This window comes from Cupressus sempervirens, chromosome 2 (assembly GCF_028749045.1).
Source record: "Cupressus sempervirens isolate cs-2001-9-10 chromosome 2, ASM2874904v1, whole genome shotgun sequence".
NCBI lineage: Eukaryota > Viridiplantae > Streptophyta > Pinopsida > Cupressales > Cupressaceae > Cupressus > Cupressus sempervirens.
This window is the reverse complement of record NC_143119.1, coordinates 3282184-3570000: the sequence shown is the minus strand read 5'-3', so window position 1 is coordinate 3570000 and position 287817 is coordinate 3282184. Positions and strand designations below refer to the sequence as shown.

General features: G+C 35.0%; 1 pseudogene; it reads right to left on the bottom strand.

Annotated features, from left to right (window-relative positions):
- Positions 1 to 44236: 44236 nt before the first annotated feature.
- LOC149570796 (2-oxoisovalerate dehydrogenase subunit alpha 2, mitochondrial-like) lies at positions 44237 to 201318 on the bottom strand (annotated as a pseudogene).
- Positions 201319 to 287817: the final 86499 nt, after the last annotated feature.

The window sequence follows — 287817 nt, the reverse complement described above, 5'->3', positions numbered from 1 at the left end:
AGATATGATCTGAACAGATATTTGTATTTGCAAAGTTAGTTATTCTTGACATATCAAAACCTAATGCTACTTTCTAACCATTGTATCATTTTATAAAATCCTTTTGAGAATGTTGACCTAACAATCATTTGTAAATCCTTTAACCAAGTGACATTCTAACGTAATGTTCTAAAGTCCTCTAACAAGACTTACTCCTAACAGAGTGAATGGAATCCTTTAACCGAGTAACATTCTAATGTAATGTTCTAAAGTCCTCTAACAAGGCTGACTCCTAATAGAGTGAATGAAATCCTTTAATCGGGTCACATGTAATGGTGTGTATTGTAACCTTTGATAGGGTTGGCTCTTGACATAGTTGACTTCAAAAGAGTGAAAATTTGGTAGCATGTTACTGGTGGTTTTTCCCAAATTGAACATTTTAACACCTTGGAGATCCACTCGTATGACATGTTTTCACTGTCACAAGGTTGCACATATTGTAGACTTCTATCAAGTAAAGAATACTGGAAAGCAATTGGTAAACCAATAAAGTGATAAGAAAGTAAATATAATATCTATAGTTGAATAAACCATAAATTAGATAACACAAATATAGGCCGATAAGAATGAGAACAAGTAAGAGAGATTTGCATCTCCATTGGGTGAAAAAATGTATTTGTTGAGTAAGTTATTATAATCTTAGGGGAGCTTCATTATAAAATCCATACGTGAAACCCTTAGATATAACTACATGATTAGATGCACGATGATATTTTGTATCGTGATATTAATTTTGTTTCATAATGTTATATTCTTCTCTACCAATAATGAAAATCTTTCTATTATATTGTATTTGGTTATCCCAATCAGTGAAGCATTTATTTATCATACTGACAAATTTTGAAAAGGTGTTTTGACTTCATTTGTCACTTACATGTTCAAAGAACTTACTAATAAGAGGAAAATGTGTTTTAAATAATTGTAGAAGAGATCTAAGCTATCGAATGGAAGATTGTAGTTGTGATCTAGTGTAAGTTGGTGTGTTATGTTCAAATGTTCAAGTATAATTCCTAGTTTCATAGTTTTCAAAAGTATTTAATAACTCACTTGAACTTGATATTATAATCAAGGAAACTATGGAATAGTGATTGACATTACAAAGAGACCATGACTTGAAACACTCCTATATGTCACAATTCATGAGGTTTGATTAGTTTGATTAAAATATTTATAATGGCCTCAATTTAATATCCAATAACTAGAATCACCAACAGGCACAACAATTGGATCCAATTCTCTCCTTACTAGTGCTCGGTCAATACTAGGTAGACCAATAATTAATGATTACAATTGTCCTACTCTCTATTTAAGCATAATGATAAATAAAAGATTAAGCATAATATTAGGTATTTTGTTTTTTATCTTTAGTTGTATTATGCTTAGTCTGATTATAGATTCAATTGAGCCTCCTGATCTCAAGTCTTCTTCTTACTTCAGCTCAAAACACGTTCTACTTGCATTTCCAAATTTTGCAAGGAATATCACATATCCTATTTCTCTGGTCACACCTGATTAAAACTCCTCCACAACCAATCTGTTTGAATTCCCTAACGCTCTTCCAGTGTAACAATTGTTCTTCCCTGATGTCAAATGTGCATTCTCTTGCATCTACTACCACTAAGTTCGACCAAGCTCGGTGACTCACACTGCATGTCATTGTATCCACCTCAGCTTAGAATCCACACATTCTTGCATAGGACAACGAACTTTTGTCTTATTCACTTCCACTAACTCCTTTTAAACAAATCACTAAGTCATCCACGATTGACCTGGTCAACTTGCTAGGATGACACTTGAAGGCCAACGCCCCCTTACATATTGATCTCAACTTGGTGGGGACGTGACAGTTCCCCCATCCCGAATATGCTTGTCACCAAGCACATTCAGTGCAAACCGTTGAATAAACTCCTCTTTCCCATGTTGCATTTTCATTAGACATATTCTTTTATTGAACCAAATACTCCTTTATAATCCTCTTACGCAATACCCTCTCCCTCGTCTCTAGAATGAACTTAGGTATCAATATTCAGGGGAGGGCAACACATTATGACCAATTGCCTTTTTAAGGCGCAACACATGGAACATGTTGTGCACCTTGTTGTCCACAGAAAGCTCCAACTCGTAGGCCACGTCTTTGATGTGTTTGGTCACCCAAAACAGGCCATAGTAGCGAGGCTTCAATTCCTCTTTCTCGTTCCATTTAAGGGAGGACTACCTATAGGGCTGCAGCATGAGGTACACCATATCCCCTACCACGAAAGAATGCTCAACTTGATGGTGGTCTGCATATTACTTTTGCTGATTCTATGCCTTCTGCATATTATCCTTTAGTGATTTCATGATATCCTAAGTCTATTGAAAGTGTTCCTTTGAACTGGGTGTCTGACTCCTACTAAAGAGCAAGTCCAAAAAATTTGGTGCATCGTAACCATAAAGGGCCATGAAAGGAGTCATCTATATGGACATGTAGTGTATTGTGTTATAGCAATATTCACCAATGTGTAACCACTTCATCCATCCGTTTAGATGTCCGACAACATAATTATGTAAATAGCCTTCAAGCCATTTATTCACTATTTCTGTTTGACCGTTAGTTTGGATGATAACTAGTGCTTAGTGTGAGTTTGGTGCCACATAATTTGAAGAGTTCATGCCAAAAAGAACTCATGAATCTACTATCTCTGTCACTAAAAATATTTTGTGGTAGCTCGGGCAGTATAAAAATCCCCCTAAAGAAAATTTCAGCCATCTAAACTGCTGTGTAAGTGGATGAGATGTCCATAAAGTGAGCAAACTTAGTTAACCAATCCACCACTACGTAAATACAATCCCTGCCCTGCACCTTAGGTAAGCTTGTGATGAGTCCATTGATACGCTGTCCCACTTCCGCTTGGTATTGGGTAAGGGTTGTATTAACCCACTAAGATAGGAGTGTTCATGGTTATTCTTTTGGCAAAATGCACACTCTCACATGTTGTAACACATCCATCTTGAGTCCTTTCCAAGCAAACTGCACCCTCACTTATCTGTATGTCTTGAAGTAGCCCTGATGTCCTGTCATAGGTGAGTCATGGGAGGCTCTAAGAATTCTCCGCTTCATTGTAGAGCTGGGTACTAACAATATCTTCTCCTTATACACGATCAATCCATTAACAATTGTATACCTCTCATCTTGGATAGTGCCATCTATGATGCTCGAAACCCAATTCTCTCTAGGATAATCTGCGATAGTCAACTCTCTCCAATTATCCAACCATGCCCCAATAGCACACAAGTGTGGTCTGCGAGATAATGCATCAACAACTATATTTTTCTTTCCTTTTGCAAAAACTATATCGAGATAAAATGCTTGTAATTTGCTGACAGACTTTTGTAGTCTATAGTTCAGCTCCTGCTGCCGAAGGAAATGTTTCAAACTGTTATGGTCTATCTTGATTTTGAACTTGCTACCTAATGTAAGTCAGGAGAGTCGAATACGCTACGGAATCTTGTGTCTTTGTGACAATGTGCCTTCATTCTCAGGACCCAAGCTTTAGGTTTAGCAGAGACATGCTCATTTTTCCATTCTCGGGAATTCTGTCAAACAATTGGTGGTTACTCTCCATATTGCGGCCTCATTTCATTCCTCGCTATCAAATACATGTCTCCATCGTGATCACTAAAAATAATTTAGACTTCTTTGGTGAACACCAGGCATACAGGGTCACCTCAAGCTTGTAGATGGATGTGGATAGCCTCAGGAGCTTTCAGTTCCTAAACAGAGTGATGTGCTTTTAAAGGCCTGACTACCTTATCTTCATCATATCAAAATAGAGACTCAATGCTCAACTGGTCGGGCCTTTGATAATCGGGGAGAATGATCAATTACCTGGATCCTTACATATGTCGAGCCCTTGTTAGTATTTGGGTGGCAACATTTCTCCATTTCATGAAAGACCATCACTGTTTAATGCCTCTTATCCATCTTATTGTACCAAGATACAAAAGCATCTGTACTCAATGGCTTATATCACGTGCGGGAAGCAATCTCCAAAAGGAACAAACATGGCTTTAAAACTAATCTTAACCCACCGAAGTATTCGATATCTTAAGCAACTTACATCCTACCTCTATTGGTGTTTCTAGGATCATAATGTCTTGATATATGATTCGGGTATCAACACATCAAAACTGAATGATTTTGAAATAAGGCTCGCAATCAAGTAATGAATCCTTTCGCAATTGATCCTTTGGTGTTTTTCAAGAATGTATCCAATTCTTTGTAACGAGAGGCATTCCTGGGGGAATGAATCAGATGATTTGCTGATAGTTCTCATCAACCTTTCATCATGTCTCTCGCAGACTCTTATTCCCAACTTTGAGCTTAAAAGTATCGATCTTTCGATTGGAATGGAGATCTCTTGAAGAGAAATGTCAAATCTTTCAACTGTATACCCATACAATGAGCTTTCCTCCATAGAGAATTATAACTTGAAAGAGTTGGTTGACTCATCAATATGACTCTTGACATTTAATTAAGAAGTTTGTGAGTATTTGTGCCTTTGATATGTTCATATTTAAAGCTGAAATACGTGTAAAGTGTCTTCAATGAGTAGTCACACACCTCTTGATTCAAGAACAATGTTTCATGTAAATGTGTCTTCTCTTCTATGCTACTGGTGATGGTAGAAATTGCATACTACCACTCAAACCTAGTTCTTCTATTTCAATGATCTAGATACTTCTCTATTAGCATCATAGTTACCAGAAACGTGACGGGAGACCTCCGTTTCCCGTTGCGACGGCCGAAACGGTTTCCCTTCACAAAACCGTCGTTTCAAGAGATAATTTCAGTTGTTAATAATCTCAATCAAATTTTAAAAATATTAAATCTTCCTCAGTTTTGACTACTGCAGAAACATGAATAATACATCGACTGTAGGAAGTAATAGTTTTAAATTATTATAGTTTATGATCAGTTAAGTATAGTTTCATTTATAATTATTTAGCATTTAGTTTTAATTTGTTACAATTTAGAATCAGTTAACAACAGTTTCATTTATAAAAAAAAATTAGGAATGTTTTAAGTATGAGTTAATTATATTAATTTATAATATTTAAGTATGAGTTAACTATCAATTAATTTAATTTATAGATTTTATTAAAAATAGTTAATTATAGAATTAAGATTAAATAATTTATTTTCAATTTCAATATTTAATAAATTTATTAGACTTCTTACACGCCACATTTTATATAAATACTAATAATTTATAATTAATATAAATATAGATAAAGTACATATATATATATACACATTTCTTACGCACAACTTTTCATATATTGCATTTCTCGTCACGTCGTCGTTGTAGTTGCGTTTCACGTTTTTGGTAACATAGATTAGCATGGAGTGTTTGGGTTTTTGAGTATCAGAGACTCCGTGGGCCATGAGGACTGTGTAGGTGCTACAAACCTCTATATAGACCAATTTGGAACATATTGGGTTCCATTAAGATTTCTCAACGCTAGCAATTCACCCCATGATCTTTCAAATTGTACTAATGAATTCAAACTTTGTACTTCCCAAATGGTGAAGTTGAACCTTTAATTTGAACTTTTCTTCTATATTTCAATCCTTGAACTTTTGAATTTGTACTTACAGACTTGCAAATTTAAACCATACATCTAAACCTTCAAACTTGATTTTGAACTTCCAAACCAATGAACCTGCATTTCAAACTTCAAACTTTGAATTGTGCTGAGGATTTAAATTGAACCTTGACCCTAAAATTTGGTTTTAATGGTTCAAGAGTTCAACTTGATTAGACTAATACTCAGAATGTATAAAGTAAGACCCATGATGACTGAAATCGCTTATAACTTTTCATTGCAGGATACATATGATTTTATATTGTAACCGTCATTAAATGTCCTATATGGCATGTAACATACGACTAGTTAAACAAGTGCCTTAACCATGTACTCTGTAGTTTTGATGGCAGCGTTAGGATAAACTTGGGCTGAAATAAACTTAAAATAATAATTATTAATCTTAATTACTGTATTAACCCTGCATGCAGATTTCAGAAGAGAGAACTCGGGTACTACGCTAATTAGACATCAAATATTGATTAAATTGTTTCGGTAGAGCTTGTAGCGATTTGCTGTTGAATATGTTCTATATCACTGTACCTGTCTTAGACGACCATGTAATTATCATATTTTTTAGCTTGGCCTCCAAAAATCATTGCTTTTTTTTCCCTTCTTATTTTCTTTTGTGTCAGTAATTTTTTTTAAATCTACTCAAAAAGTTAGGAAATTTGAGGCAAACTGCAGTTCTGCTTCTAGCCAAATATATGATTTTTTTAGTTGAGTCATTTACATGGAAAATATGGAAAGCTAATTATGTTTTGTATGATCTGTCACAATTCTGATTGTTCCAATCTTTTAGCCAGGGACTCTTATTCACCTTCTCATGTAAAGTTCGCTATCCAGTGTGCTGGCTGAAAGGTTTTTTAGAGAGTGTGGCTGACATAATTTATGCTTTTGCCTTTGTTTTTCAAAAAGTTTCAATTTAATGATATTTTGTCCACTGGATTGATCTTAGTTGAAGACTCAAGAGAGGAAGCATGTTCTAGACAATTTATGGAGGATTTTGCTAATAAATTAGAATAGTTTAATTGAGTAATTACTAATTTCTCAAACAAAAATTGATGTACTGCACAGATTTTCTTGTTCAGTTTTGGGGTTTTTCTCAGAAAAGTCAAAAAATTTAGGATTACAAAGCGCATGGAGAAGTGCAAAACTGATTCTGTAATATGTGATAGGAATGATTTGTAGATTTAAATTTGTTTCAATTAGTACTATATCTTCACTTGCATATTAGAGACAAATACTTCATTGTCTACATTTCAAGAATGTCTGAAATTATTGTATAACAGTATTTATAATCAGTTCTCACTTGATGCACATGTACTGTTAAATTGATGATTCAATTTAAAGTGGTCCGCAGAGAAGATATTTCTTCAATGCATAATTGCATGTTGACATTTGATATTCATAAATTTCAACTTTGAACTCTTAATTTTTCTGATGTGTGAGATTCTAAAAGTCTTACAATTTAATCCATTTTTGTGAAATTTAAATGCTACGAGTCTATGTCTAATACCACTGATATCATTTTAAGATATTTGTTTCTATTGTTGTTCTATACTTTCTTTTACTAGATCCTGTTTCTCCTTCAAAAAGTAATCTCTGCCTTTTAATTGCTTTAGGTATATGATGTAACTAACTTTATGGAAGAACATCCTGGGGGAGATGAAGCATTATTATCAGCAACTGGTATGATTTCAGAGCTTTTTCTTGTTATGTCATGAATTATTTGTTGTTTCATTTTGGACATTTTATTGCTGCTGTTATGGACATGAATCAAGTTTGTGTTATGTGTGAAACAAAATTAGCCTTTTCTGTAACGTAGGAGTTGCCCAAACAGTAGGTAAAAACATTAATGCAATGTTTGACTTAACCTTGGCGCCCAGATTGGTCATTCAAAGGGATTTGATTTTGGCGCCTTGTTTTAAAACTAAGTAATGTATTATATATATGTATGTATCACTTTTGTGTGGTGAATGAAACATTTTTGAAGGCTGAAATTTAGTCAGGTTGCTGGTGATTTTATTAAATAGAAGTTCACTTATTTTTTGTGTATTCTCCATTGTCACTGTATGCTACAAGTATGCTCTGTTTTTTAAATTACTTTGCTCTTCTATTTCTCAACAACTGGTATCAGAGCAGGTTAGAAGTAAAACACTGCTAAAGAGCAGGTTAGAAGGAAAGTATTGCTAAAGAGAAGTTACCTAGAAACTCTTGAAGAGTTTTTTGAAGGGTTTTGTTTGAATGTAATGGAGTCAAAAACAGTAAGTGACATGGAGAATTTAAATGGGGCTAATTTTGCTCTATGGAAATCCCAAATGGAGGACATATTGATCTTGAAGGACCAATACTTGCCAATTGAAGGAGTGTCAAAGAAACCCACAACAATGTCAAATGAAGAATGGAAGAAGCTGGATAGAAAAGCTATTGCATCCATCCGTCAATACCTGGCCAAGAATGTATATTTTAATGTTGCTGGAGAGACATCAGCAGATGGTTTGTGGAAGAAATTACATGATCTATATGAAAAAACATAGCTTCAAACAAAGTCTTCTTGATGAAGAAATTATACAATCTCAAGATGAAGGAAGGTGCTTCAGTAGTAGAACACTTGAATGAGTTCAACATAATCACCAGCCAACTAGCCTCTGTTAAAATTACTTTGGATGATGAGATTAGAGCTATCCTATTAATGTGTTCTATGCTAGACAGTTGGAAAAATCTGATTGTGGCAATCAGCACATCTGCAACGGCAGGAACTTTGAAGTTTGATGATGTTTTCAGCAGTCTAATGAATGAAGAGTTGAGAAGAAAATCTACCAAAAAAAGTAAGGGAGGAGAAGCCTTAACTATAACCGATCATGGTAGGAAGATGGAAAGAAGCAATCAAGGGCATTCGAGGTCAAGAGGTAGATCAAAATCAAGAAGAGGCAAGCTGACATGCTTTCATTGGGGAAAGCCAGGCCACATGAAAAAGGATTGTACAATTTTGAAGAGAGAACAAAAGGAGCAAAACTCGGGCAATGCAAATAAGAAGTTAGCCAACACAAATGAAGGTGAGACCACAACTGTAGTTTCAGATAACGATGTTTTAATTACTATATCAATGGAAGAGGTATGTTTGTATAACTCCAGCTATAGTGTTGATTGGATTCTTGATTCTAGAGCATCTCCTCATGTAACCCCAAATAAGGATCACTTTATTGTGTATAACCATGGTAATTATGGTAGAGTGCATTTAGGAGATAATCATTATTGTAATATTGTTGGAGTGGGAGATGTCCAAATCATGACCAAGGATGGACAAAACATTTTGCTGAGACAAGTCAGGCATGTCCCTGAGATTTTTATGTGTTTGATCTCTATGGGACGGTTGGATGATGAAGGGTACTCCACAAGCTTTGGAAAGAGTGGCTGGAAAATCAGTAAAGGGGCATTGCTCATGGCTAGAGGTTCCAAGACAGGAACCTTGTATACTCTAAATGCTATAACAGAGAAGTCAAATGTTGTTGCTGCTACTACAAAAGAAGAAATTATAGCAGATTTGTGGCATAAGCGCTTGGGGCATATGAGTGAAAAGGGCCTAAAAATCCTCATGGACAAGAATTTGCTGCTAGGTTTGAAATCTTGTAACCTTGATATTTGTGAGCATTGTATTTATGGTAGGCAGTGAAGAGTTTCATTTCTTAGAGGTGGTCATGAGAGAAAAACACACTTGTTGGAATTGATACATTCGGATGTATTTGGGCCAGTAAACATTAAATCATTAAGAGGGGCTTCATACTTTGTCACTTTCATAGATGACGCATCTAGGAAGGTTTGGGCTTATCCTATGAAAAACAAAGATGAGGTATTTAATATATTTCAAAAGTTTCATGTTGTTGTTGAAAGAGAGACTAATAAATTGTTGAAGTGTCTAAGGACTGATAATGGTGGAGAATATTGTTCCAATGCATTCAAGGAGTATTGCAATATGTTTGGCATAAAGCATGAGAAAATAGTACCTTTTACTCCTAAAAAAAATGGGACTGTTGAAAGAATGAACTGCACTATTTTGGAGAAGGTGAGAAGTATGTTGTCAAACTCAAAATTGGAAAAACACTTTTGGGTAGAAGCATTGAGGACAGCTTGTTATCTCATAAACTGATCTCCTACTATAGCCTTGGATGGTGGCATTCCTGAAGAAGTTTGGACTGGTAAGAAGCTAAATTATTCCCATTTGAAAATATTTGGATGTGAAGCATTTGTGCATATTCCAAAAGAAAATACATCTAAGTTAGATGATAAATCCATGAAATGCATTTTTTTGGGATATGTAGATGGTGAATTTGGCTATAGATTATGGGATCCAGTCAAACAAAAGATTGTTAGGAGCAAGGATGTTATATTTAATGAGTCTAAAATGTTTGAGAGGGCTGTAAGAAACTTAGAGATGAAGAAAGTTGTTGATAGGATTGAAGCACAACAAGAAAATATCCCACCAATGCAAGATGTTGAGCAACAAAATCAGGATTATGATAGACAACAAGAAGAAAATGTTGAACAACAACAAGAAGTCTTGCAAGAGCCCCTACAAGCAAATCAAATGGAACAACAATTGGTTCGTAGATCAACTAGACCTCATAAGCCTTCACAAAAGTATACACCTTCAAATTATATATTGGTAAGTGAGGAAGGTGAGCTTGCAGATTTTCAGCAAGCTTGTGAAGATGAGCACAACAAAGAATGGACGAAAGCAATGGAGGAAGAAATTAATTCATTGTGGAAAAATAGAACCTGGGAGTTGGTTGAACTTCCAAAAGAAAGAAGAGCTCTACAAAACAAATGGGTATACAAGATCAAGCATGAAAGTGAAGGGAAGAAGAAAAGATACAAAGCAAGGCTCGTGGTGAAAGGATATGCTCAAAAAGAAGGTATAGACTACACTGAAATCTTCTCACCCGTTGTTAAAATGCAATCCATTAGGATTATTCTTGGTCTTGTTGCTGCTCTATATTTAGAATGTGAACAATTAGATGTAAAGACAACCTTTCTTCATGGTGAGTTGGAGGAAGAGATTTATATGGAGCAGCCGGAAGGATTCAAAGAAAAAGGTAAAGAGAATTTGGTTTGCAGGTTGAAGAAGAGCCTCTATGGGTTGAAACAAGCGCCTCATCAATGGTATAGGAAGTTTGATTCATTCATGTTGGAGCATGATTTCAAGGGTTAGAATCTGATCATTGTGTTTATATCAAGAAGGATGATCAAGGTAAATACAACATTTTATTGTTATATGTAGATGACATGTTAATTGTTGGACATGACAAAAAGATGATTAGCCAACTCAAGAAAGAGTTGAGTAAACAATTTGAAATGAAAGATTTGGGACCAGCACAACACATATTGGGCATGAAGATTATGCGTGATAGGAAGAAGAAAAAATTATGGCTGTCATAAGAAAACTACATTGAGAAGGTTCTCGAAAGGTTTAACATGAAGGATGCCAAGCCGGTTAGTACACCTCTTGCATCCCACTTCAAATTGAGTAAAGACTCATGTCCCAAAGATGACAAAGAAAAGAAAGAAATGAATAAAATTCCTTATGCTTCAACTGATGGCAGCCTAATGTATGCTATGACATGTACCTGACCAGACATTGCACATTCAGTGGGAGTTGTGAGCAGATTTCTTGCAAATCCAGGAAAACAACATTGGGAAGTAGTAAAGTGGATTTTGAGGTATCTTAAGGGTACCAGTCATTACTATTTATGTTTTGGTAATAATGAAGTTGTTCTTATAGGCTATACAGACTCAGATATGGCTAGAGATGTGGACACTAAAAAGTCCACTAGTGGTTATTTATGTACTTTTGTAGGTGCTGCAGTATCATGGACATCTAATCTGCAGAAAATTGTAACTCTCTCAACAATGGAGGTTGAATATGTAACTGCAACTGAAGCTTGCAAAGATATGTTGTGGACACAACAATTCCTTGGAGAGTTGGGAGTAAAACAAGACAAATTTCCTGTACTGCGACAGCCAGAGTGCCATTCATTTGGCAAAGAATCCAACATTTCATTGACGAACCAAGCACATAGCTTTGAGGTATCATTGGATCAGGGAAGTGCTGGAGGAAGGACAACTACACCTAGAAAAGATTTATATCGATGAGAATCCTGCTGACATGCTCACAAAGATCTTGCCAAAAGCAAAGCATGAGCTATGTAGAGATTTAATAGGCCTAGGGTGATTAGTTCACTTCTGGTTTGTTTAATCCTACTTTATTTGTTTCAAGTGGGAGAATGTTATGTGTGAAACAAAATTAGCCTTTGCTGTAATGTAGGAGTTGCCCAAACAATAGGTAAAAACATTAATGCAATGTTTGACTTAACCTTGGTGCCCAGATTGGTCATTCAAAGGAATTTGATTTTGGCGCCCCGTTTTAAAACTAAGTAATGTATTATATATATGTATGTATCACTTTTGTGTGTGGTGAATGAAACATTTTTGAAGGTTGAAATTTAGTCAGGTTGCTGGTGATTTTATTAAATAGAAGTTCACTTGTTTTCTGTGTATTCTCCATTGTCACTGTATGCTACAGGTATGCTCTGTTTTTTAAATTACTTTGTTCTTCTATTTCTCAACAGTTTGTATATCTAAAATATATGGGCAAACCTATATTTTTATGAAACAAAGCAAGATCATAAAAAAAGCAATACCAAAACAAGCTGCTTGGTGTGCTGTCCGGCACAAGAGAGCTAATTTCAGCATTTGATACTTCTATTGGTTGATTTGGCATATTTTTATCTTGCCCTATATTTGTGTATTAATCATTAAAGTTTCTACAGGAAAGGTTACTCATTCTTATTTTGTTTCTATTGTGCCATCTTTCTATTTTATGTGAAGGCAAATATGTGTCAAAAAAAAATTAATGCAGTTGGTCAGTTGCCCCTGGAGTCAAATGCCCACCTACCCACCTGTCATGCCCAAATTTCTTGAACAAGACACACACATATATACACACATGCAATAATAATATTAAATTTTATTTCTCAGAAATAATTTAAGAAACAATTAAACTAAATATATATTCACAGTATTGAAAATTTCTTTCAAATATTACAATCATAATTGGATCCTTACATCAATTTACAAATTACATGAAGATCTACTTCTGATATTTTACAATAGATAACTTTTATAGATGTGCATAATTAAATCATCTTCAAATCTTCAAGAGAAAAAGAAAATCTTCCAAGCTTTTCTTCAACACATATCTATTTAGAAAACCTATACAAAACAACCCTGTAAACCATGGAGAGCTCACCTCATAGCCTAGGTCTCTAAGAGACCACCCACCGAGCTTGGAGAACCAAGACCAACTGGGTAACAATCAACCACACACATATACATCAACAATACATGATACAACATTTAACACCCTTTTTGAGCTTACACAATAGGTTACCAGAGGAACCAATAGAATGGGTGAAGGTGTGCCTAAAAACCTCGAGGAGAAGCCAAATACAAAAAACCAAATCTGCCTTCACAAGGCATACAAAATAAATTCTAACTCTCACAAATTTCTCCCCTTATCACCCTCAAAGTGCATAACAAAGTACTAGCACATGCAACCCATACTACATGCTTATGCCTCTTCCTTCCAGGGAAGAGACTCTGGACTCAGGGGATAAGCCCCAATAACCCCTTCACTTGAAGGCCACTTCTTCCCTCCCAAGGGTGAGTGATGTCCTTCCACACCCATAACATCACACTCTCAAAATCAAATGAAAACAATTCAATAAAAAATTCATCCACACCCAGCAATACCAAAGGGACATGAACAACACACATATGCATCTATAGCAAAATTTACACCTTTTATTCAAAAAAAAAATACAGAACATAATTTCCAAAGTATGGCAAAAGCTCCAACATTTCTCCAAGCTATGGTAAATGACCCGATTTGAGAAGAGCCCTCTATCCTTCCTTAGTCAAATCTTCAAAACCGAAAATCTCTAAAACTAAAGAGTGGGTGAATGCCCAACCTATTTTCCAATTTCCCTCTAAAAGATGAACATTCCTAATTTTTCTCCATCTTAAAAGAGAACAAACACTTCAACTCCACCTAAGTTTCCCTATTTGGTAGGAATTATCAACTCATTGGAAATAAGGTGGAAATTTGGGTAAGTTTTCTTTCATTTTCGCAATACTTAAGCTATGGGATTTTAAAAGTGTTAGAAAAGAGATTTTAACTCCAGTAAAGCCAAAATAAAAGCCCTAACATATAGCACTAACATGTAGGTAACTTAATTTCACTAAAAGAACATTCTTAAGACTCAAACAAAGCCCTCTAAAGTCACCCTAAACTTGAAATCCGAAATTTAATTTAATTAAAACTTTCATAAGATATTTTATGCAAGGGAATGAAAACTTAAACATTTATAACTGGTTAGGAATAAGGTTGGGTGTCTTTTGCCAATGACTCAACCTGACTTGCCACTAAACACATAATAACACAAGTGTCAAGTGACACTATAAATATACATTTAACATTATGAGTGGCAAATCAATTTTCACAAAAACGAATCTAATCTAAAACATCCATTCACATTATGTTCACAAAGTAAAATACTTAACAACGAGGTTAAGATCTCTTCATTAGATCTAACCTTGGCAATCTCAATTAATACAAAGGTATAGTCTTGGTTCTCCGTTTTACTATGGCTATATCCTGCACACTCAAACCACATATCAGTAGTCCAAGATAAATAAAACATATACACATATAAATCCTCAATTAATACTATATTCATAATTGAATCAAAACATAAGGCATTTCTCAATTGAATAACATTTTTCCAATTCTAACCATTATGCATATATAATATTGCCATTATCAAACTAAACATGATGTGACTCTTTTGCAACATTTCATGATTTTCATATACATATATATAATCCATCTAACATTTTTATTCAAACATACTTTCCTACTCATTAATAAAATAACCAACCAAGTACATGAATGTAACATCATCAAGCATCATAAATAAGTTCTAAGATCATAATGATTACCATAAAGTAAAGTGTCCCATAGTATCAAATAGTTTGAGTAACAGTCCAAAATAGTCCAACATATAATAAGATGATTATGCTTCTGGATTTGATTGCAATCAAATCCAGAAGCATAATCATCATTGTAATGGATTGTGGAAATATGATATTATTAATATAACAAGATCTCAAAATGTAAAGTATCTGCAATGCAAAATATAAAGTATCTTAGAAACTGCAAATAAACTACCATGATATGCTATGATAAAGTATCTAAAATGCAAATAAACTGCTATGATATGCTATGATAGGCCAGGGTTAGGCCTCATACCACCTGACACTCATTATCTCAATAGGCGAGTTTGAATTTTGAAAAAAAGAGGGAAAGATTTTAGGAGCTAGTCAATCATCTCATTCATTCGATCAGACAAATAGACCAAAGAGTTAGAGAAAAAGAAAAATGCAGAGCATAGAGCAGGGATAGAGAGACGATCAACAGATTAGATCAGAGGTCAAAGAATAGAAGGAAGTTTCAGAAAAAAGATAGAGTTTGCAGCAGCACAGATCTTGATCTCCTTCTTCTCTCTGAGTTTGTATTGTTTTGTCTTGTGGAGTAGTTATTGCTCCAGGCACATTGTATGTAGCCTTCAATGCTATAAGTTTAAGTTTAAAGTTTTATCAGTTTGAAGTATTTAGTGTTTTACTGGTTGAAGTCGAATGCTCCTAGATTTTGTAATAGTTTAACCTAGTTGAATAGAAAGCAAGCAAGCAGGCATACAAATCTTTGTTGTCCCCTTTCTATTCGCTATTGCATGCTTAGTATTTGAGAAGTTTTATTGTTGTGCTCTCTGTGTTTTAATGGTGGAAATGTTCAGACAAAAAGTTTGTTAATAGATCACTCGGTTTGTGTAAGACACGTTGTCTTTGTTAAGTCCAACAAATTTCTATCTGCAGTTTTTACCGAGTTCACTCAGTCCCTTTTGTTGACCGAGCTCACTCGGCATATACTATGCCGAGTTGCCCTTTGCTGCCAAGCTCACTTGGCTCCTTCGTGTGCCGAGCTAACTCGGCACCATTTCCCTGTCACTCGGCACCTTTGATTGCTGAACAATTTTTTTGAGTTTGTGATTCATTTTTCACAAGATGCAATGGATGACTTTGAAGATGGAGGACACAATAACACTGCAAGAGATGATGGAACAGTATTATGTTGGAGAAATAGATGCTTCAAAAATTCCATCAAAACCAAAATACACACCAGCTAAGCAACCCCATTATGATCAGGACAAGACCTCCGAGTATATTATTAAAGTTCTACAGTTTCTGGTTCCCTTGGCAATTCTTGGATTAGCTGTCATCGTTCGCTTTTACACCAAGACAAGCTGAATATGTAGGTCCTTTTTGGAATCTGAATTTGAAAGTTTTTCTTTGAATGCCTATCATTTGTTTGGTCTTGTTTAGTGGCTTCCAGGAAAGCTTAGAAACGATATTATGCCATAAAAGTTAGTTGGCAAAAGGTATTGTGAAGCAAAATATGAAAGATGCAGGCATAACAAGTTTTAGAATAATGGTGTGTTGACTTTGAAGAGTTCTGCAAATTTAATCAATTATCGAATTCAGCGTGGCTTCACTGCCGGGAAATCCATTACTACTTATTTATATTCATCTTTTATTTTTTTGGATTTCAGTCTCATTGCTTCCTGGCCCGCGTTTGTTACTTTTGTTTGTGCTTTTTTGTTATTTAGATTATATATAGATATTTTTTTGTCAGTTTTGGCATATTTTATTTTAAAAAGGTATACTCAGCTCACTGCAGAAAGTTCCAGAAATATGCAACACTGAAAAAACAATCACAAAATTCTTATGCGTTTGTGTTGTCACTATCTATTGTTACACCCAGTTCATATGAGACAATAATAAGTGCATTTTGATAAATGGGATGCTTTGTACTTGATTTTGTGTCATGACACCTCTTATTCCCACATAAATGATCTAAATGAAATCTGTTGTTCAAACTTTAACATTGAATTTCTTATTGGAACAAGATTTTCAATTGAAAAAATGAGGTTTTCAATTTAAAAAAATGAAATTTTCAATTGAAAAAATGATAATGTATAATACACCCCACACTTAGCTCCCCCTCCCCCCTTCTATCATAAATTGATAAATGAGATCAGATTGTCAACATATCACATGTGAGTCCGAAGTAGAGTCTTAGCTGTGGGTGTTTATGCTCCACCAAATTAATTATGTTGCTATATGCTTTTATGATGGATTGTGTAATCTTAGTGACTGGATTAAATTTTGTTCTTGCTCTTGTGATGGACAGTTCATGACCTATAATTCTCTTGGGTGCTTTTATTAGTGCTAGTTGGCTCTTTAAGAGTCTTTTTTTTTACAATGCTTACGAATATTGTTTTGTAAAACAATACTTGTTCTAGGAACACAAAATTATAGAATTGGAGTTGATTTTGAAAAGTCAATGACAAGTTCTAATTTTTTCATCCTTGTTCATGTTGTTTATCTGGTTTTTGAACCTTCTCGGTCATTAGGGCTCAACACATGGGACATCAATACTTATCTATGGATGACTTGAAATTGTACGACTGACTGAAATGGCTTATAGCTTTTCACTGCAGGATAGATATGATTTTATATCGTAACCGTCGTTACATGTCCTATATGGCATTTAACATACAGCTAGTAAACAAGTGCATTAACCACGTACTGTACTTAAAATAATAATTATAAATCTTAAACTTGGGCTGATATAAACTTAAAATAATAATTATAAATCTTAATTACTGCGTTAACCTTGTATGCAGATTGCAGAAGAAAGAACTCGGGTACTATACTCATTAGACATCAAATATGGATTTAATTCTTTCGGTAGAGTGATTTGCTGTTGATTATGTTCTATATCATGAAGATATTGAGTAGCTTTCTCACCCTGTGCCTGTCTTAGACAACCATGTCAAAAGGAAGAGCCTATATGAGTTTTACCTAATTTTGTCTTCTTTTCCAGATAGTCTTGGGAGGGAGGAATGGGACGGACCAAGGGACTGGACTTGGGAATGCGGGGCAGCAGATGCATGGGCGTGCTATATATATATATGTCAATGTTTGAAATTTGAAGTACGTACTTAGACATATTGCATTGAACAATGAAAATGTTGAATATCAGTTTATTTTTTATCTACAATGATGATTATATTTAAAATTCAAATACAATTGGCTAATGACCCTATTTGTCATTCATCCCAATGATGATTATATTCCAAATTCAAACACGATTGGCTAATAACCTTATTTATCATTCATTACCAAAGTCTTCATCAAATTCATCACTTAAAATATTCTATATTGGGGATAAAGTTTGGTTAGACTTGGATGAAATTCGTTATGGGCCTTACTATCCAATGAGTTGACATCATAAGTAGACCTAAAAATATGTGTAGCCTTATGATTTGTATTTCATGCGATTTACCTTTTCACCATGTCTTAATTTCTTATATCCAACATTTAGTTGAATAGATCATATCTAGAGTTACACTACTAGATTTATTTAATAAAATAAACTAGTGGAAAACTAGAAAAGCAAAACACAAGCACTCACAATTCAGATGCTCTTCAATAAGTTCATCATTAAAAATTTCTTCAAAACTTACAAGAGCTCCCAATACCTGGGAAAATGGCTTTGAGGCGAACTACAAACAATATAAACTCGGACTGGCTATCTTCTTTGTTTTTAACTATTGTAATCTTTTGCCTTTCTACCCTGTTGAAAATCAGAAAATCTCTTCATTGATTCTCTCTCAATCTCCTTGAGAAGTTACTAGATCTCTCATATCCTTGAGAAAATAAATCAATCTATATTTTAATCCTTAGCTTCCTTTTTGAAAAACAATTGGGTAAAGTATAGTCCTACATAAACTCTATTTCCTCCAAGTAGAGTCCTACTTGAACTCTACTTAGGTGACTACTCTAATTAATTAGGTGGATAGATTAGAGTATACTTCCTCCAAGAGGGTATTGTTGAGTCCCATTTGGACTCTTTAACTCATCCTAGGCTGAGACACTTGTCTCAACCTTGTCTAATCTAGCTAACTTATCTATCTGAGCTACAATCATCAACGCTGCCTCTTCCGGAGGAAGATATTCAACACCACTCCAAGCTTGTCTCAAAAGAAAACACACTTCCCTTTTACCAATGGTTTGGTGAGTATGTTTGGAACTTACTCATCTATTCAAAATGTACTGAAAGCTTGGTTCCTCCCTTCAAGACCTTATCTCAAGAAGTTGTATGCATATTCTTTTATAGCCATGGGCCTTATTTGAGAGTCTTTGAAAGACTTGGGCTAGTATGCATATTCAAAATGAGCAAGATAAAGCCCAAGTCTCCATTCAACCTTTTCAAAGTCTCTAGTCCAAAATATTCAAATAACTAATTAATTATAGATCCAGTTACAGAGCAAGACAATTGTAATCACCAATTATTGGGCTACCTACTATTGATCGAGCACTAGTAAGGAGAGAACTACATCCAATTTTGGTGCCTCTTAGTGATTCTAATTATTGGATAATAAATTGAGACCATTACAAATATTTCAATCAAATTAATCTTACCTCATAAATTGTGACATATAGGAGTGTTTCAAGTCATGGTTTCTTTGTAATGTTAATCACTACTCCATAGTTCCCTTGATTATAATATCAAGTTCAAGTGAGTTATTCATTAAATACCTTTACAAACTATGAAACTAGGGTTTATACTTGGACACTTGAACATAACACATCAATTCACACTAGATCACAACTACAATCTTTTATTCGATAGCTTAGATCTCTTCTACGATTATTTAAAACACTTTTTCCTCTTATCAGTAAGTTCTTTGAACATGTAAGTGATAGATGAAGTCAAAAAACCTTTTCAAAATTTGTCACTCATGACAAATAAATGCTTCATTGATTGGGATAACCAATCACAACATAATAGAAAGATTTTCGTTATTGGTATAGAAGAATATAACATTATGAAACCAAATTAATATCATGATACAAAACATCATCATGCATCTAATCATGTAGCTATAACTTACTACACATGCATCTAAGGGTTATATATATGGATTTTATAATGAAGCTCTCCCTAAGATTATAATAGCTTAGTCAATAGATAGATTTTTGCACCCAATGGAGATGCAAATCCCTTTGACTTTTTCTCATTCTTATTGATCCATACCTTGTGTTATCCAATTTTTGGTTTATCAACTATAGAAATTATATTTACTTTATTATCACTTTCTTGGTTTACTAGTTGATTTCCATTATTCTTTACTCAATAGAACTTTACAACATGTGCAACCTTGTGACAATGAAAACATGTCATACTAGTGAGACTTGCATAATATCAACATTAATAATTACAACATCACACATAATCATTCACACAAGTATAACACTAAGGTTTAACATGGAAACCCAATTTGGGAAAAACCACCAGTAAATACTACCAAATTTTCAGTTCTCTGAAGTGAGCTTTGTTAGGAGCCAACCCTATTAAGGTTACAATACACACTATTAAATGTAACCTGGTTAAAGGATTTCATTCACCCTGTTAGGAGTGAGCCTTGTTAGAAGACTTTAGAAAATTCCATTATAATGTCACCCGATTAAAGGATTTATAAATGATTGTTAGGTCAACCTTTTCAAAAGGATTCTATAAATTGATACAATGGTTAGAAAGTACAAGTTGGTTTTGATATGTCAAGAACAACTCACTTTGCAAATAAAAATCCCTATTCAGCTCATATGATGATCAAATGACTGGCATTCTCCATCTTCTCCATCTCTAATGTGCTTGTTCACCCTTCAAGAATTCACTCCTTACTTCAACTCTTCTCTTTTAGCTTTCTATCTTAGGTTTGCCAATCATAGAATCAACGCCATGTTCCTACCCTTTTTTAGGTTAGCTCTTGTACCTTCTTGAACAAGTAGTTTTGATATTTTTCTGCTTACACATAACCATAGATCTTAGGGTTTAGGTAAGATTCATTGAATCTATCTACCTTTTCATTTTCTCTTATACCTTTTCATTTTCTCTTATCTCCTCTAGAAAATTCTCCTTGAATTCACCATTAACATGATTTATCTTAATTCTAGTGCATCCAAACCATCAAGATTATCTTCAACATGGCTTACATACTTCAAGAAATCAAGTCATGTCGGCCAAAAATCATAATTCCTTCACAAACTCTCAAATGTTGTCCCTCAACAATAACTAAGTTCTGACACTCGGTCATCACTAAGTTACTCGGTCATTACTAAACCTTTTACTCAACACACACTAACTTTTTACTGATACTTAGTCGATACTAAATTTTCTTAGTTTGAACTATTGCTCGATCAATACTATCTTTTCTTGGCTTACTTTACTAGTTCCTTTGTCTTTTGCTATTTTTCTTGGTTCAGCCTATGTATTCAATCTATCTTTGATTACTTCTTCTAGGCTTTAGTTCAACTATCTTTGTTGTCTCCTTAGGATGAATAAACAACTCATTATCTTTTCAAAGTCCTTCTGATCAAATGCTCTTTGTAATTCCACATAACTCAATCTTTTCTCTAGGTTCTCTTGTTATCTCTTCTTCTTCAAATCCTCTTCATCAATCATCTAATGATAGCATTCAAATCAATCAACAACTGTCTTATCACTTAAGGTTTGACATCAATGAAAATATAATAGTTGTTCCAATTGTAGTTTCTAACACAAGGTCCAACATTTCCTCTATTTGTCCCATGTTTATAGTTAATTACCATATGACCATAGTTATGGAAATGTGAAAAAGTAACATTCCACCTATTCTCATTTTGATAAGGAATCTCCTAAACTCACTAACCTTATGACCAAACTTGTTGCAATTGTAGTAATTTCCAATGAAGATATTTGGTATATTTCTACAAACCCTACCATTATGACCTAACTCATGATGATAGATTTATCATGTAGGAGTATGGGGTCTATTCCAACACAAATTTGTAGTATGTCCTACCTTATAAAAATTGAAACAAATAGGTTTGTAGGTTTTCTTCTTAGGACTTTTCATGATCACCTCAAGTGGAAACTTTTCTTGTTGTTTAGGAATCTTGGATCTAGATGATTCTCCAACTTCATAAGCGGTATACCCAAGATCACAATTCTCACCATGCATCCTTTGGTTCATAATTTTCTCTTCCAACTTTGTAGAACTTGCATTGAATTTATTTAGGAACTTTTTTTCAAAATCAAGTATATTTTGCAATCTTTCATTCTTTTCTCGCACACTTTTATTTCTCATCATTGCAATGTTGAGGTCACCTCATAATTCCTCCATTTCCTTATTAGTTTTATGAAGACGTTCATGTAAGGTATCAACCTCTTATTCATATTTGAAGAGTTCATCCACCTTTTCTTGTAAGGATTTCTCTCCTATTTTCTTAGCTTCATTTGTACCTTTTCTTACTTCCATTTTTTGACCCATCTAATTCCCTTTGAATGTTCTTCTTTAATTTTTTTATTTGTTCATTCTCTTGAGACAAGGCTTTTAGGGCTTCATCATCTTTGGATTCACTATTTCTATAGGCTTTTAATTAATCTTATAGTTCTTTCCTTTTTCCTTGGAATATATCAAATGGTCTTTCAACCTCTTGATTGCATGATTTTCCCCTAAACGTGGTTCCTCAAGACTCCTTATATATCTTGTAGATTCCATGTCTCCTTTAAGGATTATCCCTAAATTGTTAGTCTTCCTCAAGGGATCCTTTCTATGATACTAACTATTAATACTAGAAGTCACCAAGAAGGGGGGGTGTTGAACTAGTGTAATAAAAACTTTAGATACTTTCATCAAAACCTTCCATAATAAATAACATGCAAGGAAAATAAAAATGTAGCAGAAAAGTAAATTAATCATTTAAACTTCATACACTTTATACAAGTACTTTTCACATGGAAACCCTTATTTAGAGGAAAAATCATAGTTAATAATAGTACAAATAAACCATTACTACTATAGTAATAAATTGTCCTATTAGGATCATTACACCCATTAGATTAAGAGTGCTAAACCTTGTTAAATTTTTTACATTAAGATCTATTAGGATCTAGGCTATTGATGTATTTAAAATTCCTTCTAGAGTTGCCTAGTTAGAGGATTTGTTTTTCATCCCTATTAATATCCTACACACCTTGTCATGAGTGACCTAGTTAGAGGATTTATCTTGTCAACCTATAAAATCAACAAGTATGCCTAATCTAAAGTTTTCTCTAAATGCATAACAAGTCATTTATGCTCCACTCTAGATTTCTTCTGACACACTTATCTACAGGTATGTGCACCAAGTTGTGGTGCCAAAAACATGACACCTAAAGTTTTTTTTAAAATTTTGCAAAGCACGTGCATGCTATAGCTCATACGCGCTTTGCAAAATTAAAAGTTTTTATAAATGGGTTGCAAACCTGTGACACATTTTATTATTCTATTTGGCAGATTGAAGAAGTTGAAGAATTTTGTCACCCGCCTCCTCAAAATGCCTCCTCATCACCGAAGTTCAAGATCAGGATCACATAGTATGTTTTCTACTCTTGTTTTTGCATTATTTTGTAAGTTTTTCCATTGTTTTGTAGGTTTTTACAATTTTGCTTTAAATTTGTTTATTTATTTAGATTGCAATTGGTTTCTTATCAGGAAATGTGAATAACCAACCAAAAAATCCCCAGCCGGATCAACAAATTCAAAACAAAAACCCTCCACAAGATGAAAATCAAAACCCTCCATAACAAGAGCAAGAAATTTTGCAACTTGCACCAATTGGAAGACCTCCTCCTAGCACCCAAGACAACATAATGAATGAAATAGAAAGAGGCAAAAAATGAATTAGAAGCACTCATTGGTAGGTTGAAAGGTTGTGGACAAACTAAACCGATGAGAGCACAATTGGCATCCTCCCTCGAGTCCATTATGACTCATGTAGCTTCTGTTAGTGGTTAGTTGGATATTTGGCATGTTAAGAGGGATGAACAAAGAAGATATTATGCAAACAAATTATCATATCAAGATGTAAAAAAAAAAGAAATAGCAAAAGGTAGCATTTGTGCATTGTTTAAAAAGCTTGGAGAACAAGATACTATTAAAACTACAACTAAAAGATTCCCCATCCATTGGTGCATACATGATGATATTAGAAATAACTTTTGGGATAGATGGTGGATGGTCTTTGATGCCCCTCTTTGCAATAATCATGAGGTTCTAATGTATTTCTTAAAGAAATTGTATTGTGAATTTGTCCTTGGGGAGATCCCCAATTATTTTGATATATTAGAATCTCAAAGTGGAGGTAGGGGGTCATCATTTGAGAGATCGAGGGCACGTCGTGACCCTAATGTAGTTAGGGTACCTGTTGTCAAGCCACAGGGTGAGCATGTGATTATTCCTTTAGTTGTGAAGGAACATGTAGAGACTAGCACTCTAGGAACTATTAATGCTTTGACACAAACCTTCATTCGTTGCACAAGTCCATTAGTTGAGAAGGAGCCTTCTGTGTGTCACAGTCACATATACACATCATGTGGATCCTTATGCACATTTGGCAGTTATGATAGAGACAGTATGGATGATGGGCTAGTCACTAATGAGTTCACGAGTGAGACATTTGGAATTGACTCACAGGTAAATTACAATTATAATAAACTAATTTGATTTCATTTTGAATGTATACTAAATGACTAATTAATTAACATGTATTGACATTGTTTAAAATTTAGGGTAAGAGTGTTGGTAGCCCTAGTACAGATTCCTCGACCTTATTTTTCTTCCTGTCGACGATTTGAGAGGTATGTATCAATTTAATCATTTAAATTAATACATATATTTATTAAGTAATCATATGAAGGATTGACAAAATTTTTTTTATGCATGTGCATCAGTTCTCTACTGGACCATCAACATTCACAAGGGACTTCGAACCTAGGCATGATACGAGCTTTGTAAAGGTACATTTGTTTCATGTTAATTTAATTCATTTGATAATATTTGTTTCATGTTTCATGTTACATGTTAATTATATTATATGACATGTAGCTGTTGACGTCTGATACTCCTCCTCATCTTCGCCAATCCATCGATCATAAAGTTACTGCAGCGATGGCTAGTTCAGAGCCATATACCAAGGTATGCAATAATTTTTCTTTATTTTAGTTGTTTATAATAGTTAGTATCCAAATTTCTAATGTTATTTATAAGTGATTATATTGATTGAATTGTTGTAGGGCCTTATTACACCGATCGTTTGCAAGCCTTTGAGATGGATGTACAGAATGACTATTTGATGGTGGTAAGAAAATAATTAATTTTGTCTGTACATATATTTTATTTCAATGTATAATAATTATTGATTCATATCTACTTTGTTTGTATCAGCTCGAGTTAGAGAAGAGCCTAAATAAGAGGACGAGCGAGCGTGTGAGGAAGAACCCACCATCTCGATTATCTCCCTCCACATGACGATCGAAGACACTAGGGATTTGTTTCCTTCCCCTCATGGGAAAGAGAAGATATAGTTGATAGACACACATGTATAGGCATTAGTGGACATATATGTTAGATTTTATGTTAGTGGACATATTCAATATACATTTGATGTATATATGACATTTTATATTTGATGTATGACATATATTTGATGCATGATATTATTAGACTTATGACATTATTGGTTAATATATGATATGTTTGTTAATGTATGATATTATTGGTTATCATAATATATTATATGTTCATTCATGTATGAAATTATTGATTATCATAATATATTATATGTTCATTCATGTATGACATTATTGGTTATCATAATATATTATATGTTCGTTCATGTATGACATTATTAGTTATCATAATTAATTATATGTTTGTTCATGTATGCCATTATTGGTTATCATAGTATATATCTTGTTTTTCTTGTTTACATTTTAAGTACATTTCATGTATTTCATTTTAATTTAAATTGCATCCAAAATGATGCAGAGTGCTCACACCAAAAGCTAGTGGATTCCTAGCAAGAACACTTTTAAGGAAAACTACCTTTCCCACCTTCCTAAGTTTCTTCAAAGACTCTTTCCAACTTGGTTGCAAAATTGAACAAAATTCTACCTAACTTCACAAAACTACTTGATCACTTTCCCTATTCAAGACTTGGGAAGCAATAAGGGAAAAATGGGCAAATTTGAGAAATGGATTATTATCAACTTCTTGCTTCAAACTAACATCTTAGACACTTCAAGGAACACCTAATAACTATCTCACAAACTTTAGTCTGTCATCTATTCCATCATTCCAAGAGATTCTTCAACATCCTATGAGTGAAAAAAATATTCCAACATCCTATGACTGTATTTTCTTTGCAACAACATGTAATTTACTAATTTTTGGACAACTCTTCACAAAGGGAAGTGATTATGTTACAAACCCATGAAATGGCTATTAAGACAACGAAGAAGATCCTTAACATCTTCCACTAACTCCATTTAGTGATAACATGTAGCTAAAGTGGCGTTTCATTTTGACAAAGTACAAGTTTGCTGTTCCAAACAACAAGTAATGATATTTGACAATAACTCAATGATCATATATAAAAGTTTAACATTAGTAGTGATTCCTCGCCATATAAAAAAACTTAATAATCATCAACACCTTATGCCTCCTCTAAATTCATAGAGGGTATTTTCATCATTTGACATCCATTCCAACCAATTACGAGTTAGTTTGATTGCTTACAAGGTTATTTTTCCAAGGTTTTTCAAAAAATTGCTAAAATTGTCAAAAAGTTGTCAGCAACTTTTATTGCAAAATACAATTTTTGCACTAACTCTTCCTAGAACTTAACCAAGTGGTTTTTGGTAGCATAGAGGACCTATATAAGGTGTAATGACTCTCAAAACACTTATTAAGTCAACTTATTAACAAAAACAAAAAAAAAAAAATTGTTAGGACTAAGGCAACTTGGGTTTATAGGTGACCTCAAGTTCCTTGACCTTACAAACAAGAATTACCTTATTACCATTAAAAAAATAGGTTTAAAATGAGGTGTATAATCACCCCTTTACCTTCTATCACAAGTCTCCATCATTAAATGAGATGATATATCCAATTGCCATAGTCAAAGATTGCTGCCCTATGACATTTAGTGACTCTTAGGGACGATTCCATTCAACATGCCCAAGAATGTTTGAGTGCTCAACAGGATGGAAGGAGCTTAGGGCTAGTGTCTACCCAGCCATTCAGAGCTAATGAAAAAGACAATTTGATCCCATGACAAAAGGTGAGAGAGATTTGGTAGTTGGCAACTTTGTACTAGCCAACATTGCAAGTTTCAGCATCACCCAAGATGGCATCACAAAATCAAAATGGAATAAGATATCCAAAAAGAGAGAGAGGTCATTGTAGGTCTCTACAACATGGTCCTATAGCACCCAAAATTGCATCCATACCTCATATGAGCTCCGAGATATGCCTCGTCAAAGATCACTGCCTTATGGCATTTAGTGACTCTTAGGGATGTTTTAGTTTGGTGTGCCTGATAATGTTTGAGCGCTCAATGAGATGAGATGAGCTTAAGGCTAGGGTTTACCCAGCCACTTAGAGCTAACAGAACATACAGTTTGATCCCATGACAAATGGTGATGGAGATTTGGTAGTTAGCAACTTTGTACTGGCCAACATTACAAGTTTCAACATCACCCAAGATGGTGTAGAAAAATTAAAATAGAATAAGATCTCAAAAAAGTGAGAGAGGTTATTTTAGGTCTTTGCAACATGGTCCTGTAACACTCAAAATTGTATCCATACCTTGCACAAGCTCTGAGATATGTCTGTTAAAGATTGCTACCCTATGATATTTAGTAACTCTTAGGGACATTTCAGTTCAGCGTGCTCAAGAATGTTTGAGTGCTCAAAGGGATGGGATGAGCTTCGGGCTAGGGTTCACATGGACAACTAGAGCTAACTGAATAGACAGTTCGATCCCATGACAAATAGTGAGGGAGATTCAATAGTTGGCAACTTTGTACTGGCCAACACTACAAGTTTTAGCATCACCTAAGATGGTGTCGCAAAATCAAAATGAAATAATATCTCCAAAAAGTGAGAGAGGTTATTTTAGGTCTCTACAATAGTATCCTATAACACCTAGTATTGTATCCATACCTCACACGAGCTCCAAGATATGCCCTGTCAAAGATCACTACCTTATGACATTTAGTGAATCTTAGGGACATTTCAGTTCAGTGTGCTCGAGAATGTTTGAGCACTCAATGAGATAGTATGAGATTGGGGCTAGGTTTTACTTGGCCACTTAGAGCTAAAAAAATAGATAGTTCAATCCCATGACAAATGGTGAGGGAGATTTGGCAATTGGCAATTTTGTACTGGCCAACACTACAAGTTTTAGCATCACCCGAGATGGCGTCACAAAATCAAAATGGAATAAGATCTCCAAAAAGTGAGAGAGGTTATTGTAGGTCTCCAAAACATGGTCCTATAGTACCTAGAATTGCATCCATACTTCACATGAGCTTTGAGATATGTCCCATCAAAGATCGCTGCCCTATGGCATTTAGTGACTCTTAGGGATGTTTCAGTTCAGCGTGCCTAAGAATGTTTGAGTGCTCAACAAGATGGGATGAGCTTGGGGACAAGGTTTATCCAGCCACCTAGAGTTAATAGAATAGGTAGTTCAATCCCATGATGAACAGTGAGGGAGATTTGACAGTTGACAACTTTGTATTGGCCAACACTACAAGTTTCAGCATCACTTGAGGTGGCATCACAAAATCAAAACATAATAAGATCTCAAAAAAGTGAGAGAGGTTATTGTAGATGTTTACAACATAGTCCTGTAGCACCTAGAATTGCATCCATACCTCACATGAGCTCCGAGATATGCCCCATCAAAGATCACTACCCTATGGCATTTAGTGACTCTTAGGGACATTTTGGTTCGGCATGCCCAAGAATGTTTCAGCCCTCAACGGGATGGGATGAGCTTGGAGTTAGGGTTTACCTAGCACTTGGAGCTAATGAAATAGATAGTTTGATCCAACGGTGAATGGTGAGGGAGATTCAACAGTTGGCAATTTTGTACTGGCCAACACTATAAGTTTCAGCATCACCCAAGATGGCATCGTAAAATCAAAATTAAATAAGATCTTCAAGAAGAGAGAGAGAGGTTGTTATAGGTCTTTGCAACATGGTCCTATAGAACCTAGAATCACATCCATACCTTGCACGAGCTCTGAGATATGTCCCGTCAAAGATCGCTACCCCATAGCATTTAGTGACTCTTAGGGACATTTTGGTTTGCGATGCCTGAGAATGTTTGAGCTCTCAACAGGATGGGAAGAACTTGGGGCTAGGCTTTACCCAACCACATAGAGCTAACACAATAGACAATTTGATCCCACAATAAATAGTGAGGGAGATTTTGCAGTTGGCAACTTTGTACTGGCCAACACTACAAGTTTCAGCATCACTTGAGATGGCATTGTAAAATTAAAATGGAATAATATCTCCAAAAAGTGAGAGAGGTTATTTTAGGTCTCTACAACATGGTCCTATGGCACTTAGAATCAAATCCATACCTCACACAAGCTCTGAGATATGCCCCATCAAAGATCGTTTCCCTATGGAATTTAGTAACTCTTAGGGGGAGAATTTGGTTCGGCATGCCCGAGAACATTCAAGAATTCAAAGAGATGGGATGAGCTTGGGGCTAGGGTTTACCCAACCACCTGGACCTAACGAAATAGATAGTTTGATCTCATGATGAATGGTGAGGGAGATTCGACAGTTGGAAACTTTGTACTGGCCAACACTACAATTTTTAGCATCACCTGAGATGGCATCAAAAAATCAAAATATAATAAGATCTCCAAAAAGTGAGAAAGGTTATTGTAGGTCTCCACAACATGATCCTATAGCATCTAGAATCACATCCATACCTCACACGAGCTTTGAGATATGTCCCATTAAAGATTGCTGCCCTATGAAATTTAGTGACTCTTAGGGATGTTTTGGTTTTGCATGCTCGAGAATGTTCAAGCCCTTAATGGGATGGGATGAGCTTGGGACTAGGGTTTACCTAGCCACCCAGAGCTAACAAAATAGACAGTTTGATCCCATGAAAAACTATGAGGGAGATTTGGCAGTTGGTAACTTTGTACTAGCCAACACTACAAGTTTTAGCATCACCCAAGATGGCATCACAAAATCAAAACAAAATAAGATCTCCAAAAAGAAAGAGAGGTTATTGTAGGTCTTTGCAACATGGTCCTATAGAACCTAGAATTGCATCTAGTGACTCTTAGGGATGTTTTGGTTTGGCATCCCCGAGAACGTTCGAGTGCTCAAAGGGACAGGAAAAGCTTGGGGCTAGGGTTTACTCGGCCACCCAAAGCTAAAAAAATAGATAGTTCAATCCCACAACGAATGGTGAGAGAGATTTGGCAGTTGGCTACTTTGTACTGGCCAACACTACAAGTTTTAGCATCACCCAAGATGGCATCGCAAAATAAAAATGGAGTAAGATATCCAAAAAGTGAGAGAGGTTATTGTAGATCTCCAGAACATGGTTCTATAGCACCCAAAATCACATCCATACCTTGCACGAGCTTTGAGATATGCCTCATTAAAGATTGCTACATATGACATTTAGTGACTCTTAGGGATGTTTTAGTTCGGCATGCCCAAAAATGTTCAAGCACTCAATGGGATGGGACGAGCTTGGGGATGGGCTTTACCCAGCCACCTAGAGATAATAGAATAAATAGTTTGATCATGCGATGAACGGTGAGAGAGATATGAGTAAGAGATATATGCCTAGGCCACTTTGTGTAAGATATGAGCAAAAGTTGCTAATTAGGAAAAATTGGGTCTTTTTGAGTCTTTTTTGTCAAGATAGCCTAAGATTAGGTGTTTTTAGTTATTTTTTAATAGTTTGGAACCTTTTCCAGGTCCTAGAAGTGAAATCTAGTGAACTTTGCAAAAGTTGCACTTTTTGTGCAAAATTGCAAAAGTTGCTTAAAAATGCAAATTTGATAGGAAACCTTCTAACCTTCAAAAAAATGTTTCTCATGCTCATATACTCAAGCATGGATAGTTACAACTTTCCAAACTTCCAAAAATTGCAAAATTTGCTCAAGCAACATTGCAACTTTTGAGCAATTTTTGCTCTTTACATATTTAGGTCAAATGGGTCCATCTAGGAATATTCTAGGACCTATTAGGTAATCAAATACCTTAGTTTCCCATGAATATTGAAAGGCAATGAATAACCAGCTACAGATATTTCAAAGACATTGAAAACAATATATATTGTTCTTTCAAGAAAAATGAAGTACCAATTCTAAAAAATAAGATTGAAATGATTCCCATCAGTGGCATGGCCAAGAACTACCTTTTTAATACAATGACCAATAGTTGGCCTCACTCCCCATGACTTTTCATTCCTATGAAAGAAAGCTTAATATACAGAGGAATTGAAGCTACATCTATTAAATATACAAAGGAAGATATAGAAAACCTGCTTAATAGAGAGATTAATCTGAGAGAAAAGGACATTTCAAAAGAATCTTAGTGCCATCCAAGCTATGCCAATTACTTAGGATGAAGAGACAAAACATACAACTACTGGGAAAGAGTGCAAATGTACATAGACACAAAATTTTTAGATAGAGAAGTAACATGTGCTATAGAATTGTCCACAGAGCAATGTGAAGTGAAGCCTCAAATTGGCTCATTAGTAGGCAAAGAATTTGGTTACGCACTTCATTCCAGCACCATAGATGTTTCAATTAGAAATTCCTATTCATCAATGACTTTGCATTTATAGGTCTTGGGAAGCTAAGATACTTAGGTTGGGCATGATCCCTCAAAGTTCTCATCAAAATAGATTAATGATCTTAACTGAACAACAAAAAGCTCATTGCCACCTTTAAATGGAGACTTGAGTTTAAATGGAGATTGTCAATTCCCAAACATGTCCTAGTCAAGTGGATGACTGGTGTAGGTGCACCCATTCTAGACTCATCAAAGAAGGCACTTAAGGATCATATATAGTTCACTTAGGATAGGTTGTGATGCAACAATGCATGGTGGAAGCTTCTAAAAGGCAAGCCACTAGGAAATTAGACAAGGTTGGAATCCTTCAAATTTCCCAAAAAGAGGGTTTAGTGTTGGGAAACTTATCACAAGTATCAATAATGAACTTATCATAGGTTATCACAATGCAAAAAAGGAAGGGAACCTAATCACTAGGTTTTCCTAAGTTCAAAAGCACCAAAACATAAGGATTCTCCAAAAGCCTAATAAGGGAAATAATGCAGAGAGCACAACTAATAAGCTTCAAATAGGCTTCCCACTCTTGAAATCAACCAAATGGATATCAAATATTTAACCTTATTACAAGGTTTCAGCATGCTCCAATTCTCCAATGGATCAAAGAAACACACTCTTCAACTTCACTAAGAATCCAAGGACAAAGAACCAAACTTGCCCACTTTATGGGTTTTGCACCAATCTCCCACAACTAGGTCAATACTAGGAAAACACCCTAGAAGTTTATCCCAAGGGTTCTAAGAGGTTAAATGATCTTAAAAAACCTATTTCCCATAGACTACACCACTGGTTTGAATCATACACTTGCACAAAGCCTCAAACCCCAATTTGGCCTAGTAGCCTCGTGAGCCCTTTTTAGCCCTCCTAAAATGGTTTTTTTGGATCTAACTTCACAAAATTTCAAAAAAGACCCTAAAAAAATTATATTTTTGAATACCACTTTCAAAGTTACTTCAAACCCCAAAGCATCAAGTTCTAGCCCCACTCCAGCATTCCATTTCCTTCACAAAGCAACACAGACCTAAGTGATCAAGTTAGGCTTGGTTTACAGAGAAACCAATAGGAAACAAGGTTGTGGAAATGAAATCAATGCTTAGGATGGTTCAGAAACACTAAAATAACTTATTTCTAAATGCTCATCCCTTCATCAATTCCCAAACTCCTGCCATTTGGAAATCAATATGCTAGAAGAGGTCAAATCCTTTATGGTACTTGACCTAGGGCTTGATTGGAAAAATCACAAAACACATCCTCTAGTCTTGAATCCCTGTAATCTTCAAAAGGAACCTACTAACTACCATTTCCCAAGTGACCATGAAATTTCAACCTAGGAAATTGTAGTTAGAGGCCCATTTTTGCTGTGTGCACCAAAATGCTGTCCTAAAAACCTAGTTTCACTAAAAATGCAATAACTTGAGTTAGAAAACATGTATAACAATGAGACTAGACAAAAAAGAAAGCTGATTCAAAGATATATCTTAAAAATCCATCAAATTTGGTCTAAAAATTTGTATAGTTCATGCAGCATGCAAACAACAGTAAAAATGAATCCAAAACTAAATTTCTTTCTTTGCAACTTCTTCCAATCCATACATTAATGCCCTCTAGACCTCACAAATGAGGTATATATATCTCCTATGTCTATTTTAATGGTTACAACCAATATTTTAATAGTTACGACCCTTTTCCCACTTAGTTGCAAATTTGAACAACTTTTACAACTTTCAACAATGCAACTTTACACAAAAGTGCAATTTTTACATTTTTCACTTGATTCCACTTCTAGGACTTGGAAAAGGTTCCAAAATACCTAAAATCAACTAAAAAAACTAATCCTAGAATTTCTTGACAAAAAACATTAAAAATCTTGAATTTTCCTAATGAGCAACTTTTGCTTATAAATTGCATGAAGTGCCTTAAGCATACAAAATGGTGTCTTTCTTTGACAACCATGGACTTCTCATTCAAGGTTTATTTATTCTACCCTAAATAGGTAAAAAGAAACATGAAAACTAAAATATAAACCAAGTGCCTTGGTGCTCTGCACCATGAACATACCCCCAAACATGAAAGAAAAGAGAACAATGACCATGGAATGGAATAAAAACACACCTTAGACCTATTAAGGTCTGTATACAGTAGATAAAGTGATTTTTTTGTGTCCATACAACACTGATATATAGTTACAATAGTTTTCCATTGAAAAGGCTAGTAGCCCTTCAAACTGTAAATTAAACACAATATGGAAAAACCCCACATGAAGACATAGTTTAAAGTGAGATTCAAACACCCTTTTAGAACCTATAAAACATATGTAAACCTCACAAAATGGAAGAGACTAGAAGCCACTACTGTAATAACATTTGGAAAGTGTTGATAGGCCTAATTAGGCTGTAGTTACACTATAGGTACCCTTTCACATGTGCCAATCTACAAAAAGATTATTGGAACACCTAGGGGCATGTGAAACAAGTCCAAATCCAAAGTTATTAAACTTGGATCACTTGGGAGAAAAAGTTATAGTGACTGTGGTGAAATGCTAAATGGTGCATGTATGGAGCCATACACCTAGGGTATGATGGAAAAATTCATTCCTTGCTTGCCCATCTGTAAAACCTAAAAAATCATGAAGTACACTAATAGGGCTTGCATTCCACTAAGGGGAATCAAATTCCCATGGTGGAAAGTGCCAAAACAACAAGGCCCTATGTGAAACCTTTGGTTTAATGGTGATTTCTAGGCATTTTTAGCAAAAATTGAATAACTTGCAAACTACAAAGAATCAAAACATGAAGCCAAATGAAAATTAAAGATAGTTTACCCCTCTAACTCTTGGGGTCATTGGAACATGTCCTAATGTTTGCACCAGTTCGTACAATGCTCTAAAACAAAAAAATTTGCAAGAAAATAGGTTATTTTATTGATTTCTTGCCAAAATAAGTACATCATACCTATCACCCACTTGTAAGGGCTAATATAGGTTGTCCTCAATAGTTATAAGATTGGTTTGAACCAACTAGCCCTTTGTGAAAGAGTTTTTGAAAGTTTAACAACTTTTTATTAAGTTGCTCAAAAGTTGTCAAGCAACTACGAAAAGAAAGACAATCAAACCAAACTTCCTAAAAGAAAATTATTCTAAACAACCCAATCTACCATGGAAACTAGTATAGTCTACAAAAACAATGTCAAAAATGCCCTAAAACTCAGAAACATAGTAATTTTGCCTTCAAATATCATGCTATAATATGCTAACCATACACAATGATATTAACTTCTCTCAGTTTAGGGTTTAGAAAGTCTACTTCTAGGTCTTTCCCCTTCATCCTTATGGCTTGCATTGGCCTCCTTCAAGTTTTAAAAGGAAAATCCACAATTTCTTGCAAAATTAGCATTTTGCAAAAATTACAAAATTGCAATATAGCAACTTTTGGATTTTTCTTGCTTGCTCTTCTTAACACTTCTAACTTGCTATTTAGGCTATCCCTTAGAAATTCCATGTTAGGGACCCTTCCCTAAGCTAATGAATCATCCCTTAGGTTATCATTTCCCTATGACAATGTATGCATTGATTTTTAGGCCAAAATAGTGACTCTTCTAAGGACATTAAATGACATCCAATACCCTAACTACAACACCTAGGTCCAATGACCCTTATTCTACTTACAAGGCTCACTTGGAGCATAACTCAACAAAAATGAAAAGGTGAGGGCCCTATGATTCAAGGTGCCCCTCCACCACCACACACACACACACTCTCTCTCTCTCCCTCTCTCCCTCCCTATTCAATCTAATGAACCAATTGGATCTACTCTACATTTTAATGTCTCAAGTATTGCCTCATGGTTTGACTCATGAACTTTTTAAAGAGTCTTATTATGTGGTTTTCCACCATATTTGATTAAGTGGACATTTGATGTGATAACAAGGTTCGAATAATGAAGAATCTTCCTCTCTATTTGCCAATCCTCAAATAACCACAATTTAGGGTTCTTCATAGAATATCATCTAAGCCATGTGCCGGTTACAACCAATGCACTGATATGGTACTCTAAACCTTCACCATCTATAACTGAGTGATCCAACTTTTTTTTGGCTTGAACACAATGGAACAAATAATAATCTATCCCTTCTTCATTGTCTTTAGGTGCAATAACAACAAAAACATGGCCTGCAGTGATAAATGGACAAAATGTGGTCAATAATTCACAAAATACTTAGGTAAAAGTTGTGAAATTACATATTGAAATTAAAAAGATATATATATATATATATATATTACTAGGTTGCACTAGATCAAAGAAGTCGTCAAAGTCAATGGATGAATCCATCTTTACCATTTCAAGTGCTTGTGGGGATAATAGGTGTCAATTGGGTCCAAAACCCATATCTCCTATTTGTCCACCCATTCTGTCGACTCACAGTCATCCCAATTTTCCTCTGCACATAATGGACAATAGCATGCCATTTTTCATGTGTGCATACTCCATGAACCTACATCAAAGCTTCTAAAAGAGTGCAACTCACTTGATCCTGTTAGTGTGTAACAATCCTCATATGGTGCAATGTTAGTATTATCTATCAACCAAAAAAATCTATGAACCATAGACTCACCTTCCTTTCCTGGACTCATTATAACGTTACACCACTAGATGATGGATTTTGCATCTGTCAATATTGCTCCCTCTTTGTACTTTAGTTCTTCATGAGCTAAGGCTCTTTTGATGCATTTTCATACACCATCATGCTCTCCCTTTCCATGACTAGCCTCTATGAAATTTCACATATATTGAATTCTGGATAACCTATGCATCTTGCTCAACCAATAGAACATCTGTGCATTCTTTAATTGAGATGCGTAATTGTCTAACCAAATAATGTGTTGACGATATGGTATGCCCTTGTTAGCCAAATCTCTATAAAATAGTTGAAAACAATGATGTACAAACTCTGTAGAATGTGATCGATCATTGTTGATGTAAAAATGGTACTCTCTCAAAATATTCCTATCATCATCTGTACTTGTAGGTGAATGCATGAATGTTATGTGAACAAATATGAAAACCTATTGAGAAGTATAATGCTTTGTTTGCACCTCATTTTGTGGTTGTAGTGTGTAGTTCTCTATGAAGTCTACAACCGAAACAATGGTATCTAGTGGAAATGTATCCTTGCACAACTTGAATTGCAAATCCAGCCATTGAGCTCTATCTGTATTCTTTGCATACTTGTAAATAATCTTTTCACAAAAAAATTCATGAACTCATACACTAGAATCTTTTCAATGACTAAATCACATCTTTTACCCTGTTTCCCATTTTTTAGAGCATATGTCATTGTCTTATATTTTTCATAATCTACTATTTCATTTCCAATTGCATGTGTACTATTCATATGTTGACAAGTTGATAAAAGTTGTAAAGAACCAAAAAATAAATATGTACCATCCAAACATGATGTCTTGTAAAATTTTTGGCCATTCCCTATTTCACATAAAATGTTGGATATGAATTCCCTTGAAGATCTAGGTGGCTCATTCATGTCACAATCTTGCAAAACAAACTTAGAATGCAAAAATAGACATATATGCTTAAAAACATCAAAATAGTTAGAAAATTCAATATGTATCCTACAACAACAAGTTGTGTGTGTGTAATTTATCTTCACATAAAAAGGTTTACCCATCTCAAAAAATCTTTGGCTTATTCAAATTTGAGGATACATACCAATAAATTTTGCAAAAAATTGTGTCTGAGTTGAGTCCAAAAAATGTTTCACATGTGGGTTGCAATTTTAGCTACCAATCCTCCTTCTTACAACATCTCTTTGATTAGGGGAAACACGTGTGTTATTTTTCCAAAAATCTTCAATCAATGATTTCAAATCTTCACTAATTTTTTTATCCTTTCGTGGTAATCTACCGCTAAATGTCCATAACTCATTTTTTGTTGGATCTTCCAATCTCTCATGCCTTAGCATGGCTCTCCTTGGAGTACCTCTATTTATTTTCAATGTTTTGCTTGTCTTTCTCATGAATTGAGTTTTCTTCATATGAGTAATTACTATTTTCGATGTAAGTACTCATCTTGTGATATTACTATCTTTGGTGCATGATTTAGAACCCACTTTGTCATAAGAACTCATTAGATTCTTTACAATGCTTTTTTGAATTGAATCATCCATTGTTCTTAGCCCAAGAATCTTCATGATAGGCCTAAATTTCAAATTCCTCATCATTTCAACAAATTATTGGCATTGACTTGTAATATTTAATTCTTCAAAAAAAATCTCCACATACTATTAAATTTTCTTTGATAAGTATGCTTGCTAATCTTGTTAGGCATTGATTTCAAAATGTTAGTATCAATATCAATCAAATATTTTGGTCTTCTAAAATGAATTCTAGAAGGTGTCATAATCTCTTCCATTCCCTCAACATTTTGAACATTAACATAAGGTTGAGTGCTTTGCATACCTTGAATTGAAGATGATGTACCTTGGCAATAAGATGCAAAAGATAGAATATCACCTACTTGATATGTTGATGTTGTGCCTTCAACATGACATGATGGAGTGTGTACATCATTAGATCTAAAAATTAGCATCTCTTCAACATGAGATGATGATATGACTCCAACATTGGAAGATGGTGTAGCTTCACAATTCAATTGTCTTCTTCAGTGTAATAGTCTCATTTGTTCTCTTTGTCTTTGCAATTCTTCCTCTTTGTTTCTTTGTAGCGGTGGTTCTTGTTCCTCTTCGAAAGTCAATTTTTCATTATTTCTTTACAATTTTCTTTGTTCACATAGTAGTTTCATTTTATCTCTTTTAATTTTCATATCTCTCTCCCTCTCTTATGTTGATTGAATTTTTGGTTTGTTCCTTGGCATGATGATGATTTCTATATGTCAAATTATTCAAACATCTGAATTACTTACAATTTGTAAATTACAAATCATTCAAATACATATACAAATTACAAATATTTCAATGAATACACAATATATATTAAACAACTTTCCAAATTTCTAACTATTTCCAAAAAACAATTCATTCGAACATACAAATTTTAATGAATTCACTATATATTAAAAAACATGTCAAAGTATAACAAAATTTGTCTCTATATAACAACAAAGAATATTTAAAAAGGACTGCACTAACCTTTTCTATATAAAAGAATATTAAAAAAGCCTTCAAATAACATATCCAATAATTGAATTTGGTGTTTGCTAGCTTCAAATAGAATGAAAGAAAGTTTAAAAAGCCTTCAAATAGTGTTTGCTAACTTCCAACAGCTTGAAACCTGTGTTTTCTGTTAGAATAATAGAATACACAACATACAAAAAGTAGAATATGGATCAATAGGGATCCAAACTTGCGTTATAACAATTTTTTGGTGTTTTCATATAGTGCGTATGCACTATAGAGTGTATGCACTATGTAAAAAATAATCTCTCCCTATCCCACCATCCTCCATTCCCTACTCTCTCTCTCTCTCTCCTCTCCCATCCCCTACTCTCTCGCTCTCTCTCCTCTCCCATCCCCTATTTTCTCTCTCTCTCTCCCTCTCCCTCTCCTACTCCCTCTCCCACCGCCTACTTTCTTTCTCACTCTCTCTCCCATCCCCTACTCTCTCACTCTCTCTCCTCTCCCATCCCCTATTCTCTCTTGCTCTCTCTCCTCTCCCATCCCCTACTCTCTTTCTTGCTCTCTCTCCTCTCCCATCCCCTACTCTCTCGCTCTCCCTCTCCTACTCCCTCTCTCACTACCTACTCTTTCTCCCATCCCCTACTCTCTCTTACCTTCTCTCCTCTCCCATCCCTTACTCTCTCTCACACACTCTCTCTCCTCTCCCATCCCCTACTCTCTCTCTCTGGCTGCTCTCTCTATCTCTCTCTCTCCCATCTCCCACTACCTACTCTCTCTCACTCTCTCTTCCATCCCCTACTCTCTCTCTTTCTCTCTCTCTCTCTCTTGTTCCCTACTCTCTCTCTCTCTCTCTTACACACACTCCCATCCCCCTCTCTCTCACTCTCCCTCTCACACTCCCTCTCCCATTGCTAATCTCTCTCTCTCTCTCCCTCTCCCTCTCCCATTCCCTCTCCTATTGCCTACTCTCTCTCCCATCCCATACTCTCTCTCTCCTCTCACATCCCCTACTCTCTATCTCTTAGACACACACTCCCATCCCCCTCTCTCTCTCTTGCTCTCCCTCTCCCACTATCTCTCCCATTGCCTACTCTCTCTCTCTCTCTCTCTCTCTCTCTCTCTCTCTCTCCCACTGCTACTCTCTCTCTATCTATCTCCCTCTCCCACTCCCCCTCCCATTGCCTACTCTCTCTCTCACTCTCCCTCTCCCACTCCCTCTCCTACTACCTACTCTCTCTCACTCTCTCTCCCATCTCCAACTCTCTCTCTAGCTCTCCCTCTCCCACTGCCTACTCTCTCTCTCATCCCCTACTCTCTCTCATTCTCCCACCCCCTACTCTCTCTTGCTCTTGCTCTCCCACTCCCTCTCCTACCGCCTAGTCTCTCTCTCACTCTCTCTCCCCCATCCCCTACTCTCTCTCGCTCTCCCTCTCTCACTCCCTCTCTTACTGCCTACTCTCTCTCACTCTCTCTCCCTTTCCCACTCCCTCTCCCACCACCTACTCTCTCTCTCCCATCCCCTAATCTCTATCTCACTCACTCTCTCTCACTCTCACTCTCTCCCTTTCTACTCTCTCTCTCCCATCCCCTACTCTCACCCTTGCTCTCCCATCTTGTACTCTCTCTTCCACCCCCTACTCTCTCACACTCTCACACTCTCTCTCCCATCCCTTACTCTCTCTCTTACACACACTCCCACCCCCCTGTCCCTGTCCCTCTCCCACTCCCTCTCCCACTACCTATTCTCTCTCTCTCTCTCCCATCCCCTACTCTTTCTAGCTACTCTCTCTCTCCCTTCTCCCATCCCTTACTCTCTCTCTCACTAACACACTCTCATCCTCCTCTCTCTCTCTCTCTCTCTCTTGCTCTCCTTCTCCCACTCCCTCTCTCACCACCTACTCTCTCCCTTATCCCCTAATCTCACTCTCTCCCTCATCCCCTAATCTCACTCTCTCTCCCATCTTGTACTCTCTGCCACCCCCTACTCTTTCTCACACTCTCACACTCTCTCCCATCTCCTACTCTCTCTCTTACACACTCCCATCCCCCCTCTCCCTCTCCCTCTCCCACTCCCTCTCCCACCACCTCTTCTCTCTCACTCTCTCTCTCTCTCCCATCCCCTACTCTCTCTCTCTCTCTCAGGCTACTCTCTCTCCCCTCTCCCATCCCCTACTCTCTCTCTTTCACACACACACACACACACACTCCCATCCCCCTCTCTCTCCTCTCCCATCCCCTACTCTCTAGATCTCTCACACACACTCTCATCCCCCCTCTCTCCCTCTCCCTCTCCCTCTCCCACTGCCTACTATCTCTCTCACTCTCTCTCTCTCTCCCTCCCTCCCTCTCTACTCTCTCTCTTTGATCCCCTACTCTCACTCTCTCTCTTCCATCCCCTACTCTCTCTACCACCCCTACTCTCTTTCACACTCTCACTCTCTCTCCCATCCCCTACTCTCTCTTACACACACTTGCATCCTCCCCTCTCTCTCCCTCCCTCTCCCACTCCCTCTCCCACCCCCTACTCTATCTCTCCCATCCCCTACTCTCTGTCTCTCAGGCTACTCTCTCTCTCCCCCTTCTCATCCCCTACTCTCTCTTTTTCACACACACACACACACACACACACACACACACACACACACACACACACACACACACACACACACACACTCCCATCCCCCCTCTCTTTCTCTCTCTCTTCTCTCCCATCCCCTACTCTCTCTCCCTCTCACTCCCTCTCCCTCTCCCACTCCCTCTCCCACCACCTACTCTCTCTCACTCTCTCTCCCATCCCCTACTCTCTCACTCTCACTCTCACTCTCACTCTCACTCTCTACTCTCTCTATCTCATCCCCTCCTCTCACTCTTTATCCCCCATCTCGTACTCTCTCTACCACCCCCTACTCTCTCTCACACTCTCACACTCTCTCCCATCCCCTACTCTCTCTCTCTCTCTCTTACACACACTCCCATCCCCCCTCTCCCTCCCTCTCCCACTCCCTCACCACTTACTCTCTCTCTCCCATCCCCTACTCTCTCTCTCTCTTGGGCTACTCTCTCTCCCTTCTCCCATCCCCTAATCTCTCTTTCACACACACACACACACTCCCATTCCCCCCTCTCTCTCCTCTCCCATCCCCTACTCTCTCTCTCTCTCTCACTCTCATCCTCCTCCTCTCTCTCTCTCACACTCTCCCTTTACCAATCCCTCTCCCACCACCTAATCTCTCTCTCCCATCCCCTACTCTTACTCTCTCTCTCCCATCCTATACTCTCTCTTTGCCACCCTCTACTCTCTCTCACTCTCACACTCTCTCCCATCTCCTACTCTCACTCTCTCTCTCTCCCATCCTGTACTCTCTCTACCACCCCCTACTCTCTCTCTTACACACACTCCCATCCCCCCCCTTTCTCTCTCCCTTTTCCACCACCTACTCTCTCTTACACTCTCTCTCCCCCATCCCTAATCTCTCTCTTTCACACACACACACACACACACACACACACACACACACACACACACACACACACACACACACACACACACACACACACACACACACACACACACACACACACACACACTCCCATCCCCTTCTCTCTCTCTCCTCTTCCATCCACTACTCTCTAGATCTCTCACACACACTCCCATCTCCCCTCTCTCTCCCTCTCCCACTCCCTCTCCCACCACCTACTCTCTCTCACATACACTCTCTCCCTCTCCCATCCCTACTCTCTCTCTCTCTCTCTCTCTCTCTCTCTCTCTCTCTTTCCCATTCCCTACTCTCTCTCTGCCACCCCTACTCTCTCTCACACTCTCACACTCTCTCCCATGCCCTACTCTCTCTTACACACACTCCCATCCCCCCTCTCTCTCCCTCTCCCACTCCCTCTCCCATCACCTACTCTCTCTCTACCATCCCCTACTCTCTCTCTCATTCCCTACCCACACTCAGGCTACTCTCTCTCTCTTTCACACAAACACACACTCCCGTTCCCCCCCCTCTCTCTCCCCTCTCCCATCCCCTACTTTCTCTCTCACACACACTCCCATCCTCTTCCTCTCTCTCTCTCTCTCTCTCTCTCTCTCTCTCTCTCTCTCTCCCCACTCCATACTCTCTCTGCCACCACCTACTCTCTGCCACCACCTACTCTATCTCTCATAGTTCCTCTCTCTCCCATCCCCTACTCTCTCTCCCCTTTCTCATCCCCTACTTTCTCTCTCTCCCTCTCTCTCTCTCTCTCACACACACACACACACACACAAACTCCCATCCCCCCCTCTCTCTCTACCTCTCTCCTTCCCTCTCTATGCAATCACTAATACATTTGGCATTGATTTACGATGGCTATGTGTCGCAATTATGACAGAAATGTATTTCCACCATGACAGTAATAGATGTCATTGTTTTTTAGTCACAAATTATGACGTCTATCCTATACCATCACAATTACAATGCCTATCCGTTGCTCTACAACCACTTTATTATGACATCAACCCTATCACAATTCTTGTGGCCGACATCGCAATTGCAATAAAAACCAAGCAATTGTGATGACAGTTGGTGTCACAGCTACAACAATCCCATTGCAATTCTTGTGGTGGATGTTGCAATTATGATGGACACCCTAGAAATTGCGATGGAAGATGGCATCACCACTATAGTAACCTCATTGCAATGCTTGTGGTTGACATTGCAATTGCGATGGATACAAAGTATAACAAAAAAAAAATTTCCTCAGTTATATTCAGTTGTCAATACCTGCCCATACTGACCACCCCTATTCTTCCCAGGTAGAAATTTGGTCAACAAATTATAATAAATTAAATCAAATATAAGATTCCTAAATGGGTCAATACCTGCCCATACTGAGCCAACAATAGCAGATCAGAAACGCAGATCCCATGTTAGTTTTCCTTTTTCAATTTCTTCAATTTTTGATGTTTTACATTTCTAGAGAGATTTTAAATGTATGTTAATTAGATATTCAGTCATAACATTTTTGAAAGAGAAATGCCATTCTAAATACTAGATTTTCCATATTTGGGTTTACATGTATCTAACTAGACTCCTACTAAATATCGTTGATAAGGTCAACCTCTTTATGGACTCTTTTGATTTTTCATTTCTTCCTAATCAACTAGCAATTTGTGTACTTATTATCTTCAATCCATCTTCATACTAGATTTATCTTCAACCTCCTTTAAAAATATAGAACTATGCATCATGAGTGATCAAACCTTTAATTAGATTTTGGTACTCCCGTGTAACCTCTCTAATCACTTTCAAATGGGCTATTCTAGATGTTGGTATTAGAAATAACATGGATAGACTAATCCAATGGCCAAATATTACCAACTAATACTATTCAAATAAGAATGAGATTCAATTAAGTCTTGTACATAGATTTGAAATTACTTGTGAAGAAACTCTGAAGCCCCCCTTTTGAACAAATTACTTGCTGCCCATCTTTGACTCGCTGTGGTAAAATGCTCTGTGCAATACATCCTGCAGTGCAATGAAAACCCACGAGTGAAATTAAAAGTCTTAGTTAAGCACAAGAAAATGAGTTACAATGATTACCCAATGTCTACAATCATCAATCCCTTCACCTTAGATAACATGTCTATTTATGCACAGATGGGTATGCCACGACGGTATATGCTTCCTCAAGAGGCAAGAAATATTCCACATGGAAAAAAAACCAACCAAGTTCTATGAAGGGAGCCCTGAAAAACAAATAATCTAAGTGTTTCTTTCAAAAGTTCACCATCCCTTCTGAAAGCCACCCCCTCTAGATTTTGACCTCCTTGTATCTAGCTAGAGAACTGCTCTGCAGGTGGACAACCCTGCTTACATTTATAAAAATTAATTATAAAATTGTTAAGATTGAAACAACATATAATCATTTTTCTGTATGGGCTGAATATGATGATATCAACATATTCTAATACTAAAGTTGTTTGTCAAAAACTATATAGCTAACCTAAAAACCTACGTGAATACTAAATAACCTGAATTCATGCATTGTTGCAACTTACATAATATAAGAAAAAGGATCTATTATATGGTAGAACTCAACCTATGCATCATGGAAAAAATTATGCTACTTCATAAACAAGATGATGTGAAGCATTTGCATGACATAACATGTCCAATAGCTTGTGCTGGTTATTTACCACTAGTTTATGTGTGCAAGGCCTTTCATACCAATGGTACAAAAGGTTTAACTCTATAATTCTAACTTCTCATTTATCAATCACCATTGGACTTGGCATTAATGTAATGCATATGAAAATTTCCATGCTTAAAACTGCATGAAATATATCCAGAATAAAAATAGAAACAATAATAAGCTAAAAAGATAATGAAAAACATTGATATTTATGTATATATCCACATTTGATTTTTTATGTAGATAAATGCCGACATCATGCAAGGTCAGCTTGGATGATGGGCAAGCCTCTCTCTGACATGAACTACACTATAAATGCATGTATATTCATGGACGTGTATTTCCCTCTAGTTAGGGGGTCAGAGACCCTAAAGAGAAGCATCATGCATCCCATAAAATTACAGTATTGTGATGCTGAGAGTAAGCCAATGCTAGTTAGAGAATGATAATAACCATTAGGTATTAACTATAAGAATAGGTAGCTCTTCTAGGAGGTTTGCAATAGTCACATTCTTATCCTCATAATTCTTAAGGAAAAGAATCTTAGTAAATGAATTCAATGTAGAGTTTCTATTGGGCTTGAGTAGTCCCATTACATTCAACATTATATATAAATTATAATCCCATAGTATCTCTTTTTCCCAAGTACCTTAAGTGTAGCAAAAGTGATCCTTTAAGACAACTTTATTTCTAAGCTACACTTATATTTAATCGAGGCAAAGCTTTAACAATTTAATTTTTTATTGGTTTTTCCATATCCTATAATATTGTCAAAACAAAAAAAGACAACATAATCAAAGATGTTAAAAATTATGTAAAAATTATTAGATCATAAATCCACATAGCTTGGAAGTTCTATAGATTTTTAAGTATACAAATGATTTTATTGGTATAGCTTTGAAACATACCCATCCTATGGCCATGACGGGATCAGAATACTTGCACACCCAATGGACCATCACAATTCCTATAGCCATGCTTTGAGCTACGAGAAGCATCCACCACTCTCTACTACCCCAAAGAGATGAGATATTTTTCTCAAAAACTACATTTTGAGATGCCATTGTTTCAGAAATATCAATACCATGAAGTGTGGGAACCTGCCAATGAAATAAGTTAAAAATTGATGGATCTGAATAAGTACAGATAGAAGTTAAATGGTCTACACAGTTTATGCTTTTAGATCTATTTTTATTTTCTTTAAGGTTCATCAATCTGTGTGATGATATTAACTGCCTTGCTAAATAACTAATTGCCATGACTCCTAAAATATTGTGTAAAGCAACAATGTGGAAAACCAGATACAGTGGAGTGATAGCATCATTTTATTTCAGAATCAACTCATTATTGCAAAATGATGTCTTACTAAAGAATGCATAGAATGAACCACCTTTTATGCTTCAAGCATGATAAATAGCTTCACTATTCTGTAGCCTTTTTAACATTTCTAACTCCTTAACAATCCCTATAGAATAGTTGAGAATGTTAATAGCTGCCTTCTTTTATATAGTGCATGAGAAAAATATTAGATGATGACACATGGAATAGTTTTCTTGCTATCCATCTGTATCCTCTACTGCTAAATGAATTCATAGTCTAAAATAGAGTTTAACAACAATGCCACTAACCCAATTGAAGTTGGGTAGCTATCATCAGGTTTCTAAATATGATAGTTCTATTCGCATATCTCAAAATTCCTTTTCAGCCTAATAATATTGGATGGAGAGCTCATAGCTGACATAAGATCCCGTGGCACTAAAATAAGGCTTCTCACATATTGCAAAAACTATTGGAGAATATTAAATTAATGTAGGTTAATTTTTAGTTTACAGTTTAGATTAATAAAAAATTGAAAAAATTGTTAGTTGCTGGGAAGTTAATTTCCTATAAGAGAGTTTTGGTAGTCATATGGAAAATAATTTCTTTATATAGCCAATGCACATCATTGTAAAATCAATCCATTTGAATCAATGGTTTGACCACATTCTATCTATCCTGACTCTACCATTTTTAAGATGGTATCAAAGCTTTTATGGTATAAGATCTGTGAAGAAGAAATGAAGACTCCTCACAAAAAAGTGTGATATGTTATACATTCTTTCTTTTCAAATGGCATTTTGCTATATCAATTATACAGTCATAGTAAAACTACCACCTATTTTTCATTTCTCAACAAAAATTTAAACTTCAAAATGTCTCAGAAAAAGGATGAAGAGTAAATTATAAATGCACAAATGGTTTAGAAAATTAATTAGAAGTTTGTGAGTAGACTGAATAGAAGTTCAAAATGAATTGACGTTTGTTGACTTCAAGAAAGATTTGGAGGACCAGTTTAAAATAAAATAGAACTTTAATTATCCTTTATCTTGCATTTAAAGAGCAATAATTACTCTTATGTGCCAGTGAATGTGAGACCAGGCAGATTCGATTGATACATTTTGGTTTGGTTGGCATCATTATTGATTTTTTCTCTAAAGGAAATAATATGATAGATACATTTATATATGAATGTGGAGGATATTCTTGAAGCACAAACCTACACTGAATAGGCATGAAGATTGTGCTCAGAAAGGAGGAAACAACAATATGAAAATGCGCTAGATTTTTCTTCATCATATTGTGTAACTTTCAACCTTTTATTTGCATAATTTATTGCCATCTGTTTCAAAGAAATAAATATCTTGAAGACAATATGAGATGCAAGTGGTTTGAAATAAAGAATTAGAAAATCAAGTGGTTTTATATTGAAAAGCTAAGAATTTATGGTAGGGTTGCAGTCTTCTTCAGAAATAAAAGTGTGAATGGCTTAAAAAAATTTATGTTAAAGATATACCTAAAGTAACTAGATGAAAATATTGTTATAAAGGTAATGCTATATGATCATTTGTGAAGTCGTGGAAGGGAGTTATCACCAATTTAAATAATACTATACCAGCTAATAGAGGTTTATTCACTTTTGAGGTCTCTTATAAGATCTTTTGTCAAAATTTAGAATTTCATCTAACAAGTTTGTAATGGGTGCATTCTCATTATCACTGCACAAGGAAGGATAACAAATGCTAAAGTTAACTAAAACCATGATATCAAATAATTACATGAAAGGCTGTGATTTTGTTTCGAGTTGCAGCCTCTCATATTCATGTCTCTTCAACACTATTAAAGGTATATCATCCACTCCTTCAAAGGCATCAATCAAGATCATTTTATATACATCATAGACTAAGCACTCCAAGAGCCTTATAGCTGCCAAAAAGGTGGAATTATTCAATAATTGGCAAGAGACAAAGATCACACGTGCATCTAGCATCAATGAGAGATGGCATCATAATAAGTTATCACATGAATAGGAGAGACAAGGATTAGGAACATCAACACATTATATCAATTATAGATCATTACAATAGTGGTTATACTTGAAATTCATCCAATCCATGAAAGACAGACTCACAGACTCATTAAGCAATGATATTACTAAATCAGATTGTAAATTCTAATTTTCTATTTGTTAAGTGTTATAAATTTCAGCCACAATTTTACTATCGTCCCTAAGTAGTTTAAATTCCTTCTCGAATGCCTTATATAAATTTTACTATTTATCTGTATTTTACTATTTATAAAATGTAACATTCAATCAATATCACATGATAACATTCAATCAATATCACATGATAACATTCATTAACACATTAGATTTGTTAACATGCAACATTCATCTATATTCTGCATTAACACATAATTCATGAACATTCATTAGCACATAATTAAATTCATTGAGACATAAAATTCAGTCATTATCAATTAAGGTATGTAGATGACAATCATTTCTTTTTTTTATTTCTATTTCTTTTTTCTATGTAAGCTCTAAGAGGAGCATCAGTGTCATCAGCAATTCCCCCCTCATCAGTTGTTCTGTTCTCTGTTCTTGATGATCTCAAATTCCTATGTTGTTGCAAAGGGGGGTCCTCTGCAATAAAAAATAAAAGAGTTAAATTAAAAATAATTTATTATAATTGTTACAAGTATTTAATTATTTTAAATAACATAACTGTCGTGCTCTTTACTTGATCTGACCACATCATTTTGTCTGGACTCAACGCCAACACACTCATGAACATCGACCCCTTGATCCTCTACAACTGCTATACAAAATGTTACGTTAATCCAAACACCAATTGCAATTACATATAATAAATTTAATAGAAAATGTATACCTCCACCACTGGGATGCACATCATACGAACCTTTAGCATCCACAAATTGTGTAGAAGGATTGTCAGGCTGCATTCCAACATCCTATGCATTGTTATCATTGCTTGCTTAAAATAGATATACTCACTTTATATTGGAACTTAACATCAAATAGACTAATTGGTAAAGTATTCAATTTGAAATAAATTTCATTTAGCTTATTTACCTGTGGCTCAGATGCATCATTATTAGAACCTTCCACACTGATTTCAGCTCGTAGCCATTCAACCATGGCTCTATAGCCTTGTTGGAAGCCAATTCTCTTATCCTCTTATGTGAGGCATCTCTTGAACTCTGAGCCCTACATTTTTGCATGGTATGGTGAATTTTACTTGCATTGTTTCATCAACCAATGGAGGGTAGTTAAAGTATCAAAAGGAAATGGTAAATAGTTAGTAGGGTTTCCAACCCTTGTTACACCTTATTTTGGTCATGTTAGAGTTGTTCTAAACTGTCTTTGGTGTTTGGGAGTCCTAGAGGATCCAATTGCACTCTTGGTTGGGTGTGTAGAATAAAGGTCAAGTGCTGCAATCTATCCTGTGACTGGTAATATCAAGTTTGCCTTAGACCTAATTTGTTTTGGGTTGTGTTGATGTTTGTTTTGGTTTCCATTTATGTTATAGGGTTGGAGTTGTCCAAAACACTTGGTGTCAAGGTTGGGTGTATGAGGCCTTGAATGATACAAGGGAGAAGTAACTAGTATGCAGCCTTATGTGATGGGTTGGGTCCATGAATTAAAGGAGTAGTTGTAACAACATAATAGTTCCTTGTTTGAAGGTGAATCAAGCCTTGAATGTTCTTGTGGAGAACAGAGGATTGGGGTGATAACTTGAATTTCTTAGTTGTTCCAAGGTGCTAGGAGTTTGTTGGTGCTTCCAAAGCGTGTTACTCTGCATCATATATTGGTGTGGAGGAACACTGAGATCCAAGTTGAGGATCAGGAGCATAGATAAGCTAGTCTATCCTAGCATTTCCCATCACATTATATTAAAAATTTGATACAATTTTTCATTTACTAATACTTACAACTCGTGCTTGAAGTTTTGAAAAACCACCAGAGCCAAGCTTGTGTGTCCCGTGCTTTTCTAGTCTTGCCTTTGTTTCCTTTGATGTGTCAGGCAATCTATGAAAAGTTTGAAATATGTTAGGTAGTATAAATATAGAGGTTAATTAGTACATAATTACATTCTCAATAGTATCACATACCTTGCTATACTCTATACTGTTGTAATATTATTTTTCTTGTCAGCTTTATACTTTCCATCCAAAATCAGAGCCTGCCACTCAGCCTCAGGAACATAGGGCGAATGCTCGTACCTGGGGTTATCCCATAATTTTTTTTTGTACTGGTCCCTAATATACTTCAAACATAAACCAACTTTTTCAAGGAGCTTGTTTCTCTTAAATGCATGAGGTCCAAAGAGTTGGGTCATGCTCTTTATAAGATTAGCCTTCAACGCTTTGTCTTGTTTATTCCACCTTTTAAGTAAAAACAAACATGTTAGACTCATAAATGAAGTGAAGCTACCTTTAATATAGTTCAAGAAATGGATGAAAAGGAAAACTATTCTAGCAATGATATGAAATCAAAATAGTGGTTTGGGGTCTTAGTTAGGATATGATGTTCCACCAAGTATGCAGGGTGGGCCCAAATATTTGCAAACACTCATCACCAAGTTTTCTCCAAAAAGCATCATTCCCTACAAAACAATCATGGGATCATTAGTCGATGAAGAGTGATCAAAAACTAAATTACTATTATATCACTATAGAATAATAATAACTTTAAAGTACCTGGAACTTTGGCTACTTTTAATGGAATGCCTTCATCGTCACTGACGATCAATATGACATCCTTCATCATTCCCATACTAGGAACATCCAAGAAATGATGTTGCAGCTCCTATTGCAAAAAGTTTCATAAGTTTCATAAGTCTTTGTCATGAAGTATAAAAGAAAAAATGATAATTGATGTTAAAAAGTTGTAAAAAAAATTGTTTGTTGCTGTCATAAGAGAGAAAAAGAGGGATTTGTGTACCAGCAGATGGTGCAATAGTCGATGCCTGTAAGCTGCGTGTTGTCAACTCAGCAGTCGGAAAGAGATTTGTGGTTGTCCTGGATGGAGGCAGTGTTGTCATAGGATACAATTTATTTGAAGCTGAAGAATAAAATTGTTAGAGCATGCATATATATAGAATGTGTGAACTATCATGGACAAGATTGCTAGAGCATTAAAAAAAAGGATTGTTCAAGCATGTATTGTCAATGATTATGATCATTCCTATATATATTCAATGGAATACACAAGTCAAGAATGGAACATGCGATCTACCTGAACCACCTATAGTACCCTCATCATGGGAACAGGGATCAAAATCATGCAAAAAACTCTGTAAAGACAACACATCCATATTTTAATTAATGCCATAAAAGAGCATAACATAAAAACCATTATTGAACTCTTGTTATAATTAAAAATTTCATTAATAATTACTTTTAAGGTTTCAGAGATGTGCAACAATTTAGATCCCCTATCTTTTATTTCCTAAGTAGTAGGCTTTATGGTTGCCAAACGTATAATTTCTCTGCCAATTTTCTTTAGCACCTTTTTAATCAAACCAATTGGGTCATCGGTCTCTGCTAAATCAATATAGAAAGGGCCCTCCTTAGGGGGGGCTGCTAATCAGGGACTGTAGGTTCCTTTCCCTCCCTCTGACCACTGGCCCTGTGTGACAACAATAGTATTAGTATTATCAAAATTACTCAAAAAAATGAAGAAAACAACATTAAAAAAATAACATTTTGCTTCTATCTAGTTTGCACAATTACAATGAGTTTTACTTGCTCATGTGTAGATGAGCCAGGCACATCGCCAGCATCCCCTCTAGGCGGTTGCTCCATATTGTGACCCTGTGTCAAAGATCAAGTATAAAAATGTTAGCCAAAAATTTATTAACTAAATGGTATGTTGGAGTCATTGATTAGAAGTTGGTTTAATAGTATGTACCACCCCCATGATAGTAGCCTCATTTTGTATCTATGTGGTTCAAATTGTAATCAATAAGAAGCTCTTCCCCTGCACATATTAATTTTATCGCACAGATGAATACACGATTTCCCTTGTGGGCCTCAAATATGCAATTGGGTTGCTTTATAGTTGACCCAAGTCATGTACTATTTATAAAACCCACAATATTCCTTGTTGCTTTTGGCCTTCCATCAATGTATATAGCCGCACTTTTACTTTGATTATTGTCTTGCAGTTGTATATAATTTGCCGAGATGGCATACCTAGGCATACTTTTTTTTATATTGAACAATATGCATCCAACTTTTGTAATCGTAACATGGTCCAACATACTCCATCAATTTAGAATTTTTTTTGTAAGAAACCTTTATGCCATCCATAGAAAATAGGCCCAAACCATGTAATGATGATGGTGCTATGCAATATATCCTCTTGTTAACACAAAAATTAGTGTTTATTGGAGGAAGTTCCTTGGGTACCCAATGTTTTTGTAGATGTTGGTACCTCAAGGGCACCTCGATGTCACCTTCCATCTCATCATCATAAGAAAATGACCCCCCTTGAGCAAGGAAAAATTTCATACGTTTATTGAATTTCCTTCTAGTCCTTTGACCTCTAGTTAATCTCCCTATTCTAGATAAATTGCATGTCTCACTTTCCTCTTCTATTCCTATATTTCCCTCACTCAAGGAAGACACTTCTAACAAATACCTATTCGTTGGTACCTGAAAATGGGAGAGATCTTATAAGACATCAATCTTACTATTGATAAGTGTATTAAATAGACTATTTATAAGGAGTATTGAGTTATACCTGTCGATCCATAAGATTGTGCGGGATGCTCCTAAAAGGGGTTTAGTTTCCTGCAAATGTAATTCAATTATCGTGAGAATAATCACATCATAATCATAATCATAATCAAATCCATCATAAGAATCACATAAAAATTAAAAATATTGAAAGGTACACAATATAACACTTAAATCAGGCTCACATTATAAGCCTACTAGGGAAGTAGGGCTAGTGAAGGGCTAAAACTAGGTTTTTGTATCAGCTGATGAGTTGAGGGCTTAGTTACCTTGGGGAAATGCTATTTGAAGTTGTTTGATGTGTGTGGAGGTGGAGGAAACACCTAGTTAAGGTGAAGTCAAGTTTGGTGCCTATTGAGGCATTGTGAGCATTTGATAGTTTGTTGATTAGATTGCTTGGATGAATCCATTGGATGGATTGAGGGACATTCATGGGATTATTCCAAATATGTAGAACCTAAGGTGGCATAAGGATTTGATGTGCACTTTTATAGGTTATGGATTTGGCTTGGATCAAGGAGAGGGATCTTATGAAGATGCTTGGTTGGTGTTGTGAGAACACTATGGAAGTCCCTCTTGTTATGAATGATTACAAGTCCACCTACAGTCTCTACATCACCTATAGAGATAGAATTATTAACCAAAAAATTGGGTAAGCACTTATATTATATTTTCCCTATGAATTTTATTCTAGGTACAACTCCCTTTTATAGATATTTAATCAGTTCCCTTTTCTAAACTAAACACTTACAAATGCTTTTGACTTGAAAGAAAATAAGGCTCAATACATTCACGCATCAATATGTGTTTTAAATAGTTTTATTTAATTAATTTAGATTAATAGTTAATTTAGATTAGCAGTATTCTATTTGTAGTTGAAACTTGTAGCTTTTAAATAGATAATGAATAAACTATGTAACCATAAAAAAAAAAAAATTTCTATCAAGAAATGAATATTAAATAGATTAAGGATTTATGGCATACCTCTAAATTTCATCATCATCATCATCATCATCATCATCATCATCATCATCATCATCATCATCATCCTCCTCCTCGTCATCATCATCATCATCCTCGCCATCATCATCGTGGTCGTCATCATCGTCATTTTTGTCATCGTCATCATCATCAACATCAACATCATCTTCATCATCATCATCAACAGTAGCATCATTTTCATCATCTTCTTCTTCTTCTTCATGAAAATTTGTGTCAAGAACATCATCCAATAACTGTCGATCGTGATCACCATCTACATCATCTTCTACTTCTTCGGTATCTTCTTCTTCCATTGCATTATACTTTATTAGCCTTCCTCTCAGTTCATGTCTAACAACAAATGACCAACTCAGTTTATGTGGAACCTCTGAGTAAAATACCTACTCACATTGGCTTGGAAGAACATAGGGCTCATCCCCAACTGGCTCAAATGACCTTGTATTAACCATTGTAAATCCATTATCATGTTCAATAATAGTTCTATCAGGATCATTTGGATTAAGTCATAGCCTATACCATTTGACAATGAAGAGTACTAATTTGAAGGAACTAAAGTCACACTCAAGTATATCATCCAAAATTCCATAGTATCAATTTTCAGACTCTTGAGGATGTAAGTCATTTCTAGATGAAATATTAGTCACTTGAAAGACTGCAATTATTCCTAAATCACAAGTTTTCTTTGTGTCATCCAACACTTTGACGTGAAATTTTTGACCATTATAGAACATAGTCTTATGGTGTTTAACCTGCAATAATATGTGAAACATGTCAAAATTGTTGTATTGTGAGTTGATAAACATACGAGTGATTAATAAATTTGTATGTACCTAGAAATCTCTTGAACCATGTGCTAAATCTATTTCCCTTTGCATAACATTGGAATCTCCATTATGATGAGCTTCTTTAACTAATGAAGATACACCTTCCCATGTTAATGTGTGACCAGAATGTTGACATCATTCAATCCATACCGTCATCCAATCAAGATTGTTTGCAATATACAAATATAGTGCATCCCACTCTCGAGCACCTGTACAAAAAAAATAGACAACTTACAACCAATTTATTTTGAAGATTAAGAAATAATTTATTTTATAATTTATTACCTCTCACTTTTCTCAATGTACCTTTCCCCATCAAGTACTCCCCTTCTAATTTTTTAAAAGGCTTGAGATCCCGAATGCAATCTACATGGATATTTAATGCAGAATTAGGAAGCTATTTAGTAATGTACACCATAGTCTGGTAAACCATATATCCCTCTACCATAGAACCCTCAGGATGCGCTCTTTGTCGAACCAAAGCCTTCAAAGATTTCAAGTGCCTCTCAACCATCCACATTGACCTAGTGTGTACAGGTCCACACAATTCAATCTCCTCAACTAGGTGTATGAGGTAGTGTTCCTGTGCATTGAAAAAAGTTGGAGGTAGACACTTTTGCATTTCACAAAATAAATGAGAAATTCTTCTCTTCCAATAGTTTATATCTTCTTTATGGATTTCTTTAGATGACAACCACCTACATTAAGAGATTCAAGTCACAAAAAATATATAGATACGAGACTTTACAAAATAATATACAATAGATTACGTAGCAAGAAAAACAAATCACGAATATAATAAATATATACAACAAATTGAACATATATTACTGCTTATCTCATGTATTTTCCAAGATCATCTATCACTTGTTCGATGTTATTGTTGAAGTGCTCTGGGAGAGATAGAGGAAGCATGTATTGGAGTAATTATAAACCAATCATTTCATTGTTTTCTAACATAACATAATGAACAATACATGTAGTTTATGAATATATTGTAAATATAGAAGAACATAACTTACCTTGATGAAAGTATGCCAATCATGCATTTTGAGCCCTAGCCCAAATTCACTTTTTTTTGATATGAGATTGTTTATGTTCACAAAAAATCCTGTGGGAAATCAAATTTTTTGTATCACTTCTTTTATGGCATCACTTTGCTGCTCCATTAATAACCAAGGAAGGGCACTTATATTAATCTGATCTCTGTTGCTATTTGAGTGAATGAAATTCTTTAATGCATGATTGGATTCATGAATGTCATTACAAATTTTGACAATTTTTTCTTTGTCATGCCTTCCATCCAATATTTTCCACAATGTCTCTATTATATTCTTTCCAATATGCATAGTATCAAACAAATGCACAATTTGTAAGTGCTCATAGTAGGGCAACCTACTAAATTATCTGGGATAGCTTTTTAGTCCCTTTGGAAGGTTGTCAATACTGCCTTGACGACCTTCACGATCATCAATTACACAATTAGTAAACAAAAATCACAATAGAAATATATAAATTACAAACATAAACCATTAGGTGGAACAACATTACCTCGATGATTAATTCTATTATATTCCAACTTCCATAGGTGAGGTGTCATTCTTCATGGCTTTGATGTAGTCTCTTCTTTCCCATTGAAAAGATGTTTTTCCGTACTTCGATACTTATGATTCCTGTGGAGGAAGTGTCTACACTCATCAAACACCTACTTTTCTAAACTTTTTGAATGACAAGATTTCATGTTTGGACCATAAACTAGACATGCAAATTTTCCCTTTGTTTGAAGACCTACAAGATAATGATATAATTGGATTATTAAATATGTTGATTTTTATAATTAGAATTATCGTACGCAACTTGAATTCACTATAACGTACCACAAAAATGTGTTAGCCTTGGGGCATCATGTATTGTCCATGCAAGTATTGCATGGAATTGAAATTGTCTTTGTCCTATTGGTCTAGACACGTCATACATAGTGACATCATTCTATAACTCCACCAACTCATCGATAAGAGGCTCAATATATACATTCATATCTTTTAGTTGATATTTACCTACTTAAATGAATAGTAACATTACATAATTATTGTGACCGTTTTACTGCAAGATTTGTAAGTACATGTAAATTAATAACTATTAAATGATAAGATACCTATAACAATCATTACCAACATAATGTGCTCCCTCTTTATTGACATCCACAAAGGAATGTTATTGTTGATAACAAAAATAGGCCACATCGAGTAAACAAATCTCATCTCTCCAAATGGATTGACACTATCCGCTGCCAATGAAAGCTTGAGATTACAAGGTTCTTCTTTGAAGTGTTGCCACTTTTCCTCTATGTGCATAAATGTCGAACCATCAACATGGATTTGAATAATGTCATCTTGACTTCTATTGTGTGCATGGTAATCCATAAATTGAGCCAAGCTACTACACCTGAATAATTGTCACATCCATGGAATAATGGGGACGTAACAAAGAACCTTTTGAGGCACCTTTTTTGTTAGTTGATATGTTCGATATCTACTCGTATGACATATAGGGCATTTAGTTGCAAATTCATGTTCTTTATAATATATAATATGATCATTGGGACAAGCATGTATTGCTTCATACTCCATTCCAATATCTTTCATAATAGCAGGTAATTCTCGATATGAGCGAGGTAGAATATTTGATGGTGGTAACAGAAACTCGCCTATCAATCTATAACAAAAAATATAAGTTTTTAATATAAACAATATTAGTGGTACATTATTCACCCTTTGTTAACTATAAAGACATATATGACATACCTTAACATACGTGACATTGTTATGTTGGATAAACCATTCATAACCTTCAAGTTCAACAACAACAATACAGTAGAGAGAAGAGTTGTTTGGGAGTCTTTATATAGGGGCTCGTATGCCTTCTCAAGTAGAGGTACATCGAGGCTATAATCATCATCATGATCAGATACGCTTGGACTAAATGTGTCATGGATCAATGTATTTATACAATCATCTTCAATTGTGTTTTCTAGCACATGATCATCGTCTTCCATGGGATCATTATCTTGACCTTGGATATTCGCACCTCCATGTTCCTCCACTTTGAAAACCATATTCTTCAGATTGTTGTGGTTCATATCATGTACTTCCCTAGGGAGATCAACCTATATAAAATTGATTAACATAAATAAACCATAATCATCAACTCATCATCAAGTGATTTCATATGTATATAAATTGTTAAAATGATATAATGAAAAACTTACCAGTGGATGATAGTCATGTCCCCCTTCAATATGACCATTCTCCCTACAATGTCTCTTAACTGTTTTAATCAGCAGTCTTCTACGGTTTAAGCCCTTACAAATTTTGCAAGGACAATAACATTTTCTATCATCTTTTCTTTTCAAGTTAGACCACAATCTAGCAATTGTCTCCCTATTTTGTTCTTCACTTATATTATTTGACATGATCGTTCTTTGCAACAAGCAAAAATTGGGCTATGAAAACTTCGGTCTACAACTTTCACAAACTAAGTAAAACTATTGAAAGTACACAAATCTTCTTAGACCTAGTTAAATACTTTAATATTTTAAAAATACTTTCTTTGACTTTATTCCTAAGACATTTAACCCCATCACCTTTTATAACATTCCCTCAATTCCTCTAGGAAAATTTGTGGATAAGATTATTTGTAAAACTTTGACCAACTGCTTGAAGATCTTATTTCAAGAGACCTTACAACATTAAGCCACTAAAAGAAATTTCAAAACATATAAGCTAAAAGTCTAGTTAAAATATACATTAGATTAAAAAATATACAATTTTCATACCTGGGCGCACGGCTATAACTTGTGCAACGACCTTCTTGCTTAGCTATAGAAGCTCTCCAACAATCAAATTATACAAGCTAAAACGCCTAATAGAAATTTCAAAACATATAAGCTACAAGGCAGGACATATTACATGACATGGCAAAAGGAACAAAATTTACAAGCTTTAGCAAGACATATTAAATGACATCATAGTGCTAGAGAGATCACAATTGTATGAGTCGAACATAGTAATGAAAAAGTACATAAATTAGTTATTATATGCAATTAAAACATATATAGTTAGATAGGGACATCCATAGGGCATATTGAAGAAATGAAATGGTCATATAGATCTCATATAGGATTTTGAAGATGATAGTGTTCCAAGGCAAAGAATCCATTCATATAACCATAATGACATTAAATGTTTAAGCATGGACAATCATCAAATACCAAAATAGAGCAGCAGTAAATCATTAGAAATAGTATTTGCTCGAAAGTTTCTAAAGCCTTTTCAAAAAATCCATTTTGTACATATCATGCAATCATGGCATTCCATGATACCACGTTTCTTAGATGAATTTGTTCACAGAGTTCATGTGCCTTGTCTATATTTCCACATTTTGCATACATGTCGCAATTGGTTTTGGTTCTATGATGACTACTAAGGGGGATGTTGGTCTCAACACAAGAACTAGAGGTACCATAAAGAAAAATGATAAGTGTGATGATAAAAAATGTCAAGACCATTAGGAACTTTAACAAAACTTCTTCCAAGTGGAATTGGAAGCTAGTAGTACCATAATTCTAGATAAACGTGTAAAATAAATTGAGTCAAAAAAAGGAATAAAACAATATACTATATTCTTTTTACAAAAATCAGTAGTTTTTAAGAAATCAATTTGGAGGTTTTCAATTACCATGAATTGGATTGAGAAATCCTAAACACCTATATCTTATGAGACTACATATAAAAGGTGTCAAGAATCTACCTCTAGTCAAACAAATTAGAGGTTCCTATAGGATCTTGGGAAAGTATGGAGAAATTTTTTACAAGTTATTGTAACCACCTTATATAGGTCTTTCTCCTATATTCAATATCTAAGATTTGACCATGTTCAAATATTTTATGGATGAAGGTGTTAAACAAACATATTCAACTCTAAATGACAAAGATTAGGTGTCTGAAATACCATTGACAAAGGAAACATAGATTAAAGCTATTGTGGATACTAGAGAATCCAAAATGACAAGGCACAAGGTGTAATGGGAAAAAATAATTGATAATGGATCAAACTATAAAACTTGGAAGCCACATGGATGCTAGAGGAAGAAATTAGGAAGAAATGTATTGCTTTGGATCAATTTTTCTCTAAGAGGACTTTAGACTTCTTCTCTTCGGGAGTATCATGCAAGAACACCTCAAGCTTAGATTGAAGGCCAAAACTAATTAAGTTCCTAGCAGGGCATAATAAGTATAATAAATTACATCGATAATTTAGACCAATGATGTAATGGAAAACAATATTTTTAAGCCAAAGTTGGCATGAATTTATAATTTAGGACCAACTAGGTAGCATTGTGCATATTTGGTCAAAGAGAGTCGAATGTGATAAAAACCATATCATCATGTTTTTCATGATATTCAAGGTCATCATCACCATTTTATATTTTCTTGGGCCTTAGAGTGCATATGAATCTTCATATTGCAAAACTACAAAAATGTTACAATGTTGTCAATGATAACATTGAAAATATTTGTGTTGGTCTTCTGGATCTTGTTGGCTTTTGGGATTCTGCTGGTGCTAAGCCTTCTACAAAGGCTAGAGGTGATTTTCCCTACAGTGTAGATGTTGGTAGCTTTTTTGGATGTGTGTTTTGAATTAGCATCCTGATATGAATCTTATGTACAGGGATATCTATTATCAATTTGCATCTGAGAACAAAAATAATTTGTGCTTCTTGTTTAGCCTCCAATTAAAATAGGGCACAAAAACATCATTAAACTTTCTTGTTTATGACCTATTTGAGATAGATTGGGCTATAGTTTACGCTGACATCTGTGAAGCATCTTGTATACCAATTGCATAGCTGTGAGAGTGATGCTCCTATTTTGTTTATAGATTCACACATTCAAATTTCAAAAAAAATATCCACACATTCTTAGTTTCTAAATTGAACATCCAATTGCCGTGGAAGCAAAAACAAGTTTACAAGATATAGGACACTATTCATATAGGTGTAGGTGAACTATTATCAATCATAAATTAGGGAAAGGAATCCAGAGTCAATACTGGCAGCAAGTGTTATGTTGGTCTAGGGCATTCCCGTGCAACCCAAATTTACATAAAAATATAGTTCAAACTAATCTAGTAAAACAAAAACAAATACTAACTAATCTTATCTATCTCAAAGGGTAGAGCAAGTCCTTATCCAAGTACATTTCACAATCTACAAGGAAAACATGCATTTGTAATCTGAGGTAGATGAATTCACCATGTTAGTTTAGTGTAGTAAACAAACACCTAATCCTCTATGAAAAATTGTCAAGATGGTCACTGAGACTCCGTGGTGCATGATTTTTCAAATGCTTCATTCTCCTTTGCAACATATGGTTGCTTGATCTACTTAACATGATCCTAACCCATGTTATAATGCAATGAGAAACATTATAATGAAGATGATACAATTGATTCATTTCTTCACTAGTGAAGGTTACTCTTCCTCAAATGAGTAAAAGGAGAAGGACAATCAAGAAAGATTTCATGGTTGTAGTAGTTTCTCAAGTTAACATTAATTACAACCTTAAGAGAAAGGGTGAGTCTAGAAAGCCAAATAGCTTATTTATGAAATAGAAAATCCAGAGAAGATTGTATGTATACAAAAATACCCCAAACCATTGGTAAGCGTGAAAGCATCAAATACATCAAGAATAAGTCATACTACTATTTGCATACAAAATGCTTCAAATTACGAAGATTGATGTTGGATTGTTTCTTAGATCGAAAGCATCAAATACATCAAGAATAAGTCATACTACTATTTGCATACAAAATGCTTGAAATTATGAAGATTGATGTTGGATTGTTTCTTAGACCATTGACAATGGTAAAAGAATCAATATATCAATTATAAGTTTGTGTTCAAAATTATATTCCTTTTGATATGACTCAAGTATAGTAAACTACTTGAAATGATGAAAGTTCATGAACATAGGGATAAGAGGATTTTTTAAATCTTTGTAATAAGAAAAATCAAAACAAGAAGCATGAATATGAAATTGAACTAGACAAAATAAATAAAGCGGATGAAGATTTACATGAAATTATTTAGGTGAATTTAGGGAAAATTTTGAGTGTGTCTATTATGATAAATGGTATACTATCACTTGCACACTTTGAATGATAAATGGTATACTAGCACTTATACTTTGGATGAGATGAGATGCAATGGGTATATAAATGGTATATACTAGTACTTGCAATTTTGATGAGATGCAATGCAATGGTATAGCTAATAGTATTGTATTGTTCAGAACAAAAGACTATATTTATCTCTTTCCCAATCCTTCCTCACTCCCTCTCTCCCTCTCTCTCACACATGCCTTTCTATACATATTACATTATCTCTAGAATGACACATTTGTATTTTTGAATGTGTTATTGAGATGGACCTTGCAGAGAAGAGGATAATGGAGAGCATGCCAAATCTCTATTTAGCTTTAATTTTGGCTTCAACCGAGGTATCTCAAATTTGATATATATTGGAGATTGACCTTTCATGATACTACATTCAATGCTTCACCCATTTGTATTTCGGTCGAATTAGTTCTCAAGGGCAATGCAGTTAAAGCAGAGCATGATCCATGTTTCCAATTCTACAAAACCCCTCTTATAATCTCTCTTCAATGGATTTCAAATTCTGAATTAATTGGTCTTTAGATGATTATAGTAGAAATTTTTGACGTGAGTACATTATTTTTAGTATCAAAACATCAAAAACTATTGGAAGTGGTTATATAATTGTATGGGACACGTTAAATTGCAAGATTCAAAAGTGAAATACTGATTCCTCTAGACATGAGATTGATACAACTTATCTAAACATCGCTACGATTCCTATATCTGTTGTTTAGTTGTTATGTATGATTCATAGGTTTTTAAATACTGCCTAATGAGAAACGCCCTTACCTTGCAACTCCTCTATGCTTGGAAATGCCCCTTGAAAATCCACTGGTCCTCCTGTAAAAGATCCCAATAACCATTAACAAACATCCCATGACCCACATTGTAAGCCATGACTGCTGAATCCACAGAAGAAAAGAGAAAAAGGAAACAAACCTTCTAAAACCCTTGTGCACTCTAGAGATGGATTTTGAAAATGACCAACTTGCCTTTTTTTTTTTTCTTTATATCTCGTTAATGTTGCAATTACTGCGTTGTATCCCATTAGCATCGCAATTGCGACGTTGTCAGGTTATAATTGAAAAAAAGAAGCCAAAAATACATTACATTTGCCAGCCATCGCAAATTGACGTTGCAAATTCACGCCTAATGTATTAGTGAATATTTAGGTCTTAATAATGCATGCACACTAAAGCATGCATGTGCTATTAAGACTCAAATTTTAAAAAAAATTAAATAGTGCATGCGTGCTATAGCACACACATGCTATTTAAAGCTTTACATTCTACCAAGCCTAAGGCTTGGTTTTGCCTTGGGGATCCAACCCAAAGGTGTGAAGTCTGTAAACTGGTTTGAGACGTGTTTTGCTGCAAACATACAAAAAAATGATTGATTTTTCTTGTGTGCTTTCCTTCAAGTTTCCTCGTGGTTGAGCATTGATAAAATCAGGTTATATGACATTGTAGGTCTTTGTGTTAGCTATATAACCATATAATTTATTTTTTATTTAGGTCTTTGTGTTAGCTATATAACCATATAATTAATTTTTTATTTAAACTATTTGAAGCCTTTCAACTATAATTTCTTTTGAATCTATGTCCATTTTTTGTCAAAAACCAACATGTACTAATTGGCTTGTAGATTTTAGCTCATTCATCAAATTTTGCAACAACTTAGTTTTTTAGAAACTAGACTCCATTCTACACACTTTGAAAAAAAGAAGTTTTGATTTTAGATTAGTTTTCAATCATTTGTAGGGGGAGCACATAGAGATTTTACATTTTTTGGGATGTTCTAATTAAAAATTCATAAAAAAAATACAAAATATAAAATTACCTAAAAAATCTAGGATAAACTACACAGTGTTAGCTAACTTTTGACTAGAGCAATTAAAGAATTTGAAAAAAAAGTTAAAATTTTAGAGGGGCGACACTTTGTACTGTGTTATGTTTTTTTAGAATAAACAATACCACTTTCTGTGGCCCCCTTTTTTAAGGACCTAAAACTAAACTATTTTGAAAAAAATTAGTAGTTTAGAAACTATATTCAAAGGACTACTACTTTTGTTTTTGTCATATCTTAAAATTTTGAGTGTAACTATCTTCAAATTCTTGTTGAAGTTCAGAAATTGTTGATTTTAGGAAAAAGGTGTTCACTTATACCCCCCTTTTGGCACCACAACTTGGTGCACTTACCCTTACATTCACAATATAAAATATTGCATCAACTACTCTCATACATTGATCCTCCAATCATATATATATTGTTCTTGAGTCATTAGAGTAACCTAAACATGTTACCCTTAGTCAGCTTAAAAAGAAATTTGCAATTCATGAGTGAGCACTATAACCTTGAATTTTGTGCCTCCATGTAGTCATTAACATATCTAACCACTTTGAAATTTCAATCAACATCATAAACATGATCAGTTTATCAAATCCCTACAAGTAGACATTGCTAGTTAACTATTCTTCACATAGTGGCTTGTAAACCTTGTCAAATCTTGATTTCCTAATTGATAAACATTATTTCAAAAACATCTTCAAACATTTTTCATAGACATATCCTATAATCCATCCATTAAATTTCATCAGACTATTTACCATACATCCAATTTACTAAAATTGTTTTTCTTTACTTGACACACTTCATACTTAACCAAATTAGTTATTTGATCAATCTTGTCATTGTATAATTGATCTTTTTAGAGTATTTAGAATAAATGAGAGAGTGGGGGGCAGGGGTAGGGGGAGTTGGTGAATTAGTTATCCAAGGTCTAGAAGTACCAATTGAACATTTCTACCACTTATACATGTTTATCCAATTACTTGGTCTCTATAGTATTACTTCTTCAATAAACTTGTAGTAACTCGTTTATAATAATAGACTTGCAAAATGTAAAACATTAATTAATTTAACATCAAATATAATATTCACACAAGTGTGACAACGGGGTTTAACGTAGATACCCAATTTGGGAAAAACCACTAGTAACATGCTACTAAATATTCATTCTTTTGAAGTGAGCTTTGTGAGGAGCCTACCATGTTAAAGATTACCAAACACACTATTGAATCTTACCCTGTTAAAGAATTTAAATCACCCTGTTAGGAGTGAGCCTTGTTAGAGGCCTTAGAAAATTCCAATATAATGTCACCTAGTTAAAGGATTTACAAATGATCACTAGGTCAACCTTATCAAAAGGATTTTAGAATTGATACAATTGTTAGAAAGTAATTGTATGCTCTCAAATGATGTACTTGTGTAAATCAAAGCTTAGAAAATGCAAATGTTACTGGATTAACACATATATATCAATGTAAAGCATATTCATGAAACATTAGAATGAAAACTTGAAATGATAGCAAATCCAAAGATAATGAAATTGAAGAAAAAACTATAAAATTAGGTCTTTCAAGAGCGTCTCATGTCTGCCTAACTATGATGGCTAAATTGCTCTCAGATCAAGCATCTTAGTGACATCCTAGAATGGGATATTGTGGGATGAAAATGAACTAGTATGAATATGCAAACTAACATGAACATGCAAATGAAACTATGAACTATAATAACAAAGCATAGATATAAGATTGCTCAACAAATAAAGATCCTAAAAATGGTAATGATAACAATGATAATAAAAATGCATAAGCTTCTCTAAAAAATGAACTATAATAACAATGCCTAAAAACTTGATTTAAATGGCTATAATAACAATGCATAAAAACTTCCTCTTTCAACTCTCAAAATGTCTTGTATTTATAGATTTTTCAAGGGCTTGGGGTAAGGTTTGATTTTTACCAAGGATAAAGGTTAAGTAATAAAATAACAATATCCATGAACCCATTTAAAATAAAATATTCATTATGGAGAATCTACTTCAAATATTAAATTATTATTTTGGGTCCATTTTGAATAAAATAATAATATCCTTGAGATGCACTTTGAATAAAATATTCATAATGGAGAATCTCACTTCAAGTATTAAATTATTATTTTGGGTCCATTTGGATTAAAACATGATTTTTATGTCCCCATTTTGATTAAAATATGATTTTAGAGATTTTTGAATATAAAATTGATTTTCGAGGATAACTGCCCATTTTAATTTCTTTAAAATTGAATTTCATGTATAAATTTCAAATGAGTTCAAATAGTTGATTAATTTGAATTTTCAATTTAATTCAAATTTGATTAATTTATCCTCAATTCTCCAAAATACATGATTTTAACCTTAAAACCTTGCTAATTTGGTGAAAGCCTTGATTAAAAGATGTGCCCAATTTTGGGTGTCTACAAATGCTCCTCTTTGAACTGGTATGCATAGCATATTGGTTCAAAGAATGCTCTTGAATCATTTGGTTTTGATTCAAGTTGAAAAACCCAATTGTTTGATGATTTGAAAAAAAAACTTGGATGCCCCAATTTGATTGGCTATAGTAGAATAGATTGAAGAACTTAGATAGATGATGGTTGATATTGATAAGTTTCCCCCTCAAAAATGAAATTGGAAAAAATCCAATTATATTTCTGAAAAAAATGATGATGAAAAGATTGTAGAATATGATAAGAGTGGTTGTGTTGAAGAAACTAGATCACACAAAAACCTGAAATAAAATAACAGTATAATTGCTAAGTGATATGGAAGATTAATCAAATAGGCAAATAGATGAAACATTCCCATCTCAGGATTCAGAGTTGGGAAAACTAAAATGTCCTGTCTCAAAATATAGAGGAAGACAAATAATTGCTTCATGATAGAACCATTAGTTGGACGACTAGATGTGGTTGACTTAAATTGATGTAGGATAATCACTTTCAATGAAAAAATGATGCAATTTTTTGGAAATTTGTGAAAACAAGACCATAGAGGAAAACTCAGGTGCTTTAGTGCATATATTGCACATAGCAAAGATGAAATATGATTAGGCTTATTTGGATGAATCTAGTTCAGGCAATGGTTCCATCAATGAAATGAGAGAGAAGGCAATTCTTGATCAAATGCAAAGAGATGTGATTTATGCAATGGTTTAGAGAGTGGTGTGGTAGAAATAGGAGAGAATTCCAATGAATTAAGCAGCACCAATCATATGAGGTATGTGATCAAAAGCTGAAGGCATGGATACCTTTAATGAGCAAGAATTTATAGATCAAACAAAGATTATTTTGGTGCCCCTAGTGAGAGGATCCAATGATGATAGTGGATAGATTGTTTTGATGATGAATCAGGGATAGTTGGACACATTGATAGACTTATGATGTTACTGTTGATTGAGGTAGTTTCTTTGATATCAAGTGTCCTTGGGGTCATGAATAGAGTGTAAATCACAAAATTTATACCAACCCTTTGAAAATAACTTTTGGATGAGGAAAAATGAGAATTGAAGGAATGAAATGCTTTGCAAACCTAAGATGAAACTAATTGTCACTTTTGAAAGAGATGCCTTTTAATTTTCATCATTGAGAACTAAAAACGTGATATAGTACAATTACCACTAGTTCAACCATGGCAATATGAATACTTTATCATTTTGAACAAACAAACAAAAAACTATGTACAAGAAATAAAAGATTTATAGGAAAGAAAAGTATGTACAAAAACAAATAAATTTACAATAAGTACAATATTTACAAAAATTACTGTAGTATTTAACAAACATCACAAACATAAAAGAAAGAAATGACCCATGATTTCTTCCTAGCATCTCTAGTCTCGGACATCATCGAGTGAAGCAAGTGTAATATATAACAATTTGTACAATAATGGGAATGTAGTCCCCACTTGGCAGAATTGGTGTGTGCAATAAACAACAAGTGTAGAATGCCCTCAGCTAGAAACCCAAATGTCCCACCTCCACAAGGAGGTCATGCATTATTTTGTTGTAGTTTTCTGAATTTTAAAATATTTTTTATTTTTTGAAATTTTGTGATTTTTTTTGAATTTTTGAATTTTTTTGAATTTTTTAAATTGTATATATTTTTTTTGAATTTTTGAATTTTTGAATTTTTGTGAATTTTTTGAATTTTTGAATTTTTTTTAATGTTTAATTTTTTTTGATTTTTTTGGTTTTTAGGGATTACCAATTCTTAAGCAAGATCACATTATTTTGTCCCCAATGTCTAGTGTGATGTAGGGTAGTATGGATTAACAAGCTGATGGATAAGATGGATAAGTGAATAATACCAAAGTAGGTCAATGTGATCCTCAAGGACTATCTCTTCTAGATTACCCAAACTAAGAAAATGAAGTAATGTCATATGAAGCTTGTTTTGGATAAGCAATTTAAGTTGACAAGCTAGATAACAATACAGATTAATGACCTAATGTCATGAAGGCATGTGGTTCCAAAAGAGAGAATGTGTCAAGAGGTTTGTAAGAAGAACATTATTCTTTACCCTTCTTTTGTTGATCAAGAACAAGGTCTCAATAGGATAGGATAGGAATAGGATAGGATTGAGCTAGGTATGGAGGCTATGAAATGTAGGATAAGAAAGATCATGATAGGGACAAGATAGCTAAGATAGCCAATGCTCACAAATAACTCAACCTTGTCAAGATCAAAGGTGAAAGAGCGGATAGATGCATGATGTTAGAATTAAACATGATGCTTGTTTTCCATGTTTTCATCATGGTACTTCTCCAAAGTGCCACAAGAAGTGGTTTTCACCATAAGACGGATTTATTTTTCTTTACTTTTGCTACCAAGGTGCTTGTTTACCAAGTTTTTACCGAGGCAATTTTTTTTTTCTTTTTTTCAAGTGTTTGGAAGGGCTTCAAACCTTTTTCACTTTGAATAATGCTCTTCTTTAAAGGATATGTTAAGATAGGCTAGAGTCACTAAAAGGTATGCTCAAAGATGTTGGTAAGGTGAGGAAAGGAAGATGATAGAGAAGATAGGGGTAGATGGAGGATAAGGTTGTAGGCTTTGGATGGATAGAAGGAGGATGGATAATAGGGAAGTATAGGCCTCAAAAGATTGTAGAAGGGAAGGTGTAAAAGTGGGCAAGATCAACAAAGACACACACCTTGAAGGGTAGTGAGATGATGGAGTAGATATGGATGAAATAGCTTGAGCTATAGATGTAGGAGATGGTAGAATATTTTGGGAGAAAATGGAGTGGAAAGAATTGCAAGTTTTTTGGAAGAAAATGGTGTGGAAGTCTTTGGAAGCTTGAATGTCAACTCTTCTTTGTTTTCAATATTCAAGTCTTTCAAAAGAGACTTGGGAATCCATATGGACTTTGATTCTTTCTTTCCTTTGGATACTTTAGAATGCATTTCGTCAACAATGAGTTTAGGAACCCATATTTGCTTGATTTTTGTTCTTTGCATTTTTAACAAGGGGTTTAGGAATCCATATTTCTTTGTTTTGGTAGATGTTTTAGGAAACATTGCTTCAACAATGGGTTTAGGAACCCATATTTGCTTCATTTTTTTTCTTTGGCAAGTGGACCTTTGGGGTCTCTTGAATCTTCCTTTTGTATTTGTAATCACATGTCGATTAGAGAAGATATAGTGATCTATATTTTTACATGGATTCTTGTATTTTTTATGTTGAACATCCAAATTATTTCCAAATGACTTGGGATTTGAGGATGTAGAAGGCTAATATGATTGGTTTCTATGGTTGGGTGGATAGAAATTTCTCAAGGATATAAATCTTTATTGATCTTGAGGTAGAGGAGATGGAGGAACATGTCCCAATATAGATGGATGGTTTGAAGGTTTTAGTTTGGAAGGAGGGATATAGGGTCCCAAGATGGATGAATTTTTTGGAGGATTTGATATATAAGGACCAAGGATGGATTTGGAAGATGGATAGGGATACCAACATCTTTAGTGTGATAAACATGACTGAGGTTCTCATTTTTAGGATACATTCCTTTATCAATAAGCTTATGAAAAGATTTGATAGGAGCAATGCCTTTGATAGATTTTACTGAATCTTGAAGACACTTATTCAAAGGATTAGGAACAAAGAAGGAAGTTTGAGGGGAATATGGAGGAGTATCAAAAGGTGATGAGGGGATACTTTGATCTTGAGAAGGGTTTTTGGACAACATAGAAAGTGTACTTGTCACTTGATCTTTAATAGGCTCCTTGGAAATGGTAACTTGATCTTGCTTGGGAAGTGGATGGAAAATGGGAGATGGAGGATGATCTATCTATTCAAATGGATGGAGAACATCTTGGAAGAAATGAAAGGAGATGAAGGGATCTTGATCTTGATCGACACTTGTTTTGTCATTATTTAGGTAGTCCTCTTGACATTAAACCACTTTCAAGGATGCGAGACTATCTAAATCTATAGCCAAATCTCTTTCTTGGGTCTGCATGATAGGTTCTTCAAGTTCAGAGGAAGAACTACTTGGAGTGGAAATGATAGGCATAGCAATGCATGTAACTCTATGATCTTTAGTCATACAAGTAGTAAACAGACTTGCATCCCAATCTTTTCTAGCTTGAGTTTCTTTTAGAGGTAGCCCTTGAGAATACACATAGTCGTTATAAGAAGTGCTAGGTTTTGCAATGGATGGAGTCATGTCTTTTGGATTTAATGTTGTGGGAGACACATGCCTATTGGAAGAGGTGCTAGACATAGTACCACCAATTCGATCTTGCTTAAGAATAGTATTTTCTTTTTTGAATTTTATTTGAGACAAGGTAATGAGAACTTCTACAAGAAGTGTTTTCAAGGTTACTTTACAAGGGTTTCCCAAAGTAGTAAAGATTCTTTTGTAAGAATAATTGGGTTATTTTTGATATTCTTGTGTGTAATGAAGATTTTCATTGCAAGATCAGAGTATAGCCTCTTGTTTGTATATTGGATATGCATATTGTGGATTTTGTCTACTTGAAGAAGATGGTGAATCCTTATTAGATGTAGAAGGAGAAGTGAATTGGAGGGAAGAATTATTTTGCAAGGTTTTATTTGCATCCTCCATGGCTTTAAATTTGGCAAGCATGATCTTCATATCCTTAAGGTCCTCCATCAATTTAGAACTTTGAGGATCCTCCTACATTTAAATCTTTGGTATTTTTGATTATGCAATGGATGGTGTCAAGGTAAAATGTCCCAATGTCACATAAAGTGTTTTATTAATGCAACTATGTTGGTCTCAAAAGGAATCAATAACTATGTTGATAGATTTAACTAGATCTTGAAGACATTTATTCAAAGGATTAGGAACAAATATGGAAGTTTTAGGAGAATCTGGAGGAGTATCAAAAGGTGATGAGAGGATACTTTGATCTTGACAAGGGTCTTTGGATAGCATAGAAAGTGTGCTTGTCACTTGATCATTAATAGGCTCCTTGGAAATGGTATCTTGATCTTTCTTAGGAAGTGGATGGGAAATGGGAGATGGAGAATGATCTAGCATTTCAAATGGATGGAGGACATCTTGGAAGAAATAAAACGGGATTAAGGGATCTTGATCTTGATCAACACTTGTTTCTTCATCATTTAGGTAGTCCTCTTGACATGAAACCACTTCTAAGGATGAGGGAGTATCTGAATCTATATCCAAATCTATTTCTTGGGTCTACATAGTGGGTTCTTGAAGTTTAGAGCAAGAACTACTTGGGGTTGACATGATAGGCATAACAACACATTCAGGTCTATGATCTTTAGTCTTGCAAGTAGTAAATAGACTTGCAGCCCAATCTTTCCAAGCTTGAGTTTCTTTTAGAGGTAGCCCTTGAGGGTACACATAGTCATTATAAGATGTGCTAGGTTTTGTAATGGATGGAGTCATGTCTTCTAGATTTGATGTTTTTGTAATGGATGGAGTCATGTCTTCTAGATTTGATGTTGTGGGAGATGCATGACTATTGGAAGAGGTGCTAGACATAGTGTCATCAGTCTAATCTTGCTTGAGAATAATGTCTTCTTTTTTCAATTTTATTTGAGACAAGGTAATGAGATCTTCTTCAAGAAGTATTTTCAAGTTTACTTTACAAGGTTTTCCCAAAGGAGTAAAGATTCTTTTGTAAGAATAATTGGGCTGTTTTTTATATTCTTGCGTGTGAAGAATATTTTCATTATGAGATTGGAGTGTAGCCTCTTGTTTGCAAATTAGATATGCATACTATGGAGGTCTTCTACTTGAAGAAGATGGTGAATTATTATTAGATGTAGAAGGAGAAATAGATTGGAAGGAAGACTTGTTTTCCAAGGTTTTCTTTGCATCTTCTATGGCTTTAAATTTGGCAAGCATGATCATCATATCCTTAAGGTCCTCCATCAATTAAAAAATTTGAGGATCCTCCATTGTTTAAATGTTTGGTGTTTTTGATTATGCAATGGATGGTGTCAAGTTAAAACATCCCAATTTCAAAGAAAGGTGTTGTGTTAATGCAAGTGTGTTGGTCCAAAAAGAATTGATAACTAATTATGACAAAAAAGTTAGTTTTGTAACAAAATGTGATGAGTTTTAGATCAAAAGGAATGCATACCTTGATGTTGAGGTTGAGAACCAAATGGGTAAATTGATTATGTGATAGGATAAACACAACTTGCAATGTTGGATTTCAATCTTTGACAATGTTTTGAGTTTCCTTAACAATTCACTCAAAATCAATTTTGAAACTAAGATTAAACCATTTGAAACAAAAGGAGTTGATTTTTGTTCAATTTTTGCATAGGATGGTCTTTAATGTTTGTTTCAATTGGAGAATATTAACTGAGGTTTTTGATTTGAGGATTTTCTTTTTGAAGTTTTTTGCCCACTTTTAGCTAAAATTTTGAATTTTTGATTTGATTTGTTTAAACATTTAGCATCATATTCAAACTTGGCAAAAAAATTCCAATCACAAGCCTAGAAAATGCAAAATGGCTTCTTATTAATTGGCTCTAACAAGTTGGTGACTACAAGGTTTTAGTGGTAGATCCCCAATAATGTCTAAATTTGCCTCTCTTAAAAGAGAGCTTCCCACCAATGCCAAGGAGATTTTAAGAAATCTCTTATGAGACTACTTGAGGAAGGCTATCTTTTGAACACTATTGCCTTGCATCCCATTATGAATGCAAGTCAAAGACTTTCCCTCTCACCGACTTCATTAAGGTGAATTCTTGAGAGGTATGCCTTTCTACGACTATGTAATCTAACTATGAAAAGTAGGGAAATAGGTGTCAAAAGTAGGTTGGGGAATTTGATCACCCTAAAAGGGTGAGAGCATATCCCTACTACTTTGATTCCTCAAACACAACAAACAAGATTTGTTCATTTACAAGCCTTTGAACTAAAGATGACATGAGGCTCCTATTTAGTCTATGTGTTTGTTCTTTTCTAAATTGATCTCTATAGACTTTTTTGGAAGTTTTGGCATTTTGCTCAACTCAAAGAGTTGAGAGCATAGGCCTAATTCCAATGAAATTTTAGAGATCAACTTCTTTTACTTATCTAAGTGTAGAACTTTGAATTGCTACAATTTAAAGAAGAATGAAAGGTTTAGGCTTACCTTGTTCAAAGCTAGCAAAAGTTAGGCTCATTTTTAAGGGTCTTCAACTTGTTTTTTTATTTTGGTCTTTGGCTACATGTCCTGCAAGCATGAGTTAGGAAAATTGTTTGAGTTTGTCTTTGACATGTGTTTTGCTCAAATCTTATTTTTTTATTGAAGACTCTTGACAACATCCCAAACTTGCAATTTATTTTTTAAATTAAAATTCCATGATTTAAAATAGCCTGTTGCTCCAAAAAATTATTTAAAATAGCTTGTTCCTCTGAAAATATGAAATTTTCACTATAGTTTTCAACCATTTTCTAGAACCTTCAATAAAAATTTTAGAGTGAAATTTTTTGTTTTGCAACCTCAAATAATTTGTATATGAAAAAAATAAAAATAGAGCTTTTTATTAGAAAAATCTAAAATTTGGCATGTGATATCGTGCTATTGTTCAGAACCTTCAGTAAAAATTTTAGACCAAAATTCATGATTTGATCTACTTTAAAAATTATGATTTTTATGAAAAATCATAAAAAGATTATAAAAATAGAAATTTGATCAAATTTTTAAAGATTTTAGAACATGATAAGGAAGAAGAGGAGAAATAGAAGAAGAATAAAAATAAGAAGAGGAAGAGGTCTTTCAAATGTTTCTTCTAACAGATGATCTTTGGATGTCTTGAAGTGTCTTCAAGCTTGCAAAAATAAGATGATGAGGCTTTCGAGCCCCATAGTGGGCACCATTTTATATGCTCTCGAATGATATACCTGTATGAAACAAGTTTAGACAATGAAAATGTTAGTGGATTTGCACATATATATCAAAGCAAGCATATTCATGAAACATTAGAATGAAAGCTTGAAATGGTAGCAAATCCAAAGATAATGAAATTGGAGAAAAAACTATCAAATTAAGTCTTTCAAGAGTGTCTCATGTCTCCCTAACTATGATGGCTAAATTGCTCTTCGATCAAACATCTCAATGTCATCCTAGAATGGGATATTGTGTGATGAAAATGAACTAAGATGAACATGAAAATGAAACTATAAACTATAATAACAAAGCGTAGATATGAGATTGCTCAACAAATAAAGATCCTAAAAATGGTAATGATAATAACAATGCATAAGCTTCTCTCAAAAATGAAGTATAATAACAATGCCTAAAAACTTGATTTAAATGGCTATAATAACAATGCATAAAAACTTGATTGATAAATGAAACTATAACAATGCATAAAACTTCCTCTTTCAACTCTCAAAATGTCTTGTATATATAGATTTTTCAAGGGCTTGGGGTAAGGTTTGGTTTTTACCAAGGGTAAAGGTTAAATAATAAAATAATAAGATCCATGAACCCATTTTGAATAAAATATTCATTATGGAGAATCCACTTCAAATATTAGATTATTATTTTGGGTCCATTTGGATTAAAATGTAATTTTTATGTCCCCATTTTGATTAAACTATGATTTTGGAGATATTTGAATATAAAATTGATTTTTGGGGATAAATGCCCATTTTTATTTCTTTAAAATTGAATTTCATGCGTAAATTTCAAATGGGTTCAAATAGTTGATTAATTTGAAATTTTGATTTAATTCAAATTTGATTGATTTATTCTCAATTCTCTAAAATACATATGATTTTAACCTTAAAACCTTGCTAATTTGGTGAAAGCCTTGATTAAAAGATGTGCCCAATTTTGGGCGTCTATAGTAATAGTAGGTTTTATCTATCAAGTACAATTCACTTTGCAAATATAGATCTTAATTTGGCTCATATACTGATGTGCTAATTGGAATTCTTCATTTCCTTCACGATTTATTTGTTTGTCCACCCTTCAAGAAATCATTCTTTACTTCAATACTTCTCCTTGAACCTTCTTGCTTAGTTTCACCAATCATAGAATCAACACAACTTCCTCTATATTTTAATTAGGCATTATTCCTCCTTAAATAGGCAATTTTGATATTTTTTCAGTGAACCATAGTCGTAGATCTTAAGGTTACAAACAGATTCAAATGAATCTATCCAACCAATTGTTCATCTCCTTCCTCCTATAGAAAATTCTCTTTGAATTCTTCATTGGCAATGCTTAGAAACATTTTATCTTAATTTTAGTGTTGTCAACTCATCAATCTTATCTTCAACATGATTTACATATTCCAAGCATTCATCTATGTCAGTTAGAAATCATGATTTCTTTACAAACTATCAAATGTTGTACCTTGGCAATTAGTATGCTCTGACGCTCGATCATCACTGGGTTACTTGGTTGGCACTATCTTTTTTAATCAGCACATATTAACTTTTATGATGCTTAGTCAATACTAATTTTTCTTAGTTGATACTAGTGCTCGGTCATCACTACCTTTTTGCTCTTCTTACACTTTAAGTTCCTTAATCTTCTACTATTTTGATCTTTTTTCTCAGTCAAGCCTATGCACTCAGTCTATCTTTGATTACCTCCTCTAGGCTTCAATTTGACTGTATTTTCAGTCTCTATGTAATGAATAAACAACTCATTATCTTGTCAAAGTCCATCTGATCAAATACTCCTTTGTAATTCCACTAGAGCTCTTTCTTCTCTAATTTCTCTATCAAGATCATGTTCCTTGATAGCCACAAATCCTAATTCATCATAACTTTCACTTTGACCTCTTTCATCAGATTCTTCATCCTCGTTAGCATACAAATAATTTCTATCCTCATATTTTTCTAGACTTAACCTTCCCTCTAAACTTTTTCTCTCTTTTAGGACATTTAGATGCATAATGACCATATTCATCACAAGTCCAACACTTAAAGATTTTCTTACCATCTTTCTCTCTTCTTACTAGAAGGGCTAGTCATTCTTCAATCTTCTTATCCTCTTTAGATCTGCTACTATTGGAAAAGTCTCCTCTTATACTTCCACTTCTTGATAGATCAGGTCGAATGTTCAGAGCACTGAAAGTTGTTTCAACTCTGGCTAGTTCTCCAGACTATCTCAAATTTGCTTCTATAGAATCTAACCTTTCAAGCAATGTTTCCTTTGTGAAATCTTTGGCACAATACATTACTAACTAAATCATCTGAGTTGTTTGCTTAAATGGTGGTGTCAAACTTTTCAAGATCTTCCATATAACCTCATTGTCTTTTTTAGTTCCACTAAGAGACCAAATATGTGGAACAATTTTTGATATTCTACCAACATACCTTCTTATAGATTCATCTTTTACCCTCTTAGCATCTTGAAATGTGCAAATCCAATTTTTCAATCTCATTCTTTTTGCATGATCATCACTTTCAAATGTAACTTTTTTAAAGCTTTCCAAATTTCATGAGAAGTTTGAAATGTTTTTACCTGATTGTATTATTTCTCTAGATGAGATGATAGTAGGGATTCTCTATCTCTCATGTTACAGATGAGCACATCTCTTTCTCCCTCATTGCATTCCTCTAGCTTCAATTCTTCAATAATTGCCTTCTTAGCTTTCATCAAAAGACAATATCTTAGACCCATGCATAAAAAATGAGTCTTCATCTTTTCCTTCCAACCATCATAATTGGCCCCATCAAATCTTAGACTATCCTTCCTGAGCATATTCACCATTGATCTCCCAAAGCTATTAAGCCTTATCTTCAAGGACCTAAAGCTCTGATACCAATTGTTGGAATATATAGTCCACTAATATAATTGAGAGGGGGGGGGGGGGAGGGTTGGGGTGAATTAGTTATCCAAATATTAGCATAATCATTAACCTTAAACAAATTTAACCATGCGAATAATATAAACCTAAACCACAACAAGATACTCATGCACAATCAACACCAGATATATTAACTAGAGAAACCCTTGATCAGAGGGAAAACCTCAGTGGGGATGGTAACCACAAGATGATGTACTAATATAAATATTCCTTGTTAAAGGATAAACCCTATTAGGAGTTTGTTACAAAATTTGGTACATATGAGTCCCTGTTAGGAGACTTTGAATACCTATTAGGAGATTCCAACCATGTTAGGAGTTGTGCCAACCCTGTTAGGAGTTGGGAAAGATAGCTAGACCCACTACCCAAACAACTTCATTGTCCAAATGATCTTTATATTACTCCTTATAGAAAAATAGAACTGAAATGTACTTCCTTCCTCTATCTCCGTCCTGTCAACTAGATTTTTGCTCCTTTAGATCTTGTAACTAGATCTCATACTACACATCTAATGATCCCTTGGATTGCTTACATGCATTCAGTAAGAATTCTTCTCCTTCTTGCAATGTGCACTATTACTTCACATCCCCTTGATCCTCTAATCCAAGATACTTTTCAAATAAGAAAAACAACTTTCCTTTATATCGTATCTTCATAATGATTCCTTGAGTCGGCCTTGATGCTTTCCCAAATAATTGAAATAAGATAATTAATTAATTCACAAATACAATAGCAATGTCAGCTCATAGTCTATACAAAACTTCACACGTGCAATACCAAGTCTTTATCCTCTATTATTGTGTGACTGTGCATCTCTTCATTACATCTCACATGAAAGATAACGATTGATCATCAAAACATTGTTTTCCAATACTCTATTTCTATATTGTGTCTAGTAAATCAAGTGTAACTTCTATACACCATTGACTTAGACTTAGTCCTATTAATGATATCATCAGGACAACCTTAAGAACATGTCCTTCATAGAGCATCATTTGAACCTTCCTCAGCTTTTGTGAATCATAAGATTTCTGACTGCTATTCTTCCAGTCTTTACATAATTATTGCTATGTTGAAATCAATGAAAAATATAGTCATGAATGCAACATATCAATGTTCTCCAATGCTTAGGATACTCCCCCAAAGTAGTATCATAAAAATTCATGCTAATAGAAGGAAGAGTACAAGATTATTGAATGAAAAGGGTTAAACCATGCCCTAGATTTTCTCCAAGTTTTTAAGAATGAATGGATACTCATTGTTTTGAGCCATATTCATAATGATTTCATATGGTTGGAAAGTGAAGCCATTAAGATCACCAAAAGGATCATCCACTTTATGTTAGGGTATCCAACCTTAGACAAACCTAAAACTATGCAGAGTGATGCAAAGGAGGTAACTCAAAAGAATAGAGGGGTAGTATGGAACAAAAGAGAGATGTACATAAACAAAATTTTAGATCCTCTAGTAGCTTTTCCAGTGAGAGTGATTTATCACAAGTTCTTTCAATCTAGTAGATTAAATAGTGTTTCTTGCATGGCTGTGGATTTAGGTTACAAGATAGTGAAGAAAGACCACACTTATGACCTAGCCAAGTTGCAACTCCAACAATTATCAGAAAACTTGGAGGCCATAAGGAATATAAAGAGTGCATAGTGCAAGTTTGGTTCACTAATTGTCTACATATTCTTCTACATGTAGAAAACCTTCCCAACCTTTGGTCAAGTAGTATGGAAGACCAATAGGCTAGTTACATTATAGATTGCATATCTAATTGAGTAGCTTGGAGATTATTTTGAAACAATAATGACAAGCTATTTTGAAGATGTTAAGAAGTCTATGAAACAAAGGATAAGGATTCCTGTGTCACTAGCTGAACAATATTACAATGATGCATGCTTTCTAGTTGATGCAAACTACACATATGTGTAGAAACCTATTCCCAAGGTTAGATGGCTGAAGCCTATTCCATATAAAGTAAATGTTGATGAGGTGTCTACAACTATTACATCATTACTGGTAGAAGAAATTGATAAGAGTGCCACCTCATTTTGAAACTATGAGGAAGCCAAGTCTAGGATCACAATTGACTTAAAGATAACTACTGTGATAAGAAAGAAAGAAAATATTGTGAAGAAGCTAAAGGAAATATTGGTGAAGGGGGAGAGGAGGAAGAAGAAGATGAAGAAGATGATGAAGAGGAATAACCAACCCTAGCCCAATTGGTACTCACTCTAGGCCAAGGATAAGACCAAGAAGAACATGTTGAAGGTGCTAAGGAAGAAGCCAAGGAAGCACCTAAACTAGTAGAAAAGAAGAAGAGGAAGGAAAAGGAGCTTGGAGTGAAGAAACCAAAGAAAGTTGTAAAACAAAAACAACCAACAATACCAATTATTAGATCAAGTACAAGGGAAACTACTAAGAAAACCAAAGAAGCTAATAAGCCTAAAGGTAAAAGAGCAATTACTTCTATAGAGGAGAGTGAACTTGAGAAGAAATAGAGGAAAAGATATGTTGCTCTAGCCGAGTCAGATGAGGAGAGGACAAAATCAGATGACATAAGTCAATTTCAGGTTGCAAGCCACAATCCCTCATTAGATATGGACAACTTGTTGAAAAAATAAAAAATAATGTAGATTTGGTTGGATTTGCACATGTTGTATTCGATAAGTTAGGAAAGACTAATCAGAATAAGGTGGAAGAAGCAATTTATGAAATGATGGCTACATTTAATACCACACCAATAGAGATTGCCAACTCATTACGAAATAGTCTTTATGATCAAGTTGAGCATAAGTGGTAGTATAGTTTGACAACTAAAAGATAGATAAGAGAGACTACTCTAGTCAAAGTAATGCTAGCTTTTGAGAAGGTAATGATGACAAAAGCCATAAAAAAATATAGAGCCTTTAACATTTTGCAAAATAAAATTGAAGAGGTTGTCAAACAGAGCACCCAAATATGGAAAGTTATTGATGGGCCGGCAATAGAAAAGCCAAGTGATCAAGTATCTAAGAAATTTGGAGATGAGAAAGATGGTCAAGAGGTAGGAAAGATTGCAAAAGATGTATCTGTCAAGGATGGTCATGAGGAAGGTACTGAGAAGAAAGTAGATGAAGAGGCCACAACTGAAGATGAGCATCAAGATGACTAGAATGTACTAGAGGTACAAGTGTCAAGTGCCAATCCCCCTCATGTGGACCAAATGAGTTAGTAGGACTCAATAATAATCAAGGATGTTCTTGACAACTCTGTTCAGAATATCAATCCTTTGTTGATGATTTAAATTTTTTTATGAAGGATTCCACCATGGCATCTCAATTATGCACCAATCCTGTACTGGTGAGAATAGAAGAAACTAAAAATGCAAAAGTATAATCAACAGGGGAGAAGAAAATTGACAAATCTAGTGTGCCCCCACACCTATAGAGGTAAAAATTACAAAAGAATGTGCAAGCAATGAATAGCAAGGTGTTATTACAAAACTAGTTGTATTACCTCTAGTTGCATTCATTTCACACAAGCAAGCCTTACTTACAGTCGAGAAGGATGGAAATGAAGTAAAATTAGGTCAGGAAACAAGTCCTACACCTACATCACAAGCTCAAGGTGAAGAGAAAAAAGAGGGAAGTCAAGTTGACAAGACTGAAGAGTTGAATGTGGCTACTGCTGTAGAGAAACAAGTTTCCATACAAACTTTGGTTACTCTACCAGTTTTTCCTATTTCTACTATTAGTCTAGCTCTTTAGAAATTGAGCACTCATGCCACACCATTACAAATATCAAGGCCAATTATAGAAACATCTAGAAGATTAGATGATACATCATATGGAGATGTAAGTCTTGATGAGGTGATTAAACTACCTAGGTTTGATATTAATACAATAACCATTTGAGAAAATGAGGATTCTATAGGAATCTCTAGTAAGGAAGAAAAACCAAGAGTTTCTTAGAAGGGAGCACAAGTAGAAGCAAGTGCTACATGACATTAAAGAGATATTTCTTAATGCATTAAGTCTCCTAGACCCTAACAAAGAAAAACTAATTATTGATAAATTGGTGAATATTGTTGATAAAATTAGTGATGAAGACCTAGACACAAACACAAAAATCTTAGAATGGTCTAAGTAGAAGTTTCACACAAAGGTTCTTGAAAAGATTTATAGTGTCATTGCACTATGCCAGTTTGATTTAGCAACCAAAATGGAGGGTGTGAAGAAGGTGTTGTAGAATATATTTTCTCTTTATAAAAAGCTTTGTGATGTGAATTTATTCACACAATGAGTTCAAAAGGCTATTGACTAGCTATAAGGAGACCTAAAAACAATAGGTAATAGTCTCAAGTTGTCTCTTGGTCAAATCCAAACCCATTTTCAAAGGTTACTATCTACTCAAGGTTAGCTAGTTGTGTTACATTCACAAGATACAAACAATAGAGCTACCTCGATCAATATTCAATCCAGGTTGACCACACACATGGAGGTGTTGCATAAGGAACTACCCTATGATGAAACTTTGATGAAGAAATATTATCATCTTTCTACTCATGATGGATTAGTATACCTTGTTACCTAGCTAGATGTCCAATTCCAATCTCTAGAGGTAGCATGCAACAATTGGGATGCAACACTAAACGACATCACAGAGGTCCATAAAACATTTTTGGACAAACACACTATTAGTGTACCACTGATGACATAATTTCAACAAGGGTGAGAGAGAATAAAGCTAAAGACAAAAGGGGAGAGAGGATAAGAAAGGGGGAGTAAATGCAAAAATAGAGGAAGACAACATTAGAACAACAAATGTTTAAAGGGGAGAGAGGATAAGAAAGGGGGAAAAAATGCAGAAACAAAGGAAGACAACATTAGAACAACAAATATTTACTCAATAGGAGTATTAGATTTAGATACAATAAAGAAAAATCAACTCAAGTGGAGTTATGAAGTTTTGGTGAGGTATGATTGATAAGTCATCACAATTTTGAAAATTTTCTATAAGAGACGAGTAATGTATACAAATTATCTAAGTTATGCTCATAGTTAAGGTGTATATGCATGAAAAAGTATTTTTTCCACTCATGTCAAAGGGTGATATTTTTGATCTCATTTTGATCTTGATGAGACAATGGCAAAACACTTAAGTCATTTCTTAACAAAACTTAGTGCATCCCAAGTAAGTAGTGAATGTCAAGCATAAGTTACCAGATAATACATGCCAAACAATATACATAGTTATGTTGAGCACCAATATGTGCCAAGAAGATTGTAAGTGCTAAGCCACTGAAGTGCCAAGCAAGTCAATTCATGTCAAGTGATTCAGGTGCCTAGTAAAATAGTGTATGGCGAGTCATTGAGGAGCTAAGTTACAACATTAAGGATATAGTGGATGCTGAGCATCAAAGATTTTTAGTGCGAGTAAATAGTTTGTGGCATAGTTGTTTGTAATGATGCAAACTCCTATTTAAACCATTTTTGGGATGACTTAAGGATTTATTTACAATTCTAGAAGATACATAGGAAGAAATATTAAGAATCCCTAAACAATACATGCAACCAATTAGAAAAAGGAAAGTATTAAGCAAAAAATTGGATGAATCACAATCGTTGATTCCTATCTAGCCCTAGTTCATTTAAGTCTTCTTAAGGAGGGAAAACCCTAAAGAGCATGTATATAGTGAGAGGTTTGCATGCGTTTATAAGAGGAGGAGGATGAATGCTAAGAAAAGAGAGATAATTCATGGTGGCTATGAAGATTGTGGCAGAGATATGAATTGTAGAATAATTTAGAGAGAAAAAAATAGAGCAATTAAAGGACCAAGAAGACATATCTGATTAGGAGGATCAAAGATATACTTGGAAGAACAAGATCTGATATCTAGCAACAAAGTGCTAATCGAAGGATTAATGCTGAAACATTCTAATAGGTGAATTAGTAAAATTCTCTTAACAAGGTAGTCTTAATAGGATTTTGCAAATCCTTTAATAGGGTACCTACTTTATTGGGAGTTGAAGTCCTCTAACAAGGCACACTTTTAGCAGGATGTTGAAATCCTTTAACAGGATAAGATTTAACAATCTTTGTAAGCCTTTAACAGGGCAGACCTTTCATAGGGTAGATCATAGTTTAAGATCAAATAAATGTAACTTTAATTAGATATACTTTACAATTGAAATAGTGAAGATTTGTGGGTGTCATCCCCACCCCAGTTTTACCTTCTCATTGGAGGGTTTCTAGGTAACCAAATATCTTGTGTCATGTGTTACATTTACTTTATGCTATGGATGCTATAATGTAGTTAACTATTTCATTTTACATGATATATGATGATATGGATGTCTGGTGAATGTTTTATAGTTATAATTTTGAAGTGTTGATTCAATCCCCCCTCCTTTTAGTATTCAATTTCCCATTGTTATTTCCAACAAGGATGAATTAGTGGATTGATTTTTGCTATGCAACTTGGTTTATTGAATAAGATCCTTTGATGTAAATTGATCACCTAACTATGATAGATGAGTGTCTACCTTTCCTAAATAGTACTTGTAGCCTTTTAATTTCTCTTCTCTTTCATATTCACTTCTATGCAATGTTCTTCAATTCGTCATTCTTGTTTGGACAATCAAAATAACTTATATTTAAATCCATCCAAAATTATTTCAGTAATAAGTAGACTACATAATAGTTTAAACAATAATTTACCAAGTCAACTCATTGCTGATACTCATGTCCAATTATCCACTCTGGTGATATGCTGAAATTAGGGCAACACAGTGGAACTGAAAAACTATGGAAATCAGTTAACACCGTGCACTTGGTTCACATTGATCACTCAATAAGTGAAGATGACTCGATTAACACTGGTAGCTTGGTGGACATTGCTTGAAGCCAAACTCTCAGTTGAAAATAAAACTCAGTAGATACTATCAACTCAGTTGACACTTCTCAGTTAACACTATTAACATGGTTTACTTGGTTCTGCTCAGTAACAATATAACCATACAAAGTGACTAAGTTTTTTGGCACTGATTGACAATATGTCTTTCCACAACGTCTAAAATTTCCCCCTTTGGCATTAGTGAAAAAATTACTTATACAAAACTTTGTTCTCCAATGCTGTAGTCAAAATTCCCCCTTTCCATGTGCTTCGATCTGCAACTCAGTTTTGACTATAGCTCTACAACTAGGTTACAATTGAAGAATCTATTTTTTATTTTTCAAAATTTGTTTTTGTTTTTCTTCTTTTTACATATCTTTTGTACAATTCCTTATATATATATATTTCCTCTATTATTCATATCTCCCTTTATATGCATATATACATACTTCCCCCCTTATTTTTGTTACAAATGCCAAACATTTACAAGGTTATGCCAAAATGAGAGACAAAATCATGATGTACCTTCAAAATTAAAGACATGGTATTATCCTAGTTATCTTGCAATGCCTTTAAGATGTGTAGATTAATTTGAATCCCTACTAATAATTCCATCATATGTTCTGCAATAGAAAACTTATTGTCATGAATCAATGTCTTTGCATGAGAAATTTTCTTCTACCTTACATCCATGTGTGGAATGATTGGACGCTGAATTTATGACAAGGATGTCCTTATCCTATCTTCTTATCTTAGCAGCTCTTCATATAAGTCAGTCAAATATATGATTATCACAAAATGTGATGAGCTTGAACTTGGGTCAAGTACCAATTGGTTTGCACTTGCCTTTAAATTAGAATCAATCTTTGTTAGCTTATCCTCAATATCCTTTGTAAAATTGGTAGTATTAATTAATTTTACAAATAGAGATACAAAATTATTTACAACATTTTTTAATGTAGCAACAAGAGTTGATAACTCTACTTGATCAATAGCTATTTTCTATGCTACATTCTTGAGTACTTTTCTCTCAAACTTCCTTTCAACCTTTTCTAGAAGTTTTTTTTGACCATCTACATCATCATTGAGCTTATGTACAATTTCAACTAATTTTTCAATGATGGAAACCTTCTCATTTACCTCTATAGAAAGTGTATCCAAGAATATGTCTTTGATATCCACAAGGAATTTTCTTCTATCCCTTTCTTCCCTTAGCATTTTCTACTTGGCTCTTTTCTTCCATAGTTCTCCCAATATGTCTATTTTCTTAGAAGACATATTAGATTGGTCCCAATTTGGAATCACAATCTCTTCATCTAGGTCTAGGTCATCAAAAATCATCTTTCCCTTACCTTTGACCTTGGTAGATGATGAAGGTATGATTTCTTTCCCTTCACCTTTGTCTTCTTTATCAACTAAATCCTTCCTAGGATGATGCTTGGTAGGATGTAGCTCGGGTGCTATCTTGTTTAACTCAAAGCTTGATGGAATAAGTGCTTGGCTTCGAGAGGTTGGAAGAGATACCATGACCTCTACTATTATTTTCTTAGGATCAAACACTTAAATAGTATCAATGTCTGGTAGGTCTCCCTCATCTTTTAGGTCAAAAATGTTTTTCCACATATTGGATGTGGACTATACAACATCCTCAATTTTATTAGATAAAATATAAAAGGGTTTGAATCTAGGAGTTTATTTGTTTTCATATTTAGACATTTCCTCCTTTAATTAAGTCTTAGAGAAGTTTGGCATTAGCTTCCTTAGAGTCTATACTGTAATGTCCTCCTTTGTCTTGACCACATTTTCCCAATGGTGAGAAATAACTTTTAGCAAGGTTTCAAAAACACACCCTTTGAGTTCAATGGGGTCATTATTCCATCTAGCCAATTTCTCTACTAACGCCTCTTCAATCTATTTATATTCCTCTTTATTTCTAGAATCATATTTGAAGAATTTAATTTCTACTATTGCACTTCCTTCCCTTATTGATTTCAGTTGTTGTTGAAAAGTAGGTGGGGGCTTCTTTAGAGAGATTATTGGAGTATTATCTTCATCATCACGATCATCACTTTCCTCCAGCCTTAATTTTATCTTGGCTTTCTCGGCTTGGTAGCAGTAGTCACGAGAGTAGAAGACCTTGCAAATTTCCTTAATGATGTCTTTAATTTCTTCTTTGGAGATTCCTCTTCCTCTTCTTCTTATTGATAAACTTCCTATTCTTCTTCCTCTTCTACATCATTACCTTTACCCTCATTAAGCATGAAAGGGGAATCAGATTTGGAAAACTTCTTCTAAAGGTTTCATATCCTTTTGTTTCCTCTCTTTGAGATTTAAGGAATCTGGATCTCAAGTGAGATTTTAATTTTTGCTTCCTCATAAGTTCCAAAATAGGTAGCTTTAGGATCCATGGGCTCATTGATGAGAGCCTCAATGATGCCTTTGGTTTCATCAATGTTCACCTCATATGCTAGAGGTTTCACCCATGCAATCCTAGGTCTAACTACCTAAATATGCACTTTATCATAGTCAACTAGGAAATATGTCTTTCTCATAATCATCTACCAATTTTTTAGGGACTTTAAACCTATTTTGCATCCTTTCTTTACAATTTTCAAAAATATGCATCCATGATGCCTTTAAAATTATCACCTATTTTATCTATGAAATCATTGATCTAATATAGTACAGGTGTGTCCTTCTTCTATACCATATTTCCTTTTTATGGAAATAATTTTTTCACATAAAAGAATAAATAGACCAAGAGTGAACCAAAATTACATGAATTGTTCTTGGAGGCTTGGATGCTCTTCATGTTCTTGTTCAATTGAATGCATTGAATCTTGGTGAGGTCAAATGACAAGTTCTTCTTCACAACTTTATATACCAAGTTAACTACTTCACAAGGCACATTATTGGGTCAGCTTGAACTGTAAACCTTGTGAGCTATGATGTGAATGTCGAACTTGATTTCTATGTCAGTTACATTATTCAACTTCATGCCTCTACCACCCCATTTAGCTAGGGTTAGCTTAGATAGTTCTACATGTCCTAGGGTTTTGGTTGTCTTGGACTTCTCCATCATTGGGTAACTAGTGATTCAATGGATCATCTTCTTAGTGATTGGAACTGGTTACTCAAGCCAAAGTATCATGTCATGGACTTAGAACTTGATCCACTTTACTCAAAAGTTCCTTGACATATGAAGGATGTGGGTTAAACCCTTAACTTCCAGATGCTTGTGTTATTCTTTCAACACTCCATTCTCACACAATGCATTGTATGCCTAATCTAGCTCAAAATTACCCAATTCTTAAATTGAACAATGATAAAATGACCTTACATTATGAATGAGGAGTACCTTGGGAGGAATGGTTGAGTGTGTTCCTTGTGGATCCTTCTCTTTAGCAATTACGAGATATAGTTTTAACTTGGGTGGTTCGCAAATTGTATTTTTGACCAATATCTTAGAACCCTTCTTGACCTTTGTGCTTGATGAAGCTACCATATTGCTCGGTTGATGAAGAAATTTAGATGATAAATTTTCTTACAAATTTTTTGATTTAACAAATTCACTCAAGATTGCTTGGGGGCTCAAAGAATGCTATACTTTGAATTTGCAGTGAAGAAATAAACCTTTGATTTCACTTTTACATTTTTTTCTCTATTCTCTTGCACTCCTCATCCTGATGATGGATCACTGTGTGTGATCCGAAACGTTGATGCTTAAAAATTACGACACAATCAAACTCCAGAAATTCTCATGACATTTTATGAAATATTTCAACTTTTAGGGCCTCATTAATTCTCTGTACTATGGTAGGTGAAATAAGATTAGATGACGAATGTTAAACTCAGCAATCATTCATCTATCAATAAACTTGGTTAAAACTTTGAACTAAAACTTGACACAAAATTTTCATCACAAAGCTCAGTTAGGTCATATGATTTAGTTAAGTCCTATAACTTGACCTTACTTAGTTAAACCATCTTGACTCAGTAGAGCTTGGCAACTTGGTTAAAACTTAAACTTAGTAAAAATAGTTATTTCTCTGTGAATATGATATGTTGATTTGGACATATCTTCTTTTGGTTTATGGTTCGAATGATTTTCTTGGATGCTTACTCAGAGGTGGATATGTCACGGAACTCACTGCCTTGGGTGTCAATAACTTCACTATTTTTTCTTGAGCTCTTTGGAGATTTCCACACCCATTGGTGCTTCATTGAGTCCTAAGCTTATTAGCTCTTGATTTATTTTCATTTTCAATTGTAGCTCGGTTCATATAGCTTCTTTTCTAGATGACCAAATTCTTTGCATACATAGCATCTTTTGGTAGGATTCCTTTTTCTGAAGTGAGTCCTCATACAATTAGCTCCAATGTGTCCATATTCTCCACATAGATAATATTTGTACCAAAAGTGTTGTAATTCCAACTGATAAATGCTCCTAGTTTTGGACGAATGTTCCATTATTTAGTTTTGCATTCTGAGGATTTATGACTAGGCTTATTGCAACTGTAGTAATTTCCCTTCAACTTTGACTTACTGTTATTTTATCATTTGTTTGATGAGTTTCCTATCTTTCAAAAATATTTGCATGAAGGTCATTTGTTCTTCTGAGCTCCTAGCTATGAGGATTCTCTTTGTTTAGTGTAACCCAATTCTTCTTTCCCTTTGTGTCCTTTGTGGGATATTTCAGCCAATTGATTCATGCTTTCTTGTGATCTTATAATTCTTTTATTGGTTTTTTTTTTTTTTTTTTTTTTTGTCTCTAAGATCATTCAATTAGTTTGACTCAAAATCACAGAGTTAAATCCTGATAGCAACATCACAATTTGACTTGCTATGGAAATTATCTCCTACTTATCAGTTGATGAGCTAAAGGGGCTTTCTAATGAATGGTTCATAAGGCACAGTTGACACTTGGTGAAGATTTTTGGGTTGAAAGCTTTGGGTTTAACAATGGAGGAAACTCCATAGTTAAGCGGCTTAGGTTGGAGTAGTACTAGGATGGGTGAACTCCTAGGTAGTCCCAGTGCTTCACTCCTATGAGAATCACCTAGATCTAATGAGTGCTAAGTGTTCCATTTATTCTCATGTGAGATGGATTTATGTTGAATCACTACTCATGAAACATGGGTTAATTAGTTTGACTCAATAGTACAATTATCTACCAAGTTGTAGTGTTGACCGAGCATTTGGCTTCCAACACTGTCTACCAAGCTACCAGTGTTGATTGAGTCATCTTTTCTCACTGAGTGATCAGTATGAACCAAGTGTACAATATTAACTGAATGCCATAGTTTGTAAGTTTTGCTATGTTGCCTGAGTTTTAGCATCACCTAAGTGAATAATTGGACCCAAGTATCAACATTGAGCTGACTTGGTAAATTATTGTTTGAAACTATTATGTAGATAACTTATTAATGAAATTATTTTTGATGGACATAAATATAAGTTATTTTTATTGTCCAAACAAGAATGATGAATTGAAGAACATTGCATAGAAATGAATATGAAAGAGTAGCGAAATTAAAAGGCTAGAAGTAGTATTCAAGAAAGGTAGAGACTCATTTATCATAGTAAGGTAATTAGTTTACATCAAAGGATATTATTTAATAAACATTGATTCATCCTAATAGGTGTATTAATCAAATCCTCTAACAAGGTGGACCTAACAGTCCTTTGCAAAAACTCTTAATAGAGTACATAATTGTATTATATAAATCCTTTCACAAGGTGGACCTAACAGTCCTACTTCCTCTTAATCGAGTAGATCACCAAAAGTGATCAATTGTAAGCCCTAATATGCCAACTTTATCATTATAGTATTGAAACATTTTAGATGTCATCCTCGCCCCAGTTTTACCTTCTACTTGGAGGGTTTCTAGGTTATCAATTCTTGTGTCAACGTGTTATGGTGTTGTTACTTTATTTCTTTATGTTCCATGCATGAAAGTAGACTAGATAATATAATAAAGTGAGATTAAGTGAAAGAAATTTTAAGTGATTCTCGATTTACCCCCTCCCCCCCTCCTAGTGACTCATTCACCATTACATTTCCAATAATTGGTATCAAAGAAAGGTTCTCTTCTCATAACTCTAACAACTTGAGAACAAAGATTAGAAGTAATTGAAGTGTAATATCTAGATAAAGCCCATGAGAATGACAAACTAGATCTACATCTGGCCATGGAACAAACCAAGAAACTAAAGAATCAACTCTCTCATTCCATAGAAAGAAGAAAATATTTAGTAGTATAGATGAATGATAATCTATACAAACAAGAAAGAATCGAAGATATTTGTAGAGAAAGAAGTTTAGATGAAGCTGATGCAACTATAAAAGATTTACTTGTAAGGAGCCTCATTCTACAAGAAGAAGTCATAAAATTGAAAAGAGAATAGGAGATTCATTTAGTCAGGAAATGTGAAGTTATGGAACAAAAGAACAAAGCTAAAAATGATAAAGAGGCGGTTGAAGAAGACAAAAGATTACTCAACACATGTCTAGAAGAAAAGAACAATGAAATCCACCAAATTTCACTACATCAGGTAGATATGATAAATTAGCTAAATAGGGAAACTCAAGAAGTCATCAATTTAAGGACAGAAAATGACAACTAAATCAATTGATAAGTGCTCTAGAAATTTGGAAAAGCTCTCCTTCCTAACATTGATTCCAATAAGTGCTTTCCCTTGGCCACTAGTCTGTGAGTCTGTATATAATCCCCTCATAAATTTGAATCCTTTGTCTTGTATCTTCTTCACATTATCCTCTGTTTCTATAAGCCCTTTTTCTGCAGACTGGATCATTTCAGTTTAAAACTGCATGCTTTGAAGCCACTCAAAAAGAGGCTCATCTCCCTTTGGCAAGATTTTTGCTTCCACTACTTCCTTGGCTTTCATTTGGATGATCATCTTCAAGAGGGAGATGCAATCATCACACTTCACCCTTTCTCTAGCCAGAGTATGGCTATTTGATATAATGTTATCTTTTTCTATCTCCAACCTTAAGATAACATTACCAGTCTGCTCTAAAATTGCGAATCCTTTTGATTTGAGCTTCTCAATCCATTCTTTACCAATCTCACCATAATTCCTATCTTCTTGGAGTTGAGAGATGAGGGCCTGAACTTCGACAACAGTACGATATTTAGTCACTAATACTCCAGAGATGGCTGCTAATGGAGTGACTAGCTATCTAATGAACTTATTTAATTTTTATATCTCATCCTTCATCTTAGTCTTAGATAACTTAAGACTCTCTAGCTACCCTTCAATCACCTCATTGGTTGCCTTCTATAAGACAACTTTGGTATCATGCCTTGCTTCACCAAGATCCAGAGAGTGTAGAGTAAAATCCTTAGCCATCATGTCCTCAATCTATCCTCCCTTGTTGGGCTTCACAATCTCCATTGTTAGGTGACCTATTTCTGGATGTTGCCCAAGTACAGATAAGGTCTTCTACTTCTTAACTCTTGTCAATGTGGACCTAGAATAGATAGCGAGAGATACCGTCTCTTTAGCAGAAGTCTCTCATCTTTCCTTTTCCTTTTTTTCTCTAGAGTATCCTCCAACTAGGAGTAAATACCTATCACCTTGGAGGCTATCTTGAGTGATTCCATGCTGAACATCTTTCTCTTAGCTGGGGTAAATGTCACAACAACTAAAGAGAAATGATTCTTTGGATCTTGGGAGATGATCTTAGAGGAACTTTGACCTTTATCCATTTATGAAGTCTTCTTCATAGCTTCATCCGACTAAGTAGACTCACTACTACTGCTCTTTCCATCTCCTAAGTCTACTATCTATCTTGAAGACTCACTTGGTTGTAGAAGTGTAGCACTTGCTGGTTGAATAAGGCTATGATGAGGAGAGAGAACTAGAGTAGTGTGGAGAGAAGGAATTGGAGAAATATGAGGTGATGTAACTGGTGTGACATAGGGGGATGGAACTAAGGTGACATGGGGACATTCTTGTTTGGAGGTTGATCCCCTCCCTTGGAAGGTTGAGCTAGCCCTTGAGTGGAAGCTATGGTCACACCTGGTGTAGCACTTTGAGATGAAGTAGGTGTTGTAGCTATTGGAGAAGCTTGAGTGGCTGCACCTTTACTCTGACTCCTCTTGGTTGTCTATTCAACCCATTTCCCCATTCTCTTGATGATCTTGGCCATCATGATATCAAAAATTTCTTCGACATCTACATATGGCTTAGAACTGATAGGAATCCCCCTTAACTTAGTTAGATATGTATTGTTATACATATTCTAGCCATCATCCTCCAAGCCTTCTACATCAAAATTGATACCATATGTTTTGATTTGCTCTATTATGAGCCGAGAAAAAGCACAATCTCTACTTTCAAGCTCATCTCTACAATCTATCCAATAATCTTTGATAGTAGTAATCTGCTTGATTACACTACCAATCTACAACACCTCTCTCACATATCCATTTGGATTGAACATAGGTCTTATGACCTCATATGCTTCTAATTGATACTTAGCCTCGAATGCTTTAAGCATATTTTTAGCATTAGAGCGAGACTCACAACTGCAAGCCCCAACCTTCATAGGGAATTTGTATCCTTTCTTCTTTAGGCTTGCACTCAACATGTTCACATAGATCACCTGCCCCATGATCTCTACTAGCATGATCATATCACTCGGATACCTGGGTAGCTTCAAAGGAAATCTGTCGAAAGCTGCAAGACACAAATATGAAAAGGATGAGAACTGACTAAAATAGCTACCAAACTAACTGATGGCCATCATTTCCTTTGGGCTGAACCTCCTCTCCAAGCATCCTTGGAGTTCCCAACAAATTCTCATTGTAAATGCGTCATTAACTCTGACATATTTTGCATAGCTATTCTATAATTGTAAGCATGGGTAGAATTCAAAGCTTTTCACATCATTAGGGAAGTTCTCTATGCTCGGAAGGCCTAGCCACAATTGTAGAGAAGCTAACATATAAATCAAGAAAGAAGACATGTAAAATGTGTTGTAAAACTTTGTGGCACTAAGGGCTTTGGATAGATGCTCACTTGCCTCATACGCCCAATCAATGTATTATGTATTTGAATAGATAATTTTTACTAGAAAGAAATACTAATCAATAAAATTATGTGCTTCTATCTAACCTTTCAATCTGTGTAAGAGAACCAGAATGTCTATGATCTCGAGCTTTAGATCAGTGCCAAATAGAGTCTTAGGAACCTTACTCTTAGTGCCCCATGAACTTTGGAAATAGGACCTCATAACTTCTTTTCTCCACACCATTTTCTTCAAGGATAACTCATACATGGCTCCTCCTACTATCAACTCAAAAAACTCTTCCCACTCTAGAACTTGGAGGCAATTTACTATAGTTTTCCTATCAATAGAGATTAGAACTGTATGATCAGGCAACTGAATTTGTCTGGCATCTGGGTTGTAGTGATTTATACATTCAACAATCAACTCAGGAGCTTGAACCACTACCAAAAGTCTAGTTTCCTCCACTAGCCCACTTCCTCAAAGCTTCTTGGTTATAGGGTGAATTGGCTTTGACCTCAACCTCCTTTGAAAATCTTGCATGTTAAAGAGACAAAGCAAGGTGTCTGTGAAACTTTGCAATGTGGATTTGATCCCATTAAGTCTGTCAAACCCAGTAAATTTGGTTGCCATTTTATCTGAGGTAGAAGTGAATTGAAATCTTGAAATTAAAAGAAGCACAGAGAATAGAATTTGCAAGTATAAGAGCTTTCAAAATATTGTACAATTCAACAGAATAACAGTTCAAGAAAAAGTAGTAATTTGAAAAATTGTTATGTTTCTCTCTATATAGAAATCCTAATTCACCTGTTAATCTTCAAGATCTATGCCACATGAGTGAATTAAAGGATAAATCCATTGGATTAGTAAATGCAAGAATTTCTAACAGACATTTCCATTTTTTTTCACTATTTCCATTGGCCCAACAGTAACTTTCTTTTATTACATACTTACCTTCCCATTTTTCACCTAGTTCTGGAGAACTAAGAATAGAGTACTCCATAAATAAATATCTGCTCAACCAGATTCTACTCACTACACTTCTCAAACTCTGATTAGCTTGTTCCCATTGTCATCTTAAGGTGTCTTATGTGCAATTTGTGTACACAATTTTCTTACAAAGTTGATTTCTTCATGAATGTGGAAAATCACCTTCATGAGTCAAAAACATGTTGAGGAGAAGGCAATCTTTAGTTTTCCACTAAAGCTTTGTTCATCTTCTAACTCTTGGGTTAACCTCTTCTCTAAGTTTGAAAAACCAAAAAAGGACCACGGGGGTCAAAGGAGGGCCCACTTCTTCATTTTTTTCCATTTACAAATGCCTTTGGTGGAAAATTGACTTCATGGGTTGAAAGCTTGTTGTAGAGAAGTCATTTTAGAGTTTTCTACCTAAAGTGATTTTGAGCACCATGATGAATCCTAGATGTTGTCCAAGGTAGAATACTATGATGAAAGTAAGGCTTATCCATAGAAAAACTCATTGTCTTCTTGTTTTCATCTACAAACCACATTCATTAACCTTTGTAGGAAATCACCTTCACAGGTCGAAAGCCCACTAAGGAGAAGGTGATATTTGATTCTCCACAAGCTTCATTTTTTTATGTGTAAATCATGATAAGCTACGAACAAGTGCATCCTCAAAAAAAACTTTGTGAAAATCTTTATGAAACACAAGAATCTCCATCAAATTAGGTACTAAGCTACCCATACGACATCAAGGAGAAATCCACCTAGCCATGGAATGCAAGAGAAGGGAAAGATGGGAAATCCAATGGAGAATCTTTTCACCTAAGGAGGAAAGACTAGACTTAGACATACCTAGACCAAACTAAGACAAAAAATCTTTTCCACCTTGCATAATGGGTATAGGATGAAAAGTGGGGTGACAACTAGCTCTGGCTGGGGACTTGGGTAGAGCATTCTCAAGAGAGGAACTCAAATTCTCTAGTTTTGCAAAGAAGATAAAAGGTGGCAACACAACCAAAAAAATACAAGGAAAAGAACAAGAAAACAAAAGAAAGGAAAAGAGATGAACTAGGAAACACAAGAAGAAACTAAACCTAAGTATAATACAATATAGGAGTTACCTATTCTCAATTTGCAATTTGATAAATCTTCAAATGTTAATCATTATAGGTCAAGGGTAGTACTCTGCCTTCTTCATATGCCAACTTGAAAGAATTATTCTCAAATGCCTGATGAATTCTAAATGGACCTTTCCACAATGTGTCAAACTTCTTATGCATACCTTTTGGAGCATTTCGCTTATCCTAGAGTAACACACTATCTCCTACCATGAATTTTTGTGGTCTAGCCTTCTTATCAAATAGATCCTTCACTTGCATCTGGTGTTGTGTGATGTGATCCACCATTTCTTTTCTTTCCTCTTCAAATTTGTTCAGATACAAAACTCTCTTCTCTAGACCATCTTTGTAGATATCATCTTCGATCACTGTTCTAAGTTTGTTTGTAGCCATTTCTAAAGGTAATGTTAGATTAGCTTCAACCCCATACACTAATTCAAAAGGAGATATACCAATTTCTCTTTTAGGTGTCACTCTATTTTCCCACAGTGCCTCGTGAATTTTTTTATGCCAAGTCTTTTGATTGTCTGAGATCAGCTTCTTAACAATATTTTTCAAATTCTTGTTACTAGACTCAGCTTGACCATTTCCTTGTGGGAAATAATTAGATGAGTGACTAACAATAATTCCATACTCAAAGCAAAAATCAATAATCTCAATTGAAGAAAAGTAGGTTGCATTATCCATCACTAATTTGATAGGAACACCAAATCTAACTAGTATGCTCTCCTTAATAAATTCACACACTATTTCATAGTAGTTTTCTTGGTTGCTTTAGCCTCCACCCACTTAGTGAAGTAGTTAGTCACAGTTATCACATACTGGTGACCAGCACTGGATGTTGGATTAATAGGACCAATAAAATCAAGACCCCATTATTGAAAGGGTCCTTCAATGATGATAGGTCTTAATGGTAAATCAACCAATTGAGGATGTGTAGTGAACATCTTACATTTTTGAACATGCTGGGCCAATAATAGCATCTTTGAACATCCTAGGCCAATAATAGCAGTGTCTTAATATTTTGAAAGCACTGACCAAGGATGAAAAATATCCTCCAAAAGCCTCATCATGAACTATTTTCAACAACTTTTCTTGCTATTGTTTGTCTACACATCTGAGAAAAGTACCAAAAAAGCCTTTTTAAACAATTTACCATTACAAATTACATACTTAGCTACTTTCAACTTAAGATCTCTTCTTTGTCTTGCATTTAAGCCTTCCAGACATTATCCATAAGTTAGTAGATATGTAATATTTTCAAACCATGAATCGTGAAGACCTATTGACAACACTAGTTGCTTTTCTTCTAATTTTTTTGATTCTTCAACAATCTTATTTTCTACAATTGCTTTACACAATGCATTACCCTTTACTAGCTTGATAGGCTTAATTTCTATATCATATTCCCATGTCTTTTCTATCCATGCTCCTATGACATTGCAACCTATGTCTTGCTATGTTAACACACTTTTCATAGCTACATCTGGGACAAAAATGATAGAGTGTGGATGCAAGCTATAGAATAAAAAAATCTTAAGTTCTTTGACTACTACATAAGCATGCTTCTCAATCTGTGAATACTTCAACTCATGATTTTTCAAAGGTATGCTCATGAAAGCTATTGGGGTCTATACCCCTTCTTCATTGTCTTGCACAAGTATTGCTAATAAAGTGTGCTAAGAAGCATAATAGTAAATAAGGAAATCTCATTTATAATTTGGGTGACTTAACACTGGGGCATTAGCGATAGTAGTTTTTATATTTTGAAAGGCCTACTTTCCTGCCTAATTCCATTTGAAATTTGAAGTTCCCTTCATCATGTCCACAATATGTTTAGTGGTTTCTATGAAATTTGGTACAAACCTTTTAAGGAAATTCACCTGCCCAAAAAATGACTTGACCCCTATTTTGTTTGAAGGAAGGTTTAACCTTTGAATGACATTTACTCATTTAGGATCAATTTTAATGCCTTCTTGAGACACTACATGACCAAGGAGCTTTCCCTCTATCACACAAAAAATTGATTTCTTTGGATTGAGTGAGATTCCATGTTCTCAACATCTCTATAAGACTTTCTTTAAATCTTCCATATGATCTTTTCTCCTCTTTGAAAACATAGTGAGGTCATCCAGATATATAACTATAATTTGGTCCTTTAAATCAGCAAATGTTTTGCTCATGCACCTCTAGAATGTGGCACCAACATTAATTAGCCCAAAGGGAATTCTGAAATATGCAAATGTACAACAAGGAGTGGTAAGTGCCATCTTATGCTAGTCTTTCTCTTCCACCTCTACTTGATTGTAACCTAAAAATCCATCAAGCATGGATGCCATTTCAAATCTAGCCACTTTTTGTAATAAGTAATCCATATTAGGAAGGGTGAAATTATCCTTTAGAGATGCTTGGTTCAAATTGTGAAAATTGACTCAAATCCTTATTTCTCCATTCTTCTTTATGACTGGTACTATGTTAGCTATCTACTTGGAGTGATGGATGGGATAGATGATTCTTGATTTCAACATTTTATCCACCTCTCAAAAATGGCATTTGCAACCTTATGATTATAATTCCTTTGTTTTTTTTAGATAGGAACTGCATTAGGTTTGAGTGGAATTTGATGTTTTACCTTCCCACCTCAATAGCTTTTTAGATCTTCATAACTCCAAGAAAAAATATTGTTATATTCCATAAAAAGTCATTTCACAGCTTCTCTTTCTTTAGGTAAACAACATTTTCCAATGTTGATCATTTTAGGATCATGAGTGTCTCTGATATTTACCACTTCATATTCTTTGGTCCCTTTTCTGCCCTCTTCTACTTTATGTAGGCATCATGTCTATTAAACAAATTTTCCAAGGCTAAAAAGTATGGGGGAATGATATTACCTTGTAGTTGAATTTTATCATTTTGATTCTTCTCAACCTCAGAGCTTTCATGGTTTCAATTCTTGGATTCGTGTGCAGAATTGGATTTATCATTTTCTAGGAATAGTTGTAAGCTTTTGTCATCTTCAAACACTTGCCAGGACTCTACATTATCTAGAACAGAAGGTCGATACATAATTTCAATCTAGTATTTCTTATCCTTAAATTTTGGGTGGGGACAATTTTGTGTTCATCTCCCTTGGCACTACTTCAATAGAAAGGGCATCTAGACCTTCTATTTCATCCCAAACTCTGTTTCTATAGTTCTTTAACTTGTGATTCTTCATAGAATATTGTCCTTTAATCTACTTGACAATGAGTTTTGCATCACCTTGAGCTCTTAGTATCTTCACTCCTCTTTCTATTGCTGATATTATCCCCAATAATAGAGCTTCATAATTTTTAGTATTATTTGTATTCCTCAATTCTAATTTGAAAGCCAATGGCTCAGGTTCTCCCTTAGGAGTTATCAACACTACACCGGCACCAAGCCCTGAGGAAGCACAACTTCCATCAAATTCAAGTGTCCATAGCTCACTTGTTACATCTTTGTCCCCATTCAAAATTCCTTTGCTTTGATCTTCTTCCCTTTGTTCATCTAGAGCCTCTTCAATAAATAACATGTAATTACCAAATTCTAGTTCCTGATAGAGGATTTGAGCCTTATGATCATCTGAGTTTAGGATTTTGAGTTTTGCCTTTTCTTCGGGTTCTAACTTAACTTTCTTATTTCTGATAGGTATGACTGCTTGGGACCAATCCAACTTAATTTCTCCTATTTCTTAGTAGAAACTCCTACTTAAAAGAAGCCCATAACTCTTTGGAATATTTGCTACTAGTATAGTCAATAAGAGTTTTTCCTCTAGATGTGAGGCTAAGGTTACCTGAGCATCTTTGATTTGCCCAAGCAAAGGAACCTATTTGGCATCCATATAATAACATCTCCCATGCACTTTAGTAAGATTGAGACCTAGGGCTTTAGCTACAAAATATGGCATAACATTGTCTGATGCACTTAAATCTATTATACAATTGCTAAGTTTATAACATTGATTCTTCAGCCTTTGGCCCTGAGTAAGTACTGTGTATGAGGTTCCATCAATGGTTGCATAACATTCACCATTTGGTTCAGAATCTAATTCATATTCTAAAAATAAATTTCCAGAGTCACCATTTGAATATGAATCAAATTCTGGACAAGGAGTTGTAGTATTCAATTCATTGGTAGATAAAAATTGCATCATACGAGAATTCTCCAGGCAAATTTCACTATCATGATCCGTGGTTAAGTGAAAGACACACATGTTTCCCTTCTTTGGTGCTGTGTCCATCTACAACCTAGGTTGGGAGCCTACAAGTTGTAGATATTTTCCATCATTGTTCTTTCTCAATTTTTTTTGACAATTTTTCTGATATGAATTACTGAAACCAGGTAATTGTCTTTTTACTATGATCAATTCATTTGACAATTTTTGACTCATCTCATCAGATGATGTAGTATTACTAGAACTTCCTTTAGTTTAAAGTTCTCACTTCCATTTTCTCACAGAAATCAAATCATCTTCAAGTTTAATTTCCTTCTTTTGTGCGTCTACTAAGTCCGTGGGATGTGCTCTTCTCAAATCATAGTTGACATCTAGAGGCATAGCACTAATAAATAAAATTTTCAAATTACTAGTTGTAGGTCTATCAACAGTTGGAATTTTGCTAATAATCTTATTAAACTTAGTGACAAAATCTCTCATGCTCATAGTGGATTTCTTCTTAATTGAAGTCAACTATGTTAATAGGGCATGTTCATCTTCTATAGTTTTGAACCTTGTATCAAAGGCTATTCTCATTATATCCTAGTCAGTTATTGAGCCATCATCTAAATGATAAAACTAGTCTGCCACACCATCTACCAAGGTTTCCACAAATAACCTTACGGAAACATCCTCATACCTGACACCTAAGATGTAAGTAGCTACAAAGAAAGCTTTAATATGTTCATCAGTGGTAAGCTTCCCATCTATTGATAATTTTGGGAAATTTTTCCTGGAAATAGCTAGGAGGGAATGGTAAGCTGTTAGTGCTAACGGTCCTATTTCTGCAGCCCATGGAGCAACCATGATTGTTCTGGCAGAGTATGGTGGGAAATTAACAATTGGAGGAGAAGTAGTTTTGTGTAGGGCCAATACCTGACAAGTAGAATAACTTAGTACTATGACTTTTCTTTTCAACTTTCCTCTTTGGAACGTCTAAGATGGGAAAACCAAGCTCTGTAAGTTTATCAAAAATAGGGTCTTGCCCACCCTATTCCTTGGTACTTCTGAGGAACCTTGTTTGTTCCAAGATGCTAAGTTAATTTTATCTCTGAGCTACTTGTCTTAATTGTCTTTCTACTCTTCATTTGTCTCTCCTTTGAAGAACTCTTTCCAAAGCTTCAACTCCTCTTTCTTCTTCCTCCAATATTTGACTAGCATTCCTGTAATGTTCAATGTTCCTCCTATGTCTCCAAACAAATGTATTTAGGGATGAAATTATGTCCTTTTGATCATCTTGAAAACCAAGATTAGGTTGGAGCACTGGAATAATGTTTTCATAAGGTAGTACCATTTTTCCTAATGACATAGGCTTTTTAGTCAAGTAACTATTCGTTTCCCCAGTAGAGTTGCCAAAAATATGTTGGTAAACAAATTTGTTCTTTCAAATTATAACTCTTAAATGCCCAACTTGGAACAATACTTGATTATAAATAGTTGAAAAGCCACATGTGGATAAATTGGCTTCTCTCTAAATTAGTAGGCACAACTCCCTAGAATAGATTTGCAATGAATTATGTTTTCTTCCTAAAAACTAATTCATGGGTATGTTCTTGACCTGAGAATAGAAGAGGTATAACCAAGCTAGACCTAACTAGAATCTAACTCAGGTGATAGAAATTTCTGAATATCAAAATAGGTTTATGCATTCACACTCTTATGAATTCATAAAGCTTAACCAATTAATAGCTAATACTGAACTAAGTTAATTTGAATTTTAAGTGTGATTAATAAACTAAAAATGCTAAAGGGATTTCTCTTTGAATGAACAATAACAACACCTATCACATTCATTTGTTGATTCAAAACAGGAGAGATGAAACTTTGTTCTTTCCTCATTTCAACTCAAACATAAGAGAAAACATTAGACTAGATCTAACAACAACTAGAATAGAAAATAATTCACATAAAATACCATTCAATTGTCTCTGCAACAAAAAGTACTTCACACAAAAAATTTGCCAAACTTTCATTAATCTTTCAATCTCATACATATACAATTTTGAGATGACTGTTACAATGGAAGTTCAATCAGCTCATCTTCTCAAGATTGACAAATGGCAAGGCACCAATTTGCCACATTTCAATAGTTACAAAAGAAAATAAAAGAAAAGGAAAAATGTGAATCACTTCGACTTCTTCCCCTTTTCTACTTTTGCTATGTAGGCTTTGACAGAAACTATGATTGGGATGAGCTCTTCATGCTTAGGAACATGGATATTGGTATACCTTAAGAGCCATTTAGAATGGTCTATAGCCAACACTTTCATAGGATTTAATTGGTTTGGTAGCTCCTCCTTGGCCATGTTTATGCATCTGCTAAGTGCCTGTAGTTCAGCAACCCTATCTTGATTATGGAAATTTATATCAAACCAACTATCTAGAAATTTGGAAAAGCTCTCCTTCCTAACATTGATTCCAATAAGTGCTTTCCCTTGGCCACTAGTTTGTGAGTTTTTACGTAATCCCCTCATAAGTTCAAATCCTTTGTCTTGTGTCTTCTTCAGCTTATCCTCTATTTCTCTAAGCCCTTTTTCTGTAGACTGGATCATCTCAATTTTAAACTACATGCTTTGAAGCCATTGGAATAGAGGCTCATCTCCCTTTGGAAATATTTTTGCTTCCATCACTTCCTTGGCTTTCATTTGGATGATCATCTTCAAGAGGGAGATGCAATCATCACACTTCACCCTTTCTCTAGCTAGAGTATCACTATTCGATATAATGTTATCTTTCTCTGTCTCCAACCTTAAGATGAAATTACCAATCTAGTCCACAATTTTGACTCCTTTTGATTTGAGCTTCTCAATCCATTCTTTACCAATCTAGCCATAATGTCTATCTTCCTGGAGTTGAGAGATGAGGGCCTCAACTTTAGTAGCAGTAGGATTTTTAGTCATTGATACTCTAGAGATGGCTGCTAGTGGAATGACTAGCTATCTAATGAACTTATTTAATTCTTCTATCTCAGCCTTCATCTTAGTCTTAGATAACTTAAGACTCTCTAGCTACCCTTCCATCACCTCATTGGTTGAGTTCCATAAGCCAACTTTGGTATCATGCCTTGCTTCACCAAGATCCATAGAGTGCAGAGTAAAATCTTTGGTCATCATGTCCTCAATCTGCCCTCCCTTATTGGGCTTGGCAATCTCCATTGTTAGGTGACCTATCTCTAGATCTTGCCCAAGTATTGACAAGTTTTTCTTCTTCTTAACTCTTGTCAATGTAGAACCATAGCAGATAGTGAGAGATACAATATCTTTAGTAGAAGTGTTCTCATATTTCCTTTTCCTTTTTCTCTCTAGGGTATCCTCCAACCATGAGTCAGTACCTATCACCTTGGAGGCTATCCTAAGTGATTCTATGTTGAACATCTTCCTCTTAGCTAGGGTAACTATCAACACAACTGAGGAGAAATGATTCTTTGGATCTTGGGAGATGAGCTTAGAGGAATTTTAACCTTTATCCACTTTTGGAGTCTTGTTCATAGCTTCATTTGACTCAATAGACTCACCACTGCTACTCTTTCCATCTCCTAAGTCTACTATCTATATTGAAGACCCACTTGGTTGTAGAAGTGTAGCACTTGCCAGTGGAATAGGGATATGATGAATAGAGGGAATTGGAGTAGTGTGGGGAGAAGGAATTGGAGAAATATGAGGTGATGGAATTGGTGTGACATGGGGGGATGGAACTGAGGTGGCCATGCTATCCTTTGGTTCTTCCATCTTCTTTTCCTTAGCACTAGTCTGGGTTCCAATGATTGGGAGGGAAGCATCATGACAGGTCTTGGCTATGGGGACATTCTTTTCTGGAGGTTGATCACCTCCACTTGAAGGTTGAGCTAGCCCTTGAGTGGAAGATATGGTCACACTTGGTGTAGCACTCTGAGATGAAGTAGGTGTTGTAGCTGCTAGAGAAGCTTGAGTGGCTACACATTTACTCTAGCTCCTCTTGGTTGTCCTTTCAATCCATTTCCCCATTCTCTTGATAACAAAACTTTCTTCAACATCTACATATGGCTTAGAACTGATAGGAATCCCCCTTAAAATTAGTTAGATATGTATTGCTATACATATTATGGCCATCATCCTCCAAGCCTTATACATCAAAATTGATACAGTATGTTTTCATTTGCTCTACTATGAGCTGATCAAAAGCATGGTCTTTGCTTTCAAGCTCATCTCTATAGTCCACCCAATAATCTTCGATAGTAGTAACATGCTTGATTACACTACCAATCTACAACACCTCTCTCGCATATCTATTTGGATCAAACATAGGTCTTGCAACCTCATATGGTTCTAATTGATACTTAGCCTCAAATGCTTTAAGCATATTTTTAGCATCAGAGTGAGACACAACTATAAGCCCCAAATTGCATAGGGAATTCATACCCTTTCTTCTTTAGGCTTGCACTCAGCATGTTCATCTAGATCACCCACCTATGATCTCTAGTAGCATGACCATATCGCTTGGATACTTGGGCAACTTCAAAGGAAATTTGTTGAAAGCTGCAAGATGCAAATATGAAAAGGATGAGAACTAAATAAAATAGCTACCAAACTAACTAACGGACACCATTGCCTATGGGCTGAACCTCCTCTCCAAGCATCCTTGGAGTTCCCTACAAATTCTCATTGTAAATTCATCATTAACTCTAACATATTCTGCATAGCTATTCTGTAATTGTAATCATGGGTAAAATTCATATCTTTTCACATCATTAGGGAAGCTCTCTATTCTAGGAAGGCCTAGCCACAATTGTAGAGAAGCTAACATACAAATTAGGAAAGATGACATAGAAAATGTGTTGTAAAACTTTACAGCACTAAGGGCTCTGGACAGATGCTCACTTACCTCATAGGCCCAATCAACATATTGTGTATCTGAATAGATAATTTGTACCAAAAATAAATATTGTTCAACAAAATTAGGTGCTTCTACCTCACCTTTCAATCTGTGTAATAGAACCAGAATGTCTACAATCTTGGGCTTGAGATTAGTGCCGAATAGACTCTTAGGAACCTTACTCTTAGTGCCCCATGGCTTTTGGAACCAGGACCTCATAATTTCTTTTCTCGACACTATTTTCTTCAAGGAGAACTTAGACATGGCTCCTCCTGCTTTCAACTCAAATTTTTTTCCTGCTCTAGAACCCTGAGGCAATTTACTACAGTTTTCCTATCAATAGAGATTAGAACTATATGATTAGGCAACATAATTTGTCTAGTATCCAGGTTGGAGTGATTTATACATTCAACAATCAAATTAGGAGCTTGAACCACCACCAGAAATCTAGCTACCTCCACTTGCCCACTTCCTCAGAGCTTCTCAGTTATAGGGTGTATTGGCTTTGACCTCAGCATTTTTTGAAAATCTTGTATGTCAAAGATACAGAGTGAAGTGTCTATGAAACTCTTTAATGTGGATTTGATCCCATTAAGTTTGTCAAACCAAACAAATTTGGTTGCCATTTTATCTGAGGTAGAAGTGAATTGAAATCTTGAAATTGAAAGAAGCATAGAGAATAGAATTTACAAGTATAAGAGCTTTGAAAATATTATACAATTCAACAACATAACAGTTTAAGAAAAAGCGGTAATTTGAAAAATTGTTATGTTTCTCTCTATTTAGAAATCCTAATTTAATTGTTAATCTTCAAGATCCACACCACATGAGTGAATTAAAGGATAAATCTGTTGGATTATAAATGCAGGAGTTTCTAACAAACTTTTCCATGTCTTTTAACTATTTTTGTTGGCCCAACGATAACATTCTTTTATTACATACTTACCTTCCTATTTTTGACCTAGTTCTGGAGAATTAAGAATGGAGCACTTCATAAAGAAATGTCCACTCAACCAAATTCTACTCACTACACTTCTCCAACTCTGATTAGCTTGTTGCCATTGTCATCTTAAGGTGTCTTACGTGCAATTTGTGTACCCAATTTGCTTACAAAGTCAATTTCTTCATGAATGCAAAAAATCACCTTAATGAGTCAAAAACTCATTGAGGAGAAGACGATCTTCAATTTTTCACTAAAGCTTTGTTTACCTTCTAACTCTTGGGTTAACCTCTTTCTTAAGTTTGGAAAATCAAAAAAGGACTGCGGTGGTCAAAGGAGGGCCCACTTCTTCATTTTTTCCCTTTACAAATGCCTTTGGTGGAAAACTGACTTCATGGGTTGAAAGCCCGCTGTGGAGAAGTGATTTTAGAGTTTTTCGCCTAAAGTGATTCTAAGCACCATGATGAATCCCCGATGTTGTCCAAGGTACAATACTGTGATGAAAGTAAGGCTTATCCATAGAATAACTCATTTTCTTCTTGTTTTCATACACAAACCACATTTATTAACCTCTACGAAATATCACCTTCATGGGTCAAAAACCCATTGAGGAGAAGGTGATATTTGATTCTCCACAAGATTCATTTTTTAATGTGTAAATCATGATAAGCTGCAAACAAGTCCATCCTCAAAAATAACTTTGTGAAAATCTTAATGAAACACAAGAATCTCCATCAAATTAGGTACTAAGCTACCCATATGATATCAAGGAGAAACCCACCCAGCCTTGAAATGTGAGAGAAGGGAAAGATGGGAAATCTAATGGAGAATATTTTCACCTAAGAAGGAAAGACTAAACTTAGACATACCCAGACCAAACTAAGACAATAAATATTTTCCACTTTGCAAAATGGGTATAGGATGAAAAGTGGGGCAACACAATTGATGAGCTTAAGGGGCTTTCTAATGAAATTTTCATAAGGCACAACAATTTGTGAAGGTTTTTCAAATGGGGTTGCAAGTTTTGGGTTTAACCATGGAGGAAACTTTGTAGTTAAGGGCACTCAAGATGGAGTAGTACTGGGATGGGTGACCTCTCAGGAAGTCCTAGTGCTTCACCCCTGTGAGCATCACCTAGATCCAATGAGTGCTGAGTGTTCCATTTATTCTCATGGGAGATGGATTCATGTTGAATCACTACTCGTGAAACATGGGTCAATGAGTTTGACTCAAAATTACACAGCTAAATCCTGATAGCAATATCACAATTTGAATTGCTATGGAAATTATCTCCTACTTATGACTAGATAATGTCAACATAGTTGATACTAATCATTGCTTGCTTGGTTAACACTGTTAACATGGTTTACTCAATTCTACTCAGTAATAATATAACCATACAAAGTGACTAAGTTTTTTGACACTAATTGACAATATTTTTTGCCATAAGGTCTGTAGTTATTTGATAATTATCTATATTGTCCACCTTCATACCTTTAAACACTTGCTTCAATAAAAAAATTAAGTCTTGCTCACTTAGGATTAACATCTAGAATATCATCCCTAATTGGTTAAGTAATTATTTTGATAAACAAAATAGTTCCTTAACCCAAACTACTCATTTCCTTATATTTACCTTATGTTGTCTTTACAATATTATAAATGGAAAAACCATTATAACTTTTTTTTCAATATTGTTTGTACAACTTCATGTAGTTACATACATGATCAATGGATTCTACTCTATCTACCCTTATGTTGGCATGTGCTAATGATCTCTCAGTGAAGCTTACTAACTAAAATTGTTCCTCGACTGATAAGAAAATTGAATGATACTTAGACAATTTTCTAAGTTTACATGTCAAAATTTCATCTTTATATTCTATTCACCTTGTATGACTTATATGCTGCCATAATGACAACATTGTATGATCTAACCTAGCCAAATTTCCAAAAACTTCTCCTTCCAAATATTTATCATGTCTTTTTTTTTGTAGACAAATATCAAACTTTTTCAATTTACTTTGTAGTGCTTCCCCCAATTTATACTTATGTTTAATATTTTTTTTGATCCTGAAGGCAATCATGGTATTGTTAATTAGTTTTAAACACTTAATCATCCATCTAGAAAAGTTTTTCAGTCATCACTATGACCAAGCCAATCTACGTAGGTCAAGCAATGTATAGTGGACTTGTACATATTTCAGTTTGTACCAAATAGATGTTACCGTCAAGAAAGTCTAAGGTCATCAAGTATTCTATTATGAATTGAGTTGTCAAAGAGACTATTTGTGTATGTGTGTTGAGGACATACATAAGTCAAGTGTGTAGAATTCAAGTAACATAAAAGAAGCCAAGCCAATTTGGAGCTAAGTGCCAACATGAATAGTAGATATGATCGAGTATCAAGAAGTTCTAGTGCTGAGTAAACCAATTTGACATATTTGTTTGGAATGGCACACACATTGAGGTAAACCATTTTTGCCAAGCTAGAAATGTTTTAAGATGATTAAAGAGTGATCTAACAAGATGATCAAGGCATTGATTATGGGACATCAATCCTTATACAAGGTGATTAGCCAATCAAAAAAATGGAAGGACTAAATAGAAAAAGGGATAGATCTAGATAATTGATTTTGATCTAGAAAATTTTATAGTTAGTTATAGAAGAAGGATCCAAACCCTAATTTCAAATATATAGAGTAAGAGTGAAGAGACGTTGCAAGTTTGATTTTTGGATGCAAAGTTTTAAGGTGAATAAGGCAAAGAGTTTGAGTAGTATAGTGTAGAAGTCAATTGTAGAATAATGATATATCAAATCAGTGAAGTGATAAAAGATTGAACAAAGGAGATCTATAATTAGCATTTGAGTGCAAACTAAAGGGTCAAGTACTGATACATTTTAATAGGTGTTGTTAGGGAGTAAATCTCTTAATATAGTGTGTTGGCATAATTTTCACCTAGCTAGAGAACTTTGAAATACTATGTGAAAATCAAGAAAAATTGTGTTAAAGACTACTTAGGGTTTCCAACAATATTTGTCTATCTCATGAACAAAGCCTAGGTCATGGTCATGTCATGTTTTTGATGCATATTCATAAGTTGACATGTTTTAGGGATATATGAAATATTTCCTATCTTTGATGTCCCTAAGTCCCTTTTCATATGTTTTAATGTCTTGCCCCTTTATAAATTTTCAAGTTGCGATGTTGCAGCTACTTTGGTCGCAACATCACCCCATTTCTTATGCTAATAGTCTATGGAGGTGTGACTATGTGAAATGGTTACATTTTTTGGTGTGCGTGGCTTTGTAGCTATGAAGGATAGTTGTGTAGTTAGGTGTGCAAAGAAGCAATTTCATTGATCACATGGTCCCTGCTTCTTCTAGCATTAGAGGTTTTAATGGTGTCACTATGTGAAAGATGGTTACCATGGTGGTTAAGGTTTAGGCTTGTTGCATGATCACAAAGGATTAATGCTAACCATGGCTTGGATTTTTGATGTCGCAAAGTGCTTTGGTTGCACATTTGCAAGGTTTGTGCTGAGTTAAAGTTTTCAAGTCATGAAGGCATAACTAGCTAACATCTACCCCTACGTGCCTTTCTTTCTCCTCAGTTTCCATGCAATGATTGTGCATGTTTCAAAGCCATCAATCATATGAAAGATTAATGAACATTTTTATGTCGCTAACTAAAGCTACTAGGTTTTTAATCATAGTGACATACCAACAATCTTCCACATGGAGATGTATTACCTTTTAAACTTTTTTATTCAAAGGACCCAAGATCAATGACCTGTGCTTATTTGTAGAACTGACAGATTCAACCTTGTGAGAGCACAATATTTTAACACATGGAGGAATAAATAAAAAGGCAGATTGAGGGCCCAAAATGCAATCTTGACCATTAGATCTTCCTAGATCTAATGATGCACACATCTTCATAGGTAGTTAAGCTAGAAGCAAATTTCAAGTTGCAAAGCCTTGAAAATTTAAAGTCTATATCACCTGGTCACAAATCTTAACCCATGGTTAGGATAATGAGGTGTGACAACATGAAAGAGAGTTAGTCATAGGGTTCCTTGAGTTAGAATGTGATTAGAAGTTTGCAAAGATGTGAGAAGCCGCCATGTGGATGAACCTGATGATGTGGTAGTTTGGTGTTAGAGTTAGTTGGTATAGAGGAAATTTCTAATTGGTTAAAAGTACTGATAAAGATCACAAAGTTGTAGTTTTATGTGAGCCATTGATCTTAAGGAGAATCTATGATTGGTGCTATGTCACTGGGAATAATTGCTTGATCATTAGTTATATCAACACCACGACAAGCTAACACATGTCCTATCACATGCAGTCATTACATAAAGCAAATGAAAGGGTGGGAGATCCAACAAATCAAAAGTCGACACATAGGAGGGGTAGACTAATTAAAAGATGACATGTGGCACATCCAAGGAGAGACAAAAGGTCAACAATCACTTTTTGAATGACCTACGATATTCTAATTGATAAAGAAAAATGCAGGTTCATCCATTATATCATTCATTTGAAGAAGTAGTTGCTATTCAGTGTTGGTGCATCATCATACCTTAAACCCATTAGTTAATGAAATGAAATGTGAAGTTGCAAAATAGTTAGGTTTCTGCCTGTCACATGGTTAGAGTTTGAAGTGATGCCAAGGGCTTGACTGTAGTGAAGGAGCGATTGGGATCTATTTGTAGCATTGTGGCATTACAGGATCACATGGCGTATCAAGTTTCAAATTTTGAAGGAGTATTGGTTGTAAGAGGAATGTTACATTCATTTAATGTCGCTCAACCATGAAAGAATGGGGTTACGATCGTATGCTTAGTCATGAGATCGTAAGGTAATGTAATGGTCCTGAAATGTTATGATTAGTCATGTAATTGGAAGGGTCAATGTGATGTGTTACAATGTTATGATGTTGTTGTAAGATCAAGAAGATGGATTATATGAGTTGAGATGATACAAAGGGTATCATAGGATCACAAGCACCCAGTTTCAATGATAAGATACCATGCTTCATCATGAGGTCGTATGGTCGTAAGATTATGTGAGCATAAGATTGTAGGCATACAAAATGCCAAGGTTAGTTCAAGTTTTGATGTTACAATACATAGTGTGTCGTGGGATCATGAAGGTAGAAGTGGAGGCTTGCAACCATAGGAGGATGAGGAAATTGTAGGATTGTAAGACCAAAATAAAAGATGTTTGAAGGCACGATAAGCCATGATTGTAAGATCAAAATGGTCAAACTGATATGGTAAGGTGAGGTTGGGAACATAAGAAAGGAAAATGTCCACACGTTGATTCAAGATTCTGATCTTACGATGAACAGTGTGGTCATAAGATCTCAAGGGAAAAATAGGAGGATTATGAGGCTATGAAAGTAGAACAATTGTAAGATTGTAAGATGACTGTTGAAGCTACAATGTTATGATGAATCCATAAACTCACACTCTTAAGATGTTAAGGTGATATGACTGTGCCTTCATCGTGAGATCGTAAAAGTAAAATATGAAGCTTGTAAAATTAGAAAAAATAAAGTATAACCGCTATTGTGTGGTTGTGAGGGATGAAAGATGGAGTCATGATGTTACACCAATCTATTTTGTGACATTGTAGAGGTCTAAATGTTGACTACCAAAGATATGAAGTGGTTAGTTGGCCATAATTGTAAGATTGTAGACCAAATGAAAATGAGTTAATATGCTATGACAAAGGAGTGTAAACCATGATCGTAGGGTTGTAAGAGGATAAAATGTATGTTTTGATGTCATAGTAACTGAGGTATTGTATAATCATAGAAGCCATTTTTAGGACTTACGATGCTGCGATAAAGGGTTTAATTTATGATGATTGTAAGATCATAGAGCCAATGCTTCCCTCTAAAGATGATACAAAGGGCTTCTTCTCTAGTGTATCACGAGATTGTGACATCATGAGATTGAGAGTTGAAAGGGTTAATGAAATTTCAAATGTTGCATACGTGGATCTCAGTTGGAATTCAGCCAGGGTTTGACCCTAAGGTGGCAGATGTATTTGGTTTCAAAATACAAAATAAAGCATGGTGCAGGTAGGCAGAAAAAAGATGGATGAGTTGATGGCCAAGAAGCATAATTTTGATGGAGATCAAATTTTCAATTGGAGTAAGGATGTGGTGGAAATAAGAAAAAATTAGTTTTGTGGAACAATCACCAAGAAAGAAGTAAGTGTCTTAATGTCTGATTGGAGAAATGAGGACCCTCATGATAGAGGCAGTTGAAGAATTTCATGATTAAAGGTAGTAAAAGAAAAATTAAATAAAGTTGAGGACTCTTGCAACAAGTATCACCATACCAATTTTGTGGCCATTTTCTTGGTTTCATCTAAATACAAAGAGTGTTAAATGCAATATCATTGATATCTTTGCATGTATTTTCTAGTTAGATTTTGATAAGTGTCCTCTCATCTGTAGCTTGTTGTAATCCTTATCTTTATAAGGATTTTCGGAATGAGGAGGAAAGGGTTCTACATTTTTGGTAAAAATCTCTTTTGCCACTGTGATACCACAAGGATGGTTCCATTTTGAAAGGTTTTTCCATTGCCGTGATACCATTCTTTAGCATTTTATTTGTTATGAAAAAAATTGTAATTCTTGTAAGCAATTAGATAGTACAGTCATCTATTTTGTATATTTTGAGTCTTCCATACATTTGATGTATTGATTTCAAGGAAATTAATAGAAGATTTGTTGAAAATTAGTCTCCATCTTCATGGGTTTGTAATTTTTTGTTGATATATACATAAGGTGCATATTGTCTAGTTGCAGCTTGGCTTTGAAGTTGTATGCCATTGCATATTTTTCTGTTGGGTCAAGGTCTTGAGTAAATTGCTTGATATGCATTGATAGAATTGCAGGGATCATGGGAGGATCTGATAAGTATGAGTTCCATTTTGAAGATAGATGTTTGTTTGCAAGGTTAATGGGTAGATCTTATATCTGAGTATATTTTGGGTATCCATGTGTGTTTTGAATTAGTTTATGTCCAATGGATAAGGGACTAATAAGCTTGGAGAAATTGCATGTTTTCCCTCACATAGTTTATCTCATTCATGTGTCATGTTATTAACTATTTTAATGTCCACGAATGTTTGCATAAACATAGAAGATTTAGGGGTTTTATCTGTTATATAGATTTAGTTATATGCTTTGATATTGGTACCATATAAAGAATCTAAGGTCCACTCACCTAGGTTTTGTAGAGCTTGAAGAGAAGGAGATTAAATAGCCTTATAGTTGGCCCTAGTGTCTGAATAGGTGCATGTTCTTATCACTGGGTTATTCAAAAGTTGTTAATTCAGAAGCCAACAGAGTGGTCCTAATAGACCTTTGTAAATATCTTAACCAATTACTTAATTAGTATTAAGGTTAAATACTTTAATCCAGCACTAGTAAATTTGGACCTATTTTTTATGCTATTCGGTCAAAATTTTGATGCTTAAAGGTCAAAAAGGCTCATCGCTATAATTTTGTCAAAATTTTGATGTAGTCCATAGTTGTCAATTTATTGATGATCTATTCCGTCAAAAATCATCCCAATCTATGTCAAAGGGTGGTGTCAGAAAACCACTACTAAATGTTGAAATATTGACAAAAATGAGATTTGTTTAGATGAATTTTTCATACCATCAATGGTAGGCCTCATCAAAATATCAACAAAAATGAGATTTGTCTAGACGAGTTTGTCATACCATTGACGATAGCTTTCGTCAAAATATCGACAAAAATGAGATTTGTTTAGATAGGTTTGTCATACCATTAATGATAGTTTCCGTCAAATCTTTGACAAAAATGAGATTTGCTTAGATGAGTTTGTCATATCATTGACAATAGCTTCTATTGAAATTTTGACAAAAACCAGAGTTTAAATAAATAAAAAATCAAATAGTCTCACTATAGCAGGCTAATAATAGCCATATGAATTCAATTAAAATGTTGTGAATAGTGAAATGGTGTTGGTGAGAATTTAGGGGCTAATAACTTGCACTTGTACCTACCAGGTCCAAGGGTTCACCGATTGTTGATCCATTGTATTGATCGCTTATTACAATTTACACTAGACTTGCACCACTCTATAAAATTTTATAAATCATTTTTAGGAGATGACTTTAAGAAACAATATTATTAAAGCATTTTTATAAACAATTCTCATTCTTGATATATATGGCTATTCTCAAAACCAATGCACTTGACAAGGTCCAATCAGAGTTTTTTTATAAAAGAAAAATTCTTGCACAGTTCCAAACCATCCATAGATCTATCCTCCAAACATTTGTATTCAGTTCTAATTGTTCCAACACTCAGAAAAGTACACTCATCCTAATGGTTCAAGAGCTGGTTAAAGAGCAAGCTTGTAATCTAATTTATATCTCATATGTCTTGAATCTGATAGATACAATGTATGTAAGCAATTCATAGTCTGAACTATACATTGACCAGACTAAATAGTTTTGAATCAAAATTTAAAGAGAAAAAAAGTACATGATTATTTTTTAATGCTCAAAGACTCATGTGAGAACAAATTTTACATCACATGTTCAACAAACAATAATCTATGGGTAAAAGTGTGTCTAGTATATCATAATTAAATGTATCAAAAGAGTTTCAACAATAATTCCACTTCCAAACCAAAGTGAGCCATTAGATAATCCAACTAGCATTATTTTTTTCTAAAAGAATTAGAGAAAAGATTGAACCGCAATCGCTCAACAAGAGTGAAATTATCAAGAACTAGAGAAAAATAATAAAATAGCTGAAATTCTATATGAGTAAAAGAAGATAGAGGACAAATAAAAATGCACCAACTCATCAGACCCAGTGAGATTAACATACTAAAACTAGTCTCAATAAAATTCAAGGCTGAGAACCCATTAATACTGTTATTTGTGACTCACCAATAAAAATATGCACAATGCACCTGCATCAAATTTAGCATTTTTGGGAATAACATTCACCAAGTTTTGTTACTATTTCATAAAAATTCAATTCACCTGCCATTCATTTATATCAAAGCAGAATTACTATGCTACAATCCCCAACCACACATCCAATTCTACAAACAAAATCAATCATTGGAAAAACTTGATAACTCATAGGAAGGCTTACTTATAAATTGTTCAGAAGATGGGGTGCTGATTTTCCATTCATTGTTTCAGAAAATAAAAATAACTGGAGCTTCTAGATCTATTGCAAAGTTCAATGCAAAATGGAATTGAAAATCTCCTTGTGAGAAATATAAATTAAAAAATTTAAAACTTACAACCCTAACTCAAAAAAAAACTTTTCTTGGCGCTTAAATATTTGCTCGGCACATGAAGGTGCTGAGTGCCAGTATTTCTCGGCACTTGATGGTGTCGAGTGAGAGATTGCTCAACACTTGATGGTGTCGAGTGATAGGCAACAGGTGCCGAGTAAGCTTGGCACTCAAAGGAGAAAGCTCAACACCAATGGATGCTGAGTGAGCTCAGCTCACAAAGGAAATGCTTGGCATAAGAAGAGCTCAACACACACAAATGCAGTAGGTGTTGAGTGTTCTATTTCAACTGAGATATTATAACTTAGAGAAATTCAACATGAATGCTTTCACCATTAAAACCAAAAACCCAAAGCTTTAACCTTTCAAACAAACTTGTCAAATGCAATGAATAGAAGAGGAAGATAGATTCAAGTATGTCTGCTTGCTTTCCATTCAATCTTTCATTTAAACTATTACAAAATTTGGGAGCATTCGGCTTCAACCAAAAAACTCTAAAAATAACCCTAAACTGATTATGCTTCAAAAACTTTAAACCTGCAACTCTAATGGTTGCATACAATGGTGCTTGGAGCAATCACTACTTCAATAGGACAAATCTAACAATAAAAAAAATACAGAGAGAACAAGGGAAACACGTGCAACTACAGGCACAAACTTCTTTTCTTCTTCCTTCTTCTACTCTACTCTACTCTGCAACTACTGATCTGCTGAATATGCTTGAACTCTATGAATGAATAAATAAACATTCCTTTTGTCTCATTCCATTTTCCCCCTCTTTTTTGATTTCAAAAAAAATCTTACCCATAGTATTTATGTTTCTATCTATTCTAGACATCAGGGGGGTAGGTGAGCATTTGGCTCAAGGGGCAAATGTATGCTTCATTTAATATTTCAACACTCCCCCTTTGTCCCGAGCCAAATAAACAAGGATCACTACTGATCCAAATCAACTACACCAAGACACTCTCTTAGGTGTAAAAAAGGTCCAATGCCTAAAGGCTTAGTAAAGATTTCTGCTAGCTGCTGCTCAGACTTACAAAAATCCATCTTGATATCCCCATTCTCCACCAACTCTCTGATGAAGTGATATCTGATCTCAATATGCTTGCTTATTCCATGGAAGACTAGATTCTTGGATAGTGCAATTGATGAGATGCTGTCACAATAAATTGTGGTTCCATCCTCTTGCCTTTCATTCAAATCTATCAAGATCCTCCTTAACCAAATAGCTTGACATGCTACTACATTTGCTGTTATGTATTCAGCTTCTGCTGTAGATTGAGCAACAATAGGTTGCTTCTTGGATGCCCATGAAATTGCACCCGATCCCATATGAAACATGTATCCAGAAGTGCTCTTCCTATCATCTATATTTCCAGCCCAATCACTATCTGTGTAACCAACCAACTTGAAATCATCATTTATAGTATACAAAATTCCAAATCCCTTGGTACCTTTCACATACCTTAGGATCCTCTTTCCCGCTTGTCAATGGGAATCCTTTGGTGTTTTCATAAATCTAGAAATCAGACTTACTACATGCATTAAGCCTGGCCGAGTTGTAGTCAAATACATTAAACTTCCAACCATACTCTTGTATAGTGTTGGATCCACTCTCTTGCTAGAGTCTTCCTTGCTCAACTTCAGATCTACAACTGTTGGTGTGGGGGCTACCTTGCTGTTCTACATTTTAAATCTCTCCAAGATCAGCCCTGCATACTTTTCTTGAGAGATGAAAATGCCATTATGCATTTGTTTTACTTCTATGCCTAGAAAGTATTTCAAGAGACCTAGGTCTGTCATTTCAAATTCACTTTTCATGGCCTCTTTAAACTCACCAATTAGAGCCTTATCATTACCAGTAAAAATCAAGTCATCTACATACAAGACAACAATCAATACATTACCATCTATTGCCTTAATGTAAAGAGTGGGCTCACCATCACTTTTGCTAAAGCCATTGCTCATCAAATATGAGTCAATCCTATTGTACCATGCCTTTGGAGCTTGCTTGAGCCCGTAAAGAGCTCTCTTCAATCTATATACTTTATTCTCTTCACCTGTAACTTTATAACTGGGTGGCTGCTCCACATACACTTCTTTCAATACACTGTTTAGGAAGGCAGACTTCACATCCATTTGAAATATCGTCCACTTGTGTTGGGCTGAAATTGCTATGAAAACACACATGATTTCCATTCTGACAACCGGGGCATATGTCTCATCATAGTCTCTTCCATACTGCTATTTATAGCCCTTAACTACCAGCCTTGCCTTATGCCTATCAATCTTTCCTTCAACATTGCATTTGGTCTTGTAGACCCATTTCACTCCAATCACATGCTTCTTGGGAGGCAATTCAGTTAGCTCCCATGTCTTGTTCCTTTCTATAGCATCTATCTCCTCATCCATGGCCTTAAACCATTTCTTCTCCTTAATAGCTTCTTCAAAATATATTGGATCACTATGAGAAAATAATGCAAAATTAACACTCTCATCATAATATTCATACCTTTCATCTTAGTATATCTCTCTAAGACTCTTGGTCTTTCTTGGTAATAGGGATGAGAGTGTGGGATCAGAATCTTCACTACTGTTGCATTGCCGACTAGCTCGGTCTTGACTTGTACTCAGCACTGACACTCGGTCATGCTTAGAGGAGCTCAAAAATGATTGAACCTACTTGCCTTTTCTTCTATTTTCTCCTTCTTCTTGCTGTTCATCAACATCTTCTTCATTCATAATTGGCACTTTACTTGAAGTTCTCGGTGGCTCATCAATTGAACCATACCAAGATTGATTTTCAAAAAATTCCACATCTCTTGAAAGAGCCATCTTGTTGTTCAATGGGTCATACAATCTATATGCATTTGATTCTGAGCTATACCCTGTGAAGATGCACTTCACACCTTTGTCATCCAATTTTTGCCTTTGCTCTTTAGGCACATGCACATATGCAACACATTCAAACACCCTTAGGTGTTCAACTATCCATCTTCCTTGTGACCATGCTTCCATTGGAATTTTATCACGAACTACCTTTGTAGGACACCTATTAATTAGGTAAACTGTTGTTGCCACAACCTCTCCCCAAAATTCAGTTGGGAGACCTTTCTCTTTCATCATGCTCCTTGCCATTTCAACAATGGTTCTGTTCTTTCTTTCAGCCACTCCATTCTATTGTGGTGTATAGATGGCTATGAGCTCTTTCTTTATGCCATGTTTCCTGCAAAAATTTACAAAAGAATTGGAGGTATACTCCCCTCCTCTATCTGATCTTAGGACCTTGATATAGTGTCCACATTCTTTTTCAGCCTGGGCTTTAAATTCTACAAATTTATCAAATGCTTTAGATTTATTCTTTAAGAAATACACGCATGTCCTATGACTGAAATCATCAATAAATGTCATGAAATAAGTACTCCCCCCCAATGGAAGTAACTTGCATAGGACCGACTAAGTCAGTATGCACTAACTCTAATGGATATCTAGCCCTCCTAGAATTTCTAGAATTAATGGGAAGCCTATGTTGCTTACCCAAAATACAAGCCTCACACTTGTCACATGAATTTCCTATGTGTGGAAAACCTTCTACCATTCTTTTATTTGACAATAAATTTAAACTAGCATAACCAAGATGACCATATCTAAGGTGCCATAGCCGTGAGGGGCCTTCAATCACACTCCTTAGAGCTGAATGTGTGGGAGGTGCAACACCAACTTGAGATGAGAAACATGTCTCTATCTTCAAGGGAAACATTTAGTTCTTTGTCATTTGAATTGCTGCAAGTAAGTTTTTGCTCCCATCCTTTTCATGGATGACACACTTTTCATTCTCCATCAGCACTTTGTATCCATTTTGAATGAGCTGACCAATGCTCATCAAATTGTGCTTCATACCAGAGGTGAAATACACATTTTGTATTTCCTTCTTCTCACCTTTCTTGGTGTGGACCATAATAGATCCTTTGCCCACAACTAGTAGGGTTCCATTGTTACCCATCTTAATTTCTGATTTGAAACTCTTGTCAATGAATGAAAACAAGGTCTCATTTCCACTTGTGTGGTTGCTACATCCACTATCAAGGTACCAAACTTTAGGGCTTCCTTCTTCACCAACATTACACATGATGAAGGTAGTGTTTTCACTTCTCATATTCATGTCAGCCACATTTGCTTGTCCTGACCGATCTTTCTGCTTCTTCCAACATTCATTTGCATAATGCCCATATTTATGATAGTAGTAGCATTCTACATTACTCTTATTTGAGTTGAAGTTTTTCTTACCTCCTCTTGAAGTATTTTGTGAGCTACTTGCTCCATTTTCTCTTCCTAAGCTTTCTACTGCAACATTCCTTTGTCCTCCATTACCTTGGCCTCTGCCTCTAGAGTTTTTGCTTGAGCCATTTCTTCCTCTCCCCCTACCTCTTGGATTTGTCTAAGCCTTGAATGCTTGCTCTTGGGAAGATGAAGAAGTAGATCTATTGATCCTATGCTCATGGGTTTGAAGTGTACATCCATTGTCAAAATAGTAAGGTCTTTTGCCTCTTCTATGGTCATGACCAAATTGTCATATTTATGAGGTAAACTCCTCAATATCTTTTACACTATCCTCTTCTCTTGATAGTCTTCTCCATTTGACTTTAGTTGGTTAATCACATTGGAAGTCCTTGAATTGAAGTCTATAACTGATTCATTTTCCTTCATCTAAATGTTCTCAAACTCCCTCCTTATATTCTGTAGCTTTACTGTATGGACTTTATCAGTCCCCTTGAAGTTCATCTCAAGGATATCCCAAGCTTCTTTTTCATAATTTGCTTCTGCAATCTTTGGGAATATTGTCTCTATCATTGCTACTTCAATCAAAATTAATGCTTTTTCATCTTTCCTCCTCGACTCTTTCAAATGAGTCTTTTGTGCATTTGTGAGGGCAACATACTGAGTTGGATCAGTCACATCATTGAATCCATTAACTACAAACTCTCAAAAATCATTTGCAACCATTATGGTCTTCATCTTCTTTGCCCATGTATCATAATTTTTCCCATTAAAGGATGGTGGCTGCTGCCATATCTTTCTTGCATCCCCTGCCATGTCAAATATCCCAAGAAAACAAAAGCCCTAACTCACTATGGATGTGGGGCCTCAAAGCTCTGATACCATGTGAGAAATATAAATTAAAAAATTTAAAACTCACAACCCTAACTCAAAAAAAAACTTTGCTCAACACTTAAATATTTGCTCGATGCTTAAATATTTGCTCGACACATGAAGGTGCCGATTGCCAGTATTGCTTGGCACTTGCTCGACACTTGAAGGTGCCTAGTGATAGATTTCTCGACACTTGATGGTGCCAAGTAAGCTTGGCACTCAAAGGAGAAAACTCAATACCACTGGATATCGAGTGACCTCTTTTCACAAAGGAAATGCTTGGCACACACAAATGCAGTAGGTGTCGAGTGTTCTATTTGAACTGAAATATTATAACTTAGAGAAATTCAACGTGAATACTTTCACCATTAAAACCAGAAACCCAAAGCTTTAACCTTTCAAAAAAACTTGTCAAATGCAATGAATAGAAAAGGAAGATAGATTCAAGTATGCCTACTTGCTTTCCATTCAATCTTTCATTTAAACTATTAAAAAATTTGGGAGCATTCAGCTTCAACTAGAAAACCCTAAAAATAACCCTAAATTGATTATGATTCAAAAAATTTAAACCCACAACTCTAATGGTTGCATACAATGGTGCCTGGAGTAATCACTGCTTCAACAAGACAAATCTAACAATAAAAAACTTACAGAGAGAACAGGGGAAATATGTGCAACTCCAGGGACAAACTTCTTTTCTTCTTCCTTCTTCTACTCTGCAACTATTGATCTACTGAATATGCTTGAACTCTATGAATGAATGAATAAACATTCCTTTTGTCTCATTCTATTTTCCCCCTCTTTTTTGATTTCAAAAAAAATCTCACCCACCATATTTATGTTTCTGTCTATTCTAGACGTCAGGGGGGTAGGTGAGCATTTGGCTCAAGGGGCAAATGTATGCTTCATTTAATATTCCAACACTCCCAAGTAGAATTAGAAGTAAGATACAATGAAAAAAATAAATTAAAACAATTGAACATTCATTTGATTGAAACTAATTGTGCACATAAAAAAGATAAGGTTTGGGCCTGACCTCACTTGATCCACCTTCACCAAAAATATGTTGTTGCACAAGCAATCTTCTTGTCCATTTTTAGCAAATATGTTGTACCTACTACTTGAGGAATCTGTGTTTTGGCTAGCATGAACGTAAAACAAGATTTGGAAAGGGTCATGCTTGTCATTCATATCATCTGTGATAAATAGTACTCATCTATTATTTAGTGTGGCTTAAAATTGCCAAGTCCACACTCCACATAACTATTAAGAAAAAGTCAACAAATAATGCAATTGCACAATTAGTCCATAAAAATAATAAAAAATAATTGATGTTCAAGTAAACAAGATCCTTATGTTGTAGGTGGAGATATGAAGATATAGTAAAATAATTTAATGCATTAGATTCATAATGAATATGCATTTGACGACCCTTGCCATAATCAACCGCATTTCCAAAGCACTAGTTTGTAAATTTTTCCAGTGTACAACCATGCCACAGGAGAACACCTGGCTCCCTGTTCTCCCTATACTATACATAACAAAGATAAGATCCAACTAAGTTGTTACGTCCCTAAATGCATGAGTGATTTTATAGTATATTCAGCAATAGAAATATGTTAATAACAATTCCAGAAGAATAATTCATATATAACTCAATGCTTCTTAAACCAATTTAGTAATACTATAAAGAAAATTAGATATAATTATTTGCATTTCATGCTTTTGAAAACCTTGTAAACCCAACAAATGAAAAATTATAGATCTAGGCTGGGGAAAAACAAAATCATCACTACTTAAAGAAACCACTGACGAAATATTTATTTCTTCTTCCCCGATAGTTGTTACATAAAAATAAAATTTTTCTTGTCTTTGAGATTCATAAAATATGATGTTCATTATCTATACAGTTACCATGCTATTGTACATTTTCAATGGTAATTCTCTATCATCTAGCCATAGATTAAAATCTTTTAGATGAGAAGTGGTGTGTTTCATGTTTTTAATTATTTCATGTCACATATGACTTACATAATATTGATAAAATCTCCATCAAATTACTCCACATAATATGTAAAAGATTCGTATAAAACTTCTCAGAAGTGTTCACCTCATATATACCATCAGTTGCAATCTGATGTCCATAATTATCTAGAATTATGTAACAAGGTACATGATTTTGCAAAGACTCTGATATGAAGTTCATTTCAGAAGTAAATTGAACTTTCCCACCTGGGAACTCCAGTAATTGTCCATTCAAAAGGAAGGCATGTAACGTAATGCTCTAAACTAAAGCTATCAACTTTCTAGGATTGAAAATTTTATTTCACATTCAGGAAATAAAAGTAACTTCTCTATATGGATTAGGTTATGTATTTTGATATAAGCCTCATACTCAATAATGAATATCAAACAAAATCAACATCTTTAAACATAATTATTTTGAGATATCTTTAGGCATTATTCATACCATCTCCCAATGAACCACAATACTAAATTGCAATTTCTGAGTTAAGAATTAAGATTATGGTTAAGTTTGTTTTGATTTATATCAAATAATATTTTAGATAGTAAGGAACATCCAAGTTGTAACTGGATAGGGAAGCTATTTATTCCATATTTTGATGATAAATCTCATAGTTAGGATGGAATATAACCCCAGGTACATCCCCTATTAAGCTTTGCTACAATTTTTTGAAATACCTGTGAGGGACTCTATTAAATTAATTCATGATTCTTGGTTTGACATTTGACATTAGCCAAAACTATATTTATACTAGAGGATGCCTACCACCATTTGGGTTTCTTATGCTTCTTAAGGAACCAGTTAATGCTATCCATTCTCTCTTTACAAATAGAAAACACTATCAATATATGTATTCTTCTGCCACAAATAAATTTTTAAAGCAATTAAGCAATTAAATTCTTTCGCAGTGTTATACTCAAAATGGACATAGTATCATGTTGACAAGAGATAGATCACCAAAATGGTCATCATCTTTTGAAGCCACCTCATGGCTGGAATACTTAGCCACACCTTTCCTTGCTTCATTTCTAATCCCATGATGCCTCCACCCAAAATGCACCCATTTGTCAGAAGATTGTGAAGCTTCGTGAGCCACATGCTTTAGGATTGGATTCTTCTTTTGGGTGTTCCTAATTCCCATTGTTGTGCACCCAAAAGCCTCAAAAGACTATGGGGCCCTGACCCATTATAGACACCATCAAAGCATTTTTGACTATCATTTGTCCAAAGCCACTATTTTTACAGATCATTCTCAAGGCTGTCCATATATCCCTAGTAGTTTTCCACGGTGTAAAGGCGGGAGTAGGTCAGTCCCACACGTGAAGGCAAGAGTAGCTTCGTGTCTGCATACAACTTATAGAGAAAGAAACATGTTGTCCATTTCTACTTGAAAAGCAAAGGTAATCAACAATAAATCATAATCTAGCCCAGTGAATAGGATTCCAAATTGACCCTTTTTTTGACCTAAATAGAACACTTCTCGACCAATAATCCCCTAAGAAGTAACCTATCGGCTAATAAGTCATATGAAGCCTACCATTTCATGTAGAGAATAGTGAAATGGTGTTGAGTAATGAGTACCCTAAATGTGTGTGTATGAGAATTAGGTCTATATATAGAGTTCAATGTAATTACTTCGAGGCTATAGTTGATGTGAGGGAAGTGGGTCATTGATTATTTTTAATTATATAAGATGGTGGTTTAGGTTTATGATAGAGGAAGAGTATTGAGGAGAGATATTACGTGCTTAAGGGACAATGCAAGCCAGTAAATATTATGAAAATCTGCAAGGAGTAGATTCTTGTGATGTAGATTAAGAAAAGTGTGGAGTACAACTACAGAAGAAGCTTTAATCGCTCCATAACAATCCAAAGTGTTTATTAGTTGTCATCCATATTATTGGCGCTCAAAATTGTAGTCCAAATTTTGCGCACTGTTGAAAAATTTAGCCCTATAAAAGCTTTTCATGCACATGTACCCGACTGTCCATTTGAGTCCTAAGAGGTGTTCAATGTTTCTAACACCTTTCATTCAACACGTCCACTCGTTCCATGAAGTTAAACTGACATTCTGAGCCATTTCGTGAAGTCTCATTTTGAGCGTCAAATCTGCATTTTACCCTGTGTCAAACAGCGATAGGAGGCCATGTTTGCATCTAAATATCTTTAACCCAGTAATGTTTCATGACACACTTCTTTGGGAGTGTTTAGTGTCCATACCTAAGAGCCTATGTTTCAGATTTCAAGCTATTTTGAGTTTGTTTGACTAGGTTTTGAATCGCTCACAGTTGGTCAGTTACTATTTTCATGCTTTTGCAATTAATTCTAAATTTTGGGAGGCTTTGTTTGATGTGCTATAACTTTGACCCAGTTGACCAAAATGCTAAAATTCTTTTTCATCACATTGTAGATGTCAAAGACTTGTTATGTTTCAAGTTTCAGCTCATGAAAAATCTGTTGCTCAATTTTCGAACGCGATTCCAATTGGAATTTCTAACTTTTTACTGGTGTTAGCATTTGTAGATTTGTCAGTACCCCTCTTCATGATGTTATAACTTGAAATCCATGATTTATTAGATCAAATGGATTGTATCCCTGTGTTTTCCTCCAAAAATACTTTAAGCGTGCCAATTTTTAGGTCATGATGAATCAGTCTGCACACTATTTGAGGTTAATTTCGTTTGCAAAAAATGTTTTTTGTTAGTGTTTCCAGTTTACCAAATCCAAGTAGCCTACTTTGACCACTTTCCATTCGCGCCCAGTTATTTGTCACGAGCCCAAATCCTAGATCCATACTCTCCTTGTGACAGAGAATCAATGCCCTAGTATTTGTCTTCCCAAGTGTCAATTTACCAAGTTTCTGAAGCCGATTTTGAACCCAGTTTAGTGTTTTTTGACATGTTTTCTTACAGGCAGTTCTTAGAGGTCAACTTTGACAGCGAATATCTTTTGACTGGAAATTTTTCATGAGACAAAATTTGACAGGATGCAAGTATGTAAAACAGAGATTTAGTGTGCCAGTTTTTAGAGCCCAATCAGCTGTTCTGGTCAATTTTTAAGGCCAGTCAACAGACCTCTTGACGTAGAAGTGATAGTTAGTAGAAAGTGATAAAATGAGTTTTAATGACCAAATTAATGTTCAAAATCAATTCCAGTGAATGTTAAAAGGTTAATGGGCCAGTTTGAGGATTCAGTTGTCCGAAAGCAAAATTTTTTTAGCCGGACCCATTTTGGGGCCCGACTAACTCCGCCAGACTGATAAGATATTGGGAAATGAAAGTGAACATAATCATTAAAGAATCAAGTGAAATATTTTATGTGTCATCAACATCTGGAATTGAGAAAGCTGTTCAAAAAATTACTGAAGGTCCTGCCAATGTGAAGGTCAATCTCATCTCCACCAAGGGTGAATTAAATAACAATATGTTTACCTTGCATGGAACAAGATATTTTTTCAAAAAAAAGAAAACATTATTCCAGGGACATAAATGCTAGTTGTTTGCCACCCAATGTTAATAGTTGAAAATCAAGGCTCTCATGAGATTGATACTGATGGATTTGTTGTGTCACAAGGCAATCCAATTTTAGGTGTTCATGTATATCTGTATTTTGATGATGTTGTCAAGGTTCACTGCCCCTAGGGTGTTGGAGCAGCTCCATAAAAAAAAATAAACACTCTGTCATGTCATATTTGATGCAAATGGGAGATTTATTTTTAAATCTATTCCTTATGGAAAATATAGGCTATTACCTTTTTACAAAGGAGAGAATACAATATTTGATGTGTCACCTCCTTCTATGAAACTTCTGGTGGAGCATATTCAAGTTGCCATATCTCAACTCTTCTAGGATATGTAATTCGATAAAACATTATGGAGCTTACATGCTTAATTTGGTCGTAACTTCCAAGCTACTCAAAGTTATTATGTTGCATGGAAAGGTTATAAAATAAACACAAACAAGCCCACGACATAGCAGGGCAAGTGTTACAATGTGAAACCCATTGCCCATTTGACCAATCTAAGCAGGTGATGTATTGAAAGTGAGATGTTAAATTGTCTACAACTCACAAGCTCATGCCACATTAGAAAGAGCATATGCAATATTCAGAGGAAGCCACTAATAAAAAGGGACACCAACAATCAGTATTAAAATGAGCTCACGCAGTCAATAAAAAGAGGCGCCAAAGAAAATACAAAGCGACACAGGGGACATTCACAAAATGAATGAAGAGCTTGAAAGTTCAAAGGGAGAACTCACACAGGTTTGCACAGGGGTCAGTGCAAACTAAAGGAAAGAGGCAAGCATTAGTGGCAGATATACTGATTAAACTCCATGTGCAAGGTAAAAGGGAAGCTGCCAGTCAAAGTCAGGCAATCCCATGGAAGGGAGCCTATACGGAGGTTCAGTAGGGGAGTCATGGTGGCTTTTTTTTTTTGAATATGTGGCTGAGGAATAAGACTGAGGTTTTGGATGATCTTCTAGTGGTGACCAATCCCTCACTTATCCCAATCAAAGTAGAAGATCCAGAGTGTTATGTTCTACAAAAAGTATAATTCACATGATGCAGATCTTCCAGTGGTGGCCACTTAAATCAAAGAGCAATGTCCAATCTAATATTGTGATGTAAACAAAAGTAGAATAGTGTGAAGCAAAAGAAAAAGAAGCTGTTCATGCCAATGAAAAAGAGAAAGCCGCAGGAAGCTCAGAAAGAACATGCATGGGAGGAGGGCACCCATGCATAGGAAGTGGTTAAGAAGTAGCAGAAATGCTGTAAGTAGGGAAATCATTTTGAATTAGCAGCAATAGCAGTCAATGCTAAAAGAAGAAGCTCATGCTATAATGGACAAGCACGAAAAATCATGAAGCCACCATTATATGAGCAAAGCCACTGGTTAAGGATTTGAAGCTGGTTTAAAAGAATAGAGGAAGATGTTCGCTCATGGCCACAGCAAGGAACAAGGGACGATTTTCATTTTTTATCCCACATTCATCATGGGTAATACTTTTGAAGTCTTTAAATATAACTCTACACTAAATCTATTGTGTCTAAAGACAAAGCATCTTTTGTGGAGAGTTGAGGTGCATTTTTGGGACCCGACCCGAGTAAGGTGGATTGATAATTGGATCCAATAAAACAAAGTTTTAGACAAAAATGCTCCCTTGATGATGTGGTGAGATTGGCTCAGATTGGGACACGTGGCCGCATCAGACGACGAGGGCATACCTGCAATAATAAGATGCACAATGGATAAAGATTGCAGGAAAGTGGAATTTGGAAAAGTGGCAGCGGGTCCCATTTGGAGATGACATGGTGCCATAGGAATAGGTTCAAACACGATGCGATAGATCCGATCATCAATGTATCCTTGCAATAAAAAGTTGCAAGGTCATTAAGGAAGGTGGGCAAGTAGGTGAGCACCATGTGGCAATGAGGTGGCAGGATGACCAATCAGAGGTTGCCACGTGGTGCTCAGACCCCAAATTCAAAGGGCTAGAAAAAATTAAAATGATTTTAAAAAAATTTCATTTTAAAATTGTTTTCAAAAAATGAGTGACGTGCAACTTTTAAATAAAAAGGGATTTAATCTATAGTGAAAAATTTAGATTATTTTAAAGTTTTCAAATTTTTAAAAATATTTGAAGTTGCAGATTTGAGTTTTTAGCAGAGGGGGACATTTTCAAAATGAAATTCTGGAGGTTTCTAGAAGGCAAAATATGCGATGTTATATATCGCCAGTATCGTGAGAAGATGAACTTTCTGATTATGGAGTTCATTTTTGCACAAAGATTCATGGGTTCAAGTTATAACCAGAAATGTGAAATTTGGGGCCTTCTCAGTGGAATGAGTTAAAATTGAAAATGCAGTTACCAGATTAGTAACTGACAGTGAAAATGAAGTTGGGTTCATTTCTAAGTCAGTTAAATGGGGTTTTCACCATCATTTTCATAATGCAAATCAGATATTTTGGCAAATAAAGGATTTCATCATTTAGCAAGAGATAGTTTGCAAATCAGTTATAGGATAATGATGAAACAAAAGCAGATCAAAATGGTAGAGAGAAGAGAGCGATGATTCAGTTGCTGGAGAAGGAATTCTGAAGGGACACTTGTCGATTGCAGATTCAATTCGAGAATTCCTTCAACCTATATCTTTCTCATTCTTTCTCATTAGAGGGGCTTTAGTCTTTGGAGAAAAACCAGTCACTATTGAGATACCAGGTCTTGGATCCAGTTTTGATGTGTTCCCATACTGTGATACCAGATATTTTTGGCAATTTATCTTGTGTGAACAGCAGTAGTGCAGGTTAATACATATAGTTTAGATCTGTTAGGTATTTTCATGTGTTCATTTCATGCATTTGGTAGTATTGTTTCAAGGAAATTAATACAAAGAGCAGAAGAATTTCATTAGTTTCATTCTGATTCTCGTCTCTAGTCATAGTGAATTGTCAATGTTTTATGATCTTTGAACAAAGAGCTTAGGTCATAGTTGCAGTCCCTTAAGGTTGTACATTATTTTGTTGTTGCTTATGACTCAAGGAGTTATGTACATGCTTCAGGGAATCAACAAGATTGTAGGTTCATTGAGAAGGATATCATATAAGAATGAGGTTTGGATTGAGCACAGATGTTTATTTACAAAGTAAATAAATAGATCATATATCTAAATATATACATAAGTATCAGATATCCATATGCATGCATTTGATTCATTGGTTTACCCAACATATAAGGCACTGATCGGTTACAGGATCATTAGGTCTTATTGCTGTATATTAAGGGTTTGTTGAAATCAACATTATTAATCAAATGTTCTTTCCCTTTCATGTTGAAGGACCTAAATGTTTAACTCTCACTCAGCTTATGAGATTCATAGCTCTGCATTTAGCTACTATAGATTTGTGTCATTTCATGAGTCATTAGGAGAAATAAGGGTAAAATCTGCTTAATAGATTCAGGGATATGTTTTTGCACTGGTATAGTATCAATTGAATCTGAGGTCTACTTGCCTAGGTTTAGCAGAGCCTGAATTAGAAGAAGGGTCATGCCTTATAGTTGGCCTATTGTCAAAAATGGAATTTTAAAAATGAGAGTTAGTTTCCCTTAGATATGTTAGTTTCTCAATGGGATAATTGAAAACTCTCCAATGTTTTCAAACACTAACACGTATATAGCCCATAAGGAAGAGAAAGAGTGAGTGAGGGGGGTCAAGATTAGAGGAGAGGCTAATATGTGTGTAATTATAATTTTTTTATTAGTAGTCAAAAAAACAAGAATTTTGTTCATATAAAATGATACTCCAAAAGGTATAAAGGGCATATATGCAACTATGTTTTAGATTAAGGTAAAAGCAGGTTTTGAAGGCCCCCTGAAACCCTTTAACAACTAGAGAAAAGATAAAGCAATAAAACCACCAGGAAGAAGTCCTGAAACCAACAAAAAAATCAGGTTTTATAGGGACCTGAGACCACAAAAAAAGTCCAAAAAAAGAGAACCTGGGTTTTATAGGGACCTGGAACCACTAAAAAAGTTTAGACCAAAAACCAGTAAATAAGACCAAAAACTAGTACCAAGTACCACATCCAAAAATAGGACCAGAATAGGACAAAACCAGAGAACAAAAACCCCAGGCAACTATTGCAGCTCTGTAATCATCTTGATAGCCTCTATACCGATCATAGTGGTATCCTAGATGGAATTAGCAGCCGAAGTAGCAATATCTTTTAGGGCTTTCTTCCTCAAACTTTGCCTTGTTCTTTTGCTTGGACCCTCTAGAGATATAATTTCTTCATTGACTCTTTTGCCAAGGTTCGTAGTAGTAGCACAAATACTAGAAGTGACCTATTCCATCCTTGTTCCACTTTCCTTTATAAGCATTCTGAGATATTTCTCATAGTTTTTGAGTTTATTTGGGATATATCCCATTCGCTCTTCCAAATGGCTAATTTTGGCACAATTGGTGTCCTGGATGTGTTGCAGAGTTTCCACTTTCTTCTTTAGCCCAATCAATTCATTATAAATCCAAGAATCCACATGGAGAAGGAAGTCAGCTTTGTGCTTGGCAGAATGTAGGAAGGAGAGCTTGGTTTCCCTTTGTAGAGAATTAGTGGTACCATCTGTAAACTCATGAGGAGGGGAGCCAACCATATCTACATGTTCCTCCCTATCCCTCTGTCCCTCCTCCCTAGTCTCAACGGGATTCTCATTCTGAACAAGGCCCTCCTTGTCATGACCTCGAGTCTTTGTAGAAGGTAGGGTAGGATTAACCATTTGATCCTCCTCTCTCACCTCAATAGGATTCACAATAAGAATATGTTTGTCTTTAACCCCTCCACTAGAAATAGTATGAATGTCCTCCTTCTTAGGGTTGCTCTATTATGAATTTCCCTCACTTATGTCTTCTCATTCCCTTTCTCAAATTTTCCTTTGGTCTCTGGATATCCTTCAAAATTTGAGCTAAAATCCCCAACATCTATACCATCCTCTTCCTCATAGATATCATTCTTTTAGCTAATAGTATTCTCAGACTTAGAGACCTCTTCCATACTATGTTTTTGAGTATTAGAGGGTTTACATTTGGGGTCCTTTTCTTTTCCTTTTACACTGCTCTCCTTCTTAATGTTTTTTGAGTGAGAACCCTTATTTTTTCAGAAGGGGTAGAGGATATAGATTTATTTTTACAATAACCCTCAATGGGAAGAATCAAACCTTCATGCAAAATAGGACAAGACTCCTTCCTATGAGCATACAAACTTTGAAGCAAAGAAAACAACAAATAGAAAGGGAAAGAAAGTCTATCCTTATGCCTGAAATGATTGAGAAAAACAAAATAAAATTTGTGAACCCTTTTATTTCTACCGTCAAGGATGAAATACTCATGAATACATCATAGCACATCCCACCAAATTTATTTTATTTGCCCCACATCAAAGAAATCTCCATTCTTTTCAAGTTGTTTCTCCTCAGCATCCGACTTCAAAAATTTTTTGTAGGCAGCATTGGAGATATTGATCTATTTGGTGAACTTAATACCAGTCATGGGGAGCTCTGTAATCTCAGCAATAAAGTCCTACGTTAAATTCATAGTGACTCCATGAAGGAGGACCCTATCAGCAGGCCAGTTATTAAAAAAGGTAGTCATGATATGGGGTTTAAAACCATGCAGTCTCTCAAGATAACTGGTCACCTTCCCTTTCTATAAGTTCACTATTCACAAATACATTTTTAAAATTTATTTTTTAATCACAAAAACATTTAAAATTTAAAATTCTAAGTTATCAATAACTTAATAAGTAATTAATAGTACTTATGTTAAGGCCATTTAAGGTGTTCACCTAGAACCTACTATGTTTACCCACAAAAAGTAAACACCATGTTGGAGACTTCAAAGTTAGAACATCCTCATCTATAATAATGACAATAATGCATGTGAGAAACAATAATATCATGATACAAAAATAAGTTATAACTAAAATTATTTTAAGGGGGAAATTAAAACCACTAATTTTTTAACTAGATCATAAATTAATAAAACAGATTATTAGTGCATTAACAAACCTTAAGTATCATTGTCAAACTTGGGCACTCTGGCTTAAGTTTTTCAGTTTTGATGTTTGATACCATGCAACCAAATACAATGAAATCATGATCAATTAGTGTTTAGAAAAACAAATTTAAGAAGATTAATATCAACATGTGGTTGCAATTAGTAGAGATTGATTTTAGTGAATGAAGACATGATGCATTTCAAGAAAGGAAAAAAAAAATTATTTCAATAACATCAAAATGTAGAATGTAGCAATAGTAAAAAAAAAGGAACCGAATGATAGAATGTAAATAGTGAAGAATCATTGCTTGTAGCTAGTTAAACATCCATATGTCTTTGGTTTCTCTCCCTCCCATCCAAAATAAAATCATCATCATCATCAATGCCATGACCATCATCATGAACATATTCGCCATCATCATCATCATCATCTCGTTCATCTTCACCATCATCATCATCTACTTCATCTTCCACTTCTTCAATATCTTCTTCTTTAATCATATTATACTTTACCGATCTTCCTCTTAGATCATGTCTAGACCAACCTGGTTTATGTGGAATGCCAAAGTAAAACACTTGCTCACATTGGTTTGGAAGAACATGGGGCTTATTTTCAACTAGCTCAAATGACCTTGTATTAATCATTGTAAATCCATTATCATGTTCAATAATAGTTCTATCAGGATCATTTTGATTTAGTTGTAGCCTGTATCATTTGATACCAAATAGAACTTGTTCGAAGGAATTAGAGTCGCACTCAATTATATCATCCAAAATGCATAGTATCTATATTCAAATTGTTGAGGATGCATGTCATTTCTAAACAAAATATTAGTGACCTAAAAGACTACAATTATCCCAGAATCACAAGTTCTCTTAGTCTCATCCACTTTTTTTATTCAAAATTTACGACCATTGTAGTACATAGCTTTGTAGTGCTTGACCTATTATTTTTCAAACATGTCAAAATTATGCATTCATCCACGAGTTGATATTAAACAAATGTGTCATGATAGATTAACTTATACGTACCTTTCCACCTCTTAACCCATTTGTTAAATCAATTACCATTGGCGTAACATTGAGATCTCCATTTCGAAGAGCTTCTTTAACCAATGAAGCAACACCTTCCCATGTTAATGAGAAATAATTTTTTTGAGATCATACAATCCATACCATCATCCAATCAAAATTATTTTCAATATATATATGAAGTGCATCCCACTCACGAGCAATTGTATAAAATAAATAGACCAGTTGGAAACAACTTATATTGATAATGGATAAGAAATAATTAATTACAATAATATCTTATAATTACCTCTCACTTTTCTCAATCTACCTTTCCCCATCAAGTACTCTCCTTCAAATCTATTAATGAATTTGGGATCCCAAATGCAATCTACATCGATCTTTGATGCAAGTTTGGGAAGATATTCACTAATGTACACCATGGTCTAGTAGATCATATATCCCTCGACGATGGAACCCTCAATACGTGCTCTCTATCAAACCAAGCCCTTCAAAAATTTCAAAGGCCTCTCAACCATCCACATTGACCTAGTTCATATAGGTCCACACAATTCAATCTCCTTAATTAGATGTATGAGGTAGTGTTCTTGTGCATTGAAAAAAGTTGAAGATAGACACTTTTGCATCGCACACAAAACTAAGGAATTTTTCTCTTCCATTGCTTTTTCTTTTTTTTATTAATTTCATTATATAAAAACCACATAGAAGATATTCATCACGCAAAAATATATTAACAAGACTAATAACACTTCTATACAACAAATCTAACAAATAACACTTCTAACCTCATATATTTTCCAAGATCATATATAATGTGTTTGACACTCATGTTGTTGAAGTTGTGTGGGAGAGATAGAGGGAGAATGTACTGTAGTAATAATAAAATGATCTTTTCAATATATTATAAAATAAAACAATCAAAAGTATATGATGTTTTACAAATTTATTGTAAATAGAGAATAAAATGACCTAGCTTGATGAAGGTATGCCAATCATGCATTTTCAACCCTGACTCAAAATCACATTTGTTTGATATTAGACTACTTATGTTTGCAAAAAATCCTTTGGAAATTTAGTTTTTTTTATGGATTCATATATGGCATCAATTTTTTGTTGCATTAATAACCAAGGAATGACACTCGTATTAACCTAGTTTCCATTTCTATTTGATTCAAGGAAAAAATTCAATTCATAATTGGATTCATCAATGTCATTGCAAATTTTGACCAATTTTTCTTTGTCATGCCTTCTGTCCAATATTTCTTAGTGTCTCTATTACATTCTTTCCAATATGCATAGCATCAAACAAATTTATGATTGGGAGGTTCTCGTAGTACGACAACCTACTAAATTTTCTAGGATAGCTTTTAATTCCTTTTGAAAGTTTATCATCGATGCCTTGATGACCTTCATGAACATCAATTATATCATTACAAAAAAAAATATATTATCCAAATTTAAATTTCATATGAAAAATTTGGATCAGATGGAATGAAATCACCTCAACGATTCTTTCGATTGTATTCCAACTTCCACATGTGAAGTGTCATTCTTCATGGCTTTGATGTTGTCTCTTCTTTCCCATTGAAAAGATATTTTTCAAAAATTTGTTACTTATGATTTTTGTGGAGAAAGTGTTTATACTCATCGAACACCTGCTTTCTTAAACTTTTTGAATGACAAGATTTCATCTTTGGACTGCAAATTGAACATGCAAATTTTCCCTTTGTTTGAAGCCCTACAAGGTCATGTATAATCAGATGATATGTGTACTATAAGATTCATATTTTAAATTATCACACGCAACTAAAACATACAATGAAAATGTGTTAGGACTACTACATACCAAAAGTATGTGTTAATAGTTTTACATACTACAAAAATGTCTTAGTCTAGGGGTATCATGTATTGTCCATAAAAGTATTGCATGATATTGAAATTACCTTTCACCAATTGGTCTAGAGATGTCATACATAGTAACCCCATTTCATAACTCCAACAAATCATCAATCAAGGGCTCAATATATACATTCATATCTTTCAATTGGTACTTACCTAGTTGAATGAACATAAACAAAACATAATTATTACAACCATTTTGATATTGTGTTTATAAATTAATTTAGATGACTATTAAATGGAAAAATACCTAGTACAATCATTGGTAACATTATGTACTCCCTCTTTACGGACATCCAAGGACGAATGTTATTGTTAATAACAAAAACATGCCAGATCGAGTAAACAAATCTCATCTCTCTAAATGGATTGACATCATCTGCTGCCAATGAAAGCTTTAGATTATGAGTTTCTTCTTTAAATATTTTCCACCTATCTTCTATGTCCTTAAATACAGAACCATCTATAGGAATTCACATAATGTCATCTTGACTTCTATTGTGTGCATGGTAATCCATAAATTGTGCCAAGCTAGTACACTTGAATAATCATTGCAGACATGGAATAATGAGAACACACCAAAAAACCTTGCGAGGCACCTTTTTGGTTATTTGATCTGATCCATATCTATTAATGTGACAATTAGGGCATTGTGTTACAAATTCATGTTGTTTATCATATATAATATGATCATTGGGACATCTATGTATTGTTTGATACTCCATTCCAATATATTTCATAGTGGTCAATAATTCTTGGTAAGAGTGAGGTAGAATGTTTTATGATGGTAACAAACACTCACCTATCAACCTATGAAAAACCATTGTTAATATAAAGAACATTAATGGTACGCTAACATAGATGACAAAATGACACTATACCTTAGCATATGTGAGATTGCTACATTGGATAACTTGTTCATAACCTTGAACTTTAACAACAACAATACAATAGACAGAAGTGTTGTTTGGGAGCCTTGGTACATGGACTTATATGCCTTTTCAATTATAGGTATATAAAGGTTCTCTTCATCATCATCATTAGATGCGTGAATATCATCGTCTTTATCATATTCATCAGTTATGCCAATAACATTTTCTTCAATCCTATTCTATGGCACATTATCAGCTACACCAATACCAACATCTTCAATTTGTTTTCTACCTTGGGACCATCTTCTTCCATTGGAGCATTACCTCCTTCTTCAATGCTCACACCTCCATGTTCCACTAGTTCAAAATCCACATTCACCAAAGGACAAAAATCTTTTTCCCCTTCAATGTGATCATGTTGCCTACAATATCTCTGAGCTATTATGATTAGAATTCTTTGATTATTTAAGCCCTTGCATTTTTTGCAAGGACAATAAAATCTTCCATCACTATTTCTTTTGAACTAAGCCCACATTCTAGCAATTGTTGCCTTATTTTGTTTTGGGTTCATATTGTTTTGAATTATCTACTAATCTAAAAGTTCATTATGAATAGTTATGAGCCAATTCATATGTGTTTCCTTTTTACAAGACAACCTTTCTAGAGTTCTAAACCCTCTAAAAAATTGTTTAACAAAAAGAAAAGTACAGTTGCTTGATAAAGAAATCATTGTCCAATTACAATGAAAGTATACCAATGCCAAAAAGACTATACTAACATGCCAATGCATGAGTAGTCTAAAATTAAGCTTTCATATAATCTAATCCAGCATCAAGGCTCGCACATATAAAAATAACATTGGTCATAGGATCATAATGTATGCTCACATACAAAACCAATCTTTATAGTTGACTAACAAAAACTCTTCACAAAATTTGTACCAAAAAATCTAATATGAAATATAAAATTATGCTACCCAAGGGTTAACATATACTATATCATCCCTACTAGTTGAAGAAATTGAATCGATTAAACAATTCAATTAGATAGGCCAATTTGCCTCTAAAATTGTGTTGAACAATTGCTATAGTCTGTCATTTTTACTTTATTCACCCAAAATATATGCTACTTAACACACTAACACATAAGACCATATTTGAAGCATTTTTACACTATAAATATTACTTATATAAAAAATTTGAGCCAATTCTAAAAAGTATTATGTGCTTCCTAACCAAAAATATCTAACTATATACTCGGTCTTGCTCTATACTTAGGCATTTTTCATGAAATACTTCCATTCAAAAGTTATTATCTAACCAAATGGCCATGTCAATAATCTATATTTTCATCAATGACAACATCTATAACTTCATCCTATGATCACTTTCCTATAGATCAAGGGTGGAAGGAAAATGTATATTAAAACTAGAGAATGAAGGGTCATCCACATAAAGTGGATTCTAGTGGAGATTACATAAGAAAAACTTGGAAGGGAAAAGGAAAATTAATAGTAGATATTTCCAATAACAATTTGGCTTCAATTAAACAAGGTATTCCTATAATTTCTCCAAGATACATACATGTATATCTTAAAGGAAAGGAAGTAGAAAAATTAGTTTCAAAACTTAAGGATGTTGAAATGTTTGTAAAATGATGAGGGAGTTGAAAAATATTTTAAAAGATTGCAAAATGGTAAAGTAAGTATTGGGGAATCAAATTACTACTAAAAACTCTACCATATTGATTTACTATATTTACTAGTCAATTGATCATAAAGCTAATATAGGCTCTTTTGCAATGTAGAAAAGCTGGAAAGAATAATAAGCATCCCATCCTCTTCTCTACTAAAGCCAACTTATCATTACATATAGCCAAAATGGAATTTTCACTAGATTGGTGATTACTAGGCATTCCTATCTATAAATGAAAGCATGTCAACTTGATTAAATTAGATTAAGTTTAGTAAAAAACTCCTAGAGAAAAAAATGAACCTTTAGGGAATGGTTCATTAGTCTAATAGAGAACTAATCCTTATATGATGTACCAAGGGCCCCTATATTGAGACTATTCCAAAGTCTTTGCCCTCAAAGATGTGGAAACACAATATTTGCTTCTCAACAGAAATAATATTAAAAGCTAGCTCAATAATCATTTTTAGTAATGGTCTCAGATCATGCTACCCTATTATGCCATAGACAAACATTATGTAGAAGTTCATCACCTTCAAAAAATCATACATACACTTATCTAAAGTTCAACAAGTATATTAGAATTGATGAAAGTAATAAAGGATAAACTTAAAAGAATGTCAAAGTCCACTAGTGTACAAAATCAAGGCATTTCAATTGGCAATTCAATTCATAGGTTTCCATCATTGACATATGCAAGGAAAATTACTTTCAAAGTACCATCTCTACAATTGTGAACCAAATGTAGACAAAACCTCAGATTATGCCATTGTAGAAAATTTATTCACTATATTTACTAGTCAATTGATTATAATAATATAAACTTCTTTACAATATAGATAAGTGTTAGAATATATAGTCCATTGATATAACTGAGGGGGGGATGAATCAGTTATCCAACTATTATCACAATCATTAACCTTAAACAATCTTAACCATGTGAGTAATATAAACTGAAACCTCAACAAGATACTCATATATATTTAACATTGGATATGTTAACTAGGGAACCCCTTGATCAAAGGGAAAACCCCAGTGGGGATGGTACCCACAAGATGATGTACTAATATAAATATTCCTTATTAGAGGATAGACCCTATTAGGATTCTATTACAATATTTAGTACAAATGAGTCCCTATTAGGAGTATTTGAATCCTTGTTAGGAGATTCCAACCATGTTAGGATTTGTGCCAACCTTGTTAGGAGTTGTGGAAGATAGCTGGACCCATTGCCCAAACAACTTCAAGGTTAAGATTAATGAACCCACTATCTAAATGATCTTTGTATTATTCCTTATAGAATAATATAACTAAAATGTACTTCTTCCTCTGTCTCTTTCCTATTGTTAGAGGCTAGAGTTATTGTTGCACCAAACGATCGACCTATCAATGCCTAGTACAACTTATAGAATTATAAAACATAGGAGGCAGTTAAGCCATGTCATGAATCCTGAAGGGGAATGTTGGAAGTTAGTCCAAAAATACCCCCCACAACATTACCCAAGGAGATTTAAACTTGTGACCAAGCTCTGATAACACTTGTTAGAAGCTAGAGTTGTCATTGCACCAAAAGATCAACCTATCAATGCCCAATACAACCACTAGACTTATAGAATAAAGGAGGCGGTTAAGCCATGTCATGGATACTAAAGGGGAATATTGGTGGTTAGTCCAACACCTATCAACTAGACTTCTGCTCCTTTAGATCTTGTAACCAGATCTCATAATGCACATCCAATGATCCCGTTGATTGCTTATGCGCATTCAACAAACATTTTGCTCCTTCTCGCTCTATGCACGAATACTTCACATTCTACTTGGTCTTCTAATCCAAGTTCCACACACTAATAAGGAAAATAATTTTCCTTTATACCGTATCTTCATAATAATTCCTTGAGTTAGTCTCGAGGCTTTCCCAATTAGTTAAAATAAGATAATTAATTAATTCACAATTACAATAGCAGTGTCTGCTCATAGTCTATAAAAATATTCACATGTGTGAAACCATGTCATGTGCATGTGCTAGCATCACCAAAAAATTTTCTTCTATCACATATGTATGCACATCATCTTCATTACATCTCAGATGAAAGATAGTGATAGATCATCTGAACTTTGTTTTCCAATGCTATGTTTCTACACTGCTTCTAGTAAATCAAGTGTAACTTCTGTACACCATCAAATCAAACTTAATCTTCCTCACAAAATCATCGAGAAAACCTCATGAACATATCCTCCACTGTGCATCATCTAACACTTCCTCAGCTTCTGCACATTGTAAGATTACTAACTGCTATTCTTCTAGTCTTTACAAAATTATTGCTACATTAACATCAATGACAAACACAATCATGAACACAACATATCAATACTCTCCAATTTTTAGAATACTCCCCCAATGTAGTATCATCATCATGCATGCTAAAAATCTCCCCCTTTGGCATTAATGACAACGCAAATGATAAAATCCAAGTTCCAAGAATACCAAACTGTACTTTGTTGCTGTTGTTATCTTCTCTTCAAATCCTCTTCATCAATCTTAAATATTCTAGCTATTGGTATGTTCATGGTGAACATCTTACACTACTTTCTAACTACATATCATTCTATGCACAATTATTTCCTTCTACACACTAACATATTCTTTTGCACACTTACATATCCTTCTGTGCATTTACATGAATCTTTCTAAATATCCCTAAAGAGATAACACTCCCACATTGACAAAACAACATGCACTTCTCTTCACATATTCTCTCCCCCATTGATTAGTGTAGACACCTAAATTTGACAACACCTATTTATTTAATCCTTTTTCATCACCTAGCTGATTAATTTAATTAATCATCTATAGTCCTAATTGATAAATCAAATAACCTATTATTTATAAATTAAATCCTATTCTCCTATCTAATTCCAAAATCCCCATTTATTAAATAAATATATTTGATAAATAAAGCCCTCAAATCTAATAAACCCCTAACCTATCCCTAACCCTTCATTTAGCCTAATCCACCCCATCCACCCATACTAACCAAGCTTAGCCACTAACTCACCCTCCCTCATTGAATGCCATCCACTTGCATATCTCTAACAAGCCTAATCTAATCCTAAATCACCTCGAATCCCCCCCTTAACCTTGTCACATTCCTTAAGCAAGCTTAAGACTTTCCTAAACCAAGCAAAGTCAACAATCTCAACTCCCTCCAAAATATCCCAACCACCCAACAATGAATGCTCTTACAAAGCCATAAAGACTCTTACAAGACCATTCATTAATCTAACAAGCCATTTATGAAGGGTCTTTATGAAGATATTATCCCTTGAGCCTCCTTTGTTGACTCATCCATCCCCTTTCCTCCATCCACTCACCCTGTGACACATGTCACTCCCTAGTTGGTGCTAAAAAAGCACAATCCATGTGCTCCCCTTTGAGTGCATCCTAGCCCTCCTTAAGCTTTCATCTCTCCTTGAATCTTAGCCCTCCATCCCTCAAGCCCTTAGCCTATAAATTGGATCCCCTCCCAAGCCATTTCATCACAACCTTGAAGCTAAAGTTATAATGCTGGTTTGAGAAACAAAGCCTTAACCATACCTTTATAATGCCAAATTGAGAGCTCACAAAGCTACCAATTTTCCATTACCCATCCATCTCCATTGAAGCTAGTTTTGAGAAGCCTTGAGCATACATATCAATAATTTACATAGACTCATCTACCAAGCAAAGAGCTAATTCCTATTGGGAGAGTCCATTCATTTGGCTCACATTCCTAATTAGGGGTTCCTCTTTTGTCTATCTTATATGTTATATTAGTTTTGTTAGTTAATGATTTGTTCTCTTACTAGATTAGTATTTCTTGCTAACATATTAGTATATACAATTAGGACAATTTTTTCATGCATATTTCTCCCCAATTACATCAATGCCAAAGGTGTCAAATTCACAATTGTTAAATACCAATTGTTATAATATACTTTTTCCAAATTTTCTATCAGTTCAAGTGTCCAAAGACACTATTTAATACATGATACCAAGAGTCCTCAATGACTTAGTTCATACAAGATACTCCCCCATATAGGAAGCATCAACATGCAGTCTAGTCTAACCATAGTGCTTTGTACCACTAGACTGATGCAAGTAGGCATGGGCATAACCCCTAACATACCTCTTAGGTACTCAAAAGTATTTTTAGGAAAAGGCTTTATAAAGATATCTACAATATAATCTTTACTACTTACATACTCCAACCTTATCTCCTTCTTTGTTGCCTTCTCTTTCAAAACATGATACTTTATGGATATGTGCTTTGTCTTAGAATACAATATTGGGTTCTTAGACATACTCATTGTACTTGTGTCATAAAAGTAAATGATAAGAGGTTTTGTAAACTCAATTCCAATACCCTTCATCATTTGCTTCATCCACATAACTTGATTACAATTATTTACTGCTGCAACATACTCTACCTCAACTATACTCTGAGAGGTGCAATCATGTTTCTTGCTTAACCAAGAAACCAATCTTCCTATCATACCAAATCACAAGGTAAAATCACTTGATCTATCATACCAAATTCCATAATAATATGTTCCCTTCAAATATCTGAAAATCCTCTTTATTGTTGCATAATGATACTCTTTTGGATCAGCTTGGAAACTTGCCACAATCCCAACTGCATTTTCTATATCTGGTCTAGTGTGAGTCAGATATTGCAATCCTCCAATCATAGATCTATACTTCTTCTATTCAACTATAGGCATCTCATTTTTATTGGAGAACTTGTGACCAATTATCATGGATGTGCTAATAGGTTTGCAACTTTCTAAGCCAAATATTTTCAGCAAGTCATTTAGATACTTTCCTTGTGAAATAAATATCCCATCTTAGCTTTGTGCAATCTACAATCCTAGGAAAAATTTCATTTCTACTCTCATGCTCATTTCAAATTCATTTTTCATCTCTTCAGCAAGCTTATCACTTTCTTTATCATTTCCTCCAAATATTATGTCATCTACAAATATTAGAATCATAAATAAACCATCATCAATTTTCCTTAAATATAGATTACCATTTACTGTACCTTTAGTAAATCCAAGTTTAGACAAATACCTGTCCAATCTTGCATACCAGGTTCTAAGTTCTTGCTTCAGACCATATAGAACTTTCTTCAGTTTGCATACAATTTTTTTTTCTTCTATCAAAGGGAATCCATCAGGTTGCTCAATGTAGACTTCTCTTCAAGTTCTCCATTTAGAAAATTTGACTTGACATCCATCTAATAAACCTTGAAATTATTGCTTGCTATGTAAGCCAAGAAAATCATTACTACTTCCATTCTTGCCATAGGTGCATATGTATCTTCATAATATATGCTTTCTTGTTGTGAATTACCTTTTCAAACAAGTTTGACCTTGTTTCTCACAAATTCTCCTTACTCATTCATCTTATTTCTGAATACCCACTTGGTTCCTATCACATTCTTGTCTTTAGGTCTAGGAACTATTTCCCATGTTTCATTCTTCATAGTTTGATTTAATTCTTCTTTCATTTCTTGCATCTAGTGATCATCCTTACATGCTTCTTCTATGCTCTTAGGTTCCACTTGAGAAATTAGACACAATTCCTCATTCACTCCGTTCCTTGTCATCACACCTTTATCTATGCTCTCTATTATCAAATCTAGAGGGTGATGCTTTATCATATTTTTGTTAGAGGCAGGAGTTGACATCTCAAATCTTATCTCATCTATAGGTTTAATTCTTTGTTCTTCTCTATGCTCAACAGATATATCATTGTGCAAGTCATTATTATTCTCAAAAAGAACTTCAACATTCTATCTAACAATTCCAAAACTATCCTCTTCTTCATCAGAATTATAATATATCATCTCTTTAGTAGAAAAATTTTCATCAATCATTAAATTTGTGCACTCAACTATTGCTTTAGTTCTATAGTTGAAATATCTATATGCTTTTTTTTTCAATGAGTAACCAAGAAACATACCTTCATCTCTTCTAAGATCAAACTTACCAATATCATCATCTCTCTTTATGTAACACTTACTTCCAAATATTCTAAAATATTTGACTAATGGAAAATGACCAAACCATAGCTCATAGGGTGTCTTGTTCATCCCTTTTCTGATATGTACTTTGTTCAAGTTATATACTATAGTGTTAACTAATTCTCTTCAAAATGTCTTTGAGACATCATTCTCAAATAAGATTGCTCTTGCTACTTCTACTATTGACTTGTTCCTTCTTTCAACAATCCCATTTTTTTCAGGTGTTCTAGGTGAAGATATCTATCTTTTGATTCCATTCTCTTCATAGAACATGTTGAACTCTCTAGAGGTGAATTCTCCTCATTTGTCTATTTACTCTATTCTTGAATATCTTAAATTTCTCAAAAGCTTTAGACTTCTCTTTGAGAAATGCTATCCACATCATCCTAGTGAAATCATCAACAAAGTAAACATCATCAGTGTTAGTCTTACCATTGAGAGTAATAGATCCAATTCCTATGATATGATAGGCTGCATTGTTACTAACCCTAACAATACCTCCATCATGATTTCTAAACTTAACAAATTTGGTCATATCATCATTCATGTGATGTGAACATCCATTATCAATTATCCAATCTGATTTCTTCTCAACTTGGGTAACTAGATCTCTTTCCTCTCTAATTTATCTATCAAGATCATCTTCCTTGATAGCCAAAAATCCTAATTCATCATCACTTTCACTTTGACCTATTTCATCAAATTCTTTATCCTCATTTGCATACAAACAATTTCTATCCTTATCTCTTCTAGACTTGATTTTTTCTCTAAATTTTTTTCTCTCTTTTAGGACATTTAGATGCATAGTGACCATATTCATCACAAGTCCAACATTTAAATATTTTCTTACCATCTTTCTCTCTGATTACTAGAAGGGCTATTCCTTCTTCAATCTTCTTATCTTCTTCAAATATGTTGCTAGTGGATAAATATCCTCTTGCACTTGTACTTCTTGATAGATTAGGTCAAATGTTTAGAGCACTTAAATATATCTTAACTTTGGCTAATTCTCCAAACTATCTCATCTCTGCTTCTACTAATTCTAATCTTCCAAGCAATGTTTCTTTAGTGAAATCTGCGGTGTAGGGCATTACTAGTTGAATCATCTGAGTTGTCTGCTTGAATGATGGTGTCAAACTTTACAAAATCTTCCATATAAATTCATCATCTTTCTTGGTTCCACCAAGAAATTGAATTCCCACAACAATTTTTGATATTCTACCAACATAACTTCTTATAGATTCAGATTCCATCATCTTAACATCTTGAAATGTGCAAATCCAATTTTGCAATCTCATTCTTTTTGCATGATCATCACCTTCAAAAGTAACTTCTAATGCTTTCCAAATTCCATAAGTTGTTTGAAATGTCTTTACTTGATTATATTAATTCTCTTGAAGAGTTGAAAATAGTGATTCTCTAGCTCTCATGTTACACATGAACATATCTCTTTCTCCCTCGTTGCATTCTTCAAGCTTTGATTCTTCAATAATTGTCTTCTTAGCTTTCATCAAAAACCAATACCCTGGACCCATGCATAACAGATGAATCTTCATCTTTTCCTTCCAACTATCATAGTTGGCCCCATCGAATCTTGGACTATCCTTCTTGAACATATTTTCCATTGATCTCCCAAGGATGTTAAACCTTATATTCAAGGACTTGAAACTTTGATACCAATTGTTAGAATATATAGTCCACTGATATAACTAAGAGGAGGGGGGATGGGGGTGAATCAGTTATCCAACTATTATCACAATCATTAACCTTAAAAAATATTGACCATGTGAATAATATAAACTGAAACCACAATAAGATACTCATACACAATTAACACCAAATATGTTAACTAGGGAAACCCTTGATCAGAGTGAAAACCCCAGTGGGGATGGTACCGACAAGATGATATACTGATATAAACATTTCTTATTAGAGGATAGATCTATTAAAATATTTAGTACATATGAGTCCCTATTAGGAGACTTTGAATCCCTGTTAGTAGATTCAAACCCTGTTAGGAGTTGTGGAAGATAGTTGGATCCACTACCAAAACAACTTCAAGGTTAAGATCAATGAACCCACTATCCAAATGATCTTTGTATTATTGCTTGTAGAATAATAGAATTGAGATGTACTTCTTCCTCTTTCTCTATCTTTCCAACCAGAATTTTTCTCCTTCAGATCTTGTAACTAGATCTCATACTACACATCCAATGATCCCTTGGATCACTTATATGCATTCAACAAGCATTCTTCTCCTTCTCATTCTGTAGACTAATACTTCACATCCCGTTTGGTCCTCTAATCCAAGTTCCACATGCTAAAAAGGAAAAAAAATTCCTTTATAATGTATCTTCATAATAATTCCTTGAGTTGGCCTTGAGGCTTTCCCAATTAATTAATGTAAGATAATTAATTGATTCACAATTACAATAGCATTGTCAACTCACAGTCTATAAAAATCTTCACACATGTGAAACCATGTCATGTGCACATGTTGGCATCACCACATGATTTTCTTATATCACATATGTATGTGCATGATCTTCATTACATCTCAGATGAAAGATAGTGATAAATCATCTGAGCTTTGTTTTCTAATACTCTGTTTCTATACTACTTCCAGTAAATCAAGTGTAACTTTAGTAAACCATGAAATCAGACTTAATCCTCTTGACCACATCATCAAGAAAACCTTATTAAAATATCCTCTACTATGCATCATCTAACACTTCCTCAAATTTTGTGCATCATAAGATTACTGACTGCTATTCTTCTAGTCTTTAAAGGATTTACTGCTATGTTGAAATCAATGAAAAATATAGTCATGAATGTAACATATCAATACTCTCCAATGCTTAGGATGCTCCCTTAATATAGTATCATCAACATTCATGCTAACAAAAAGATATCAGAATGAATAATAAGCATCATGTCATCTTCTTTACTGAAACCAACTTGTGATTACATATAGCCAAAAAGGCAATTTGACTTGATTGAGCATTAGTAGGCATTCCTATCTATAAATGAAAGCATGCCAGCTTGATTAAATTGGATTAAGTTTAGTAAGAATCTCCCATGGAAAAACAAATGGGCCTTTTGGGAAAGGCTCATAAATCTAATAGAGAACTAATCCTTATTTAATGTATCAAGGGCCCCTATATTGACTATTCGTAGTCCTTCTGCCCCATTGATGTGCAATAGAACACATTTCTTTCTCAATAGAAAGCATGTTAAAATCTAGCTCAATAATGGTTTTTAGTCATTGAATTAGATCATGCCACCCTATTGAACCATAAAAAAACATTATGTAGCAGTTCATCACCTTCAATAAGTCATACATAGAATGATCTAAAGTTCAAAATGGGAGTCCCTATGATAAAATTGTCAAAAAGTATATTGTAACTGATTAAAGTGATAAAGGATTAACTTGAAATCATGTTAATGTCCACTAGTGTACAAAATCAAGGCATCTCCATTGGTAATATAGAGTTTGATTTTAAGAGTCATCACTTTTGTGCTTCTCGGCATTTCCTTAATTGTTATGTTAAGGAGCAATCCAACATCTGATGTTTTTGTTTCTACCAACAATACTATTCAAGGAATGAAATATCATTTCAATGACTTCAAGCCCTTTAGGTAAGCATTTTATTTAATCTTTTTAAAAAATAATTCATTCTACTGTTTAAACATCACATACTAAGGCTTGATTTCTAAGCTAAAAGTACTAAATAATCAAAGTTGACTTACTTTATACATGTTTAATTTTTTTCCTTAATGTGTAATGTTTAAAGGTCACCTTAAAATACACATAGAATTTTTGTGTTGAATGATTTCATGTGTTCAAGATATGTTGTAGCTGCCAACGTGATAAGTTGTCTTTATTCCTTAGTTCGAGTTGTTCTTGTAATCAGTGGAATCAATGGAATACTTTAGCCTCATCTTAGCTACATCTTTGATGAGGCATGGTTTATTTTAGTAGCATATTCTCTTAAGCTTTCCCACTTTCTAAATGTATATCATTCCATTAATTATCTTTTGGGTGTGCAACTATATAAATGAAACTGTAGGTTGTGGCATATATAGCTTTATCCAGTGCCTTTGTTGGCATAAGATACATTATGACAATGAAGGAAGATAGTGGAAGATCATCTAACATTGATATATTGTGAAAATATTAATTTTTCCTTGTAATGTCCCCAATATTATTAAATAATAATATTTTGAATGTGGTTGAGAATCAATGTTTTTTAAATCTCTCAGGCCCACTCTTTATTTTTGTTTACTACTTGCTAGCTTATTGACATTTTGTAATCTTTTAGGAAGTTTCCTCGAAGCCCTTTATAAGGCCTTCTTGTAAGTTTCTTTAGGTATGTGATTTGGATTATTTCTTTATTCTAAAAATTCCTGTTGGAGTTCTGGATTGTTCACCATTTTGGAAGTGAAAGATCTTCCCTATTTGGTTATTCTAGTTTTAGTGAGATTCAACCTTCACCCTATTCCATGGTGTACTTCTCAATTCAGATCTGGTGAATTTGAGCATTATTTGAATGTGAAAATATCATTAGTATTTTGTAACAACTATGTATCTATTCTGACTCTGGCTTCTACAAGTTATTTGTGTTTAATATATTGCATTTTCTATCTAAGTAGCTTTGTCAAATTCCTTTGCATTGCCCTTTGCCGTGATCACCTTAACCTTTCCATACACCCTCCTGCTATACCACCATATGGACACCTTGGTTTTCATACAACATCCAACCATCATTGTACTACTTACATCATATACTACACGACCAACAATCATTCTCGTACAGACTTGCAATAGATATTGTACAATCTGCGCCCTTCATACGGCTTGCATTAACCCTTGTACAAACTCCTTCTTGTGTCCATGTATGACACTATTCTCCCCTCAATGTATGGCCCCTAATTTTCCTCTTTTGTGCGACCATCTTCACTACCCACCATATGAACACTTATTTCACCTTTCCTTACAATTTGATCCTCTGTATTTTGAAACATTATAGTGGTATCAGAGCTAGTGATCTTGCCAGCCTGTCGGTGACATTGGATGTTGCCAAGATCCTAATCAGTAGGAAGAATGGGTGAATCAAGCACTAAGATGATTCAACTTCTAAGGGAGCTGACAAGAGGACAACAACAACTCAATGGAACCTTGTTAAATGGACAATGATAGCTCAGTAGACCTTGGTGAAGGGGCAAGATCAAATTGGTGAGACCCTTTGGCTTTTGGCACAAGGAAGGTCAAATGGAGGACATAATGGGCATGGTGATAATTCTATCAATTAAAGGCTTCACATAGAGTGATCCCACACATGACCAATGATTCTGACATTTCCCTAATTATTGGAACCACCTAGGGAGTAGGAGCCTACTTTCCTTGAGATGTAAGATCAATTCTGTCAAGACTGGTTTGATGTCAGATTTGGTGCAGAATTGTCCTTCAAGGATTATGTGGATTTGTGGATGAGATATACTAGGAGGTAGGGAAATTAAAATGATGACATTAGATGAAAGATTGGAAAGATAAACTTATTATGCTTTGATGGATTTGGGTATACATCAACACGAGCATGGTTTCAAAAGGTTGATACATACTTCCAATTCAACCCCATGCCTAAAGAAAAGGCAATCAAGTTTGCAACACTTCACTTAGAGGGAATCACCCATGAATGGTGGTACCATGGGATGGTCACTCTCAGTCATGATCAAATCACTTCATATGCCAATTTCATGGAGAGACTTATTGATCACTTTGACAGAAAAGATCTAGAGCTCAACTTCAAGGAGTTGGCACACCTAAAGCAAACTAGAGAAGTAGAGAGATACAATATAAAATTTTAGAGGCTATCAATACTATTGATAGACATTTTAGAGAGAAGACTTGTTGTTTTATTCATAGATGGGTTGACCAAACCCTTAAAGGGTTGGGTGAAGGTTTTTAACCCTAACATAATTGTGAAAAAAATCAAGAAGGCATGATATGTGGCAACATTCACTTCTTCTAAAAGTTATTCACATGCTAGGCCACCTATCACTCCAAAGGAGAAAGACAACAAGCCCCCTCCAAAGAAGCAGTCAATATATGAAGCTATGAGACAAGATTTGAGGAGGAGGAAGCTATGTTTTAATTGTAAGGAATCATGGGAACTAGGACACCGATGTTTAGAGAAGGGGAAGATCCATTACATAGAGGTGATGTTAGACAATGAAGAGGATGAGGAACTAGAAGTGAAAGAAGATGATCAAAAAATTGCAAAAGAGGGTAACATAAATCATATAGAGAGGATTGCTGCACTAGTATATTGAGGAGGAACCTTTTCTCTTGCGAGCAGTCTGAGGTGTACTATTTTTTGGGCATGAGGAAATCTCCAAGGACAATGGGTCATAGTCATGATGGATGGTGGGGCCACACTTAATTTCATTAATTCATCACTTGTGAAATGAAGAGGTTTAACTATGGAGACACATGTAGGATTCCAATTCAAGGTAGCAAGAGGAAACCTCCTATCATGTACCCATTTGGTCCCACAACTTAGCATTACCATGGAAAACCATACGATGATCAAAGATTTCTTTATAGTAGATCTAGATGACATGTAAATTATTCTTGGCATCCAGTGGATGGAAAATTTGGATGAGTACACACAAAGCTTCAAACAAATGGAGTTTTCATTTGAAGTGGATGGAAAGAAGGTGGTCCTTAGGAGAATGTCAAATGGAGGGCCATAGGAAATCTTAGCACAATGGATGGAAACCATTTTTTGACATGGTGACATTGTTTGGGTAGCACAATGTTTGATATCAACAAAACTAATGAAAGGACAATAGATTGACTACCAAGATGATGAGCTTTACATATTATTGGATAAGCATAGTACAATCTTCATCAACATTCCTTTGGGTATCCCTCCACATAGAGAATTTGAGCACACCATTGAGTTGGAGGAAGGAGCCAAACCTATCATCACTACACCCTATCACCATCCTAAAAGTTTAAGGATGAGATAGAAAAAATGATCCAAGAACTCCTAGAGAAAGGATGGATTAGGCCTAGTTCTAGTCTCTTTGCATCATTAGTAGTTTTGGTTAAGAAGAAGGATGGAACCTCCAAATATGTGTAGACTATCGTGCATTGAACAATAAAATCATAAAAAATATGTACACCATTACCAAGATCAAGGAACTATTGGATGAGCTACATGGTGCACTCTATTTTTCCAAAATAAATCTTCATTTGGGATACCATCAGATCCACATAAGGGATGAAGATGTGGAGAAGACTACCTTCCATTACCACTATGGACATTATGAGTTCCTAGTTATGCCATTTGGTGTAACCAATGCTTTAGCTACTTTCTAGTCATGCATGAATCACATTTTCAACAAGCAACTGCGGAAGTACCTATTGGTATTTTTTGATGACATACTTATTTATAGTAAGATATGGGAGGAACATTTGAGGTATTTGAATGAAGTACTCAAAATTATGGAGTCATACACTATTTTACAAGAGGTCTAAATGCAAATTTGGAATGACACAGATATTGTATCTATGGCATTTAATTAGTGCTCAAGGGGTTTAGGTACACTAGAAAAAGATTCAAGCCATCTTGGATTGGCTACCTCCCAAGACTCTCTTTGATCTACATGGATTCCTTGGATTGTGTAGTTATTATAGAAGGTTCATAAAGGGGCTCTCATAACTTAGTGCACCACTCACAGACCTAACAAAAAAAGGATCTTTGCATTGGGATATGAAGGTGCAACACACTTTTGACAAGTTGAAGGAAGTCATGAGTTCATGCCCAATAGTAGCACTACCCAATTTCAATCTGCCCTTCATCTTGGAGTGTGATGCTTTAGAAGGTATTAGGGTAGTGTTGGTGCAAAATCATCACCATATTGCATTCAAGAGTCGAAAACTCTCAGAAATAGAATGACTATACTTAGTGCACCACTCATAGACCTGACAAAAAAAAGATCTTTTCATTAGGATATGAAGGAAAACACACTTTTGAAAAGTTGAAGGAAGTCATGAGTTCATGCTCGGTGCTCACACTACTCAATTTCAATTTGCCCTTCATCTTGGAGTGTGATGCTTCAAGATAAGGTATTGGGGCAGTGTTGATGCAAAATCATCACCTTGTTACATTTGAGAGTAAACAATTCTTAGAAATAGAATGACTGTACTCCATCTATGATAAAGAGATGCTCTCAATCATGCATGGACTAACAAAGTTTCAATAGTATCTTGTTGGAGCAAAATTTGTGGTGCAAACATATCACAATAGCCTAAGATATTTTTTAGAGTAGAAAGTTTTAGATGAATGAAAAAAAAAGTGGGTGAGAAAAATCCAAGCTTTTGACTTTGATATTGAGTATGTGAAGGGAAAACATAATGTAGTGGTTGATCATCTATCAAGAAGGCCTACAATATGCTCATTGTTTGAAATTTGAATAGATTGGAAGGAACACCTATTGGTTGAATACTTCAAAAAAATATTTTCTTGCCAGTTGATGGATGATCAAGTACAAGATGATAGGTATAAGGTGGTAGATGATATTATCTACTACAAGGACATGATTTATCTGGTGCTTGAGTCCAAAATGAAGGAAATTTTTTTGAAGGAGATGGACGATTCACCGTTGGCTGGACACCTAGGATACCTAAAACCTACAGGTAGATCTAAGAATGTTATGCATGGAAGGGCATCAAGAATGATGTCTTATAGTATGTACAAGAGTTATCTACTTTTCGTCAAAAAAAAATTGAGCACACCCTACTTGCGAGACTTCTCCAACCATTGCCAATCCCTAATTAAAAGTAGGAAAGTATTTCAATGGATTTCATCACCAGGTTACCCAAAGTTCAGTGGAAGGATTGCATTTCTATCATGGTTGATCATTTGACCAAGTATGCCCATTTCTTTTCCATTTCCATTGGGTACCAATCATCACAAGTGGCTAAGCTATTCTTCCATGAAGTTTTTCATTTACATGGTCTCCCACGAAATATAGTAAGTGATAGAGATAGTTGTTTCCTTAGCATTTTTTGGATGGAATTATTTAGGCTAGTGGGAACAGAGTTGTCACCACGTATGAGCTACCATCCATAGTCAGATGGATAGACAAAGATTCTAAATGAATGGTTGGAGGGCTATTTGAGGAATTACATTTTAGCATAGCAGAAGGCATGGGTGTGTTGGTTGCATCTAGGTGAGTATTATTACAAGACTACCTATCACATGTCAATAAGAATGCCAACCTTCAAAGCATTGTATGGTTATGAACCTTCATCATTCATGGATTTGGCATTAGGAGACAGTCATGCATCAAGGGCTAAAGATTGGCTACATGAGAGTTTAGATATCATGAGATCTCTTAAAAAAAATCTACAAAGGGCTCAAAATCAACAGAAGATATTTATAGACTGACATCGAATTGAGAGAAGTTTTGAGGTGGGTGATCTTGTATACCTTTGACTTCAACCATATAAATAATCCTCCCTAAAGTCATTTGGTAAGGATAAACTAAAACCATGCTTCTATGGACCATTACAGAGTGGTTCAAAAGGTAGGAAAAGTTGCCTATGAATTGGAGCTTCCTAAAGGGAGTCAAATCTGTAATGTTTTTCATGTGTCATCACTAAAAAAGGCTATTGGAAAATGTGTCAATGTCGAAGGAATTGCCTCCCATTGATGAAGAAGAGAAATTAATTTTAGAGCCAACAAAGATCATAGATGTCTAGGAGAAGAATCTCAGGTCCTATACCATTAAGGAGTTTCTTGTGCAATGGAAGGATCTTCCTTTTGAGGATGCCACATAGGCAGGCAAGAAAATTCTGGAGCATCCAAGCTTGCAATTGCTTGAGGGCAAGTAATTTTTGGGCATAGAGGACTATAATGTCCCCATATTATTAAATAATATTATTTTGTATGTGGCCGAGAATTAATCTCTTGGGCCCACTCTTTATTTTTGTTATGTATTTGTTGGCTTATTTCAATTTTGCAATCCTTTGGGAGGTTTCCCTGAAGCCCTTTATAAGGTCTTCTTGTAACTTGTTTTAGGCATGTGATTTGGATTATTTCTTTCTTCTATGAATTCCTGTTGGAGTTCTGGATTGTTTTCCATTTCAGAAGTGAAAGATCTTCCTTATTGGGTTATTCTAGTTTCGGTGGGATTCAACTGTTACCCTATTCTGTGGTGTACTTCTTAGCTTGGATCTGGAAAATTGGAGCATTATTTGTCTGTGGAAATATCATTACTATTTTGTAACAACTAGTCTAACTCTAGCTTTTGCAAATTATTTGTGTTTAATATATTGCATTTGCTATCTAAGTAGTTTTGTCGAATTCCTCTATATTGCCCCTTGTCATGATCACCTTAACCTTCATTCAACATCCAACCATCACCGTACTGCTTATAGTGTAAACTATATGACCAACAATCATTCCTATATGGACTTGCAATAGATATTGCATGGCCTACACCCTTCGTACGACTTGCATTCACACTTGTACAGACTCCTACTTGTGTCCACGCATGACACTATTCTCCCCTCATCATACAACCCCTAATTTTCCTCTTCCGTATGGTTATCTTCACTATCCACATACGACCACTTGTTTCACCACTATACGACTCCCTCTAGGCCTCTAGTTTGCTTGCTTGCTTCCATATAGTTCAATCCTTTGCATTTCAGAACATTACATTCCTCATCCTTCATTCCCTGTGCAATTTCAACTAGCAGTTCAATGAAACAAGCACATGTATTTTCTATCTTCAATGGTTTCCTTGTTGTGTAGGAAATCCAAATACTTAACAACAATGATGGTTTTTTTGTTGTCACATATCCATGGAAGAAATGCTAAAAGGGGTTCTACTATTCTATAGACCTCCTACTATTAAAGGGGCTTCAAACTATATCATATCTCATTTAAGAGCTAGTAGAAGCAGTGATAGATTTAGCTCCATATCCATAGCCCATCAGCAGATCCATTTTGAGATTGGTATTGCCAATGACACATCTAGTTTTTACAAGGGCCAATTTACCTCATTGAACCCTACACAACTACTCTAAATCTTTTGCACTATAAATTAGGATCTAAAAATTTGTAGTAAATCACAATATGAAAGTTGATTTCCTCTTTAAAAAATAAAACACAATAGTGTTTAAGAAGAAAGAACAAGTATATTTTATTAAGGAAAAACAAATTTTTATGCTACATTTTAGGTGCTCAAATATGACTTTCCAAAAGCCCAAATAGCTTCTATCCAACACCCAAAAGTATAATCATCATCAAACAATAATTAAAAATACTACATATAAAAAATACCTCATAAATGCATAAATGCCTAAGAAATGTATAAGTTTAGGGCTTTCTTAGATTGTAACGGGTATTAGAGCAACGACTCTCCAACTTGATAATATTAAGACATCTACAATAACCATTTCTAGAAGGGGTATGAACTTTAGTTCCTATGCAACAGAGGAATTTTTTTGATGAACATACCTTTTTTATTAATTAAATATTAAAAAAAAGGTTTAATAATACAACATTGGAATTTAAGAAAAAAGTTTTATGATACAGCAGTAATGATGTGAAGAATAGGTTGATTCATGTATTAATGGATGATTTAAGCACATCGATTTAATGTTTCAGGTTAACATTAATTTTTTTAGTAGTAAATAAGATAGAATTGATTCTTAATTTGAAAATCACAACTTTCACATTAAAAGTTGATGGAGTCATTCTACAGCTCAATGCTTAAATTTAAAAGTAAAGGAACCATTATACAGAAAGGTTGGGGTTCAGATGACATTCTTATCCTACATGTTTGTGATTTGCATATGGTGGTATAAACAAATACAAAGAAATGTGAATCCTTTGAGTGTTCACACTATGAGTTGGTGTTCAGTTGGCCAATGAATTGTGCATAAATTTGGCTTCAATCTGAGATAATGCTTGAACCACATGGTGAGATATATTGTGCAAGATAACATTATTAATTATATGCAACTTTGTAAGGAGTTAGACGGCTTGAAGATTAATTGCAGCCATACCTTAAATATATGTTTTAGACATCTAGTGATTTATATGGTTGAGGAAGGAAGTTTTGAGGTAGCATATATATACTGGGGAGGGTTGTGTTTCTTTATTCTAGTGTCTGTGATAATTTTCAAGGGCTCATTTTGTTCACATAGGTGCCACGATTCCTGCATATCTGAGAAGGCTTACTACTTGGCAGCGTTATTGCTTTGTGGGGCCATGATTACATCCAGAAGGACTATATTTACAATTGAGGTTCGGTCTTGCTTAGACAAGACCCTACATATCACTTCGCTGCAGTGATGCCATCAAAGCATATCAGCAGATCTATGAATGTCAACAATGTCAATAAGAGATATCAACAGATCTATGAATGTCAATAATGTCAATTGTCTCTTATTGGACTTGATAGTGACTCGAATGAGTGAGAATTCTACATTGTTAGGGGATTAATACTTGAACCATCCTCAGGAGATGATTCAAATATGGAAAACAATCTAAGAAGGCATTTTTGTGATTTGATGGACCTTTATTGAAGTAGCTTGTATTGAGGATATACAGATAATTATTCATTATCTTTGAATATTACATTCATATACTCATAGTCTCTTTTTTATTTCTATATGTGCATTTTTGTGATTTGATGGATCTTTACTAAAGCAACTTGTATTGAGGATATATAGACAATTATTCATTATCTTTGAGTATTACATTCATATACTCATAGTCTCTTTTTTATTTCTATATGTTCTATAAGTAGCCATTTGCCTCAATCTTTTTCTATTTTCTCTGGGATGTTCTTGCAGGGAAGAAGATTGAAACATTAGGCATGCTACCGAATATTGTGCAGACTCAATCTTATGATAGTAGCTCCAAAGAAGTTGTGATTTAGGATTCATTAATCATCTAATGATTAGGTTGGATAATGTGAGGCTCTTGAAGTGAATATTCTTAATGATTGAGATTATGAAAGGGAGTCTGACAATTCATTAAAGACAACCTTGGACAAAGAGAGGGAGCAAAAAATAAAAATGTTTCAATCAAACTTTTGACAGTCTTGGTTTAGAAGGAGCAGAACTTGCTGAGATGGATTCTCCACCAGTTAGAAACTATAACAGCTAAAGGACTATGACTCATGGGATAAAGTCTCGTGTATGTAGGTTGGAAGGCCTTATGCTATTAGGATACCTTTTGAACTAGGGAAGAATGACATGACTTGCTACCAAGAGGTTAGAAGGATGATAATAGATTCAGAGGGAGTATGACACTTCATTGGAGAGAACCTTGTACTAAGAGGTTAGAAAATTTGATATTAGACTAAGAGGGAGCTTTGACACTCTATTAGTAACGTTGAAAAGAAGATCAAAATGTTAGTATTTCTTCATGACAAAGAATTTCAAAGTGAAATCCTTTGTATTACATTCTTGTCTATGAGAGATAAGTTTGAGATGAAAACCTTATTCTTTGATATGTTTTATGGTGGATGTTGGGACAAAACTACATGATGATATTCGTAGTGACTTTATGTGAGCTTTTGCTATCATATGTGTATGAGCCTATCCTCTATGTACATCATGAGGAAGTGATGAATTCTAAATGATTATTACTTGTATTTGGATATGTTATTGAAAGGTGACAATCTTACAATAACTTGTATGATTTATATTTTGTGTAAATGTTGAAATAAATCATAAAAAAAATTTATCCTATAAATCAACAACTAGGTGTTAGATGTCATTAATTTGACTATCTACAAGTTGTTTGTATAGATATGTTTTAGGTACTTGGTGAATATCTTGCCTTGATATTCTGATAGGCCATTACCGTATTGAGTACTTGGTGAATATCATTTGATTGATGTTCTAATAGGCCAATGCTCATGTTACCTAACATGATATCAAATAGTAATTGGTGAATATCATGTGTTGATATTCCAATAGGCCAATACTTATATGATATCATATACTGGAAATCTTCTAATCAAAGATTTCTTGAATGTATTATTCTTGAAATGTTACCTATGCTGTAATATCTACATGTTTTATCTTTCTGCATTAAGAGGGAGTGTTAATGGTATAATTCTGTTAGATAAATTATATATATGAGATATATAAATAATATATGGTAATTATTATATATAGAATTATTAACTTATGTTAAGAGTGTGTGTGTGTGTGTGTGTGTGTGTATAAAACCATTTGAGAGTATATTACTTGTAAAATAACTCTAACTAATGTAAGTTAATATATTAAAGAGATGTATCTCTTCAAGAGACGTGCCTCTTTATATCACATATATATATATGCATTCAGATAGTAACTTGAATACACATAAAAATCCACAAGTGCTATTACAAGTTAAATCATATCTAGAACATGAGATTTATAACATATACAAAGCCAAAGAACAAAAAAGCTACATGCTATGATTGTGGAAAACCAGGCCGCACAGAAAATGTTTGTAAAAGTAAGATTGGTAAGTCCAATCCTAAGCCTAAATTCAATGGATATTGTTTTAACTGTAACAAGCATGGACACTAGGCACATGAGTGTAGACAATTACATCTAGATTTGAAGGTTATTATTACAACTATCAAAAGTATGGTCATAGAGAACGGGATTGTAGATCCAATGCAAAACCTAAAAGGATACCTAAGAAGAAAGGAAATGCACCCAAGGTAATACAATCAATTGGGATTATAATAAATGGTACAATTATCAGTTATTTGATGACTATGGTCATATTGCGACAAATTGTATAATGACACATTTGATAAATAAATCGAAGAGTTAGAAGAATGGAAATCTAGTTTTTTATAGTTGTCATAAGATTGGTCAATTGAGAAAAACCTATAAGACTCGAGCATCAACATCCAATGGTGGACAAAACAAAGGTAAATCAACTGTTTGAGTTGAAAAAATGAGAAACTAGATGAATCAAACATGGAGAAAGAAGGAAGAAGTGGTATAGAGAACCCAATAAAAAAGATGATAAAATTCCCTCAAAAGGTCATGGGAAATTATAATAAATTAGATAAATAGGCTATTTGGTTTGAAAATCCAAAACTGTAAGGCTAAGGGATCCAATGATGCATTATAAATCATTGATTTCCTTGAGTCACCATAGAATTTCAAAAATTTATTGTCTATTTATTTAAAATAAAGATGTTAGGATCATAACAAGTCATTTCTAACTTTTCCTAACCAATCAAAGTGTCTTAAGATGCAATTAAGCGAAAAAGTGTAAAAGTTGTCAATTTTGCATAATTGAAAAGTTGCAATTTTGATTCAACTTTTTAAATTTTGGTTGTAAATGGCCTTGGTCTATTGTGACCCTTGGGGGAGGCATATATAAGAATATTAGACATCTCTCATACCTAAGATGGAATTTTGTGAAGATTTGAGACATTGGAGAGCAAATAAAATTCCATTAACCCCAATGTTTCTTGTGATTGTGCAAACCTGTATAGATTGCCAGACTAGATCAATTTGCATAGTTGGATGGAGGAATGAAGTAGTTAATAATTTCACTTAATTTCATATTTGTGTGATATTTTTAACTCAAGTTATATCAAATTTTGTACAGGTTGCTCTAGAAACCCTTATTTCTAGGGTGTGTAACAAAGATGGAGACCTAACTTGCATTTGCACCAATGGAATTCAATGTCCATTTGGCAAAATAAAGCTAGTTATGTGTACTAATAGATTCTAAGGGTTGGTGGTCAGGTTCAATGATTTTCTATTTTTACTAGTAATCCCTAAGTCAAATATCTCAATGTATTTGACATTAGGAAATGTATCAACTAGTATTTGAATGGGCAATTCATGTCAATAGGGCATGTAAACTAGAAGATAGTGTGAATTTGTGAAGGAGAACATATCCAAGAGGTTAGTTTGGTTCTATGCATGCATCTATTTTCACTTACTTTGTAAACCAAGCTCAATTAGGCCTATTAGGTCTATGCACAAGGTAAGTGTTAGGGGATGTTGGAGTAGAGTCAACTTTTTACATCTTGGAATCAAAAGTAAGGCTACAAAGGGTATTTGAAAAGGTGATTTTTTTGGATAGTCTTTTGGAGAGTTTGGGAGTTGAGTAGGAAAAACCAATTAGGGAGGCCTAATTGCCCTACTAGCCCAAATTGGGTTTTGAGACTTGTGTGAAGTTGGGGATCAAACCAACTATTGGAACACCCTACTTGACTACATAAGAAACCATTCCAAGTGATAGGAAGAGTCAGTGACATGCTTAGGGTGAATTTCTACAAAATCAACAATTTGAGGGACTGGGTCCTAAAACCAAAAATTATTCCAACCTTCAAATCTTAGCCAAGTGTATGGGAAGCCTTGGGATAGGTTGGAGTTGTTTAGGGGGTTACTTTTGAGACCCTAGAAACCATCTATAGAAAGAAGAAAGTCATAATCCTCTTTTGGAGAAGTGGGTAGGGGATATTGAAGAGACCACTTTTCTTGATGTACACTCTATATGAGGTGGTATCAGAGAAGAGAAGGTGTTATGAGAAGACAAGGATGGAAGATGGAAGTGAATATGTTGGGGAGGACATGCCCTCAAGAGTCACCAATGTTGAATTGGCCAAGATCATGAAGGATCATATGGCCAAGACCAAGAAGATGGAATGAAAGATTGAAAAGTTAGAGGAGATGAGAGGTATTAGTAGAAATGCTGATGAATTAAATAGAGAGGAGGAACTTGAAGAGGAACTAGTAGAAATGGGTGACTTGGAGAACATGAGTTTCATTGAAGCTCTTAGAAAGTTAGGAAGGATAGAAGCCAAGGTAGAACTACCTATGTTTCATGGGAAGATGAATCCAAAAGAATGCATGGATTGGCTAGAGGCCATAGAAAGATACTTTTAATGTGAAGAAGTGGTCAAGAACCAAAAATTGAAATTGGAAAAATCAAAACTTAAAGGCCCTACCTTGAGTTCATGGAATTTCTTACAAAGTGAGAGAGCATACAAAGTGAAAAATCCTACTTCTACATGGAAAAGGATGAAGATAGAGATCAAGAGGCAATATGTGCCTGAGGACTATGGAGTGTTCTTGCATAAGAAATTGTAGAATCTAAGACAAAAGGAATTGGATGTGAGTGCTTACATTGATGGGTTCTATATGTTAACCCTTGGAAAAAATATCAATGAAAGTGAGAAGCAGAAGTTGGTAAAGTATTATAATGGGTTGAAGTATAGCATCCAACATCAGATCAGTCTATTTGAACCAGATACTATGCATTAGTTCTATCAAATGACACTAAGAGTGGAAGAAAATGAGAGAATGAGAGAAGAGTAGGATTCAAGGTTCAAACAAGAAAGGAGGAGAAAGGAGGGTGCAATTGATTCAAGAGGATGGGTATGGCAATGAGACTTCCTACCATACTACGATGACCAGACAAGTAGATCCAAAGAATGAAGAACATTTAATGATGCAAAGGACCTTATTGAAGCCAATTGCAGAAAAAGAGTCACCCCAAAGGAAGACATTGTTCAAGACCACATGTAAGGTAAACGGGAAGGCATGCAAGGTTATAGTAGATTCTAGTTCAATTGGAAATATTGTTTCCATAGAGATAGTTGATAAGTTGAAGTTGTAGAGGATATCTCATCCTTACCCCTATAGAGTGTCATGGTTGACAAGGGATAGAAAAACCTTGGTGAATGAACAAGTTTGGATAGAGTTAAATATGGGAGAGTATAAAGACAGAGTACTCTCCTACCGGTGACCAAGTTTTAGTATGAATAGAGCCACCATATCAATCAAGTGATGGGATGTGATGTCAGTAGTGATTAGGTTGAGGTGTTAACCTAGTTTTTAAAGTAAAAATAAAGTGTTATGGAAGAGTTGTTTTGTGTTGGCCAAGATAGTTGTAAGTCATCTACTATTGGTATAGAGTACTAGTGAGGCCCTAAAATTCAAATTTCTAAGGTATGTAGGAAATTTTTGAAGTCATCTCAAGCACCAAGATATTGAGCTTTCAAGAGCAGAATGAATTCAAGCATATAGATATCTTTTAGCTGTGATTGTGAAGAGATTCAAAGCATATTATTAGTAATTTTTGTGAAGTGTGATTGAGTTGCAGATTGTCAAGTTGCAAAGAAGTTCAAAGTTCAAACCCTAAGATAAGAAATGACATCCTCTATAAAAATGACATCCTCTATACAAGGATAACTTTAGTGGCTAATATTCACCAATTGGCTAATCTCACTCATTAGAGACCCCAAATTTGGCTAATTTTTTTGCACTTTTGGGTTGGCCATATTTCCTGCACTTTACAAAAATTTGGTTCCATGCTTAGGCCAATCGCCAATAATAATACATAAGTAATTTTATTTTAGTGATGAATTCGCTAGTGCAATCTATTTTTCCATATGGTAAATTATATATATTTGTCTATAATCTCCAATTCTTATCTTAATCAATGTCATATTAGCAAATATTTGGTAAAAACTGAACTTAGGTTACATATCGAGTATGTATATTTGACATGTGTCTCTATTCTAGAGACTATCCATAAAACTTCTTATCCTTTCTCACTTTGGCCAAAAAATTGATTTGATTGGGAACATGTGCCTTACTTTTGGGTTTTTCTTTAAAATTTAGTATCCTTTTAAAAGTTTGGCCTGATATAGGATTTAGGCCATTGATTTAGGATCCTCCAATGATCATAAATAATAGGGATGTTACCTCTGTACCACCATTCAATAATTTGAAGGGAAACTATAATGATAAAAGTGGAATAAATTTAACCTTCAAATTTGATAATCAATTAGGATCTATATTCTAATAATAATAATAAAATTATGTTTTCTTGGTATGTGTACTTTTTTCCATGATTTTCATCAATAATGAAAGATTCACTAGGATTTTATAGAATTTTCATACAATTGCAAAAAAATTGCCAATAAAATTAAATTCTTTCCTACTCAAAAAAAATAATTTGCCAATAGAAATTAACTGTTTTCCTCTGAACTAATGTTTGATTCGCCAAAATTTTATACATTTCTCCAAAGGGGGGTTTCTTAAAGTTATCCCTGCCTCTACATCCGTAAGTGAGAAGAAGGCTATCTTGAAGGGAAGAGACACACAATTGGTAAGAAATTAGGCATGTCCACCTCTAAAATCTAAGGCATATTTAGACATCAGATTAAAAGGAGATTCCTCAAGTGTGTTATCATTGATTCCACCAAGAGTAATTATGGTTCATGATGTGAGATCATGTTAGATGTGTAATATTGGATAAATTTGAGATGTTGAGCTAAGGAATGCGTATTATAAATTATGTGACAATGAAAAACTGAAAAATGAATATAAAGTAGTTGTCGACAAAGGTTTGACTCATGTACTAGATTTTCTAAGCAACTTCAAAGTTGAATGGGTCAAGATCATGTTGAGTCATATTCATGATATGAAGTTATGGCTTGAGAACAAACTAGTGAAGATCACCAAGGAAGTTGTGTAATATGTCATAGGTTAACATATTATAGATAGTGTTAAAGCTATTCAATGCCAATGACAATAAGTAAATAAAGAAAATATATGGCTGAAGTGGAGTGACCGAGGGATGTCAATCAATACTATTGAAGACCTTTTGATTGTGTTTGTTGTTAAGAGTCATTGCACATAAGTTCTACTACTCAATCCAATTGAACAATGTGTCATACATAGTAGTTGAAATGAGATACAAACTAGTGAAGAAGGAGCATAGCTATGATTTAGTAGATCTCCAGTTGAACCAACATGTAGAGAACTTTGGAGCAATAAGGAAAAAAAAGAATAGTGCTTGTAAGTTTGGTTCTATAATTATTTTCATTTTCTTTTATGTGAAAAATTCAATCTTAACTATGAGAGATGTTGTATGGGATAAAAAAGGGCTAGTGACCCAACATATTAGTGAGTTTATTAGTTAGATGGGTGAAAATTTTAAGACTATTATGGATGGTTATTTTGATGAATTGAAGTAGAAAATGAAGAATATGTTTAAAATACCTAATTCAATTGTTGATCAATTTTACAAAAAATAATATTTTCTTTTTGATACTGATCACAAATATTCAGGTTGTTATACCTAGAGTGGTATGGATAAGATCTCTTCAAAATGAGGTAAACATTGATGAAGTATTAGCCACCATAACTGCATTATTGGTTGAGGAAAAAGAAAAATCTATAGAACCTTTTGATATATATGAGACACAAAAAATCAAGATGATTATGAAAGATAAAGTTCCTAGGACAAGAAGAACGATGATTTAAGACCTAGAAGGCAAACTAGGTGAAGCACCACTTATGATTTCTAAAGAAAAAGGCAAGGACTTGAGTAGTAAAGAAGAAAAAGATGGAAAAGAAGAAGAAGAAGGTAAAGGAAAATAATTGGTAGTTGTTGAGCCCAAGGAAACCAAGACCAAAAAAATATTGATGGTACAACCAAAGGTGAAGAAAAAATTGAGGAAGATGGCTACAAAGTGTACCTCCACACCTGACAAAGTAACAAGACAAAGAGCCATGGTAGCTAACACTCTAGTTGCCAAGCTACTACAAAAAGGAGTTATGAAGATCACTATGCCTACTCAAGGAAAAATCCTACCAAGAGGACAATTGAAGCTATAGGGGTTGAGCACAACCAATAAAAGAAGAAACCAAGGAGAAGACTAATAGTGAAACTTGATGAGGATGAAGATGAGGAAAAAAGGACCAAGTCTGATGACTTGAGAAAATTTCAAGTTGTCTCACATCGAAAGACTCAAGACATTGGTAAGGTATGTGAAAATTTAAGAAATACAAGTATTTTATTAGGTTTTCATTATATAAAGTATCATACATTGAGCAAGGAAGATGAAGAAAAGGTAGAACAAGTAATCATTGACATAATTTTAAATTTTAAATATACACCAATTGAATAGGATTAAAATTTCCAGATGAATTGTACAATAAGATTGATGGTAAGTGGAAATAGGAATTAATGACATAAAGACATATGAGAGAGGCTACATTAGCCCAAGTAACGCCTAATTTGGGAAAACAACATATGTTTATAGCTCTAAAAAACTATGCTAAAAATAATATTTTGAAGAGAATATCATGCATGATTTTGAAAAATAAAATTGAGGAAGTTGTATAGGAGAGTAGAACTATTTTGAAGAATTTTTTTGGTCTGATGCCTATAGATGAGGAAAAAAAAGACAAGAAAGAAAAAGAGGATGGAGAAGTAGAGCTTGAAAATAAAGAGGACATCTATAATGATGTCAAGCAACTTGTTGAGACATTCCATCAAATGGTGTAGGAGAGTGAAAATCATACTTATGTAGTCACCATAAAGGATGAAACTCTGGACAATATAGTGGCAGGTGTGACTATCACTTAACAAGAGTCAAAGAAGACTTAGCAAAAAAAGGAGCGAGATCCTAATCCTAAGACAACAAGGGAAGCCTTGATGGAACCCAATCTTTTAATTGTACAAATTAAATAATACCAAAAAATTGGAGAGAAATATTAGTCACAATAGGTCATAGTTAGTAGAATTGACACATCTACAGTTACTGTTGATACTAATGTGCAAGTGATAGGAGTGAGAAAAATTATTGCCATATTTATTGAGCAATAGAGTGTATCGATCAATCAAGGAAGAGATGCACAAGAACTTGAATAGATAAATGATCCTAGTAAGGGAAACTAGGATGAAAGCCAAAATGTCCAAGTAAAGAAATCTAATATTGTTGGAGATAGACCTGATGTCTCAAGACCTCATTTTAAGGGAATAAAGGAGATCATTCAACCAAGTTCCATTGGTGAATCCAAATTTATCGAAGAGGAGAAGAAGTTAGTTGAAGAGCCAAAGGGTTTTGAGGTCTCACAATAAATCATTCAAAGATCGAGCCTGGATCTCCAAACACAAAGTGTACAATTGCCATTGTTGAGCTCTAGAACACTTGATTCTAAAGGGAACATGATTCAAAAGAATAAGTTCAAATCACTTGGTAAGCCAGTAACACTTGATGAAGTTAGTATGATTCCAAATTGGGACAAAACTAACTTAACATATGACTAGATGACCACTCTACAAGATTTTATAGCTAGGAAGACAAGTGTAACATATGAATTTTCATAACCAAATTTTGGTCTCAAATTAATCTATTTCCATAGGTAACTATTGTCATTTCACATGACAATGATTTCTACCAACTAGTTATAACTAAAAGAAACTCTTTTCAATCTATCTTACATATTCAACTAAATTCACGAGAAACAAAAAGAGATATTTATATATTGCTAACAATTTAACTATTTCTAATTGTTCAACTGAAAATAAAGTAATGACTAATTGTATTAATTGAAAAGCTTATTCAACATAAAAGTAAATGTTTTCTCCATCTTAAAATGAAATTATCTATCTATTTTTACAGATGTAAAAAGTGAAAGGAACATACAGTAATAAAAAAGAATCTCTTTAACTCATTGTCCAAGCCTCGACATTGGTGAGAGGAGAAGCATTGACATAGGCTTAACCTCCCAACTACGGACCATTACTTATCCCCACACATTCCAAATTAATAAAATGGTCCTCCCTACCTCAGGATTTGGCTTGGGATGTTCATAACCCTAGCCATATGAGTAATCAAGTGGGTTGAAGTCCCCATAGTTATTCTCCAAAATAACTAAAGCATCTAGACAATCAACAAAGATCCCTTGTTCTACACATCTGCCTAATTTCTACCTTTGCCAAGGATTTCAAGTTGGGTCTACAAACTTGATCTCTACAACTCGACTTTATAGCATATTACATAATTGGAACATGCATGAGCTATTGTAGTTTTGTTTATTATTATTCCTTTGTATTGATTCCATTATTTTATATGCAGACTCTCTACACCTCCTCACCTTCTTAGGCTACCATGTAGGTGATTCCTAGGTGTACACGAGCTATATCTACTACATTTGATTCACACATCTTCACCTATATTGGAATTATTGCCAGTGAATTCCTCTATGTCAGATTCCATGATATTATTTCATTTCCATGTGATATAATGAAATGAATGAATTCTGAGCTGATATAAGTATTCATACATGAATGATTCACTATCATGAATGTATAACATCATTGATTTAATCGATAGTTTCCATGTTCTAAAATCTAATTGTTGTTCCCTAGGTTTGGTCTATAATAGACATTAGTATTATGAAATTTATGCACAAAGGGTTATACAACTAGTGCAATATACAAGACAACACCTAAACTTAGTTTGAACTTGATTCACAACTAACTTGTGGTTGGAAATATTGGTCTCTGCTCCTTGTTTAGTATCTTGCGGTTATGAAAATTGAAGGTAATACAGATAAAAATGGAATGCAAAGGATTTTCAATCAGGTTTTATTCTACGTAAAGGTAGAGAACAAAGAGCTCAATAGAAAAGAAGGAAGAAAAAGACAAAAAACAAGTTGAGACACGATCATGAGACTCTATAAAAGAATTTGTTTGGCTCTTTAGCTACCTTTGGTTACAAGAGACCTTTCGAATGCAAATCGATTCAAATTTTTAAAAGAAGGAAGAAAATAGTGGGAAAGCATAAGAAGTTGAAAATTTTGGTTTTATTATTTTATTATTATTGTTCATTTTTAAATACTTTCATGTGTACGCATTGGTAAAGTGGCATCATTAGATTATAGCTTATAATTTATTGGTGTCACCTTATTTTTATGTACATATGTTTGTATTTAATTATGAATAATAATAATTAAATAATGAATTCATTAATAATTCCTTCAAAGGTATGAATTATATTTTTGATTTTTAATTGATTATTATATTATTCTTTTAATAGCTCATGCAGTTTCATAATGCAACATGTTATCAAACCTAGTATCCTTGCTAGAGTGGTCTTAGGTCAAATCTATCGATTCAGATGACTAGACTATTCAACCATCCCCTTCTGATGATTCCATTTAGCAATGCTTTCCCTCTCTTCAGTCTTCTTCCTACAATAATTCAAAACAACATTCTCACTAAGACATCAATTCAAGATTTATTATGTCATGTCCCCTTTTCAAATAATAAAAAAATAATAATCTTTGCTAAGGCAGGCAGGCCCAAGAAAGTGAAGTTTCGGAAAAAGGGGGTTAATCTTTGAAAATCGTTGGACTAATAAATAGAATTATTATTAAAATATGTTTCATTAACCTCTCTTGGATGTTAGTTATGGTTATGGCCTCTTTTAAGGGGTTTGGAGGCATTTTGGGCAGATTACAGAACTTGATTTTTGCTCATTCTTTGTTATTCTTCAGAGGCTGCCAAACTTGTGGAGAAGGAGACCCAAGAACGGGAGTTTGCAAGTTTCCAGGGAGACCCAAGAATGGGAGTTTGTAGGTTTCTAGGAAGGCTAAGGATGAGAGTTTGAAGCCATTCCATGTGCATGCTCATACAAAGTTTTCCTTTGTGCTGAACAGTGTAGATTTGTGGGTTGTTGGGTGTGTTTTTTGCATGAGTTTGGTGTTTTCAGTTGAGCATTTCATATCAGTTTTGGTTGCTTCTGTATTTTAGACTTTAAGCTCTTAAAATAGAGCTGAATATATGTATTGGGACGTGATTAAACTTTTGAGATAGTTTATTAGTGTTTTTGTGGTGTTTCCGGGCATTTTTGTGTTAATTTCGGGAGCCCGATGAGCATAGTTTTTGTCCTACATTTGTGAGCTGTTGTGTAAAGGCTATATAGATCTAGAAATTTCATTTTGTAGGCTGTTATGCTGCTGAAATTTTTGTAAAAATGGCCATTTTCAGATTTATTAATAATAGGTGAAGCTGTGAAGCTTTTGGCACCATTTTTGGCATACCCGATTTGGGGTTTCTTGAGAAATTTGGAGGATCTTTGTGATATTAGTTGTTTGATCTTAAAGATCTAATTAAAGGTTGGAAATATCATACAAAATCAGAAAAGGGTCATTGCAGTGGTATCAGAGCCATGATCTTGCCAGCTTGAGGGTTTGTAGAAGTTTGCATGTCAGTTTTGACAACTACCCAGATCTTGCATTTCAGTTTTGAGAACTACCCAAATCTTGCATGTCATAATTTATGGTTTCATGTTGCTTCTAATCAGATGCATGTCAAAATTTATGGTTGCATGCTACTTCTAATCATTTTCATGTTAGTTCTTGGTGAATTTGGTGGTTGTAGAAGTTTGCATGTCAGTTTTGACAACTACCCAGATCTTGCATGTCATAATTTATGATTGCATGTTGCTTCTAATAAACTACATGTCAAAATTTATGGTTGCATGCTACTTCTAATTATTTGCATGTTAGTTCTTGGTGAATTTGGTGGTTGCATGTTGCTTTTAATCAGTTGCATGTCAAAATCTATGGTTTCATGCTACTTCTAATCATTTGCATGTTAGTTCTTGGTGTTTGAAGAAGTTATATCCTATTGGGGTTACACTCTACTTTATCTAGAATGGATAGGTATAGTATAGAGTCTCAGAGGACACGATCTTGGACAATTGATATCCAAAGTCAAAACAGTAGAAAGGATGGTTATTTAGACATTCGAGATAAACTTATGAAAATAAGCCATGAAATGTCTGGATAGTTGGTTGAGCACCACCGTATAATGAATGACATGTTGTCCGACCTAGCTAAGGTGGATAAGTTGATTGGATTTCTATTTGGCAGATTTTCTCACAAGACAGATGACACAATTCCCAAGAACTTGCATGAGGAGTTTGAGAAACTAGCTGATAGCTAGGTAGAGGTCTCAGATTCTACTCTGCCATAGGAGGTGGTGGCAAAGGATATTACACTAATTGATAGTAACGGTCAACTTGATACTCAAATTGAGACAATTGTTTACAGGTTGTCAAAGGGTGATGCCACAGGTATTCAGGATGGTATAGTTACAATAGGCAGTGACTACAGTGTAGTGGGTTCAGATGATGATTATGAGGATGTTGTTGTATAGGATGGTGAGATACTTGGTAGAGATGAGCAGACATTGAGCATTCATGACTTTGCTGAGAAAGAGTACCAGGCACAGTTAGATGCTTCATCACATGAGGTTGAGGCTAGTAGTACTTCACATGATTTTTCCAGCCAGCTGAAGGTGAAAAAAGATAGTATTATGACTTCATTATCTCATCATGACAGGTATGTGGAGTTATTTGTTATTGGTCATATTACTCAGGTGAGGAGTTTGCTTGAGTTACCAGTTGATTCTAGTTTACGGATATGGACTTGGGATTGTTATAATGATGTTTGGGATTCAGTTGACTGGAGATCTTTAACACTTTTTGGTAGCAGTGTTTGTTTGGGTGCTATCATGGATTTGATTAGCAGATTACATGGTGTTGTCTTTTCTTGTGCCAGTATCTTGTCTGATGTTGGTATTAGTTTTTATACACCAATGTTGGGCTTTGTTCATATATCCAGTCGACCATACTTGCTGGAATGTGTTGATGATATTTCATATTTGGTAGTGTGTATAGATGAGTCCCAAGATCATATTGGCATTGATGACATCCAAGAGGATGTAGTGGTCAGTTTTGAAGACTTAGTTTCCTTGGGTATAGAGGAGTTGGACAGAAATGCTAATGTTTTTGATACTCCGTATGTTGATATGAGCTTTAGATTTGATTCACAGGATATGGATGGTAATACTCTAGAGACTAGTAACTTTGAGGATACTCCTTTAGACAGTGCATCAGAGGAGATTTGTAGGAGACAGTCAAGCCAGTGCCATCACGTGTCTAATCAGTTGAGAGTTAGTGACTGAGACATTGCTATCACTTCCCAGCATTTCGATGTTGCTTGTCAGTTGTTAGCAGTTTATGGATGGTGTTCTCCTACTAGTGATGAGCAGGGAGGTAGTTATCTTTCCTTGATAGAGTTACACTCTTTATGGGAGGCTATTCAGATTTTGAGATAGAATTATATGCAGTTGGTAGCCGACAGAGATTATCTTATGGAGTGGGGAAGTACAACATATGATGCATTGTTGGCCAAGGAAGATGAGGTGAGTGAGCTTACTGAGCAGCTTGAGGTGACTTCTGAGATTCCTGAGAGTACACAGTTGGCTTTCAAGGAGTCATAGTTTCATTTGGCTAAGGTGACCATGGAGTTAGAGGGACTACAGTCTTTACTTGATTCTATACAGTCACAAGCTGTGGTGTTTGGTGATCCGAGGATGTCCATGGCCGAGATTGTTAGAGACAGTGGAGATGGGGATGCATACATCTTTGATACTAACATTGGCATATCAGGTTCATTCCCACTAGAGTTAGGTTCAGTTGAGTTGGGTGTTGCAGCAGATTGTTGTATGCCTGACATGGTGGTGGCCTCTAGTACTGATGGCATGAAGACTAGAGATGTATCAAAGATCATGTGTGATGTTGGTGAGTTGGCAATTGGCATGGTTCCTGCTAGTAATACTACTCCCTTGGTGATATTTTTGAAGGTTGTAGTCAGTTCCAACATGGTTAATGATCAATTGCAGTTAGTTTCATCTGGATTATAGTCTCAGCCACTGACTGAGATTGGCGCATTCTATCGGCATTACACTATGAGGTACGCTCATCCATTTACCTTTGATGACCATGTTGATGAGATGATGATACAAAGATGTACTTTGGTTCCTAATGCTTGTCATTAGTTATGGGATAGTTTGACATCTCAGGATGAGAGTTGTGATGGGCATGGCATGGTGATAGGTTCTACAGTTGACAACTTGATAATACATGACTTAGAGTAGGAGTTTCAGAGTGATGCTTCAGCGGGTGTTGTTATTGATTCTACTCCTTTGGCTATGAAATCTCCTGACTTAGCTGGTGATCAGTCACAGTGGGTTGTATCACTTGTTCAGCGTGAGCTGTTGACTGAGGTTGGTTTTTTTAATCAACATTATATTGCAGGGTATGTACATCAGTTAGCATTTGATCCTTGTTTTGAGGAGTTGATGGAAGGAAAATTTGGTTTGGATTCCATTTCTTACTCTTTATCTTGTAATTTCTTTTCACCATCAGCAGTGCATGGGAGTTATGGTTATGAGATAGTGGCCGGTGATTTGTAGAGTTGTGTTGACTGCAGGAGTTGTACAGTGTGTGGATTCTCCATACTTGGTATAGTTTCATTCAAGAGCGTTCACCATTGTTGCAGAGTTGGATTGTACATTCCCTATAGGCCAGTGGGATGCGTTGATGGTATTTACTGTGTTGGTAGTTTGATTTGTCCACTTTACTTGGGTTTTGATGTTCTAAGAGTTTGTGTCTCATGGGTTTTTGACTATGGTGGTGGTGATTTTGGAGTTTGGTTGAGCTATAATCGTCAGTTTGATTATGGATTCCTCTTGGACATATTGCAGAGGATATTGTAGGAGCCTGTGTTAATTGGTAGTAGTATAGTTCATGACTATATTTGGGATCCAGGTGGATTGATTGGTTTATTGTTCAGCCATTGCTTGAGGACAAGAAATGTTTGGGAGGGGAGGACTTTTCATGTCCCCTTTTCAAATAATAAAAAAATAATAATCTTTGCTAAGGTAGGCAGGCCCAAGAAAGTGAAGTTTCGAAAAAAGGGGGTTAATCTTTGGAAACCGTTGGACTAATAAATGAAATTATTATTAAAATATGTTTCATTAACCTCTCTTGGACGTGAGTTACAGTTATGGCCTCTTTTAAAGGGTTTGGAGGCATTTTGGGCAGATTACAGAACTTGATTTTTGCTCATTCTTTGTTATTCTTCAGAGGCTGCCAAACCTGTGGAGAAGGAGACCCAAGAACGGGAGTTTGCAGGTTTCTAGGGAGACCCAAGAATGGGAGTTTGTAGGTTTCTAGGAAGGCTAAGGATGGGATTTTGAAGCCATTCCATGTGCATGATCATACAGAGTTTGCCTTTGTGCTGAACAGTGTAGATTTGTGGGTTTTTGGGTGTATTTTTTGCATGAGTTTGGTGTTTTCAGTTGAGCATTTCATATCAATTTTGGTTGCTTCTATATTTTACACTTTAAGCTCTTAAAATAGAGCTGACTATATGTATTGGGACGTGATTAAACTTCTGAGATAGTTTATTAGTGTTTTTTTGGTGTTTCCGAACATTTTTGTGTTAATTTTGGGAGCCTGATGAGCATAGTTTTTGTCCTACATTTGTGAGCTATTGTGTAAAGGCTATATATATCTAGAAATTTAATTTTGTAGGCTGTTATGCTGCTGAAATTTCTGTAAAAATGGCCATTTTCAGATTTATTAATAATAGGTGAAGCTGTGAAGCTTTTGGCACCATTTCTGGCATACTCGATTTGGGGTTTCTTGAGAAATTTGGAGGATCTTTGTGATATTAGTTGTTTGATCTTAAAGATCTGATTAAAGGTTGGAAATATCATACAAAATCAGAAAAGGGACATTTCATATTAACTATTAGTTCAAAACCATTGTTGATCATCTAGTGACCATTAGAGATTTCATCAACGTCAGAATAACTATCTCATTTCACATGTTCATGAAAATATCTCATTATTAGTTAATACAACATATATATTTAAACTAACTCATTTCAAATGATTAGGAAGAAATAAATTGACATAATGAGTATAATTAACTAACTCACTTCACATGATCAAGAAGAAATAAATTGATACAATAGTTATAATTAACTAACTCACTTCGCATGATCAAGAAGAAATAAATTGATACAATGGCTATAATTAACTAACTCATTTCACATGATTAGGAAGAAATAAATTGATACAATGACTATAATTAACTAACTCACTTCACATGATAATGATTTTTTAAATCAATAGCTAAGTTCAATTTAAAATTTAGGGAAAAAATTTGGGATGTAACATACCCACCCCCTTAGATTTTTCATCGTCCTCGATGAAAATAATTGCAAGTTTAAGAAGTACTTAATCAGTTATAAGAAAAGAAAAGATATATTCATTTTCAATCTTAGAGAAAAGGTAGGGATATCTTTGGTGGAAAATATCATGATAATACTCCCAAGTGGCCTTATCTTTAGTATGTTGGTCCCGTGGATCTTACACTGTGTTACTTCTCAATTTTGTAAGTGTAGCTTATGTACCTTGAGTATTCTAAGTGGTCTTACCTCTACCACTCCTAGCTCTTGCACCTGCAGTAATTTTCAATCAATCATATGTTCATGGTGAGTAATATAATTTTTAAGATAAGACACATGGAAGATGTCATGCATCCTAGCAAGGGCTAGTGGTAAAGCAATCCTGTAAGCCACTAGGTTAACAACCTCTAAAAATTCAAAGGGTCCTACATATCTTGGGGCTAGCTTAGCATTATTGCTAAACTTGATATTAATTTTTTGAGGTTTAACCCTTAGTAACACCTCGTCCCCTATTGAGAATTCTCTGGGTGTTCTTTTGGCATCAACATAACTCTTTTACTTGTCGTTTGCTTCCTTTAAGCTCTGATAAATCTAGAGTACTTGTTCCTCCATCTCCTAAAGCATTTTGGGTCTGACAATGACTTTATCTTCCAATTGATTCCATCTTATCGAAGTTCTGCACTTATGACCATACAAAGCCTCAAATGGAGCCATTCTAATGGTGGATTGATAGGATTTGTTATATGCAAATTCTACCCTTATAAAGCATTTTGGTTCTGAAAATGACTTTATCTTCCAATTGATTCCATCTTACCAGAGTTCTGCACTTACAACCATACAAAGCCTCAAATGGAGCCATTCTAATGGTGGATTGATAGGAGTTGTTATATGCAAATTCTACCAAGGGTAAGTATGTTTCCCATTGGTACTATCAGTCAAAAACTATGTTTCCCATTGGTACTGTCGATCCATACAATATACTCTTAGGAGATCTTCTAATACTTGATTTAATCATTTTGTCTGACCATCTATCTCAGGATGATAGGTTGAACTAATATTCAATTTGGTGGCCAAAGCTGTAAATATTATTTGCCAAAATCTGGAAGTTATCCTAGCATCCCTATCTAAAATAATTTTCTCTGAAATTTCATGCAACCTGAAGATCTCTTTTATGAACATATGGGCAATTTTGGGTGCTCCATCAAATAAATTTCCTAGTATGAAATGAGCAACTTTAGTCAATCTGTCAACCATGACCAAAATAGTGTTGTGTCAATTCTGGGTCATAGGTAACCCTTGTACAAAATCCATATATATTACCTACCATTTCCACTCAAGTACTTCATTTGGGTGTAATAAAATTGCTAGGTACTGATGTTCTACCTTCACTCTCTTGCATTCTAAACACTCTACTACAAATTCAATTATTTCCCTTTTCATCCCCTTCTAGAAATATAGAGGTTTTATATCAGATAACATTTTTGTTACTCCCGGATGTCCTAAATATGGGGCTGAGTGAAATCCCCCTAGAATCTGTCAAGTTTGGGTTCATTGGGCACATAAATTTAGTGGTGGTATCTTAGTAATCCATCTTCTTCTAAGCTAAATTCTAAATACTTAGGATCTTGTAGGTCTCTGACAAGAGCCAAGTTGATTTTTGTATAAAACTCATCATACTCTAGATGTTGTAAAATTTGGTCCCTCAACTTAAAGTTTGCCATAGTCATCATTGAGATGTGTCTTCTTTGGCTTAGGGAATCAACCATCTTGTTTTTCTTACCTTTAATGTAGCTTATGTCGAACTCATAATCTACTAAAAATTCTAGCCATCTCTTTTGTCTAGCATTAAGATTCTATTGGGTGAAGATATACTTCAAACTATGGTGATCTGACCTAAGCTCAAAAGGTTTTCCAATTAAGTAATGTGTCCACATTTGTAAGGCATGCACAATTGCAGCTAATTCAAGATCATGAGATGCATAATTTTGTTCATAATTTTTCAGCTTTCTAGACTCATAAGAAATGACTTGTTCATCTTGCATTAACACACCCCCTAATCCTTCTCTGGATGCATCTGTTATAACTACAAACTATTTTTGTGGATTAGATACCCTCAAAATAGGTGCAGTAGTCAATTTTTCTTTTAGAAATTCAAAGGCTAACTAACACTTCTCTATCCAAATGAATTTCTTTCCCTTTCTCTAAAGTGAAGTTATCAGATAGGCTATCCTCAAGAAATTTCTGACAAACTTTTTGTAGAACCTAGCTAACCCCATAAAGCTCCTAACTTTAGATACATTTCTAGGTATGGGCCATCCTTAATCACTTTTATCTTAAATGGATCTATTTCTATACCCTGAGCTGATATAATGTGCCTTAGATACTAAATTTCCTTTTGGTAAAAAGCATATTTAGATAGTTTCCCATATAGATTGTGTTCTCTTAGTCTTTGTAGAACTATTTCTAAATTCCTTTGATGTTTTTCTTCAGTCTTAGAGTATGTTGAAATTTCATCTATAAAGACTAATACAAAATTGTCCAGACAATCCTAAAATATACTGTTCATTAAATTCATGAAAGCTGGTGGGGCATTAGTTAATCTGAAAGGCAATACTATAAATTGATAATGTCCATACCTAGTTTTGAATGCAATTTTATGTATATCCTCATCTTTAATTCATAGCTGATGATATCTTAACCTTAAATCAATTTTTGAAAATATAGTCGCACCCTTCATTTGGTCAAAAAGATCATCTATCCTCGGCAATGGGTACCGATTTTTAATGGTGACTTTATTAAGCATCCTATAATCTATACATAGTCTCATGGCTCTGTCCTTCTTCCTTACAAACAACACTGGGGCTCCCCATGGTGAGACACTAGGTTGAATCATCTTCTTATCTAGCATATCTTGTAGTTGGATCTATAACTCCATTAACTTTGTGGTTGTCATTCTATATGGGGCTCTGGATATAGGTTCCGCTCCTAGTATCAAGTCTATGATAAAATCAAATGCTCGAGAAGGGGGTAGTCCAAGAAGTTCCTTAGGAAACACATCTTGATGATTCTTCAAATAGGGGTATTTTTCTTTAAAGGATTCAACTTTTGCCTAATTTCTCCATCTTCATAAATGTAATCATCCCCATAAGTGGTTGTTTTAGACTCCCTTGTCTCCTCAATCCTAACTGCAAAAATTTCACAGTCTTTCCTCCCATATCTCTTAAGTTGTGTTGCAGAAATCTATTTTGATCTAATTTCATGTTTAATCCCTAATATGCTTGTTGGTTTCCCTTGATCATCCACACAGTTTATAGCTTTGGCAAGACAATCTATTTTGGCCTTATGTTCACTAAGCCAATTAATTCCTATGATAATGTCGTATGACCCCAATAGTTATACATATAAGTTCAATTCCGTAGAGAAATTTAGAAAGTCAGCTTGAGCTTCAAATATGCATTGCTCCACCTTATCCCTTGATTGGTTTGCATACTTGATTGTCCATGGTTTTGCCATAAAACTAGATCTTTTCGAAAATCTACTCAATACCCTACGTGATACAAAATATTTAGATGCTCTAGTATCATATATTAATGACACATGGTTCTTGTAAATCTTACCCATAGTTTCAATGGGGCCTATCTACTGCTCTACTTGTCTATTATCTAGGGATGCATGAATCCTTTGCTGAAAGGCTTGCTACTACTACAACAAAGGTGGTCACTGTGGATGGCTGATGTTGGGTTTAATAGGGCATTGCTTCATATAAGGATATCCTCCATAGTTAAAACATCCTCCTGGTGGTCCCTTCTTCTCATTATTCTTGTTGTTCTTATTTGCATAAAAAATATTTTTGACATCCCTTTCTCCACCACTTTTAAATTCAAGTTTATTATTCTTATAATCCTTAAATTTCTTTTTTTGTGGTTGAAATTTAGCACCTTCTGAATTCTAGGTAGTTTTCCTTTTGTTGTCTTTGATGGAGTTGCCCTTTTTGATCTTGTGTTCTTGTCGAACAGCCTTTTCTAGGGCCTCTTCCATGGTTCTAGGAGCAAGAACATCAATAGCTACTTCTATCCTATTGTTTAACCCCATGATAAATTTTCTCACCTTCAAATTAGTGTCTTGCTAATAAGGTGGCACATACTTAAGTAATCATGTGAATCTCTCCTAGTACTTATGTACTGACATGTCTCCTTGTTTTAAGTTCTAAAAATATAAAAGCTTCTGATCATAAAAGGTTTGAAGCAACCAACATCTTTCAAATATGCTCACAAATTTCTCTCGAGTGATTTCAATGGTTCTAATGTTTTGCTCGACCTTAGTGTTTCCCTACTAGGTTGCAGCTTCTCTGGTGAAATGATATATTCCCCAAACTTCCTTTGAGGTCTCGAAGAATTCCTAATCTTAAAATATTGCTCCATCTTGGTTAACCATGCTTCTACTTCCTCCCTAGACTCATAATTGAAAAACTTAGGTGGTTTATTTTCTTTATGTCTACTGATAAATCTGCCACTATCTCTTTCTTCTTTTGTTTTTCTGATCACTTAGGGGAGGGAGTTTTTTAATATTTAGAGACTTCTGTCTCTACTCTAAAAGTGGATGTGGTTTGTACTTCCTCATGGTTCTACCCTATCTAGGCTGCCATTTCACTCATCCTTCTTTCCATGGTTTCTAACTTTAATTGTGTTTCTTGCAAGATTTGGAGTAGTAGTTTATTGGAAGATTAAGGGTTCTCTCATATTATATCTTGGTTTTCTATGTTCCCATTGTTATTCATTTTTATGCTTAGGATTCCCACTTGTTAATTTGCAATTTTTTTATTTATGCGGAAAAAAGAAATCTAAAAGAGAAAAAGTCTTACATCACATGTTTTTAAATAACTTAATTTTATTTTCATTGCTCCACTAAGCAATCTTATTTACAAAATTTCCTCTATTGAGAAGTCTACATTCACATAGCATTTTTAATCTTTCTTTACATCATTACATTTTGGTTAAGACTGGTACATATCTCGCACCATCTAGGATCTATGAAATTGTAAAAGGGGGCTGCTCTGCTAAGCATTCCATCTTTATATCATATTGTTTCTATAGGCCACCTTTCTAGAAAGAGTCCACTTGACTCTTTCCTTCTTCATTTGGTGAATTTCCTGATTCAGTGTTTCATTATCTTGGGGTACAAAACAACAAGTGTAGTCATATTTAGTCATGTTTCTAATGAGATAGGGAAAGATGGGGTGTCAAATTTTCTTGTAAGGGGTTTTACGTACTAACATCTTGTAGTCAATTTAGATTTCTACTAGGTTCAAGAAGGTAGGGTGCCCTAGGTTCAGTGTCAAACCCAACACTCTAATACCATATGTAACATGAAAATTTTCATAACCAAATTTTAATCTCAAATTAATCTATTTCCACAAGTAACTATTTTAATGTCACATGACAATAATTTCTACCAACTAATTATAACTAAAAGAAACTCTTTTCAATCTATCTTACATATTCAACTAAATTCAAGAGAAACAAAAAGAGACGTAGGAGGAAATAAAGGTCAATAGTGGAAGGAAGAAGCGCAAGAGGGAGAGCCTGGAGGATGTGCACTCTCATTATGAGGAGACGTCTACGCTACCCCTTTCTCCTGTCCATCTCCACCCTAAGGATCAAAAAGAGGAGAAAGCTGGGTATGCGGAAGGGGAATTGCAAACCAATGACAAGAGGAAAGCGTGGATTAATTTCAATGTCAGGACTACCAAAATGGGAATCTTTAGGGAGGCCATGAATCCCCAAATCCTAGTGGATAATCAAGAAGAGTAGCGGCTGGAAGAATGAATTGATCTGATGATTGTGGCTATTTGGGATAGAGCCAGGGAGACAGGGATGAATCTCTTAAATAATTCTCGCAACAACATGATTGATAATTTTAGATCAATAAAATGGCTCTTCCATGAGCTCGAGGAGGTTAAAGACCAAGTGAAACACATTGAGGCAACTAGGGAAGGAAAGGATGCCAATAGGAGGACAGACTCGACTGATAGGCTCACTCTGGCAGAATAGAGGATACATAATCTGGAAAACTATAATCACAACCTCACCAATTAGATGTTTTCCTTATTAAGCTCCATCAATAAAAACATCATCTCTCTCATGGGCTGGATCAAAGATAGAGAAATGCACGAGGATGAGGATGGAATTGACAGAGACGAGGCCACAACAAAGGATGACCCTGCAAAGGACAACTCCACTCCTGGTTAGGACCAGGGGAATCAAAGAGGGCAATAGATGGAAATGGAGGAGAATCAACTGGCCTTTGAGGGTGCTCAGGTGATGCAAGATCTGGAGTGAAAGAATGAGGAATAATTGCCTGGTCCTTTGTTTTTTGGCCTTTTGTGCTGGCTTTTGGCTGTGGCTTTGTTTGTTTCGTTTTCCTGGTCTTTTCATCAAACTTTTTCCTTTGGCTGGGCTTAATGCTTATTATCAGCCTTTGAACTTAAACTTTTTTGGCTGGGCTATCATGCTTATTATCAACCTTCTTATGTACTAACTTTTGGGTTTCAGGTTCCCTGTAAAACCTGTTTATCTAATGAAAAACAAAAAGAGATATTTATGTATTGCTAACAATTTAACTATTTCTAATTGTTCAATTGAAAATGAAGTAACGACTAATTATATCAATTGAAAAGCTTATTCAACATAAAAGTAAATTTTTTCTCCATCTTAAAATGAAATTATCTATCTATTTTTACAGAGGTAAAAAGTGAAAGGAACATACAGTAATAAAAAAGAATCTCTTTAACTTGTTGTCCAAGCCTTAGCATTGGTGAGAGGAGAAGCATTAAAATAGGTTTAACCTCCCAACTATAGACCATTACTCATCCCTGCACATTCTAAATTAATAGAACGACCCTCCATACCTTAGGATTGGGCTTGGGATGTTCATAAGCCCAACCATCTGAGTAATCAAGTGGTTTGAAGTCCCAATAGTTATTCTCAAAAATAATTGAAGTGTTTGGACAATCAACAAATATCACTTGTTCAACACATCTACCTAATTTTTGCCCTGGCCAAGGATTTCAAGTTGGGTCTACAAACTCGATCTCCACCGCTCGACTTGACAACATATTACATAACTAGAACATGCATGAGCTATTGTATTTTTTTTAATTATTCCTTTGTATTGATTCCATTCTTGTATATGTAGACTCTCTATACCTCCTCACCTTCTCAAACTACCATACTGGTGATTCCTAGGTGCACATGAGTTATATTCGCTATATTTGATTCACACCTCTTCACCTGTATTGGCATTATTGCCAGTGAATTCCTCAGTGTTGGATTCCATGATATTATTTCATTTCCATGTGATATAATGAAATGAATAAATTTTGAGCTGAAATAAGTATTCATACTTGAATGATTCACTATCATGAATGTATAACATCATTGATTTAATCGACAATTTCCATGTTCTAAAATCTAATTATTGTTCCCTAGGTTTGGTCCGTAATAGACATCAGTATTATGAAATTTATGCATAAAGGGTTATACGACTAGTGCAATATACAAGAGGACATCTAAACTCAGTCTGAACTTGATTCACAACTTACTTGGAACTAAGAGAGATTATAAAGAAAATAAGGAATATAGATTGGCAGCCTTACATGACACATTTGTTTTGATTTTGATTCACTATGGTTGGAAATATTGGTCTTTGCTCCTTGTTCTCTATCCTGCAGCTATGGAAAGTGAAGGTAATATAGATAAAAATGGAATGCAACGGATTTTCAATTAGGTTTTACTCTATGTAAAGGTAGAGAACAGAGAGCTCAATAGCTAAGAAGGAAGAAAAAGACAAAAGACAAGTTGAGACACAATCATGAGAATCTATAAAAGAATTTTCTTGGCTCTTCAACTGCCATCAATTATAAGAGACCTTTCAAATGCAAATTGATTCAGATTTTTAAAAGGAAGAAAATAGAGGGAAAGCATAAGAAGTTGAAAAGTTTGGTTTTATTATTTTATTATTATTGTTCATTTTTAAATACATTCATGTGTATGTATTGGTAAAGTGGAATTATTAGATTATAGCTTATAATATATTGGTGTGACCTTATTTTTATGTACATATGTTCATATTTAAGTATGAATAATAATAAAGAAATAATGAATTCATTAATAATTCCTTCAAAGGTATGAATTATAGTTTTAATTTTTAATTGATTATTATATTGTTCTTTTAATAGCTCATGTGGTTCTATAATGCAACATGTTATCAAACCTAGTATTCTTGCCAGAGTGGTCTTAGGTCAAACCTATTGATTCAAATGACTGGACTATTTGAGCATCCCCTTTCGATGATCTTATTTAACAATGCTTCCCCTCTCTTTAGTCTTCTTCCTACAATCATTCAAAAAAACATTCCCGACAAGACATCAACTCAAAATTTATTAATTGTTAATTCAAAACAATTGTTGATCATCTAGTGACCATTAGAGATTTCATCAACATCAAAATAACTAACTCATTTCACATGTTCATGAAAATATCTCATTGTCAGTTAATACAACATATATATTTCAACTTACTCATTTCACATGACCAGGAAGAAATAAATTGATACAATGGCTATAATTAACTAACTTACTTCACATGATTAGGAAGAAATAAATTGATACAATGGCTATAATTAACTAAATCACTTCACATGATTAGGAAGAAATAAATTGATACAACGGCTATAATTAACTAACTCACTTCACATGATCGAGAATAAATAAATTGATACAACAACTATAATTAACTAATCCACTTCACATGATAATGATTTGTTAAATCAATGACTAAGTTCAATTTAAAATTTAGGGCAAAAATTGTTAGAATTCTTTAGAATAACTAAGAGGGGGTGAATCAGTTATTCAAGGTCCAAATTCCCTATTAATACCTTTTTACTACTTTTAATGAATCCATACTTAAATCAATCATATAAGCAAGTTACAATAAATCAGCATGCAAAGATAAAATATTCAAGATCAACACATGACACAATGATTTACGTGGAAACCCAATTTGGGAAAAACCACCAGTAACATGCTACTTGATTCTCACTCTTTTGAAGTGATGCCCTATTAAAAGCCTACCCTGTTAAAGGCTTACAACACACTGTTAAATGTGACCTTGTTAGAGGATTTCACCAAATTGTTAGGAATGGGCCTGCCTAAAGGTCTTTAGAACATTCACTTGGAATGTCACCCTGTTAAAGGATTTTTCTAATGGCTGTTAAACCAACCTAAGTCCATAGGATTTAGAATTACAGTTACAATTGCTAGAAAGTAACAATAATGGTCTTTCGATTTGATATAACTTACAACATACTTTGCAGATTTCAGATCACACTTTCAATTCAATCCTTATGCTTGGCTTTAATCTCTTTAGCTCTGACTGCTTGTCTTCCTCTCAAGCTTTGTCTCCTTGAGTCTTCTCACTCATTTTGCCAATGCAATCATCTTTGTGGTCATCTATACAAACAGAATTTTTGCGCTATCTTCTCCTAGGCACATTCTTCAACATTTCATGCTTTTATGCTTGACCACTGTCTCCTTTTCTTCAATCCCCCCCCCCTCTCTCTCTCTCTCTTATTAACTTATGTCTTCTTATATAGAAGTCTGATTTTCCTTTACTCGGCATTAACTAGAACTTGTTCGGCTCTTACTAGCTTGTTCGGCTCCTTCTCTTTAATGAACTTAGTTTGAGCTTTACAAAAGACTTAGTTGAAACCTTAAATTTTTGATATGTTTCAGTGTGCCCATTCTTTGTAGTATGTCATCAAATATATTCTTTCATCAATGGCTTAGCTAATCCTTGTACTTCATTCCAACATCATAACTTCAACCTTCATTCCAACATCATAACTTCAACCTTTCTCTAGGTATTTTAGTTACATCTTATTAATTTCCTCCACCTTGACAATCAACTAATTGATAGTATTTGGATCACTAAAGCAATTGTCATCCCTACAAGTAGCAAGTTTGACATCAATGACAAAACAATGATTGAGGACATTCTTTACTAGTTCCATATTTTATTCCAACAATCTCCCTCAACTTTTCTTATAATTATTTCAATCATTTCCAACAATCTCCCTCTTTGGCATTGATGGAAAACCAAACTGATCAAGTAATCAATTCAGTTACCACCAAGATTGTATATGTTGTCTTGCTGTATTTTACTACTGATCTCATTTATCTCCCTCTTTCATATATATATCTCCCTCTTTCTTTGCATTGATCAGTTTCCCTGCATATTTCTCCCTCTTTGACATAAATGCCAAAGATGTAGCATTTTTATCATGCAAAATATAAGCTTTGGATTCTTGTTTTTTTTCTCCCTCTGTCACCATGCTTGTGACTGATTTGGAGTTTCTATTCCTACTTTCATCCTTTGCATCAACCTATTAATATTTTAATGATTTATCCCTGTTGATGCAAGGTAGCTTCCTTGTTGCCTTAAACTACTTGGGTTAGGGGTATGACCCCCAATTTTTTCTAAGATATTCATAGGCATCCTTGGGCAATGGTTTGGTGAAGATATCTGCAGTTTGTTCTTGTGTGTGAATGTATTCCAACTTCACTTGTTTGTCTTCTACCAATTCTCTGACATAATGATACTTGATTGCGATATGCTTGGTTTTTGCATGCATCACTAGATTTTTGGATATGTTTATAGCACTTGTGTTATCACAATACAATATCACCAATTTTTTTACTTCTTCTTTCATTCCATTTAATAGATGTGTGAGCCATACAATGTTTGTACAATTGACTGTAGCTGCCACATATTCTGATTCTGCAGTGGATTGAGATATACATGTTTATTTCTTGCTAGTCTAGGTAACCAGCCTTTTGCCTAGAAATAATGCACCTCCACTTGTGCTTTTTCTATCATCAATGTTTCCTCCCCAGTCTGCATCTGTATATCCACTGAGTTCAAATTTTCCATTCTTTTTGTAGTATAGACCAAATTCATTAGTCCCTTTGAGATATCTCATTATTCTTTTTACTGCTATGAGATGATTTTCTTTAGGATTAGCAGAAAACCTAGCCACTATTCCAACTACTAATGCTATGTCTGGTCTACTATGCACAACATATTGTAGTTTTCCAATCATGGATCTGTACATTGTTTGATTAACTTCAGTTGACTCATCATTTTTGGACAGCTTATATTCTGTGACCATTGGTGTGCTTACTGGTTTGGATTCCTCCAATCCAAATGTTTTAAGAATTTCTTTGATATACTTTGATTGTGTAATAAATATTCCATATTTAAATTGGTATACTTGCAATCCAACAAAAAATTTGATTTCTCCAAACATAGACATCTCAAATTCATGTTTCATTCTGTCAGCAAAGTCTTTGCAAAGTACTTCCTTACCACCAAATACTATGTCATCCACAAAAATTTTAGATACAATAATGTCTTTACCTTCTTCATCTTTGATGTACATGTTGTTGTTATCATCAGTTCTTTCAAATCCAATTTGTACTAGATACTTGTGAAGTCTCTCATACCATGCTCTAGGTGCTTGTTTCAAACCATAGAGTGCTTTATGTAGTTTACACACCATATCCCTATTGTTCTCATCAACAAATCCTTCTGGTTGTTCAATGTAGACTTCTTCTTCTAGTATACCATTTAAGAAGGTAGATTTTACATCCATCTGATAGACTTTGAAATCTTTGTAGGCAGCATATGCAAGTAAAGTTCTTACTCCTTCCATTCTAGCAATAGGAGCGAATGTTTCTCCATAATCTATTCCTTCTTCTTGAGCATAACCCTTGCATACCAATCTGACTTTATTTCTAGTAACCTCACCATTCTCATCTAGTTTGTTTCTGAATACCCATTTGGTACCAATCACATTCTTGTCAGTTGGTCTGGGAACCAAACTCCAGGTTTTGTTTTTCCTTATTTGATTAATTTCTTCTTCCATAGCTTTATACCAGTCATCATCCTGTAATGCACCATATACTGTCTTGGGTTCAGATTTGCTGATCAGAAATGATTCATGTCTTAGTCTATTCCTTGTCATTGGTCTTGCATCTTTGTCACCAATTATCTGTTCAGCAGGGTGATGTCTTTTTACATATTTGGATAATCTTGGCTCTGTTCTTGTTTCCAAGTTTGATCTTTCGGATTCAGTATCACTATGCACTTCAGTGTCAGGTTGTTCTTCATTATGTGTACTGTCTTCAAAATTAGATTGTGCATTTTCTTCATTTTGTAACTCGGCTTTTGAATGCAACTCAACATTCACTAGTTCTGAATCAGCTGAAATTGACACTTGTTGTTGGTTTTCAATTTGATTGTCATCATCCTCATCAGCAGTCATTCCTTCATATGAATATACAAAGGTTCTGTATTCTTCCATTTTCTTTGGTTCTTCAGCTTGGACTTCTGTGTGCTCATCAAAATTTACATTTGCACTTTCCACAATTTTGTTAGTGTTAACATTCAAACACTTATATGCCTTACTTCTAGTGGAGTAACCAAGAAATATACGTTCATCACTTTTTGCATCAAATTTTCCATTTCTAGTATCCTTCAGGATAAAACATTTGCAACCAAACACTTTGAAATGTTTTACATTGGGTGAGTAACCATACCATAATTCAAAAGGTGTTGTATTTGTACCTTTCTTGACTTGTACTCGGTTCAGTGTATGAACAGCTACACTTATAGCTTCTCTCTAGTATTTTAGAGCAACATTCTTTTCCATCATTAATGTTTTGGCACAGTCAATCACAGATCTGTTTCTTCTCTCAACAATTCCATTCTGTGGGGGAGTTCTAGGAGCTGACGTTTGTCTTTTGATTCCATTGTCATTACAGAATATCTCAAATTCTTTTGATGTAAATTCACCACCTCTATCTGATCTTAGGCATTTCAGGCTTTTTCTAGTTTCCTTTTCAACTCTGGCCACATACCATCTAAACATTTGAAAAGCATCGGATTTTTGTTTTAAGAACATAACAGTCATCATCCTGGAATAGTCATCAACAAATAGGATTATGTATTTATCTCCTCTATAGCTTTGTATTTCCATTGGGCCACATAAGTCAGTGTGAACTAACTCAAGTATCTCTTTAGATGTATACTTCTTTCTTTTGAAACTTGATTTTGTCATCTTTCCTAGCTGACATTGTTTGCACATGATATTATCAGGCTTTTTTAGTTTTGGTAGACCTCTGACTTTCTTCATTTTACTGATGTTGACTAGATTATCAAAATTGACATGACATAATCTTCTATGCCATAACCATTCATTATCAAATTTTGCAAATAGACAAGAAGCATCATCCATATCAAGGTAAAACAAGTTGCTCTTTGTTTGATCTCCTTTTCCTATTAGTTTACCATCAGTATCATAGATTTTTGTAGTTTTGTTTCCAAATTCCACTTTGCAACCTATATTGCCTAACTGTGAGACACTTAGTAAATTGTAGTTTAATCCTTCAACATAGTATGCATTATCACATGAAATCTGTTCTGTGAGCTTAATGGAACCTTTTCCTTTGATTTGACATGGAACATCATTACCAAATCTAACACTATTTCCATCATACAGAGTAAAGTTGACAAACTTACTTTTGTCTCCTGTCATGTGATGTGAGCATCCACTGTCTATGATCCATCTGTCATTCTTGTTTATACAAGTCACCAGTGCTGTGGCTTCTTCTTCATCAAATTGGTCCTTCATGGCTACATAAAAAACTTCATCATCATTGTCATCAGAATTTTCTTCAACAATATAACACTTCTTACCTTTTTCTTTGTAATCTCTTTTGTCATCATCTCTTCTGTTCTTGTATTTATTGCTTTCCTTGGAATCCTTTTTCTGTGGACATCTTGCAGCAATATGACCTACTTCATTGCAATTGAAACAAATGATAGGCATCTTACCTTTGAATTTTCCTTTTCCCTTGTGAAATCTTCTAGCGAACAATGCTTCCAATTGTTCCACATCTTCCTCATCAGTGCTACTATCACTAGATACATACTTCATTTTTCTTCCTTTCTTTGATTTTACCTGTTTGGCATCTTTTAGTGATAACTTTGCCTTAAAAGCAGATTCAACATTTTCAGGTTTGTAGTTGTCAAAGTCAGATAACTAAAATGTTGTAAGTCTACCTATTATACCTTCAAAGCTTAGATTATTTCTTGGTATGCATCTTAGTTCTTGTATTGTTGATACTCTAATAGCATAGATAGGGAGCAAGGTTCTTAAGAACTTACTATTAATAGTATCCTCATCCAGTTGACCATTTAGGCATCTTATTGCACTTACCACTTCCTTTATTCTTGCACCATACTGAGCAACATTCTCATTTTCCTCCATTTTCATGTCGTCAAACTTTCCTCTGAGACTTTCTCTTTTTTCTCTTTGTACATTCTGATCTCCTCCATAGATGTCTGATAGTGCTTTCCACATTTTGAATGCAATGTCACATCCTTTGATATCATCAAATTCAGCATAGCTGAGTGCAGATGCAATTTCCAACATTGCCTGATTGTGTTCTTGTTTGTTTTTCATGTCTTCTGTAGTAGGAGCACTTGTTGGATCTACATATTCAGTGACAATTGAATTCTGGGCATAATCTCCTATGGATCCAAGATGTAGCTTCATCAAACTTTTCCATGCAACAAAGTTGTCTTTGTTGAGCTTGGGAACTTCTCTTTTTGGCATTTTGATCTTTTCTGCTAGTAGTCCCTTTAAACTGAATCAGCAGTCAGGCTCTGATACCAATTGTTAGAATTCTTTAGAATAACTGAGAGGGGGGGTGAATTAGTTATTCAAGGTCCAAATGCCCTATTAATACCTTTTTACTACTTTTAATGAATCCATACTTAAATCAATCATATAAGCAAGTTACAGTAAATCAACATGCAAAGATAAAACATTCAAGATCAACACATGACACAATGATTTACGTGGAAACCCAATTTGGGAAAAACCACCAGTAACATGCTACTTGATTCTCACTCTTCTGAAGTGATGCCCTGTTAAAAGCCTGCCTTGTTAAAGGCTTACAACACACTGTTAAATGTGACCTTGTTAGAGGATTTCACCAAACTGTTAGGAATGGGCCTGCTTAAAGGTCTTTAGAACATTCACTTGGAATGTCACCCTGTTAAAGGATTTTTCTAATGGCTGTTAAACCAATCTAAGTCTATAGGATTTAGACTTACAGTTACAATTTCTAGAAAGTAACAATAATGGTCTTTCGATCTAATATAACTTACAACATACTTTGCAGATTTCAGATCACACTTTCAATTCAATCCTTATGCTTGGCTTTAATCTCTTTAGCTCTGACTGCTTGTCTTCCTCTCAAGCTTCGTCTCCTTGAGTCTTCTCACTCATTTTGCCAATGAAATCATCTTTGTGGTCATCTATACAAATAGAATTTCTATGCTATCTTCTCCTAGGCACATTCTTCAACATTTCATGCTTTTATGCTTGACCACTGTCTCCTTTTCTTCAATCCCCTCTCACTCTCTCTCTCTCTCTCTCTTATTAACTTATGTCTTCTTATATAGGAGTCTAATTTGCCTTTACCACTCAATTCTTCCTCTTCAATTTTAGGGTTTCAAAATTGATTAGGTAGGATACAATGTATCTACCCCATATCTTGTTTTCTTCTTGAAACTTTTCCAGTTGTATCTTAAAAACGTTCTACATGGTGTTCTGTGCCACCAACTCATCATTCTTATCTTCCTTTTAATTCATAGATTTCTAGATAACAACCTTGTCGGCTTAGATCTGGCAAATCTTTGATTTCCTAAATAATGTAGCAACTCGGCATTATTGAGTTACTGGTGCTTAGCACCTCTGTGTTACTCGGCACCTATACCAGCTCGACACTTGAACTTGCTCGGCACTTGAACTTACTCGACACTTGAACTTACTCGGCACTTGAACTTACTCGACACTTGAACTTACTCGACACTTTGGACTTACTCAGCACTTGGACTTACTCGGCACTTGAACTTACTCGACACTTTGAACTCACTCAACACTTGAACTTACTCGGCACTTCAACTTACTCGGCACTTGATTCTACTCGGCACCACTCGGCATCTGAAGTTTACTCGACATTAACTAGAACTTGCTTGGCTCTTACTAGCTTGTCCGGCTCCTTCTCTCTAATGAACTTAGTTTGAGCTTTATAAAAGACTTAGTTGAAACCTTAAATTTTTGATATGTTTCAGTGTGCCCATTCTTTGTAGTATGTCATCAAATACATTCTTTCATCAATAGCTTAGCTGATCCTTGTACTTCATTCCAACATCATAACTTCAACCTTCATTCCAACATCATAACTTTAACCTTTCTCTAGGTATTTTAGTTACATCTTATTAATTTCCTCCACCTTGACAATCAACTAATTGATAGTATTTGGATCACTAAAGCAATTGTCATCCCTGCAAGTAGTAAGTTTGACATCAATGACAAAACAATGATTGAGGACATTCTTTACTAGTTCCATATTTTATTCCAACAATCTCCCTCAACTTTTCTTATAATTATTTCAATCATTTTCAACAAAAATTTGGGATGTAACAATAAAGCAAGAAGATCTAAGGAGAGAACAATAGAAGAAACATGTATTCCATGAGATTAAGGACATTTTTCTCAAAGATTTTGATGTGGAAAACCTTAATTTTCAAGAACCTATCATGGCTCATCTAAGTTAAATTGTAGAGAAGATCAATGAACAAAATATAGACACTAATAAGAAGTTATTGCAATGGTTGGCGAAGAAATTTAAGAAGAAATTTTTGCAGAAAGTGTCAACAAACATTGTACTGAAGCAAATTGAACTTTCTAATCTTGTAAATATTCTGGAGGAAGTAGTTAAGAAAATTTATTCTTTTATAAAAAGTTGTGTGATGTCAAATATTTTACCAAGGATAATTAGGAGTTGCTTGATAAGCTCCAAGACAATTCACAATAATTAGGAAGTTGATTGAGCAAGGACACAAGTTCTATCTCATTTCAATTTAATCGGTTGACATTCACACAAGGTAGATTATTTGAGTTAATGACTACAAATGGGAAGATAAGAGAAAATATTATCTCCATATAGACCATGTTAATACCTCATTTGAAGGTTATGTAGAGAGAATCAAAATTAGTAAAAGAGTTAGTGTAGAAGGATCCAAATCTTTCTACTGTTAATAGTTTGATTGATCTAGCAACCTTGCTAGAGATAAGATTCAAGTTTTGGAATCTATGAGAACAAGTTAGGATAATAATTTAGAAATAATTTTGTAGATTCATAAACCATTTTTGGACAATTATGGTTTGACCCCTACACTCTAACAACCATGAGTGACAAAATTAAGGGGAATGAAGAAATGGAGAATTTGAAAAAAGGGAAATGATTTTTTTGTATGTAACTCAAATTTCAAGATAGAGTATGTATATACCAAGAAATAGAATTGCATAAAATGTAGGCTAAGTTATAGGTATGAATTATATTCTAAGGGAGAGTACTTATGTTTCAGTTTTTATCATGACAAAATGTTTTTTCCACTAATGTCAAAGGGGGATTTTGTTGATCCTCAAGGAAATAAATGTATTGTTAGTTAGTGTCAAATACTTAATTATTCATTTGGAAGAGTTGGACAGCTATCACTGTGTGAGCTAATCTAGATAGGTCAAGAAATGTGTAGTGGACTTGTACATATTTCAGTTTGTATCAAGCAATTGTTAAATTTGAGCAAGTCTAAGGTCGTCGAGTACTCTAATATGAACTGAGTTGTCAAAAAGATAGTGTGTGTGTTGAGTACATACAAAGCCAAGTATATGGAATTTAAGTAACACAAAAGAAGACAAGCTAAGATAGAGTCAAGTGGAAACATGAACAATAGACATGACTAAGTATTAGTAAGTGCTAGTACTGAGTAAACCAATTTTACATTTTTTTTGGAATGGCACAAACATTTAGGCAAACCATTTTTACAAAGTTAGATATGTGTTAAGATGATCAAGGATTAATTTAAGGAGATGATCAAGGTGTTGATTACAAGACATCAAGCCCTATCCAATGTGATTAGCCAATTAGAAAAATAGAAGGACTAAATGACAAGAGGGACATATCTAGATCATTGGTTTTGATCTCGATTACTTATTAGAGTAGGATCCAAACCCTAATTTCAAATATAGAGAGTAAGAGTGAAGAGAGGTTACAAGTTTAATGTTTTGATGTGAAGTATTTTCTCCAGAGGTTAACAAGGACATATCATCTCTCAATTACATGAAATTTTAAAGAAATTATAAAGAGGCACAACTATTTTAATAGACCCAAGGATGTCATCATCTTTAAGAATGGTGGTATTAATTTTAAACACTTTATTCTTCATGCTCTTTTCTATATGATGGAAATCACTAACCACATTAATCATAGCTGAAATAGGAGAGTGATCAGACATGATGATTGGGATAATAATGACAATATTATTAGATATATCATAGGCAAAGGATAAAGTTGAAGTATCCACATAAATTATATCTAGTATGTATTAAAACCATTGTTTAAAGGTTTGGTTGTTGCACCAAGTAAACAATTTCACTTTTGACTCTTCATTTTTCCTCTCTAAGGATTTAGTTGAATTAAGTTTTCTTTTACATTTTTACTAAAAATATTGTTTGTTTCCTTTCCATTCATTCTTTATACCACCCACCTTATCTTCTTTGTATTTAGGGATGAGATCATTCCCTACCTAAGGTAAGTGACAAGATTATTGTTCACTTGGGTGGTAAGGGATGGTATTTTCCCTCACCCTGGTGATTTTCTCAAAGAAATCTTGGGCTCAATATTGAATAATGGTATTTCCAACCTTGTGGAGTTGACCCTTTTTTTGATCCCTAAGGAAAAGTTGTTTATTAGTGTCAAACACTTAATCATTCTCTAGGTAGATTTGGTCAGTCATCACTGTGATCAAGCCACTATATAGTTTGAGTAGATATATTGGTTAAGTGCACATATTTAGCTATAGTAGAGCAATAATTATTGTCAAGTGCACCATAGTGGTTGAGCATATCAAAATAGACAAAGACATATAAGAAGTCAAGCAAGTCAAATATATAAAAGCTAATTTATACAATTTTGAATGAGATTATTCAAGATGAGTGTTAGCATGAAGATAAGTATTGATTGAGCATCAAAAAGCTATTATTGTCGAGTAACATAGTTTGTACAATTATTGGTAATGGATCAAAAAATTAGGTAAACCATTTTTGGCTAACATACAAGTATGTTTTATGATCAAGGAGTTGGTTATGGAGGTTATTATCCATTTAATTAAGGATTCCTTATCCCTATGCAAGGTGATCAACCAATCAGAAAAAATAGAAAGAGATGACAAAATGGATGGATCAAGATCATTGATCAAGATCTAGAAACTTCTGCAAATTTCTATTTAAGGAGGATTCTAAGAAAGGAATTACAAGATGTTGCATGATGTGAATTGAAGGATTATTTTGAAGGAGAATTAGTGTATTCAGGGAAAAGGCTATTGAGTAGTGAATTGAAGAGTTAGTGACAAATCATATCAAAGAGGTGATCAATGATTCTATGGAGGAGATCTATTATCGACATTGAAGTACAAATTGAATGATCATGTACTTATACATTTTAACAGGTGTTTCAAGGAGTAAATCTCTTAACAAACCTTTGTAAATCTATTAACAAAGTACTCATTTTCTTGTGAGGTAAAATTGAATAATTCTTTTAAAAATATTAACAAGGAAGATCCCTCATAGGGTAGATCATAAGAAGTGATCAAATTTATATCCCTAATAGGAAAATTTTATTGGTTTTGTAGTGAAGATTTGTGGGTGCCATCCCCACTATAGTTTTACCTTCAGCTTGGAGGGTTTTTGTCAGACCAAGTCTTTTTGACATGTGTTGATATAATGTTTACATATTTTTTCATGTTATTAGATGTTAAATCTGATAAGATAGTGTAGTGAATGCTGAGTTGTTATATGGTTAATGTTGATAAGGATTTGTGGTGAAGAGATTTTGTGTTTGAAGTGTTAAATTTTAATATATCCTAATTCACCCTCCTCCCCTTAGTGTCTTACTTTCCCTATTATATTTACAAGAATTTGGTGTATGTGTTCTAAGGGGTGCTTGCACTACTCCTCAAGAGACCTAGCTTGTCTCTTCTAGGTTCCTAGTCCACCTAGGTCCCTGATTGGCTTAGATTATTAAATAACACCAATCCAAACTCTTCTTAAAGAGTTTGATCCTTTGTGCTTACCCTCAGAAGACTTAACACGCTAGTTTAGTACTCTTCTCCATACACACTTAGAGGGATCTAAGTGCAATTTGCTCACAAATTTAATCCTTCTTTGTAGGGTCATCCATTAGCATGAGATCACTACATTTGCTTCCATTTGTGTCCATTAAAAAATATCTTTATACCTCTTCCTTAACAATTTCAAGTTTTTGTCTCTAAGAAGCCTAATTAGACCTAGTTCCAATTAACCCTTGGAATTGACAATTCCTCTTTCTTGCAAAAAATCTCCAAACAACCTAGTTGCATGCAATATTTGCAATAAATTGCAAAAGTTGCATAACAACTTTTTTTGACAACATATTGGCATCTTTGCATTTATGCCATTATCCTTGTTTCTAGCACCTATAACTCCTCTAGGTCCATAAATAAATCACATAAATGACATTAGAGCATCTTTCCAACCTATTCTATGTGTTAGGACACATTTAAAGACTCCAACTCACTATTTCCTCTTCACACTAAGTAATTGAAATAACAACTAATAATGGCTATTTGTGTGACCTTAGTCCTAATGACTAACTCACCTAGCCAAACATTTAAATGACCTTCTAAGGTTTGAAATAAAACTAACCTATGTTCTTGACTTGGCTAGAGTCAAATACAAACCAACAAGAGACCTAGCTTGTCAAATACAAGACAATAAGGATCATGTAGGTATTGAAACCCTAAGTTTTCCATACAGGTGATTCCTATTATGTAGGTCAAATAAGACTAAAAGGCCTTTCTCTAGACTACAAACTTGTTTGGAAACTTACCTAAATGGATTGTTATGCCTTTTACCTAGTTTTTAGGTCATCTTAGTGGATTATCCACTTCTCATAATTAGGGAATCCAAGGTAACTGAGTTGCATGCAATATTTGCAATAAATTGCAAAAGTTGCATGACAACTTTTTTTGACAACATTTGGCATCTTTGCATTTATGCCATTATCCTTGTTTCTAGCACCTATAACTCCTCTAGGTCCATAAATAAATCACATAAATGACCTTAGAGCATCTTTCCAACCTATTCTATGTGTTAGGACACATTTAAAGACTCCAACTCACTATTTCCTCTGCACACTAAGTAATTGAAATAACAACTAACAATGGCTATTTGTGTGACCTTAGTCCTAATGACTAACTCACCTAGCCAAACATTTAAATGACCTTCTAAGGTTTGAAATAAAACTAACCTATGTTCTTGACTTGGCTAGAGTCAAATGCAAACCAACAAGAGACCTAGCTTGTCAAATACAAGCCAAAAATCTTTCAAACATAGGAGGTATCCTAGGTGTGCTCTTGCACCATCCTCCCCAAAATGAAAAGATCAATCCACCCTTGGATTGAGGATATTTGGATCAATCCCCAACTTCTTGAACTCTGATTCCTTTATGCATACTACATCAACATTCGACTATCCATGTTTCCTTATTAAATGTTCTTTGTATTCCTTTGTTCTAGTCTTTTTATGGACTCTTGTGTCAAATATGTTGTCTAGTCCTATAGCTATAATCGTAGGTAAATGGAGATCCTCTACATCTTTGACCACTTCACAAAGAGTCTGATCCACTTCTTATTTTGGTGCCTTATAATGGACTAAGTTTTCAATGTTGAAGATTGGTGACAATCCACTATCTTTGGGTAGTTCAACCTTGAATGAATTGTTAGAATACTTAGCTAATATAGGATAGGGTCCTATCCTCTTCATCTACAACTTGTGAGGGACTCCTTTCTTCAGTCTTGACTTGTTAAGATGCACCATGACTAAGCCACCAAAATTGAACTCAACTACCCTTCTACTTTCATCCACCTTTGCCTTATGTTTCATGGTGTTCTCTGTCAATGTTTTCCTTACTGTCTCATGAACCTCTTTCATGGCATATGAAAAATCATCAACATACCCACTTGCCTTCACTCCATCTTTCAAATCTTGTAGTTCATAGACACCCCTAGGATGTAGTCCATAAAAAATCTCAAATTGACTTTGCCCTATAGATCTATTTATGGTGTCATTTTAGGCATATTCAGCTTGTCCAATTAGTTGATCCCACTATTATTTGTACTCCTTTGTTAAGCACCTTAGATGATTTCCAAGGCTCCTATTAACAAACTTGGTTTGACCATTAGTTTAAGCTGATCCAAAGGGAAATTTGGTGTCCAATATTTTCCAAAGAGTCTTCCAAAAATGACTCATAAACTTAGTGTCCATGTATGACACAATGTTGATAGGTGACCCATGCATTCTCACAATATCTTTGAAGAATAGGTAAACTATGTGAGTGGCATCACTAGTGGTCTTGCATGGCACAAAGTCAGACATTTTTATAAACCTATCTACAACCACATACACACTATCCATGCCTCCTCTTTTCTTGGGTAACCCAACTACAAAATCCATGGTTAGACATTCCCATGGCTTAGTAGGTATTGGTGGTGGTTGGTAAAGACTGGTATTTGTAGAAGTTCCCTTAGCTTTCTAACATATGACAAAACTTTCCACATACCTCCTAACATCAAGATTCATTCTAGGTCAATAGTAAAAGCTTAAAAAAAGTTCTTGGGTCTTAGTGATCCCAAATTGACCACTCAAAGCTCCATTATGCTTTTCTTGTATCAAATTATCTCTAATAGACCCTTTGGGAACACACAACCGATTCCCTTTGAATAATATATCACTTTACAGAGTATATTCAACATGCCTACTATGAAAATGGTTCTTGTATTCAACACATACCTTTTATATGTCAGAAAAGTCCTCATCATTTGCATATAGATCCTTGAAATGATCTATCCCCATGCTCTTCAAATGAATTTCTTGGAGTGTGAGTGCCCATTTAGATAATTCATTTTCCATCTTTTTTAGAAAACCCATCTTGTGTTTGATATTGAAGGTATATGATTGTAGGTATTCAACCCACTTCATGTGGTTGTGACTTAACTTTTCTTGGGAATTTAAGAAACTAAGTGCTTGATAATTTGAATATACCATGAATTCCTTGGGAATTAAATAATGCCTCCACTTTGTTAGAGCTTGGACTAATGCATACATTTCTAGGTCATAGGATGAGTATTTCCTCCTGGATTCACTCAACTTTTTAGAATGAAAAGCGACTGGTTTTCCCTCTTGGCTGAAAATAACCCCAATTGCTACATTGCTAGTGTCATACTCAATAGTGAAAATCCTTTCAAAGCTTGGTAACACTAAAATAGGTTGAGTAGCTATCTTCTGCTTGAGTAACTCAAAGCTCTTGTTAGCATTTTCATTCCATACAAACTTAGTTTTTATTCCTCCGTTGATAGTATCTAACATAGTAGCACAAATTGCAATAAATTGTCTTATAAACTTCCTATAGTATTGTGCAAGACCATGCAAACTTCTTATCTCTGTTGTTGACTTTGGAGTAGGCCAATTCATGATAGATTCAACTTTTCTTGTATCCATTTTTAGTTCACCATGTGCTAGAATAAACCCAAGGTACACTAGCTCTATTCTGATGAACTTACACCTCTCCAAGTTGATCATAAACTTCTCCTTGTGTAACTTCTTGAAAAAAATGTCAAGTTGTTCTAGGTGCTCACTCCCTGTCTTGCTATAGATTAGTATATCATCTAGATATACAACTACAATATTTCTTATGTAGTCCTTGAGAACTTCATTCATGAGTCTCATGAATGTGGAGGGGCATTAGATAATCAAAATGGCATGACAAGCCATTCATACAGCCCTTCATTGGCCTTGAAGGTTGTTTTCCACTCATCTCCTTTATGTATCCTTATTTGGTCATAACCACTCTTCAAGTCTATCTTTCTATAGTACTTGGCTTCACTTAGATAGTCCATTAGGTCTTTAATCCTAGGAATAAGGACCCTATATCTAATGGTTATCCTATTTATGGCTCTTGAATTCGTACAAATCCTCCAAGTTCCTCCTTTCTTTGGTGCAAGTATAGTAGGTATGACACATGGACTAATACTCTTCCTAATTAGGCCTTGGTTTAGGAGTTCTTATATTTGTCTTGTTATTTCCTCATTTTGTTGAGGGTTCAACTTGTAGGATGCTTTGTTAGGTAGGGTAGCTCCTGGAATAAGGTCTATCCTATGACTTATAGATCTTTTAGGGGTTAAGGTTGATGGTTGTCCATCACTTACAATACCTGGGTAAGCTTGCAACATCCCTTGAATCTCTATAGGTAACTCTACCCACTTAATCTCCTTATCTTCATTTCCCTCCTTTGGTCTCAACACCAATGCAAAACCTACACCTTCACTTTCTTCCATGGTTTGTAGGAACTCCTTTCTACTCACCACAAGCACATTTGGACCAATTGTATTCTCTTTAGTTTCTTCCAACAAAGATTGTATCTTGAAAGTCACTTTGTCCTTCTTAAAAGTATAAGAGTTCTTTCCTCCATCATAGATAGCTTGGTGATCAAATGTCCATGGTCTACCTAGGAGCTAATGACATTCATCCATAGGTAATACATCACATCAAGCTTTATCTTTGTACCTTCCAATTGAGAACTCCACCCATGCTTGCTCATTTAATAATACATGCTAGCCATGTGACCTTATAAGGATTACTATGGGGTTTCCTTGTCAATTTTGCTTGCTGACTACTTCCTCTAACACTATGTTGTCAGTAGACCCTAAGTTAATGATAACTCTACACACTTTGCCCATAATATTGTGCTTTGTCCTAAATAAATATCTTCTTTTTCTTGGCCCCTCCTTCACTAGCTCTTTGATCAAAGTTCTCCTCATCATGAGGTTCTCTTCATCTTTTGAATTCAATGGTACTTTAGTATGGTTTCCTGTTGCATTGGACTCATCTTGAACTAAACTTGTCCTTTTTTCACTTCCTTGTGATGAACCACCTTTCCCTAGACATCTATAAGTAGGGTGCTTTGTTTGATTATAATGGTAGTACTTCATATTCAAAAAGTAGTTTCCTCTTCCTCCTTGTCCGCCACTCCTTCCTCTGGAGTTAGATTTTATTCCTCTACCACCTCTACTTGAGATTCTTTCTTTTTTCTCAATGAATTTTACCTCTCCTTGAGCCCTTGAAACTAAAATTTTTCCACCATAGTCACCTCTTTTAACTCTACTATCCTTTCTCTTAGAGTTACCTTTAGAGGTTTCTTGCTTCCTCTTGCTTTCCTCTTCAACTACCTTGGACCTCAAACACAAATTTTGAAATTCCTCGATATATGTTTCGACATCCAAATTTTTTTGTCTAAGATTTTGTCTCCTTCTATGAAGCTGAACTTAATAGTCCTCAGGTAGGAAGGTTTGATTCACCTTGGTTACCATGCCCTTCCATGTAACTATAGAACCTTTCCCATCCTTCTCTCTTTCAGTTTGTGCAAACTTCCACCAAGTAAGAGCTGAACCTCTTAATCTAGACTTGGTCACCACAAATTTTTGTACTTAAGAGATCCCATCACATTCAAAATGGTTCTCAATGTTATCAATCTAGACTACAACTAAATCTAGATCCATTTGTCCACTAAATAGTGGTACTCCTTCTAGAGCTTTGTCAGTCAATGCTTTTAATGCCCTTAAGAATGGCTCTTTAGGAAGAATGAGGTTAGGGGTTGGTGCTTCTTCTTCTAACTCTAATTCCTTCTCCCTTGCTTTTTTTCTTCCTTTTGGTCAATTTTCTCTTTGACCTTATCAACTTTGTCTAGGACTTCTCCTAGGAGTTGCTCCATTTGAGCTAGTCTTTCCCTTAGTGACTTATTGTCTTCTTCTTGTTCTTCTACCTTCTTGGCTAACTCAATGTTAGTCACCATTGTAGATGTATTCTCTCTCCTAATTCAACAAGTTGAAACATGAACGACAAGCCTGATCTATACAGGCTCTGATACCAATATGGTGTATGTGTTCCAAGGAGTGCTTACACTACTCCTCAAGAGACCTAGCTTGTCTCTTCTAGGTACTTAGTCCACCTAGGTCTCTAATTGGCTTAGATTATTAACTGACACCAATCCAAACTCTTCTCCAAGAGTTTGACACTTTGTGCTTACCCTTAGAAGACTAACACACTGGCTTAGTACTCTTCTCGATGCACACTTAGAGGGATCTAAGTGCAATTTGCTCACAAATTTCATCCTTCTTTGTAGGGTCATCCATCAACATGAGATAACTCCATTTTCTTCCATTTGTATCCATTTGGAAAGATCCTTAGACCTCTTAACAATTTATAATTAGCCCTTGGAATTGACTAATTCCCCTTTCTTGCAAAAACTCTCCAAACAACCTAGTTTAAAAAATATAGATTTGAACACCCTTTTGGATTTTCTCAAGTATTTTTTAGGTCTTCAAACCCTAAGTTGTCCATACAGGTGATTCCTATTATGTAGGTCAAATAGGACTAAAAGGCCTATTTCCTAGGGCTAAACTACAAAATTGTTTGGCAACTTACCTAAATGGATTAGTAAGACCTCAATCTCTAATATATATCAAGATATGACTATCCCCCTCCTAGAATTACACTTGCTCCATACATACCTTTTATTCCATGCACTTAATAACTTGTTTTAGCACAGTCAAACCTCTAATTGGGCATTCCTAGCTCGCCTAGGGCTTGAGTTTAAAAATAGCTTCCCAAACTTCCACAACTCCTAATCATGTACATATTTATACTAATGAATCCCCTAATATTTCCATCTATCCTTGGGTATTTCTCATGGTTAGATTTCATGGGGGAGCCATTTCTTTACATACTGGTCAACACAGATCCAGTGAACAGGCTATATGCAAAACAATTTACTAAAGTAACTAAACTATCTCCACACTCAAATTTCAAACAATGAAAAATACTAAAAAATAATCCTATTACACTAATCCAATGTGAGTTTTAATCCTTGAATCTATATAGCATCACACAAAATGAAAATGCTCGATCTGCACACTATTCACAATCACAGTCACTATTGTTTCTACAAAAACTTCTTACAATTCAACCTCCCAATTAGAGATTGATCCTTCAATAAGCAGTAGATTCCTTGTCCCTAGTTTTTAGGCCATCTTAGTGGATTATCCACTCCTCATACTTAGGGAATCCAAGGTAAGTGAGTTGCCATTATTTGCAAAAAATTTCAAAAGTTGCATGCCGACATTTGGCATCTTTGCATTTATGTCATGATCCTTGTTGCTAGGACCTCTAACTCCTCTAGGTAAATACATAAACCACATAAATGGCCTTAGATCATATTTCCCACCTCTCCTATGTGTTAGAAAACATTTAAAGACTCCAACTCACTATTTCCTCTACACACTAAGTAATTGAAATAACAACTAACAATGGCTATTTGTGTGACCTTAGTCCTAATGACTAACTCAATTATTAATCAAATCACTTTGATTTAATTAATTAAGTTGCCTATTACTCTAGTTTAATTAATCTATCTTGTAGGTACATATAATTAATATTTTATTAATTATATTGTGCAACCTAGCTTTTTTAGGCTTTAGGTTACCCTTTTTGGGTTTCAATCTCCTTTTATAAGGATTGATCTCTTTGTATTTTTCATTATGAAGAATCCGTTGAATAATATTTTTCTTCTTTGTCTAAGATTTTCTGATCAAACCCTTGCCTCTTCTTGTCTTTTTCTTCTTCGTGATAGGTTTTATTGAGCTTCATGGATTTGTTATGTTCCTTTTCTCAAATCCTACATGGTATTAGAGCCAGATCTATTGTAGCTTGTTCAGAGTTTCAAGAAAAAGTGAGAACAAGGGTTTGGTAGATCAGATCTAGTATTTTTTTGAGTTTTTTCTAAGAAAATAAGGGGGTCACTAATTTTTGAAGTAGTTTGAGGCAAACAGACCTCACAGATGGATTCAGAAGGTGTCAAAACCCCTGTTTCCATGTAAAATTTGTTCGATTTGGACAACGTTGGTTTGGGAGGCAAAATGTTTTTGTTGTATAGGGTCGTACGGCCTCTGCATGTAATTCGAGGCACAAAAAATTAAAAAATTGCAAAAAAAAGTGCAGTGGCTTATTTTTACCTATGATGGTTAGTTAGCCACAGTGGAATCACTAGCGGTTAACCACTGCTTTCATCACTGGAGGAAACTGCGAGCCATTACCGCTGGCAGCTCTGCTAGTGGCCCACAGCAGCTCCACTGACGATGCCCGCCGTGGCCCCACGGCAGCCCTCCACCCTCCTGCCACCCTGCTGGCCCTCTACCATTTTTTTGGGGGTCGCAACTTTTTTTTTTTGTTTTTAAAATTATTTTTTTAATTAAAAAAAAAAATTTTCTTGCATTTTAGAGGGCATGGTGGTTTTTTCTCCGTAACTTGAGCGTACAAACATATTTTCTTAATCCAAAAAATGCTTTGGAAAGCTAGTTCCAAGACTGAGATATTTGTGTAGGATTTTTTGAGTTTTGATGAAATTTGGTTGCCTATTTTGGTTTTCAAAGCCGGATGTTCTATTTTTCACTCCAAGAGGCGTATCTTTAGCATCCGATCTCCATTTTTGGATTTCTTTATATTGATGGAAATATCTTTTTGTACTCTTTTTAGTGATGCTAGTTGTTGTTCTAGATTCTTCTCCAAGCACATTTTATTCAGCCCTCTAGATTTTTACATGCTGGTGGATATCCTGACTATTTCAGGTCTGGGGATCGATTTTGTTGCTTGAGATGCTTTATTTTGGGTTGTACCTTCTATTGTATCAGCCTTATGCTTTTTTGATCATTTTTTATATTCATTGTAAGAATATTTATGCAAATGCACTAAGATAAAGTACCACTCTTGCATTTCAGGATCCTTTTCATCATTGTGATTTGTTGTACTCGCACTATTTTATAAAGTGCCATGGGGGAGATAGTCGATTACTATTTTTGGACCTCTTCCTTTGTCAAGTGAGTGTCCCTTCCATGACATTAGCCCCATGATGTGTTGATGACATGTGCTTTTATAGGTGTTCGTACCTCACTCTTGATGCGTTTTGTTCTTGTGTTGTAGGAGATTTTTAGCCCGTCTTTTCAGTTGTCTGCCACCTCACCCAGTCTGCATTAAGGGGGGGGGGGGGGGGGGGGGGGTTATATTGTTGGTTCTAATGCTTCCTTGGTTTGATGGTTCATTAGTGTGAGTTATGTATTTAGTACCTAATCCTACATACTAGGTGATTGCAGTGGATGGCTACCTATGCTTTTCGGTGAGATGGATCATCTACCATATAGACACACTTGGTTCATGCCTTTTATTTCCATGGAGGTTCTTCAGATCAATACTTTTTGACAGAGTTTTGTGGCTTTTCATGCTTCAGTGGTTCTCTTCATGATCTCTCTTTGTTCCTATCTTCTAGAACATTCTTTGATATCTCTTTTTGGAGAGGGTTTTTTCCCACTGGGTTTTCTCCTTTGTCTCTGGTTTATAGAGATTTCCTTGTATTGGGTAACTGATCAGGCCTTGTTTCCAGGACCCACTTTTTTGCTTTCAAAGCTGTGCTAGGTTAGCTTACCTCCTGAGCCTTTCTTAAGGGGGGGTGTTAGAGTAATTAGTTGTTTTCACTTATTAAATAAATCACTTTGATTTAATTAATTAAGTTGCCTATTACTCTAGTTTTCTTAAGCTATCTTGTAGGTACATATAATTAATATTTTATTAATTATATTGTGCAACCTAACTTTTTTAGGCTTTAGGCTACCCTTTTTAGGTTTCGATCTCCTTTTATAAGGATTGATCTCTTTGTATTTTTCATTATGAATAATTTGTTAAATAATATTTTTCTTCTTCGTCTGAGATTTTCAGATCACACCCTTGCCTCTTCTTGTATTTTTCTTCTCTGTGACAAGTTTTTTGCATGCAGATTTTCTTGGGCTTCATGAATTTGTTATGTGCTTTTGCTCAAATCCTACAAAAACTAACCTACGTTCTTGACTTTCCTAGAGTCAAATACAAACCAACAAGAGACCTAGCTTGTCAAATACAAGCCAACAATCTTTCAAACAATAGGAGGTATCCTAGGTGTGCTCCTGCACCACAATTGGTACCAAAGAAGTGTTCTCTTAGTATAATTATAACAACTTGAGAGTAAAGATCTTGGAGATGGAGGCCTAAAAATTGGGAAAGATGGTTGAGAATGAGAAGCTTGATGTGCAACTTGCATTACAACAACTTAATACTACAAGAGAGAAACTGAACAAAAACTTAAAGAGAATGAAGGAGATGGAAATTTAGCAGAATGATGCATAATATCAAGAGGAAATAATTGAAGACCTATTTGATGATGAAAAATCTAGTGAGATTGATGCAGAAATGGAAAATATATTAGAAAGGAATACAAATTTAAATGAGGAGATATGAGCACTAAAGAGAGCATGTAATCCAATTACTAGGACTATGTGAAGTGATTGAACAAAAGAAGAAAGTTGAAGAGGAAAAGACAATAGTTAATGATGTAAATATTCAAATGGCTAAAAGAATTGATGAAAGTATCACTAATGTGCAAATTCTCACACATAATCAATTTGAGATAGTCAATCAGTTTCTATGTGAAAAGCATGAACTCACTAGGAAAGATGTGGAGATAGAAAATTTGAGCTTAGAGAATGATCAACTGAAGAAAGAATTGAGAGATGAGAAGCAATTCATTGAAAGGATGAAAAAACCTCAAGAAGCCATGAGATTTTTTGATGAATAAATGATACCAAAAAGAAGACCCCATGATACCTCTAGACTAGGCTATATTGAGCACCTATCATCTATAAAGCAAGGAGAATCATCAAAGAGTGGAGAAAAAGGGAATAAAAAGAAAAAGAGCAACAAAATTACATGTTATCATTGTGGAAAACCAAGCCATAAATTTTTTTTTGAAGGAGATAGAATGGTAAGTCTATTTCAAAACCTAAATTCAATGGATATTTTTAAAACTATAGTAAGCATGGACACTAGGAAAATGAATGTAGATCAAACACACTAGTTGCATCTAGATTTGAGGTTTATTGCTATTATGATATTGTCATTATGATTTAACTATGCAATTTTTGAGTCAAACTCATTGACCCACATATCATGAGTAGTGATTCACACATGAATATATCTGTCATGAGAATAAATGAAACACTTAACACTCATTGGATCTAGGTGAAGGTCATAGAGATGAAGCACCAAGACTTCTAAGGAGGTCACCCATCCCAATACTACTCTAGCTTGAGCATTCTTAACTATAGAGTTTCATCCATGGTTAACCCACATTGCTTGAAACCCCATTGAAAAACCTTCACCAAGAGTTGTGCCTTATGAACCATTCATTAGAAATCCCCTTAAGCTCATCAATTGATAAGTAGGAGATATTTTCCATTAGAAATCAAGTTATAATATTTCTATTAGGATTTAATTGTGTAGTTTTTGAGTCAAACTCATTGACCCCCATATCATGAGTAGTGATTCACCCATGAAGCCATCTCTGATGAAAATAAATGGAACACTTAGCACTCATAGGATCTAGGTGGTTCTCATAGAGGTGAAACATTGAGACTTCTTGGGAGGTCACCCATCTGAGTACTACTCCATCTTGAGCATGCTTAAGTATAGTGTTTCCTCCATGGTCAAATGCACTCTTCCTGCAACCCCAATTTCAAAACCTTCACCAAGTTTTGTGCCTTATTATTTTTCAGAAGTATGGTCATAAGACACAAGATTGTAAATCTTATGAAAAACCAAACTAGACACCTAAGAAGCAAGGTAATGCACCTAGGCAAGGCAATACAATAAGTTGGGATTACATTACTTGGATCAATTGTTAGTTATGTGGAAATTATAGACACATTATAGAAAACTATGCTAGGATACATCTTAGAGGAATATATAGAAATTGGAGGAATTTTGGACCAACATGCTTTAATTATTAGAAGGTTAGTCGTATAAGAAGAGAATGCATGAACCAAGCTACAACATAGAATGAAGAAGAAAAAAGTATGGAAAAAAATGTTAACACTGAGTGAGTAAGGTTAGATGAATAAATTTTGGAAGAATAAATATGAGGGAAGTAGTAGTTCAAATGAAGCAGTTGTGATCACCCAAACCAATGGATCAAGTGATTCCAACACCACAAACTAAGAAAGAAGGTATGTATGGAGTTGTGTTTCAAATTGTTAAATCACACATAAATTCCTAAGATTGAATGCACAAATTCCATATCAGTGTGAGATAAGATGCATTGGGATAGATATGAAGTTTCAACCAAGTAGTGAGAATGTATGCCAAGTTGGTGGATAAATGATGTTGAGTGACATTCTTGAAGATGCTAGTGTTGATTAATTTGTAACTTTGATCAAGTGAAATGATAATGTGAACCAATTTGCAGTATTGATCAGGGGAAGTGAAGGATGTGTATTTTTTGAATTTCATAGTAGAGACTACAACATATGCTATACACCTACTATCTATTTGAAACATTGATGTGGCCCTAATTTTAAATTTTTGAGTTATAGAGTGAATTTTTGCATTCATTTCAATCACCTAGTGTTTGAGAATTTGTAAAGCGATTGTGCAAGGTGATTTTTGAGAACTTGTGAGAATATTTTTTGAGATCTAGTGCATGTCATGGGCATCTTGAGTGAGTTTCAAGTGGTTGTGTTGAAGTTGAGTTGAAAAGTAGTTTGTATTCAAACCCTAATCCAAAGAAATGACATTGACCACTTTTGCAAGTGAGAATAAGATGGAGTTAATGGTACCAAGCAATGCTCAATTTGTGAGAAATGAAGCATGACCCCCACCCAAGGTTAGAGCAGTGCCTAAAATTGTGATGAAGGGTGCTTCCTTGGGTGCCATGTCATTGATTACACCCAAGGTAATTATGATTTATGATGTAAGAACATGTTACATGTAAAAGATAAGTAAAATTGGTGATTTTTAATTAAGAAGTGCATATGAAAAGTTGTGTGATAATGGAAAATTAAAGGACAAGAAAAAATTAGTTGTTAGGAAAGGGTTATCCATGCACTAAAGTTTTCAAGAAATTTCACAGTTAAATGGATCAAGATCATGTTGAGTTAGATTCATGACATGAAGTTATGGATAAAGAATGGACTAGTAAAGATTACAAAGCATATTATCTATCATGTCACCAGATACCCTGTTTTGGGTAAGGTAAAGTATATTTATTTTCAATTGAGGGAAGTGATTGAAGCCAACACTTTGGAAAAGTGGAATAATAGAGGAATGCCCATCAAAGAGAAAGATTCAGGGTAGGATTCCATGTAAGAGAAATATTATTATTGAGAAAGCCAAGCCTAGCCAACCATAGAAGATATTGAGAAGAAGGCTCATAGTCACCAAAGATGATGATGTAGAGAGGATTGAGTCAAATGACTTCAGTTAATTCACAATTGATACACATAAGAAGAGTTGACATGAAAGTTTGCACCCTTTCCTAAATATTTGACCTAAACAAAACCTCATGTAACATGGAAATAATCTCAAAAGTGTGGGACTTTGCAATTAGAGATTGAATCTCTAAAGAAGGTTGGCTTCCTTACTATCAAGGTGCATCTAATTGTTTCTTGAAAGGAAAAGGGAGAAGGAGATGCATGGAAATCAAACTACCTATTCTAATCTAGAGGGGGTGATACAACAACTAGTATTTTGATCTACTTATTTCTAATAACTACACCAAAACCCAATAGACTCCAAGAGATATACCACTATCTACATTCCTTCAATCTTAATACTATAGAAAAGCCAAAAATAACATAACCATGCAAGAAATATAGTAGATTCACTTAACAGATTAGTTAATTGATATGAACATAATTATATAGCATTGAAGTTGCCATAATACATTCAAAAAGATGAGGTATAACTAAATGACACCAATATAACCAACTGAGAATGGATGTAATGACAATGATTTATATTGAATAAGAGGTAAGAGCATTTACAAAGAATTTTTGTAGAAGACCAGAAAAGAGATAGATCCCTTGAACAACAAAAAAACTTACCTTTATAGGGTGCAAGCATAACCTAGATACAACCTTGAGTTTAAACTCCCTCAATCATGAGATTGGATTATAGATGAGAGCAATAACTGAGAATTAGGAGAAAAGCTTATCATGAAGTCCAGTGACTCTTGGACATGACAGAAAGAATAAGGAGAAGAGTTCACTCAGATGTAAGAGATCAAATCAAAGTAGAATCAATCATAAAATGCATTTAAGGAGCATGGAGTGAAATGGTGTTGAGGACACTAAAAAATGGTTGCCACCAAACAAATCATTTCTTCATATCTCTCCAACTACTGCAAGTTTTGAATTTACATCATGTTAGGTCAGATACATTAGCAAGTCAATTGAAGTAAATCATTCCATCTACCATGTGGTCCTATATCCCTAAAGCATCTCACCACCTTTCCTAGTAGTCTAACTATAATATTGACCTGCATTCACATCTGTTTGTGACTTCACAACTTATTTTCTCTATTATCTGTTTGAACTTGCAAAACTATGACCCTCCTTGTTTTATGTTTATCAATGCTTGGTAGCCTATTTTCACTTTATCTCCCTATCCACAATGACCCTGTTATCAACATGAAATTGAACTTTCACAACCTTCCTGTAGTTTGGACTTAACAACCTTCTAACTGTACAATCATGTGAAGTCATGTTTTAACTTTGTCTCCCTCTTGCAACCTTGATATCTAATTGACACAAAATGCATGCAACATCATGACTATCATGAACTTATCTGTCATCATTTATACTCGTACCATTGCAACTTGAAACCTAACTACATCTTAGAAACCTATGAAGCTATGACAATAACCCTGTAACTGTTGATCGCTTCATCATGATTTTCTGTTGATCCTTTCAACTAACTGCTACAACCATGCAAAGCCATCAAACTGACTATTGTCACACCATTGTAGCTTAGAGCTCTAATGCTAATTTTGATAGAATGTATCGATCCAAACCAACCTACATCTATCGAAGAGATACTCTTTCAAAAACTAATTGCCTTAATTGCCAACTGACATTGCGATGATGTGAAGCAATCAAACTAACTATTGTCACACCTTTGAAGCTTAAGTTTATAACCTTAATTTTAACCAACGATGCTGCAAAAATGGGTTTGTGCATCCTCATAACCTAAACTCTGGTTTTCCTTTGACTCCATGTGACAATGCAAACAAAGGGGATTTCTACTTTGTAGCTTTGACCTAGGGTAACAGTTAACTATAAAGGGTGATAAAAAGAAACTAAATTTGACTACATTTGTTTGACTTTGCAAGCTCATGACTTAAAATCTCTTAAAGTAGAAACTACTTGCGATCATGCAATCTATAGATTTTTCTATTTCATGACTTGGATTTGAATGCTAGTGCTAACTACTACGAAGTCACACTGATTGCAAAAATGAGAGAAAATTACATCATCACAACTTAAGCCTAACATTCGATGCAAAGGGATAAAGTCTTAGGGGCATAAAATAATAAATAAGGTTTTTTTGTAGCCCTATAAGGCTTGCATGGAATTTGATGAATAGTCAATGGATATGGTCATGGTTGTCACCCTAGACATTCAAATTTTACATAGGGGATTGAATAGGGAAAAAATGGAGCTTTAACAATGCATAGGACATTCATCACTATTCATTTATTTGTTTTATGCTTGAAACTTGAAAAAATAAGATACATACCTTGAAATGAAACCAATATAGAAATAGCTATTTTTTAATGCATGTGCACAATTTCTAGAAAATTTGTAATCTGTTTTGAATTGGAAATGTCGAAACCTAGAAATATTCTATCTTTTTGAAAGGAGGTTGACCTTGACCCTATTGATGGGTTACAATTGTGCCCCAGAAAGTCAATCTTGACCTTTTTTCTTTGATGAAAATTTTGCTCACAAATCTCGAAAGTTTGTTGAAAAGGGTATTCAAATCTACACTCTGAGCTTCGAAACAACACACACACACACACACACACACACACACACACACACACACATCTAAAAATAGGGTATTGGGGTGGCTATATAGGGGTTTTCCTTAGTCAAACCCCCATTTTGGTGGTTTTGACCCCCATGAATAGTTAGATATAATAGAATGTGTGTGTGTAATGCCAAGATCTAATCTACTAGATTAGAACCCTAACATGAATATTTATGAGAACACAATGCATAGACTTGAATAAGATAAGAAAGCATACCAAGCCCCCAAGGCTAAGGTACTCCTAGAAAACTCATAATCTTTAATTTCTACCCCATGATTGTATCTTTCAATGCTTGAATATCGATAATGGAAGATCAAGGAAGATTGGATCTTACTTGCTCCAAATAGATGTTCACAATGGTACATAAATGATTGATATCTATAATAGCTTGATCTTCTAAATCATTCTCTTGTAATCTTTCATCTTTATAGTATCATCTTGTTCTCTTGTTATCTCTTGATTCTTGTTTATTCTCTAGTTCTTAGTTGTAGATAGATGCAAATGAGAGTCTTTATATAGAGGCTTCAAGGTGAGTCTCCTAGAGTAATGTGAGGACCCATAATTAAAATTTTTCCTCAAATAAAGTTCCAATCAAAATAAATAACTAAGGAAAAAAAATTAAATGAATCTTGAATTAAACCCTTTTGTATTTGAATCTGAAAGCTCGATATTGATTTTGGAGCCTTCAAGGACCAAAAATGAAAAAGGGGATCAAACTCCTAAAGAGGTCAAGGATGACCTGGACCTTGACCTAGTTTAGGGTCGATCTTGACCTTGCCCTAGGTTAGGTTCAACCTGTATATGAGAAATATGTTAGCAAGTAATACTAATCTATTCAAAAACAAGAGCATTAACTAGCATATAAACCATAACATAAATGAGAGACTAAAGAGGAAACCCCAATTGGAAATGTGAGCCAAATGAATGGACTCTCCCAATAGGATTTAGCTCCTTGCTTGGTAGATGGGTCTAAGGATTGGGATGTATGCTCAAGGTTCCCAAAAACTAGCTTCAATGGAGATGAAAAATGGCAAATTGGTAGCTTTGTGAGCTCTCAATTTGGCATCATAAGGGTATGGTTGATGGCTTTTGGCTCTCAAAAGGGCATTATAACTTTAGCTCCAAGATTGTGATGAAATGGCTTGGGAGGGGATTCAATTTATATGCTAAGGGCTTGAGGGATGGAGGGCTAAGATGGAAGGAAAGATGAAAGCTTTAAGGAGGGCTAGGATGCACTCAAAAGGGAGCACATGGATTGTGCTTGTTTAGCACCAATTAGGGAGTGACACATGTCACAAGGTGAGTGGATGGAGGAAAGGGGAAGGATGAGTCAACAAAGGAGGCTCAAAGGATAATATCTTCATAAAGACCCTTCATTATGGCTTGTAAGAGCTTGTAAGAGTTTTTATGGCTTTTGTAAGAGCATTCATTGTTGGGTGGTTGGGATATTTTGGAGAGAGTTGAGATTGTTGACTTTCCTTGTCTTAAGAAAGTCTTAAGCTTGCTTAGGGAATGTGACAACATTAGGGGGTGGATTAGGCTTGGGTTTAGGATTAGATTAGGGATGTTAGAGATTTGCAAGTGGATGACATTCATGAGGGTGGGTGAGTTAGTGGCTAAGCTTGGTTAGTATGGGTGGATGGGGTGGATTAGGCTAAAAGGGGGATTTAGGATAGGTTAGGGGTTATTATATTTGAGGGTTTTATTTATCAAAATGGTTTGTTTAATAAATGGGGATTTTGGATTTAGATAGAAGAATAGGATTTAATTGATAAATAATAGGTTATTTTATTTATCAATTAGGACTATAGATGATTAATTAAATTAATCAACTAGTGGATGGCAAAGGATTAATTAAATAGGGATTTAATTAATGATGCCTTTAGAGATAACTAAATAGGATTACCAAAGCAATGTAATCAAATTTAGGTGTCTACATTTTGCCCCTCTTTGACATAGTGTTGAGACAACACTATTTCAAAGAAGTTCGAATGAAGACGACACGAGGAAGATGTTTTAGCAACAAGGTTGCCCTAGTCTCGAATAAGAAGAGGAGAGACTAGACTTAGATGATGCCCACTCAAGAAGGTGGCGAAGAGAGAAATGAGGCTTGATGGCTTCTTGAAAAGTAGAAGAATCTGAGATGAGCAAGGAGACGCAGATTGGCTTAAGAGAAGGGGCTGAATTAGCTCAAACTCTCACTACAAGAGAATGATAAAGGGCTATCAGATGCACAAGAGGAAGCAAGCTTAAGAAGTTCTAGGATTGGGGGGAGGATGGATGAGCGAAGCGCTATAAAATGAATCCATGGTAGGGAGATGGATGATGGGATGATAGAGCTGATGCAACAGGATTTCAAAGAGTTCGATTGGCAGAAGATGGGTTTCGGAGATCCCTAGGACTAGGATTGTGGATCTCAAAAGATGAGGCTTGGTGGATTGATTGGATTGGTGGATCCCTAAGACTAGGATTGTGGATCCCTAAAGCTAAGAGTGATGATTGATTCAAAGAGATACGGTTGCACAAGTTGGGGTAGGAGAGATGGATGCTGGATATGGATGGGGGATAATGGAGAGGAAGGGATTCCTTTGAAGCTTTTTGAGCGGGGGGATACTTCAAAGAGAAGTACCACCATGTAGTTGAGCACTAAATTTGCTATAGGACTGTTGGTTAATTTCCAAGGTTACCAAGAACATCAAGGCCTTTTCACCAACCGTCCAGAGGACTAACGAACTGACTCAAAACAAACATGTAAGGATTGCCCCAGCATCACACATGAATCCTAGAGGAATCAGCATGGAACTGACACTAGGTAACCCGCAAGCAGAAAAGAAAAACAAACAAAAGACATGATCAAGACCTTACGCTTTGAGTGCCCCATTCACAGTGTACCATGATATGGAAGATCATGGCAACTTTGAGGAGGGAACAAAAAGTTTGTTTGGAAAAAATATTTCGAGATCCAATAGGGAAGAGTCCAAATCAAAAGAAAGCAAAAATCCAAAAGAGAACCGTTTTCCAATGAGATGGGTAGGACGAGGTACTAACGAACAAAGATCAGACATGAGAAAAGTTGTATCCTGTAAGGACCTATCGGAGAGCACCTAAGCTGGTGGATTTGGATGAGTGATGCATCTGGCAAACTGAACTAAGAAGGATAACACTTTGGCAATAGGAGATCTAGCTAAAGGATGCATTGGAATAGCTAGCCAAGGGTTGTGCGATGTGTGCAAGATGCTAATCAAGGAGGAACTGACACGAAAGCTAGATAGATACAATGGTACTAAGCTAAAGAGGATGTACAAGCTGATGGACCAAGATATGTTACAAATGTATAAGTTTGTTCATGTTTTAGTTTTTGTGAGATGGAAATGTTTGTGAAGGATGGGATGTCTATAATAGGTGATAGGTGGATAGGTAGATAGTTTGCGAAAAGCTTAAGTGAAAATGGGGTTTTGTGTGTGCACGTGATAGTATACAAGCTAGGATACAAGATTATTTACAGGCTGGAATATGGTACAAACTTTGGACAAGATTCAGATATACAAGGTATGGTAAAAGATTTAAAAGGTATAATACAAGCTTTGGTACAAGACTTTACAAGCTGAGGTACAAGATTTTACAAGCTGAGGTACAAGATTTTACAAGCTGTATAGGAGGTATTTACAAGCTCCATTAGATTTTGGATATTTGGTTGGAACACCAAGGGAACAAGTAGGTGTGTTTATGGGATGGTGGGTGGATGGATGAGGGATAGGATAGTGATAGATAATAGATTAGTCTTAGTACACAAGGTGCCTGAATTACCAGGTTTTCACCAAAGTAGCTATCCAAGGCGCTTGAATTGCAAAGTTTTCACCATTGGATGCTTATTTTTCTTTACTATTTTTTTGTATTTTTCAAAAGCTGGGTATACATGGGATCTTCAAGCATAGAACCTCTTGAGATGAAATATGTTAGTGGGATCATTCAAAAGTTCTCCTTCCAGTGTAGATAACTGATAGGCTTCAGAGCCAAAGGAAGCAGTGACAACATAAGGACCAAGCCATGTAGGTTCAAACTTGCCTTTCTTTTCTTGATCTGCTTGGACTTTCATGTTTTCTTTGAGGACCATGTCACCTGGCTGAAAGTGTCGTGGGAGAACCTTCTTGTTGAAATTCCTTTTGAGATGATTTTGGTAGACTGTGAGATGGTCATAGGCTTGTTGTCTCTTCTCATCTAAGAGATCTAGCTGGGTGAGCCGAGCTGCTCTGTATTCTTCATCTGATATTTTCCCTCGCAAAGATATGTGCAAGGAGGGAAGTTCAACCTCTATAGGTTAGACTTCTTTAGCACCATAGACTAGGGAATATGGAGTTGTGCCTGTGGATGTATGGAAGGAAGTTCGATAGGCCCATAGGGCTGGATTTATTTGTAGGTGCCAATCACAGCCGGAATCATTGACAACTTTCTTTAGGATTTTGAGGAGGGTTTTGTTAGTTGCCTCTGCCTGGCCATTACCTTGTGGGAAATATGGGATAGAAAAGCGATGATGGATGTGGAGGGAAGTGCATAATTCTTCCATGTTGAGATTTTCAAAGTTACCTCTGTGGTCGGTGAAGATGGTGGATGGTATTGCCAAAATGGCAAACAATATGGTATAAGATGAACTTGGAGACCTAAACCCCTGTAGCTAAGATGAGGGGGACTGTTTCCACCCATTTAGTGAAATAGTCTATAGCTATTATTATCCATTTATGTCCATCAGATGAGAGGGGTGTGATAGTTCCAACTAGATCAAGGCCCCAACAAGCGAAAGGCCAAAGTGGTGCAATAGGCTGTAGATCCTATACTGGAGCGTACACAAGATTTGCATACTACTAACATGGGAGACACTTTCTGAAAAAGTCACAGGAGTCTTCTTCAATGGTAGGCCAATAGTAGCCTGCTCTAAGGATTTGTCATGCTAGGACAATACCACTCGTGTGGGCACCGCAAAGTCTAGAGTGTACTTCTTTTAACACCATCACGGCCTTGTTTTGGTCTAAACATCAAGAGAGAGTATCATGATAACCCCGATGATATAGGGTATTGGCTATGATAACCAAGGGGATTGGGGACCAACCAAGATACAAACACGATTTGAGTCATCATTCGCATAGGCAGGCATGAGGAGCTGCTCAACTAAAAACTCATACTGTGTAGCTGCTTGGGGAATTTCCAAGAGTGAGCCTATAGTAGCCATAGCATCTGCTGCTTTGTTATGTATTCGAGGCACTTGTGTAAACTAAATCTTTGTAAAATGCTGGGTTAGCTAATTAACTAGCTCTTTGTAGGGTAATACCTTTTCATCTTTGGTTTGATATTCATTTAGGGCTTGCTTGATGATGAGCTGAGAATCACCAAAGATTTGTAACTCAGTGATATTCCATTCTACATCTATCTTTAATCCTGCTATGAGGGCCTCATATTCAGCTATATTGTTGGTGCTAGGGAATTGTAGCTTAAAGGCTTTTGGAATGTAATCTCCTTGAGGTGTGACCAACAATATTCCTGCCCCTGATCCATGAGATGTGTATGAGCCATCAAAATAAAGTTTCCATGGGGTTCGTTCTTCAATTAGGCAGACATGCTCATCTGGAAATTCTGTGAACAAAGGATATGCATCTATTAGAGGTGCATCAACTAGGTGATCTACTATAGCTTGCCCTTTGATTTCCTTTCTATCCACATATTGGATGTCAAATTCTCTAAGGAGCATAACCCATTTGGCCAAACATCCTGTAAGTGCTGTTCTGGAGAGCATATACTTGAGAGGGTCAATCTTGGGGACTAGTTGGATGGTATGACTTAAGCATGTAGTGGCGAAGCTTTTGAGTTGAGAAAAAAACTGCCAAACAAGCTTTTTCCATAGGAGTGTAATTGAGTTCATAACCAACTAGGGTTCTACTAATATAGTAGATGGCTCTTTCTCTACTATAATCATCAAGCTGTGCTAGAAGTGCCCCTAGAGTAGTAGGCATTGCAGATATGTACAAAATTAGGGGACGAACAGGAACTGGTGGAACCAAGATAGGGGGATTGGTGAGATACTGCTTGAGCTGGTCGAAGCTGCGCTAACATAAAGGATCCCACTTGAAGTTCTCATCCTTCTTTAGTAAATGTGAAAATGGTGTACACTTATCTGCAAGCTAGGAGATGAAGCATCGAATAGATTGAAGCTTTCCCTAAAGAGAGTGAAGCTATCATAGTGTCTGAGGAGGAGGCATGTCTAAGATAGCCTTGACCTTTTTGGGGTCAATCTCTATACCTCGTTTAGAAATTGTGAAGCCCAGAAGCTTGCCAGATGTGACCCCAAAGACACACTTCTTGGGATTTAGCATGAGATGATATTGGGCTAACCTATCAAAGACTTTCTCCAGGTCAGCAAGATGATCCATGAAGGTATGAGACTTGACCAAGATATCATCCACATAATCCTCCAAAATGCTATGGATAAGATCATGAAAAATGGCTGTCATAGCTCTTTGATAGGTAGCCCCAGCATTCTTTAGGCCAAAAGGCATCATGTTGTAGCAAAAGGTTCCCCAAGGGGTAGTGAATGTTGTCTTATGTTGATCCTCTTCTGCAATCTTGATTCGATTATACCCAAAAAATCCATCCATGAGGGACAAAATTTCATGTCCAGCTGTAAGATCTACAATCATATCTATGTTGGGCAAGGGAAAATCATCTTTTGGACAAGCTTTGTTAAGATCTCTAAAATTAGTGCAGATTCTGATGTCACCAGAAGGTTTAGTGATGGGGACCATATTGGAGATCCACTCTGAGTAGTTGATAGGTCAGATAACCTTAGCAGCTAACATTCTTTCTAATTTAGCTTTGACCAATAATGCCACCTTGGGGTGCATTTTTCTAAGCTTTTGCCTAATAGGCTTGATCTTTGGATCGACTGCAAGATGATGAACTACAAGCTTTGGATCAAGCCCTGGCATGTCCTGATATGACCATGCAAATTGACCAATGTTCTCTCTTAAGACCTTAAAGAGGAGGTCAACTTGGTCCTGTGATAGGGATGTAGCAATGTGAACAAGCTTAGGGATCTCTGAAGAACCGATGTTGACTTCCCTAGTATCCTCAATTAGAATAGAAGATATCTCTGGTCGATTATCTTGAGGAGGTAATGCTAAATCCTCTTGTTCTTCTTGTGGCTTTGGATTTCCTTGCTGAGGGGTTCTCTTCGCTGCCTTAGCTAGTCTCAGATTCACCTTAATTCTAGTTTTGGGTATATCAGAACTAGGTTGGAGATTTTCTCCAAAATACCCCTTGGGATCTAGCTTCTAGATATAGGCAGAATCTGGCTTTGTTTTCTTGTGAGGAGTTTTGGCTCCCATGAATCTTAGAAGTGCTTCCTCTGATGTGAACTCATCAATGTGTATGACGCTTGGTTGGTCCCAATCTATGAGTTGTGGATGGGCGAGTGGTAGGTCAATGAGGTGGATGGATAGTTCTTGGAGAACAGAGTCTTTGAGGGAGATTTGGTCTAGGATATCATCGTAGGCTCTCTTTTCAACTTCCTCAGGAATGTCTTTGATTTCGACAAGGTTGCGGTGAATGTTCAAAAAAGCGTGATTGTTCTCATTGGTGCCCCCAGTTGTGGGTATGCCAAAGCCAAGACCTGACTTTGATTCCCACTTTTGTGCATCGATGGGGCACTGCATGCCTCTTTCTTCTGGTCCTAGACCACCACCTTGATAGTTCCATTTTTCAGTGGTGAGCTTATGTTCTTGGGGATACTTCTAGCTAAAGTAATCAAGGCATGCTTGATTTCTTTGAGGTGCATCCTTATGTAACCAATTGTTGATATCTAGAGTGAGCTCCTCATGAAGAGGGATTTTTGAGGATACAAAGGTTGTTGGGCCAAACTATTTGTATCGAGGAGGTGGAACCTCCTTAGCTTTGTGATATGTTGGTCATCCATGGGCATGTGGATCAAGTGGGAGTGCCTCGACAACAAATGCATCTGCTAAACTAGACTCTCCACAACCTTTGTTATTGATCTTCACAGTAGATAAGGTGGAGGCGAGGATGGTTTTTGGGTCATTACAAGTGTGAGATGAGCTAGTGATAACTGTGCCGATATCAATTCCAGGGTAATGGTTTGTATATGAAGCTTCAACCACATTGCAGTAAGCAAAGGGTTTTGGATCGGCATGGATGGTTACCTCAAGGCCTTGATGTAGAAATTTGATGCACTGATGGTAAGTGGATGGAACGGCTTTCATGGCATGAATCCATGGGCGACCGAGGAGGATGTTAAATGGTAGGTTTAGATCAATAACATGGTAGAGTGTTTCTTGGATGACTGGCCCAACCTTGGTTGGCAGCAAAATAGTTCCTTCTGTGGTTCTTTCCAACTTGTCATAAGCTTTGATGGTGATAACCTCACTGATGATATCTGCTTCAGTATACCTAGCTTGTTTTATGAATTTTAGGGTGCAAATATTCAAGGCTGAGCCATTATCTATCATTACTCTTTTCATGGAAAAGTTGGATACCATGATGGCTATGCGAAGTGGAAGGGTGTGATCTGGCTTGACCACAGGTATGTCGGTGGGTTTGAATGATAGGGTGCATGAGGAGGATAGGTGTCCAATGAGATTATGAAAATTAGTAGCGTTGATATCTAAAGGGACACGGGATTCTATGAGAGCACTATCAAGGATGTTTTTGTACATAGGACTAGTGCGAAGAAGGTCTAAAATGGAGATTTCAGCTGGTATGTTCCCAAGGTGTTCCAAGATATTGTACTGGCTTTTTGATGGAGCTGATGGTGCTGGTGAAATGGGTGGGTCTGCGATGTTAAATCGGGCTCTTCAAGTGGTGACTACACACTCATTGTTTGGTCCTTGGATATTGATAACATTGATAGAAGGCTCTTTCTTGGATATACAACCTATAAGGCTACCATAGTCTATATAGGATGAAGTGTGGTCATCATTCTTCCCATGTTGTTGGTTTGGCTGATGGTTGTTGGTGTTGTTTTTTTTGGTTTGGATAGGTGCTTTTCCAGGATTTTGATTGTTGTGAGGAGGAAAAGCATTTTGATAGATCTGTAAGCCTCCATTGGGAGAAGTTTGGGCACCAACAGTGATTTCCTTCCGGTCAATGAGGTCCTGCACATAGTCTTTCAGTTTCATGCATCTGAGGGTAGTGTGACCTTTTACCCTATGAAATTTGTAGTACTCATTATCTTTGTACCATGCAGCTTTGGATTGGCTTGGGTCAATTTTTTGGGTAGGAGGAAATTTGATGAGGTTTTCCTTGACTAATTTCTCAAAAATGGCATCCAATGGATCACCAAGGGGTGTATAGTTTCTAGGTGTAGGTTGGAATTTGGGCTTTTGTCCTGCAACTACATTGATGGCATTAGCTTAATTGCTAGACCCTTGGAAGTTGGGTCTTGGATTGTGGTTTTGATAGCTTTGGTTATTATTTTGTTGGTAGTTGATAGCTTGTTGATTGTTTGGTTGATATGGTGGGTTGGACTAGTTGTGAGAAGGACCAACAATATTCACATGTCTGGTGTCAGTGACACCATCTGTTGCAACGTGCTTGTTTTTTATCCAATACCTAGACTTGTCATTGGAATGTGATTGGTTTTGGTTGGCTCCCTTGTAAATCTTGACCACACCATCTTTAATGAGTCCTTTCTCAAGGATCATTCCTTTCTCTTTGATATCTTTATAGGTCTACAAACAGTTCATGGTCATGTGGTGAGCCAAGCTAGGATGGGCATTATCAATAAATATTTTCACCACATGGCATTCTGGCAAGGTGTAGGATATGCGGGTGGTAAGGGTTTTCCATCTTTGTAGGTATTCAGCAAGGCTTTCTCCACCTTTTTGCTTAGTGTGGACAAGGTCAACTATTGATAGCTCTGTTTCAACAAGATGGGCATATTGGGCTATGAATGCCTCAGATAATTCAAAAAAGCTTTTAATTGTGCCATAGGGGATTCTATAAAACAATTCAAGAGCTGGTCTAGCCAAGCTTTTGGGAAAAAGGTGCAAGAGGAAGACATCATTGTATGCTACGTCCTGGCAGTGCATGTAAAATTCTTTGATATGTGTGACAGGGTCTCCTTTTCCTCTAAATTTGTCAAATTTGGGTACCTCAAAGTGTACAGGAAATGGTGTCATGGTAATGGCTCTATCAAATGGGTAAGGACACACATTCTCAAACTTGAATGTCTTCGGATCATTCCCTTCTTGGATGGCTTTCAGAGCTATCCTCATTTGCTCCCATTCTGAATTGATAGGTGATGGCTGGGGTGCCCCTAATGTAGGAGTGCCTTGAGGTAGGTATGCACTAGATGGGGCCACTGAATATGGATGGCTATGAGGGATTTGCTTATAAGGATTGTACATTGTTTGGGCAGCTACATGGTGGATGACGGGTTGTTGAGGGGGAGGTGGCGCATATTGCTGCATGTGCTGCGAGGCTTGCTGTTGATATGGGATTTGAGGTTGGGATTGAGGAACATAAGCTGGTTGTGGGATAAATGAATGGCTTTGTGGAGGTAAGGTGTAAGATGGTTGTGAAGCTTGGGGAAAGGATCGGGGGGCTTGTGGGGTTTGACCAAAGTATGTGGGCTATGCCCCCATTTGGGATGGTACCTGCAAATAATTGGTGGTTGGCTAGATTGGTGGATTACCTCCTAGAAGTGGCATTGAAAAGTAGTTGGTAATAGAAGGTAATGGATTAGTTGGTGGTGGAGGTGGTGGGAATTGAAAGCTTGGGAATGGAATTGATGGGGTTTCATAGCTTGGTGGTTGGATTTGAAAGCTTGGTAGAATGGTGGTGGGAGCTGGGGTTACTTGGGAGCTTGGTAGAAAATTGGTAGTAGCTTGTGGGGTTTGATAGCTTTGTGGAGTGAGGGTAGTAGCTTGTGGATTTGTGGTTGATGGCATTGAGCTCCCAAGACCTAATGGAAATGATGGGATTGTTCTTTGGGCTATAGTGAACAAGCTGGGGGTGATGAAAGGTTGATTACTTGGACCCATGGGTGGCATCCCTATTGTATATTGCTGAGGTTGGCAAAAGATGCTAGCACTGATTTGGGAGATGGGTGGATTTGGAAGGTTGGGTTGGGGAGCAGCAGCAGCAATAGTGAAGGGGGTGAACGGTGAGGTGTTTTGGGTAAAGGGGGTTTGGAGCGGAGACGTATGAACCAAGGATGGAGTGGTGGTGGTTGGGTTGGCTTGCGGCATGGAAATTTTAACTTGGGTGGATGATGGTATGTTTGGGTCTGTTGGATCATATGGATTTGCTAGAGGCTCTTCTTTTGGCATATATTGAGGATAATTTGGATCATAAGAGCCTATGGGTGGTGGCAGCTACCCAAACAATGGGTGAGATGGATCTGATAATGGAGGGGGTCTTCCAAAGTCAAAGGTTCCTACATTGTCCCTTCAAAAATTAGCCATGATTGTCTCTTTGTTCTTGTCTATAATGGCATTTACCAATATTGCATTTTCTGGTTGGTTCATGAAAGCTTCAATGTCAGTAGGTGATGGCATAGCTTTCTCCGAGCTAAAGGATGGCTGAGTGCTCAAGGGGGGTGAGGTTGTTTGATCCAACTTGATAGTGTCGTCAACATAATGGAAGTCAAGATTTTGTCAACGTAAGAAAAGTGAGCGTCATTGAAAATGCATCAAAACCATGCAATGTTTATTGATTGTTAGGCATTCAAGATTGTGTTAGAGTGTTTTAAGCCCAAATTGGAAGTGTGAGATATTGCAATGGTTAGTTGATTTTTGGCATTCAAGATTGTGTTCATTGTTTTAAGCATGCATTCCAATAAAAGATTGATTTTAATCCATGGCATTTTGAGAGTGATTTGAGCGACATTCATTCAATGAAAGACATGTTTAAACATGCAAGTTCATTCCAAGAAAAACATGATTAAGTTTGTTGCTCCAACCTGCAATAAGACAAAAAAAAAGAAAATTGATTAGTCACCCAAAATCTTCCAAAAGGAAAGCTTAACTATGGGAAATTTTTTTTTAACTTTTTTTGTTGTTTTTCCTATGCATAAAATGCTTAAAATGGTCTAAATCCTACAAAACCACTAAAAGTCAAATTTTGATTTATACTTTAAAAAAAAAAAAAAAACTACAAAGTGCAAAAATAAAGATTTTAAAGCAAAAGTGCAACAGTGATAGGCGAAGATGACAGTTCATCAGGCGCAGACACTAGACTGCAAAGACGTTGATATGTGGAGACGCTAATCTATGGAGATGACAGAGGAAGAGGCAAAGATGACAGATTAAGTTGGTGACAGCGGAGATGACAGTTTGTTTGCTGGTGGCAGCGGAGACGATAGTTTGACTGATGGCGGCAACGGAGACGACAGAGTGGATTTTGAATAAGAAAATGGCCAGGTGGAAATGATGGTTAGAGGCAGAGATGATGATAAAATCCAGGCGGAGACACTAATCTGCGTAGATGACAGAATTCACTTCGGAGATGACAGTTTTAGATTCAGATTACCAAAGCAATAAAATCAAAGCAATGTAATCAAATTTAGGTGTCTACACAACCTAGTTGACCTTTCCCTAGGTCAAGGTCAACCTAGGAATCATCATCAAGAAAAGAAAAAAAAGGGGGATTATGAGGATGTCCAAAAACCTAGAAATGATGTTGGAACAAGATTAAATGCTCAAAATAGACACCAAGTCCTATAATGAAGATGATAAAGGATAAGAGGACCTATTCCTAAGTCCTATCCAAAAAATAAAGCTATAGAGGAGGAAAATTAAGGAGAATCTTCAAGATCCTAACCCTCATTTTACTTAAAACAAAAAGATTAAGTGCATAATGCATCTTAAATGCAAATATATCATGACAAATGTACTAAAAGAGGGTAATAAATCTACTAAGATGGAATTTCTTCAATTTTAAGATGATACATTTAGCCCCCACTTTAGCTCAAATATGACACTACATGAATATGCAAGCTAAAGTAAAAAACATCATCGTAAATAAAAAGGATATAGCCAAGTTCTCATTGTAGAGATCCTACAAAAAAATATTAGAACCTGCAACACACAAGGTTAGTAAAAATCTATAAATCACCTAAATCTTACAAAATGATAGTTGAGAAGTGTGTAAAGCCCCTTATGTCCCTATGTTTTGGCTTTCTTTTTTTGAAGGGTGAAACAGGGTGATAAGGATAACTATAGACACTAAATATGAAGTTTTTTGAAATGATCTTCTTGAAAATACTTAGAAGGATCCAAAACCTTCTTAAATGAATTCAAGGATTTTGGTATTTGAATCATGATTCCAATGTCACTTATGACACCAAAAACAGAGTTACCAAGCTCAAGTTATGATGAAAAGATTGAATGTCTATCTAAATGCATGAGATAAGAGGAATATGAGTTTACCATGAGTAAACCTTGAAAGAAACCCTAATTTTACCTATAAATATTGAAAAGGAATTCATACTTACTAATTCTTACCTTTTATAGATTCAAAACAAGGAAGAAAGATGTTGAGGAGAGAAGAACTTTGAGTGACATGCATGGAGTTGTTGAGACAGTGCCTAGCTACCAAACAACCACTTCTCGAGGTGAGTTTGTTGTTGTTTTATTTTGTACTTTTTAAATATGTGATTTCTACAAGAAATTTTGACCTTGACGCTTAAAGATTGACCCTAACCTAGAAATGTCAACCTTGAACCAAGAAGGTTGACATAAACTATTAGATTTGCACTCATTTAAGGATGAGATCATACTTGACTCAACAAGGTTAACCTTGACCCATAAATGTTGACCTTGACCGAGTCCAAGTCGATCTTGACCCAAGAAGGTTAACCTTGACCTAGTCAAGTTTAGTTTATAGATTTTGATGATATAGAAGACTACTATGTTGTTTATTTGTGCTTACAGGAGATGGTTTATCTCTGAGAGAATCCCTACAGAGAGTTTCTTGTTACCATTAGAGAGAGATTGTTTGAGCTAGATAAGGATGATATACAACTATTGAATGATGTAGGACTATACTAGGTAGTAGTCCTACAATAGATCTGATTACATCAAGCCATGTTATCAGATTTTATAGGAAGGTGGGATGAGGACACATGCTCCTTTCATCTTTCCTTGGGAGAGATCACAATTACATTAGAGGATGTCCATAGGATCCTGCGGCTTCCAGTCTGAGACGAGACCATCAGACCTAGAGCACAAGTCTATGAGGAAATCCTTGTAGATAAGGAGTATTTCTTGGGACATGTTCCACAAATGTGAACCCAATCAGATTTGATCCTTCTATCATTCATATTATTAGGCCCTACTCCTCTAGTACAGAGAGTGATGCTAGGTATAGTATCCTTGGTTTTTTTACCAAACTCAAAGGGTACTATATTTTTGACATTGCTTACTCATATTATGAAAAGGATGGAGAGTGAGAGGATTGTATTCTCATGAGGTTGCAACATGCTAGCTTAGCTATACCATTAGTTGTCTTAGTCAGTGAGATATTAGAGAGAGAGTTTATAGATATGCACTCTTCTACAAATTTGGTTGTTTGAGTACTTTACATGTACATAGCCATAGGGTATCCTAGTGATGGTAGATGCAAGCACAACTAGAGTTTTTGCTTATCCACTATAGAATGATTGGCAATTTGAAGATATCTTATAGTGGAGAGTATATCTAGACCCCATTCTAAGTGTAGATGTGATATGGAAACCCTATTGTTAGATGAAAAAGTAGCCTGATACATGATTCTAGATGAGATACTCATAGTAGTGAAAGTTTCTAGAGAGTCGTCTGAATCATATAGTGGCGCCTTACTACTATGATTAAGTGATGAGATAGTTTGAGCTAGTATAGGGAGTCCCTACAGTAGTACCTCACTATGTGCATCTGATGATCTATTATCAAAGACTCGGTGCCATATGCTAACCATCATCAACAGATATAGAGGATAGTGATGTCAATGATACAGAGGATATAGAGTTACCATTAGATGTGACCTATTCAAGCATGAGTCAAGATTACATCACGTTCTAAGGTCTACATGGGTCTTATCCTAATATCCTTGAGGATTATCCTATAGGTGATCCAAGTGATTCAAAGAGGACACATTGAGATGATGGTACAATAGAGGATGATGAGGACATCAGAGATGAGAAGCAACACATCTCTAAGGGAGAGCCCATGGAGGAGGAGAAAGTAGAGGATAGAGCTAAGGAGAGAGTAGAGGAGATGATCCTAGCTGATGATATTAGTGTAGATGTACACATCTATCACATATCATCACTAAGATCCTGACAACCCCCACATGCCCACTTGGAGACACCACTGGTAAGGCCTAGACATAGTGAGTGTACATAGAGTAATCACTCCATGCACCTATCATCTAGACCTTTTAGTGATGTCTAGGAGGGATAACCAGATATGAAACATGAAATATGATTAAATATGAACTTTAATTTGAAAAAAATTATGAAATTGATAAATATAACTTTTATTCTACAACTAACATAGTCGAGTGGAGAATTTTTTTATTCGAGGTTTTGAAGGATACATGTATATCCTACTGACTACTAGGGAGCAAGAAAGAGTCCTTTGTTAGCTAAAAAGATCCTAGTAGGCATGCTGATATCTTTTTAGTTGTCCAACAAGAGTTAAGGATGTGTAGGGAAAGGGAGGAGAAGTCGATAGTTGAGCCACAAAGTGCCCAAGAGTGCTCACATAGTATGAGTATATCTAGGAGTCATACACAAACAAACAGATCTACTACTTCCCATTATAGGCTAGAGAGATCTAGTAGCCATTAGCCATCGGAGTGTAATGATAGGTGTAATGAAAAAATTTATTTACTATTTAGTTCTATGTTTAATATAAAACTTAATAGAAGGAAAGAAGATACATAAAAATATTCAATATGTAATTTTGCTAAACTAAATAACCTATAAAATGATGTCTATAAGGAATATATAACTACAGATAGAAGAAGTAAAGAATAAAATTAAGGATAATAATTTTTAAGATGCATAATATTAATAGGTTCCTTAAAAGAAATGCCATCCATATCAGCAAATTTATAAGCACCTGAACCATAATCTTCAATAACAACAAAAGGTCAAATCCAATGAGGACTAAACTTTCCTTTTTCACTAGGTAAAGCATTCACATTTCGTTGATTCTCATATAAAACTAAATCACTAACTAAATTTTTTTTCATTCAATTACCTTGTGATTATATTAATTCTTTAAATATTTATGATAAGCTTTTATATGTTCTAATGCTTTTGTACATTGTTCATCCAACATTTCTAGCTCTTGTAAACATTGTTCTTGAAAAGTATCTTTGCCAATTATCCCATGAAATGAAACATGTAAAGAAGGTATTTCTAATTCCAAAGGCATAATAGCATTAGTACAATAAATGAGATTGTAAGGAGAAGTACATGTGGAAATACAAACACTTGTCCTATAAGCCCATAAATCATATGTTAATTGAGTATGCCAATCTTTCACATGCTTGTTGATTGTTTTTCTCAAAATCTGCTCAATGATTTTATTTTGTGCTTCAACTTGACCATTAGATTGAGGATAATAAGGATTTGAAAATTTATGTTGAATTTGAAATTTCTCCAAGAAGTTCATTACTTCTTTTTTTTCTTGAAATAATTGCCATTATCGAAAACTATTGTTGAAGGTATACCAAATCTTGTTATGATATTATTAAGGATGAAATCACAAATAACATCCACAGTTTTTGAATGAAGAGGAACAACTTCAGCCCACTTCTTAAAACAATCTATAGTAGTTAGAATGTAAGTATGTATTCAAGGAAAAGGTGGTGATATTTTTCCAATAAGATCAAAACCCCCTTCGTAAAACAATCTATAGCAGTTAGAATGTAAGTATGTCCTTGAGAAAAAGGTGGTGATATTTTTCCAATAAGATCAAAACCCCAAATACTAAAAGGCCATGCGTAAACTTGATTACAAATCTCATGAGTAGGAGCATGAATCAAATTACTATTTTGTTGACATTGAGGAAATTTCTTAACAAACATAAAAGAATCTTGCTCTATCATTTGCCAATAATATCCCATTCTAAGTAATTTACTAGCCAAATATTTTCCACCAAAATGCCCTTCACAAGAACTAGAATGAGCTTCTCCCAAAGCTACCAAAATTTTAGTTCTAGTGAGACATATTAATAACAATCCTTTGCAAGAGTGTTTGTAAAGTATATCTCCTAAAATGATGCAATGTGCTGCAAGCTTCTTAATATGATTACACGTGTTTCTTGTTGTCAATTCAGGAAAAGTACCATCTTTCAAAAAATGAAAAATGTGAGAATACCATTCATCCAAATGCAAGTTAAAACAATTAGAGGCAACCTTTTTAGAAATTGTAGGGTTTTTAAGAGTTTGTATATTAAATTGAAAGTTCTCTACATTATTTTCAAGACATACCAAAGAAGTTGCACTTGCCATGGCATCTGCATGTCGATTATCTTTTCTAGGTAAAATTTGAATCGTATAAGAAGAGAATTGTGAATCTCCACATATATGAAAGTGTTTGATGTTAAGGGATGAAGTTTCTCGTAAACCAGCTATAAGAGCTTCATACTCTGCAATGTTATTAGTACAAGAAAAAGATAATTTGTATGATAAAGGGATTGATTTTTTTGTCAAAGGAATTAAGATAATACCAACACCAAATGTTGTTTTACATCTAGATCCATCAAAATACAATTCCCAAATATTATCTTGTTGAATAGATAGAATATTATCATTAGGAAATTCCATTGAAGTAGAACATGTTTCTAAATAAGGACAAGGAGCTTCAACTAAATAATTCATTAAAGCTTGTCCCTTAATATATTTATGAGAAATGAAATTAAGATCACTTTGCCAAATAGCCAGAGAGTTTAGTTTGTGAGAAATGATGTTTCAAAGGATTGAACTTGACAATCACATTGACTTCAACATTTATAAGATAATGCCTAAGTTTTTGACATGCATAAACTACAACTAGACATTGTCTTTCCAAATATGTGTATCTTGTTTCATAATTAAGTAAAGTTTGACTTATGTAATACATAGGTCTTTCCTTACCATCATCATCATTTTGAGTTAACAAGGCACTCATGACCTTTGAAGTTGCTGAAGTATACAAATGAAATCGATTGTCAAATTTAGCTAGTTGCAAGATAGGAGGATTTGCAAGATACTCCTTGAATTTCTCAAAAGTTTTCTTATATTCCTCATTCCAAGAGAAAGTGGTAGCTTGTCTAAGTAGGGAAGTAAAAGGAATTTTTTGGTCAACTAACTTAGAAACAAAGTGACGAATAGCTTGTATCTTCCCTTGTAAATTGTGTAGCTGAGAAATATTCTTAAGAGGAGGCATATTAAAAATAGTATCAATCTTTTTAGTATCAAATTCTATGCCTCACTTAGAGATTATAAATCTTAATAACTTACTAGATTTAATTCCAAAAACACATTACTTAGGATTCAATCTCATGTTGTAACTTATAATCCATTCAAATATTTATCATAAAATAATAACATAATCTTCTCTTTGTATAGACTTTGCTAAAATATCGTCCACATAGTCTTCAAGAATCTTATGGATGTAATCATGAAAAATCAAAGTCATAGTGCATTGATAAGTTACTCTTGCATTTTTTAATCCAAAAGGCTTCATGACCCAACATAATTTTCCCCAAGGTGTTATAAATGTAGTTTTAAATTGATCTTTAGGAGGAATAAAGATTTGATTATATCCAGAAAAACCATCCATAAAAGATAACAAAGCATGACCCACTGTTGAATCCACAATCATATCAATATTTGGAAAATTGAAATCATCCTTTAAAGATGCCAAGTTTAAATCTCTAAAATTAATACACATCCTTATCGTATTTTCTCCTGTTGAAATAGGCACAATGTTTGAAATACAATCAGAGTAATCAATAGAATGAATAAATCTAGAATCCAATAACTTTTCAATTTCACTTTTGACTAATAAAGCAATCCATGGATTCATCTTTCAAATTTTCTTCTTCATAGGCTTCATATTTGGTTTTAAAGCAATATTATGACTAACAATATTAGACTCAATACTTGACATATCTGAATATGTCCAAGCAAAAATGTCTTTAAATTCTAGTACAAAGAAACTTAATTGATCGTGCTCATCCTCATTCAAACATTTCCCAGTCTTTATTATCTTCTTAGGATTATTCTTATACATTTGAATATCAATAGACTTAGTTATTAATAGATCACTTCATATTGAAGGATCCATTAGCAAAGAAAGAATCTCCTAATTATCATGTTCTCCAAAATAAGCATATGTATTTGAACAATAAGGCTTTCTTCATTTGTGATGGAACTTAAGTAAACCATCATAAATCCCAAAAGATTCCATTAAACTTTCATCTTTAGGAAAAATATCCAAAGTAGGTGCTTGACTTTATGTCAGTAAGTAGTGAGTTAACCAATTTCAAGTGATCACCACATATATGATTAACATTAAGAGGAAAAGTCGATGGTTGTTTATATGGATTAAACCCCAATCCATATGTATGATCATAAATTTCATTATCCAGAGGTGCTTGTATACCTTTCTCATATTTACCACATCTTTTTCCATTAAATTTTGATTTCTTAAGATAATGATAACTATAACCATACCAATAAGCCATTTTAGATGGATTCCAAGGAGAAACATATGTAACAATGTCATAACAATTAGGTTTTATGATTTCAATCGTCTCTTTTACGGAAGAAAAAACAAAAATACTCTTTAATTCCTCAGAAAGTGGAGAAGGGATTAAAACTTGTTTCTCATATTCACTTTATTGCTTCATGAATTCCAAATCAGAGACCTTACATTCTCCAATAAAAGTAGGATTAAAATCCAATGTCCCTCAATCATCCTCAGTCAAAGAAGAAGAAGAAACTTTTTCCTATTGAATCTCAAGTTATTTTATCTCAAGTTGTTGTATCTAAGGTTGTTTTTCAATTTCTTTACTTGGTTGAAGAGGCTTAGATATTTTAACATATTCTTTATCTAAGAAAGGATTCAATGCATCATCAGCATGTAATGTATACATTAAATTTTTATAAATAAACTAAACCTTGCAATGAAGAGTAGAAGGAATTGCTTGCATAATATGTAACCAAGGTCTTCCAAATAGAATATTGCAATTGAGAAGTCCAAGTATAACATGAATAGGTGTATTCAAAATAAATGGACCAAATTTAATAGGTAAAGTAATAATGCCCAAAGTTCTCTTCACAATATTATCAAATCTACGTATAGGAACATTATCAAGTTGAATAGTAGTAAGACCAACCTTAAGTTCTTTAAGAATTTCCATGCTACAAACATTAAGTCCGGATCCATTATCAATTAATGTTCTTTGAATAATGATCTAATTAATAGAAACAAAAAACATAAGAGCATCATATTGATTTTGCACCTCAAGAGAAGGTAAATCATTATTGAAAAACAAAATAGGAGGTACAAAAGGCATAACATCCATGCAATCCAAAATAGAATGAATGTTGTCTTGATTAGGAGATAAAGTAGGAAGATTAGATAGAGCTTTTTACAAGGCCTCATAATATGTCAGAGAATTTTGAAGTAACTCCCATAAAGATATCTTAATAGGAGTAGCGTGTAATTGATCAACTAAGTTATACTATTTAAAAGTAGAAGAAAACTTAGGAGCTTGAGGAAGAATAGGTTGAGAAGGCAGTAAAGATACCAAAATAGTAGGTTGAGGGTTATTCTATATGCAACAAACATGTGAAATGAAATTAGTGTTATCAACAAAATCCAAAGGATATCTAGGTTTACCCTTAATTGTTATTCGAGAACATCCTTTAACTGTTATCAAAGGTGTAGGATATATCATCTTAGGTTTATCGATGTCACATATAGTGGAACATGAAGGTAACCATGCACATACCCTATGGTAAAAGTCAATTGGAGAGGTTGGGGAGGAGAGTGAAATAGGAATAGGATCAATGGAGATCTTATCCAGACCATTTTCAATCTGACTTCCATGTACCTCATTAGGGAATCTATCCTCTTTTACAATAAAATATTCATCAAGGTATTCCAAAAAAGAATCATCCATATTGAAATATAAAAAGCATGAAATTTTTTAATGTTTTTATATTTTGAAAGAAATTTTGTAACTTTTTTTGTATTTTTGAAACATATAAATAAAGGAAATCTAGTTAAAATGGAACTTTAACAATGCGTAGGACATTCACCACTATTCTTTTTTTTTAATGCTTGATATGAAATGAGTAATAGAAGTGCTTGAAACTTGAAAAAATAAGATACATACCTCAAAATGAAACCAATATAGAAATACCTATTTTCTAATGCATGAGCACAACTTTTGGAAAATATGCTTTGTTTTGGACTGGAAATTTTGAAACAAAGAAAACCTACAAATATTTTGTATTTTTGAAGAGAGATTGACCTTCACCCTGTTGGCAGGGTATAATTGTGTGCCAAGGTACAATTGTGTCCTGAAAAGTTGACCTTGACCTTTTTGCTCCAATGAAAATTTTGTTCACAGATCTTGCGAGTTTGTCAAAAAGGGTATCCAAATTTTCACTCTGATCTTTGAAACAACACCTACATATATCTAAAAATAGGGTTTTGGGGTGGCTATATAGGGTTTAGCCTTAGTCAAACCCCCAATTTGGTGGTTTCCACCTTTACAAATAGCTAGACATAATATTGTGTGTGTGTGTGTAATGTATGTGTAATGCCAAGATCTAATCTACTAGATTAAAAGCCTAGCATGAATATATATGAGAAAATAAGGCATAGACTTGAATAAGATAAGAAATCATACCAAGCCCTCAAGGATAAGGTACTCCTACCAAACTCATAATCTGTGATTGCTACCCCATGATTGTATCTATCAATGGTTGAATATTGATAATGGTAGATCAAGGAAGATTGGATCTTAATTGCTTTGAATAGATGTTTACAATGGTACAAAAATGCTTGATATCCACAATAGCTTGATATTCTACATCATTCTCTTGAAATCTTCCATCTTGTTGTCTAGTTATAAAATTGTTTCAATTTTATAAGCCTTAGTTAATTTTTGAAACTTGCCTGGTTTTAAGCTTTAAATTGGCAATTTTATCTCTAACCTTTTGTGAGTTTCTAAATCTTCATATCTCCGACTCGTTCCTAGCTCCGCATAGCATTTGAATTTTTTAAAATCTAGCTTCTAAGCTCCAACTTATCACAGGTTAATGTTGTGATCCAAAATACGTATTTTCAAGTCTATCATTAACCATTAACCTCTCAAGAGGTTAATGACAACTTTCAAATTGTGCATTTTGGAGTAGGTTAATTAACCTCTCCAAAAATACATTTTTCTTAACCTCTCAATAGGTTAATGATAACTTTTAAAATACGCATTTTGGAGTAGGTTAATCAACCTCTCCAAAAATGTGTATTCATTAACCTCCCACAAACAATTATTAACCTATGTCACATGAAAGTTATAATAACAAAGGAGCAATTTTGATTTCATGGCAGTATCAAAAGAGAAGGACTCTCTTATCTACAACATTTCCATGACTGGTGGTAATAACCATATACGCAGTCTAGAGCAAATTATGCCTAGTGGGAAGGCAGTTTTCAACATACAAACCATATGAGGCTGTGGGATATATGTTAGTTTAAATGCCCTTTTCCCCACATAAGCAGTTTGATTATCCTGAAGTTGAACGACTATCAAAAGTTGACAACGTTGGTGGACCTCTCTAATTTGGCAAAACTCAAAGTCCTTGAGATAAGTGGATGCGTTCAATTGACAACACTTAATCTATAAGGTCTCACTTCAATACAAGTAATTAAAGTCAAGGAGTCTGAGGCAGATATAGAGAGAATTCAAAGCCTGATGTAGTTGAAGAAATTGTCTTATGTTCGAATCTCAGTCGCTAGTTTCATTGACATTATGAGTTGTGCTCCCAATATATCAATGAGAATTCTTTTAGGATGGATTTTGAATGTGAAGAACATTGATGAAATGGATATAGTTGCTAGCAGATTTAAGGGTATTAAAGTGCAGAGAATTTTCCAGAGTAATCAGTGGGAGATTATTGGGAAGCCCCGTGGATGCTTGAAAAGTGTTTGATGAAATGCCTGAATGAAACGTGCTTTCATGGACTGCGATGGTTGCCAGATATGTGCAAAGTGGCTATGTGGACAAGGTCTTGGAACTCTTTGAAAGAATGTTAGAATGAAATGGCATCTCATAAACAACTATAATGTTAGGATGTGCATAGAACGAGAGATTTCAAAAAGCTACAAAGCGTTTCATTAAGTGGATGCTATTTGCTACAGTAGCTAGTGATTTTCCATTTGCAACAATATTAAGTGATGTAGGCATACAGTTTGCACCGTATCAATCAGGATACCTAAGCGAAATAAGCTTTAAGAGAAAAATCTCCACTTTCTTCTTACCCAAAATAATAATCAATGATTCTACAGAGGCAATTTTGAGGAATCTTGCGACTTTTGAGCTTAATTTGCAGATGAAGGAAAAGCCTCTCACATGTTACAAAAATATTTGATGGATAGATTGATTGATACAGAGAGGGATGTTTCAATTCTCAAGAAATGCAACATTCTTGATAGTCATATGGGTAGTGATGCTCAGGTGGCCTAGATGTGGAACTCAATGAGTTTAAAAAATGAGAAAACAAATATGAACTTGTAGACAAGGAAATTGAAGATGCAAACAAGTACTATAGAAACAAATGGAGAGTCATGTTGGCTCAATTTCTGAGAACCCACGGCTTGCTGGCAGTGACCACAAACAAGACATGTGAATTGAACAAGCATGGACAAAGGAATGATTGTTATACCAAATGCTTGACCTCCCCCAATTAGCAACATTCACTTGATAGGAGTAATCAAACGTGATAACTAGTGATAGAACACTCCAAACCAACCCATGGAAAGTTCAGATTCAGGCATCCATGGAAGCAATAGGTGAAAGTAGGAGGCAAGCTTTGTCACTGGCTTATTGTGTGCTCACCTAGCATGATTGTATTCACTCCCCACATGAGAAATCCAGCTTTAGCCAATTTGAATTCACAAAGCCATGGTTTTATAAAGTGGGCATGGAGACAGTGAAAGTTATGCATGAATTGAGTGAGAGCTTAAAACGCATGAAGAAATTTCCTCCACAATCCATGATAACCCAAACAGGCATTATGAAAAATCAGTGCATATTGGCATTACAATACCTTACCTTAATGAAGGAGAGAAGAACGATGGTGATATGAAGATGCAGTGTGAAAGTACATGCAATGTGGCAAAAGGTGGTGAACTATTTTCCACCCTTCCTTCACTTGTGATTGAGATGGTAGGTGAATTGGAGCATCTTGTAGATAGTATACATGAACTTGGGAAGGTCACTATATTTGAACTTTAGCTCACATATAATCTATCGAAGGGATCAATAAGGATCAATTATTCAATCATCTCCTAAAAATATCTAAGGTTCAAGTTTTAGAGCATATAGGTTAATTTTGTTCAGGTTAATTAACCTCACCCAAATCACATTTTTGGGAGGTGGTTATTAACCACGAAGAGGTAGTTATTAACCTCTATGTCTATATAAAGACATCTTTTGGCTTTGTAAAGGGACTTTTTGGTTTTAAAAATAACGGAACACTATGCTAAAATTTTGATTGAGGGATAAATTTTGGAAAGTATGTACACTTTTTATCTTTGAATTGAAAAATCTCTATTGCTTTCTTGGTGCAAGAAAATGAAATGAGATGTGTTTTGGGTTTCTTATTTTAAAATCAAATTTGTTATATGCAGTAGTAGACATTCTCATGGTGCTATGTGAGTGTTTATGAATGATAATGAATGTACTTGGTAATATTAGTTTCCTTCAAGTGTAGTTCTTGATCACCATTGTTATCAATCTTGTTTATTGAAGAAGGTTGTGAGGGTGTGTGGTGCATTCGTCCTGAACGAATTTCTCCTGCTCTTTAAAGTTTTAGATTCTTTATTTTAAAATCCTTTGAAAATTATATCATACGAGGGAGTTGCCCCTCTAAATGTAGAGGAAGGCCGCATATCAAGGGCCTATCCAACTATTGTGAACGGTTTGCCACACACTCCATTGGGAAAATTCTACTGTGACAAATCTGTTTACCAACACATCTTCATAGCATTGTATTTTTCTCTTATTATCTATTGATTCTTGTTCATTCTCTAGTTCTTAGTTGTAGATAGATGCAAATGAAAGTCTTTATATAGAGGCTTCAAGGTGAGTCTCCTAGAGTAATGTGAGGACCCATAATTCAAATTTCACCTCAAATTAAGGTCCAATAACAATAACCAATTAAGGAGGTAAAGTAATTAAATGAATCTTGAATTAAACCCTTTTGTATTTGAATTTGAAAGCCTGCCATTGATTTTGGAGCCCTCTAGGACCAAAAATGAAAAAAGGGGGATCAAACTCCTAAAGAGGTCAAGGATGACCTTGACCTTGATCTAGTTCAGGGTCAACCTCAACCTTTCCCTAGGTCAAGGTTGACGTAGTCAATATTTCCCTAGGTCGAGGTTGACCTAGGAATCATCATCAGGCAGAGCAAAAAAAGGGAGATTTTGAGGATGCCTAGAAACCTAGAAATGATGTTAGAAAAAGATTAAATTCCTGAAATAGACACCAAGTCTTATAAAAAATATCATAAAGTATAGGAGGACCTATTCCTAAGTCCTACCTAGAAATAGAGCTATAGAGGAAGGAAATTAAGGAGAATCTTTGAGATCCTAACCCTAATTTTTCCTAAAATAAAGAGATTAAGTGCATAATACATCCTAAATGAAAATATATCATGACAAATCTACTAAAAGAGGGTGCTAAACCTACCAAGATGGACATTCTTCCATTTTAAGATGATACAAGGTCAAAAATGGTGAACAAGAAGCTCCATAATATAGATAAGGTATGTAAAAACATTAGAATTAGTGCATGACTCTTTGGTTTTCATTTTATAAAATATGATACATTGGGCATAACATATTAGGGTAGAATAGAAGAATTTTTTATGGATATGAATGTGAATTTTAAATACACACTTATAGAGTTAGGAGGAAAACTAACAAATGAGATGAGTTGTATAATAAGATTGATGCAAAGTGGAAGGAAGCATTGGCTACTGAAAGACAAATAAGGGAGGCCACATTGGCTCAAACTATTCTTGAATTAACAAAGCAACAAATTTCTCTAGGATTGAATGATTGCACAAATAAGTTTTTACCAAAGAGGAGAGCTTACAAGGTATTAAACAATAAGATAGAAGATATTGTACAAGAAATAAGAGTAATATGGAAAATATCTTTGGTTTGATGTCTGCAGATGAAAATAAGGAAGAAGAAACAAAGGTAGGCCAAGTAGAGCTAGATAAAAAAGATGACATCTATGATGATTTTGAGAAATTAGTTGAGACTATACATCAGATGGCCCAATAATATGATAATAAAATAGATGCAATTACCATAGAGGATGAACCAACAAGGGGTGAAGAACAAGAGAATAATACCATGACTAATAAGATTCAATTGAGAAAAGAGTTTGAACATGTACAAATGCTAGTTCATGAAATGTTAATTGACCCCAATCCCATTGAAAATATGGTTAGTTAGATGTCTTGATGGTTTTCATTTATGGCAACATATATTCAACATTTCATTTATGTATTTAGAGATAGAAAATTGTCTAAGTGTTAGATAGTTTATAGCAACATAGAGTACAAATCTTAGGAGTACAGATGGTGTACAGAGAGTTAGCTTATGCATAATTGAGGATAGGTTTGTGACATTGTCATGCTGATGTATACTAGTGTGCATGTGTGTATGGATAGTACGATGCAATTTATACTAAGATTAACAGTGCAGGTATTTAATAGTGCAAAACAGAGCATAGCAACAAATAGAGTTGTATGACTTTAGGAATTATTTTGGTTACAAAATAATTACTAAGTTATGTTGAGACAACTATGTGGATATTATTCCATAAGTTACTTTATATTATGTCAAGTGTGTGAAGACATGAAGGTCGACAGTGCAGAGTTTTGAGAATGTGCAAGGTACAAGTAAAGATCTTATCTTGCGTGGACATTGGGGAAGTTGCATGATTATATGTGACATGCAAACTATTGTGAGAACTATCTATGATCCTTATGTGATATGAAATCTAATGTAAGATTAGAGAAAGTGTGAGTTACAATAGAAAAGAAAGTATTGTATGTATACCTATCTTGTGAAGAATTAAATTTTATAATTACATGTTAGGGTAGTGGGCTCTTCTTGCATACATTGTAATTGATCTACCAACTCCTAACAGGTTTGTAGAAAATTCTAATAGGGTTGTAGAAACTTCTAACAGGGTTGTAGTAAATCCTAACAGGGTTGAGGCTTCTAAAAAGGCCTAGTCCTCTAACAAGGACTCAAGACACTATATGTACTTCATAGACTCCTGATAGGGTCAATATCTTTAATAGGATCCTATTTTTTAGTGAATCATCTAGTGCGCATCATCCCCACTAGGGTTTTCCCTTGGCCAGCGTTTCCCTAGTTAACAAATAATGGTGTTCTGAGTTATCTATGTGCATGGTTATATTTACTATTCAACATTGTTGGTTTACTTTCATATGCAAGTAGTAAAGTAATTAACAATATTCAATTGTGGGAGAAAGTTTGTAAAATACTAATTCACACCCCCCCTCCCCCCTCTCAGTATTATCTATTTCTAATAGTTAGTAATGGGGTGTATTTACTTTGAAGAGGCTTAATAGCTTAAGTAAGATCCCAGTGAATATGGAACAATTGAAGAAGAATCTTGAAGAATCTCTTGAATAGATTTACCTTCTTACTAAAGAAAGAAAACTTGAAAGATAGATACAAGTATGCAAAAGTTTAAATTGGCAAACTAAAAGATAAAATTGATGATCTCAAATTTGGCAAAGAACTTTTTATGTAGATCAGTATTAGTGATGATACATAAAATTTCAAGAAAGAGAATCATATCTTGAATCATGAGTTGAAAATTGTTGAACTAAAGTTGAGTCTTAAGACTAGTGGCAATAAGAGTGAACCTGATTTGAAATATGGGAATACAAACCTTGGATAGTAGTTAAGTCAAGTGACATCTAAATTAGATTCTATTAAGATAGAGCATGAAAAGTTTGAAAAATACATCATTATGAAGGGAGAGATGACACAAGAAAAATAGTACTTAGAGAAACTTTACACAAGTTCTAAGAAAATTGATGAATAGATATTTCATCAAAGACCTACTTATGACAAGACAGGCCTTAGAGATCTTCTTGGAGAGAAGTCAGCAAAGAAAAACAAGAGTAGGATAGAACCATATCCTATAGTAGAAATCCCTAAAGAAAATTTTAAGTGGTCTGATGAAGTTGAGAGAATTGAATTGATGGAGAAATTTGTTGAACCTAATTTAAAAGAGCAAGTTGAAGAACTTAAGCAAGATGATTCATCCGAAGAAGTAAGATATGAATTCAGAGGTAGATGCTATACATGTAATGAATTTGAACAAATGTGTTAGATATAAGGTGTCTCAACCTTGGATAATTCCTATTCTTATTATTTGTTTTGTAAAATGTATTTCTTGCAAATAATGTTGATGTGTTGGCATCTTGAATTGTGTATAAGGAGATCATTGCTAAAATGGTTATGACAGATTCCTATGACACGTAAGAGCTATGTTAGGAAGATTCAATGATAGGTGAAGACATGTGGTAACTGATAAATTTGAGTATTGTACACTCTACCCCAATAGTGGCGTTCAAAAATTTTTTGGGGTTCCTATTTTCTTACAGAATAGTAAAACCCTAATACGATTACTTTTGGGAGTAGCCCTAAAGTGAAGTGCATATTATAAGCATTTTTAGGGTTGTGAAGAGGTGGGATGCGAGAAAGTGTATTGTTGGTACTATGAGTTGCTATTGGAGTATTTTTTTGTCACTGTTGAACTTGCATTGCAAGTGTATTGTAACCTTGTGTTGAAGGTAATACATTGTGCAGGTTCTGGAGGGGTAGGGTTGTTTTACCGAAAGGTTTTTCCCCACCAAAAAATCTTTGTGTTATGTGTTTCTTTCTTTGTCTATTTTTTTGATGCTTTCTTGGCTGAAATATTGTTGTTTACATGATATTGGATCTGTAAGTGTAATTGATTTTAATAGGATTTGCACCATACTTCTCTTAAGAGATTAGTGTAGGAAGTTATTTCCACACCTGTGTTTCCTTACAACATGAAGAGAGATTGCATAGGTAAGTATTTCAAACCTATTACTAATTTCTATTGTTATAATTGTCATGGTTATGGACATAAGGTGGTAGAATGTAAGAAACCTAAGTTTTTTGATAATAATGAGAATAGTAGAATGTTTAGAATACTAACCCTTTAGGTGTATGCGTGAAAATGCGGCCTATGCTAACACACACACTTCAACATGGTATTTTTATGTAGATTCATCCCGGAATGAACATTGGATTGTTCATCTGAAAATCAAACTGCAAAGCGACCTACTGCCTTCTATCTAGAGGAAATTGCTTGTCAGATATCCTTAGATTCAAGGTGATTAAGCAACCAGACCCTCTAAGAACAAAGGATTTGACAATGAAATTAAACTAAGAATGAGTATACAGATTAATCTAAGAAATGAAAGATGCAATATAATCTAAGAACAAATGAAGAAAACTAGATTAAGCATATGCATGATTAAACTAAAATGAGATTAAACTAAAAATGAGAATGTATGCAAGAAATGTAAGTAAATATGAGCATGAATTTCAACAGCAATTCGATAGAAAATCAATTCATCCTCTCCCAAATGAAGAGATGAGGGTCTCTTAAATAGAGTTTCCTGGAATCCATCAACGGTTGAGATCGATTCAGATCAACGGTCAGGATTGAAGATGAGTTTCAGTCATAAATGGAGATTCCCAAATTAAAGGGAGTTAACAGACTTAATTTGAGATAAATAAGGAGTTAACTATTTTAATTTGAGTAGAAAAAGGAGTTAACTGTGTTAACTCATTTTTGATCAATAGTGAACTGGAAATTCCCCTTATTGAACTAAAGAGAGATTTTGTTAAGATATTTAATTTAATAAAATGAAATATGCTCTCATAATTACTTTTTCTATTTAATTAAATAATCTTTAATTAATTAGAGACACTTTTGTTTAATTAAATAACTTCATTTAATTAATTAGGAATGTCTTCCCATTTAATTAAATAACTTTGTTTAATTATTTAGAAGTAAGTACTCCATTTAATTAAATGATTTCTTTTAGTTAATTAGAAATACCTTTCCCATTTAATTAAATAATTACATTTAATTAATTAAGATAGGAATATTTATTAAATTAAATAAATTTAATTCCATAGTACATTAGCCTTAGGATATAATTTAATTTAATTAAAGTATAAATACTTAATAATTAAATTAAATATTAATCAAGTAGGTTTAATGCAACTAATATGAGTATGTACTATAGGAATTAAATAAGAAATATGATGAATTCAGATTAGGGTTTTTCTGCATCTAACAATTAAGTCAAGTAGCGAATAGCAGAATGAGAATTGCCTATTAGAATAGGACTTTGAAATTATTAGAAATAGACCAGAATTGGTATAATGGCAATGAGCCAATTTTGGGGTATTACATTTTGCCCCTCTTTGAATGAATGTGTGAGCAACACGTTCAATTCAAAGATAATCAGAAAGCATGATGCAAACATGAGATTGGTTTCGAAGGTGATGAAACAGAGACCAATTGATAAGCTTTTTAAGGACCATCTCTAGAGCAAAGCTTAATCCTAAGGAATTCAAGCAGAGCACTTAGATACCTAAGATCGATAGCATTTAAAAGACTATCTCCAGAACGAAGCATAATCTTTAAGGATCTAGACAGAATGTCTAGATACCTAAAATTGATAAGCATTTAAAAAGTTTCTTCATAACGAAGTTTAATCCTTTAAGGATCCAGATAGAACACCTAGATACTCGAGAGTGATAAAGCATTTAGAAGACTATCTCCAGAACAGAGCTTAATCTTCAAGGATCCAGATAGAACACCTAGATACCTAGAATTGAAAGCATTTAGAAGATTATCTCCAGAACGAAGCTTAACCTTCAAGGATCCAGATAGAACACCTAGATACCCGAAATTGATAGCATTTAGAAGATTATCTCGAGAATGAAGCTTAACCTTCAAGGATCCAGATAGAACACCTAGATACCTGAAATTGATAGCATTTAGAAGATTATCTCCAGAATGAAGCTTAACCTTCAAGGATCCAGATAGAACACCTAGATACCCGAAATTGATAAAAGATAACAAGGTCTCATCATGAGTAATAGAATCATCCCCAGAACGAGGTTTGATCCTCAGGAGTCAGGGTTTAGACTATCCCAATACCTGTCCATCGAACTCTGAGAAGAGTTGTTATAAGGTTGATCAATTGATGAAAAGATAAGATAGATGGCAGAGATGTCAGATAGAAGGGAACAAAAAGCCCTAAGTGATGAGATGCCCCAAGTGACTAGGACATAAGATGGGAACTAAATGCCCCAAGCAATAAGTATTTAATGATGTAATCATCATGCCCCCTTGGGAGAAAAATCGAAAGATGACACACCAGAAATATGATTTGAAGCAGTATATCATGTCAGCAGAATCTAGAAGGGATCAGAAAAATCTAAAGATTGGGTTGATTTGAAATGATTGCGAAGTCGCAAAAAAAAATCAAATTTGACCAAAAGTTGACCAGAGTCAGCCACAATTGACTTAAGTTGACTATTTTCAAAATGAATTTTGAAAATATGGAGAATGTAAAGTTGAAAGGATTCCAAGAATCATAAAGTATCAGAAAGATTTGACTGCACAAGCATTCGATCAAATCGGTCCCCAAAATTTTAAAATGCATTTTTAAGGCTCTTAGGTGTGTCAGATTTCGAATTTGATCCCGAAAATGGATCAAGAATGGTCCAATTAGCCAAGGGTGCAATTTTTGCACAAATCCGAGCACTTTGAAAAATTTGGTCAACACCTATATAATGGCTTGAAGGGTCATTTTCAATTTATTTGTGCTTTTGTCTTTTAGTGATTTTGAGCTCTAATATAGACATGGCAGTGAACTTGAGATATCATCATTTTGAGCACTCTAGACGACACAGCCGGCCAGCAGACTATGGACCACTGGTGAGTCATCGATCTTCCATCTTCGTACTTTTGTTTTCACACATTTTGAGTTCATTTATGCATGTTTTTAGCATGTTTTAGGATTTTCAATTCTTTCTTCGCACGAGACCAATCTCTTCTCGTGTGAAGATATTCTTTCTTCATGCGAAGAAGTGTTGTTTCTTTGCGCGCGGTCGAAATATCTTCGCGCGAGGCAATTTTGGCTTCGCGCGAAGATGGAGATTCTTCACGCGAGGAAATTCCTATTTCGCGCGAGAACCTCTTTTCTTGCGTGAGATGATCTATCTTCACGCGAGGAGATCTATTTTTGCGCGAAGGCGAGTTTCTTCATGTGAAGAGAGAACTATTTTGTGCGAAACCATATGTCTTCACGCAAGATTTTGGCAATCTTGTGCAAAATTCTGTGCAAGTTTTGTGATTTTCGTATTTAGAAATCGCATTTTATTTTGTTTTGATGCTTCGATTCGACTTGATACTGATCGTTTGTTTGTCATTTTTTTTTGTGCATGCAGGAGGTATTCAAAGACGTATCATTTAGATCTCATTATCCACCTTATGGAGAGTTATTGTGGAGTTTGGATGATGCAGATCGGGCACACATTGCCCGATTGGGTTTGTCTTCATTATGCCAAATTCCAGCTGTGATGGTGAATCACGGTTTACTGACTGCATTGGTAGAGCATTTCCATTCAAAGATGAACACATTTCATTTATCGATGGGTGAGATGACCATCACACCAGAGGACATATGGAGGATCTTGAGGATCCCCTTTCATGGTGCCCAGGTTGTGTATGATACAGTGCCTCGATTAGGGATAGAGGCACTATCCATTGTTTTTAAGAGAGAGCTACCGAGAGGCAGGGCCATCAGCTGGGATGAGCTGATGCATACTTATGGACCTACACACAGGTTAGCATCTGTGTTGGGTATTTTCTTGAGCTACTTCCTATGTCTTGATAGGGGACAACATGGGTTGGAGTGTGGATGGGGTGTCATGCTTCGTAGGATGGTTGAGGCACCTGAGATCTTTGGGTGGGGTCAGTGTATGTTGGCCCATCTTTTTCATGAGATGCATGAGGTCATCTTCCATGAGAAGAAGACCATGGCAACAGGTGTTTATGTGCTACAGATCTGGGCCTGGGAGCATCTCCCTGTATGTAGGCCAATTTTTGAGGATTCTTGGGAGCCCATGGAGCCCTACATTTGCAGATATCGAGGGCATATTACCCAAGCCCACCTGGGTAAGATTGAGCATTGGCAGACACATCTCAATGACCTGGTGTCTATTATATGGTGACCCTGGAGAGAGATAGAGGACTGGGATGATGCCCCAAGAGAGCTGCCCTGGATGTTTAGTTCTCGACCGCTGGCAGGCAGGACGACATCAGTCATAGAGAGATTTGTCATCTCACGAGTGTGGCGGCAATATGGTCGACCACATGACATTTCAGATGAGTATTGTGCCTATGCCAGGGTGCAGAAGGATATAGAGCAGGGATGGCCTCCATGGATGGATTCAGGACGATCCATGATAGATATTCGCAGCCTTGTTGTAGTTCAGTGGGACTACCTGCTAGAGGTAGTAGATGTCGGGATGACTCCTGCATATCAGGCATTTTTGATGAGCCATCCATTCCCATGCTTCACAGATCCACTAGGGATGGCAGGGCAGGTACAAGGGCAGGGACAGGTATCACAGCAGCAGCAGGCACAGCCACAGGTGCCACCACAGGTCCAGCACCGGGTACAACAGATACCTATTCCCCCATGGTAGATGGGATCAGACCCAGGTGCTGGGGGTAGTGGAGCAGGACATAGTCGTTGGAGGAGGCAGAGGACAGAGGAGCAGGCCCTTTAGCAGGAGGTCCCACAACAACAGGTACCTCTACTGCAGCAGGCACCTCCACCTCAACATGCACCAGATATGGTCAATGAGGATATGTCGGATCAGCCGGTAGGTGGGGTATAGGATGCGATACGACGGTACCAAGATCGGGTTCGTGCAGCCTCCTGACAGTTGGGAGAGTTGCAAATTGTAGTGGCAGTCAGGGATGCGTAGCTGGTAGAGAGACAGAGAGAGACAGATCGCCAAAGAGAGAGCGCGAAGGTTGCAGAGCGGAGGCTAGAGCTGGCACAGGATGAGATCTGCTTCCAGTTCTCTCGAGCTGCATATTATTATGCTACATACACTAGTGCAGTACCTGATGAGACATTGGAGGTGCATCGATTCTCTCAGTACACACAAGAGTCCGGAGGTGCACGACCTCCTGTCAGGCCAGATATGCCACCACCGCCTCCACCACTGGTTGCCCCTATTCCTCCTGCTCCTCCCGGAGGCAAGAGTTCAAGACAGAGTTAGATGCTCTATGCTTGACTTTTATTTTGATCTCTAGCTATGTATCGATTGGTGTGCCAGCACTAGATGTATCATTTTTGATCGATTGCACTCGAGTAGTGCCCATTTTTTTTGTACTAACCCATTCTTTGATATATATATATATATATATATATACAAGATTTTGAGCTGAGTATTCCTGTGTACATGTCATTGTCTATTTTTTTTTGCTCTGATGTACATGAGATGTATGTTTAGATAGAACGCATATGTATGAACTGACATCTGACATAGTGTTGTAAATTTTTGTTTGACAGTCACAAGTATTCCATTGAGGAATGAGAATCAATGAACCAAACGCTTGTGCAGGCGTGGAGGAATCTGATGCATGTGTAGTATGAATAGGATTACCGTCGAATCGTGTGCTAATGCAAATAAAGTATGCAAGACTATGTTAAATGCAGCCCTAGGTTTGGTTACCAAGCCTCGATGATTTATCATCATTGGATATTAAATAAAGCTCGTATGTTATACAATTTCCACTGACATTGCAATCATGAAAATATGAATGTAACATACGTTATTGGAATGTCGAGATTAAATGTAAGCATTCGAGGCACAAGAAGCCAGAATGACTAGAACATTTGTCCCTTTTAATGTAACAAGTTAACATAAGCATCAAAGCATGAATGCTAGGATGACCTGAATGTTGCTTGCATGAAAGGCACACCAAACACACGGGAGATTCTTCTTATGCGAAGTATTCAATATTCATGCTGTCCGCAACGACCCTTGCGTTCGTAACCTGAGACAGAAGTGTGCTAAATATACTCGCAGTGACCCGTACGTTCACTTAATAGGACGAGTATCAATATGTACTATAGCATGAAGAGTTCACACAAACAAACAAGGAGAAGAACCAATATCATTGACATATTTGTATAAAAGGAGTCAAGGTACACACGGCCATCCAATACAAAATCGAGGCTCTTATAGTGGACACCCCTCTTATAGGAATGTATCAACTTATTGGAACTAAACCGCAAATTGAAAGCATATGAAAAGATCATGTCCCCAGTAATTACTTCTCTAGTCAAAGATGACATCATCGATGTTGCTCGAGGAGATATGATAAAGAAAAATAAAGCAATAAGAGAAAATGCTCAGCATATCCAAACAAGTATATCATTGAGTTTAATGTTTTCGGGATGATGTCAAGTGTCAATGTCAAGAATATGTAAGAAAGAAATCTCTTCAATAGGGTGACAATAGTAGGCAGACGCAGTCAGAACAACTGGTGACTGAGGTCAAAGATGAATCTTCATGATGAAGAACCTAAGAAGAACTAAGCAACAGTAGGAAAACACAGCCAGGACGACTGGTGACTAACGCAAAAGAGATCTTCCAAAAAAAGAATCTTGAGACATGACCCAAGAAACGGTAGGTAGACACAGCTGTAACAACTGGTGACTATTGCAAAAGAGATTCTATGAGGAGAATCTCGAAAAGGGTGACACTAGCGACAGCAGGCAGACGCAGTCAGAACAACTGGTGACTGTCATGAAGGAGATTCTATGAGGAAAATCTTGAAAAGAGTGACATAGGTGACAGTAGGCAGACGCAGTCAGAACAACTAGTGACTGTCACGAAGGAGATTCTATGAGGAAAATCTCGAAAAGAGTGACACTGGTGACAGTAGGCAGATGCAGTCAGAACAACTGGTGACTATCGCAAAAGAGATTCCATGAGGAGAATCTCGAAAAGAGTGACACTAGAGGGGAATGCCCCCGACCTATGACAAGACTCAGTCCATGGATACATGAGCAGGAAAAGCAGGAAAGCAAAAGCATGAAAGTGACTAACAAGAGGCGCCTGTTTACCAGGTTTTCACCTTCTTGGCAGGTTTTTTTTTTTTTTTTTTTTTTTGGTATTACAAAGGCACCTATTGCTAGGTTTTTACCAGGGTAACAACTTTTTCAGGACTTTTTCTGATTTTTAAGATTTTTTCAGGACATTTTCTGATTTTTAGGATTTTTTCAGGACATTTAGATATGTACAGAGAGCTTGCTGAGATTGAATCAACTATAAAACCGCTTCAGGTGGAGAGTGTTCATAGGCTCTTTAAACACTTCTCCTTCAGTTGTGGAAAGTTGATAGGTGCTAGATCCATATACTGCAGTAATGATGTAAGGACCTAGCCAGTTTGGTTCAAACTTTCCCTTTTACATTCGTTGTTGTTGATTCTTAGGATTCTCTCTTAGGACGAGATCACCCAGCTGGAAGTCACGTGGCCTAATCCTCCTATTGTAGCTTCACGCCATTCTTTGTTGATATGCTCGTAGATGATCACAGGCCACTTGTCGTCGTTCATCCAGCAACAAAAGTTCTTGAAGCTGGGCTATCGTATATTCATCATCTATGATAAGGCCTTTCATAGAGATTCTCAAGGTAGGAATCTCGACCTCTATCGGAAGCACAACATCTACCCCATATACCAACGCAAAAGGAGTCATGCCTGTTGGAGTTCTAATGCTTGTTCTATATGCCCACAGGGCTGGATTGATCTAGAGATGCCAGTCTCACCTTGACTTACTGACTGTACGATGAAGAATTTTGAGGATTGCCTTATTGGATGCCTCAGCTTGCCCATTACCCTGGGGGCAATATATGGAAGACCAATGTTGTATAATTTTGAATTTCTTGCACAGTTCCTTAAGGTCTTTATTTTTGAATTGTCCTCCATTATCAGTAATGATTGAGGACGGTATACCATATCTATAGATGATGTAGTTTGTGATAAAAAGTGCTACAGTTTTTCCATCAGCAATTGTGAGAGGGACATCCTCTACCCATTTCATGAAATAATCTATAGCGGTGATAATGAACTTATGTCCATTAGAAGAGGTTGGGTGAATCTGTCCCACCAAGTCAAAGGCCCATTGTTGAAATGGCCATGTTGAAGTAGAGGGAATCAAATCTCTAGTTGGAGCGTGAATGAGATTCTCGTGTAGTTGACACTGTTTGCAGGACCTAGCATATTTAATAGCTTCTTGCTCCATTTTAGGCCAGTTGTAACCAGCACGAAGGAGTTTGTGAGCTAGTGTTAGGCCATTGGAATGAGATCCGCAAATGCCTTCATGAACGTCAATTAGTGCATGTTTTGACTCGTCGGGTTCTAAACACCTAAGGAGTGTTCCGTAGAGACCTCTCCTATATAGATCGTCAACCATAATGACATAATGTGAAGCATTACAGATTAGGTAATGTTTCTCATTTCGGGTCAGACCTTCTAGAATGGTTTGATTATGAAGGTAGGAATAGATGTGATGGTAGCGGGATGATTCTTGTCCTATAATAGAACAAATCATCTTGGAATTAGGTGTGTCATGGGCTGGGTAGTGTAACGCTTCCACCAAGAACTCGTGTTGGAGATCATTTTTCGGCATTTGTAGAAGGAAGGCCAGAGTGGCCATGGCATTAGCCTCTTTATTATCTGCACATGGAACCTGTTGGAAGGTGATGTGTGCAAAATATTTTGTCAAGTCATCAACCGTGCGCTTATAAGGAATTAGTTTTTCATCCTTTTTTTAATACACATCATTTACTTGGTTGATGACAAGCTGAGAGTCACCGAAGATATCCAATTGATCTACTCTCCATTCAGCTCTAATTTTCATACCATTGATCAAAGCTTCATATTCAGCAATGTTATTTGTACAAGGAAATAGAATCTTGTATGCTTTGGGAAATGAGTATTTTTGTGGTGTGATGAAAAGTAATCCAGCACCTGATCCTTGTTGTGTGAAGGATCCATCAAAGAACATAACCTATGTATGGTGAGTGAGTGTTAGAATAGACTCATCTAGAAAATCAATGTTTATTGATTGAAGACTCGGTATGGGTGCCTCAGCTAGCTAGTCTGCAATTGCCTGTCCCTTTATAGCTTTGCGTTCAACATATTGGATGTCGAACTCAGTTAGTATCATGACCCATTTAGCCAATCTTCCTATGAGAGCTACCTTACTGAGCAAATACTTTAATGGATCTATTTTAGCCACAAGCCATGTAGTGTGGGCAAGCATGTAGTGTCTCAACTTTTGGGAAGCAAAGACAACTGCCTTGCAAGATTTCTCAATAATATTGTAGTTTTTCTCATAAGAGACCAATGTTCGACTCAAGTAATAAATAGCTCTTTCTTTGATATCATTTTCTTCCTAAGCCAATAGGATTCCCAAAGATGTTTCAGTAGCTGAAATGTATAAAAGAAAAGGTTTCCCATCCATAGGAGGCATCAGGATTGGTGGATTGACAAGATATTGTTTAATCTGTGTTAAGCTTTGCTCACAATCCTGGCTCCAATTTAATTTCACACCCTTATGTAAGGTCTTTGTGAAGGGTTGTGATTTATCCGCCAATTGTGAAATAAATCTGCAAATAGATTGAAGCCTTCCCTGTAGTCCTCTCATCTGACTGATGTTTCGAGGTGGTGGCATGTCCATTATTTCTTGTACTTTTTTTGGATCTACTTCAATTCTCTTTGCAGAAACAATATATCCTAACAGTTTTCTTGATGTGACACCAAATGCACACTTCTTAGGATTGAGCCGAAGACTAAACTTTTCCATTCGATCTAGGATTGGTCCCAAATCGTGCAAATGGGTATTGCATTTAGTGCTTTTGACCAAAGTATCATCAACATAGTCCTCCATAGTTCTATGCATCATGTCATGGAAAATTGTAGTAACAACCCGCTGATATGTAGCTCCAACATTCTTTAAACCAAATGGCATCACATTCCAACAAAAGGTTCCCCATGCACATGTGAAGGTTGTTTTCTCTTGATCTTCTGGTGCAATTTTTATCTGATTGTATCTAGAAAAACCATCCATAAGTGAGTACATCTCATAGCCAACTATCATGTCCATAATCATATCAATATTAGGGAGTGGGAAGCCATCTTTAGGACATGCCAAGTTAAGATCACGAAAATTTGTACAAACTCTGATAGACTTATCATGCTTGGACACAGGGACAATATTGGATATCCATTCAGCATAATCAATTGCATGAATGAAACCAGCCTTTAGAAGTTTCTCCAATTCAGCTTTGACTAGCAATGCAACATGAGGATGCATTTTTCAAAGCTTTTGTTTAACTGGTTTTATGCCTGGCGTTATAGACAAGCGATGCATAATAAGATCAGGATCCAATCCTGGCATGTCAGAATATGTCCAGGCAAAATTTATTTTCTTTCCCTTGAAAAAGGAAATGAATTGTTCCTTTTCTTTAGTTGACAATGAATGAGCCAAATGTATCACATGAGGATGTTCTTCTGTGCCTAGGTTAATCGGCTGTGTTGGCTCTATTAACACTGATGATATCTCCTGAAAGTTACTGGGAAGGACATCAGATATCTCATCCGCGGGCACCTCAGAGAGGTTTTCACCCTTGGATATGTCTTTTGTTTTTACTATTTTTTGATCCGATACTGCCACAATGTGGTTTTCACCATCAGACCTCTTGCATTTTTTCTTTTTAATTATGTGACTGAGATATTTGATGTCGGCCTCAGTCATGTTGACGCTCTGCTCATTGGGGGAAGATGTTACAGGTTTGATAGCATTTAGGTAACAGGCAAGAGTATAGTCATTCTGGAATGTGGGGACTTCGTTAGATGCATTGGGGTTCCAATCTATAAGCTTGGGATGTGCGAGTGAGAGAGTAGTGGCTGATTCAATTGTATTCATAGTATAGTTATTAAATGCGTGGACCAAAAATTCAAGACCTACGGCGACCTCACCCACAGGTGTATTCAAACGTCTTGGAGTACGAACGTCAGTAATTGATGAATCTAAGACACTATTTGGATCAGACCCCTATGACCTATCCCTAGATGTTTCACTCACTTCGATTTGATTTTCATAGACATGCACTTGGTCAATGTCTTTATCAGTAGTCGCTTCTGAAAGATTGTCAAATTCATAGTCATGAGAATCGGTGCTACATGGTGAGAGACTATAGAACTCCCCAATAGTGATAGGGACATACTCTCCTTCAGCCTTTGGATTCTTACACAAATACTCAATATGACATGATTGACTAGATTCTCCCTTTTCTAAATGATATTCAAGTTGCTCAGTATTGTCCTCAGAAGAATCACTAGTATCATCCAAAGTGCTAACACGTGGCACAAAGTCATCTGGCTCAGCAAAGAATTTAGCAAGATCATAAGGAATAGGATGAGGGTAAGAATCCTCATCATCAGATTCTTCCTTTTGAGTACCTGATTTAGATCGTGACTCATTTTCAGATGAACTCTCAGGTACGGGTATGAATTTATTAGATCCCAAATGGAAAGGGACCTTCTTGAACCCTAGGCTAGTTGTGTCACTATTGCTTCAAGCTGTTGCTTTGATAGGATCTATTAAACCATTGTTATTGCACCCAATAGGGTCAGTTCCCTTGTAGCCAAAATGCTTCATAAGCTTCAGACCAGGTCCATACTTCTTAGGAGTGATTTCTTGAACTTGTTCTGTTAGGTCTACTGGAGACTCTTCTTTGTAAAGCCATGTAGCAATGGCTCTGTTTTCACTTTCATCTTCTAAGGGAACTATAGCTTTGACAAAAGAACCATTAAACTTGGTCTGAGGTGTCAACACGAATGGCTTCTTTGCTAGTGAGGGTCTCCCAAAATGTCGAGGGGATTCTGGAATTGATGTTAATGATAACACTGGTTCCATGTGGTACTCTGCCATACTAGTTTCTTTCAATTTAAATGACTGCTCAATTTGTTTCAGCTTATTGTTGTGACAATCAATAGACTCACGGTTAGCAAGGATGAAAGATTCAACAGCTTTGAGCATATTGCAAGTGTAGCTAGTAGTTGCAGGAATAGTAACTTCAGAGCCATGAAATGGGAATTTAATGCATTGGTGGTATGTGGATGGCACAGCATGCATCTCATGTATCCATGGCCATCCTAACAGAATGTTGTAGGCTAAGGGAATGTCAAGCACCTGACAGGTGACATCCCTTTCGAAAGGACTGACGCAAATTGGTAAAGTCACAAGACCTAGTGACTTTTGCTCTACTTCATCGTATGCTTTAATAGTTATCTTTCATCGAGGATCAATAGAGTCCTCAGAATAACCCAATTGTCTAAGCAGAGCCGCAAAAACAATATTTAGGCCAGCGCCATTGTCAATGAGTACCCGACGAACACGTGTCTAGTGGATCATAACCTCAATGTGTAGAGTTTGATTGTGTGGGTGATTCAATGAGTTGTCATCCTCCTCAGAGAAGGTCATAAGATGAGGTGAGGTCAGGTGACCTACCATGGATTGAAATCATTCAAGATCAAGATCCTAAGGAACGTTTGTCTCAGTGAGGGCTTTGTCCAAAATTTTCCTATGAGCGGGCGAGATTTTAAGCAACTCAAATATAGAAATGTGAGCATTGGTTCGTTTCAATTGATCTAGAACACTATAACTAGTTGCAGTCAAGTTCGTTGTGTGTTTTGCACCTTTATCGGATGGACCAGCAAGGGCTTTGTCCTTATGTTGTTCAAGATTTGAAGTAGGAGGTGTAGGGCCTTTGAGCACCAATTTCACATGAGAGCGAGTAACAGCGTTAGCACAGTGTTGCAAAGACATATTATCCATGTTATTGGAGTAGGGCCTCTCAAGACAAATGGTCTCTTGGGTTTATCGTTATCTTGCTTCCCCTTTATGGTAATAACATCGCAGTATTCAAAATCTATAGGTTCAACCATGTGAATGACATTGTCATCATTGGAATATGTATAGTTGGCCTTATTGTAGGGTTCTGGTTTCGAATTCTCTCCTTTTTCATAAGGTGGGAAAGGCTCTTTGAACGCCTTGTGGTCCAAGTTTTTGTTATGTCCATCTACCACAAGTTCACCAGCATCAATCATGTCCTAGACTTTATGACGTAAGTTTATATAGTTGATGGTTTTATGTACCTTGTTTTGGTGATACTCACAAAATGAGGTCTCATTCCACCATGGTGGATGTGGTTGTGGATCATAGGGATGAGGGTTATCCATTGGTGAGATAAGCTTGTGTTGTAGCAATGTTTTGTAAACCACATCCAAAGGTTCTCCTAAAGGCATATACTCTCGCTTGGGTCATGTTGCCCATGAGTTTCTCGGTTTATTCCCAGACATTTTATTGTCAGGAGGAGGCTTCTCAGCACTTTTGGCCACTTTGAAGCAGTCTGTGAGATTAAATGCTGCTTTAGCAGGTTTTGGTGTGACATTATCAACAACCCCATCATGTACAATTTCTCGGTTCTTGTTGACATGTTTGGTTTTATCCTTGTTGGAAGTGGAACCTTGTTTTGAGTCTCTCTAAAGAGTGACCTCACCTTTCTTGACCATAAATTCTTCGATACGGATAGCCTGTGTAATCATGTCTTCAAAGGTATGTAGACCTTGTAGTTGGACTCTATACCCAAAATCAGGTAAGAGGTTATCGGAGAAAATGTTGAGCTTCTCCGTTTCTAGGATTTTACGGGAGTACTTGGTATAAAGCTATCTCCACCATTGGAGGAAAGTGAGAAAAGGCTCACCAACCTTCTATTTAAGGTTGCATAGATCTTGAATATTTACAAGGTGTTGAATGTTATGAGAGTATTACTAAACAAATGAATTAGCAATTTCGTCAAACGTCTTGATACCAGGAGGTAAATGTGAAAACCACTCCAAAGCTTGACCACCTAGGCTTCTAGGGACTAAATGCATGAGGTATGTTTGATTGTGTATAAACTCCATAGACAAAGCAGAAAATTCTCACAAGTGATCTTGGGGATCAGTAGTACCAAAGTACTTGTCATATTTGGGTAGTTCTACACCTCTTGGGAAAGGCGGCATGTTTATACTTTTGTCAAATGGAAATGAACAAAGAGCGTCCAATGTGTATGTCTTTTTGGGTTTCTCTTTCTCATGCATCATCTGAGCCAATTGGTCTTGCATAATTTTTAGTTGTTTTTGGAGTTTAGTGGTCTCAGTTTCTTCTTCACGTGTGATAATGGTCTCCACATCAAAATGTGTGGGCAGTTTAGCTCCCTCTTGGGAAACTTTGAGAAAGTACTTTTCTTTCTCTTCGTTGATTAGGATTCCCATGACCTTCTGAAAGTTTTTGTCTCTTTGACATCTTGCTATGTGTTCAGGAAGGATTTCCACCTCTTCTTGTTCTTCATCAGTGTCATTTTCTTTCTCTTTCTCCTTGTCATCCCTAGGTTATTCTTGATATCGACTATGGCTACCCCATTTAGGTTCACGATTAGTCATTATAGGAACTTGTTTAGTTTCTGTACGTTGTGTTTGAAAAGGATCCATGGAGAAAGGGTCATACATTGTGTTTGAGAATGCAGGACTCCTACCTGTCTCAGTATCCTTTTGGTAAAAAAGATTCCCAATTTGTTGCAAATTGGAAAATGTTCGTTGATCTTGAGATGACCTTGCAGGTGAGGAAGACTGTGAAGATGCCTCACTAGCCAAACTGGATATGGATTGCGTAGCGAAAGGTAAGCTACCTCTGCTGCGATTATGACCCCTAGCACAACCATGTCTAATGTTATCAGGATAAAACACGTTGCCGCTTCTGGTTGTGACAGTCATAGGCAAGGACAAGAAGCTAGAACCTAGACAAGGACTATACTAAGACTGAGTCTCAAAAAGGACAAGATAGTAACAAGAATGGTGTTCACTAAGGCACAAATGGTCTGATTTAAAGGCTAGAATAGCCAGAGATTATGACCACTGTAGCACAAAGTATGGCAAGCATTAAGACAAGGACGTATGAGAGAAGACTAGTCAAGATATAAGACACAAGTTTTTAATTAAGTGAAGTGTCACTGTTCCAGGACTGTTTGCGAATAGAGAGCGATAAACGGACGCAAAAAAGGACAGCATGCAGGCCGTAGATAGCTAAAATAGACCCAGATTGTAAATGCTGATACAAAATTTTGCGTGAAAAACCTTTACGGGTCGCGCGAAGAAGTTTTACGGGCTGCGCAAAGATGTTTCTGTCTTGTGCGAAGATCAGTAATAGTTTTTGATTTCACACGAGAATGTTTCTGGATCACGCGAAGATGCACAACAAAACTTTAATTTTGTGTGAGGGGAAAATGGCTTCGTGCGAGAGCCAAATGATTTCGCACGGGAGAAAAATGATTTTGCGCGAGACCAAAATGATTTCACGCGAACGGACAGAACAGTTTCACAACAGCGACTAATTTTGACAAAAATTTTGATTGATCCAATAACTAGGCAGATAAATATGCACGTAGAACAGCAAGCAAGTAATTTCAAGCACGTCTGAAAAAAATGAGCAAGGGCAAAAGCAACCTTGCGCATGAACAATCAAGTGACTTAGTTTGTGTTAATCCCTAAGAGAGCTATTTGTGTACATTTTCAAAGAGTTTTTCAATCATCGCACACATTCCTTAGAAAAATAAAAGTTGGCTTCTCTAAGGTATTTAATAATGGTTTGACTCTGCAAATTTTATGGCTCGCAGGGGTGACCTCCAATCTCGGCGCACTGAGATTTTGACACAGTCTAAGAACTTAATCTTCAAGAGCTGCTAGGGAGATCTGACAACCCACAATGAACCACACCCGTAGAGATTTCTTCCATAAGGACATTTATATAGCAGTTGTCACTACCATGGCGAGAATGGCTATTACCGCTTGAGGTTTCGTCATCACAGTTTTCCCTGTAGAGGGATTGTCTACTATGGTTAACCCTCTCTAAAGGTGACTGACTCACAATAGTATACCACAAGGGGACTTAGCTTCTAGATTCAAGGTTTTGACACCTTTTCAACTTTAGCCCAATTAAAGCACACAGATTAATCCGACATGCTAGACTAAGATTATCCCTTAAAGATCTATGATATCATCTTCCTGTGATCTATCAACCTCTCCGGAGAAAGGATGCCTTAATCAATAAGTCAAAGATTCATCTATCTACGAGATGCTCAAAGTATCCTCCCCACCCATAACGAATCCATCTTAGAGAGGAGTTTCACTAGGAACCCACTCCCTCAAGATCCACGAATAGTGTTCATGGGGGCTTAATTACTATGTGTGTACAGATGTTAATTCCTGAAAGCAAATCTATCTAAAATTAATCAAAAAGCACAAGGTGGTACACTTAATGCTTTAACTAATGTGAGGTGAGTCCAAAGATGTGGAACATTTAACCCCTTACACAAGCCAAAATGAGTCCACAACTCAGAAATTAGTGAGTTCTAAAAAGTACAAAAGGGTTGCCTTGTGGAGCCTTTAACGCTTATGTCCTGTAGACCCCTCCCCTATTTAACGTGGTGCTGAGCTTGCAACCACAGGGTGGAACGAGGGGCCGGTGGATTAGCGAGTCCAATAACCCAAGATAGTTAATCAGATCTATCACTAAAGACTAAGCCTGCTAAATGAATACTAACAGAGATCACACCCTAGTATGAGTTTATGCATGTGTTGTAAAATGGAAGTATAGAAGGAAACACACAAGCTCAACATGAAAGATGTTTGTTTTAGATCCAAATGAAATGTTATCAGCTGATGAAGATTACCTGGTGATCCTCGCACGCGCTTAGTAGATTTTTACCTGTTTTTGACAACTTTAGCACACTTTTCCCATTATTCCACAAACCACTACTATGTTGTTCAAAAAATTTAAAAAAAAAACACAGAAACACTAGAAACTGCTAATAGTCAGCAGAAAAATCAGAAAACACACAAATCAATGCAAAATTTTTTTGCCTCTGTCAGCAGAGTTTCATGCGAAATTCCTAACAATCTGCGCGAAGAAGTTTTACGGCCTGCGTGAAATCAAATTCATCTCGCGCGAGATTAAATTTGGCTCGTGCGAAATTAAACTTGGCTCGCGCGAAAAAGAAAGTCTCACGCAAAGATTCGCGCGCCAAAGAACTTTCTCGCGCGATGCGAAAAGAATCTTTGCACGAAGATTCTAGATCCTCGCACGAAAATGAACAGTTTCGTGCAAAATTTGAACCTGTATGGAACAGTACGGACAGAGAACAAAAAAATGATTAAAAAAATACATAGAGGCCAAAAAAATTGATTTTTGGGCCCCACGGTGGGCGCTAGAAATGTATGCGTGAAAATGCGGCCTATGCTAACACACACACTTCAACATGGTCTTTTTATGCGGATTCATCCCGGAATGAACATTGGATTGTTCATCCGAAAATCAAACTGCAAAGTGACCTGTTTCCTTCTATCTAGAGGAAATTGCTTGTCAGATATCCTCAGATTCAAGGTGATTAAGCAACCAGACCCTCTAAGAACGAAGGATTTGACAATGAAATTAAACTAAGAATGAGTATACGGATTAATTTAAGAAATGAAAGATGCAATGTAATCTAAGAACAAATGAAGCAAACTAGATTAAGCATATGCATGATTAAACTAAAAATGAGAATGTATGCAAGAAATGTAAGTAAATATGAGCATGAATTTTAACAGCAATTCGATAGCAAATCAATTCATCCTGTCCCAAATGAAGAGATGAGGGTCTCTTAAATAGAGTTTCCTGGAATCCATCAACGGTTGAGATCGATTCAGATCAACGGTCAGGATTGAAGATGAGTTTCAGTCATAAATGGAGATTCCCAAATTAAAGGGAGTTAACAGACTTAATTTGAGATAAATAAGGAGTTAACTGTTTTAATTTGAGTAGAAAAAGGAGTTAACTATGTTAACTCATTTTTGATCAATAGTGAACTGGAAATTCCCCTTATTGAACTGAAGAGAGATTTTGTTGAGATATTTAATTTAATAAAATGAAATATGCTCTCATAATTAATTTTTTTATTTAATTAAATAATCTTTAATTAATTAGAGACACTTTTGTTTAATTAAATAACTTCATTTAATTAATTAGGAATGTCTTCCCATTTAATTAAATAACTTTGTTTAATTATTTAGAAGTAAGTACTCCATTTAATTAAATAATTTCTTTTAATTAATTAGAAATACCTTTCCCATTTAATTAAATAATTACATTTAATTAATTAAGATAGGCATATTTATTAAATTAAATAAATTTAATTCCATAGTACATTAGCCTTAGGATATAATTTAATTTAATTAAAGTATAAATACTTAATAATTAAATTAAATATTAATCAAGTAGGTTTAATGCAACTAATATGAGTACGTACTATAGGAATTAAATAAGAAATATGATGAATGCAGATTAGTGTTTTTTTGCATCTGACAATTAAGTCAAGTAGCGAATAGCAGAATGAGAATTGCCTATTAGAATAGGACTTTGAAATTATCAGAAATAGACCAGAATTGGTATAATGGCAATGAGCCAATTTTGGAGTATTACAATAGGTAATAGAAGAAGTAGATCTAATGATGGAGAGAAACCTAATGGTGAGAGAAAGTAGTTTGTTTATTACACATGTAACAATCTTGGATAAATTGCAAGAATATGTGGAGCACTCGAAAGTTGGAATGGAAGCAACCAGAGGATTAATGCACTTGCATGTTAGTTATGCAATAACTTTTGACACAACAAGATTCTACAGAATGGATAGAAGGAAATTTAATATAAATCCTAATCAAAGAAGGAACAACATCATGAATGATAGAAGGAATGAAAATGGAAATCACAACAGTTAGAAAGAAGCAATCAAAGAACATGTTGAGGAATTCAAAGAAGAATTTATGAAGGCTTGTAATCTAGAGAGTTCACATACAGTCTTGGAAGAGAAATTCTTTGATGACCATGATGGAAAGTTGAAGTCACAAATTGTTTGTGACTCAACTTGTCTGAATTAAGCTACTATAGTAACAACAGAGCATTAGTGGTCACAACTAATGTTAGAGAGTGAATTGGAGATTGCGTAGTTAACAAAAGGTAGAAGACATAGAGAGAAAGCTATGGTTTAGTGCACAAGTCTTGATTTGATCACATTCAGGAAGAATTGTAAGAATAAGGTCAGTAGTAAACATAGACAGTATTCTGAGTTTGTGGTAGATACACATTTATTGTGCAATCTATTTTGAAATGATTTAAGGATCACGAGCAAGTTTTGATTTACCACTTGTTCATGCAAAGTGTCTTGAGAAAATTGAAGAGCGATTCAACAACAATTGAAGTGCGAAGTAAAGTCTGTGAAGCTAAAAATTGCACAAGCCCTAAAATCATGAATTTGCAATATTTTATAGAGTATTGAATCCATTTTATTATAGTATTTATAGTTATTGAGAAATTTCTAGTCAAAGAGTGCATGATGCTAGTGACAAACCAAGGAATGAGTTCAAGAAACACCCATTTGTTTCTTTATTAGATGATCATGTAGACACATTTTTTCAAGTTTCAAAAAATGTGTTAAATGTAGAAGATATAAGGAGTTATATACATTGAAAAATTGAGAGCATAGGAGATGAGGCGATTCACAAAGATTTAGGAAAGATGTGCAATAATGACTTAACCCTCAAGTCTAAGTATGCACACATTGAAGATTTGAATTTGGTAAAGTATATGTTCTACATGGAATTTAATAATCATTGACAATGACCTAATCCACAAAGTAACAGGATTAAGCAATAACTGTTGTAGCCTTGTCAATAAGAGAAATGTTAGGAAAATGGTTGAAACCAACCTGGGAACCAAGTTTGACAGAAGAAATATGAGAGTTGATCCTATTCAGGATAAAGTAGTTAAATTGCTAACAAAGATTTTGGGGTACAAGTTAAACCATGGATCAAGGGTTAACACTGTACTAGCTAGATTTCTTCCTGTAGATATGTAATGGATGTTGAAAGGAGGAAAGTGAACTTGTGTGACATTATCAGATTGCAACTATTGGATAATATTGCAAAGATAAAGAAAACTAAGAGAACAATATTTAGATTTAAGTCCTTATTGACTCATTTGTTCTTCTATGTTACAAGAAAGTTTCCAAGAGTAATAAATTGGTATAGCAGTGAGTGTGACATGAAGATGATAACTCAATGCTACAAATCAAAACCTGAGAATGTTAGAGACATTGATATTAATAGAATGATGAAGAACTTTTAGTCTAAGATGAAACTGAGGTATAGGATACACCCCTCTATGGTGGAGAAATATAAGGATGATTTGTGCTTCATGGTGATCTTGGAATTACAAGAATAAAGCTAAACTTTTGAGATGGGGCGGGGCAGGAGGGGGGGGTAGGGGGTGAAGTAGTAGTTTAAACTTTAACCCATAAAACAGTTTCCACACATCCATCTCAAACATTTAATAAGTAAACTACCATGTAAAGCATGTATATCTAAATCATGTAAACAAATGAACATTCACACATATATGACACCAAATATGATTACCCAAAAACCCTCCAATGAGAAGGTAAAATTGGGGTGGGGATAACACCCACAAATCTTGACTACTATAGTAATAAAGTGTATCCAATGAAGGTTACAATGTTTGATCATGAAATATGGTCTATCCTGTGAAAGGTTTTCCCTATTAAAATCTTACAAAGACTATTAGGTCTTACCCTGTTAAAGGTATTTCAACACCCTATTAGAAGTGTGCCTTGTTAAAGGACTTTAACTCACAATTAAGTAAGTATCTTGTTAGAGGATTCATATAGCCTATTAGGACTACTCTGTTAAGAGATTTCACTGATTCACCTATTAGAATATCTCAGCATTGATCCTATGGTTAGCACTTTGTTGCTTGATGATAGATCACCTCTAAACTGATGTATTCTTGATCCTTCTTGATCAAATGTCTCTCTATTGTATATTATTCCCTTCCTCTATTCTCCTTTAACTAATTTTGCAATGCAATTTCACTTTAGAATTCCTTAGCCACCATGAATTCTTTGTTTGTGCATCCAAACTTCTCTCTTCACTCCTCCCATACACATATGAAATTCGGTGGCTTAGGGTTAGGTATGAATCAATGGTTGTGATTCATCCATTTTTTCTCTTAAACCTTCCCTTTACCTAATTGGATGCATATAATGCCTAGGGATTCCAATTTGAGATTCATCCTTATCACCAAAATATTGTAATTCAATCTATAATTCAGCTCAATAATGGTTTACATAGTGGTTTGTGCCATTACAAACAACTATGATAAAATTGTGTTACTCAGCATCTGAAGTTTTTTATGCTCAACATATACTAATTTCTATGTTGTGACTTGGCATCTAAATGACTCAGCATGCATTACTTACTTAGCTTCTATATCACTCGGCATACACTCTTTGATCGACACTTAAGTGACTCGACACTCACTATGGACTCGAAATGCTTTATCTTATACATGTTGTACTTGACATATAACACTTGTTCAGCATGAACTAAGTAAATGACTTAAGTATGTAGACACTCATTATTCTAAACCAATTTGAGATCACTAGGTGAAAACTGATAACAATTGGATGGAAGCAATGATACCTAGATTAGAGTTCATTAAGCCTATGGGCTATGAGTTGAGTGTAGAATTGATAGAAGGGTGTGTGCATATCATACTTGAATTTGAGTAGGACATAGAATGCCCTAGATGGGGAACATATGATGAAAGACTAAGGATAGTAGAATCTAAGCTCCATAGCAAAGAGACCAGGAAGAAAGTACAGAAAGAGATAGATTCCATCCTTAAGGAATCTAACATGTCAAGGCATGAATTCAATGAGCTAAAGGGAATTGCATTGGAAATGAAGGCCAGTGGGCAATCAAAATTATTAGAAGCAACACCTATTGTAGTGGTAGGACCCTTAGAAGAAGTAATGGTGGTACAACCATGTGTGTAATATCCTATAGAACTGTATGCAATAGTTATGCAGATGAAACCAATGACTTTTCACTTTGAACAATCAAGAAGGTAGCTAGAGGTGGAAGCACCTACTATGTAGAGGAAGTTAGGAAGACTGGTGAAGGTGAAGCTAGAATATGCACCTCAAGCAAAGAAAAGGGTTAAGAAAACTACCAACAAGCCGAGAAAGAGAAGAAAAACCATGCAAGTGAGTAGTTTTGAAAGCTCAGAAGATGACATTTAAGATAGACCTATTGAACAAGATGCACATGAAGCTAAGAAAACTATAGGCAAGAAGGCATGAAAACCTAAGGTAGAAAATCTAAACATGTAGATTATAAATGATGATGATTTTGTATAGTTAAATAAGTTTTATAGCATGTATAGTGGTATGGGTAGGAGGCAATTAGAGAATTCTATAATAAGAAATATGATTTTTAGGAGTAATAGACTTGATAGCATTCAAAATAAAATTCTTGAAGACCTATAGAATAGGTTGATCAATAGGAATAGAAGATTAGTAGAAGAATATTTGAACATGAGGATCACATCCATAAGAAAGTTATGTGATGCTAGATCAAAAGAAAAATTTGACAAGATTTTGAAGGGTATTGAGCCCTTGTTGAGGAACAAAAGAAGATAAATTCTTCCAATGGGAGGCAATTATGAAGAAGTTAGGCAAGAAATAGAGGAGGCACTAGTAAAGTACATGTCTTCAGTGTCTAAGGAGAGTAAGCCAGCCAAAGATGATAGTCCAATGTATGTGAAAGTCCATACACCTTCCAAGAAAGAGGAAGAAGTAGAGGAAACAAAACAAGCACTATCACCACCTCATATTGTTATGGTTACTAAATCCATGCAAGTGGATAATACATGCATAATTGTAGATACTAAGGAGAACCCATTTGTACGTTACGAAAAAAATATTGTTGGCAATATCAGCAATATCACTGATTATTCTAGTTCTAATAATGAGGAAGAAGAGAAAAAGAAAAAAAAAAAGAACAAGAAAAGAGGGAATAGGAAGTAGAAAATAAGAAAATAAGAGAAGAAGATGAAGAGAAGAGAAGAGAAAAGAAGAAGAGGAAAAGAGGAAGAAAGAAGAAGAGGAGAAGAAGAAGAAAGAAGAAGAGGAGAAAAAGAATAAAGAAGAAAAGAAGAGAAAAGAAGAAGAAGAAGAAAGGAAGAAGAAAGAAGAAGTTGCGAAGAAAGAGGTTGAGGATAAGAAAAGAGGAGAGGAACAAAAAATTAAGACTACTATACTTTTGGTAGTATTAATAATTAGAACATCAACAACAACATTCATTCCATCTAATGATGAAGATCAAAAAGAATTAATGGGCACTTTGAGTAAGTTATTTGAGAAGAATAAGAATGTTAATTCTTTAGAGAAGACTCTTACTAAAGTCTTGGAGTGCATGAGAAGAGAGTTTTCACAACTGTAACAAATCCAAACTTGTAGACCAAGGCAAAAGAGTTGGTGAAAACCTTTGATGGGGAATTCACAACTTTGGTTGAAGTAGTAGCAACACAAGCACAAACAAGTCATGATGCAACTTTATTCAACATAGTGTGTACTAATGTGTGCAATGATTTGAAGACACTTGATGAAAAAATCAAGGAACTAAGAAATGTATTACTAAAGGTAAGAATTTGTATGGATAGTGTGTAATGTCTCACACTTATCTAATTTTGATACAAAGATCAAAGGCCATATGAGTGAGCTTCAGACACTCACTACAAAATTACAGCAACCCGAGATCAAAATTAAAGATTTTGAGAATGAGATTGAGAAGATCCACAATCTTGTCAGAAGCATTGAATTTTACAAAGAAAAGCTAATAAGAAGATTCTCTATTCTTAGAGAATATTTGCACCTAAAGTTGTAATTTTGCAGAGGCAATTGGAGAAATGTCTTTCAACATGGAATTTCTATGACAAATTTGCCTATAGTGACTTAAGCGTAGTTGAAGTGACATCTTATGCACTTTGCACACTCTTTAGTATATCAGATATAGTCAAAGGCAATTGGAAGGACTTTCATAAACTAAATATTTATTTTGTAGGCTGCATAACCAAAATGATGAGCTTATCAACAATAGGCTACAAGTTTTTGAGATGCAGTTCTTAATACCTTTTCCATTCATGTCAAAGGGGGAATAATATGTAGAGGAAAATTTGTATAGATGTAAATGCATATGTAAGGGGGAGATTATGTATGTAAAAATGTAAAGGATTGATAAGGAATGTAATGATCCATCAAAACATTAATAAAATTGTTATATTCTAAAGGAAATTTTGTGTAGTTACTTTTTATTTTGTTTCTGTTATGTATGACATCATTTTGGGACTTAGCCAATTTTCTCAAATGTTGCCATCAATTCCAAATGGGGACATTGTTTGCAATATAGTTAGTTAGATGTCTTGATGGTTTTCATTTATGGCAACATACATTCAACATTTAATTTATGCATTTAGAGATAGAAAATTGTCTAAGTGTTAGATAGTTTACAATAACACCGAGTACAGATCTTAAGAGTACGTATGATGCACATAGAGTTAGCTTATGCATAGTTGAGGAAAGGTTTGTGACATTTTCATGATGATGTCTACTAGCACACATGTGTGTACAGATAGTGTGACACAAGTTATACTAAGATTAATAGTGTGAGTATTTAATAGTACAGAATAGAGAATAACAACAAATAGAGTTGTACAGCTTTAAGAATTATTTTGCTTACAAAATAATTAATACGTTATGTTGAGCCAACTGTGTGGATATTATTCCATAAGTTATTTTATATTATGTTAAGTGTGTGAAGACATGAACGCCAATAGTGTAGAGTTTTGAGAATGTGCAAGGTATAAGTAAAGATCTTATCTTGTATAGACATTGGGGAAGTTGTGTGATTAGATGTGACATGCAAAATATTGTATGTGATGTGAAATCTGATGTAAGATCAGAGAAAGTGTGAGTGATAGCAACAAAGAAAGTATTGTATGTATACCTATCTTGTGAAGGAATTAAATTGTATAATTGCATGTTAGGGTAGTGGGCTCTTCTTGCATACATTTTAATTAATCTACCAACTCCTATCAAGGTTGAGGCTTCTAACAAGGCCTAGTTCTCTAATAAAGACTCCAAACACTATATGTACTTCATAAACTCCTAACAAGATCAATATCCTTAATAGGATCCTATTGTTTAGTGAATCATCTAGTGGGTATCATCCCCACCGAGGTTTTCCCTTGGGCAAGGTTTCCCTAGTTAACAAATAATGGTGTTATGAGTTCTCTATGTGCATGGTTATATTTACTATTCAACATTGTTGGTTTACTTTCATATGCAAGTTATAAAGTAATTTAAAATATTCAGTTGTGGGAAAAATTTTGTAAAATATTGATTCACCCCCTCCCCCCTTCCCAGTATTATCTATTTCTAAAAAATCCTACATTAACACAAGTCAAAGAATACCAAGAGATTGACACACAAACAATTACTCAATCGGTGACACCTATAACTTTTTCGGATACTATGTAATTCAAGGTGATGCTCATGCTAAGAAATGGGGTGTGTCAACCAATCCATCAAATGTCACCCTAGTGTTGAGCCAGACACTAGAGGCAACACATGGTAGAGTTGAGGGGAATAAAGAAGAGAGTCATAATGTGCAGGTAGATCAATCTATCACTAGTGAAAGACTACAAGCCTCAAGAACTCATGATGAGAAAGTGAAGGAGGTAGAGTGAGTCAAGTTAATGTGCAACCAATAAGGACAAAAGAGCCTAAGAGACCAAGTGTAGAAAGTTCCACTCAGGATCTATAATTATCTATTACAAATTCTAGTATTCTGAGGAAGAAGATCAAGAAGAAGAAAATCACATCCCCTATTATTCTCCAAAGAAAACTACTTACACTAGATGAGGATATTGTGATACTAGATTGGCATGAATCTAATTTGACTGAGGAGCAGATGAATAGTTTGAGTGAACTATTTGCAAGGAAGGCTAAGAAAGTCGAGCTAAGAAGAGAACATCAATAACAGAAAACACAATGGTAAGTGTTGTATGATATCAAAGACATATTTCTTCATTCTATTTTGTTGATGGTTTTGATGAGAATGATCCAATTGATTAAAATTATGGAGAAAGTCAATGACTCAGACATTGATGCAAATGAGAGACCTCGTGCAATGGTCAAAAAAGAAATTCATAAATAAAGAGATGGAAAAACTTGCACCAGAGATTGTTGTTAGACAAGTAGATTTGTCTAATCCTATAAATAATTGGAGAGGTAGCTCAAAATGTACATTCATTATTTAAGAAGTTATGCTATGTTTTCATTTTTACTAAGGATATAAAGAAGAAAATGGATAAGCTTGAGGCATATTCACAGTATAGTACAAACTCACTAAACATGGACGCAAGCTATAGTTTTGTACATTTTTCTAAGCTAAGCTGTCAACAAGGGAGATTTTCTGAATTGGTAGTAATGTACAATAGAATAAGAGAAAATCTCATTTCAATTCAAGCTATGATGGCACCCCAGTTTGAGGTTATGCAAGTTCTTTTGAAGAATGCAAAAGCATTAGTCCAACAAGATCCTAATCTATCAATTGTAAATAGTTTGGTGGATCTAGCAACAAGGTTGGATTTGAGATTCAAGCTCTTGAATCAATAAGGAAAAATTGAGACAACACATTGAATATGATTTTGTAGGTCCACAAATTAGTTTTGGATAAGTATGGTTTGACCCTTACTCCCTAGCAATTATAAGTGACAAAAATAAGGGGGAAATTATTGATGATCAGTGAACAAATACAACTAATGCTTGTGTATATACTAAGAATAGAAATAGAGTATGTGTATATAATATTGTTAGAATATTCAAATAGGAATAATGCATCTGAGAGGGGGGTGATCAAATCTATTGTACTTTGACCATTAAAACCCTTTTATTTTTTTAACTAAAAGTAGATTGCATGCATATATCAAACAATCATGAAAAACCAAACATGTATCGTCATATAACACTTGATATTTTGGTAACCCAGAAACCCTCCAGAATAAGAAGGTAAAACTGGGGTGGGGATTATACTCGCAAAAATGACTACAACAATAATGTTTAACCACTTTTGATGGTCTGCCCTATTAAAGGCCTGCCTTGTTAAAGGCCTACCCTGTTAAAGGCTTTACACTATATCAATAGTGACCTGGTTAAAGGATTTACAAACACTTTACATGAAGTGTTACCCTGTTAAAGGATTTAATCACCTATTTAAAGGATCTACAAAATAGTTGTTAAGCTAACCTATCACCATAGGGTCTCCTTTCTAATACAATTGCTAGAGAGTATTATGTGTAATAAACCTAATAGCTTACAATCCTTTGATTGTTGAATACGGGCACTTGATCTACTTTCTCTGATCTTGATCCTCTAAGATCTGATATTCTTCACTCTAAAAATAGTTTCCCTTACACACCTTCATCCATTCACATATATAATGGGATTTAGTCTTCCTTATAAAGACATTCGAAGACTTAGGGTTAGATGTGGATCTACGATCCATATTGAATCTCTATTTCCCACTCATTTCTTGCACTTTTATTATTGGTTGCATGCCTTCTCTATTTTTCTTATTGGCTGCATGTAGATTGCATAGGAAATACAAAAGATTCAATCTAATTATTTTAATCCTTCGAGATTTGTCATATGTCAGCCATGAAAATGGTTTATATCTAAATTAGTGAAGTTTCAAACTCATATGTGTATTCTATATTACTTGGTACTTATTGATTCCAGATGCTCGGCATATGTAACAAACTGGCTTACTCGGCTTCCTGTTGCATTTATGTTTTTCTCGGCATCATTTGTGACTCAACACTCAAATATCACTTGGCACTTGTATCATGCTTGACACCTAAAGTCACTCAGCACTTGTTCTGCACTTGGCACCTGATCTTCACTCAGCACTTGAAGATCAGTCGACACCTGTTGGTTTTCCTAACTCAGCTCATGTTGTGGCTCGGCATACATAGTGTGCTTGGCTCCAATATAGAAAATGGTTAAGTGTGATGGCACTCAAATGTCAAAACCATTTTGAGACTAACAATCTCCCCCTTTGACATGAGTGACAAAAACACTTAACTGACCTTATGAGTACATTCACTAATCTACTCAGTATATACAAAGGTTTTAAAACCTTGATCAAAATTTTGTAACATACAATATATACCTCAAAATTATTATAACTCCCGCTGAGTTGATTGTGCTATAATTTGTGCTATCTTGGTAACCAAAATTTTATGTTGTATGTCATGCTCCCCTTTTATCGTGTCTCCCCCTATTAACTTGTCTCTTTGTCTCCCTTATTCATCTTGTCTCCCCCTTTTTGACACTTATGTCAAAGGGTTTTAAGGGTTAAGATCATATTTCACCAAAAATGTGTTGTTTACCTCCATAATCATCCTAAGAGCTGCATCCCAATTATGCAAAGAAATTTCCAATGACTTGTGCTAGATGGCAGTCTTTGCAGCAAGGTGAATAAGTCCTTCTGAAGTAGAAAGATTAGGATCTTTCTTGAGAATAGCTTCAGCATAGACCTGTTCTTTATGGAGTACTTCTAAATGTGGAGTAATGGAGGATTGGAGCTGTATCAATTTTTCCTTGATGGTGGACTCTTTTGCTATTAATATAGCTATTTCTTCTTGAGTGTGAAGTGTGTGAGCAAAATGATTCTCACTTTGAGCTAGATCTTTTGGTAGTTGCTTGCTTGAAATATTCAAATTCCTTTCCATGCTCATTATCTTTTGGCTTGTCTTCTGTGTGAAGTATGAAAAGTCACACAATTTTTTATACAATGAGAATATATTCTCAGGTACCTTTTTTACTTTGTCTATTACCTTTGCCAATCCAGCCTGTGAAAGTGCTATTTCACTAGATATTTTCTTATTAACTTTCCCTTGAAATTTTCTTTTAGACCATTCTATAAGTTTTGCATTTGTCTCTTGTTCTGCATTTGTCACTTGGTCAACAATATCTAATAATTGCTCCATGATATGCTTTGACTCATTTGGTGACTGAATACTAAAGGCATCCATAAAGATGTCTTTAATTTCATGTAAAGTTTTCTTTTGTTTATACTCCTTCCTGAGTATCTCTTGCCTCTTTCTTCTATTTAATGCTTCCTGCACCTCATTGATTTGATCAATGTTTATTATTTTTGAGTCATAACTTGGTATGACTATTTCCTCATCTAGTTTAGGGTCTCCATAGTGAAGTACCCTTGCAACTTTTGTAGAACTTGATCCTGGTGTTGATATTTGCAATGGCTTTTGTGAAGAAGTCCTTGAGGTAGGCAAATTTATCAATGTTTGTATTGCCTCCTGCTCTTTAGGGGTTTCCTCTAATTTCTCCTCCTGTTGTCTACCTTGATCAATTATAGTAATTTTAGGAAGTGCACCTTGTGTTTGTGCTATAGGATCAGATGTAATAGTTTGTCCTATTTGTTCTATTTCATTGTCTGCTGCTGCACTCAGATTTTGTATTGTGGTGTCAACTATGCCTGATGAAACAACTGTTGGCATTTGAAGTTGACCACTACTATCTGTAGAGATGAAGGAAGGTGGTTCTTATGGATTCACCTTATCTCTAACTATGTTTTCTACTAGTTTTTGTAATTCATCCACACTGACCAATATTGGATCTGTACATAATTTTTCTTGTTGTGTGGATTGGTCAAGGATTCTTTTGAGATCCTTTGTAGTTAATGGATTGATGTTCTGAGTAGAAGTGTCAGGAACATCCTGTATAGTTATATTTGTTGTAGGTGTGATGGGTACATGAGGAGGGCTAGAGGGTGGCAATTGTGTGTCTTGCACACTCTGGTCTTTTTGCTACTCTTGCTCAGTTGTTGCCATTTCATCTTGCTTTTGTGTCTCCTCCTCCTCTATTTCTTTTTCCTCTCTATCTTTCTTTTCTTCTCCCTTCTTCTCTTCTTCTTTCTTTTCTTCTTCCTTTTTTTCTTCTTCTCCTTTCTCTACTTCTATCTTCTCTTCTCTCTTTTGGCTGAGCTGTAGCTTCTTCCTTGTATTCTTCTTCAAGAAAATCTTCAATCTTTTTGTACAAATTCTTCCATGCTTTTTTTGTTCTTTGTACAATTTCTTCCATTTTGTTTTGGAGAATGAAGAATGCCCTGTACTTAGGTGTAAACCTAGTATTATGCCTTTTGACTACTTTCTATATTTTCTCCTTAGTCAAATCAGGCAGTATGCTTGCTAGGGTTGATTCTCTCATGTCCTTCTCCATTTTCAAACAAAAATGTCATCTGTCTTCTACAATTTTAGATAGTTCATTTGGCAATTATCCATCTAGTTCAAGAGGAGTACACTTGAACTGTGCCATCATTCCATAAACTAATTCTTCTATTCCATTTTGTTCATCTTTAGTGAACTTATTGAAATCAACTTTATTTATGTTGCTTAAGTCTCCATTTCCAATCTTTTTACATAATGTATCAATTGAAAAATGGCTTACCTTTTTAGATTGATCTTCTTCATCAGTATCAGGTTGAGCCACATATTTTCTTCTTTTCCTTGGCTCTTCCTGTGTCTTCTTGATTGTTTTCTTCTTTGTAGCTTCCTCTTTAGCTTTTTGTATGGTGGCCCTTGTTGCAACTCTGGTTGTTAGCTTTTGTGGTGATGGTATGGTAGTTTTCTTTGGTTTGGGCTGAGCTAGAGGCTATTTTGTTGCCTTTCTCTTCTTTGGCTCAGCTTGGGTTGGTGCTTCCTTAGCTTCTTCTTCCTCAGCACCTTCCTCATTGTCTTTACCTAGGCCTTGATTTAATTCCATTTGGCCTTGCTGTTGTTCATCCTCATCATCATCATTGTCATCATCATCTTCTTCTTCTGCTTCAACTTCAATTCCTTCACCAAATTTCTTCTTAATTTTCTTCATCAATTTATCTTTCTTCTTCAATATGGAGGCAGTCTTTAACTCCATATTTATCTTTGACCTTACTACATCATAAGTGCCAAAATGTGGGGCACTCTTATCTGTCTCTTCTGCCAATAATGCAGTTATTATTGTAGATGCTTCATCTATGTTGATCTCATAACCAAATGGCCTTAGCCATCTCACCCTTGGAATTGCTACTTGGATATAGGTGTAGTCAATATCAACTAAGAAGCATATATCATTAATATGTTTTTCCACTAAGGAAACTGGTATTCTCACCCTTTGCTTCATGGATTTCTTAAAATCCTCAAAATAGCTTGTCATGAGGGTATCAAAATTGTCTCCCATTTGTTCTATATATTCATTAATTTGGGATATGATAGTTCTATCATTTCTCCATGTAACTTTTCCAAAAGAGGGAAATTCATTCTGAACATAAAAGAATACACAAACTAGAATTGCTCCAAATTTGCATTGAGCACCCTTTGTCCTTCTTATGGCTGCTAGGTTTTCATTAATCTGTTGTAGTTGTAGTTCTGCAAGATCATAAGTATGATCCTTTTTCACCAATTTGTAGCCTACATCTACTGCAATACATGGCATACTATTGAGTCTACTGGATTGATAGAATTTGTGGGCAATAACTCTAACAACAAACTCAACTAGAGGGTCCTGAATGGTGTGAATTGTCATTCCTCTTTTGTTCCACTGAACACCTGTGTTCTTTTCAATAACCTCCTTGGATTCACTTCTCAAGGTCTTGAACCAATCTAGGGTAGGATATCTAGTTAGCCTATGAATGATTCTTTTTGTGATTTTGATAGGGACATCTTCTAACCACAAACTACCATCATGAATTTTGCTCAACACAAGTCTAATCCATTCTGTTTTAAATATGGTGGGAAAACTCAAAACTCGTGTTAAACCCTTCCTTTCAACAATTTTTCAAGACTCCATTGACACATAGCTTCGCAAAGGCTTCTCTTATTTCCATGTCTCCTATGGCTCCTATCTTGCAATTATAGCATCTCCTTACATCCTGAACCATAACAACGTTTGGAGGTATGCAAAAAAGGGCTCCGGTGGGATCGTTCTTGTATGCCACTTCAGGAATAGGGAAAAAATCAGATTGCCTAACCTCATTAGATACTAGTTGGACTTCAAATGATTCTTTTTCCTAGGTTTTCTTAGAACTTGAAGCCATTTATGCAAACTAGGGTTTCCTTTATACAGAAATATGAAACTACGTAGCTCGACACAAATGAAAATACCTCAAGATTGATGAAAACATGTTGTAAGAGGTTGTAAACTGCTTAAATATTGGGTTCTCTGCTATGAAGTCGCTCTGCTCTCTTTCTCTTCTTTGCTTCTTGATCGTGATGAGGAAAAATGATTGGAATCATGATAATATACCCTATTTCCTTTGCATTAAATGTACAATGGCCAACTTGACTTCTAAATGATTTTAACATTACTCAAATTATACTACATTTCCACTTCACTCAGTTTCCATTGGAGTTATTTAACTCAACATCAACTATCAACTTGGTCGCTGTTAGGAACTCGACATGTATTGGAGTTTTACTCGGCATTCAAAGACAACTCGACATCATCATTTAAAATTTTGTCTTGGCATCATGTTTCATGTTTATTTCTTCTTTTTAGTACTTCTTTATCTTGGGACTTATATTTGATGTAACTTTTTATATCAGTCCCATACATTTCTCTTATGCTTAGTTTGATAAAGTGTGATCACTTGACCCATTGGATGAAGCGATCCCTCCACTTGATGTACCACACTCATATTTCTTCTTCCAAGTCTTATTCATTTGTCTTCTTATTTTCTCAAAATCAATTTTTTCTTTGCCCTTATTTTCTTTGTTGGATTCAGTTTTTGGTGCTTTGGACCTTGTAGGACAATTTCTGCTGATATGACTAGTTTTAAACAACTGAAACATGTGATTTGGTTCAACCATCTTTTGTAGTTTCCTTTGAAATGTGTTCTTATGTAGTTTTGGGGTATATGTCCATATTCCTGGCAATAATGACAGCTATACCTGGTGTTGTAATCCCAATGGTACTAACTTTCATTTCCTTTTGTTTTTGCTAGTTGATTTGATGCCCACATAGGCTTTGATCTACATTCAAATGCTCTATGTCCATACTTCTTATAGTTATGACAATGTTCGTCAAATCTTTGTGTCCTTGTGACTTTGGATCTGCAATCTTGTGTCATATGTCCTTGCATGTTGCACTTGTGATAGTAACTCTTGCTCTTGGGTGTGTTTAGCTGATTGAATCTTATACTCCTACAAATATTAGCAGTATGCCCCTTTTTATTATAGTAATGACAAATGGGTTTTGAATCCTTTCCTTTGTCACTTCTTTGCTCAACACTCTTTGATGATTCTCCTACTTCAGTGTTGTTGTATCCAAGTCCTGATGTATCATGGGCTGATCTTGGAAATTTTATCAACTATTCAAAGTACTTGATGGCTTCACTTGACTTGTTGAGATTCTCTGCTATTTCTTTTTCTCTATTAAATTCATTCTACAGTTGTTCATTCTACATCTTCAAAGTAGAGATCTCAATATCTTTCATATTGAGTTCATGATGAAGGTTCATCATTTGGGCAAGTGTATCCATCTGCATGTTTGAGATCCTTGTTAATTCAGTACATTTTTCTTCAAGTCTGTTTGCAAGATTTCTTTTGTCATCTTCCGTCATGACTCTATCCTCAACTGCTCTTTTCTTTTGTTCAGTGATTTCACATAACATTATGGCTTTTGATTCATGTTCCATCTTGAGAGATCTTATCTCTTCTACTTGAACTTTTTTTTTCTCCATCAGTTATGCTATTGCTGCATCAAACTCTTTAGAGTCTTCATTGACAAATAGTTTTGTGGTATCTACCTCACTGTAGTTTATATCATTTTCAGCTATGGCTATATCCTTTCTTCTTTTCAAGGATTTTCTTAGTTCCTCCCTAGCTTCCTCTACTTTGTGTAGATCCAGTTGCATGTCAATCACTTGATTGTCAATAATCTTCCCAAGTTTGAAGACTTCCATATTTAGACCTTTTACTCCAAGCTATTAGACTTCTCCTTGTGAGAACCTTGTAGCTATGATACCAATTGTTGAAATATTCACATAGGAATAATGCATCTAAGAGGGGGGTGAATCAGATGTATTATACTTTGACCATTAAAACCCTTTTATTTTTTTAACCGAAAGTAGATTGCATGCATATATCAAAAAATCATGAAAAACAAACATGCACCATCATATAACACTTGAGATTTTGGTAACCCAGAAACCCTCTAGAATAAGAAGGTAAAACTGGGGTGGGGATGATACCCACAAAAATTACTGCAGCAATAATGTTTAACCACTTTGGATGGTCTACCCTGTTAAAAGCTTTACACTGTATCAATAGTGACCTAGTTAAAGGATTTACAAACACTTTACATGAAGTTTTACCCTGTTAAAGGATTTAATCACCTATTTAAAGGATCTACAAAATAGTTGTTAAGCTAACCTATCACCATAGGGTTTCCTTTCTAATACAATTGCTAGAGAGTATTAGGTGTAATACACTTGATAGCTTACAATCCTTTGACTGCTGAATATAGGCACTTGATCTACTTTCTCTGATCTTGATCCTCTGAGATCTGATATTCTTCACTCTGAAAATAGTTTCCCTTGCACACCTTCATCCATTCACATATATAATGGGATTTAGTCTTCCTTATAAATACATTCGAAGACTTAGGGTTAGATGTGGATCTACAATCCATATTGAATCTCTTTTTCCTGCTAATTCCTTGCACTTTTATTATTGGTTGCATGCCTTCTCCATTTTTCTTATTGGCTACATGTAGATTGCATAGGAAATACAAAAGATTCGATCTAATTATTTTAATCCTTTGAGATTTGTCATATGTCAGCCATGAAAATGGTTTATATCTAAATTAGTGAAGTTATAAACTCATATGTGTATTCTATGTTACTCGGCACTTACTGATTCCAGATGCTTGGCATATGTAACAAACTGGCTTACTCGACGTCCTATTGCTTTTTTGGTTTGCTCAGCATCATCTGTGACTCGACACTCAAATATCACTCGGCACTTGTATCATGCTTGGCACCTAAGGTCACTTGGCATTTGTTCTTCACTCAGCACCTGATCTTCTTTCGACACTTGAAGGCTGCTCAACACCTGAAGATCAGTCGGCACCTATTGGTTTTCTTGACTCGGCTCATGTTGTGGTTCAACATACATAGTGTTCTTGGCTCCAATATAGAAAATGGTTAAGTGTGATGGCACTCAAATGTCAAAACCATTTTGAGACTAACAAATATTTGGTGAGATAAGGTATAGAATGCACTCTAAGGGGGGTGTTTTGAATTTTTTTTGCAAGTGTTTAATAGAGTTTTGAAAATATTGCATGTATCGATCATGACCAAGTATTTTTTCGCCTAATGCCAAAGGGTTAGATTTTTGATCCTTGAGGAAAATTTATCTATTACTATAAAACACTTAATCATTCTCTAGGAAGAGTTGGTTGGTCATCACTATGACTAAGCCACTATATAGCCCAAGTAGATATATTGGTTAAGTGCACATATCTAGTTATAGTCAAACAATGGTTATTGTCAAGTGCACCATAGTCATCGAGTAGATCATAATAGATCGAGACATATCAAAACTTGAGTAAGTGAGATTAGTCAAAGATGAGTTATACAAGTTTGATTGAGCTTATTCAAGTTGAGTTTCAGCATGAAGATCAGTTGTGATCAAGCATCAAAAAGTTATTAGTGTCGAGTAACATAGTTTTGTATAATTGTTTGTAGTGGCACAAATAATGAGGTAAACCATTTTTGGCCAACATAAAAGTATGTTTTTATGATCAAAGACTTAGTTATGGAAGTGATTACAAATTTAACTAAGGATTCCTAATCTTTGTGCAAGGTGATCAACCAATCAAAAAAATGGAAAGAGAAAATGACAAAATGGATGGATCTAGATCATTGATCAAGATCTCAAAACTTCTATTGTTTACTATTTAAGGGAGATTCTAAGAAAGGAACTGTGGGATGTTGTAGGATGTTTCATGATGTGAGATAAAGGACTATTTTGAAGGATGATCAATGTGTTAAGGGAAAAGGCAATCGAGCAGTGAATTACAGAGTTAGTGAAAAATTAGATCAGAGAGGTGATCAGTGATTGTATGGAGATCTTTTATAATCATTGAAGTAAAAACTAAAGGATCAGGTACTGATACATTTTAAATAGATGTTTCAAGGACTAAATCTATTGATAGAGTGGTTTTAACAAACTTTTGTAAATATCTTAACAAAGTACTAGCTTTGTTGTGAGGTAAAATCCTTTAATCAAGGTAGACTAAATAAATCTTGTAAAGCTCTTAACAAGACATACCCATCATAGGGTACATCATGAGAAGTGGTAAAATTTCTATCCCTAATAGGAAAAATTTATTTCCACAAAAGTGAAGATTTGTAGGTGTCATCCCCACAACAACTTTACCTTCACCTTGGAGGGTTTCTACTAGACCAAAACTTTTTTTCAAATTGTTATATATTGTTTACATGTTTCGTTCATTTTATTAGATGTTAGATCTAATAATACATTGCATAAAATGATGAATGGTTATATGGTTAATGTTGATATAGATTTATGGTGAAGACAATTTGTGTTTGAAGTGTTAAAGTTTTATAGATCTTGAATCACCTCCCCCCTCCTAAGTATCATACTTTCCCTATTAGATTTCTAAGACCTTTAATCTCTTGATTCTGAAATCACTATAAAAGAAGGAATTTTCTCCTCATTTGGACATCTTCTACACATGAAAGTTATCCACACTCAAGCTCTCAAGGTGCATTTAAAGAGTTTTAACAAGAAATCAAGAAAGCACATATAAGGAATTTTAAACAAGAATGGAATTCTTTATCCAAGTATATAAAAATCCAAGCATCCAAGATCTTCATCATCCATCATCCATTCCTCCTCCTAGATCTAGCTAAGTTCTTCATTGACAAGTTTGAATATCCAAAGGGAGTTTTACTTTCATACAAGCATTCATTATTGAGGCATATTTGCAAACACATTCATACATGAGGTTTTATCTTACATGATCTTTTTTTGGCTTTGTGTTGAGTCAAATCTATTACATTAACATACTTCATAAGATATTAAACATAATCACATCAAAATTTCTATGACATTCCTCATTTTTATATTTACTTCTAATAAATGTTAGAATAATTTTATTAGTTTTTATCTCAAATTAAGGTTGAATCCTCAATCAGGGTTGACCGAGGAAAGCCCCTCTCCACCAAAATTTTTTTTCCCTCTTTATGGTATAGGTGCATATTGAAAGCATATTTTTTAATCACAGAAGTAAGGACTCTTTTTGAAGCATTTTCTAGATCTATATTTCATTCTAAGTTCTAAAATTTAAGGGTTGTGGTTGAGATCATCCCTAACCTTATAGTTCTAGTGATAATTCAATTACAGGCTCAATGATCCAATCAATAAGGAAACATCAATGACTAAGAAGGTAAACAATTTCAACACCTAAACATATTAGATACTATAGTTCAAAGTTTTGGCTAAGGAAATCATGTGAGAATTATGTAAAATAAAAGCATGCACCAAAAAACTAACTAATTCACTCAAGATATATTGTAATGTTTATCATTAATGGGACACAAAAGCATAAAACAACACATTGGAAAAAAAGTGTTAGTTTGGGGTGACTAATCAAGGAATTATTGTACATACTCCATAATTTTTTGGGGGCTATTTTAATGACATTTTATGGTTAATGTGTTGTAATTAATTTTAACCCTAAAGAGACAAAAATACTTGTATAAAAGGACTTAGGGTTAGGGATTTTTTCATAAGGTGTGATGCAAAAATTGCTTCTTGCAATAGTATTAAGCTCTATGGGATTACATATTGTAATCACACTGTAATCACTGGACCATAATAATATTGGACATTTTTTTGGTGGACGTAGCCCAGGGATTGGGTGAACCATGTTGAACCTTGGTGTCTTATGTTCTCTTCTGTGCGATTTAATATTTTTTGATATTATTTATATCTACATGTAATTTTTATTTTTGTCCATGTTTAATCCTAACAAGTGGTATTAGAGCGAGGTTGTTTTTTAGTTATCCTCTATATGAAAGTCTCATGATTGAGTGGGATCGATGGTAGATGTGGGTAAGTTGAAGGTTGACAAGTTTAATGGACATAATGTTTAGTTATGGAAAATGCAAATGGAGGACTATCTTTATCGGAAGGATTTCTAGAAGCCTTTGGAAGGAAAAATGAAGAAACATGAAACTATGATAGATGAGGAGTGGGAGATTCTAGACATAAAGGGACTTGGAGGAATTCAATTATGCTTGGCATCATCAATCCCATTTAACATTACAAAAGTGAAGATGATGAAAGAGTTGATGCAAACCCTAGCGACATTATAAGAAAAGCCCTCCACTTTAAACAAGGTATTTCTCACAAAGCATTTATTTAATATGAAGATGGAATAAGGTGGATTTGTTGCGGATCATTTAAATGAGTTTAATACTATTATTAGTTAGTTATCTTCTGTGAATATTAATTTTGATGAAGAAATTAGGACCCTCTTGATTTTTTGTTCTTTGCCTAAATGTTGGAATGGCTTGTGTAGACACCCAAAATTGGGCACATCTTTTAATCAAGGCTTTCACAAAATTAGCAAGGGTTTTAAGGTAAAATCATATGTATTTTAGAGAATTGAGTATAAAAAAATCAAAGTTGAATTAAATCAAAAATTCAAATTAATCAACTATTTGAACCCATTTGAAATTTACACATGAAATTCAATTTTAAAGAAATTAAAATAGACATTTATCCTCAAAAATCAATTTTATATTCAAATATCTCCAAAATCATATTTTAATCAAAATGGGGACATAAAAATCATATTTTATTCAAAATGGACCCAAAATAATAATTTAATATTTGAAGTGGGATTCTCCATTATGAATATTTTGTTCAAAGTGGATCTCATGGATATTATTATTTTATTCAAATAATAATTTAATAATTGGGTGGATTCTCCATAATGAATATTTTATTCAAAATGGGTTCATGGATATTATTATTTTACTATTTAACCTTTTACCCTTGGTAAAACCAAACCTTACCCCAAGCTCTTCGAAAAATCTATAAAAAAGGCATTTCTAGAGCAAAAGGATCAAATTTTTATGTATTGTTATTATAGAGCAATTTAGTCAATCAATTTTTTATACATTGTTATTATAGAGAATTTACATCACATTTTTAGGTATTGTTATTATAGTTCATTTTTGAGAGAAGCTTATGCATTGTTATCATTACTATTTTTAGGATCTTTATTTGTAGAGCAATCTCATATCTATGTTTTGTCATTATAGTTCATAGTTTCAATTGCATGTTCATGTTAGTTTGCATATTCATGCTAGTTCATGTTAGTTATACAATATCCCATTCTGAGAGAAATTTAGCCATCGTAGTTAGGGAGACATGAGACGCTCTTGAAAGACTTAATTTGATAGTTTGTTCTTCAATTTTCATTATCTTTGGATTTGCTATCATTTCAGGTTTTCATTCTAATGTTTCATGAATATGCTTCTTTAAACATATATGTGCTAATCCACTAACATTTGCATTGTCTAAGCTTGTTCCACACATATACATCATTTAAGAGCATATATAAATGACACCCACCATGGGGCATGAAAGCCTCATCATCTTGTTTTTTGCAGGTTTAAAGATGCTTCAAGAAGACAACCAACAATCATCATGTTAGAATGAGCATTTGAGAGACCTATTCCTCTTCTCCATCATATTTGTCTTCTATTTCTCCTCTTCTTCTTCCTTCTCATGTTCTAATTAAAACAAAATTGATCAAAATTCCATTTTTTATAATATTTTTATGATTTATTTTAAAAATCATAAAATGTGGACCAAATCAACAAATTTTGGTCTAAAATTTTCATTGAAGGTTATGGACCATAGCATAAGATCACAGGAATTTTTTTTAGATTTTTCTAATAAAATCTCTATTAATGATTTTTCATAGAAAATTTATTTGGTGCCACAAAACCATACATTTCGCTCTAACATTTTTATTGAAGATTATAGAAAATGGCTTGCAACGACAATAAAAAATTCAATTTTTTTGGAGCAACATTGTATTTTTAATAATTATTTTATGATTTTCATAAACAAAATTCATTTGTCATCCAAATCAACGAATTTTAATTTCCAAATTTTATTGCAGGTTTGGGATGATTTCAAGAGCCTACAATAAAATATCAAAAAAAAATTTAGATCAAATCAATATTTATATAATTTTATTAATGATTTTCATTAAAAAAATTCATTTATCACCAAAATCATGGAATTTTAATTTGAAGATGTTATTGCAGGTTTGGGATGCTTTTAGGAGACTACAATAAAAATTTCAGATTTTTTTGGATCAAAGCTCTATTTTTAATAAAAACTTTAATGATTTTTATTAAAACAAAAGCATTTATCATCGAAATCAACTAATTTTAATTGGAAAATTTTATTGTAGGTTTGGGATGCTGCTAGGAGGTTTCTATACAAAATTTGAATTTCTAACAGTGGTCTTGCAAAATGCATGTCAAAGACAAACTCATAAAAAAACAAAAAAAACAAGTTGAAGACCCTTAAAAATGTGCCTAGCCTTTGCTAGATTCGAACAAGGTAAGCCTAAACCTTTCATCCTTCTTTAAATTGTGGCAATTCAAAATTTTACACTTAGATAAGTAAAAGAATTTGATCTCTAAAATTTTGTTGGAACTAGGCCTATGCTCTCAACTCTTTGAGTTGATCAAAATGTCAAATGTTCCAAAGAAATCTATGGAGATCAATTTGGGAAAGAACAAACACATAGACTAAATAGGAGCCTCGTGTTTTTTTTAGTTTAAAGGCTCATAAATGAACAAATCTTGTTTGTTGTGTTTGAGGAATCAAAGTAGTAGGGATATGATCTCACCCTTTTAGGGTGATCAAATCCTCCAACCTACTTTTGACTCCTATTTCCCTACTTTTCATAGGTAGATTACACAGTCGTAGAAAGGAATACCTCCCAAGAATTCACCTTAATGAGGCCAATGAGAGGGAAAGCCTTTGACTTGCATTCGTAATGAGATGCAAGACAATAGTGTTCAAACTATAACGTTCCTCGAGTAGTCTCACAAGAGATTGTGCAAAATCTCCATGGCTTTGGTGGGAAGCTCTCTTTTCAAGTGAGGTAAAATTTGAACACTATTGGTTAGATCTACCACTAAAACCTTGTGGTCACTAACCTATTAGAGCCAACTGATAAGAAGTCATTTTGCATTTTCTAGGCTTGTGATTGGAATTTTATTGTTGAGTTTGAATATGATGCTAAATGTTTAAATGAACAAATCAAAACTTCAAACTTTCAGCTAAAAGTGGGTGAAAAACTTCAAAAAGAACATCCTACAATTAAGGACCTCAGTTAATATCCTCTAATTGAAACAAAAATCAACTCCTATTGTTTCAAATGGTTTAATCTTAGTTTCAAAATTGATTTTGAGTGAATTGTTAAGGAAACTCAAAATATTGTCAAAGATCAAAATCCAACATTGTAAGTTGTGCTTATCCTATCACATAATCAATCTACCCATTTAATTCTTAGCCTCAACATCAAGGTATGCAATCCTTTTGATGCTAAAAATTATCACATTTTGTTACAAAACTGACTTTTTGTCGTAATTAGTTATCAACTCCTTTTGGGACCAACAAAATTGCATTAATAAAACACTTTCTTTGACATTGGGATGTTTTACCTTGATACCATCCATTGCATAATAAAAAATACCAAACATTTAAATGTAGGAGGATCCTCAAATTTCTAAATTGATGGAGGACCTTAAGGATATGAAGATCATGCTTGCCAAATTTAAAGCCATAAAGGATGCAAAGAAAACCTTGAAAAATAATTCTTCCTTCCAATCCACTTCTCCTTCTACATCTAATAAGGATTCACCATCTTCTTCAAGCAGACAAAATCCACAATATGCATATCCAATCTACAAACAAGAGGCTACACTCCAATCTCGCAATGAAAATCTTCTTTACACGCAAGAATATAAAAAACAACCCAGTTATTCTTACAAAAGAATCTTTACTCCTTTGGGAAAACCTTGTAAAGTAACCTTGAAAACACTTCTTGTAGAAGATCTCATTACCTTGTCCCAAATAAAATTCAAAAAAGAAAATACTATTCTTAAGCAAGATTAGATTGATGACACTATGTCTAGCACCTCTTCCAATAGGCAAGTGTCTCCCACAACATCAAATCCAAAAGGCATGAATCCATCCATTGCAAAACCTAGCACTTCTTATAATGACTATGTGTAATCTCAAGGGCTACCTCTAAAAGAAACTCAAGCTAGAAAAGATTGGGCTGCAAGTTTGTTTACTACTTGTATGACTAAAGATCATGGACTTGCATGTGTTGCTATGCCTATCATGTCCACTCTAAGTAGTTCTTCCTCTAAACTTGAAGAACCTATCACATAGACCCAAGAAAGAGATTTGGCTATAGATTCGGATAGTTCCTCATCCTTGAAAGTGGTTTAATGTCAGGAGGACTACCTAAATGATGAAGAAACAAGTTTTGATCAAGATCAAGATCCCTTCATCCCCTTTCATTTCTTCCAAGATGTTCTCCATCCATTTTAATAGATAGATCATCCTCCATCTCCCATTTCCCATCCACTTCCTAAGTAAGATCAAGTTACCATTTCCAAGGAGCCTATTAAAGATCAAGTGACACGTACACTTTCTATGTTGTCCAAAAACCCTTGTCAAGATCAAAGTATCCCCTCATCACCTTGTGATACTCCTCCATATTCCCCTCAAACTTCCTTCTTTGTTCCTAATCCTTTGAATAAGTGTCTTCAAGATTTAGTAAAATCTATCAAAGGTATTGCTCCAATCAAATCTTTTCATGAGCTTATTGATAAAGGAATGTATCTTAAAGAGGAGAACCTTGGTCATGTTTCTCACACTCAAGATGTCGGTATCCCTATCCATTCTACTTTTCTATCTTCCAAATCCATCCTTGGTCCTTATATATCAAATCCTCCAAAAATTTCATCCATCTTGGGACCCTATATGCCTCCTTCCAAACTAAAACCTTCAAACCATCCATCTATATTGGGACATGTTCCTCCACCTCCTCTACCTCAAGATCAATAAAGATTTCTGTTCTTGAGAAATTTCCTTCCACCAAACCATCTAAACTAGTCATATTAGCCTTCTACATCCTCAAATCCGAAGTCATTTGGAAATAATTTGGATGTTCAATATAAAAAATACAAGAATCTATGTAAAAATGTAGATCACTATGTCTTCTCTAATTGACATGTGATTACAAATACAAAAAGAAGATTCAAGAGACCCCAAAGGTCCTCTTTCCAAAGAACAAAAATAAAGAAAATATGGGTTCCTAAACCCATTGTTGAAGCAATGTTTCCTAAAACATCCACCAAAACAAAGAAAATATGGATTCCTAAACCCCTTGTTAAAAAATGCAAAGAATAAAAATCAAGCAAATATAGGTTCCTAAACCCATTGTTGATGAAATGCATTCTAAAGTATCCAAAGGAAAGAAAGAATCAAATTTTTTATGGATTCCCAAGTCTCTTTTGAAAGACTTGAATATTGAAAACAAAGAAAAGTTGACATTCAAGCCTCCAAAGACTTCCACACCATTTTCTTCCAAACAACTTGCAATGTTTTCCACTCCATTTTCTCCCAAAATATTCTACCATCTCCTACATCTATAGCTCAAGCTATTTCATCCATATCTACTCCATCATCCCACTATCCTTCAAGGTGTTTATCTTTGTTGATCTTGCCTACTTTTTCACTTCCCTTTCTACAATCTTTTGAAGCCTACACTTCCTTATTATCCATCCTCCTTCTATTTGTCCAAAGCATACAACCTTATTTTCCATATTCCCTTATCTTCTCTACCATCTTCCTTTCCTCACCTTATCAACATCTTTGAGAATAACTTCCAGTGGCCCTCGCCTATCTTAACATATCCTTTATAGAGGAGCATTATTCAAAGTGAATAGGGCCTTAAGTCCTTCGAAAAAAAAAAAAAAAAAAAAAAAGGAGAAGAAAAAAGTGCCTTGGTAAAAATTTGGTAAACAAGCACCTTGGTAGCAAAAAGTAAAGAAAAATAAATCCATCCTCTAGTGAAAACCACTTCTTGTGGTACTTTGGAGAAGTACCATGATATAAACCTGGCAAACAGGCATCATGTGTAATTCTTACATCATCCATCTATCCACTCTTTCACCTTTGATCTTGGTAAAGTTGAGCTATCTGTGAGAATTATCCCTATCATGATCTTGCATATCCCATATTTCATAGCCTTCATACCTAGATCCATCCTAATCATCATATCCTATTACTATCATATCCTATTGAAACCTTGGTCTTGATTAATGAAAAAAAAGGAAAATAAAAATGTGATTCTTACAAACCTCTTGACATGTTCTTTCCTTTAGAACCACATGCCTTCATGACATTAGGTCATTAAACTATATTGTTATCTAGCTTGTCAACTTAAATTGCTTATCCAAAATAAGTTTCATATGACGCTACTACCTTTTCTTAGCTTGGGTAATCTGGAAGAGATGGTCCTTGAGGATAACATTCCCCTACTTCAAAATTTTCACTTATCCATTATATCCATCAACTTGTTAATACATATTTCTTTATGTCATGCTAGACATTGGGGACAAAATAATGTGATCTTGCTTGAGAATTGGTAATCTCTAAAAACCCAAAAAATTAAAAATATTGAAAATATCAAAACACCAAAAAAAAAAAATCAAAATTGAAAAACTTGAAAAAAATTCAAAAATTAAAAAAACCAAAAAAAAATCACAAAAATTCAAAAATTCAAATCAAAATCACACAATTTCAAAAATTCAAAAAATTCAAAAAACTACAAAAAAAATGCATGACCTCCTCGTGGAGGTGGGGCATTTGGGTTTCTAGTTGGGGGCATTCCCCACTTGTTTATTGCACACACCAATTCTACCAAGTGGGGACCACTTTCCCATTTATTGGACATATGTTGTATATTACACTTGCTTCACACACAACCACGACTATAAAGGATTGAAAAATCCTCATTTTCTCTTATGCCATGATTTCTAGTGACTCAATGATGTCTGAAGACTAGAGATGCCAGGATGAAATCATGGGTTTTTTCTTTATTTTCTATTTGTGGTTTTTGTTAAATACTATGTTAATTTTGTAAATATTCTACATACTATAAATAGTTTTCTTTCTTGTACATAGTTTTCTTTTTGTTTGTTCAGAATGATAAAGTATTCATATTGCCATGTTTGAACCAATGGTAATTGTACTTTATCATGTTTTTAGTGCTCAATGATGAAAATTAGAAGGCATCTCTTTCAAAAGTGACACTTAGTTGCATCTTAGGTTTGCATTACATTCCTTTAGTTCTCATTTTGCCTCATCCAATAGTTATTTTCAAAGGGTTGGTATAAAGTTTGAGGTTTACCCTCTATTCATGACCGCAAGGACACTTGATATCAAAGACATTATCTTGATCAACAAAAACATCATCAGTCTACCAATGTGTCTAATTGAAGTCCCCTAACCCTAATTCATCATCAAACTCTATGGTGCATCCATGCTCAATCAAAATAATCTATCCACTACCATCATTGGATCCTATCACTATGGGCACCCAAAACAATTTCTATTTGATCTATAAATTCTTGCTCATTAAAGGCACCCATGCCTTCATATTTTAATCACATATCTCATATGATTGGTGCCACCTAACTCATTGGAATTCTCTCCTATTTCTACCACACCAATCTCTACACCATTGCATTCATCGCATCTCTTTGCATTTGATAAAAAAATGCCTTCTCTCTAGTTTCATTGATGAAACCATTGTCTAAACCAAATTCATCCAAATTAGCCAAATCATAGTTCATTCTGCTATGTGCAATATTTACACTAGAGCACCTGAGTTTTCCTTTACGGTTTTATTTTCACAAATTTCCAAAAAATTGCATCAGTTTTTCATTGCAAGTGATTATTCTACATCAATCTAAGTCAACCACATTTAGCTATCCAACTAATGGTTCTATCCTAAACCAGTTATTTGTCTGACTCTATATCTCAAGATAGCACTTGTTAATTTTCTCAACTTTGAATCCTTAGACAAGAATGTTTCATCTATTTGACCTATTTGATTGATCTTTCATATCACTTGGTGTTTACACTGTTATGTTATTTCAAGTTTTTGTGTGATCCCATTCTTCAATGCAATTACTCTTATCATGTTCTACAGTCTTTTCATCACCATTTTTTAGAAATACAATTGGATTTTTTCCAATTTCATTTCTGAGGGGGCAAAATATCAATATCAACCATCATTTGTCTAAGTTTCTCATCCAAGTTCTCCAACCATTCAATCTATTCTACTCCAGCCAATCAAATCGGGGCATCTAATTTTTTCAACTTGGATCAAAACCAAATGATTCAAGAGCATTCTTTGAACCAATATACTATGCATATTAGTTCAAAGAGGGGCATTTGTAGACACCCAAAATTGGGTACATCTTTTAATTAGGGCTTTCACCGAATTAGCAAGGGCTTTAAGGTTAAAATCATATGTATTTTGGAGAATTGAGGATAAATCAATCAAATTTGAATTAAATCAAAAATTCAAATTAATCAACTATTTGAACCCATTTGAAATTTACACATGAAATTCAATTTTAAAGAAATTTAAATGGGCATTTATCCTCAAGAATAAATTTTATATTCAAATATCTCCAAAATCATATTTTAATCAAAATAATCATATTTTATTCAAAATGCACCCAAAATAATAATTTAATACTTGAAGTGGGATTTTTCATTATGAATATTTTATTCAAAGTGGATCTCATGGATATTATTGTTTTATCCCAATAATAATTTAATAATTGAGTGGATTCTCCATAATGAATATTTTATTCAAACTAAGTTCATGGATATTATTATTTTATTATTTAACCTTTTACCCTTGGTAAAAACCAAACCTTGCCCCAAGCTCTTTGAAAAAATTATAAATAAGGCATTTCTAGAGAAAAAGGATCAATTTTTTATGCATTGTTATTATAGAGCAATTTAATCAATCAAGTTTTTATGCATTTTTATTATAGAGAAATTTAATCAATCATGTTTTTATGCATTGTTATTATAGAGCATTTACATCACATTTTTAGGCATTGTTATTATAGTTCATTTTTGAGAGAACCTTATGCATTGTTATTATCATTGTTATCATTACCATTTTTAGGATATTTATTTGTAGAGAAATCTCATATCTATGCTTTGTCATTATAGTTCATAGTTCCATTTGCATGTTCATGCCAATTTGTATATTCATGCTAGTTCATGTTAGTTATACAATGTTCCATTCTAGGATGTCACTGAGATGCTTGATCTGAGAGCAATTTAGTCATTGTAGTTAGAGAGACATGAGACACTCTTGAAAGACTTAATTTGATAGTTTATTCTTTAATTTCATTATCTTTGGATTTTCTATCATTTCAAGTTTTCATTCTAATGTTTCGTGAATATGCTTCTTTGATACATATGTGCTAATCCACTAACGTTTGCATTGTCTAAGCTTGCTCTACACAGATACATCATTTAAGAGCATACAAATTGGTAATGTTGTGAGTAATTATATTTCTGGATCTATGATGATGTGATTGGTGTCATTCTAAGTGATGAAACCCATAGGAAAACCTTAGGTGGATCTACATAAGGAAGTTCTTTGAATGCACAAAGTAGGGGCAGAATGACCGAGAGAGGAAATAATTTTGGAAATAGTGGGAAATCAAGAGGAAAGTCAAAGGGAAAGAGGTCTCAGTCCAGAGGACTAAGAGATTATTGGTATTGTGGAAAACCAAGGCATAAGAAGAAATATTGTTGGACTCAAAAGAACGATGAAGGAGATAAACCAAAAGAGAACAAGGAGGTAATTGTGGTAAGTAACAAATTTGAAGAGGATGTTTTTCTTCTTTCTTTAGAAAGTGTTGATGATTCATGAGTTTTAGATTCTAGTGCTTCATTTCATGCTACACCCAATAGAGGTTATTTTATTGATTGTGTCCAAGGGGATTTTGGGCTTATTTATTTGGGGGATAATGAACCCTGTTAGATTGTTGGAAAGGGAAAAGTTAAGATTAAGTTGCAAAATGGAAATCATTGGCTACTACATGAGGTAAGACATGTTCCAACATTGAGTAAGAATTTAATTTCAACAAGACAACTTGGTGATGAGGGTTGCGTAGTTACTTTTAATGATAAAAGTTGAAAGATTTAAAAATGTTAACTTTTTGTAGAAAAAGTTGTGAAAGTAGACACCTTATACCTTTGTACAAGTTACATTGTTCCTTCTACTTTGATTGTTTTAGAGAAAAATGAATGTTCAAGAACAGTTGTTGTAGTTGAGTAGGGAGAATAGACAATTGTTGCAATTGAGTAGGGAGAAAAAAAAGTTGTTGTAGATTTAGATACAAAACTATGGCACAATAGACTTGGGCACATGAGTGAGAAAGGTATGAAACTAATTTATTTAAAGAAATTTTTACTAGGTCTAAAATGTGTCAATATGGATTTCTGTGAAAGTTGTGTGTGTGTGGAAAACAAAAGAGAGTGAGTTTTGTAAAGAGTGGGAAGGAAAATAAAATTGAGAGATTAGAGCTTGTGCATACATATGTATGGGGATTAGCTCTAGTAACTTCCCTTGGTGGCTCTCATTATTATGTTACATTTATTGATGATGCAACTAGAAAAGTATGGGTTTATTTCCTTAGATAGAAATCTGATGTATTTCAAACTTTTAAGAAATGGAAATACTTGGTTGAAAATGAGACTGGTAAGAAATTAAAATGTCTCGGATCTGATAATGGTGGTGAGTATTATAGTCATGAATTTGAAGATTATTTCTCCACTAATGGTATTCATAGACAAAAAACTATTCCAAGGACCACAAAAAAATGGAGTGGCTAAACTCATGAACAAGACTATAATGGAGTGTACAAGGAGCATGAGGTTGCATGTAGGGTTTCCCTTAAACATGTGGGTAGAGGCTATCAATACTCCTATATATTTGATTAATAGAGGTCCCTCTACTCCTTT